General features: G+C 44.1%; 2 protein-coding genes across 5 annotated transcripts in view; one reads left to right on the top strand and one right to left on the bottom strand.

The window, feature by feature from the left end:
- Nucleotides 1–84,860: 84,860 nt before the first annotated feature.
- Nucleotides 84,861–244,682, bottom strand: ACVRL1 (activin A receptor like type 1). Its single transcript, XM_069758304.1, has 10 exons — nucleotides 244,432–244,682; nucleotides 191,693–191,797; nucleotides 178,726–178,959; nucleotides 162,933–163,135; nucleotides 161,727–161,820; nucleotides 153,492–153,638; nucleotides 146,780–147,055; nucleotides 142,239–142,436; nucleotides 99,930–100,060; nucleotides 84,861–85,331 (listed from the first exon to the last, which is right to left on the bottom strand). The coding sequence occupies exons 2-10, from the start codon at nucleotides 191,745–191,747 to the stop codon at nucleotides 85,197–85,199; spliced, it is 1,473 nt and encodes a 490-aa protein (XP_069614405.1). The 5' UTR covers nucleotides 191,748–191,797; nucleotides 244,432–244,682; the 3' UTR covers nucleotides 84,861–85,196.
- A 31,848-nt stretch (nucleotides 244,683–276,530) lies between these two features.
- The window catches only part of RCBTB2 (RCC1 and BTB domain containing protein 2), a 125,498-nt gene continuing 113,670 nt past the window's right edge, over nucleotides 276,531–288,358 (top strand). For 3 of the 4 annotated variants that reach the window (XM_069758302.1, XM_069758299.1, XM_069758301.1), the window contains exon 1: nucleotides 276,531–276,637. The gene's annotated coding sequence lies outside the window, so the exon portion shown is untranslated. Of the gene's footprint in view, nucleotides 276,638–277,478; nucleotides 277,498–288,358 lie in introns of those variants that run through there. The other variant, XM_069758300.1, reaches the window with a different exon arrangement.

The following is a 288,358-nucleotide window of genomic DNA, read 5'->3' as shown; positions in this document are numbered from 1 at the left end:
CCGGTCCATGACCCTGCTAAGGGGCGTCCAATGAAAGGGTGATGAAAGTCGATCAAGGTTTCGTGACGCCACCTGTGGTGTTCGGTCAGGGTGACCGACGCTGCTTGGGGCCCACTGGGGTGGTGTTATGGCAGCTAGATGGTATACCTTCCCACAGGTGAAGTATGTCCCCAGGGCTTCCCAGTAGTGTAGGTAGTGATGATGTGAAGCGCGGTTAATAACGAGGACACAGGGTTGCAGTCTCTTTACCTTTTACTGAAGGCTTCGGGATCTGCAATCCAGAGCACTGCTAACAGGGCTGGCTGAGTCCGGCCGGTCCGAAGGCACATCCAGAGTTCCCTTTGCAGGTGGAAATCAGTGCCTACCAACTAGCGCCTGTGTGTTGTAGTCCTTCCCTGCTGACCACCACGGGATAGTCCTCACAACTTTCATATCAGTTCTTTCTCTTCTCCGTCCCCCAAGTTTATCTGGATAGGACGCACCCGTATGACGGGTAGGCTCAGAGCTATTCTGGGACCCTACAGACGCCCCTCTCCACTTTTGCCCCCTATGTCTTCTTAGGTGATTTAAGGTAGACAGCCAACCTATAATCAACTGTCCTGCAGCTGTTTGAAGTAATAATAATAAATAATAATAATCTTTATTTTTATAGTAATGTTGAATTATTTTGAAGTAATGCTTGGAGTCAGTTACTTCCTCGGCGTTCCGGCCACCGGCGACGCGCCTCAGTAGGATGTTGCCGATCTCGGGGCACGACTCCTACTGGTTCTCCTTTGTGCTGTAATCCCGTTTCTCACTTCTCCACAATATCCTTCGCTTCGTGTCCTCTCTTAGGATGCCGCCGCAAGGTAGTGCAGGCGCGGCTCCCTCACGTTCTGTCCTTTCTGCTAGGTACCTGCCAGCAACCCACCCCTGACAGGTCCTCCCTGGAGCTCTCCCAGGATGCGTTCTCTCTAACTTCCTATCCAACCCCCAGTTTTACCAGAGTGTGAGGAGTGGCCTAATGCATAGTGCCTTTTGCTCCCCCTGGTGGCCGGAGTGTGAAGTGTAATGTGTGACTGTGATACCTGGTCAGGTGAACTCCTTTAGTGCAATCAGACATAACATCACTCCCCTTAGTGGCAGAGCGACATTACTGCAACGACCAGGACTCTGGGGCGCTGCATGAACATTAACAGAAATAAACACTTGAAATAGATCACTCTGTTTGTAATGACTCTATCTAATATACGAGTTTCACTTAATTAACATTTTGATGATATTCTAATTTTGTGAGAAGCACCTGTATTTGGTATTGCTGCCTCCATAAAAGTCCAATCTAACAAAATATAAAAATAATAATTATTAACCTGAACTACAAACAGCATAAAAAAAATGAAAACGCCAGAATCGCGGTTTCATGGTTGTTACAAAAAAATTCAATAACAAGCAATATAAATGTATCATCCAAGAATAGTATCAATAAAATCATCAGGTCGTCCTGCAGAAAAATCAAGCCCTCACACAGCTCCATTACAAGTCTTGGAAAATGGTGACACAAGCAAATTTTTCCTTGGTGGGCGTTAACCCCTTCATGGCCTGCGTTTTTCCATTTTTGACCTTTTGGTTTTTTCTCCCCTTATTCCAAGAATCATAACTTTTTTTATTTTTCTGTCTCCATAGACGTATGATAGCTTGTTTTTTGTGGAACCAGTTGTACTTTTGAAATACACCATTAATTTTATCATGTGATTCACTGGAAAGCAGGAAAAAAAATTGCAAGTGTTGAAATTGCAAAAAAGTGCAATTCCATAATTGTTTTGGTTTTTTTAATTTACCATATTCACTATATTATAAAACTGACCTAACTATATATTAATGTTTTTTTCTTTAATTTAAGAGGTAAAAAAAATGTGACAATTTGCAGGAAACATTTTTTTCGCTTTTGTCGCCATATCAAAAACCCGTAGCGTTTTCAATTTTGGAGGGCTTTGTGAGGAATTATTTTTTGTGCCCTGACCTGATGTTTTCACTGAAACTATTTTGGAAAAGATCGCCTCTAAATTGAATTTTATTGCAATGTTGCAGTGGCCAAAAAAACCCATAATTAGGGGGCTGTTATGTTTTTCTCGCCATTTATCAATTGGATTAATTTATTTTATATTTTGATAGTTTACATATTTTTGTACACCGTGATACCAAATCTGTGTATTTTTAATGGGGCAAATGGGGGTTAATTTGAACTTTGTGTTTTTATTCCTTTTTTTTCTACATATTTTTAAAAACTTTTTATTTTTTACTTTTTATTTAATTTAATAGTCCCCTTAAGAGACTTAACGCTGCGATTGTCTGATCGCCTGTGCTATACATTGCAGTTCTTCAGCCCTGCTATGGAAAAGGATAAAAGACAGAAAATATACCATACACACTGTATATGTACACGTAATACTGATGCATATAAAATTAATATTGTTAAATATTTTTTTTCCGTAGCCTAAACATGTGTGCATATAGGCTGGAATCAAAAGGTAAAGAATGACCCTCGGTGGAAATTGATGTAAGCAAGAAAATGAAAAAAAAACAACATCCGATCATGTAAATGTATAAAATATAAATTTTATTACGAAACAACAGATCAAGAGATCCAGTAGGTACGGAAAGTATTCATACCCCTTTAAATGTTTCACTCTTTGTTTCATTGCAGCCATTTGGTAAATTCAAAAAAGTTCATTTTTTTCACAATAATGTACACTCTGCACCCCATCCTGACTGAAAAAAACAGAAAGGTACTAATTTTTCCAAATGTAATAAAAAAGGAAAACTGAAATATCACATGGTCATAAGTATTCAGACCGTTTGCTCAGACACTCATATCTCAGTCACATGCTGTCCATTTCCTTGTGATCCTCTTTGAGATGGTTCTACTCCTTCAATGGAGTCCAGCTGTGTTTAATTAAACTGATAGGACTTGATTTGGAAAGGCACACACCTGTCTATATAAGACCTCACAGCTCACAGTCCATGTCAGACCAAATGAGAATCATGAGGTCAAAGGAACTCGCCAAGGAGCTCAGAGACAGAATTGTGGCAAGGCACAGATCTGGCCAAGGTTACAAGAGAGTTTCTGCAGTACGCAAGGTTCCTAAGAGCACAGTGGCCTCCATAATCCTGCAAAGGAAGAAGTTTGAGACCACCAGAAGTCTTCCTAGACCTGGCTGTCCAGCCAAACTGAGCAATCGTGGGAGAAGAGTCTTGGTGAGAGAGGTAAAGAAGAACCCCACTGTGGCTGAGCTCCAGAGATGCAGTAAGGAGATGGAAGAAAGTTCCACAAAGTCAACTATCACTGCAGCCCTCCACCAGTCGGGCTGTTATGGCAAAGTGGCCCGACGGAAGCGTCTCCTCAGTGCAAGACATATGAAAGCCCGTACAGAATTTGCTAAAAAAAAACACATGAAGCACTCCCAGACTATGAGAAATAAGATTCTCTGGTCTGATGAGATGCAGATATACCTTTTTGGTGATAATTCTAAGCGGTATGTGTGGAGAAAACCAGGCACTGCTCATCACCTGCCCAATACAATCCCAACAGTGAAACATGGTGGTGGCAGCATCATGCCATGGGAGTGTTTTTCAGCTACAGGGACAGGATGACTGGTTGCTATTGAAGGAAACATGAATGCGGCCTAGTACAGAGATATCCTGGATGAAAACCTCTTCCAGAGTGCTCTGGACCTCAGACTTGGCCGAAGGTTCACCTTCCAACAAGACAATGACCCTAAGCACACAGCTAAAATGACAAAGGAGTGGCTTCAGAACGAATCTGTGACCATTCTTGACTGGCCCAGCCAGACCCCTGACCTAAGCCCAATTAAGCATCTCTGGAGAGTCCGGAAAATGGCTGTCCACCAACATTCACCATCCAACCTGACTTAATTGGATAAGATCTGCAAGGAAGAATGGCAGAAGATCCCCAAATCCAGGTGTGAAAAACTTGTTGCATCATTTCCAAAAAGACTCATGGCTGTACTAGCTCAAAAGGTGCTTCTACTCAATACTGAGAAAAGGGTCTGAATACTTATGACCATGTGATATTTCAGTTTTTCTTTTTTAATAAATTTGCAAAAATTACTACATTTCAGTTTTTTTCAGTCAAGATGGGGTGCAGAGTGTACATTAATGAGAAAAAAATGAACTTTTTGAATTTACCAAATGGCTGCAAAGAAATAAAGAGTGAAAAATGTAAAGGGGTCTGAATACTTTCCATACCCACTGTATGTAATGGAACTGAAGCAACAGCTAAAAGGAGGCACATATCACACAATATATAAATATATATACAAAGTGTGAATGAAAAGGGGCAGCTGCTGTCAGATAGTATGTATACGTGAATGGTCAGTGCAATATATTAATGGTACCCATAGTAAAGTTGCTAGCATAGAGTCCATTTGTGCAATACTTGCAGTTTGAAATTATATATGAATAAAAGGAGTAAATTAATAAAAAAGGGGTAAAGTCACTGTAAATGTACAGTAAGTGAGTATAGGTTTAAAGGTATGTAGCACCCAAGTTGCTGGTACCTAGATCAATAGGATTACCCAATGTAATACATATATCTCAGAACAATATAATGTACCAATCAGGTGTTACCGTCACACCATGGTTTAAACCATATTTTACCATATAGATATTGTAGTGGAAATGTAATGAGGTCCTAGTGTGCTGATCTCTATGTTATGTTAGTCCCTATGTAGTTAGGTATAGTTAGATCCTGATCACGATAACACTTGGTCAATCAAACATAATTGTATACATGACCCCATGAATGTAACAATATTCTGCAGTGTAGTAAGTGTTGGGGTTTGAGGATCCACTTCACCTAGTGAGCTTAACACCTGTCTGACCTGCATTGATATCACGATGTATGTACTCATTTTTAGAGCAGATCTTGGTGGTGAAAGGGTCAGCTGAACACCTGCATCTCACTAAGGCTGGGCATAAGCTGCTGTAGGAGATTGTTCTGAAGAGCACAAAACTCAGTGAAGGACACAGGTGCTGAACCTTCACTGCCATCATCTGTACTTCAAATGAGAATGCTGCGATACCAATGCAGCTGTAGGCAGGCAAATAGACTGGGGAATAGCAGGGGTTTGGAAGCCACTTACATGCAGTTTTTTACAGAAATGACACAGTGATACAGTAATTTGCACAATATCATCACTTTACATGCTGGACAAAATTGCAAAAACAAAATTAAAGTTTATGCACTCTTTAATGGGTCATGAAAAACTGGAATGCATCACTTGATCCTTTTTTAAAGTTGCTGATGAGAAACATCATGTCAAATTCTACATGTGCCTTCTAGTGATGAGCGAGTATACTTGTTGCTCGGGTTTTCACGAGCACTCTCGGGTGGTCTCCGAGTATTTATGACTGCTCGGAGATTTAGTTTTCGTGGCCTCAGCTGCATGATTTACGGCTGCTGGACAGCCTGAACACATGTGGGAATTCCATAACAAACAGGCAATCCTCACATGTATTCAGCCTGTCTAGCAGCCGTAAATCATGCAGCCGCGGCAATCAAAACTAAATCTCCGAGCACTAACAAATACTCAGACCACCCAAGCAATGAGTATACTCGCTCATCACTAGTGCCTACTTATCCATCCACTTTGGCCTTTTGAGGGGCTTTTTAAGGTCTTTAATTTTGTGGTTGCATCTGTAAGTATAATCACAGTATCATACTGATGTTCCATTTGAATAAGATAGCGTACCATGCCAAAACCAGTGTGGTCATTATTAAAGAATGTATATTGTGTAATGTCTGATGAAACTTCCTGGATCTTCATTCACAGAGTATATTTCTAACAGTTGTTTCTGCTCAGTAATTTCCTAGATACCGGTAAATTGTATTCATGAAGTCAAATTACAGTCAGTAAAAAAAAAACAACTTCAGTTTGGCAGGCATTCCTTGGCACAAATTATATGTTCGGTTCTGCAAAATATGGGAAATATAAGTGTCAGGATAATTGAAGTGGGTTTTAGCCATAGATAGGTTTGACCTCATTTAACAAAACAAGGAGAGCCTCCCTGCTGCAGTGCTGTCATAGGCTTCACCTATACACATGTTTTCAAATAATCAAAGAACGAAAAAATGTATTTGAAGGTCTTGAGCTGCAGATCATAATTGAATTGTGAATATGTTTCTATGGGAAAAAGTTGAACAATGCACATTTGTTGTAATGGCTATTGTTTCATTTAGTTGCTGTCCAATGTTTCAGGGTCATTCTGGAATTAGCATCATCTGTATTTCTGTTTTAAACAGGGTCCTCAATGATTTTGATGGGTTCTATCTAAATTGCATCTGTTGTTTAATTTTAGAACAGAAGAAAAAGTTCTGCATGTAGTACTTTTTTTCAGTTCTACAAAATGTCATTAAACTGGAACCAGTTCTAATAGAAAAGGCGTGCACTCTGAAGGTGTGAGGCTGGTGCCGACTGAACCTGGACAGGATCCAGTATGTTCTGTCTCCGCCATCTAATATTGTTACCCTGATTATCTGTTTGCGTAATTGCAGGTTTCTCAGTATGGATGTTCATATCTTTATTTGTTTTTAGTGCTTTGGCTCCCTCTAGCGGTCAGAGTTATGTTGGCAGTTCAATCTTGTTTTTGTATTATCCATGTCTGATTCTCCTCCTCCTTTGCAATGCATTATGGTAGCTCAGCCTCCATTTCCCTCCATTTTTCCTTTCACTTTCTTCGGTTTGCCTTCAAGGAAAGACGCTTCACTTCATCCCCCTTGCGATTGCATTGCCGGTATGTCTTTATGCTTCCTATAGATATTTCTGCTCTATATTAGCTTAGTTTAACCAGTTGTACTCCTAGTTTAGTCACTAGCTTTCTAAATGTTATGCATAATGTATATCATGTGTATTATGTATCTGTTCTATGCCATGCACTGATTCTATGTATATCATTGTTCACAGTTTCACCGCATCAATATACCACTACGTTTAATAAAGCACAGACTCAACCACAGTCTCCTTATTGGACCCCGGTATAGCGGTTTAGCTGACTGTATAGCTACGTATGAGCCTGCCTCAGCTAGTGAGGACAGAACAGTGAAACGGCAGCCATCCAACTAGTGGGATTCAAGTCACCGGCTACTCAGAGACTAAATACAGCTACAGCAATCTCTGCACAGCCAAGCACTTTCCCAAGACACCATGTCTCACAAATCGCATAGGACAAGATCTGTTACTTCCGTCTCCTCAAAGACAACATCCATCAGCAGCGCTGTCGCCATTGCCCGCGCAAATGCTGAAGCTGCCAAAATACGAGCGAGCTTTGCTGACCAAGAGATGCAACTTAAATTAGAAAAAGCACGCCTAGATGACGAAGAGAGAAGGTCGCGCTTAGAGAGAGCCAATCAAGAGAGAAGGTTGCAGTTAGAAAAAGCACGCATAGATGATGAGAGAGCCGATCAAGAGAGAAGGTTGCAGTTAGAAAAAGCACGCATAGATGATGAGAGAGCCGATCAAGAGAGAAGGTCGCAGTTAGAGAAGGCACGTGTGGATGCCGCCTTAGAAAGCCTAGCAGCAAAAAAAGAAGCTGCCGCAGCCCTCGCCGAAGCAGAATCGCTAGAAGCCGCGCAAAATCCCAAGCTGCATAGCCAAAGCAGTACGTCGAGTCTGGAGTTTCCACTGCAAGACTCACCACAACGCACATCTCAGTATGTTAATGACCTTCCTGATCCAAACTATAACCCTGAACCAGTACCAAAACCAGAATACGACACCTCCAGCGAAGTGAGCGAGAGTCGTCACGAGGCTCAGGACAGAAACAAACTCGAAAATGTGAGGCAAAACAACTCTGCTAATGACTACCTTGAAGAAAGTACAGTTTCTGATAATTCAGAATTAGTATCAATAATTGAAAAAACCAAAAAAAAACTAATCTACATAATATCTTTATTTAATTTCAAAACCATTGGATTAAAAACAAGCACGACACCCCAACTCCTCATAACAGGAGTGGGTCTATAAAAGCCTGATCTGGTGTGGGGAGGGCACAGATGGAGGGAAAGAAACTCTGGGATAGAAAAATCCTATAAATCCCTAGCATTTACTTCCCTACCTATCCGCGCAGGTTGGCACCCTCTTGGACGCAATGTGGCGCCCCCGCTCCTCGACGGCTTGCCCTAAATACCCTATAAGTCCCTTAATGTGATGATGTCAAAAATATACAGACAACACACACATACACCAAATACCAGGTAGTAAATCACCAACAACAAACAAGCCCAACCGGGCTGGTCTGGCCGTACAAAGCCCTACAATCTATGGTACTACGTTGATGGCTAAGGCTAATACGCCCTAAGGAGTCCCTAACCAAAAAGTCCCTGCCTATCAGCGGAGGTTGGCACCCTCTTGGACGCAAATGGCGCCCCCGCTCGTCGACGGCTGCCCCTGTTGACCCTCACTGAGTCCCTACAAGCGTAGGGGGATCCTAGATACAGGGGGTGCCTAAGGGGCTAAAATGGTGACCCGTAGCTCTGAGCCTTTCTAACTTCGGACAGACCATAAACAAATACACACAACAACACACAAACTAATATTAACAACACTATATAAAGTATCTTGCTGGAGAGACGACTATTACATAGGATGGTAGATGAATATAACACCTGTACCTCCTAGGCATATATGCATAGATCAGGATATTGTAATTCTAATGGTATTACCGAAGTTATATCCCCAATAACAGCAGATAGAGTATACAGGGTATCTTGTCAAAAATCTGGAATCTTTGACATGGGATTACTAATAAACCTAACTTCCCCACCATCTGAGGAGATACACATAAATGAAAGATGCTTTTTAGCCATAATGGTATAGCCAAAACTTAGTATCCCAAATACCACAAGACACTCATGTTCTATATATACCAATAACACGTCTATAGTTGGTGAAAATACCGAATAATGAAATTAAAAAACCCAATCCACTTATCTGCGGTCGGGTTCTTTTTAACCAACTATAGACGTGTTATTGGTATATATAGAACATGAGTGTCTTGTGGTATTTGGGATACTAAGTTTTGGCTGTACCATTATGGCTAAAAAGCATCTTTCATTTATGTGTATCTCCTCAGATGGTGGGGAAGTTAGGTTTATTAGTAATCCCATGTCAAAGATTCCAGATTTTTGACAAGACACCCTGTATACTCTATCTGCTGTTATTGGGGATATAACTTCGGTAATACCATTAGAATTGTATCATACAATTAGGTTCTGTAGAAGGACGTAGATCTGGGGATTTATTATGATGGAATATAGGCTGAACTGGATGGACAAATGTCTTTTTTCGGCCTTACTAACTATGTTACTATGTTACAATATCCTGATCTATGCATATATGCCTAGGAGGTAGAGGTGTTATATTCATCTACCATCCTATGTAATAGTCGTCTCTCCAGCAAGATACTTTATATAGTGTTGTTAATATTAGTTTGTGTGTTGTTGTGTGTATTTGTTTATGGTCTGTCCGAAGTTAGAAAGGCTCAGAGCTACGGGTCACCATTTTAGCCCCTTAGGCACCCCCTGTATCTAGGATCCCCCTACGCTTGTAGGGACTCAGTGAGGGTCAACAGGGGCAGCCGTCGACGAGCGGGGGCGCCATTTGCGTCCAAGAGGGTGCCAACCTCCGCTGATAGGCAGGGACTTTTTGGTTAGGGACTCCTTAGGGCGTATTAGCCTTAGCCATCAACGTAGTACCATAGATTGTAGGGCTTTGTACGGCCAGACCAGCCCGGTTGGGCTTGTTTGTTGTTGGTGATTTACTACCTGGTATTTGGTGTATGTGTGTGTTGTTTGTATATTTTTGACATCATCACATTAAGGGACTTATAGGGCATTTAGGGCAAGCCGTCGAGGAGCGGGGGCGCCACATTGCGTCCAAGAGGGTGCCAACCTCCGCGGATAGGTAGGGAAGTAAATGCTAGGGATTTATAGGATTTTTCTATCCCAGAGTTTCTTTCCCTCCATCTGTGCCCTCCCCACACCAGATCAGGCTTTTATAGACCCACTCCTGTTATGAGGAGTTGGGGTGTCGTGCTTGTTTTTAATCCAATGGTTTTGAAATTAAATAAAGATATTATGTAGATTAGTTTTTTTTTAATGACTACCTTGCCCCTCATCAGGTAACCAACGTGGATCACCTTGCTGACGCACCGTACATCAGGCCGAAGCAATACGACACCGGCTGGCGCCACCATGAGGACACTAACAGGTACGAACGCACCTCACATCACTATCAGGGCGACCCATCACCAGTATACTCTGCTGACAACCGGTTCACGACAGAATTTGCCAAGTTCTTCACACGACGTGAACTGGTTGCCAAGGGACTCATGAAATTCACTGACCGAGCTGAAGGTTACAGAGCTTGGAAAGCTTCCTTCCAAAATGTCATTAGAGACTTGGGGCTACAACACAGGGAAGAGATAGACCTGTTAGTCAAATACCTGGGAGAAGAGTCAGTCAAACACGCAGTAAGGATCAGAGACATTAATATAAACCGCCCTGAGACTGGCCTCAAAGAGATCTGGAAAAGGCTGGATGAGTGTTACGGCTCAGCAGAAGTAATAAAAAGAGCCTTGTTCAAAAGAATCGATGACTTTCCTAAAATATCTAACAAAGGTCTCCAGAAACTTAGAGAGCTAAGCGACTTGCTAAAGGAAGTCCAAGTTGCCAAATACGAGGACGACCTACAGGGACTTGCATTTCTCGACACAGCCAGAGGTGTTAACCCTATAGTCCAGAAGTTGCCCTACAATCTACAGGAGAGGTGGCTCACACATGGTTCCACGTACAAATACAAACACAGCGTTCCATTCCCTTCCCTCTCCGTTTTTGTAGACTTCATACACCAACAAGCGAGAATTAGAAACGATCCCAGCTTTGACTTTGCAATACCATATGCCACACCGTCACCACCTGCAAATCCACGCAGAACATCTGTGGCAGTACACAAGACTTATGTTTCTTCTTCAGGTTCTAATTACAGGTCTGCTGGCTGCTCCCAATCAGAGACAAAGGTGCAGGACCCTGACAAGCAGTGCCCACTTCATCAGAAGCCTCATCCTCTCCTGAAATGCAAAGCCTTCAGAGGAAAATCTATGCCAGATCGCAGAAGCTTCCTGAAAGAAAACGGTATCTGCTACAAGTGCTGCTCGTCCACAGCTCATCTCGCCAAGGATTGCAAGGTCAGTGTAAAATGCACAGAATGTGGCACCACAGACCATAACACCGCTCTACACCCTGGCCCAGCTCCATGGAGTACACAAAACACGCCTGCTGACAGTGAGCATGGCGGGGAGGAAAGGAACACTGATACAGCTACGCCAGAGATCACTTCACAATGCACCGAGGTCTGCAAAGGGACAATAGACAGTAGGTCCTGTTCAAAAATATGCCTCGTCAAAGTATACCCGAAGGGCCATAGAGACCAAGCTGTAAGACTGTATGCTATCTTGGATGATCAAAGTAATCGATCCTTGGCTAGATCAACGTTCTTTGACCTATTCAACATCAAAGGGCCAAGCACTCCCTACTCCTTAAAGACGTGTGCAGGTACTGTGACAACAGCAGGCAGGAAAGCTACTGACTACCAGATCGAGTCTTTAGACGGACAATTCTGCCTACCGCTACCTACGATCATCGAATGTAACCAGATCCCAGACAACAGATCTGAAATCCCTACACCAGATGTAGCAATCCATCACGCTCACTTAAAACGAATAGCACACCTTATACCAGAACTCGACCATCAGGCCCAGATAATTCTGCTGTTGGGGAGAGATATCCTGCAGGTTCATAAAGTGAGACGTCATATCAATGGACTCCACAATGCTCCCTATGCCCAAAGGCTAGATCTAGGATGGGTCATAATTGGCAACGTATGCTTGGGACGCATGCACGCCCCATCTTCTGTGACAAGCATGCTGACAAATACATTGGAGAAAGGACGACCATCTCTGTTTCAACCTTGTAACAATGAGTTCCATGTCAGGGAACTTCCGCACAGCATCCAACTGCCTAACCATCTAATAGACTTTACTCACGACAGCAATATAGTGTCGGGAAGCTATGAGGATCAGTTAGGGTGCACAGTCTTTCAGAGAACTAAGCAGGACAACCAAGTGGCAATGTCGGTAGAGGACAAGTTGTTCTTAGAGGTAATGGACAAGGGATTCGTTAAAGATGAGACCAACAGCTGGGTCGCACCTCTTCCCTTCAAAACCCACAGACCACGTCTACCGAACAACAGAAATCAGGCATTACAACGTTTCTCCTCTCTCATTCGTAATCTGCAAAAGAAACCAGAGATGAAAGATCACTTTTCCTCCTTCATGTCAAAGATTTTTGAAAACCGTCACGCAGAACTAGCTCCCACTCTCAAAGACTCTGAAGAATGCTGGTTCCTACCCATGTTCGGAGTATACCACCCTAAGAAACCAGGCCAGATCAGAGTCGTGTTTGATTCCAGTGCTAAATTTAATGATGTCTCCCTGAATGACGTTCTGCTGACAGGACCAGACCTCAATAACAAACTACTGGGTGTACTTATGCGCTTCCGAAAGGATTCCATTGCCTTCATCGCTGACATCCAGCAAATGTTCCATTGTTTCCTTGTGAGAGAGAGAGACAGGAACTTCCTAAGATTCTTCTGGTACAGAGACAATGATCCTACTAAAGAAGTCACAGAGTATCGCATGAGAGTGCACATCTTTGGCAACAGTCCTTCACCTGCAGTCGCCATTTACGGACTCAAAAGGTCGGCTCAGGAAGGAGAAGCAGAATACGGAGCAGATGTCAGACAATTCATAGAAAAGGACTTTTATGTCGACGACTGTCTAAAAGCCATGCCTTCAAATGAGACTGCCATCAGTCTTCTCAGGAGAGCTCAGGACATGCTTGCCTGCTCGAACCTTAGGCTTCATAAAATAGCCTCAAACAGCCAAGAACTCATGGAAGCGTTCCCTTCTCAGGACCTATGTAATGGTCTCAGAGACCTGGACCTGGGGTCAGACCCCGCACCAATGCAACGCAGCCTCGGGCTTCTCTGGAATCTACAGTCAGACACTTTCACCTTTCAGGTCAGCCAGGAAGAGAGGCCTTTCACACGTAGAGGCGTCCTGTCTACCATCAACAGTCTGTACGATCCCTTAGGTTTCGCAGCTCCTGTTACTATACAAGGCAAGGCCCTACTAAGAGACTTAACTAGGGAAACATCTGACTGGGATGCACCTCTGCCACCTGATAAGAGGATCCAGTGGGAAGAGTGGAAGAACTCGTTAGCGGCACTCTCCAACTTGCATATGCCAAGACCATACACCCCTGTGCCATCTACTGAGATACAGAGCCAAAGACTGTACGTATTTGCAGATGCTTCTGTCAAAGCAATTGCCGCTGTTGCCTACCTCAAAACTGTAGACTCCAAATGTCAGTGCCACATTGGTTTCGTCATGGGAAAGGCCAAACTCGCACCACAACCAGAGCACACTATACCCAGGTTAGAGCTTTGTGCCGCAGTCTTAGCCGTTGAGTTAGCGGAGTTCATCGCATCCGAAATGGATATCGACCTGACACAGGCCAAGTTCTACTCAGACAGCAAAGTAGTCCTGGGATATATCCACAACGAAACCAGGCGATTCTACGTTTATGTCAATAACAGAGTGCTACGAATCAGGAGATCAGTTCACCCACAGCAGTGGCATTACATACCCACAGACCAGAATCCCGCAGATCATGCAACTAGAGCAGTTGACGCAAGTCGACTAGGAAGCACAACGTGGCTCTCTGGACCAAAACTATTGTACATTGAGGAATGTTTTCCAGACACCTTCCAACTAGTAGGAGAGGACTCAGATGCTGAAATCCGCCCTCAGGTGTCTACACTACATACAATGACCTCTGTTATCCAGCTTGGATCTTGCATGTTCGACAGATTCTCAAGTTGGAAGTCACTTACTCGAGCCATTACCTGCCTGACTCATATAGCTCGCTCATTCATGGCTACCAGAACTCGTGACATGGAAAAATGTAAAGGAGCAGCGAGGCTTACCCACGAAAGCCTAATCACCTTCATGGCTGAAGCTGCAGCCATAATCAATGCAAGACCCCTGGTTCCAGTTCCTAACGACCCTGAGGAGCCCTTGTTACTGACTCCAGCTACTCTACTTACCCAGAAAACGGGACTGTCCAGTGCCCCTCCAGGAGGATTCGACACGAAGGACCTCTACAAGCGCCAATGGAGACAGGTACAAAGTCTTGCAAATACTTTCTGGGACAGGTGGCGCAAACAATATTTGTCTACCCTGCAGCCACGGACGAAGTGGCAATCTACTAAACCTAATCTGAACACAGGTGACCTTGTTCTTGTGAAAGACTGTCAGATTCACCGGAACCAGTGGCCACTTGGTCTAGTTACCGCAACGTTCCCGAGCAAGGACGGCAACGTCCGCAAAGTTGAGCTAAGGATGACCAAAGGGAATGAACCTAAGACATTTTCCAGACCGGTATCTGAACTGGTCCTATTGTTGCCTTCGGAAGAAAGGAGTAGTGACATCCGTTGATGCCAGACGGGGAGTGTTCTGTCTCCGCCATCTAATATTGTTACCCTGATTATCTGTTTGCGTAATTGCAGGTTTCTCAGTATGGATGTTCATATCTTTATTTGTTTTTAGTGCTTTGGCTCCCTCTAGCGGTCAGAGTTATGTTGGCAGTTCAGTCTTGTTTTTGTATTATCCATGTCTGATTCTCCTCCTCCTTTGCAATGCATTATGGTAGCTCAGCCTCCATTTCCCTCCATTTTTCCTTTCACTTTCTTCGGTTTGCCTTCAAGGAAAGACGCTTCACTTCATCCCCCTTGCGATTGCATTGCCGGTATGTCTTTATGCTTCCTATAGATATTTCTGCTCTATATTAGCTTAGTTTAACCAGTTGTACTCCTAGTTTAGTCACTAGCTTTCTAAATGTTATGCATAATGTATATCATGTGTATTATGTATCTGTTCTATGCCATGCACTGATTCTATGTATATCATTGTTCACAGTTTCACCGCATCAATATACCACTACGTTTAATAAAGCACAGACTCAACCACAGTCTCCTTATTGGACCCCGGTATAGCGGTTTAGCTGACTGTATAGCTACGTATGAGCCTGCCTCAGCTAGTGAGGACAGAACACAGTAGATTCATAAATTCGAAGAAACAACCGCACGTCATATGCGCAAAATTTCTATTGAGGAATGGAGAGCACCATTCTAAAGTGAGTTTTGATAAAGACCCAGTAAAGGGTCGAAACGTTACCTCAACACTTTACTAATTACTGTGGTGTTCCTCAATAAAAATTTCACGCATATGACGCAGTTTAAATCCATTCTCTGAGTGCGGTTGTTTCTTCGAATTTATTAAACTGGAACCAAATAGACTACATAGGTTGTATTTTTTTCTACTAAACGACATACCTTTTATAAAAAAAAACTCTTTCTAAAAAGTGTGTGCATCTTATAGTCCGGAGGAAGCTTCCTGAGATCAAGGAGATCGTTGACACGACTTCTTTCCCAATCACTGAGAGAACTGCTCTGTCCTCCTGCCCCACACTGATGTGTCTGATCGGTGTTAATTTAACACATTCTCTGATGCAACAGCACAAAGGGGACAGTGGTACTTAAACAATTATTTATTTTGCTAACACAAGTATCTATATGTATAGTGGCATATAAAAGTTTGTGCACCCCTGGTCAAAATTACTGTTATTGTGAACTGTTCAGCAAGTTGAAGATGAAATGATATCTAAAATGCCTAAAGTTAAAGATGACACATTTCCTTTCTATTTTAGGCAACAAATATATATTTATATATTTTCATCTTTTACATTTTAAAAAATACGAAAAAGAAAATGGGTCGAAGCAAAAGTTTAGGTACCCTGCATGGTTAGTACCTAGTAGCACCTCCTTTTGCAAGTATCACGGCTTCTAAACACTTTTTGTAGTCAGCCAAGAGTATTTCAATTCTAGTTTGAGGAATTTTCATACATTCTTCCTTGGAAAATTCTTCCAGTTCTGTGAGATTCCTGGGTCATCTTGCATGCACTGCTATTTTGAGGTCTAGTCACAAATTTTCAATGATGATCAGATGAGGGGACTGTGAGTGTCATTGTAAAACCTCCAGCTTGCGCCTTTTGGAGGCAGTCTATTTTGGAATTTGACATTTGTTTAGGATCATTATCTATTTGTTAAAGCCATCCTCTTTTCATCTTCAGCTTTTTTACAGATGGTGCTATGTTTGCATCAAGAATTTGTTGAAATTTTATTGAATCCATTCTTCCCTCTACCCGTGAAATGTTCCACGTGCCTTTGGCTGCAACACAAACCCCAAAGCATGATTAATTCACCCTATGTTTAATGGTTGGTGAGATGTTCTTTTCCTGAAATTATGTGCCCTTTTTTTTCCATACATACCTTTGATCCTTGTGGCCAAAGAGTCTATTTTAACTTTATCGGACCACAGGACTTGTTACCAAAACTGCATTTGTCTTGTTTAGATGTTCTTTTGCATACTTTTGAAGCTGAATTTTATGGTGGAAATGCAGGAGAGGTTTTCTTCTGATGACACTTCCATGAAGGCCATATTTGTACAGGTGCCTGTGACCAGCAGAACAATGTATCACAACTCCAGAGTCTGCTAAATCTTTCTGAAGGTTTTTTTACAGCTTCTTTTCTAAGGAACCCATGGCTGCTGCTTTTTGGCACAAGGTAAGAGGAGCTATCTATATACATAATTGTCTAAGGGGTACTTCCGTCTGTCTGTCTGTCCTTCTGTCACGGATATTCATTGAGGCACGGATGATTAACCTCGTGGAGACCAAAACATCCAACACCGCGGAGACACCATCACGTGTTTCTCAACGCAGTAATCCAGAACACTGCCCCCAAATATGCAAATGCAAGTAGAGGAGCTGCGGAGACACCATCACGTGTTTCTCAACGCAGGCAGTGAATAGCCAGGCCTTTTCCCGGGAAGGAACAACCAAGGGAAGGGCAGCATCCAATAAAGGAAAACATCCAATAAAGGAAAACCACCTATGCCAAGCATGGTATCCATCCACAGACAGCTGTTTCGGGGTTTTTGCCCCTCATCAGTTTGGAGTAGGAAACTGGCTATCAGGAGCAGTGCCTAGTAGATAGTCTATAAAGGCACGGATGATTGACCTCGTGGAGACCAAAACATCCAACACCGCACGCGATGGTGTCTCCGCAGCTCCTCTACTTGCATTTGCATATTTGGGGGCAGTGTTCTGGATCACTGCGTTGAGAAACACGTGATGGTGTCTCCCCGGTGTTGGATGTTTTGGTCTCCACGAGGTCAATCATCCGTGCCTTTATAGACTTTCTACTAGGCACTGCTCCTGATAGCCAGTTTCCTACTCAACCCCGAAACAGCTGTCTGTGGATAGATACCATGCTTGGCATAGGTGGTTTTCCTTTATTGGATGTTTTCCTTTATTGGATGCTGCCCTTCCCTTGGTTGTTCCTTCCCGGGGAAAGGCCTGGCTATTCACTGCCTGCATTGAGAAACACGTGGATGGTGTCTCCGCAGCTCCTCTACTTGCATACGGATATTCATTGGTCGTGGCCTCTGTCTATAATGGAAATCCAAGTCGCTGATTGGTTGCCGCAAAACAGCCATGACCAATCAGCGACGGCCACAGTCCGGAAGAAAATGGCCGCTCCATACTCCCCGCAGTCAGTGTCCCCGGTGCTCCGCTCCCCGCAGTCAGTGTCCCCGGCACTCCGCTCCCCGCAGTCAGTGTCCCCGGCACTCCGCTCCCCGCAGTCAGTGTCCCCGGCACTCCGCTCCCCGCAGTCAGAGTCCCCGGCGCTCTGTCCCCGCAGTCAGTGTCCCCGGCGCTCCGCTCCCCACAGTCAGTGTCCCTGGCGCTCCGCTCCCCGCAGTCAGTGTCCCCGGCGCCCGCTCCATACTCCCCTCTGGTCACCGCTAACACAGGGTTAATGCCGGCAGTAACGCATTCCGTTACCGCCACTATTAACTCTGTGTGTCCCCAACCTTTTACTATTGATGCTGCCTATGCGGCATCAATAGTAAAAGAAAGTAATGTTAAAAATAGTACAAAAACAAAAAACCTGCTATACTCACCCTCCGTTGTCCGCTGAGCCACTCGCGCCTGCCGCCATCTTCCTTTCCCAGCGATGCTTTGCGAAATTACCCATAAGACCTAGCGGTCTCGCGAGACCGCTAAGTCATATGGGTAATTTCGCAAAGCATCCTGGGAACGCAAGATGACGGCAGCCGTGTGCCCATTTGCACAGCGCCGTTGGATCCCAGGAAGCGGAGAGACAGGACGCTGAGGAGCAGCGACCAGCATGGTGAGTATGTTTAACTACAAGGGGCCCTCGGATCGTTAGGTGAGTATGTTTATTTTTTATTTTTTGAACCTGTGACATACGTGGCTCGGTTATATACTACATAGCTGGGCAATATACTACGTGGCTCTGTGCTGTATACTATGTGGCTGGGCAATATACTACGTGGTTGGGCAATATACTACGTGGCTGGCCAATATACTACGTCTCTGTGCAATATACTACGTGCCTGGCCAATATACTACGTCGCTGTGCAATATACTACGTGGCTCTGTGCTGTATACTAAGTGGCTGGGCAATATACTACGTAACTGGGCAATATACTATGTGGCTGGGCAATATACGTGGCTCTGTGCTGTATACTACGTGGCTGGGCAATATACTACGTAACTGGGCAATATACTACGTGACTGGGCAATATACTACGTGACTAGGCAATATACTATGTAACTGGGCAATATACTACGTCACTGGGCAATATACTACGTGACTGGGCAATATACTACGTCGCTGGGCAATATACTACGTTGATGGGCAATATACTACGTGGATGGACAATATACTACGTGGACATGCATATTCTAGAATACCCGATGCGTTAGAATCGGGCCACCATCTAGTGTTTTTATAAAGCTGGGAAATTTGCATCACCATGCCTTTCCTAATGATGACAGTGAACAAACCATAACCCTAACAGGCTAATTAAGGGCTGAAATATTGGTCAAAGTTATCTGAGCACACAAATCTCCAGGGGTGCCCAAACGTTTGCATCGGCCCATTTTCTTTTTTGTAATATTTAAAATATATAAAAACTCCAATATATATAATTTTTTTTCCCTAAAATACAAAGTAAATGTGTCATCTTTAACTTTAGCCCTTTTAGAGATAATTTCATCTTCAACTTGCTTAACTGTTCACAGTAACAGTAATTTTGACAAACTTTTACATGTCACTGTATATATACCGTATATACTCGAGTATAAGCCGAGATTTTCAGCCCAAATTTTTGGGCTGAAAGTGCCCCTCTCGGCTTATACTCGAGTCAAGGTGGGTGGCAGGGTAGGCGGGTGAGGGGGAGAGGGCGCCGAGGCATACTTACCTAGTCCCGGCGATCCTGGCGCTCCCCCTGCCGTCCCACGGTCTTCGGTGCTGCAGTTCTTCCCCTCTTCAGCGGTCACGTGGGACCGCTCATTAGAAAAATGAATAGGCGGCTCCACCTCCCATAGGGGTGGAGCCGCGTATTCATTTCTCTAATCAGCGGTAACGGTGACCGCTGATAGAGAAAGAGGCTGCGGCACCGAAGACAGCTGTGACAGGCAGAGGGAGCCGGACGTCGGGACCAGGTGAATATGTAATATTCACCTGTCCCCTTTCCAGCCGCCGGGCGCCGCTCCATCTTCCCGGCGCCTCCATCTTCCCGGCGTCTGCGCTCTGACTGTTCAGGTCAGAGGGCACGATGACGCATATAGTGTGCGCGGTGTCCTCTGCCTGATCAGTCAGAGCAGAGACGCCGGGAAGATGGAGGCGCCGGAACGAGACGGCCGGGAGCTGCAAGCAAGAGAGGTGAGTATGTGTTTTTTTTTTTTTATTGCAGCAGCAACGGCACAGATTTATGTTGAGCATCTATGGGGCAGTATGAACGGTGCAGAGCACTATATGGGGCACAGCTATGGGGCACAATGAACGGTGCAGAGCACTGTATATGGGGCACAACTATGGGGCACAATGAACGGTGCAGAGCACTATATGGGGCACAGATATGGGGCACAATGAATGGTGCAGAGCACTGTATGGGGCACAGCTATGGGGCACAATGAACGGTGCAGAGCACTGTATATGGGGCACAGCTATGGGGCACAATGAACGGTGCAGAGCACTGTATGGGGCACAGCTATGGGGCACAATGAACGGTGCAGAGCACTATATGGGGCACAGATATGGGGCACAATGAACAGTGCAGAGCACTGTATGGGGCACAGCTATGGGACAAAATGAACGGTGCAGAGCATTGTATATGGGGCAATAATGAACAGTGCCGAGCACAGTATGGGGCACAGCTATGGGGCACAATGAACGGTGCAGAGCACTGTATATGGGGCACAGCTATGGGGCACAATGAACGGTGCAGAGCACTATATGGGGCACAGCTATGGGGAAATATAAACGGTGCAGAGCACTATATGGCACAGCTATGGGGAAATATGAACGGTGCAGAGCACTATATGGCAGAGCTATGGGGAAATATGAACGGTGCAGAGCACTACATGGCAGAGCTATGGGGAAATATGAACGGTGCAGAGCACTATATGGCAGCTATGGGGCAATAATGAACGGTGCAGAGCACTATATGGCACAGCTATGGGGAAATAATGAACGGTGCAGAGCACTATATGGCATAGCTATGGGGAAATAATGATCTATTTTTATTTTTGAAATTCACCGGTAAATGCTGCATTTCCACCCTAGGCTTATACTCGAGTCAATAAGTTTTCCCAGTTTTTTGTGGCAAAATTAGGGGGGTCGGCTTATACTCGGGTCGGCTTATGCTCGAGTATATACGGTAAGTAGGCACGGTATTATAAGTAACAGTTGACACTAACAGTATAATAAATTATGGTCAAAATCGGCATGTGCTGCTGATCCTGAGCGTTCGTTTCTGCTTGTAACTCTGCACACTGAAATTTGTCCACTGATGGAGGTCATTGTAGGACTGAAACGTCTTCTTTATTTTTGGATTGCCTGCACACAATAAAATTTGCCAAGTTTTTTTACAAGATATAATGAATTATGACAAACAGCAATGCAACAAAGCAGAATATCTTTACTTCATGTATGTATATATACACTGTCCTATATATCTGTAAGTTAAGGGACTGCTTCTCAGTATGCCTAGTCCTAATGCCTCTGCCTAATGGGCATCATTACTGCGCCTGTTAACACTGTCTTCTGTCTAGGCGGCTCAAAACATCATAAAGGCCCTAATGGGGATCACCGGTAATTCCATATCGGAGTGGCAATGGCTATTTGGAATCAGATGAGAAATCCCCTAAATCAGATAACTGCAAGTTCATTCTAGACAAAACAAACTTCTAACAAAGTAGATGATAGGAAAAAAACATTCCTTTATTTTGGATCAGACAAAAACTTTGTTTTGCTGTTTGAAGAGGAAGAACATGTCATTTTAATATACAACATAGGGTTCAAGATATTTAGGTCACCGTATAGTAAAAACTAATTGGTCACCAGATTTTATAATGCAACGTGCATATATTATTAATTATATTTCTTAGATCAGATGTGTGTACTTTAAAAATCCGGACCTGAGCTCACATATTGCTCCTCTTAATGAGCATTATACAGAAATTCTAAAAGGGATTTTTAAAGGAAGCTGTTATGAACGTGTAAACACTTCCACCCAGGAAACACCGTACCTACACCCAACTGGTGGTACAGACTAGAAAGTCTATGGCCCCACAACTAAAAAGAGCACCTCAGACCTAACTTTCTAAAAGGCCATCGAGGTGTTTCTTGTACTGCCTGAAATGCTATAGGGGAGGCTGCAACACACTGCCAACAAAGGGAAAGGAAAGTGTGATGTAACATATGAAAACCCAGGGTGCAAATCTAAACTTATTTATATAGGATAGAGAGGGAACACGAAGGAGAACCAAAAATAAAAGAAATATATAACCTCCCAGAAACCTAACAGTGGTAAAAGGAGAAGGTGCTGGTAGGGAAAGCAACACTGCATAAATACAACTTGAGTTTATGAAGCAAGGTAAACCCCTTAACTAAAGGACTGAAACTCTTGAGCACACATCCAGCAATAGGTATAGTCAGCAAGGAAGTGCAGTGAATAGTGAGCTTATAAAACTCCACCCAGAATGTGATAGGGTAAACTAAAATGGGAAAAGGAAAAAGACCAGGAGAGGAGCAAACCAATAAAGGAAAACAAAGACAATAGAAACCATAAGCATTTGGACAGGCAAAAAGTAGCAATAGCTGAGCAGACAGAGGTATCGACCATGCAGCAAGAGATCACTGGATCAAATCCCCAAACCAAGCAATGACAGTAACCCCCTACAAAGAGGGTACGTGGGACCCTCAGACATCTGATGTCGCTGGTGGAACTCTCACCAGGCAATCCACATGAATATCCTTTGAATGAACCCAACAGTTATCTTCAGGACGATAACCTTTCCCCTTAACAAGATACTGCAATTGGCGCCTGACACGCCTAGAATCAAGAAGCTGTACCTCATACTCCTGATGTCCTTCTAAATCCACCTCAATTATGTCTTGAGGACGAGGTGTCCCCTCAATATTTTTTAAAAGGAAGAATGGAAAGAATTATTGATTTTCCAGGCAATAGGAAGTTGCAACTTAACTGTCACAGGATTTAAAATTTTATTAATTTTATAAAGACCTATAAATTTAGCTGTAAACTTCCTGTCATGGCTTGGTGACTCTATCCAGTCACCTCTTGGTGCGTCGTTGGTTTCCCTCTCTGCTGAGCCACAGACTGTTTGCTCTCTGTCCAATTGTTGATAGTTCTCTTTTCTTTGCTTTCCTTTCTTTGGTATGTGTCTATTCAGGTTTTTTTTTCACCTTATACTCACTATGCACTTGCCTTCTTTGCTGGCTAACAGAGGCGTAGCTAGTGTTCCAGTTGGGGGGGGGGGGCAATCTTCTGAGTGGGTATCTAACCAAGTAACCTTGATTACAACTGTATGACGGACCCTAATAGTCAGGGCCGGCGTCAGCACCCGGCGCACCCGGGCAAGTCCCGGGGCCCTGAGCAGGCAAGGGGCCCACTCGCCGTCGGGGATACTGGCGCACTATAGTGCCGGCCCCTACCAGTGGGCCCCCCACCTGCTCCGGGCCCCGCACTTGCGATACTTACCTCTCCTGGTTCCAGTGCTGCAGCGTCTTCCATTCTCTGACTGTGATGTTCAGGTCAGAGGGCGCAATGACGTCACCAGTGTGTGTCACTTCCCCTGACGAAGCCGCTGCGGCGGCGATATGCGTGGGGTCTCTCTGCTCACCCCATTCTTGTCCTTATGCCGAATACCTAGGCATGGATTTCTGTTCAGGACCTTATGGCTGGATTGGGTGCGGGTTTTAGCTCAGCTCCTCGCTGACTCAGCTGAGTATATATATATATGTTTCTGCGCTAGGTTTTTACAGGTATTACATCTCACCTCTTTGTCTAGGCTTCATTAGGAGGCTCTTTTCCAATATAGCGTAGCCACTGTGGATTATTATATTCATACGGGCTTTTGTCTTCAGCTGTGCTAGTTTTGAGGTAATATATCTATTGCTTAACCCATCCTATTGTGCTTTATATGCTATATGGCAATATGGATTTATGTCCTACAGATACAATTGTATAGGGGTGTTTTGAACATGGTATTGTATTTTAAATGTTTTTATTTGTTTTGTTGTGGTGTTTGAATAATCGTTCTTGTAGTTTTCTATGACATTTGGTTGTGCGGGCCTCTTTGTAGTCCATTCTTTTCTTTGTTTGGTTCAGGTACCAGTGCGTGCCCTCTGTCTGAGCAGTCGCAGCACAGAGAGCAGGAAGACGCTGAGGAGTCCAGAGCAGAGCAGTGTCAAGCAAAGAGAGGTGAGTATTTCATTTTTTTTTTTAATATTTGGAGCAATATATGGGGACCATCAGAAGGGGCCTATATATGGAGCATTATATGGGGCCCATTCTATATGGAGTATCTTATGGGGCCAATAATATAGGGAGCATCTTATGGGGCCAATTCTATAGGGAGCATTACAGTATATGGGGCCAATTTAATATGGAGCCAATTTAATATGGAGCATCTTATGGGGCCAATTAAATATGGAGCAGTATATGAGGACAATTATATATGGAGCAGTATATGGGGACAATAATATATGAAGCATCTTATGGGACTAATTATACATGGAGCATTTTATATGGCCAATTATATATGGAGCATTATATGGGTCCCATTATACATAGAGCATACATAGTAACATAGTTAGTAAGGCCGAAAAAAGACATTTGTCCATCCAGTTCAGCCTATATTCCATTATAATAAATCCCCAGATCTACGTCCTTCTATAGAACCTAATAATTGTATGATACAATATTGTTCTGCTCCAGGAAGACATCCAGGCCTCTCTTGAACCCCTCGACTGAGTTCGCCATCACCACCTCCTCAGGCAAGCAATTCCAGATTCTCACTGCACTAACAGTAAAGAATCCTCTTCTATGTTGGTGGAAAAACCTTCTCTTCTCCAGACGCAAAGAATGCCCCCTTGTGCCCGTCACCTTACTTGGTATAAACAGATCCTCAGCGAGATATTTGTATTGTCCCCTTATATACTTATACATAGTTATTAGATCGCCCCTCAGTCGTCTTTTTTCTAGACTAAATAATCCTAATTTCGCTAATCTATCTGGGTATTGTAGTTCTCCCATCCCCTTTATTAATTTTGTTGCCCTCCTTTGTACTCTCTCTAGTTCCATTATATCCTTCCTGAGCACCGGTGCCCAAAACTGGACACAGTACTCCATGTGCGGTCTAACTAGGGATTTGTACAGAGGCAGTATAATGCTCTCATCGTGTGTATCCAGACCTCTTTTAATGCACCCCATGATCCTGTTTGCCTTGGCAGCTGCTGCCTGGCACTGGCTGCTCCAGGTAAGTTTATCATTAACTAGGATCCCCAAGTCCTTCTCCCTGTCAGATTTACCCAGTGGTTTCCCGTTCAGTGTGTAATGATGATATTGATTCCTTCTTCCCATGTGTATAACCTTACATTTATCATTGTTAAACCTCATCTGCCACCTTTCAGCCCAAGTTTCCAACTTATCCAGATCCATCTGTAGCAGAATACTATCTTCTCTTGTATTAACTGCTTTACATAGTTTTGTATCATCTGCAAATATCGATATTTTACTGTGTAAACGTTCTACCAGATCATTAATGAATATGTTGAAGAGAACGGGTCCCAATACCGACCCCTGCGGTACCCCACTGGTCACAGCGACCGAGTTAGAGACTATACCATTTATAACCACCCTCTGCTTTCTATCACTAAGCCAGTTACTAACCCATTTACACACATTTTCCCCCAGACCAAGCATTCTCATTTTGTGTACCAACCTCTTGTGCGGCACGGTATAAAACGCTTTGGAAAAATCGAGATATACCACGTCCAATGACTCACCGTGGTCCAGCCTATAGCTTACCTCTTCATAAAAACTGATTAGATTGGTTTGACAGGAGCGATTTCTCATAAACCCATGCTGATATATTTTACTAACAATAGAGGTTAGACTTACTGGCCTATAATTTCCAGGTTCACTTTTAGAGCCCTTTTTGAATATTGGCACCACATTTGCTATGCGCCAGTCCTGCGGAACAGACCCCGTCGCTATAGAGTCCCTAAAAATAAGAAATAATGGTTTATCTATTACATTACTTAGTTCTCTTAGTACTTGTGGGTGTATGCCATCCGGACCCGGAGATTTATCTATTTTAATCTTATTTAGCCGGTTTCGCACCTCTTCTTGGGTTAGATTGGTGACCCTTAATATAGGGTTTTCATGGTTTCTTGGGATTTCACCTAGCATTTCATTTTCCACCGTGAATACCGTGGAGAAGAAGGTGTTTAATATGTTAGATTTTTCCTCGTCATCTACAACCATTCTTTCCTCACTATTTTTTAAGGGGCCTACATTTTCAGTTTTTATTCTTTTACTATTGATATAGTTGAAGAACAGTTTGGGATTAGTTTTACTCTCCTTAGCAATGTGCTTCTCTGTTTCCTTTTTTGCAGCTTTAATTAGTTTTTTAGATAAAGTATTTTTCTCCCTATAGTTTTTTAGAGCTTCAATGGTGCCATCCTGCTTTAGTAGTGCAAATGCTTTCTTTTTACTGTTAATTGCCTGTCTTACTTCTTTGTTTAGCCACATTGGGTTTTTCCTATTTCTAGTCCTTTTATTCCCACAAGGTATAAACCGCTTACAGTGCCTATTTAGGATGTTCTTAAACATTTTCCATTTATTATCTGTGTTCTTATTTCTGAGGATATTGTCCCAGTCTACCAGATTAAGGGCATCTCTAAGCTGGTCAAACTTTGCCTTCCTAAAGTTCAATGTTTTTGTGACTCCCTGATAAGTCCCCCTAGTGAAAGACAGGTGAAACTGTACAATATTGTGGTCGCTATTTCCTAGATGCCCGACCACCTGCAGATTTGTTATTCTGTCAGGTCTATTAGATAGTATTAGGTCTAAAAGTGCTGCTCTTCTGGTTGGATTCTGCACCAATTGTGAAAGATATTTTTTCTTGGTTATTAGCAGAAACCTGTTGCCTTTATGGGTTTCACAGGTTTCTGTTTCCCAGTTAATATCCGGGTAGTTAAAGTCCCCCATAACCAGGACCTCATTATGGGTTGCAGCTTCATCTATCTGCTTTAGAAGTAGACTTTCCATGATTTCTGTTATATTTGGGGGTTTGTAACAGACCCCAATGAGAATTTTGTTACCATTTTTCCCTCCATGAATTTCGACCCATATCGACTCGACATCCTCATTCCCTTCGCTAATATCCTCCCTAAAAGTGGACTTTAGACAAGACTTTACATAGAGACAAACCCCTCCTCCTCTCCGATTTTTACGATCCTTTCTAAACAGACTGTAACCCTGTAAGTTAACTGCCCAGTCATAGCTTTCATCTAACCATGTCTCGGTTATTCCCACTATGTCAAAGTTACCTGTAGATATTTCTGCTTCTAGTTCTTCCATCTTGTTTGTCAGGCTTCTGGCGTTTGTGAGCATGCAGTTTAGAGGATTTTGTTTTGTTCCAATCTCCTTGCTGTGGATTGTTTTAGAAATGTTCTTACCTCCCTTCTGAGTATGTTTTCCTGGGTCTTCTTTGTTCGAGTCTAATGTTTTTCTTCCCGTCCCCTCTTCTTCTAGCATCTTATGGGGCCAATTATTTTTGGAGCATTATATGGGACCCATTCTGTAAGGAGTATTATATGGGGCCCATTCTGTATGGAGCATCATATGGGGCCCATTCTGTATGGAGCAATATATGGGACTCAGTATACTGTATGGGGCCAATCATATACTGTATGGAGCATTATATGAGGCCCATTCTGTAAGGAGTATTATATGGGGCCCATTCTGTATGGAGCATTATATGGGGCCCATTCTGTATGGAGCAATATATGGGACTCAGTATACTGTATGGGGCCCATCATATACTGTATGGAGCATTATATGAGGTCAATTCCGCATGGAGCAATATATGAGGCTCATTCTGTATGGAGCACTCTGTGGTGTCCATTATACTGTATGGAGCATTATATGAGGCTCATTATTCTGTTTGGAGCATAATATTGGGCTCATTATTCTGTTTGGAGCAATATATATGTGGTGCCAATTATACTGTATGGAGCACTATATGGGCCCATTATACTGTATGGGGCAATATATGGGGCCATTATTCTGCTTGGAGCAATATATGGGGCTCATTATTCTGTATAGAGGACTATACTGTCCGCTTTCTGAGCTAATGTAGAATGTACAATAGATATCACTCATGTAATGTAAGAAGTAAGTGAAATCTTTGGCATTGTACTATACTTTTATTTCTCTGCCGTATCGGTGCATTATGAATTGTGGTATGTGTTAAAGGGGCCCAACGGGACTCTTTCGCCCAGGGCCCATGAAAACCTGGAGCCGGCCCTGCTAATAGTGGATGTAGGAGAACCTCAGCAGATGAAAGTGATGTTGCTGGAAATAATCATTATATAAAGACCAATATTGATATTACCGCCATATGGTCAATGGTAGATACCAGTCCTACAGAACATATAAGAGATTACAGCACAGTTATTGATGGTAACTTACAGCTGAAATTCTTTCTTATGGAATCGTTCACTTTTCATGTCTTTTCCATCTGACTCAGATCGACAGGAAACTACTTCCAGCCAGGACTGCAGAAATTACAACAAAGACATGTTTCAAGTCTCATATTTTCAGCACTGTCACCAATGGGACTACTTCTAACCTGCACAAACTCCTCATCCTGCTGATACCACAATACTGAACTGAAGGTGCTGGTAGGGAAAGCAACACTGCATAAATACAACTTGAGTTTATGAAGCAAGGTAAACCCCTTAACTAAAGGACTGAAACTCTTGAGCACACATCCAGCAATAGGTATAGTCAGCAAGGAAGTGCAGTGAATAGTGAGCTTATAAAACTCCACCCAGAATGTGATAGGGAAAACTAAAATGGGAAAAGGAAAAAGACCAGGAGAGGAGCAAACCAATAAAGGAAAACAAAGACAATAGAAACCATAAGCATTTGGACAGGCAAAAAGTAGCAATAGCTGAGCAGACAGAGGTATCGACCATGCAGCAAGAGATCACTGGATCAAATCCCCAAACCAAGCAATGACAGTAACCCCCTACAAAGAGGGTACGCGGGACCCTCAGACATCTGATGTCGCTGGTGGAACTCTCACCAGGCAATCCACATGAATATCCTTTGAATGAACCCAACAGTTATCTTCAGGACGATAACCTTTCCCCTTAACAAGATACTGCAATTGGCGCCTGACACATTGGCCTCCATATAGTATAATGTACTCCACATAGGCAGACTCTATATTGTATAATGGACCCCCTGTAGGCAAGCTCTACAGTATAATGCACCCCCCATATGCAGACTCTATAGTATAATGCACCTCTCATAGGCAAACTCTAAACTATAAGACAACCCCCATAGACAGACTCTATAGTATAAGGCAACCCCCATAGGCAGACTCCAAAGTATAAGGCAGCCCCATAGGCAGAATCTATAGTATAAGGCAGCCCCCATAGGCAGGGTCTTTAGCATAAGGCAGCTCCCATAGACAGACTCTATAGTATACAGCAACCCCATAAACAGACTCTATAGCATAAGGCAGCCCCCATAGGCAGACTCTATAGCATAAGGCACCCCCCATAGGCAGGCTCTATAGCATAAGGCAGCTCCCATAGACAGACTCTATAGTATAAGGCAGCCCCCATAGGCAGACTCGGTGTAGTATAAGGCAGCCCCCATAGGCAGACTCTATAGTATAAGGCAGCCCCCATAGGAAGACTCTATAGTATAAAGCAGCCATCATAGGCAGACTATATAGTATATGGCAGCCACCATAGGCAGACTCTATAGCAGGGGTACCCAACCTGTAGCTCGGGAGCCACATGTGGCTCGCGGTCCCATGAATTGTGGCTCGCGGCTGTCTGTCAGCTTAGTGCATTAACTCCAGTTCTAGCAAACAGATATGAAGAGCACATCTGAAAATGGTGAATTTTGTGAGCAGCCCTGCACAGAAGAGCAGATCTGGATGCACATATAATGGTCATAGGGGTTTTGAGATGATTTAATTATGGTACGCTGAAGACAAGATGACACCACCTGTCAGAGGAGGTGTTTGAGGCTGGATGTGACAGTGTCTTGGTAGTTCTTTATAGGAGAAAACTGAATGGGGGGCAATTGTAGGAACCCTTGGATCTTTGTATACTGCTTTGGGGTGATTGATTTTTGTGGAAAAGCTTTGGTTACCATTATGCCTGTAATTGGGGCTCTGGTTGCCACTATTGTGAGGAGGCGGAAGCTGAATGTGGCTCGCGACCCTCTATCAAGGCTGGATGTGGCTCGCGACCTTCTCTCAGAGCCGACTGTGGCTCTCAAGGTCAGAAACGTTGGGGACCTCTGCTCTATAGTATAATGCAGCCCCTCATAGGCAGACTCTGTATAGTATAGGGCAGCCCACATAGGCAGACTCTGTATAGTATAAGGCAGTCACCATAGGCAGACTCTGTATAGTATAAGGCAGCCTCCATAGGCAGACTCTACAGTATAAGGTAGCCCCTATAGGCACTCTATAGCACAAGGCAGCCATCATAGGCAGACTCTATAGTATAAGGCAGCCCCTATAGCCAGACTCTGTATAATATAAGGCAGCCCCCATAGGCAGACTCTGTATAGTACAAGGCAGCCCCCATAGGCAGACTCTGTATAGTATAAGGGAGCCCCCATTGGCAGACTCTATAGTATAAGGCAGCCCCCATAGGCAGACTTTATAGTATAATGCATCCCCCATAAAAATAAAGCTGGGTTTCTCTGTCAGCTATATGTTCTGCTTTAGTCTGTGTGCTTGACCCCTGGAGTGTGTGCCCGGTTTGCATTGTGTTTATCTTGCTCTCCGTGCATTACTCTGTTTGTTCTTCTGGGTTACTGAATTTTGGCTTTGCTCCTGACTATCCCCTGTGTCTCCCTATTGGTACCTCGTGATCTCCTGGTTCGGATCTTTGCTTGTTGATAACTCTATAGTGTTTATCCCTTCTCTGCTCCCCGGCATCTGGCTCCACCCCCTGACATCCTCCCACTCTGACACATGTCTAAGTTCCTGTTGGTTACCAGGTTAGTAGCCCGGTGTTTAGCTCAGCTTCTTTGCTGCTGTGTGCAGCTCTCCCCGCAGCATTAATAACCGGGAGCCGTGACATTAGGGTTCCTGCTTATTTGGCAAGCTATAGCGCTTACCGAATAAGCTGCAATGGTAACCCGGATACCTGGAGCGCTCCCGATAATCAGCTGTGCGGCGCCGCAGCTGCATGTTTCGCGGCTGTGTGACAATCACAACTCATGCATGGATAACCCAACAAGCAGGCTCTCCATGCATGTGTTGTGCCTGTCACACAGCCACGATACATGCAGCTGCGGCTCGGAACAGCTGATGAGCTGGCACGCTCCACGTATCCGGGTTTCCTCTGCAACTTATTCGGTAAGCGCTATAGCTTGCCGATTAAGCAGGGACCCGATCAAATTCTCTCATTTCTAATCTATACCATATTACATATAGATACATATGTCCATGGAAAGCTATAAAAGTACATCCCACTCAAAATATAATAACAGTTAGTAATGGTATAACTCATATATAACAGAGATTAATTCTCCAAAATGATATATTCTCATAGTGAGACTGATAGATGAAAAGTGCACCAAGGAAGTATGTCCAATATTGTTGAGCGATACCTTCCGATATTCGAAAGTATCGGTATCGGATTGGATCGGCCGATATCGTAAAAATATCGGATCTCGCCGATACCCGATACCAATGCAAGTCAATGGGACTAAAATATCGGAATTAAAATAAACCCTTTCTTTCCCTGTATGTAATTCTACATGAAGGAAAACAACTAAGACTAACGTAGACTGTATCGGAGGAGGTGGAGGAGACATTAAAGGCATAGAGGTTTAGCCCATTCAAATGGAATAGCAGGAATTATAAATATTTTAAGACGTTCGGAGTTACAAAGATTTTGACTATGTTTATTTTTTTTAGATTTTGTCATATATTTATGTTTCTCTACTTCCATGCTCTGCACCTTTTTTTTAACTTCTACCACACTTTCTTCTTCGTCATCCTCAGCAGCAGCATCTTTTTCATTAACTTCTTCTTCACCTTATCCATCTTCTTCTTCACCTTCTTCCTATTATTCTTTTTTTTTAAATTCCTCATATTCTTCTCATTCAACTCTTCTTCATATTCAACTTCATCATCTCCGTCATATTCCTCTTCTTCATCAAAATCTTATGTGTGACAAACAGGCATTCCTGTAGTTGTTGTCTGTCAAAGTTTGAAGATTACACCTTCCGTTCTGCCTGTCACAAAAGATTTAAAACAGGATTTGTCCGCGTTCAGTTTGGCCTGCAGCATCGGTTTTTTTCCAGGGGCACCACGAGGAGGAACGGACTCACCCCCATACACTGCTTAGTCTTCTTCTGCTTATAATTTAGATAATATCTTTTGCTCTGATTTTTAGTCTTATGCTTAATGTTCTTCTGCTTTTTGTTCTGCAGCTTCTTGTTCTTTTGCTTCTCGGTCTTCAGGGTCGTCATGCTTAGGGTCTTGAACTTTGAACTGTAGCAGGAGGTACAAGAAGGTCGAGGAACTGCAGAGAACCAGCTGACGGTACTGGTACCCGGATGGCTACCCGAAGGTGCAAGAGCCAATGGCACGACCGAGGACCAGCTGACGGTACTGGAACCCGGTTACTAAGCAGGAGGTACCCGTGCCACAAAGCACTACCAAGGACCGCCTGACGGTGGTGGAACTTGGATACCCAGAAGGAGGCACCTAAGCCAAAGGCTCTGCCCGGAACCAGCTGACATTGCTGGAACCAGGATGGGGAGCAGAAGGTAAAAGAGCAAAAGACCTTGCCGAGAAACAGCTGACGGAACTGGAACCCGGATGGCTACCCGAAGGTAGAAGAGCCAATGGCATGACCGAGGACCAGCTGACGGTGCTGGAACCTGGTTACTAAGCAGGAGGTACCCGTGCCACCAAGCACTACCAAGGACCACCTGACGTTGGATGAACTCGGATACCCAGATGGAGGCACCTAAGCCAAAGGCTCTGCCCGGAACCAGCTGACGTTGCTGGAACCAGGATGGGGAGCAAAAGGTAAAAGTGCAAAAGACCTTACCGAGAACCAGCTGACGGTACTGGAACCCGGATGGCTACCCGAAGGTAGAAGAGCCAATGGCACGACCGAGGACCAGCTGACGGTGCTGGAACCCGGTTACTAAGCAGGAGGTACCCGTGCCACCAAGCACTACCAAGGACCACCTGACGTTGGATGGAACTTGGATACCCAGAAGGAGGCACCTAAGCCAAAGGCTCTGCCCGGAACCAGCTGACGGTGCTGGAACCAGGGGAACCTAGATAAGATTGTGTTGCCAAGAACCAGCTAACATTGCTGGAACTCAGGCAGCAGAAAAAATAGGTAGGCCGCGATCCAGCCACAGTTACTGAAAACCAACAGTCCTAAAGGGGGAGCTTGTCCTATTGGCACTACAGAACCAGCCTTGATTGCCACTTCCCGCAGCCCACATAGGCAGCACCTAAACTGCAGGAACCATGGAGTCGGCTAACCCGACCGCAACACGACAGGACAACGTTTTGAGTCTAAGTGACCTTGACACTACCCGGAAACAGCTGACGGTGCTGGAATCAGGCTGGGCAGGAGGGAGTACATGTGCCAAAGACACTGCCGAGAACCAGCTGACGGTACTGGATCCCAGATGCGTTGCCCAAGGTGCAAGAGCCAATGGCACGACCGAGGACCAGCTGACGGTACTGGAACCTGGTTACTAAGCATGAGGTACCCGTGCCACATAGCACTACCAAGGACCGCCTGACGTTGGTGGAACTCGGATACCCAGAAGGAGGCACCAAAGCCAAAGGCTCTGCCCGGAACCAGCTGACGGTGCAGGAACCAGGATGGGGAGCAGAAGGTAAAAGAGCAAAAAACCTTGCCGAGAACCAGCTGATGGTACTGGAACCCGGATGGCTACCCGAAGGTAGAAGAGCCAATGGCACGACCAAGGACCAGCTGACGGTGCTAGAACCCGGTTACTAAGCAGGAGGTACCCGTGCCACCAAGCACTACCAAGGACCACCTGACGTTAGTGGAACTCGGATACCCAGAAGGAGGCACCTAAGCCAAAGGCTCTGCCTGGAACCAGCTGACGGTGCTGAAACCAGGGGGACCTAGATAAGATTGTGTAGCCAAGAACCAGCTAACGGTGCTGGAACTCAGGCAGCAGAAGGTCCACAGTAAAAGAAAAAATACGTAGGCCGCGATCCAGCCGCAGTTACTGATAACCAACAGTCCTACAGGGGGAGCTTGTCCTATTGTCACTACAGAACCAGCCTTGATTGCCACTTCCCGCAGCCCACATAGGTAGCACCTAAACTGCAGGCACCATGGAGTCGGCTAACCCGACCGCAACACGACAGGACAACGTTTCAGAGTCTAAGTGACCTTGACACTACCCGGAAACAGCTGACGGTGCTGGAACCAGGATGGGCAGGAGGGAGTACCCATGCCAAAGACACTGCCGAGAACCAGCTGACGGTACTGGAACCCAGATGCGTTGCCCAAGGTGCAAGAGCCAATGGCACGACCGAGGACCAGCTGACGGTGGTACTGGAACCAGGATGGGCAGGAGGGAGTACCCGTGCCAAAGACACTGCCGAGAACCAGCTGATGGTACTGGAACCCAGATGCATTGCCCAAGGTGCAAGAGGCAATGGCACGACCGAGGACCAGCTGACGGTACTGGAACCCGGTTACTAAGCATGAGGTACCCATGCCACAAAGCACTACCAAGGACCACCTGACGTTGGTGGAACTCAGATACCCAGAAGGAGGCACCTAAGCCATAGGGTCTGCCCAGAACCAGCTGACGGTGCTGGAACCAGGGGGTCCTAGATAAGATTGTGTTGCCAAGAACCAGCTAACTGTGCTGGAACTCAGGCGGCAGAAGGTCCACAGTAAAAGAAAAAATAGGTAGGCCATGATCCAGTCGCAGTTACCTATAACCAACAGTCCTACAGGGGAAGGTTGTCCTATTGGCACTACAGAACCAGCCTTGATTGCCACTTCCCGCAGCCCACATAGGCAGCACCTAAACTGCAGGCACCATGGAGTCGGCTAACCCGACCGCAATACGACAGGACAACGTTTTCTAGGATAAGTGACCTTGACACTACCCGGAAACAGCTGGCGTGCTGGAACCAGGCTGGGCAGGTGGGAGTACCCGTGCCAAAGACACTTCTTTTTTTGAACCAATAAACTTTTTATTGAAGTATAACATATCAAATAGGACATCAAATAACATCCGAAAGAGGGAGGGGAGGGGGAGGGAAGAGAAGAAAATAGGGGAGGCAAGGGGAACAGAGGGAAAAACCCAGTACATAATACTCAGGGACCACAGCATAATCAGTACAAAAATACACAATTACAGTACAAGAGAGATCACATATTCAAAAGAACCATGACTTTTAAATGAGAGTAAGAGCAGACTGGGAAATATAGGCCGAGGACACCCAGGGGTCCCACCAGGAAAGGACTTTAGTCTTTTTTGGTAAACCCTGAGCCATAATAACCTCATAACAGAAGTGTAGATCAATCTTGGAGATCAGTTCGGCCCTAGAAGGGAGATCCGAAGACTTCCAGTATTTCGCAATACACTGTCTGGCAGCAACTAGGACATTGGAAATTATAGGACGGAGAGGGGAGGGGAGATCTATGAGGGAGATACCCAGAACAGCGAGTTGTCCATTCAGAACAAGAGGAAGATGAGTTAGCTCATCTCCACCCGGCGCCAAAAAACCTGAACCTGCGGGCACGACCACCACACATGGGAGGAGGAACCCATGGCACCACATCCCTTCCAGCAAAGAGGGGAGGAAGACGGAGTGAATTTCGCCAGACAGACAGGAGTAAGATACCAATGCAACTGGATCTTTTTCACCTGTTCCAAATGGCCAAGACATGAGGAGAATTTGGAGGGATGCACCATCGCAAACCGCCAATCCTCCAGGGAGGCCTCAAAATCCAGCGAGGACTCCCAGGATGTCATAAAAGGGAGCTTATCAGGAATACCATGGGATATAAGGGCTTTGTAGATGATTGAGATACCATGGGGCAATGTAGTGGCTGGTCTAAAGAACCTATGAGCCGGGTCCTCTGTCAAAGGCGGGGGTGCACCAAACAGCCGACGCGACCTAAGGAAGCTGCGAAGCTGTAAATATTGAAAAAAATCAATATTAGTAAGGAAAAATAACTGCAAGGTCCTCAAACGGCAGAAGGCCACTCGAGCCGAACAGGTCAGCCACCCGGAGCACCCCGCGCCCCTTCCACGAGGAAAGAGAAATGTGCCAAATAGCATACTCCAAGGCCTGCAAAGAGACATAGTCATACATAAACACAAGATGAGAGGTGTAAAGCGATGCCCAAAGTTTAGTAGCAGTCTTGATAGTACGGAGACACGGGCCCTCAAGAGAAACACGGAGCAGCTGAAGCTCTAGGAGCAATTTAAGAGAATTTGGGGGGGCAAACTGAGACGCAATAAGAAACCAGGGTAAACGTGAGTTCCCCTCCCACCATATTTTAAGAGGCTCAAGGACCGCCGCCCTATAGTAAGACTGCACCACAGGAGCACCCAACCCACCCACAGAGTATGGTATTGACATAATCCGACGCCTGATCCTATGAGGTTTCTTGTTCCAGATGAACCGATCTATAAGCGATTGAAAAGCTAAAATAAATTTCGAGGGGATAAAAAGAGGGAGGCACCGGAAAAGGTACATAATTTTAGGGAGGAATAGCATTTTAGAAGTTTGTATGCGGGCCATCCACGAAAGCGACGCGCTCGATAACTGATCCATGCCCTTCCTGACCTCCGCGAGAGTTTCCTCACAGTTTGCACGGACGATGTTATCCAACCTAGTTATCCGGATACCTAGGTACGTAAAGCCTAGGGGGGCCCAAATAAACGCATATTGGGATTGGATTTGAATTTGAAGAGGAACCGGGAGAAAAAGGGGAAAAATTGTGGATTTAGTCAAATTAAGTTTGTAATATGATACCGCAGAAAACTCAGTTAAAATTGAGGTGATCGCATTCAACGAAGCTAAAGGTGAGGTGCATGTCAAGACCACATCGTCGGCATAGAGACCAATTTTGTGTTCAGTTCCCCCCACCCTAATTCCTTTTATGTCCGAACTTTGCCTAACCATGGCAGCCAAGGGCTCCATGACCAGAGCAAAGATAAGGGGGGAAAGGGGGCAGCCCTGACGGGTACCGTTCAAAATGGGGAACGTCCGAGACCCAAAACCGGCCGAGCGAACCGACGCACAGGGGTTGGAATATAAGGCCATGATAGCTTTAGCGATTTGCCCAGTAAGCCCGAACTTGTCCAGAGTAAGCTCGATATATCCCCAGTGCACCCTGTCAAACGCTTTTTCGGCGTCGAGCGACAGGAATACACTGGGGAGACCCCCCCTCTCCACCACATCCAAAAGGTCTATCAGGCGCCTAGTACCGTCCCTGGTCTGTCTACTGGGAACAAACCCGACTTGGTTGGGGTGTATGAGACTAGGGAGAACCGAAAATAATCTGTTGGCCCAAATTTTTGCATAGATCTTAACGCCGCAATTTAGGAGGGCTATAGGACGGAAATTTCCCGGAGAGGTTGTGGGTTTCCCCTGTTTTGGGAGAGTCGCGATGGAAGCCTCCAACCCCTCAGCTCTAATACTACCTACCGCCAACCAGTTATTAAAAAGGCGCAGAAGATAAGGGGAGAGGACAGAGAAAAACTGAGCATAATAAAAAAAAGAAAGCCATCTGGCCCAGGGGAGGAACCCTTATTAGCGTCCCTGACGATTTGAGATAATTCAGACTCAACAATGGGGGAATTCAGATAAGAGAGCTGCTCCGCGCTGACCGAGGGAAGATTAGCCTTCTCCAAGAATGCCAAAATTAGCTCCCGCGAAGGCTGGGGAACCCCTGGGTCAGATCCAAGATCATAGAGAGAGGAATAGTAGGATGCGAACTCCTCAGCAATATGAATAGGATTATACACTCGGGAACCGTCAGACCTAAGCAGGAATGGGATCTTGGATTGAGCCTCTCTCTTCCTGACACGTCTAGCCAGAACAGCACCCGCCCGGTCCCCCATTGCATAAAATTTGGCTCTGGTTTTCCTCAGGGCATTCTCAGCCTTATGGAGAAGCAGGTTGCGAACATGCATGCGGGCTCTAGAAAGATCAGAAAAGAGCGCTGGGGTAGGTGATAGTTTGTGGGCAGACTCGAGGTGAGCTAATTCGTCTAGGGCAGACTGAATAGCTGAGTTATACTTCCTTTTGGCCGTAGCCGCCATCTTGATGAAACAACCCCTGATTACCGCCTTGTGGGCAAAACAAAGGGTATCATCACGTATGTCTGGAGTATCATTGGAGGAAAAAAATTCCCGCAAGGCTTCCCCTGCAAACTGAGGGTTTGATTGGTCAGCAAGGAGATGGGCGTTGAGACGCCAATGTGCGGGAGGCCTGATAGCCAAAGGGTCTCTTAAAGTGAGGGACACCGGGGCATGGTCCGACCAAGTAATACTGCCTATATCTGCTGCAATGCAGTGAGGAAGAGCCACGTCATTCACCAGCACAAAGTCCCAAAGACACTTCTGAGCAGCAACTGGCGGTGTTAAAGCCTAGGGATTACATGACAGAGTGTAGGCTGAGGCCTAATTGGAGCAAGTTGAAAGGAAACCTTTAACCCCCCCCCAGACGTTAGCAACTTAAAAAGCCACCTTGTACAGCACTAACACTGCACAAGGAAAAGGTGGCTCTTTTAGTTATGTGTTATGAATAGGTAATTCAGAACCACAATGGACCTTGAAGTTCAGAGCACACAAGTGACCTGACAAAAACCACAAAACATAGGACGAGCTCTGAGACGAGGGAACTCTGCTGACCGCAATCCCTAAACCTATCAAACCACACTAGAGGTAGCCGTGGATTGCGCCTAACGCTCCCTATGCAACTCGGCACAGCCTGAGAAACTAGCTAGACCTGAAGATAGAAAAATAAGCCTACCTTGCCTCAGAGAAATTCCCCAAAGGAAAAGGCAGCCCCCCCACATATAATGACTGTGAGATAAGATGAAAATACAAACACAGAGATGAAATAGATTTAGCAAAGTGAGGCCCGACTTACTGAATAGACTGAGGATAGGAAAGATAGCTTTGCGGTCAACACAAAAACCTACAAACAACCACGCAGAGGGGCAAAAAGACCCTCCGCACCGACTAACGGTACGGAGGTGCTCCCTCTGCTTCTCAGAGCTTCCAGCAAGCAAGCAAAACCAAAAAAGCAAGCTGGACAGAAAATATAGCAAAAAGTAACACAAGCAGAACTTAGCTTATGCTGAGCAGACAGGCCACAGGAACGATCCAGGAGGAAGCAAGACCAATACTAGAACATTGACTGGAGGCCAGGATCAAAGCACTAGGTGGAGTTAAATAGAGCAGCACCTAACGACTTAACCTCACACCTGAGGAAGGAAACTCAGAAGCCGCAGTACCACTCGTGACCACAGGAGGGAGCTTGATCACAGAATTCACAACAGTACCCCCCCCTGAGGACGGGTCACCGAACCCTCACCAGAGCCCCAAGGCCGACCAGGATGAGCCATATGGAAGGCACGAACAAGATCGGCAGCATGGACATCAGAGGCAAAGACCCAGGAATTATCTTCCTGACCATAACCCTTCCACTTAACCAGATACTGGAGTTTCCGTCTCGAAACACGAGAATCCAAAATCTTCTCCACTATATACTCCAACTCCCCCTCCACCAAAACCGAGGCAGGAGGATCAACAGATGGAACCACAGGCGCCATGTATCTCCGCAACAATGACCTATGGAATACGTTATGGATGGAATAAGAATCTGGAAGGGTCAAACGAAAAGACACAGGATTAAGTACCTCAGAAATCCTATACGGACCAATGAAACGAGGCTTAAACTTAGGAGAGGAAACCTTCATAGGAATATAACGAGATGACAACCAAACCAAATCCCCAACACGAAGTCGGGGACCCACACAGCGTCTGCGATTAGCGAAATGTTGAGCCTTTTCCTGGGACAAGGTCAAATTGTCCACTACATGAGTCCAAATCCGCTGCAACCTGTCCACCACAGTATCCACACCAGGACAGTCCGAAGACTCAACCTGCCCTGAAGAGAAACGAGGATGGAGCCCAGAATTGCAGAAAAACGGTGAAACCAAGGTAGCCGAGCTGGCCCGATTATTAAGAGCGAACTCAGCCAACGGCAAAAAGGACACCCAATCATCCTGATCAGCAGAAACAAAACATCTCAGATATGTTTCCAAGGTCTGATTGGTTCGTTCAGTCTGGCCATTTGTCTGAGGATGGAAAGCCGAGGAAAAAGACAAATCAATGCCCATTCTAGCACAAAAGGCTCGCCAAAACCTCGAAACAAACTGGGAACCAGACTTGAACGAAATTGTAAAAAATGAAGATAGAATGGCACCAAGTGTTTCCTCCACAACTATGATGTAACGTGGAGTTCGCCTAAATGAACTTTAAACAGCGCTAGAAAAATAGAGACTCAATTCAGAACCACTGCGGCGCGCAGTAATCAATAGCAGGCGGGTGGTGCTCAACAAAAAAGCAATGAAGATCCAGAGAATAAAGGTGAAATGAAGTGGCACTCACCCGATCTTGCTGAATGAAAAGTGTCCTTTATTCAGAGTGCATACTCACAGACATCTAAAGGAGAGGCGGCTTGGTAGAAGGAAGGGTGCGAGGGGAGGCAAGAGGACGACGGCCGTTTCGCGCCTGCGCGCTTCAACGGGTCCAGGTTCAAGTCAAGTTCTTGTGATCAGTCAAGACCACCACGCGATGCATAGCTCCTTCAAGCCAATGACGCCACTCCTCGAATGCCCACTTCATGGCCAGCAACTCTCGATTGCCAACATCATAATTTCGCTCAGCAGGCGAAAACTTCCTGGAAAAGAAGGCGCATGGCTTCATCACTGAGCAATCAGCACCTCTTTGCGACAAAACAGCCCCCGCTCCAATTTCAGAAGCATCAACCTCAACCTGGAACGGAAGCGAAACATCTGGTTGACACAACACAGGGGCAGAAGAAAAACGACGCTTTAACTCTTGAAAAGCTTCCACAGCAGCAGAAGACCAATTGACCACATCAGCACCCTTCTTGGTCAAATCGGTCAATGGTTTAGCAATACTAGAAAAATTACAGATGAAGCGACGATAAAAATTAGCAAAGCCAAGGAACTTTTGCAGACTCTTCAGAGATGTCGGCTGAGTCCAATCATAAATGGCCTGGACCTTAACAGGGTCCATCTTGATGGTAGAAGGGGAAAAAATGAACCCCAAAAATGAAACCTTCTGAACACCAAAGAGACACTTTGATCCCTTCACAAACAAAGAATTAGCACGCAGGACCTGGAACACCATTCTGACCTGCTTCACATGAGACTCCCAATCATCCGAGAAGACCAAAATATCATCCAAGTATACAATCAGGAATTTATCCAGGTACTCTCGGAAGATGTCATGCATAAAGGACTGAAATACTGATGGAGCATTGGCAAGTCCGAATGGCATAACTAGGTACTCAAAATGGCCCTCGGGCGTATTAAATGCAGTTTTCCATTCATCGCCCCGTTTAATATGCACAAGATTATATGCACCACGAAGATCTGTCTTGGTGAACCAACTAGCCCCCTTAATCCGAGCAAACAAATCAGATAGCAGCGGCAAGGGGTACTGAAATTTGACCGTGATTTTATTTAGAAGGCGGTAATCAATACAAGGTCTCAGCGAACCATCCTTCTTGGCCACAAAAAAGAACCCTGCTCCCAATGGCGATGACGACGGCCGAATATGACCCTTCTCCAAGGATTCTTTTACGTAACTCCGCATAGCGGCGTGCTCATGTACAGATAAATTAAACAGTCGACCCTTAGGAAACTTACTACCAGGAATCAACTCGATAGCACAATCACAATCCCTATGCGGAGGTAGGGCATTGGACTTGGGCTCATCGAATACATCCCGGTAATCAGACAAGAACTCTGGGACCTCAGAAGGGGTGGATGATGAGATAGACAGAAATGGAACATCACCATGTACCCCCTGACAACCCCAGCTGGACACAGACATAGATTTCCAATCTAATACTGGGTTATGGACTTGTAGCCATGGCAACCCCAACACTACCACATCATGCAGATTTTGCAACACCAGAAAGCGAATATCCTCCTGGTGCGCAGGAGCCATGCACATGGTCAGCTGGGTCCAATACTGAGGCTTATTCTTGGCCAAAGGCATAGCATCAATTCCTCTCAATGGAATAAGACACTGCAAGGGCTCCAAGAATAACCCACAGCGCTTAGCAAACTCCAAGTCCATCAAATTCAGGGCAGCGCCTGAATCCACAAATGCCATGACAGAATAGGAAGACAAAGAGCAGATCAAAGTAACGGACAAAAGGAATTTCGACTGTACCGTACCAATGGTGGCAGACTTAGCGAACCGCTTAGTGCGCTTAGGACAATCGGAGATAGCATGAGTGGAATCACCGCAGTAGAAACACAGCCCATTCTGACGTCTGTGTTCTTGCCTTTCAGCTCTGGTCAAAGTCCTATCGCACTGCATAGGCTCAGGTTTATGCTCAGATAATACCACCAAATGGTGCACAGATTTACGCTCACGCAAGCGTCGACCGATCTGAATGGCCAAAGACATAGACTCATTCAGACCAGCAGGCATAGGAAATCCCACCATGACATCCTTAAGGGCTTCAGAGAGACCCTTTCTGAAGATTGCTGCCAAAGCACATTCATTCCATTGAGTGAGCACAGACCACTTTCTAAACTTCTGACAATAAATCTCTATCTCATCCAGACCCTGACACAGAGCCAGCAAATTTTTCTCTGCCTGATCCACTGAATTAGGTTCATCGTACAGTAATCCGAGCGCCAGAAAAAACGCATCAATATTACATAATGCAGGATCTCCTGGCGCAAGGGAAAATGCCCAGTCTTGAGGGTCGCCACGTAATAAAGAAATAATGATCTTAACTTGTTGAACTGGGTCACCAGAGGAGCGAGGTTTCAACGCCAGAAACAGTTTGCAATTATTTTTGAAACTCAGAAATTTAGCTCTATCTCCAGAAAACAAATCAGGAATAGGAATTCTTGGTTCTAACATAGAATTCTGAGCCACAAAGTCTTGAATATTTTGTACTCTTGCAGTGAGAAGATCCACACATGAAGACAGACCTTTAATGTCCATCACCACACCTGTGTCCTGAACCACCCAAATGTCTAGGGGAAAAAAAAGGCAAAACACAGTGCAAAGAAAAAAAAATGGTCTCAGAACTTCTTTTTTCCCTCTATTGAGAAGCATAGTACTTTGGGCCTCCAGTACTGTTATGAATAGGTAATTCAGAACCACAATGGACCTTGAAGTTCAGAGCACACAAGTGACCTGACAAAAACCACAAAACATAGGACGAGCTCTGAGACGTGGGAACTCTGCTGACCGCAATCCCTAAACCTATCAAACCACACTAGAGGTAGCCGTGGATTGCGCCTAACACTCCCTATGCAACTTGGCACAGCCTGAGAAACTAGCTAGACCTGAAGATAGAAAAATAAGCCTACCTTGCTCCAGAGAAATTCCCCAAAGGAAAAGGCAGCCCCCCACATATAATGACTGTGAGTTAAGATGAAAATACAAACACAGAGATGAAATAGATTTAGCAAAGTTTGGCCCGACTTACTGAATAGACCGAGGATAGGAAAGATAGCTTTACGGTCAACACAAAAACCTACAAACAACCACGCAGAGGGGCAAAAAGACCCTCCGCACCGACTAGCGGTACGGAGGTGCTCCCTCTGCGTCTCAGAGCTTCCAGCAAGCAAGCAAAACCAAAAAAGCAAGCTGATCAGAAAATATAGCAAAAAGTAACACAAGCAGAACTTAGCTTATGCTGAGCAGACAGGCCACAGGAACGATCCAGGAGGAAGCAAGACCAATACTAGAACATTGACTGGAGGCCAGGATCAAAGCACTAGGTGGAGTTAAATAGAGCAGCACCTAACGACTTAACCTCATCACCTGAGGAAGGAAACTCAGAAGCCGCAGTACCACTCGTGACCACAGGAGGGAGCTTGATCACAGAATTCACAACAGTTATGCTCCTTGCACACGCAGAACTAAACACTTATAAAATGTGTCCTCTGATACCAAGAAACCATCCTGGAGGTGGGACTTTCCATCGTAATGAGACGCAGCACAGCCGGCATTCAGGCCCACTTGGCGCCGGGCACCGCCTCCTCAGCGTTGTTTGAATCTGTCACGGAGCTCGCGCTGCTATGTTAAACCTTGGCCATGCGCTGTTAGCGCTGCCCATCTTCTGACATCATTTGGTGTCAGTCTGACTGCGCCTGTGCGGGCGCGCTGCCAGAGATCACGCCCCACAGTGTCTTCTGAGTTAGTCACACAGTGGGCCTGGGATTCATGGCCATTCGCAGTGCATATCTTCGCCTCTCATTCCTCTCCATCTGCCCTCTTATGAGTATGCGGCGTCAGCTGATCCATAATCACATGCCACGGCCATGACGCCGCACTGTCTGAGGAAGGCGGAAGCAGATGAGTAGGAGGTGAAGATATGCACTGGGCATGCCCATGATTCCCAGGCCCGCATTGTGACAAAATCAGAAGACACTGCGGGGCGGGATCTCGTGCAGCGCGTACGCACAGGCGCAGTCAGCCAGACATCAAATGATGTCAGAAGAAGGGCAGTGCTAACAGCGCATGCCCAAGGTTAAACATAACAGTGCAGGCTCCGGGACAGATTCAAAGAACGCTGAGGAGGCGGCGCTCGGCGCCATGGGGGCATGAATAATGGCAGTGCTGCGTCTCATCGTGAAGGAAAGTCCCACCTCCGGGACGGTTTCAAGGTATGAGGGGACACATATTTTATAAGTGTTACGTGCAGCGTCTGCAAGGAGCATAACTAAAAGAGCCACCTGTTCCTTGTGCAGCATTAGTGCTGCACAAGTTGGCTCTTTCAGTTACAAACGCCTGGGGAAGGGGGGGGGGAGGGGGGCGGGTCCCTTTAATTGCTGTTATTGTGCCAGCGTGGCTTTTGCTGGACAAATTGCTGACTACATAGCAGGGGAACAGCTGGCTTTACTGAACCCCACTGACACATGAGCTAGTGTTTTTTTCTGTGCAGCCAGCACTTCCGGGCAACAACTGACAGTGTTGAAGCCCAGGGAATCCAGGAGGAGCAGAGTGTAGGCCGAACCCTGCACTGGAGGCAGGTAAATGTCTGTTATTGTGCCAGCGTGGCTTTTGCTGGACACGTTGCCGGCTACACAGCAGGGGAACAGCTGGCGTTGCTGAACCCCATTGACACGTGAGCGAGTGTTTTTTTTCTGTGCAGCCAGCACTTCCGGGCAACAACTGACAGTGTTGAAGTCCAGGGAATCCAGGAGGAGCAGAGTGTAGGCTGAAGCCTGCACTGGAGGCAGGTAAATGTCTGTTATTGTGCCAGCGTGGCTTTTGCTGGACACGGTGCCGGCTAAACAGCAGGGGAACAGCTGGCGTTGCTGAACCCCACTGACACGTGAGTGAGTGTTTTTTTCTGTGCAGCCAGCACAACAACTGACAGTGTTGAAGCCCAGGGACAGCAGGAGGAGCAGATTTGAGGTTTTGCCAGATACACAGCTGGGAATCAGCTGACGTTACTGAAACCCAATAACACGGCAGCAAGTGTTAACTGTGCAGCCAGCACTTCCAGGCACCAACTGGCGGTGTTAGAGCCCAGGGACAGCAGGAGGAGCAGATATGAGGTATTGCCACACACACAGCTGGGGAACAGCTGATGTTACTGAACCCCAATAACAGAGGAGCGACTGTTGACTGTGCGGACAGCACTTCCAGGCACCAACTGGCGGTGTTATAGCCCAGTGACAGCAGGAGGAGCAGATATGAGGTATTGCTACACACACAGCTGGGGAACAGCTGACGTTACTGAACCCCAATAACAGAGAGGCGCTGCCCATCTTCTGACATCATTTGATGTCATGCTGGCTGTGCCTGTGCGGCCGCACCGCCCGAGAAACCGCCTCGCAGTGTCTTCTGATTTAGTCCCACTGTGGGGCTGGGATTCCTGGGCATGCGAAGTGCATATCTTCGCCTCTCACTACTCTCCATCCGCCTTCTTCAGAGTGTGCGGCGTCACGGCCGTGGCATGTGAATTGGGATCAGCTGACGCCACACTGTCTGTAGAAGGCGGAGGGAGAAGAGTGAGAGGCAAAGATATGCACTGCGCATGTCCAGGAATCCCAGCCCCACAGTGTGACTAAATCAGAAGACACTGCGTTGCGTGATCTCTGGCAGTGCGGCCGCACAGGCACAGCCAGCATGACATCAAATGATATCAGAAGATGGGCAGCGCTAACTGTGCATGCCCAAGGTTAAACATAACAGCGCAGGCTCCGGGACAGATGCAAACAACGCTGAGGAGGCGGCGCTCACCACCATAGGGGTATGAATGTCGGCTGTGCTACGTCTCATTGCAAAGGAAAGTTCCACTGGAGACGTTGCCGGATACACAGCAGGGGATAAGCGGACGTTACTGAAACCCAATAACACTGGGTCATGTGTTGTCTGTGCAGCTGGCACTTCTGGGCAGCAACTGGTGGTGTTGGAGCCCAGGGATTAAAGTTCAGGTGGTTGAAACATGAACACAGCACGAGACCTGGATACTGTTGGCAACCAATTATTTAATCGGTAAGAGGAGTAGCAAATTCCTGTGAGATCCAGGCCTTGTTCATTTTCAAGAAAGTAAGCCGGTCAACGTTATTGGAGGATAGTCGCATGCGACGGTCTGTTAGTACACCACCTGCAGCACTAAAGACGCGTTCCGATAATACACCGGCAGCAGGGCAAGCCAGCACCTCTAATGCATACTGGCTAAGCTCTGGCCATGTATCCAGCTTAGAGACCCAAAAGTTGAAGGGGGAAGAGCCGTCTGGGAGTACACTGAGAGTGCAAGACATGTAGTCTGTCACCATCTGATGGAAACGTCGCCTCCTGCTTACTGGATCCATCATTGATGGTGTAGACATTTGTGGCGGGCACACAAAACTTTGCCACTGTTGGAACAGACTGGTCTTGACTTGTGCTGAGCCACTGCTTCTGCTCCCTCTTTGTGCAAAGATTCCTCCACTGCCTCTACGCACAGAGCTGCTTTGTAAAGCACTAGCAGTAGCAGGCGCAGCACTTCTCTCGATTGGACTGGAGAAGATGATGGACTGCACCAGTGTGTCTTGGTACAGCCGCATTTTACACTCCCGCTGCAATGGTGGTATGAGGGTTTGCAAATTGTCCCTGTAGCGCGGATCAAGGAGGGTGTACACCCAATAATCAGCCATGGTAAGACTGTGGGCGATGCGGCGGTCGTTTCTCAGGCACTGCAGCATGAAATCAACCATGTGCTGCAGACTGCCAACTGGCCAAGAAACGCTGCCCCCTGCTTGAGGAGTGAGGTCTGCCTGCTCTGCATCACCCCACCCTCGCTCTACATACTGACTACTGGAGATTTGTGTAACTCCCTCCTCTGGAAAGATGTCTTCCTCCTCCATTGACTCCTCCTCATCCTCCTCACTAAAGGTCCCCTGCCTAGTCCTTTGTGAGGAACCACATTGCGCAGACTGTCCAGAAGCTAATGGCATTTCTGACTCCTCATCCTCAACCTCTTCCACCACCTCATCCCTTAGCACTTGCAGTGTTCTTTCAAGCAGGCAGATAAGGGGGACAGTCATGCTGACTAGTGCATCATCTGCACTCGCCATCCACGTGGATTCATCGAAGGCCCTCAAAACCTGGACAGATGTCCTTCATAGTGGCCCACTCAGTGGTTGTGAAGTCTGAATGGCGCGCACTGCGACTTTTTTGCGCCTGATGCAGCTGATACTCCATTACTACTGGCTGCTGCTCACACAACCGCTCCAACATATGTAACGTGGAATTCCACCTGGTGGGGAGGTCACATATGATGCGATGTTCCGGAAGACGGAATCGGCGCTGCAGAGTTGCAATGCGCGATCTGGCCATGCTGGAATGCCGCAAGTGAGCACACTCAAGGCGGACCTTGTGCAGCAGTGCATCAAGATCCGGATAGTCCCTCAGAAAAACTGCACAACCAAGTTGAGCACATGTGCCAGACATGGGATGTGAGTGAGGTTGCCAAGGCCCAGAGCTGCCACCAGATTTTGGCCATTGTCACACACTACCATGCCTGGCTGGAGATTCGCTGGCGCAAACCACACGTCGCTCTCAGAATTGATGGCATTCCAGAGCTCCTGCGCTGTGTGGCTTCGATTCCCCAAAGAAATTAATTTAAGTACGGCCTGTTGACATTTGGCCACAGCTGTGCTCATATCGGTTGTAACAGGTAAGCGTTCACGGGTCAAGGTGTAGGTAGACCGTAACGGATCCTGCAGCGATGATTCTGAGGAACTGGAGTATGAGAAGGAGTCAATGTGCACAGACTGGATTCCTGCAATCCTTGGCATTGGCAGTACACGTACAGCGCCACTCGCCATGTATGTACCCGGCTCCACAACATTGACCCAATGGGCAGTGAGGGAAAGGTATCGTCCTTGTCCATGGTGACTGGTCCACGCATCAGTGGTGAGGTGGACCTTGCTACTAACGGCGTTTAGTAGCGCATGTTTGATGTTTACCTCCACATGCTTTTGCAGGGCAGGGACGGCTTGCCTGCTGAAATAAAATCAGCTGGGCACATTGTATTGTGGGACTGCCAATGCCATCAAGTTACGGAAACTGTCAGTCTCCGCCAGCCTGAATGAGATCATTTCAAGTGACAGAAGTTTTGCAATGCCTGCATTCAGAGCCTGTGCTCGTGGGTGGTTTGCCGAGAATGACCGCCTTTTCTCCCATACCTGTGCTACTGATGACTGTAGACTGGGCAGGGAGTGTGAGGATGACTGGGAACGTGGTGCTGTGGGTGGAATGGACAACAGTGCCAGAGGTTCTTCCATGGCGATCCTGTGAGGAAGCCGAACCAGCAGTGTGTGAGCTGGAGGAAGAGGCAACAACACGAGCTGAAGAGGTGGTAGGTGCCGCTGTAAGTTGGCCTAGGTCTTCAGTGTGTTTTTGTAACCCCACCGCGTGCTTGGTCCGCACATGTTTCCACATGTTTGAGGTATTGAGGTTGCTGACATTTCTACCTTGTTTGATTTTCTGACGACACAGCTTGTATTTGACAAAGCAAATGTCATCTGCAACTGTGTCAAAAAAGGACCAGGCTCTGCAAGTCTTGGGAGCGCCCGCTTTGGCTTTTGGAAGAGGCATGCTCCTAATGGGTGCCGAAGTGGAGGCTACAGGCACCGCAGTCTTCCCTCTCCCTCTCCCGGCCGTTCGGGGAATCTCTTCCTCAGAGCTGCTCCCACCACCTTCCTGTTCCTCACGCCATGATGGGTCGAGGACCTCATCATCTACGCTACCCTCTTCCACCTACTGCTTCTCCTGGCTAGTCTCGGCAGCACAGTACGCACCAGAAACTGGCACCTGAGTCTCATCATCAGAGGCGTACTGAGAAGTGGTAACCGGGGGGCACTGTCCCACCCGCCTCTTCTGATTCAGAGAGACAAAGCTGTTGGGAATCACTGCATACAGCCTCTTCTTCTGATTCTCTAATGCTGCTTGGCTGGCCCCCTGTTTCCAAGCCAAGAGATACAGAGAACAGAAGTAGAGATGGTTGCTCTTCAGTGCTCTGTGCCTGAGAGGATGTGGCACTAATTGAAGTCAATGCGTTAGCTGCCATCCATCCGAGAATGGCTTCAATTTGTTCGTCCCGCAGCAGCGGGGTACGGCGAGCTCCTACAAAGCTGCGCATGAAGGTCTGCTCCCTGCTAAAACTAAGGGATGATGAGTCACCGGTGCCCGCAGCTGGCGCAGAAATCCCACGTCCTCTCCCTGCTCCACGCCCACGTGCCTTACTCCCTGCCTTCTTCATCGTGATAGACTGATAAAGATAGGCAGAAAAGTACTAACGGCTTAGTATGCTTATTCCTGAACAGCTGCTAACAGGTATAAGAAACACTTATTTTATGGAGTGTGGACTTATTATGAGCTTATGTGGCCTACACAACAGTAAAGTGGAGTGTTTGGTGAACTTTGGGTTTGTTTCGCAGAACAGACACTACAGAGTGAGCGCAGTACTCACACACAGACCGTGCAGACAGCTGTGAACGGCGCTGCAAGGCCAAGAAAAGCTCCTCTATCTAATCCTATATAGTGTTTTTCCACAATCTAGTGGGATACGGATGGAAAGACACTAATAGGATATTTTAGGAAAAATGTGCAGCTGGCTGCAGCACTAAGTGCAATTTAGAACAATGGATTCAGCTGTATGAGGCAGTGACGCACCCTGAGCTGACCACAACCAGCTGTGGCTGCGGACAGACTACAAAGCGAGATGCACTCACACACAGACCGTGCAGACAGCCGCGAACGGCGCTGCAAGGCCAAGAAAAGCTCCTCTATCTAATCCTATATAGTGTTTTTCCACAATCTAGTGGGATACGGATGGAAAGACACTAATAGGATATTTTAGGAAAAATGTGCAGCTGGCTGCAGCACTAAGTGCAATTTAGAACAATGGATTCAGCTGTATGAGGCAGTGACGCACCCTGAGCTGACCACAACCAGCTGTGGCTGCGGACAGACTACAAAGCGAGATGCACTCACACACAGACCGTGCAGACAGCCGCGAACGGCGCTGCAAGGCCAAGAAAAGCTCCTCTATCTAATCCTATATAGTGTTTTTCCACAATCTAGTGGGATACGGATGGAAAGACACTAATAGGATATTTTAGGAAAAATGTGCAGCTGGCTGCAGCACTAATTGCAATTTAGGACAATGGATTCAGCAGTATGAGGCAGTGACGCACCCTGAGCTGAACACAACCGGCTGTGGCTGCGGACAGACTACAGAGTGAGCTGCACTCACTGTTGTGAAAGGTAATTCAGTACCACAATGGACATAGAGGTCAGCGCACATACAGTGACCTGGCAATAACCCAAAAAACAAGAACGAGCTCTGAGACATGGGAACTCTGTTGACCGCAATCCCTAATCCTCTCCAACCACACTAAAGGCAGCCATGGATTGCGCCTAACGCTCCCTATGCAACTTGGCACGGCCTGAGAAACTAGCTAGCCTGAAGATAGAAAATAAGCCTACCTTGCCTCAGAGAAATACCCCAAAGGAAAAGGCAGCCCCCACATATAATGACTGTGAGTTAAGATGAAAAGACAAACGTAGAGATGAAATAGATTTAGCAAAGTGAGGCCCAACTTTCTGAACAGAGCGAGGATAGGAAAGGTAACTTTGCGGTCAACACAAAACCCTACAAAAACCACGCAAAGGGGGCAAAAAGACCCTCCGTACCGAACTAACGGCACGGAGGTACACCCTCTGCGTCCCAGAGCTTCCAGCAAGCAGAAAAAAACAAATTGACAAGCTGGACAGAAAAAAACAGCAAACAAATAGCAAAGAGGAACTTAGCTATGCAGAGCAGCAGGCCACAGGAACGATCCAGGAGGAAACAGGTCCAATACTAGAACATTGACTGGAGGCCAGGATCAAAGCACTAGGTGGAGTTAAATAGAGCAGCACCTAACGACTTCACCACATCACCTGAGGAAGGAAACTCAGAAGCCGCAGTACCACTTTCCTCCACCAACGGAAGCTCACAGAGAGAACCAGCCGAAGTACCACTTGTGACCACAGGAGGGAGCTCTGCCACAGAATTCACAACAACTCACACAGACCATGCAGACAGCCGAGAACGGTGCTGCAAGGCCAAACAAAGCTCCTCTATCTAATCCTATAGAGTGTTTTTCCACAATCTAGCAGGATACAGATGGAAAGCCACTAATATAGCATATATTTGAAAAAATGTTCAGCAGGCTGCACTAATTGCAATTTAGGACAATGGATTCAGCAGTATGAGGCAGTGAAGCACCCTGAGCTGACCACAACCGGCTGTGGCTGTGGACATACAACAGAGCGAGCTGCACTCACACACACAGACCTTGCAGACAGCTGTGAACAGCGCTGCAAGGCAAAAGCAAGGTGAAGACACAGTGGTTGCTAAATTAGCCTGGGTTAAGCACAATGAAGCAAATCGCTATCTTTAAACTGGCCCTCAGTCAGAACACAGCGTCCTGTCCCTAACTGAATTCACAGCAGAGTTACCACAAAATGGCGGCGGTGAGTTTTACAGGGCGTTGTGACATCATTTCAGCAGCCAATCACAGCCATGCCAGTAGTTACATGCCCCCCATGCAGAACAGGATGTGCCCACACTTCAAATCATTCCTCATTGGCTGATTTAAATAAAACCAGGAGTTTGCATGATGGGAATTTCCGATTCCGGTTTCCGATATACTGAAAGTATCGGAAACTCGGTATCGGAATTCCGATACCGCAAATATCCGCCGATACCCGATACTTGCGGTATCGGAATGCTCAACACTAATGTCCAAGTATAACATACACTAATCACATGTAGTAAAAGAAAGATACATAACTAGTGACAATTACAGTATATACAAAAATTATAAAAAATGTATGTGTATATTTCTCCAACAGAAAAAATCTGAAGATTTCAAGGGGATGGTGTCAAAAAGGATTCTTGAGTAGAGCCTGGAGGTGAAAGGCTGAAAAGAACAAATATTAAAAAATATTGAGGGAGAAAGACACATAAAGGGACACAGAAGAAGGTATATTATTAGAGAAATGGCACAAAACTAATGTTATCGTTAAGGCCAGATGGCGAAAGAGTGACTAGCTTGTGGATACACCATGCTTCAAGCTGAGCAATAAGTTTTTTACAGTTACCACTCCTTGGGCCAGGGATACTGTGATCACAGCCGCAAGTGCGTAGCAAAGATTCGTCACAGTAATGTGAAATTTTAAAGTGCTTAGGAATAGGTTTAAGACTTATGGTAGTAGGTAATTCCTTTGCTGAATGGATATCTAGCACCTGTTCACATACTGTAGCACATGTTCACGAGAAGTCATACCAACATAAATATTGTTATAGGGACATGTAGCATAGCAGATGACACCAGTTGTGTTACAGTTGATAGCATAGGTGATTTTCTATTATCTAGTGCCTTTATAGTTAGCAAAATGAGTGTATTTTTCAACGTCAGGGTATGCAACACATCTGCCTTATAGTGAACTACCCCATGTAGATCCACTTGTGCCAAAAAAAGTATTCAAAGGTGTAAAAAAAATGGGTCCTGCTCACCGTCATAGACATCCTTAGGTGTTTGGAGCACCGGAAACGCTGCATCAAGATGTGGAGTACTCACTAACAGGAGAAAATCCATCTCAACGAGCTTGTGAACAAACTTCTTTCTTTATTCACTGAAAGTGCTCAGTAGGGGATAAAACAGAATCAGCCATGTAAGTTACATGATATGCCACATCAATGTTTCTCAGGTAACTGCGCAATTTTAATCATGCGAAACATGAAAGAAGTTTATTCAGAAGTCCGTTGAGCTGGATTTTCTCCTGTTTTGCGAATCAAAGGTGTCCTTTTGTAGCCACCATAGTGACTATGGAGTAACATATTTTTAATTGGGATTGTATCTTGTATACTTTATACTATCACTGTATTTACTCCTTTGTTTACTATCAAAGTACCTGCCACATAGTATTTAGCTTATATTTATCATGTACTTGATTTGTATCCTATTGCTTGTATAAACCCCTTAACGACCGCCGATACGCCTTTTAACGGCGGCAGTTAAGGGTACTTATTCCTCAACACTGCTTTTTATCGGCTCTGAGAAATAAGGGTATGGCGACCCCCCTGGAACATTTCTGAGGTCTCATCTACCAGTACATGATCAGGGCCGTTTTTTAGGGTCACCTGACACGTGATCGCGGTTATTCACCAAATAGCAGCGATCACAAAAAAAAGTCTGATTTAAAATTCATTTCTTTCTCCTCTTTTCTGATCTAACACATCAGAGAAGAGAGAAATGGAGTCCCCTGGGCCCCCCCCCCAATACTTTTGCCAACTCCAGGCCCTCCTGCTTCATCTCCTGGCCCTCCATGTCATCTTCCTGGAAAAAATGGGGGGCGCATGCACAGTGCGCCAAACGAGATCTGCTAACCAGTACTCAGCAACAATAGGGAATTTTTCCTATTGGTTCCTTTTGATCACTGTGATTGACCCTATCATAGTGATTAGAATAAAAAAAATAGTCAATCACCTCCTTAGATAAAAATTATAAAATAAAAAATTGTAATTTTTTCCATTCTTTGGAGTTAGGGTTGGGGTTCGGGTTAGGGTTGTGTTAGGGTTGGGGTCAGTGTTAGGGTTGTGGTTAGGGTTGCGGTTAGGGATGGGTTTAGAATTGGGTTGTTTTCAAAAGTAAAAAAAATGATATGATGGCTAGTATTGAGTGAAAGTGCTCACTACTTGATTTTGCATCGGATGCTCGAGTACGCACGGAGTATTGCAGATCGCAGCAAATATGACAGCAGAAATATGCCAGAAAAATAACCCCCTGCTATAGATGCTTCATTATTATTATTATTACTATGCTTCGTTATTGCTATCAATCTGACAATCGATCTGCTTCATCCTCAGGTATGTCTGCTGGCTTCACCTCAATCCCATCACCATCACCCAACTTTCCGGATCTTCCTCACCCTGCTATTCCTGGTATGTCCGCTGGCTGCACCCCCAATCCCATCACCCAACTTTCCTGATCTTCCTCACCCTGCTATTCCTAGTATGTCCACTGGCTGCACCCCCAATCTCATCACCATCACCCAACATTCCTGATCTTCCTCACCCTGCTATTCCTGGTATGTCCGCTGGCTGCACCCCCAATCCCATCACCCAACTTTCCTGATCTTCCTCACCCTGCTATTCCTAGTATGTCCACTGGCTGCACCCCCAATCTCATCACCATCACCCAACATTCCTGATCTTCCTCACCCTGCTATTCCTGGTATGTCCGCTGGCTGCACCCCCAATCCCATCACCATCACCCAACTTTCCTGATCTTGCTCACCCTGCTATTCCTAGTAGGTCTGCTGGCTGCTACTACTGCTTTTTTTTCTCCCCTGCATGTTTTCTTATTTGAATTCCTTGATGCCAATACACAGTTAACTTTATCTTTCCATTTGGATCTATTTCCCCTTGCATTTTTCCTTCTGACTTCTAATTAATCCCCTCCTATGTCTGTGACCAGTCTCCCTGCTGCTCCTCCCTCCTGATCACACCTGGCCTATTTCATGTGCACTACTTAGCTTGTTATAAATTCAGAGACACAGGTCTTTCTAGACCGTGGTCTGTCTCTAAAAGGATAACAGCAAATATGACAGCAGAAATATGCCAGAAATGAGCCAGAAGTGAACAGAAGGTAAGACTAACCTCTGTTAATAAATGTACTAAATTTCTTTCTCTTTCCACCACACTTACTCATCATGCTGACATACGCTCTAACAGTTTTGGCTCCATTACTCCTCAGCCTCATTTGCTATCCCCAAACGCCAGCACCCTCTAACCAAGTAATAATCTCTCCTTCCCTCCTGCCTCCCCACCTGACCTCCTCTGCTGACCTGCTCCTCAACCTCAGATCTCTCCTAATAAAACACAAAACAAGCCGCCCACTCTCCTTCTCCCACCTGCTCTGTCTCTCTCTGCTTCTCCTCACTGCTGGAGGTATGAGCTGTGGGGACAGCTCATACCTCCCATTACTACCCCCTCCTACCACTTCCAACCCAATATAAACACCCAAAATCCTGCCCACCTCAAATCCGTGCCCATGAAGCCCACCCCCCTGCACCCTCTCTCTGGATCACCATGGAATGCCCACGCCATCTGCAATAAACTCCATGTGATTCACGACCTCTTTATCTCTAGTAATCTTTTCTTTCTGGGCATCACCGAAACATGGCTGACATCCTCTGACACAGCCTCCCCCGCTGCACTATGTTACGGAGGCTCCACTTCACCCACACTCCTCGCCCTGGCAATAAACATGGTGGAGGAGTGGGCCTTCTCCTTTCTTCCAACTGTACCTTTAACCCAATCCAACCTCTACCCCCCTTATCTTCCCTTCTTTTGAAGTCCATACTGTCTGCATCTACTCACCCTACAACCTCCAAATGGCCATCATATACCAACCTCCCGACCACTGCCTTTATTGACCAATTCTCCACCTGGCTCCTTCACTTTCTCTCTGATGACATTCCCACCATCATCATGGGTGATTTCAACATCCCCATTGACACCCACCAGTCAGCAGCCTCCAAACTTCTCTCCCTTACTTCATCCTTTGGACTTACTCTGGGGTCCTCCTCAGCCACCACAGACGGACACACATTAGACCTTGTCTTCACCCATTTCTGCTCCTTATCTAACTTCACTACCTCCGTTCTTCCTCTATCTGACCACCATCTACTCACTTTCTCATCCCTGTCCTCCTCACCTGTCACCCATGTCCAGCAACATGCGCACCCACGCAGGAACCTCGCACACCTAGACACCCACACACTCTCTGACTCTATCCTACCACTAGCATCCATATCCTCACTACACGACACAGACACTGCCACTGCTTTCTACAATGCCACTCTTGCATCAGCTATTGACATGGTCACCCCTGTCATGCATAGCAGAGTGCAACGAACCAATAGACAGCCCTGGCACAATAACATCATTAAAAAGCTTAGGCAAGTATCCAGAATTATAAAAAATAGTAAAGGATAGCGGCGCTGTTACGTGTGGAAAAATGGACTGCAGCAGGTGAAAGCCCTATATCACAAATAGGGTAAACGGAGAATAATAAATAAAAATATATATACACACTAGAAAGGTGAATACACACCCACGCTACGTCCTACGTTGCTACCAAGAAATAACACTACTATTGTAAAAATTATTATTATTATTACTTGCTTTAATAAACCATCAAAACTATTCACCTCATTCAATTTATTAAAGCAGGTAATAATAATAATAATTTTTACAATAGTAGTGTTATTTCTTGGTAGCAACGTAGGACGTAGCGCGGGTGTGTATTCACCTTTCTAGTGTGTATATATATTTTTAAGTATCCAGAATTGCAGAACGGCGTTGGAAGAAAACACATTTGCAAGATGATTTCACTGCACTCAAACAAGCAACACTCGCATTCAAATCAGCTCTCATTTCTGCTAAACAGGCCTACATCACAACCCTCGTATTTTCCTTATCCCACAACCCCAAACAGTTGTTCAACACTTTTAACTCCCTCCTCCGCCCACGACTGCCCTCACCGAGTTCCCTAATCATTGCTGAGGACTTTGCCACGCACTTCAAAAATAAGAACGACCAAACAAGGCAAATCTTTGTCGTCAAACCACCACAACCCCTTTGTATACCAGACCAATGCCCAAACCCCATAACTTCTGTTACGGAGAAGCGGGGTCAGTGGGTGCTCTTGTCCGCTGGCCCGGCTGTCTTTAGCAAGACTGCATGGACCACGGCTCATACCACTGAACCTCCGCTCTATCTCCCAGTGGGCAATACACTACACAGACAACACAGGGTTAAGGTAAAACTGTTTACTTTATTAAACCACAGCACACAATAGCAAACAGAGCATTCCCAACATGCCTGGAATTGTATGGGTACATGGGCGCATATAAAATATCACTGCGTCTCCACGTGTTTCCAGTTGACATGATGTCAGAGCTCCCAGGGTCGCTACTCCATCTGTGGATGAACGCATAGAGAAGGGGCAATGACAAGCATAGGGAGATGACCAAGAACTGTCCATAGAGTCCATACAAGGTTCAGAGCCAGTTGACATGATGTCAGAGCTCCCAGGGTCGCTACTCCATCTGTGGATGAACGCACAGAGAAGGGGCAATGACAAGCATAGGGAGATGACCAAGAACTGTCCATAGAGTCCATACAAGGTTCAGAGCCAGTTGACATGATGTCAGAGCTCCCAGGGTCGCTACTCCATCTGTGGATGAACACACAGAGAAGGGGTAACGACAAGCATATGGAGATGACCAAGAACTGTCCATAGAGTCCATACAAGGTCCAAAGCCAGTTGACACGAGAGTTACCACCTATCTTATCGGACCATCTCCATGGAACCAGGCGACCAGCGGGTCCCAACCCTGTCTTTCTCCAAACATATCCATGGTGCAGAGATGGTCACTGGATCAGATCTGTGTCCTTCCAACGGGAGCCGAAAACCCCTAGGTTGTATCCTATAGAATCATAGACCAGTGTCCCTCGTGATGGTGCCATGATGAATTGGCTGCAGTCCATTCTTCTGTCTGTAGTGAGGTTTGCAGAATGTCTTGCTGGTAGCTCTGTGTACTTCAGTCTCCCAGGATGTGAACCCTGAGTCAATTTATACCCAAGGCATGTAAGCTATTTTTAGAATTACCCAGTGTCCTTTAGTTCAACATCAAGATATGGAAAACAATGGTGATGGGATTAAGTAGCACTATTAGCATATAAGCACATATCAATAAACAAAGCTTAACCCACTCAATGTACAGTCACTATTACAGACTTACACAGTATGTTAGATAGTATATCAGTGGGCAGTCTGTCTTTTTGACCCACCAGACATAAACACTTAAATTCACAAGCCAATATACAGATTAAAAAAAAACAGTTCTTTTGTCTATGCAAAAACATAGCTGTTTGGGTAATTAAGATACAATCTGGTTTCTTCACAACTTCCCTCACCAAAATTACTGAAGGGGAGCTTGCCCATCTTCTCTCCAAATCACAACTCACCACTTGTGCACTTGACATCCCACCTCCTCCCCAACCTCACCACCACACTAATCCCATCCCTAACCCATCTCTTCAACCTATCACTAACTTCTGGTACCTTCCCCACTGCTTTCAAACATGCCACAATCATACCTATCCTCAAAAAGCCATCACTTGACCCAAGCGCTATGTCCAGCTACCGCCCCATATCTTTGCTCCCATTTGCATCCAAACTACTTGAGCAGCACGTCCATGCTGAACTTTCCTCTCACTTTGCATCTAACTCTCTCTTCGACAACCTACAATCTGGCTTCCGCCCCCGCCATTCCACTGAGACTGCCCTGACCAAAATTATTAACTACTTACTTACAGCCAAAGCTAACAGACAATTCTCTATACTCCTCCTTCTAGACCTGTCCTCTGTCTTCGACACAGTTTACCACTGCCTCCTACTACAGATCCTCTCTTCCTTTGGGGTCAAAGACGTTGCCCTATCTTGGATCTCCTCATACCTTACCAACCGCACATTTAGCGTTTCCTACTCCCATATTACCTCTTCATCTCACCCCCTCTCTATTGGTGTCCCTCAAGGCTCTGTCCTTGGGCTCTTACTGTTTTCAATCTATACAGTCGGCCTGGGACAACTCATAAGGTTCTATGGCTTCCAGTATCATCTATATGCTGATGACACTCAGATCTACCTCTCTGGCCCAGATGTCACCTCTCTGCTCTCCAGAATCCCAGAACCAATTATCTTTCCTCCATCTCCCATATCTGATCTATCTATCAAAATAAATGATATCACACTTTCCCCTGTCCCCAAAATTCGCTGCCTCGGACTAACCCTGGATTCTGCCCTGTCCTTCAAACCGCACATCCAAGCTCTCGCCACCTCCTGTCGCCTCCAGCTCAAAAATATTTCCAGAATGTGTACGTGTCTGTCTCCGCTGCTGGTAATGTGCTGTATATGTCATAGACTCCTGTGCCCGCACAATGCAGGAACACGGCTCTTTTTCTGTTCTCCTCTTTTATATTTATTGCTTCCAGGAAATTCTCAAATCGATTTAACCATTTTCTCCAGTTATGAGAGAGATTAGTGACATCAGTCATATCAAACTGTGGGAACATGTGCAAGTATTCAGCCATGATGGAGTCTCTCAGTGGCGCTGGCGTGTGAAGCAGTAAAGCAGGGGTCAGTACTCACAGTAGCAGGTGATTCAATCCCATCCTCGTCGCCAGTTGTAATGTCCACACGGTGTAAGGAATTTAAGAGAGAGTAAGCTTTAACTGTATTTTATTCTTCTCTTTTCCTCCAGGACACAGCATAACAGCAGCATAAGATTTCCTCCTCAGGCTAGAACTGAAACAGACACTACACTCAACTCCCGCCCTCGCTTTCTTAAAGAGACAGACCTAATTCTTATACATTACAGCGTCCTTTTCTCAAGCCTCACTCCACCAAAATGCTTGTGCATGCCCTAATCATCTCCCGCCTCGACTACTGCAACATCCTCCACTGTAGCCTGCCTTCTAACACTCTCGCACCCCTCCAGTCCGTCCTTAACTCTGCTGCCCGACTTATTAATCTCTCTCCTTGCTACACTCCTGCTTCCCCTCTTTGCAAATCCCTTCACTGGCTTCCAATTTCCCAGCGTATCCAGTTTAAACTACTAACACTGACCTATAAAGCCATCCATAACCTTTCTCCTCAATATATTTCCAAACTAATCTCCAATATCTTCCCTCACGAAATCTCCGGCCCTCCCAAGACCTCCTTCTCTCCTCCACGCTTATTCGCTCCTCACCCAATCGCTTCTAAGACTTCTCCCGAATATCCCCCATCCTCTGGAATTCTGTGCCTCAACACGTCCGGATATCCACCACATTTGGATCCTTCAAAAGAAACCTGAAAACCCACCTCTTTAAAGAAGCTTACAACCTGTAATGACCACACGGCCACCTCAACACCATTGGAGCTACTGCAACCCTCAACCTACTGTCTCCTTCCCCATAATTCTGTAGAATGTAAACCTGTAAGGGCAGGGTCCTCTTCCCTCTATATCAGTCTGATATTGTTAGTTTTGTTTACTGTAAGTGATATTTGTATTTTGATATGTAATATGATCGGAAAACGATCACCAAATATAAATTTGCCACGAATATGGTACACTTCGGATTCGTGATCGTTAACACAAGCATTTTTCTTAAAATCGGAAAAAGTCGGTAACATTCGGTAAAAGATAGAATAAAAGCCGGCAATTCATGTGCTGTGTTCAGTAAAATCACAGCGTGACAGGTTAGAATAGATAGAAGAGATATATACACATAGAATACATATCTATATATAGATGTCAGTGACACACACACACATATATATGTATATATTAGATAGATAGATAGATAGATAGATAGATAGATAGATAGATAGATACGCCGGCAATTCAGCAGCCGTGTAGTGTAAAATCAATGCAGGAGCCGACAGGATAGAAGAGATGGATTACACACAGTAAATACAAATAGAATTGGTAGATATATAGATGTCAGTGACAAATACAATTGGTACAGTGTGTGGACAGCTTATTGTACATGTATTTAATTAATAAAAGATTATTTTTCTGAAAAAAATGGCGTGGCTCCCACATAATTTTTGTAACTAGCAGAGGGAAAGCCGACAGCTGGGGTCCGAAGCTTATAGCCTGGGAAGGGGGTAAGACCCATGGAGTTTTCCAGGCTATTAATATCAGCTCACAGCTGTATACTTAGCCTTTACTGGCTATTAAAATGCGTGACCCTTTAATAGTCTTAATTAAGCCATACTTGCGACCTTGCCTATTCCCCCGATGCCCTCATCATCTGCAAAATGGGTTAAAAAAAACAATCAACAATATTCCTCACCTTTCAGCAAAGATACTTTTAATGCTTTTGTCCCACGGCGCTCGCACTGACATCGCATAGGTGAAGTGAGTTCATTGGCTGTGAACTCCAGAACCTGTCAGATGGCACCATGAGCAGGAGAACTTTCTCACGTTCACGATGCCTTCAAACAGGGAATGGCAGGTCACAAGCAGACTCTAAGCACACGGTGCTCAGTGTCTAATGGATGACAGGCTGCATGGTTGCATGGTTTAAGGGCAAAAGAATTGAAAATTTGAAAACTGTGAAATTTTCAAAATATTCATCAAATTGCTGATATTTTCAGTCATATGGAACAACTGTTACTAATAACATGAAGTACAATGCGTCATGAGAAAACAGTCTCAGGCCAGTTTCACACGTCCGTTTTTTCAGGTACCGGAAAAAAACGGTACCGTAGATATCTGTGTCCGTGTGTGTACTACGCGTGGAACACGTGTGGCAACCGTGTGCCACCTGTGTGCCGCATCAGTACCAAACGGACAGGCGCCGGGGAAGAAGTGATACAGTAAGCGCTGTTCCCCAGCGGCTGGTACTGAAGCTGGCTCTCATTATTCTCCCCTGCTCTGTCAACGAGCAGAGGAGAATGATAAACATTATATTAAAGTTCGAACAACAGCTGGGGGGGCTTTTGGGACACTTACCCCCATCATCTGACACCTGCTGCCACTAATAACAGTGACAGTAGGTGGGGATGATCGGGGTATTCCACAGCTGCCTTCTGTGATCTAAGGAAATAAATGAATGAAAAAGCCGACATGAGTTCCCCCATTTTCTTTAACCAACCAGACAAAACTCACAGCTGGGGGCTGCAAGCCTCAGCTGTCTGCTTCTGCAAGGTTGGTTATCAAGAATAGAGGGGTCCCCACGTTGTTTGTTGAATTATTTAAATAAATAATTTTCAAAAATGGCGTGGGGTCCACCCCATTTTTGACAAACTAAACCTCACAGATGGGGGCTGCAATTCTCAGACTGGTAAGGGGCCATTGATAGAGGCCCTCCAGCCTAAAAACAGCAGCCCGCAGTTGCCCAGAAAAGGAGCATCTATTAGATGCATCTATTCTGGCACTTTGCCCGGCTCTTCCCATTTGCCCTGTAGCAGTGGCAAGTGGGGTAATATTTGTGGGCTTGATATCACCTTTCCATTACTAATCTTATTGTTATATGTTAAATAAAGACACAGCCAGAATAAAATCCTTTATTTGAAAAAAATAAACAGACTCCTTTAATGTTCTAAATTAAACCATACTTACTACAACACCTAATTCTCTGATGCCATCAATCTCCTGTAATAAAAGTAAAATAATAAACCTACAATATACCATGCTAGGCCTCAGAATCAGTGGGATCTGTTGAAGCATTCCAGAGTTATTACCACATAAAGTGACACTGGTCAGAATTGTAAAATTTTGACTGGTCATGAAAATTAAAACAGGCTTGGGAGGTAAGGGGGTTAATAATAAAAAAAATAATTTATTTAAAAAAAAAACACAATTCTTGCACAAATTACACATATCTAGAATTGCCGATCTGTACCATAAAACTGTTAAAACATAATAGAACTATGCAATAATAGCAGTTTTTTAATTCTTGGCTTAAGAAAAATATATTAAAAAGTGATCAAAAACATGAATGTATTCCAAAATGGCACTAATAACAGCAACAGATCATTACAGAAATAAACAAGCCTTCATACAGCTGTTAAAGGGACACTGTCACCTGAATTTGGAGGGAACAATCTTCAGCCATGGAGGCGGGGTTTTTGGGGTTTTGATTCACCCTTTCCTTACCCGCTGGCTGCATGCTGGCAGCAATATTGGATTGAAGTTCATTCTCTGTCCTCCATAGTACACGCCTGCACAAGGCAAGATTACCTTGTGCAGGCATGTACTACGGAGGACAGAGAATGAACTTCAATCCAATATTGCAGCCAGCATGCAGCCAGCGGGTAAGGAAAGGGTGAATCAAAAACCCCAAAACCCCGCCTCCATGGCTGAAGATTGTTCCCTCCAAATTCAGGTGACAGTGTCCCTTTAACAAAAAAAAGGAAAAAGCTAGAGCGCTGACAATATGACGAGCCCCTAAAAAGCAAATACATTTTTTTTGTTCATCTAAAAATAGTAACATATACGGTAATTAAACATATCATTTTAGTATCACTATAATTGTATTGACCCACAGAAAAAAGTTAACATGTCAGTTATTCTCCGCAGTGAACTTAGAAAAGACTAAAATTGAAAAATAAGCACAGATTTAATGATTTTGTTCCTGCCTCTTACCCAAAAAAATTAATTAAACGGTAATCAAAAAAACTTAAGAACCCAAAACTTGTCCCATAAAAACAAGTCCCCATACAGCTCCATCTGTGGGAAAATAAAGGTTATGATTATTAGAATATGGTGACAAAAAAAAAGTTGTTTTGTAAATGTAATTTCTTGTGCAAAAGTACAAAAAAAATTATAAAAATTTGAAAATGTCGTCATCATATTATCTCAGAGAATAAAGATGCCATGAACAAAATATAAAATTGATTCCACCCAAAGGGTAAAGAAAAAAATATCAAAAAGTCGCATGTACTTCAAAATGGCACCAATGCAAACTACAGCTAGTAGTGCAAACAATAAGCCCTCATACAGCTCAGCTGTCGGAAAATTGTGAAATTATATGTGTCAGAATTTGATGACCCAAAATCAAAAGATTTTTTTTTCAATGAGCTCATTGATTATACAAAAGTAAACTACTACTATCTAGAACAAACTGTTTACATTCCTCTCAGGAAAAAAAGCAGTTACTTTTACTAAACACTTTATCACTCCTGGAACAATCTAATAAGGGCAAAAACGGGTTAAGGTTTGTGCGTTCTGCTATTTTTGTCCTGTAAAGCAGAGTGGACTGTTCTGTGTCAGAACAAGAGGAAGTTTTGGAGAATATTGATGCTTTAGTCAGGACGTTGCTTTTGACAGCATTAACCCCTTAACAACGAATGACGGGTATAGCACGTCATCAGCAGGTGTCAGTTCCTGTATCATAACGTGCTATAACCGTCATGGATTTCACATTTCTTGTGTGTAAACGGATCAACTAATCACAGCATGCTATCTGCGAGAGGTGCTGAAGCATCATCACTTCACTATCAATCACCGCCAAGAGCTTGGCTGAGGCTACTTTCACACTAGCGTTGTTTTCAATACGTCGCAATGCGTCGTTTAGGGGAAAAAACGCATCCTGCAAAGTTGTTTGCAGGATGCGTTTTTGCCCCATAGAGTAACATTACCGACGCATTGCGACGTATTGATACACGTCACAAACCGTCATGCGACAGTTGCGCCGTGTTTTGGTGGACCGCCGGGAGCAAAAAACGTTAAATGTAACGTTTTTTTCTGCCGACGGACCGCTTTTTTCGACCGCGCATGCGCGGCCGGAACTCCGCCCCCACCACCCCGCACCTCACAATGGGGCAGCGGATGCGCCGGAGAAATGCATCCGCTGCACCCGTTGTGCAGCGCATCAAACGCTAGCATCGGAATCTCGGCCCGACGCATTGCGACGGGCCGAATCCGACGCTAGTGTGAAAGTAGCCTTAACTGACAGTTGAGCTTCTGTGGTAAAAGCCATGGCCGGTGCCGACACCGCTCCTAGCTGATTAACTCTTCAGATGCCACAATCAATGGTGATCACGGCATTTAGAAGGTTGTGACATGGAGAGCTGCCTCTCTCACACCCATCAGCACTTCTGCATCGTAATCATCAGGAACCATTACTTGTGATGGAACCTAGAGGTCACACAATTACAGCTACGTTGGCCTGTTAGACCCAGCTTTAGACTGCCAGTGTAATCTGACAGGTCTAATTCATTGCAATACATGTGTGTTACAATGCATGAAACAAGTGATCAGACAAATAAGAGGTAAAGTCCCAGAAAGGGACTAAGAAAAAAAGCGGGAAAAAAGTTAAGGAAAAAATTGCAAAACATATTTAAAGAAAAAACACAAAAAACTAAGAACAAAAAATATTACACCAATAAATTTGCATATTTATATAAAAATAAAGTAAAAGATGTACAGATATTTGGGATCATGGCATACGGAACTATCTGATCTATAAAACTATCATACAACTTAACCCATATAATGAACACTGTAAAATAAAAAAGTGGCAAAAAACCTCTGTTTTTGCATTATACCACAGAACAAGAAGTGGAATAAAACGTGATCAAAAAGTTGTATGTAAACAAAAGTGGCATGCATGAAAACAACATTTGTCTCACAAAAAACAAGCCCCCGTTCACCACCATTAACTAGAAAAATAAAAAAACGTTAGCGATCAAAAAATGTTGCATACCTCAAAATAGTACCAATCAGTCCTCATATGACTCTGTCGGCAGAAAAATGGAAAACATATTATATGTTCTCAAAATATTATAGTTCTCAAAACATGGTGATAAAAACATTTCCCCGCCCCCCCCTCCCCAAAGAAAAGACTTTTAGTATGTGATAGTAGCAAAACCTTTAAAAACCAATATGCTGTATGGCGTTAAAATAAAACCAATTTTTGAACTGCTGTTGATTTGTTCATTCTGCCTCCCAAAGATTGCACTGAATGAGGTCCTGGGAAAGAGAGGATGAGGAGAAAAGAGATTATTCTATTTAGTGAGAAAAAAACACTTGGATTGTGCTCATCTGGTATGGTTGTGCAATGAGGCATAACACTGGGAAAAGTTTCCAAACAAGGGTGATCCTTCCACTAGTAAGATGCCCATCTGTGGTAACATGGAAGGTGATTTTCCTCTCCCAGAAAAAAATTCTTCCAAGTGTATAGAGAATGAATAAAAATGTTTCAGCGCGCTTCCTTCCGAGGATTTTTAACCCAATATGGAAAAGAGGGTTGTATAGCCAAAAAAAACATATATCACTGATATTGACTCAGGTATTATTTTATTGGCTGCACACAGCAAATGGAAAAACTTTAAGAAAAATCTATACACAATAAAAACTGATTTTACAGATTAGAAAAACACAACGCATTTCGGCTTTGTAGGCCTTCATCAGATGTATAATAAAATGATTTTGTTAAAAGCTATTTATACCCCATTTCCATTATTAATGGGTGTGGTTCTGCTAACTGAGGAACCAATTGTAATCTATCAAGCTGCTTGACAATTGCTTAACAATTAGAATACATATATTGCAACTTCATCCCCAAGATAAGAATATTGTGTTTATAACATCACCTCTTATTCACCTAACCCTGGGGTAAAAACAATAATAATATGTCTATAAAATCTAGGCAATGGCGCATGTCAGTATGCTGTACATATTCACGAAAAACGTACCTGTACAAATGTCTAATTAAACTCCTTTCTCCTCTTGGTGCGAGTGGTGAATTACAAGGTCTGTAGATATTGAAAAAATCTTTATGGGTCCCACTGAAAAAATTAGAACTAGAGAAGATGGAAAGAAAGAGATTTACTTGTGTGTATAAATCTCTCTATTATTAAATATCTTCATTGTACATTTATCTATTTTCATTTTACTTGTACAGGTATCTCTTTCCACCTCCCTTCAGACTTTAATTTATAATAATAATCTTTATTTTTATATAGCACTAACAAAATCTGCAGCGCTTTACAGTTTGCACACATTAATCAGGAAGAAAATCTCTCCTCCCTTGGCACGGAGGACTGCAACCCTGAAAAATTCCTAAACATTGGATGAAGACCCTCGCACAAAAAAAGTGAGGTCTCAGTATTCGTAGAGGAATGGTTATTTAGAGCAAACTCGGCAATGGGAAAAACTCCACCCAGAGGTACTGCTCTTCCTTCTTGTTCATTCTTTCTGTATGCTCCTTAGTCTCAGGATGATAGCCTTAGGAAAAAGGCAGCTTGATACCCATTCTGAAGCAAAAACTAATCCAAAAGCTAGCTAGAAATTGAACCCCTCTAACAGAAATACTGTTTTGGGCACACCATGCAATTTAACGATATGAGAAATGATCAAGGCTGCTAACCTATTAGCAATTGACATCTTTTGAGGTGGAACCAAATGAACCATTTTGCTAAAACGATCCACCACCAGCCACATGACAGTATTACCACCAAAATTAGGCAAATTGTTGACACATTCGATGGACAAGTGGGTCCAAAGCTGTCACAGAACATCATTATGCAAGAGATAACAAACTCGGGCTGATGAGAGGTTTTATTCTTGACACAGACTCTGCATTTATGTACATACTCAGCAACATCCTTGCAAGCATTCTTCCACCAAAAAGACCAAGAGAGAGCTCTCTAAGTGGCAGAAGAACTCGGATGACCAGCTAAAACAGAATTATATACGGTACTTCATTAAGAAGATCTACACGTAAAGACGCATGTACATAAAGTTTATTTATATGTAAACCTTCCGGCGCACTGTCCAGAGCATCCTGAATGTGCTGCCTGAGATCTAACCCAAGAGCACCAACCACAACCCCCTTACGAAGAATCTTGACTGGATGTTTCTCCCTCAACTCTGGGACAGAGCTACGGGTCAGAGGGTCAGCCTTGACATTCTTAGTTCCAGTGAGATAAAAAAAATGGCAAAATCAAATCGGGCAAAAAAAGATCCCACCGAGCCGGTCTGGTGTTTAAGTACTTAGCAGCATCAATATACAACTGGCTCTTATGATTGGTAAAGACAGTCACCTTATGTATTGCTCACGATGCTCCTGTTGAGTACACAAGTAAATCAATATGTCATTCAGGTAAATTACCACAAATCTACCTACCAGTAAGCAAAAATGGTCATTTATGAAATTTTGAAAGAATTCTGGAGCATTGGTTGGCCCGAACAGCATTGCCAAATTTTCAAAATGTCACCCGGGCATATTGAATGCAGTCTTACATTCGTCACCTTGACAAACGTGTAGAAGGTTATACACCCCTCTCAAGTCAAGTTTGGAAAACCATTTACAGTAGCTCCAGATGGTTGAAAAATTCAGGTGTAAGGGGCAAAGGATAAGGATTGCGAACCATGATTTTATTAATCTAAAATCCAAGCACAGATGCGACCCTCCATCCTTTTTTTAACAAAAAAAACCATGGCGTCTGAAGAGGTGGATTATCGCATATGACCCTTAGCCAGACTCTTTTGAATATAGTCTTTCAAGGTCTTCATCTCTGAAAAGAAAGGTTAAACAAATTAGCCTTAGTCATTTTATCTTATGGTATGAAGTCAATAGCATAATCAAATGACGTGTGTGGCAGAAGATCATCACACTCAGTCTCAGAAAAAAAACATCACAGAAGTCCTGAATAAATTTTGGAAGGTGAGTCTTCACAAATGCAAAATATCTCTACAGACATTTGGAAAAGCAAGAATGACCCCATGAGGATGATGGATTGTGCTTAATTAACCATGGCAGCCTTAACACTAATTTGGCAAGTAGAGAAGGAAAAAGATAAAAAATGTGGCTTAAACAGCCTCAGCCAGCTCACCGACAGACCTGTGAAGCACGGAAATCTTTGTCCCGACTCAGACGTAAAACGACAGCATGCATGAAGAAAATAGGTGTAGATTCCAGCTCCTTAAAATCTTGAGAGTCTTTATTAGTGCAGTCAAATATAAAATATCGCAAGTAGGGTTGAGCGACCTTCACTTTTATAGGATCGGGTCGGGTTTCACGAAACCCGACTTTTGGAAAAGTCGGGTCGAGTGAAATCGGCCGATCCTATAAAAAAGTCGGGGTCGGGGTCGGCCGAAACTCGAAACCCAATGCAGTGCATTGGGTTTCCATGGTTCCCAGAGTCTGAAGGAGCGGAAACTCTCCTTCAGGCCCTGGGATCCATATTTAAGTGTAAAATATAGAATTAAAATAAAAAATATTGCAATACTTACCCTCTGACGCGCCCTGGTACTAACCGGCAGCCTTCCTCCTTCGAATCCGCGCTTCTAGGACCTTGCCGTGACGTCGCGGTGACGTCGCGGCTTGTGATTGGCCGCGCGGCCGCCCATGTGACCGCTCGCGCGGCCAATCACAAGCCGCGACGTCACCCGCGACGTCACCGAAGGTCCTGGAAGGGCTGATTCTTAGGAAGGAAGGCTGTCGGAAGGAAGCAGGGCGCTTCCGAGGGTGAGTATATTCCTATATACTCACCCTCGGAAGCGCCCTGCTTCCTTCCGCGACGTCACGGCAAGGTCCTAGAAGCGCGGATTCGAAGGAGGAAGGCTGCCGGTTAGTACCAGGGCGCGTCAGAGGGTAAGTATTGCAATATTTTTTATTTTAATTCTATATTTTACACTTTAATCTGAATTCCGATACCAATTCCCGATATCTTAAACATATCGGGAATCGGGATCGGAATTCCGATTCCAGATTCAAAAGATCGCCGACTTCATGGCCGACCCCCCACTGGGGTCGGGTCGGGTTTCATGAAACCCGACCTTGCCAAAAGTCGGCGACTTTTGAACAATTTCGACCCGTTTCGCTCAACCCTAATCGCAAGTCCTTACTCTTAGGTGGATGCAGACAGAAGATATAGACAATGCGTTTCGCTCTATCCGATCTTACTCATGTCTGACATCCACCTAGGAGTAAGGACTTGCGATATTTTATATTTGTATGCACTAATAAAGACTCTCAAGATTTTAAGGAGCTGGAATTTACACCTATTTTCTTCATGCACAGAGAAGGAAAAACCATGAATGAGATGGATTCAATATGTAAATCTCCTACTTTCATACATACATTCTCAACCTTGATATTAGCATGACTTTGTGAAAGAGGAACATTACCAATTGTCAAAACCTGAATGGGAAGGCCGAGAGAAGAGAAATCATTACCACAGTTTTTAGCGAAAAACTACAACTACATTCAAGGCCGAACCTGAATCTGCAAAAGTTGGCGTAAAAGAAAGCCAGACTAAGTGTCTAAGTGTATTCCCTGGGTGCAAAGGGTGGTGCCAAGGCAATGGCATGGTGGAAATTTGGCATTGTCCTGGAGAGAATGACGTCCTGGGTCCTGGAGAAGATGGTGTCTTGGGTCCTGTCGTGGGCGATGTTTCCTTGTGGTCCTGATGCCAGCTTTGGGTCTGGAAGAAGAAGGAATACACAAGGCAATTTCTCTGTCCTACAGAGCGGTTTCCCCTATGTGGGGTCTGTTCAGAAGCTTATCAGGATAAAGTTCACAACGGGTGATACAACTCTCCGGTCTGAGTGGGCGCGAGGCTATGTCCCATGCACGGGCACTTTGTCTCACGGTCAGCAGTGTCAACGGTGTCAGCGATATCGGTAAAAGGCTCTGACGACAGTCTCCATTTATCGCCCTCTGGCTTTCAAGTCTTAGGCCTGCTCTCTCACTATACTCTGCGTTAGGAGCCTCTACTCTGACCTCATGCACGCTGCACGTACCCGCCGTAACTGTCAGATTACTCGCACGCTGCAGTTCCCTCAGCTTAGCCATGCCCCCTTTTCTCAACTGCCAGGAAGGGTCTGGGGCCTTAAGCTTCCCCCCTGCAACATAGGTGACAGCCGCAACAGTTCCGGACCCGTCATAGAGGAATCACGCCTAGCTGACTATGTATGAAAACAGGCTTATTCTACTGAAAGATACCGCTATCCTGGGAATTCTGTGCCACATGGCAGGTAGGGGAAGATCAGAAAATGAGGTGGCCTGAATTCATCTCAGAGTTGGTGTGGTTGTACAATAATCGGGTCCATGCCACCACCGGGTACATGCAATACATGCTGCTGTTTGATCGGAGTAATTGAAAGATCACTAAATTAGAGCTGGATCCCAAGGATGATTGCATGAGGAGCAGGCCAAGCACCTGGGTCTGAGAACATAGACATCGACTCCAAACAATGCTGTAGTCCTAGTACAGGAAGGGCACTCCAGCCGGATAATCGGTCTGAAAATAAACTAGATTATGGGAGGCAGTGCCTCACTGAGTAATGAGGAGAGTCCACACCGACAACCTGATGTACAAAGTCCGAATTGAGGAGAAGAAGGAACCCTTTGCAGGTTGTTTCACTGGAACATGCTTCATCCCTGCCATTAAGAAGCAGAGGAAACAGCATAATGCTGCAAAAGGGAAAGCCATCAGCGAAGAGGATAAATGGTTGGAAGTACCAGCAGAACCACAGGAAAAGATGCCACTGCCCTCAGTGGAAACAGAAAACACACCCAAAAGTGATCCTCTGCGTGAAGCAGCTGAAGTTCTAAGTGCCCCTGTAGGAAGAAACGCGTTGGACTAAACACGACAATGCCAGTATTCCCCCTGCCAGATATGCACAAAACAAGTTAGTTTGGCAATGTATCATACAAAAGACTCATGAATACGCTCAGCTATGGCGGAAATAGAGCCACCCCCGAAAAATGTTTGGACACCTGAATACCCTTCTTACCTGAGGCCTGGCGAGATAAAAAAAGGGAGGAATGTAAGGGAGTGGGGAGTCGAAGATGTGGTTCATCAGTGTTCTATGGCTCTATTGACTGAATGGTGCCATCTGCTGAGCAAACCACGTAAGGTGGAACCAGAAGGTGGAGGAAGTGATTCCATAGACACAGGTTTGAAGGGAGCACTGGGTCAGTTGGTAGCTGTGGCGCAGTTACCAAATATATGAGGCCAGAGTGACAAGATGGGAAGTGAGTTGGCGCCAACAAGAGAAACAAGGATGACGTGTTAGTGGTGGGACGCAGAGCATCCGAAGTAGGGCTGGAGATCAAGACAGGTGGGACATCTTGGGTAAAGCATCGAAGCTCAGACTCTGTTTGTCTTCATCAATCGAGACCTGATATCCATATGCGCAGGTCAAGCATCAGATCATCATAACGAGGTGATCATGAGATGCAAGTGAACTGGGCCATTATTTCCACCATAGATGTACAGCACACGGTGTGGGCCAGTCAGTGTGAGGAGCACACATAGGATACCAAGCAACTTGCTACTAAGTACTTGCGGCCTAGCAGGAAGTACCAGTGACCCCTGTTAGTGCTAGTATAGTAATCAAAAACATTTGAAGGACATATTGCAGTCAAGGGCCTTTCATTTCAGGTGATGCCTGTGGACATTAAAGCCCTACTGCAGCATTTTTGTTTCTATTTTTCAGCGCTGGAGGAGCATTTTAAATGTAACCCACCTGCCCCCATTCTTATACTTGCTTTCTGGCGGATTCACCTTTTACCAACGCCAGTTTGATACTGCACCGCCATCTTGTGCCCATAACTTCTGACTGGCCTGAAGTCAGAAGTTATGTCACAAGAGCTGATTAAAAGTCTGTGAGAGCAAGAACAAGACTTACATAGAGATGTATTGAAAAGTTACCTCTGCTCCGCTGCATGAAACACTTGAGCTAACTGGAACTTTTCACGGGAGACAGATGGGAGCGACTCTGGAAAAGGATGAAGGCTGCCGGCAGGTCAGTATGGGACACAGGGGCAGGGGAATTACATTTAAAGCACCACTCCAGTGGTGCAAAAAAACCACTGGAGTGGTGCTTTAAAGCAGAAGGACACTAACGCGCCATTTAGGCTGAGAGATAGAACAGAAAATAGGAATTTTAAAACTGTTACATTGTAGTTGTCCCCATTACTGTGAAAATTGTGTGACCTGTTACCCAAGCAACTGACTGTTTCCATAATTAACACTTTCATTTCTGTGTTAGAATAAATAGCTTAAGTTGGTCACTTCCGCCACATTCTTATCTGCGTGATGCATTCTAGTAACCTGTTTACACATGCATACAACTGTTTTATAGATTGTAAACATACTGAGAGTTTTTTTGTCAGATTTATTTGGCAAAAACATTTCTAATAATTCTAATACAGATCTGTGGAAAGACTTATCCCTGTAAGTATTATTCCCACTGCAGAAAATATTTAAACTTGTCATACCTCTTAACGCTATTAACCTACAGATATGGGGTTCAAGTAGTTTTCCCATGAACAAAAGTACATTTTTATTAATACATCTTGGAAGAATAATAAATTCCACAATTGGATGTATTGAAATAAAATGTTCCTGTGCTGAGATAATCTTATAAATGTGCCCCTGCTGTGTACTGTGTAATGTCTATGTCTGACCCTGCAGGAACATGGTCTGATCATACCACAGCTCCTGGACAGGGGGAAGCAAGAGAGTACACAGACAGGACAGCATGGGATTGCAGATGCTGCTTTCAGTGGCATAAAACATTTTCTTGCACGTTTTTACACATTTTTCCTTACAGAAAGAATCAGTAGTGATCCCGTGCTGGAATGTCTGTATACTTTTCTGCCTGCCCAGGAGATGTGGTATGATCACACCATGTTCCTGTACGATCAGACACAGCCATTACACAGTACACAGCAGGGGCACATTTATAAGATTATCTCAGCACAGGAACATATTTTTTAAATACATCGAACTGTGGAAACTTTTTTATTGCAAGATCTATTGATGAAATGAATTTTGTTCATGGGACAACCCTTTTAATCTGCAAGTCAATAGCATCCTTGGGCTGTCCGACTCTCTTATTGAAATACTGAAAGTTGTTTGTCCACCTTACTGAAAATGTGGCTACCTGGATAAAATTAACTTTACTTCTCCCGTGAACTCATAGTTTGCAGTCATAGATGCGTGCCCGGAGTGGCTACATGGCTCACAGCATAGTGAGTGGTGGCTGTGAACTCTCCCCGGCACTTTGGTTGACAGTTCGCTCTACAGAGATGCAAGCAATCAATCAAAGTGTCGGGATGTGCTTACAGCCACTACTTGCCGTGTGTTGGCCAGTGAGTGTAGCCGCTCTGAGTCCGCCTCCAGGACTGAAAGCTCCTGGAAGGAGTAAAGTTAATTTTCTCCTGGTAGTTGCTCTTTCAGTAAGGCCGGGGTCACACATGTGTGTGCAATGCGAGAGACTCACACGAGTCTCTCGCATCAATACCCGGCACTGCTGTCAGCACTCGGGACCGGATCGTGCGGCTGCAGGTATTTCTATGCACCTGAACGATGTTCCCGAGAGCTGGCGGCAGTGCTGAGTTTTGATGCGAGAGACTCATGCAAGTTTCCCGCATTGCACTCGCAAGTGTGGCCCAACCTAAGACATCTTTCTACCTGCCTCCCATAGGCATATACGGCTGAAAATGATGCACGACAGAGCACACTGTCACTGCGTCTGCATCATTATGGATGGTTTAGCACAGTTTTGGATGTAAGCACGACAGAGACATTGAATGTAGTGGGAAACACTATGTGAACCCAGCCTAACTTGTGAAGCTTATAAAATTGCACTGAATAACCTTTTACATACTAAGAACAGGGAGTAATCTGCGTGTAGACGAGTGGGGAGCCGTGCTCACAGTTCGGGGATCTTGACATTCATGTGCAGTTATTCAGTCTCTAGAAAACCGTGCCCACCTACTTCGTGTTTTGCAACTTCCTAAGGTGCCAGAACACCAGATTCCCTCTTCACCATCGATTAGAGAATATGTGATATGTGATTCAGCTTACACAGAAAATAGCACAGTACGCTTCATTGATGATTTAAGTGAATAATTATTCCTTTATAAAATGTTCATAACTTTTTCTGTCTAAATTCTTTTTAATCAGTCTGGCTGATTAGCAGAAAAAAAAGTATCATAATCATGTTGTAATACAGAAGCAAATGAGGTTTTCATAATACCTGAAAACTGCAGAGTGAGGCTGGTTTCACATTTGCGTTTTTTTGCCGCTGCGTTTGTAACGCATAAAAATGCATGCATCTTGTTTTCCTATATTTAACATTAAAAATGCATGCGCTTTTTTTGTACGCGTTTGGCTGCGTTTGACGATGCATGCGTCTTTTTGTCGCTTGCGGCTTGGCGCGGAAATGCAACATGTAGTAATTTCTAGAGGCTTTTTTTGCTGCAAAAAAACGCATGCGTTCGATTGCGTAAAAAAAAACTATTGCTGTCTATGTAAACGCATGCGTTTTTAACACATGCATTTGGTTGCGTTTTTGAACGCATGCGTTTTCATAGAAAAAAACAAGTCTAGACACTGATAAGCCACCCCCCACCATCAAGGTGATAAAGGTATCCAAACCCTAACCCTAACCCTAGCCCTAACCCTAACCCTAAGCCAAAAGGGATCCAAACCCTAACCCTAGCCCTAACCCTAACCCCAAAGGGATCCAAACCTTAACCCTAACCCCAAAGGGATCCAAACCCTAACCCTAACCCCAAAGGGATCCAAACCCTAACCCCAACCCTAACCCCAAAGGGATCCAAACCTTAACCCTAACCCTAACATTAGCCCTAACCCTAATGGGAAAATGGAAATAAATACATTTTTTTAATTTTTTAATTTTTCCCTAACTAAGGAGTTGATGAAGGGGGTTTGATTTCTATTTATAAGGGGTTTTTTAGTGGATTTTTATGATTGGCAGCTGTCACATACTGAAAGACGCTTTTTATTCCCAAAAATATTTTTTGCGTTACCACATTTTGAGAGCTACAATTTTTCCGTATTTTGGTCCACAGAGTCATGTGAGGTCTTCTTTTTTACGGGACGAGTTGACATTTTTATTGGTAACATTTTAGGGGACAGGACATTTTTGATTGCTTTTTATTCCGATTTTTGTGAAGCAGAATGAACAAAAACCAGCTTGTGAAATTTCTCATCATGCGTACCAAAAGCGCAAACGCAGGAAAAAACGCATGTAAACGCGTACAAATGCGGCGGTTTTTTAACCGCATGCGACAACGCATGCGTCTAAAAAAGTGCAGCGTTTGTACGCGTTTACATGCGCTTTTTTCACCACTTGCGGATGCGTTTAAAACGCTGCAGATTTAAACGCAAATGTGAAACCAGCCTAAAAGAGTCTTAACCGGTGAAAAAATGCAAACTGGAAGAATTATAGGACCACAGAGGGGCAGAGCAATAAATCTCATTGGGATCTAACAGATGGACACTAAAATCTCATTTCTGAGAGTCAGAAACTTAGGAGAAGGAAACATACAAGGAAAATTCTCAGTAGACTGAACTAAAGAATCCAGTATACGCTGTGCAGATAGTGAATGCTTCTAATGGTGGGCTGAAATGTCACATAGTGGGTTTTTTAGAAAAGATGATATTTGGAGAAAGTGACATTTACCCACTATGGTTCAATTAAAGGGGTATTCCTAGCTTTTACATTTATGGCCTATTGCTAGAATACGCTATAACATTATGGAGGTGCAACCAGTGAAGAACCAGCGGATCCAGAGAATAATGAGGCCAAGTTCCCTTCTGCATTTCCCCTGAAAAATGGCACTATAATCACCTGCTTGTACAGCACCACCGCACAATTTCATTCAGCTGCTTTACAGTTTTTCCTTGCAAGACGACACTGCTGGCCACCATATGTGCCAGGAAGAGGAGAATAGTAGCCACAGCTCTTATCCCCATATGGCCCTAAAAATATATCACTTTCTATGGTGGGAAAGCCCCTTTAAAGGGTTTTTTTCCCACTAACACATTCATCATCTAGCCATTTGATAGAGAATAAATATATGTTGGAAGTGTGACCGCCTGGACCCCCAACATTTCTGAGAATGGGGTCTCTATGTTCCCTGTGTAATGAGTTGTAGTGTATGAGTGACTATGACTCTATTTTCTTCTGTGGGATTGTTGGACATCATACTGTCCGTCCCATAGAAGAGACTGAAGTAGTGATCATGCATGTGTGCTATCACTCTAGGGAATTTTGGGGGCCTTTGTTCTCAAGAACATTAGAGGTCCCTTAATTGAACCCCAGCAATCATTCATTTATCCTGTGGGAAGGTGATAAATAAAGTCTATGGAAGAAACAAAAAATTAAAAAATTAGAAATTATATTTTTAAATTGTTGCTCCACAGGTAACCTACCCTTAAAATTATAGACTGTTCATGTCTTTGTCAGTGGGCAAACTTACAAAATCAGTAAGGAATCGAATAATTATTTCCTTCACTGTACACCTTCTAAAAAGTTCAACTTTTGTCTCAGTCCACAGAGTATTCTCCCTAATGTCTTGGGGATCATCAAGATATTTTCTGGCAAAACTGAGATGAGTCTTTATGATTTTAGTGCTTAGCAATGGTTTTCGTCTTGGAACTCATCATGCAGACCATTTTTGCCCAGACTCTTTCTTATGATGGAGTCATTAACACTAACCTTAGCTGAGGCAAATGAGGCCTGTAGTTCTTTGGATGTTGTTGTGGGGTCTTTTGTGACCTCTTGGATGAGTTGTCGCTGCGCTTTTGGGGTAATTTTGGTCGGCCGTCCACTCCTGGTAAAGTTCACCACTATTACATGTTTTCGCTATTTGTGCATAATGGCTCTCACTGTGGTTCGCTGGAGTCCCACAGCTTTAGAAATGGCTTTATAACCCTTTCCAGACTGGTACATCTCCATTACTTTGTTTCTCATTTGTTCCAGAATTTCTATGAATCACAGTATGATGTCTAGCTTTTGAGGACCTTTTGGTCAGATTCACTTTGTCATGCAGGTCCTAGTTAAGTGATTTCTTGATTGAGAACAGGAGTGTCAGTAATCAGGCCTGTATGTGGCTAGGGAACATGATGACAGCTTCCCAAAGGTGTGATTAACCACAGTTAATTTAGGTTTTATGGGGGGTACAGTCACTTTTTCACACAAGGACCTGAAGGTTTTTTGTTTTGTTTTTTCCTTAATAATAAAGACCTTCATTTAAAATCTGCATTTTGTGATTACTTGGGTTATCTTTATCTAATATTTAAATGTGTTTGGTGATCTGAAACACTTTTTCACACAACTTTACCTTTGATAAAAATTCCAAAGCAACATGAACTATAGTGAAAAAGCAAATCATATTTATTAAGAAGCTGGGAAATGTCATTAACATAAAAAAACATTGTTTACATCAATAAATTAAGATATACAGTAGATTTGGAGTATAAATTAGGACAAAAAGAAACTTATATTCTCTAAATATACACACGATAGTGATAAACACAACTTATACTTTGTTTCAGTAACGCTGTCCTGTGCGACATGCCGATGATCGAGTGAACAGAAGTCTGAAGCAAGCGACTAGATATGTGTGTTTTAGTGGCAGCTTCTGTAAAAACAAAATGTAAATGTAAAAATTGTTGAGTTATAATTGATTTATCTATCCATTTTATTCTTGTTCGCTCGGAGCTGGTTTATTTATCTGTCTGCATTTCAGATGCCAAAATCAAATTTGAGATACTTTTGAAGTTGGATCGATTGTGCCTGCAGTATCAATGTGCGCCCAGACACACTGTCAACTTTATTTTCAAATATGATTAACATGAACAATGTACAGGCCAGCCACAGTACAGAAAATGACTTCTATGTACTAAGATGGCAGAATTAATGATGGCGATGTATCATCTTATAAAAGGACAGTCTGTTTTGCACGTAAACCCCCCTCCTGTTACTTTGCTCAACATTCACCTAGACTTAACTGCCAAAAATAATGAAAGTGATTTATTGTAATATAATTTTACTTTGAAATTAATATTTATGAACAAGTCACAGGGATTACAGTTATTAGTTCACTTGGTTTTATGAGCAAATCGCTAGATTTTAATAAAGTACAGATTGTGTTGCTCATAGTAACCAATCAAGCATTTGTTCTAGAGAATTTACATTATCTTGCTTGGATGTTCATAACGTAACATTTTCACTGAATTTTTGGCTTAGGGCTTTAATTAATACTTTATATTTTGATTATCGTTCATTGCGTATAATGTTTGTTATTTTATGGAAAGTCACATTATAACATTACTTATATATTATTTTAAGCGATGTTCACATTTTCCATTTTTAAAGGATTCATGACAGATATGACTGATCCCTTAAGCAACAAAGCCTAGAGAGTCCTAACCAATTCTGAAAGATAAAGACATATCCCATTGAAGATTGAAGTTACACTGGGTCTAGAACTAAGGCAATGGCACCCCTGACTTGGGCATAAAAGTATTTACATAACTTATTTTTTCAGAACATTCAGTTTGAAGAAGGAATGATACTGCAGCAGAAAAATTTAGTAAAATGTTAATGAAAACTATTTAAAAAATTGCTTAATTTAGCAAATAGGAAGCAAATGAACAATAAAAAAAAATATGTGAAAAGATGTATACAGCCTTTAAGTTCTGCCAGTAAGGAGGAGTGGAAAACTGATGAAGTGAAAACTAAACACCAGTGTGAACAGAACCTGATCCAGTTATAGCAAAGTAGTATACTTGTCAAGAATGATATTTGTAAAGTAACTGAAATTAGCATTTTCCTAATCTCTTTTGGCAAATGATGCGTTTACAGAAGTAATATATCAGCATTTAGAAGCAATTATTTGACATCGCTTTTCTTCTAGGCAGAATACAGGGAAATCAGTGACTTTAAATGACGACAAGGAATAAAGAAATGAGTCCTGAGTTGTAACAACAAATACTTCTGAAGGTCAAATAACCTGATAAAAAGGTTGGTTCCATCTTTGTTGTTCGGAGCACCCTGCTACCCAACCTCCCAGGTTCCAGCTAGCCATTTTTGATTGACTGACAGATCAGACTAGCGAAATGGTTGCGCCACTGTCCCTCACTGGGCGCTTTCCGATGCCGCTACATAAGGCAATTTTGCATCTGCAGCATCAGAGGAGCACTTGCAAGCTCTATAGCAAAGAGCCTCCAAGCGCTTCGTTCCTTGCCTAGAAGACTGGCCACTGCTGATACACTGCAGCAGTGGTCGGTAACCTAGACAATGAGCAATAAAGAATTAAAAACTCCTCCATTCTTGAAAATGATGAGGATTTTTAACAATAGGTAATACATACATTGTAGCAGTATATCTACATTGGTCGTGTAAAGAGTTTAATACAGATGCAAAGTTACTATATAAGCAGAGATCAGACATGATTCTAAATATTTCACACTTCAATGTATACAGGTCGCACAACTGAAAATAACTTGTTCCAAAAAACTTTTGACATCTCATAAATATCAAGTTTTCATTAGTGGGTTTGTGGGTTCTGAAACCTCCACAGATCGCTAAATGAAGGAGGGGAAGCAATCAACTAAGTTCTGCTCTCATCCCACATGTCAAGGTGGTTTGCCCACCTAGGGGAACATGTTTTTTTTTTTACTTAAATACATGTATTTTGGGCTAAAAATCATTTTTGCAATATGATTACATTAAAATGTTTGCATTGTTTGGCTTTTATAGGCTCTGCAATTCCCTCCAAATTATACCTCGATGAGGCCTGTGGTCATAAATCAACTGAGAGTAGCTTGAAAAAAAGTCAAAGAAAAGAGTTACAAACTCTCCTGTCAGACCCTGAGAACAGGCTCACTGATGGATTCTCAGCTACTTCATTCTGCAGCTAACAATACAAAAGTGCAACACAGAAGCTATAGAAGGCAAACAGTGCAAATCTTGAATGAATCCAATTGCAAATATTATTTTTTCATTTGATGAATACATGCATTAAAGTAAAAAAAAACACAAAAAAACTAACTCCTTCAATAAATCGTGTTGATATGAAAGATTGCCGTAAAAATGTGCCTATATTAACCCTTATCCGGCTGAATAGGTACAATTGTAACTATTCCGTTTTAAAATTGCAATAACTTTTTTTTAAAAAGACGTAGAGGGCTGAAATTTCGTGACATCTCTACATTTTTGGTCCAGAATATATTGGCCAAATTTCAATAAAATATCTCCACCCGCTTCCGAGATAAGGGGTCGAGATCTTTTTGCATCCATAACAAGCTGCATAGGTACAAATGTACCTCATATATTTTGAATGAAGATAATGCAAGGGAAAAAGCATAAATTTTTTTTTAATGATAATGCTATTTAACTATTATAAACAAGTAAAAAACTGTTCATTTACATTATAAAAGAAAATGTAAGAAACTTTTTTTTATTGATTTTCTTTGCAAGTAATGCATGTTGGCTTTGCTACAGAGTGTTCATCGCAAATGGGTTTCACACAAACCACACAAGACTTTCTAGTCTTGCGTTGTTTTCGCCTCAGGTCTCTGCAGACATAGCAACTACCAACAACAGGGGAGGGTCCACGACTACCATGAGGTATTTTGGGGCCAGCTGCTGGCTGCGATGCTACCACAATGCATCGTCCAAGCACCATTTCTACTGCACCTCGAAGAAAATGGTTTCTCATTATCATTTTGTTTGTACTACGATCTTCAATTGCAATCATACACAGCTGATTTGCGAGATCTTTCAGGAACTTTCTTCGTTGATCCTTTGCCCTGAAGCTTGGATTGTGTTCTCTGTAGATGATGTAGGATGCTAACCCACTGACATCAATCATATTGTAGAAAAATGCCAAAGTCCAACGTGATGTTCGTCGTTTCACAGTGTACTCTCCCAACATTTTATCCATAACATCAACGCCACCTTTTGTTATGTTGTAGTATTTTATTATCTCTGGCTTGGCTGCTAGTGTCTCTTCAACTTCTCCCGTCATGTGCATAGATGATAGAAGCACGACTGATTTGTTCTTCTTTGGTACATATGAACAGACTGTTGCATCATGATTGTAGGCAAAATTTGTCGAGTATACAGGCCTTTCTTTGGCAGGCTGCATGTTGTTAGGTAGGAACCTTTTGTTTTTTCTCACTGTACCAACTAGTGTCATGTTCCAGGAGTTCAATACCTTAGCTAGTTCCATGGTTGTAAAGAAGTTATCGGTGGTGACATTTCTTCCAGAGCCTTTATACGAGCTCACTAGGTCCAATACTGTTCGTTCTCCAATGTTTACTTGTCGAGGACCATCAGTTGGTTTCCCAGTGTAGAGCTGACCTTGTAAAGGGTAGGCATTTGATGAGTCACAAGCCCAGAAAATCTTTATGCCATATTTAGCTGGTTTTGAAGGTATATACTGGGTAAATTTAGTATGACCTCTAAATGGAAATAATTGCTCGTCGACGGTGATACAATGATATGGCTTGTAGGCTCTCTCCAGATTACTGTTCAGCATTGTCCAGATGTCCCGTATTGGTGCAGCTTTATCTGTTTGCACACGTTCTGCACGTGTATTTTCGTTGTCAAACCTGATAAATCTGAGTATCATCTTGAAGCGGTCACGAGACATGGCTGCACGTATAAGAGGCAGAGCAGCAACATTCCACATTTCCTCCAGATTCTCTTTGTTGGCTCTGTGCACACCAGCAGCAATCAGTATGCCCAAAAATGCATGAAGTTCAGTTTCAGTAAATTGCTTGAATGTTTTTTGTGGTGGCCGTTTGGAAGAATCAGGAAAACGTTGTACCAGTTCGTTGTTGTAAGCATCACAAACTCTCTTGGCCTTTCGATTCGTTTCCCGTAATATGATGTCACACATCTCGGGAGTCATGATGGACTTGAATAGCTCTTTTGCTGTATATAGGTTGCTGATTGCTGCAGGGCCACCTCTTTGTCGTAGGACATTACGAGATTTTGTTTGTGCATTTGGCAGTGGATTACTGCACCATTGAGTTTCATCCTTAGCAGTCCAAATGTCGCCTGCACTTTGAGGCACAGAATCATCCTCAACACTTTCGTCTGATTCGTATTCATTTTCATGCTCTATGACCATTTCTTGTTCAATGTCTGAATCTTCTTCAGTAACATCCACTTGTGGTACATAGTTTTCATCATCAGATGGAACATATGGTTCATCCTCATGCTCAGAATCAGATTCTTCTAGCATTCGCATTATTTCGTCAGACGTAAATCTGTAAATATGAAAAAATGTAAAATAAATAATTTTCCGAAATACTACATTATTGGCTTTTCACAAAATTATACTAACCTGCAAACACGTTTTCTTGGATTATGGCGGAAACTAGATCCAGCATTACTATCACTCATGATGACTTGCTAGATGAATTTTGGCTTCGTATTTTGTGCTGAATATAAATAAAACATCGTAAAACAATATGTAGATACTAATTATTATCCATTTTTCGTATAAAAATTATACCTATAGTGATAAGTTTCATACAAAATATATGTAAGCCAAGTCCAGGCTGAAAGACAATTTGACTGTTCTGTCCCCACATAATGAGAATAAAGGTATAACTGGCTGTTAGATGCTGTGAGACTTTCCTACCTTCGTTTCCAAGAAATTGAAGACTTCACAAGCCTAGAAATGTGTGCTCACAGCAATGAGATGAACAGCAAAATGGCTAATGAGAGGAGGGAGGCAGGAAGACAAGTAGAAGCCACTCCCAGTTTGAATTAACTTAATTGACAGCAACATAAGTGACCAGTAACAACACTGAACAATAGATATCAGCATAACATTTGTAGCTGAATGAACTTTAGTTTCTGAAACCAAGTAAAGTCTTCCCACAGTGGAGGTATATGTGAAGGTACAATTGTACCTATGCAGCCTGTTAAGGTTGTAAAATTATGCAGCCTGACAAGGGTTAAAAATCCTTAATGTGTGCATTATATACATGTATCTTTGAATGACACACAACCTTTTCTCTTAGTAGATGGACCAGGTGAAGCTGAAGGCCAAATGTATGCCTATTTTAGCATTGCAGAGCTCTAAGGATTTGCTCATCTCCTACAATCAAGGTGGATCCTATTGTGTTTCATACCAGAAGATTAGTAGCTATATATGAGATCCATAAGAACAGCATGTTCTTTATTATAAATGTAAAGAAAGCTATAGAATAAAGCTTATAAAAAAATGGTGATAGTATTTTCAGACACCAGGATCTCATTTGATAGATGGATAAAGGAGACAGTCTGCAAATCACCTCATGTATCGTTTATGTTGTGCTCCCCCCCAATTTTTTTTTAATTAAATCACTTCAAAGTGATGTCCACAAAGTGCCTCCCTTTTGTCTAACTTGCTGCCCACTGCCTCATGTAAAGCGCAATCTGTCTATCAGCAGATACACCAAAAAGGAGCAAAGGGAGATGATCTTCTGCCTACAGACAAAACAGAGTTGGGCTTTCAGTTTGGGACAAGCAAGTCTTTGGACAATGGCAGAATCCATAAATACGGATTGGACCTTTAAACATTTATACTGCTTGATTAATGCTGATAAGGACCGCCAACTCAAAAAACAGTGCATGGCAAGATACAGGGCATGTGAATCTGGACAGTTACAGAAATTACCAGCCTAGTATGTGCACACAAAGCTGTTTTACCTTGCAAGTGATGAGGGCACCAAGAATGTAATGTTCTACAGGGCTGTGTGAAAGGACAAGTACACAGTGAATTTCTCAAATCATTCTTACTATGTATGATGCTATGATGCTCAGTAGTATACATACATTGGTCATGTAAAGAGTTAAATATAGATTCAATATTGCTGAATATTTATACCCAACAAGATCTAGAAGGCACGGATTACTAATATCTGGTAAGGGTGCTAGTTGTGTTATTCTTGCCATGAGTTCTGCTGGTGCCTAGGATGGGATCCAAGTCAGATGGTGATGTGCTTTGTAGTCTGGAACATATCAATGACTATAAATATCCAGAATGTTCTCCCTTGGCTTCATGTCAATCTTGAGTTCTTACAATGTGCAAATCACAAAGTTGGTCACCGGTTTCAACAGTCTTGTTTCCTCTGTTCCAGGGAATTGTTCAGGTTGTTTAATGTCTTCTTGATCCTCAGAGCAGTAAGCCTCGCTGATGGACTCTGGTACCAACATTCTCTCATGATCTTCATAAGTGCTGATAATATCTAGTAGGAAGATGGGAAAATAGATTACATTTTCTAGAAATTATTTATGCTTTTATTTCAGGAAACAGATTTTTTTTTTCATTTTTTCCAGGTAAGAAGAGTTTTACTCCACAGATTTATAGCAGATATTGGTTTCTGACATTTTGAAAAAGTGCTTTAAAGAGGTTGTCCTCTAATAGGGCAACCCCTTCTTGATCTAAAAGTTTTGGGCTGATAAAATAAAAAAGCCCATACTCGCCTCCCGTACTGGCACTCGTGGTCCCGGGCTCTCGTGCAGTGTTGAGACACATGACTCCGGTGCCCAATCAGCGCTGGTGTCACTGCCTTCACCTTGGGACATTTTGAACATGAAGAGGAAGAGAGTAACTGCAGCCCGGACTTCCTCTTCATGTTCAAAATGTCCCAAGGCGGGGACAGTGACGCCAGTGCTGATTGAGCACCAGGGTCACGTGTCACAACAACCACATGAGAGATCCGGGACCGTGACTGCTGACATCGCTGGAACGGCAACGGCACGGGATGCGAGTATAGGCTTTATTACTTTATCAGGACCAAACATTTAGATCAAGAAGGAGGTATCCTAGTAGTTGACAACACCTTTAAGTGATTTGGGCAAAATGGTAAACAGACAAAACAAAAGAGCTTTAAAAAGTCTATTGTTGCTCAAATTTGTCACACCAAAAATTAAAGTGATGCTTAGAAGCTACTGAGTTAAAGGGACTCTGTCACCTCAATTTGGCGGGATATTAAAATGATTTGTTACCGGTCAGATGGGCGGCATATCCTCATAATTTCTCCACCCCATCCGTCCCTTTTTTCCGCAATAGTTTAGTGCATAAGAGTATGCGTGCGCCATAGTTGGCGCGTGCGCTTGCAGTCTTCGGTGACGCACACGCAGTATGCTTTGCCCTAATGCGGAAAAGCATTACTGCGCATGCGCCCACGCACTATGTTCTGGAAGTATTTCGCTGTGTTCCAGGACATAGTATGCGGGCGCATGCGCAGTTAGGCTTTTCGGCTTTGCCCGCAGTAGGGCAAAGTATACTGCACGTGCGCCACCGAAGACTGCAGGCGCACATGCCAACTATGGCGCACGCATACTGTTATGTACTAAACTAATGTGGAAAAAAGGGATGGACGGGGTGGAGAAATTACGAGGATACGCCACCCATCTGACCGGTAACAACTCATTTTAATATCCCGCCAAATTGAGGTGACAGAGTCCCTTTAATGTAAATGTAAGATATTACTTTTTGAACATAGCATAAGACTAATTCCTTTCTATATTCTGCAGAGCAATGTTAATAAAAATGTATAAACAGCTTTGGCAAAAATTAAGAGACCACCACATCAAAACCCTATCATGGCTAACCCAATCTCCAGACCTGAAGCCCATTGAAAACCTCTGGAATGTAATCAAGAGGATGATGGATAGTCACAACAAGCCATCAAACAAAGAAGAACTGCTTCAATTTTTGTGCCAGATGCAGTGTGAAAGACTGATCGAAAGCATGACAAGCAGTAATTAAAAATCATGGTTATTCCACACAATATTGATTTCTGAACTCTTCTTGAGTTAAACCATTTGTATTGTTGTCTCTAAATGATTATGAAATTGTTCTCTTTGCATTATTTGAGGTCTGAAAGCACTGGGGTTTTTTAATTTTGACCATTTTTCTTTGTCAGAAAAAATACAAAATTTATTGCTTGGAAATTCAGAGACATGTCATTCATTTATAGAATAAATGAACAAATTACAGTACATTTTACTCAAAAATATACCTATAAAGAGAAACATCAGACAAACTGAACATTTTGCAGTGGTCTCTTAATTTTTGCTAGAGCTGTATATTGTGTTGCAGTGCACAGATTGGTCATTTTTTACTGTTGCATTGCTCTATCCTCACACACTGTGGTCGGCTGTAGCAAGGTCTAACTTTCAAACCACTACAAATGGGAATAGATTTAAAGGCTATGTCCACCTTCACCACCAATTCTTCTAGCACACTTGAAATGAACAATAAAACAACTGTGCAAATGGTCTTCATTAAAAATATCCCACCGCTTTGTATAAACAGCTCCCATACCGATCTAAGCTGTGTTATGTTATTATGAGACATACAGTGGGGCAAAAAAGTATTTAGTCAGTCAGCAATAGTGCAAGTTCCACCACTTAAAAAGATGAGAGGCGTCTGTAATTTACATCATAGGTAGACCTCAACTATGGGAGACAAACTGAGAAAACAAAATCCAGAAAATCACATTGTCTGTTTTTTTTATCATTTTTTTTGCATATTATGGTGGAAAATAAGTATTTGGTCAGAAACAAACAATCAAGATTTCTGGCTCTCACAGACCTGTAACTTCTTCTTTAAGAGTCTCCTCTTTCCTCCACTCATTACCTGTAGTAATGGCACCTGTTTAAACTTGTTATCAGTATTATAAGACACCTGTGCACACCCTCAAACAGTCTGACTCCAAACTCCACTATGGTGAAGACGAAAGAGCTGTCAAAGGACACCAGAAACATAATTGTAGCCCTGCACCAGGCTGGGAAGACTGAATCTGCAATAGCCAACCAGCTTGGAGTGAAGAAATCAACAGTGGGAGCAATAATTAGAAAATGGAAGACATACAAGACCACTGATAATCTCCCTCGATCTGGGGCTCCACGCAAAATCCCACCCCGTGGGGTCAGAATGATCACAAGAACGGTGAGCAAAAATCCCAGAACCATGCGGGGGGACCTAGTGAATGAACTGCAGAGAGCTGGGACCAATGTAACAAGGCCTACCATAAGTAACACACTACGCCACCATGGACTCAAATCCTGCAGTGCCAGACGTGTCCCACTGCTTAAGCCAGTACATGTCCGGGCCCGTCTGAAGTTTGCTAGAGAGCATTTGGATGATCCAGAGGAGTTTTGGGAGAATGTCCTATGGTCTGATGAAACCAAACTGGAACTGTTTGGTAGAAACACAACTTGTCGTGTTTGGAGGAAAAAGAATACTGAGTTGCATCCATCAAACACCATACCTACTGTAAAGCATGGTGGTGGAAACATCATGCTTTGGGGCTGTTTCTCTGCAAAGGGGCCAGGACGACTGATCCGGGTACATGAAAGAATGAATGGGGCCATGTATCGTGAGATTTTGAGTGCAAACCTCCTTCCATCAGCAAGGGCATTGAAGATGAAACGTGGCTGGGTCTTTCAACATGACAATGATCCAAAGAACACCGCCAGGGCAACGAAGGAGTGGCTTCGTAAGAAGCATTTCAAGGTCCTGGAGTGGCCTAGCCAGTCTCCAGATCTCAACCCTATAGAAAACCTTTGGAGGGAGTTGAAAGTCCGTGTTGCCAAGCGAAAAGCCAAAAACATCACTGCTCTAGAGGAGATCTGCATGGAGGAATGGGCCAACATACCAACAACAGTGTGTGGCAACCTTGTGAAGACTTACAGAAAACGTTTGACCTCTGTCATTGCCAACAAAGGATATATTACAAAGTATTGAGATGAAATTTTGTTTCTGACCAAATACTTATTTTCCACCATAATGTGCAAATAAAATGATAAAAAAACAGACAATGTGATTTTCTGGATTTTTTTTTCTCAGTTTGTCTCCCATAGTTGAGGTCTACCTATGATGTAAATTACAGACGCCTCTCATCTTTTTAAGTGGTGGAACTTGCACTATTGCTGACTGACTAAATACTTTTTTGCCCCACTGTATATATCTGCATTGCAGTTATAGACACAAAACGGTAGGAAATTGTTAATGAGAATTATTTGCAAAGTTGTTTCCTTCTTACAGTAGATTAGATCCATTGAAGCAATAAAAAGTGTGATGCAACAAGGAACATGAATAGTCTCTATTTTTTGGAGATTTTCATTACATACAATCTCTACGATGTTCCCAAGCATCCAAACATATCGCTTTACTTAACACATGAACACCTTTGAAAGAAAAGGAATATTTATAAAAAGACGTTGAAGGACCAACTTAAAAATGTGAAAAATGTCCAAGTCCCAGTAGAGTCAACAAATCTTCCTCTACGAATCTGTTTCCACAGTGGCTCTAGATTTACCAATGAAATTACTCATGAAGGGTCTTAACCCAATAATTAGGGGGTCAATTCCCCATTCATAAAAGTCTGGCCACTCATATACCTCAAAATCTTCTCATGTTCCTAACTGTCTTATATGCTTCCGTAGAGCACAACACCCAAGGATTTGGAACAGGACAAGCTAGTGATGTGATGGTTGGGGGTCCACATTCTTGTAGTTACAATATAACATAAAGGTTGTATTTCTATCATTTAATGTTGAGACCTAAAGCTGGAATAAGCCATAATACTCTGATTCCTGTGGCCTGATCTCTAGGAATCCCATCAGTTCTAAAAACGAATTGGCAGATGCCCCCTTGGCAGCCCTCCTGCGGAGCAGCACTTCCAGACACCTATTGGCAGAGAACTGCAGCTCAGCTTCTTTCTCAGCAGTATCCAATATCACTTACTATAGTAGTAAAACTTTTTATGACCATCTTGCTTAGGCTAAGCCTAACTTTTTTCAGCCCCGCAATATGAACACATAAATGGTAAAAAACGTATCCATCCTATGGCAGATACAAACAGAGCCCAATGGACCCCATTCACTATAACGGTTTGGTTTCCCCTCTGGAGATCATCATGTTAATGGAAAAAAGGCTCTGATGCAGGTATGAACTTAACCTTACCTAAGTACATGTTACTTGCAAGATTTTAGGGTGATGCATTCCATCTGGACCCAGTGTTGGACTGGGGTGCCAAGGGCCCACCAGTAACATTGACCTTGGGGGTCCCCAGTTTTCACCTGCATACAAATATTACACTACCCTCGTTCACAAATTTAACTATATCTCTATATAATAATAAACTGGGTAGTTTGGTTAATGAATGAGGAGATGCTGCTATTTTTCTGTACGGAATAAATCAAGTGAATTATGCCAAGTACTGCTACAGTAGCGTTGGAGGCAAGATCTGTACAGGGGCCCACCGGGAAAGTCCCCTGTTACCCTGTGGGTCAGTCTGAGCCTGTCTGGACCACAAATTATAGAAATCAAGTAAAATAGTAAAATGTCTCTCCTTTCTTATCATGAAGTAGCTCGGGATACACGCCTAGTAAGCCCAGATACGGTATGAGCAACTCAGGAAGTCACACCTCATAATTTCCAATTTCCTCGTATCACACCAAAGTTTTATTAATATTTCTTTATAAAAGCAAAAATGGGCGCTGGATGTGTTTTATCAAGATCTGGTTAATTCATAACAGAAACAGGGAAAATGTCATGGTAACTTGTTCTACAAATAGAAAATACACTGCTGGTACATTCTGCTGTACCTGCATTTTAGGCCACAAGCCAGGCCAGAAGCATGGAGTATTAGGGGCCAAAACACATAATAGAAGATTCGCCCGTTCATTGCCTAGCAGTGCAACGTATCAATATATTTATAAAGAAATGATGGATAGATGCGCACGGCCGCACTCAGGGATAATGTCACACCATATCAATACATGAGAAAGAAACCGTGCGGCAGGTTTATCAATGTAGTAATGTCTGTTAATGGCATTGTTGATCCAGAGAAATAAAATATTTTTCCACTCCCCTTACACTTTTCTAATGGTGGGCTCACACGGCGGTATAAAAAAATCCAGAAAAGTGGGACAATTTTTTTCTCACAACGTCCATGTACAATATGCTTATACAATATACATTTTTACTACTTCCTATGTTATAAGATTGCAATGTATACATAAAAATCAGATGTTATACTGTGGCACCATATGATGCCCGATTTACAGAAGAAACCAGTTTTATCTGAAAAAACTAATCACTCATCTGCACTACGCCATTGAGTAACATTAGTCCAAGTGCTTTTTTTCATAGACAGCACTTCTACTGAAAACACTGTCGTGTGAACAAGGCCTTAGGCTACTTTCACACTGGCGTTTTTTGCAATACGTCGCAATGCGTCGTTTATGGGAAAAAAACGCATCCTGCTAAGTTGTTTGCAGGATGCGTTTTTGCCCCATAGATTAACATTAGCGACGCATTGCGATGCATTGACACACGTCGCAACCGTCGTGCGACGGTTGCGCCGTGTTGTGGCGGACCGCCGGGAGCAAAAAACGTTACATGTAACGTTTTTTGCTGCCGACGGACCGCTTCTTCTGTCCACGAATGCGCGGCCGGAACTCCGCCCCCACCTCCCCGCACCTTACAATGGGGCAGCGGATGCGCAGGAAAAATGCATCCGCTGCCTCCGTTGTGTGGCGCATTCACTGCTAGCGTTGGAACCTTGGCCCGACGCACTGCGACGGGCCGAGTGCGACGCTAGTGTGAAAGTAGCTTTAGGCCGGTGTCACACTTGCAACTGCAATGCAAGAAAATCGCAAGAGTCTCTCGCCTCAATACCCAGCATTGCTGCCGGCATTCAGGACCCAAGCGTGTGGCTGCATGTATTTCTATGCAGCTGAATGCTCCGGTCCGAACCGATAGCAGCAGGGCAGGGTATTGATGTTAGAGACTCACGCGAGTTTCTCGTATTGCCTTACACTGACTACATTTTGTGGATATTGGGCAAAGGGACATTCCCTGTGTGACCCATTCACAAGATTAGTGAGGAAAACACCGTATACACTACTAGGGAAGGTGCTCAAGTAGGTTCCCACACTATATATCAGGGGTGTCAAACTGCATTCCTCGAGGGCTGCAAACAGGTCATGTTTTCAGGATTTCCTTGTACTGCACAGGTGATAATTTAATCACCTACACACATAATGATTACAGCACCTTGTGCAAAGCTAAGGAAATCTTGAAAACACGCATGGTTTGCGGCCCTCGAAGAATGCAGTTTGACACCCCTGCTATATATAAATAAGAAGAATACTTGGCACTCAACTTTGGAAGATTATTTTGTGTTTAATGCAGTCAGAAATCAAAATGTTTCGGCCTGGTTTGGCCTTCATCAGTTACAGACTGCACAGTATGTGCGTAGTCTTGTCCAATTTAGTGAGTCGGATAGTGGTAAAAGGATCACTCTAAATGAGAACTGTGGAAAACGCTGTGTCCTGCAGCAACGCGGTATCCAGTGGTGGATACCGCGTTGCTGCAGGACACACGCGCACACTGTCTCTTATCACAGGCCCGGTAGGCAGTGTTCATCCTTCTGACACTGATAGTCACATTTTCCACAACGCTCATTTAAAGTGATCCATTAACCACTGTCCGACTCACTAAATTGGACAAGACTACGCACATACTGTGCAGTCTGTAACTGATGAAGGCCAAACCAGGCCGAAAGGTTTTGATTTCTGACTGAAATAAACACAAAATAATGTTCCAAAGTTGAGTGCCAAGTATTCTTCCTATTGATTCACAAGATTGTCACCACTTTTCTGTTCAGAAAATTAGTGGTTAAACCCAACTAGATAAGTAGTGTGCATGGTGTGTGTTTCTTGCTGGGGAATAGCAATAGGCAGCTTCCTTCCCTCTCCACTCTGAAACACATGCATGCTAATCTGAGATTGCATGTGCTTGGGGGACAGTCAGAAAGAAGCGTTGTCATAACACAAGTAAATACATAACACGAGCGCTGGGCCAACAGCTATCTAAGATTGATGGCCAACATAAGTGGTTTACTTGATCCTATGTACTTATCTGATTTACACTACTAGCACACAAGCAACAAACAGTAAGGACCTGTGCACACGTTGCAGATTTGTTCCTTTTTTGTCTGCACAGATTTGTTCCAAAACCTTATGGATTTCCTCATTCACCAAAAAATGAATGATAATCCTGAAGTATTTGTAACTTGCATATTCGATGCAGATTTAAATCAGCAGTATGTCAATTCTTTCAGCGTTTTTACTGCAGGTTTCACCCATACTAATGAGAAGGGAAAAATCTGCACCAGCACATTTTTGCCGCTGCATTTTTCCTGCCAAGAGATGCAGAAATCTCTGCACCCAATACTTACCGTGTGCACATACCCTAAAATGTTCCTGTATCAGTAATCCAATGATAAGAAGAAAACAGCCGCACAACTCGAATTTTCCGTGGAATAAAAAACCTTTGTCCTTTATTTCATTTTCACAATGTGGACAAGGTTATAAGGGAGAGACGTTAGCAGAACATACAGAAAAAGAGGACTACGGCCATTTTGCGTCTTGCAGGACCCGTCGAAGCGTGCAAGACGCAAAATGGCCGTAGTCCTTTTTTTCTGTATGTTCTGCTAACGTCTCTCCCTTATAACCTTGTCCACATTGTGCAAATGAAATAAAGGACAAAGGTTTTTTATTCCACGGAAGATTCGAGTTGTGCGGCTGTTTTCTTCTTATCATTGGATTACTTCATATGTGTTTTTCAGCAAGCACCTCCACACACCGTGAATATACCGTGAAGGATGTCGTTGATTCAGAGACCACCATCTCCACCAGTAAGTCGATTTTTTTGTCTTTGTGCCATTCAATTTTTTCTTTTTTTGTGGTTCCTGTATCAGTGTTTGTATAGAGCAGGAGTGCCAAACAGTCATCCTGAGCGCCACTAGATTGTGCTAGTTCAAATCAATTGAATACAATAAACCACACATCTGCCACATTTCCCATCACTACTGTGAGTGTCAATTCTAGATAAACATTCATAGTACATACAAATAGAATATCTGCAATAAATTAAAGGAAACCCCTCATGTCCCCAAATATTATTAACCTGCACATATGGGATTAGTCTGCAGGTTAATAACATTCTAAAGCCGTGCGGCCGCTGCACTGTGAACCTGGCTACTGGGAGGAAATTAACTTTATTCCTCCCAGCAGCCCCCGGCTTTCAGTTATAGAGGTGCACCTTCAGTCATCGCTCAGCACACAGTGAGAAGTGGCTGTGACCACGTCCCAGCACAGTGCACTGCAGAGCAAGCTGTCGATCAGCGGTTTGCTGATGTCCACGTTGTGAATCGAGGGGCCCATGGTGGCATTGGGGTTATGCTATGGGCAGGTGTATCTTATGGACAAAGAACACAGGTGCATTTTCTTGATGCCATTTTGAATGCACAGAGATACTGTGACGAGACCCTAAGGCCCACTGTTGTGCCGTTCATCCACGACCATCACCTCATATTGCAACCTGATAATGCACGGCTCTATATTTCAAGGATCTGCACACAATTCCTGGAAGCTGAAAACATCCCAGTTCTTGCAAGGACAGCTAACTCGCCGGACATGTCACCCACTGAACAGGTTTGGGATGCTCCCAATCAGCGTATACGACTGTGTGTTCAAGTTCCAGCCAATATCCAGCAACTTCGCACATTGAAGAGGAGTGGAGCAACATTCCACAGGCCACAGTTAACAACCTGACCAACTCAATGCGAAGTAGATGTCTTGCACTACGTGAGGCAAATGGTGGTCACACCATATACTGACTGGTTTTCTGACAACCCTCCTCCCCCTGGAAAAACCCAGTATAGTCATGCTATCTAATCAGCATCTTGATATGCCACACCTGTGAGGTGGATGGATTATCTCAGCAAAAAAAGAAGTGCACACTAACAAAGATATAGACAAATATGTGAACAATATTGTTGAAAAAAGGCCTTTTGTGTACATAGAAAAGTGTAGGATCTTTGAGTTCAGCTAACGAAAAATGGGAGGAAGTGTTACGTTTATATTTTTTTGGTATATATTTCATATACAGGGTGGGCCATTTATATGGATACAACTAAATAAAATGGGAATGGTTGGTGATATCAACTTCCTGTTTGTGGCACATTAGTATATGGGAGGGGGAAAACTTTTCAAGATGGGTGGTGACCATGGCAGCCATTTTGAAGTTGGCCATTTTGGATCCAACAAAATTTTTTCCAATGGTAAGAGGGTCATGTGACACATCAAACTTATTGAGAATTTCACAAGAAAAACAATGGTGTGCTTGGTTTTAACATAACTTTATTCCCCCCTCCAATATACTAATGTGCCAAAACAGGAAATTGATATCACCAACCATTCCCATTTTATTCAGGTGTATCCATATAAGTGGCCCACCCTGTACCCGTATATATATATATATATATATACATATATATATGTATATATATATATATATATATATATATACGGTACAGACCAAAAGTATGGACACACGTTCTCATTTAAAGATTTTTCTATATTTTCAAATTATAAATTCACACTGAAGGCATCAAAACTATGAATTAACACATGTGGAATTATATACTTAACAAAAAAGTGTGAAACAACTGAAAATATGTCTTATATTCTAGGTTCTTCAAAGTAGCCACCTTTTGCTTTGATGACTGCTTTGCACACTCTTGGCATTCTCTTCATGAGCTTCAAGAGGTAGTCACCGGAAATGGTTTTCCCTTCACAGGTGTGCCCTGTCAGGTTTAATAAGTGGGATTTCTTGACTTATAAATGGGGTTGGGACCATCAGTTGTGTTGAGCAGAAGTCTGGTGGATACACAGCTGATAGCCCTACTGAATAGGGCTGTTAGAATTTGTATTATGGCAAGGAAAAAGCAGCCATGTAAAGAAAAACGAGTAACCATCATTACTTTAACAAATGAAGGTCAGTCAGTCCGAAAAATTGGGAAAACTTTGAAAGTGTCCCCAAGTGCAGTTGCAAAAAACATCAAGCGCTACAAAGAAACTGGCTCACATGAGGACCGCCCCAGGAAAGGAAGACCAAGCGTCACCTCTGCTTCTGAGGATAAGTTTATCAGAGTCACCAGCCTCAGAAATCGCAGGTTAACAGCAGCTCAGATTAGAGACCAGTTCAATGCCACACAAAGTTCTAGCAGCAGACACATCTCTCCAACAACTGTTAAGAGGAGACTTTGTGCAGCAGGTCTTCATGGTAAAATAGCTGCAAGGAAACCACTGCTAAGGACAGGCAACAAGCAGAAGAGACTTGTTTGGGCTAAAGAACACAAGGAATGGACATTAAACCAGTGGAAATCTGTGCTTTGGTCTGATGAGTCCAAATTTGAGATCTTTGGTTCCGACAATCGTGTCTTTGTGCGATGTAGAAAAGGTGAACAGATGGAATCTACATGCCTGGTTCCCACTGTGAAGCATGGAGGAGGAGGTGTGATGGTGTGGGGGTGCTTTGCTGGTGACACTGTTGGGGATTTATTCAAAATTGAAGGCATACTGAACCAGCATGGCTACCACAGAATTTTGCAGAGGCATGCTATTCCATCCGGTTTGCGTTTACTTGGACCATCATTTATTTTTCAACAGGACAATGACCCCAAACACACCTCCAGGCTGTGTAAGAGCTATTTGACCAAGAAGGAGAGTGATGGGGTGCTACGCCAGATGACCTGGCCTCCACAGACACCAGACCTGAACCCAATCGAGATGGTTTGGGTTGAGCTGGACCGCAGAGTGACCGCAGAGTGAAGGCAAAAGGGCCAACAAGTGCTAAGCATCTCTGAGAACTCCTTCAAGATTGTTGGAAGACCATTTCCGGGGACTACCTCTTGAAGCTCATCAAGAGAATGCCAAAAGAGTGCAAAGCAGTCATCAAAGCAAAAGGTGGCTACTTTGAAGATCCTAGATTATAAGACATATTTTCAGTTGTTTCACACTTTTTTGTTAAGTATATAATTCCACATGTGTTAATTCATAGTTTTGATGCCTTCAGTGTGAATTTATAATTTGAAAATATAGAAAAATCTTTAAATGAGAAGGTGTGTCCAAACTTTTGGTCTGTACTGTATATATATACACATTGCTCAGAAAAATAAAGGGAACACTAAAATACCACATCCTAGATATCGATGAATTAAATATTCCAGTTGCAAATCTTTATTCATTACATAGTGGAATGTGTTGGGAACAATAAAACAGAAATGATCAATGTAAATCAAATGTAATGATCAATGTAATGATCAATGTAAATCTAAATTAATATCGCATGGAGGTCTAAATTTAGAATGCTTATCAAAATAAAAGTGGAAAATCAAATTACAGGCTGATCCAACTTGAGTGGAAATACCTCAAGACTAGGAAATGATGCTCATTAGTGTGTGTGGTCTCCATGTGCCTGTATGACCTCTCTAAAACACATGGGCATAGTCTGATGAGGTGGCGGATGTCTCCTGAGGGATCTCCTCCCTGACCTGGATTAAAGCATCAGTGTGTGGTGCAATGTGGTGTTGGTGGATGGAGACATGATGTCCCAGATGTGCTCGATAGGATTCAGGTCTGGGGAACAAGCAAGCCAATTCATAGCATCAATGCCTTCATCATGCAGGAACTGCTGACACACTTCAGCCACATGAAGCCTAGCATTGTCATGCATCATAAGGAACCTAGGACCCAGTGCTCTTGCATATGGTATCACAATGGGTCTGAGAATCTCATCCTGGTACCTAAATCAGGGTACGTCTGGCTAGCACATGGAGGGGTGTGCAGCCCTCTAAAAAAATGACTCCGCACATCATTACTGACCCACTGCCAAACCGGTCATGGTGAAGGATGTTGCAGGCAGCAAACCGTTCTCCATGATGTCTCCAGACTCTGTCACGTCTGTCACATGTACTCAATGTGAACCTGCTCACATCCATGAAGAGTAGAGGCCGCCAATTTCGAATCTGACAATCTTGGTGTTCTCTGACAAATGCCAATCCCACTGCAGGGTGTTGGGCTGTAAGCACAACACACACTTGTAGACGTCGGGCCCTCATACCATCCTCATGGAGCCTATTTCTGACAGTTTGAGCAGACATATGGATGTTAGTGGCTTGTTGGGGGTCATTTTGCTGGGCTCTGGCACTGCTCCTTCTATTCTTGCTTGCATAAAGGAGGAGGTTGTGGTCCTGCTGCTGGGTTGTTGCCCTCCTATGGCCCCCTCAATATCGCCTGGTGTACTGGCATGTTTCCTGGTATCTGCTCCATGCTCTGGACCCTGTGCTAACAGACACAGCTGCCCTTCTTGCCACATCTCGCATTGATTTGCCATCATGGATGAGCTGCACTACCTGAACAACTTCTTTGGGTTTCTACTGTACCTCCAGGGGTGAGAGCAGTGATAAAATGCAAAAGTGACCAAAACAACTGCCAAAAAGTATGAGAACAGAGAAATGGTCTGTGGACACCCCCTGCAGAACCACTCCTTTATAAGGGTTGTCTTGCTAATTGCCTATAATTTCTACTTGTTGTCTGTTCCAATTGCACAACAGCAGGAGAAATTGATTCAAAATCATTGTTGCTTCATAACTGGACATGTTGACTTCACAGAAGTGTGATTGCCTCGGAGTTATATTGTGTTGTTTAAGTGTTCCTTTTATTTGAGCAGTGTATATATATATATAAATATTAGGCGTTTACTCTCTCTAGTAGGCAGCCTTGTCCCGGCGCTAACAGAACAGACCCTGGCTACTCATAAGCGGTTGAGCTAGCAACAGCTTGTCAAACAAAACAGCTATTGTCCATAGCAACCATTGATACTTGTGCTTTTCTGAACACGGCCTGTGCATTTATTCATGATCACATATGTCAGTGCATGCTCACCCAAAGAGATTGCAGTCCTTTCTCCCGGAGCAGACTTTGTATACAGAAGAAGCATGATCCCACCAGTTGCGGTATTCCTTTCAGCCTGAGTCCAGCAGCTTCCAGTGCCAAAAAACAGTGTTCAACTCCAGACACAGGTCACACTGAAGAGGCTGCAGCTTCACACGGTTCTCCGCAGCTCTCACACACTGCTTAGAGCAGTCTCCATGTGCTGTTCCGTGTAAGTTATGCTATTCAGTTTACATGTATTATTTTCAGACTGTGTACGATATCTGTTATATTTTACTCTGTTGCCACCCAATGACCTTTTTCCTTATGGCAGCTTGTTATTCATTAATTTTATGGGCACACCTTTCTCATCCGGTTCAAGTCTTCTCTTCCTGCTGGCAGCCATTTCATTTTCAGTTTACTTGCTGTTGTGAGAGGACACGCTTGAACCGGGCTGAGGAAGGCATCAGTCTTTCGACCTCTTGCTGCTCACACTTACAGCCATACTTGGTGCTACGTCTTACTGTACCTTGTCTACACCTGCATTTCCTGAGAAAGTACTGTATTACCATCGTACGCTGTATGTCCAGATTTACAAATAAACGAGTCTGGATTGCACAATCCCTGGTGTGCATCATCTCTCCGGACGCTGAACAGCATTGGTCCTGTCTGCCCTACATCGAGGAAACGGAAGGTACGAATCTCTCACAACACCTATTAGTCAACCACACCTCCACTCCCTTCATGTGTGGACAGAAAAGTCCATTCAGAGAGAGACCTGGCATGTCTCTCTATCAGCTACAGCTCACATTTGTGCTGGTTACTCAACTCTGCTCAACATCCAGCGGACTGTCCCTCCCTCTGGAGACTGCCACTCCATGAAGCTACTTCCTTGTTCTTGGCCAAACCTTCCAGGTGTATTTAATCAAGACCCTGCAGAGATGGGATTTAACTCTGTCTTTCCCAGCTGTGCTACAATATATATACCATAATTTTGCTTACATTACATACATTATGACACTTATTATTGCTTGACTTACTTTTTCTGAACTCCAAGTGTTAGGAACATTTGGTCGTTGCTGATCGACGCAAACAACTTTCTTCATGTCCTCAAAACTTGGATCATGTGGAACCATGTCATAGAAAGGAGGCCTGTAATCTTCTACCATACCTAGACCAGCCGCACATCAGGAACAAATTAAAAAACATTAGCATGAAAGCATTAAGAGGTACAGATAAAAAAAAATTATTGCTATGATAGGAAGAAAAATTTTGGATTTGTTTAGCTTTTTCCCTGAACTATTTCCTAAGTGACTGCTTTAGGGCTGCTGATTAGAAAGAAAGCAAATATCCAGTGACGGACAACACTGGATGACTGAAGTATTGCATTGTTCGCATTCATTATGAAATATAGCGCTTTAAGATGCGTCCTACATGCTATCATCAATATTGTAATACAGTTATACCCTCTGGTAATATAATATCCAGGAATAAAAAGAAACCATTATGATTAAGTAGGGTAGTACTAAATATAATAAGACAAAAACAAAGGGCATTTATAAGACTGAAGGCTGAGAGCTTGGAAATAACATTCCAGGCGTATAAAGATCTCAATAGGAAAAGTAAAAAACAAATCAAGCTGGCAAATTGAGCCACAGATAAATAAATCGACAACAACAGGAAAAAACAAGGAAAAAAATCAGAGGCTATCGGCTCCCTAAAAGATGACCACATGAATATGCATTAATTGTAGAGGACAAAGAGAAGGCTGAGATAGAAAACCTGTACTTTCACCCATGTTCACCATTGAATTGCCTGTGCAAGATTTCATTCAGAATGGCAGTGATCAACGTTTATCAAGACAAAAAGGAGAATGCCTACATTTGAGCATATTAAATATTGGTAAAGCCCCATATGGTATTCATCCATGATTATTGAGGGAGATGAGCTCAGTAATAGATCGATCTTAGAATCTTCTCAGACTGTGCTACAAGATTGGAGGATTGCTTATGTGTTACAGATGTCCAAGAAGGGTAAAACAGTGGATCTCCGAAACTACCATATGGTAAGTTTGACTTATGATATATATACATTTTTTAATGTATTATAAGAGATGAAAATACAAAAATATATTATAGAAAATAATATAACAATTGACTACCAGCAAGGTTTAATGAAAAACATGTTGGGCCTAACCAAGATGCTGGGTTTCTATGAGGAGGAAAGTGCAAATTTGGATGTTGGCAATGCGGCTGATGTGATATATCTGAATTTTGCAACGGCATTTGATACTGTACACAAGAGCCTTGTATCAGAAGAAAGGACTAGGGGACACTATATGCAGATGGGTAAAAAACTGCAGTTATTATATTGCTATATACATTAAATGGAAATATACTCAGGACAACAGAACAGGAGAAGGACTTTGCTATTAAGGTTAAAAGTAAGCTAAGCAGCAGTGCTCAATGCCAAGCAGCAGATGCAAAAACAAATTTTAGGATGTGTAAAAAAAAAAAAAAGATATAAAAACCTGTGATCCCAGTGTAATATTATCCCTCTATAAATAAATTGTTAGGCCACTTGAGCATGGGATGCAGTTTTGGACTCCTTATTCTATAAAGGGTATTGGAAAGCTAGAGTAAGTTCAAAGGAGGGCAATTAGATTATTACATGGGGTAGAAGGTCTCTCTTAGGCCACGTTAACATGTTCAGTATTTGTCATGATGAAGGCCGGGTTTTGTATCCTGTCTCTCTTTCCCAGTCTGATCATGTTAATTTTGCTCTGCCTCATTCTGGGATCACATTTGCTATTTAGCTCCTGTCATACCGGCCTCCTCTGATGCTGCGGCCGCTTCTCCTATCAGTCCCGCTCTCTCTTTTTCTTCTCGCCGCTCTCAGTGTCGCGCCGGTTCCCCGCGTCCTCTTCCTGCTGCTCGAGGATTTCGGCGTGGGGTGCGCGCTATTCTTCCCTCCCGTCCTGTACCTGCTCCACACATGCGCCTTAGGACGCGGGCGTGCACTTCTTCCTCCAGTTAACCATTTCGGACCCTCCCTGCTCCTGTCTCTTCCAATCAGGTACTTCTTTGGGCTATATCAGGCCTCGCCTCCATAATGGAGGTGCCTGATTGTTGTGTGCAGTTTGTACCTTCGTTTGGCCCTGTCTGGTTCAGATCCTTTTCTGCTCCGGTCTGGTCCGTTTTCTCAGGCTCATTCTCCTCCTGTCTTCCCTCCGTTTTCCCAGCCTGTCTCCCTTGGTTCGTCCCTTCTACTTTCTCCCTTTTACTTTCATTCCCAGGATTTCTCCTCCACTTCCGTCCTTCCCTTCTGTCCTTTCCAGAGCCGTCCCTCTTGGTGCCAGCTGTTGTGGTATTGTTCCCCTCGGGCCTGCTCCCCAACTATCCCTGTATAGGGGTTGTCATCGCGGGTTCGCTCGCCCCTGGGTGTATCAGTACCGTGACCCAGAGGGTCCACTCTCTGTCCGGTTCTTCCGTCCTCACGGTCACTATTGGACTGCGCTCAGATTTCATCAGAGTGCAGTCAGATTGTCACAGTCTTCCGTCCTCACGGTCACTATAGGACTGCGCTCAGATTTCATCAGAGTGCAGTCAGATTGTCTCAGTCTTCCGTCCTCACGGTCACTATAAGACTGCGCTCAGATTTCATCAGAGTGCAGTCAGATTGTCTCAGTCTTCCGTTCTCACGGTCACTATAGGACTGCGCTCAGATTACATCAGAGTGCAGTCAGATTGTCACAGTGCAATCAGGCCATGGACCCCGCTGGTGCCTCTGCAGCAACCCAGAAGAAGTTGTTGTTCTTACGGGAGAATCAGACCCGTATTATGTCTGTTATGAAGTCTATGGACTCTCGTTTAACCGCCCTACAGACTTCGGATCCTGGTAACGCCCCTCTGCTGGTGGGACTCCAGCAGGAGCTCGCACAGCAGCGAGATACCCAGTCCCATATTCTTACTTACATGGCGTCGGTTGACGACCGCCTTCACTCTCTTCAGTCTGCCGCCGCTGCTTCTGCCTCTCATCGAGATCCTGTGCCCCTTCCTCCTCCTCATTTGGGAAAGCCCCCTCGATACAGCGGCGATCCCAAATTGTGTCGGGGTTTTTTGAACCAGTGCCGTCTACACTTCGAGCTCCTACCCCAGCAATATCCCTCTGATCGTGCTAAGGTGGCCTTTATTGTGTCCCATCTCGAGGGAGAAGCTCTGTCCTGGGTTAACCCCTTATGGGAGCGGGATGACCCGGTAGTTGCCAGTATACAGATTTTTCTGGACACATTTCGTAAGGTCTTTGATGAGCCAGGTCGGGTGGCATCTACCACTGAATCCCTCTTTAATCTTCAACAGGGGAACCTTACTGTTGGACAATACGCCATCCGTTTCCGGACACTTTCTTCTGAGCTTGGGTGGAATAACGAGGCACTGGTAGGGGCTTTTTGGAGAGGGCTCTCGTCCAAGATTAAGGATGAGCTCGCAGGTCGGGATACCCCTACTATCCTGGAGGACCTTATATCCCTGGCCACACGTATTGATTTACGTTTCCAGGAGCGCTCTCGAGAATTAGTCAGGGAGAGGAGATCCTTTAGGACTAATTGGGTGCCTGGTTCCTCCTCGGTCAAGTCCTCTGCTTCTTCCGCTCCTGAACCTATGCAGCTGGATCGAGTTAGGTTGTCGGAGCAGCGTCGCAGGGAGAGGTTGGCGCAGGGCTTGTGTCTTTATTGCGGAGGGGTAAATCATTTCTTGCGTTCCTGTCCAGAGAGGCCGGGAAACTCCTCCACCTAGGCCAGGTAAGAGAGGCCTTCCTAGGTGATTCAAATTCCTCTCTACCCCTAACTATTTCAGCTTTGATTTCTGTAGGTCTTGAGCATAGGTCTGTGGAGGCGTATGTGGACTCGGGTGCCGCTGGTAATTTCATTTGGCAGGAGGAGGTGAACAAATTTCGGATACCTGTGGTTACTCTTGAGACTCCGCGTTTTATTTCTGCAGTGGATGGCAGACCCCTACCTGTTTCCATCAAGATGGTCACTCTCGAGTTGGACATGCAGATTGGAGCTCTACACCAGGAGAAGATAGCATTTTATGTTCTGCCTAATCTTTCTCACGCTCTGCTCTTGGGTCTACCCTGGCTCAGGTCGCACGAGCCAGTTCTTGATTGGCGCTCTGGAGAGATACTCCGCTGAGGTCATGGTTGTCATGAACGTTGTCTGCTGTCCGTTTCCCGTCCAGGTCTTCCCCAAGCACCCGTCAATCTTCCTAGTCTTCCCTCTGCCTATCTCTCGTTTGCCGATGTCTTTGATAAAAAGGAGGCGGAGTCTCTTCCTCCACACCGAGCCTATGACTGCCCTATCAAGTTAATTCCTGGATCTACCCTTCCCAAGGGAAGAACCTATCCGTTATCTCCGGCAGAGACCTTAGCCATGTCAGAATACATCCGAGAGAATTTAGCCAAGGGTTTCATCCGGAAGTCCTCTTCTCCAGCTGGAGCCGGTTTTTTCTTCGTTCGGAAGAAAGATGGATCCCTTCGGCCATGTATAGACTACCGAGGTCTGAATGCCATCACAGTCAAGAATAGGTATCCCCTACCGCTGATTCCTGAACTCTTCGACCGACTGAGAGGAGCCCGAATTTTCTCCAAACTAGATTTACGCGGAGCCTATAATTTGATCCGAATTCGCGCTGGAGACGAGTGGAAGACTGCCTTCAACACCCGGGATGGCCACTATGAATACCTGGTCATGCCCTTTGGTCTCTGTAACGCTCCAGCGGTCTTCCAGGAATTTGTGAATGAGATCTTCCGTGATCTACTGTATTCTTGTGTGGTGGTGTATCTTGACGACATCCTTATTTTTTCACCCGACTTGTCCTCTCACAGAGGAAGTGTTCGTCTGGCTCTACAGCGTCTTCGGGAGAATCGCCTCTACGCAAAGATCGAGAAGTGTTTGTTTGAACAGACTTCTTTGCCTTTCTTGGGATATATTATATCTGACATGGGGTTGGAGATGGATCCTGAGAAACTATCTGCTGTACTTAAGTGGCCTCGTCCTATTGGAGTGAAGGCTATCCAACGATTTTTGGGCTTCGCTAACTACTATAGACAATTCATTCCGCATTTCTCTTCTGTGAGCAAGCCTCTCGCCGCTCTTACCCGGAAAGGAGCGGTTCACAATGTTTGGCCTCCGGAGGCAGAAGACGCCTTTCTCTCCCTAAAAAGGGCCTTCACATCTGCTCCTGTTCTTCATCGGCCTGTGGCCAGCAGGCCTTTCATCCTTGAAGTGGATGCCTCCTCTTCGGGTGCTGGGGCAACTCTCTCCCAAAGATCTCTCTCCGGTCGTCTGGTTCCTTGTGCGTTCTTCTCGAAGTCATTTTCGCCAGCGGAATGCAATTATTCAATTGGAGATCGAGAATTACTAGCTATAAAGATGGCTCTACAGGAGTGGCGTTATCTCTTGGAAGGGGCCATTCATCCCTTTAAAATTTTCACAGACCACAAAAACTTGGCTTACATTCAATCCGCCCAAAGACTTAATTCCAGACAAGCCAGATGGTCTTTGTTCTTTTCTCGTTTTGATTTTAAGCTTCATTTTCGACCCGGAGATAAGAATTCTAAAGCGGATGCACTTTCCCGATCTTTGCAATCTCCCGAGACAGAAGAAGGTCCTTCACATATTATTGATCCTGCCAAAATCATCATGGTGGCTCCCTCTAACCTCCTCTCTGTTCCCCCTGGCAGAACTTTTGTCCAGTGTGACAAGAGAACAGAGGTATTGCATTGGGGACATTCTTCCAAAGTTGCTGGACATGTCGGCACCAAGAAGACTCTCGCTCTTCTCTCCCGGTACTATTGGTGGCCGTCTCTCCGACAAGATACTTCGGATTTTGTGGCCTCCTGCACGACTTGTGCTAAAAACAAAGTACCTAGCGGGCTACCTTCCGGTCTCCTGCATCCGTTACCCGTTCCCGAGGCCCCTTGGCAACAAATAGCTATGGATTTCGTTACAGATTTGCCTCGTTCCTCTGGATGCACAACCATCCTGGTGGTGGTGGATCGGTTCTCCAAGATGGCCCATTTCGTTCCATTGCCTGGATTACCCTCGGCTCCAGAATTGGCAAGAATTTTCATCCATCAGATCTTCAGCTTACATGGACTTCCTCAGCGAATTGTGTCGGATCGAAAGGTCCAATTTACCTCCAAGTTCTGGAGAGCACTTTGTAAGCTCTTGGGTATTTCGCTGGATTTCTCCTCCGCCTATCATCCTCAGACCAACGGGCAAGTGGAACGGATAAATCAAATCTTGACCTCCTACCTCCGCAATTTTACCAACGCTCATCATGATGACTGGGTAACTCTTCTTCCTTGGGCTGAGTTTGCCCATAATAATCATCCTAGTGGGGCAACTTCTAAATCTCCATTCTTTGTGGTTTCTGGTCTGAACCCGGGAATACCTCTTCCTATGTCTTCCCCTTCTGGAGTGCCTGCAGCAGACGCCTTTTCTTCTGAATTTTCCCAAATTTGGAGAGAGACCAAGGAGGCTCTCGTTCGGACTGCAGCCCAGATGAAGAGACACGCCGACAAAAGGAGGAGGGATCTTCCACCGTTTCATCCTGGTGACAAGGTCTGGCTTTCGACTAAACACATTCGCTTGAAGATTCCTTCCTACAAGTTGGGTCCTCGATACATCGGTCCCTTCGAGATTTTGGGACGTATTAACAACGTGGCCTATAGATTGAGATTGCCGGCTTCTCTCCGAGTCCCTAACGTCTTCCATGTCTCGCTCTTGAAACCTCTCATTCTTAATCGATTCTCTCCTGCACCCATGGACTCCCCTCAGCCCTTTAGCATTGACAATGATTTTGAAGTAAAGGATATTCTGGCCATGAAGAGGGTTAGAGGAAGGGTCTTCTATCTTATTGATTGGAAGGGGTTTGGTCCTGAGGAGAGGTCGTGGGAGCCTAGGGAGAACGTTAATGCTCCACGGATTCTGAGAAGATTCACAGCCAGTCTCGGAGGGGGGAGTCTTAGGAGGGGGGGTACTGTCATACCGGCCTCCTCTGATGCTGCGGCTGCTTCTCCTATCAGTCCCGCTCTCTCCATTTCCCCACGCCGCTCTCAGTGTCGCGCCGGTTCCCCGCGTCCTCTTCCTGCTGCTCGGGGATTTCGGCGTGGGGTGCGCGCTCCTCTTCCCTCCCGTCCTGTACCTGCTCCACACATGCGCCTTAGGACGCGGGCGTGCACTTCTTCCTCCAGTTAACCATTTCGGACCCTCCCTGCTCCTGTCTCCTCCAATCAGGTACTTCTTTGGGCTATATCAGGCCTCGCCTCCATAATGGAGGTGCCTGATTGTTGTGTGCAGTTTGTACCTTCGTTTGGCCCTGTCTGGTTCAGATCCTTTTCTGCTCCGGTCTGGTCCGTTTTCTCAGGCTCATTCTCCTCCTGTCTTCCCTCCATTTTCCCAGCCTGTCTACCTTGGTTCGTCCCTTCCTCCCCTCTCCCTTTTACTTTCATTCCCAGGATTTCTCCTCCACTTCCGTCCTTCCCTTCTGTCCTTTCCAGAGCCGTCCCTCTTGGTGCCAGCTGTTGCGGTATTGTTCCCCTTGGGCCTGCTCCCCAACTATCCCTGTGTAGGGGTTGTCATCGCGGGTTCGCTCGCCCCTGGGTATATCAGTACCGTGACCCAGAGGGTCCACTCTCTGTCCGGTTCTTCCGTCCTCACGGTCACTATTGGACTGCGCTCAGATTTAATCAGAGTGCAGTCAGATTGTCACAGTCTTCCGTCCTCACGGTCACTATAGGACTGCGCTCAGATTACATCAGAGTGCAGTCAGATTGTCACAGCTCCGCTGAATCTTGCAGGCGGTGTCAGTTATAGTTTCTGCCTACGGCGTGTGTAGCTGACTCTGCATACCCTGATTCATCCTGCTGCTTTTGCTGACTCTACCCGTGTCTGTTTATTCCCCTCTTTCCATCCCCACTCTGTGTTCCACTTTCGTGTTTGGGTTCCCTGGTACCTGACTTGGCTTGGACTCTGACCTACTGTTTTGTTTCTTGTCTTTGGCATATCTGCTTCTGACCAGTATTGACCCATTTGGCTTGTTTCTGACTCTTTGCTTGATTATTCCTTTGGTACTGCGCTACAGACTAATATTGACCCGGCTTGTTTACTATTCTGCTGCTACCTGGTGGTGGCCTGCTACTGCTGTGTGCAGTCCTCTCTCCACTCTATTGCCATCTAGTGGAGCTGCATCTACCTGCATAGCAGCAGCGTGACGTTAACTGACCGCAGTTTTTTTTCTCCTTGCTTCTCTGTTTATGGATCCGCTCAGTACCTTTGTGGATCAGATGTCTAGTCAGACACTAATGATGCAGGATTTGTCTGTTGAACATAGGGCCCTGCCCACATCCCATAACCGACTGCAGAGGGAGCTTTCTGTGACTGTTAACACCCTTCAGGATTCTATTTCCCAAACTACCTGTAAGCACCCTGACCCTGTAGATGTTTTGCTACACTCTCCTGAACCTATGGTCAGGCTCCCAGATACATTCTCTGGAGAAAAGGAGAAATTCTGTAAGTTCCAGGAGAGTTGTACGCTGCTGTTCTCTCTTAGCCCCCAATCCTCTGGAGACGAGAGTCAACAGGTGGGGATAATTACTTCGTTACTGCAGGAGGGTCCCCAATCGTGGGCTTTCTATTTACCTGCTTCTGCCCCTAAATCATGGGTCTCTCCCAGAGTAAACTCACTGCCGAATGGTATTGCTCAGAGTTTAGGCAATGGTCCACTGAAGTGACCTGGGATGACTCTGCGCTAAGATGCCAGTTCAGGAGGGGACTGTCGGATCATCTTAGGGATGCTTTGGCTCTCCATTCGCCACCCAGTTCCTTGGAGAAGGTTATGACTCAAGCCATTCAGATGGATCAGAGGTTGTGGGAGAGAGGTGTAATACAGTGACAGATTCCATTACATCCGGCTAACTCTGATGTGGTACCTGACACGAAACCTATGGAGGTTGGGGCCACCAACCACAAGGAAAAGGAGAGGAGGCGATGACTCGAGGGGAGATCTTGTTTTTATTGTGGAGATCCTGGACATTGGATAAAGGACTGCCCCTCTCGCCTACCGACTAACAAGCTGCCGAGCCTGGGTGATTGCTGAGGAGGTCACCAGTCTCTCAGGTACCTTTTTCCTCATTTCAAAGAATATTGTTAGAGGTGGAACTTTGTTGTGGGAGTTGCTACACGTTCGCTTCTGCTTTTGTGAATTGTGGGTCATCCATGAACTTTATTGACTGAAACTTGGTGACCAAGTGTAAGTTAGGGACAGTTAGGCTTGAGACTCAAATTCATATTATTGCCATTGACAAAACACCGCTGGTTAAGAATGTTGTTAATTTTGCCTCAGAGGAGTTCCTCCTCATGGTGGGTTCCTTGCATCAGGAACGTATCTCATGTTATGTTCTGGACAATCTTCCAGCGGGACTGGTGTTGGGATTTCCTTGGTTACAGTTACACAACTCTGTTATAAACTGGGAATCTCGGGATATTGTAAAATGGGGTCCTAATTGTTTTAAGGGTTGTCTTTCTACTGTACTTGTGTCATCCATTAATCTGGAAGCTATTCCAGAGTATCTGAAGGAATTTGAGGATGTATTTTACCACCACACCACCTTTTTGATTGTACTATTGATCTGATTCCTGGTGCTAAATTGCCAAAGGCCCGTTTGTATAACCTCTCCAGCCTGGAGCATACCGCTATGAAGGAGTATGTCTCAGAAAGCCTCCGTAAAGATCACATTCGTTCCTCTGTCTCTCCTGTGGCAGCTGGATTCTTTTTTGGAAAGAAAAAAGATGGTGGTTTGGCCCATGCCTCGATTTTCAGGAATTAAATAAGATCACGGTGAGAAATACCTACCCCCTCCCACTCATCCCTGATCTGTACAACCAACTATCTGAGGCCAAATGGTTTTATAAATTGGATCTCAGGAGGGCATATAACCTTATCTGCATTTGGGAGGGGGATGAGTGGAAAACGGCATTTCTCACCTCGGAGGGTTTATTTGAGAATTTGGTCATGCCCTTTAGTCTCACGAATGCGCCAGCAATTTTTCAGAATTTTATTAATCATGTCTTTGCTGAGTTCATTGAGGGCTTTACGGTGGTTTATTTAGATGATATTCTTGTATTTTCGTCTGACAAACAAACTCACATGGGTCATCTATGTGCAGTTCTCCAGAGGTTACGGTAAACCTCTCTTTTTGCTAAACCTAAAAAGTGCTCATTTTTTGCCCAGAGGCTGTCTTTTCTGGGGTTCATTTTGTCCACCATGGAGTTTCCTATGGACCCTGGAAAGGTACAGACCATTATTGATTGGGTACAATCCAGATACCTAAAGGGTCTTCAGCGTTTTTTGGGGTTTGCCAATTATTACCGTAAATTAAGGGGTTTTTCTCAGGTGGTCAAGCCCATCACTGATCTCACTCGTAAGGGGGCTGTCTCAATTACTGGTCTGCTCCAGCAGTGGTGGCGTTTTCTTCCTTAAAAGAATGTTTTATGTCTGCTCCTGTGTTGATCCAGCCCGATCTGTCTGAACCGTTCATTGTAGAGTTGGAAGCGCAGGAAGTGGGGGTGGGGGCGGTGTTGTCCCGAGGACCCGTCACTTTAACCAATTTAAGACCTTGTGCCTACTGAGAGAAATTACAATGTATTTGAGAGTTATTGGCCATAAAACTGGCTTTTGAAAAATGGCGGCACTTTTTTGAGGGGGCTGTTCATCGGATCATGGTAATTATGCACCACAAGAAACTGTCCTACATTGAGTCTGCTAAATGTTTGACTCCTAGACAGATGAGGTGGTTGCTTTTTTCACACTTTCATTTTTCCATCACCTTTCGACCTGGTTCCAAGAATGTCAAGGCTGATGCCTTATCTCGCAGCTTGGATCCGATATCACCTCCTGAACCTCTTTTCTCCATTCTTCAGCACAGGGTGGTCATTGCTGGGGTGACCTCTGAATTGGAGGCTCATTCTCTTGCTCCTCCATCTTTGCCTGATGATAAACTCTTCGTTCCTGTTCAATACCGGTTGAGAGTGCTTAGAGAGTTTCACGATTCTGCTCTCAGTGGGCATCTTGGAATCTCTGCCACCTGGAGAGCTATTGCTAGGTTGTTTTGGTGGTCTTTTATGGCCTCTGATGTCGCCGTGCTTGTGTCTTCCTGTGATACGTGTGCTCATGTCAAAGTCTCCCATAACCTGCCGGCCGGGGAATTGGTGCAATTGCCAATTCTGGATAAACCCTGGACTCATTTGTCCTTGGATTTTATCACCGATCTTCCACCTTCCAATTGCAAAACTGTGGTCTGGGTGATGGTTGACAGATTCAGTAAACAGGCGCATTTTGTACCTTTGGCAGGACTGCCTAATGCTGAGACACTATCTAAGATTTTTGTGGAGCACGTTGTGCAGTTCCATGATGTGCCTCTGAGTGTGGAATCTGATAGGGGGGTACAATTTGTGTCCAGACTTTGGAGGGCTTTTTGTAAAAGGTTGGGTATTTGCCTGACCTTCTCCTCGGCCTACCATCCCGAGACCAACGGTCAGACGGAGAGGAATAATCAGTCACTTGAACAAATTTTGATGTGTCTTGCCATGTCTCAGCAGGATGATTGATGTTCTTCATTGCCCATGGCTGAGTTTGCGTTTAATAATCAGATTAATCAGTCCACTGGCACCTCTCTGTTCTTTTGTAACTACAGCTTTCTCCCATATTTTGGCAAATTTTCCAGGTTGGATTCGGGATGTCCAGGGGCAGATTCGGCAGTTCAGTGGTTGGGGGAGGTTTGGAGGGTATTCCAGAAGAACATTGGGGAGGCTTATGGCAGATATAAACATTTTGCTGATAAGCGACAATCTTTAGGACCTGTATTTCTGGTAGGAGATAAAGTGTGGTTGTCTACCAAGGACATATGGTTGAAGGTCACTTCTGCTAAGTTGGGTCCCAAGTTTATTGGTCCTTATGAAATCATGGAGTATTGTATGGGGTGCATTATACTGTTTGAAGCATTACGGGGGGCTCATTATACTGCATGGAGTACTATGTGGGGTGTTGTGAGTTCTGTTTTTGGGCTCCCTCTGGTGGTTACTGATGGTACTGGGTGACTTGTCTTTCCTGGGTCTCTGGGTTCCACCTGTTCCATCAGGATATGGGAGTTTCCTATTTAACCTGGCTTTGCTGGCATTTCCTCGCCGGTTATCAATGTATCCAGTGTGTCTTGTTACCTCTGCTCCCTGCTCCTAGAACCTTCTGGTCAAGCTAAGTTTGGATTTTCCTGTTTTGGTGTTTTGCTTTATTTGGTTTTTAGTCCAGCCTGCAGATATGTGATTCTTGCTGCTGGTTGCTCTAGTGGGCTGAAATTGCTCCTCATGTACCATGAGTTGGCACATGAGTTCAAGTAATTTCAGGATGGTTTTTTGAAGGGTTTTTCGCTGACCGCGCAGTTCACTTTTGTATCCTCTGCTATCTAGCTTTAGCGGGCCTCATTTTGCTGAAACTGTTTTCATACTGCGTATGTGCTTTCCTCTCATTTCACCGTCATTATATGTGGGGGGCTGCTATTTCTGTGGGGGATTTCTCTGGAGGCAAGAGAGGTCTGTGTTTCTTCTAATAGGGGAAGTTAGATCTTCGGCTGGAGCGAGACGTCTAGGATCATCGTAGGCACGTTCCCCGGCTACTTTTATTTGTGTGTTAGGTTCAGGGTCGCGGTCAGCTCAGGTTCCATCGCCCTAGAGCTTGTTTGTATCTGTGCTTGTCCTTTAGTGATCCCCTGCCATTGGGATCATGACAGTATAACCGGCCCACAAAGTGTTAATTGTATTGGCTGAAGTAGGAGGATAAGTAGTCTGAGGAAGTTTTTTTTTTTTTTTTTTTTCTTTCTCTTTCCCTCAGAGTTTGCTGCTTAGCCTTATTGCAGCCTGGCTACTTCCTCCTCCTCTTAATCTTTGAATGGCTCTGATCCCAGCTGTTTATCATGGACGTCCAGAGTTTGGCTTCCAGCCTGAATAATCTTGCCACTAAGGTTCAAAATATACAGGATTTTGTTGTACATGCTCCTATGTCTGAACCTAGAATTCCTGTCCCAGAGTTTTTTTCTGGAGATAGATCTCGTTTTCTGAATTTTAGGAACAATTGCAAGTTGTTTCTTTCTTTGAAATCTCGCTCCTCTGGAGACCCTGCTCAGCAAGTCAAGATAATTATATCTTTCCTGCGGGGTGACCCTCAGGATTGGGCATTTGCATTGGCACCAGGGGACCCTGCGTTGCTTAATGCGGATGCGTTTTTTCTGGCATTGGGTTTGCTCTATGAGGAACCTAACCAAGAGATTCAGGCTGAAAAAGCTTTGTTGGCCCTCTCTCAGGGGCAAGATGAAGCAGAAATTTATTGTCAAAAATTTCGGAAGTGGTCGGTGCTTACTCAGTGGAATGAGTGCGCTCTGGCTGCAAAGTTCAGAGATGGCCTTTCTGAGGCCATTAAAGATGTTATGGTGGGGTTCCCTGCGCCTGCTGGTCTGAATGAGTCTATGACTATGGCTGTTCAGATTGATCGGCGTTTACGGAAGCGCAAACCTGTGCATCATTTGGCGGTGTCGTCTGAACCGTCACCTGAGATAATGCAATGTGATAGAATTCAGTCCAGAAGTGAACGGCAAAAGTATAGGCGGAAAAAAGGGTTGTGCTTTTATTGTGGTGATTCAGCTCATGTTATATCAGCATGCTCTAAACGCACAAAAAAGGTTGATAAGTCTGTTGCCATTAGTACTTTACAGTCTAAGTTCATTCTGTCTGTGACTCTGATTTGTTCATTATCATCCATTTCCGTCGATGCCTATGTGGATTCAGGCGCTGCCCTGAGTCTTCTGGATTGGTCATTTGCCAATCGCTGTGGGTTTAGTCTGGAGCCTCTGGAAGTCCCTATTCCTTTGAAGGGAATTGACTCTACACCTTTGGCTATGAATAAACCTCAGTACTGGACACAAGTGACCATGCGTATGACTCCCGTTCATCAGGAGGTGATTCGCTTCCTGGTACTGTATAATTTGCATGATTTTCTAGTACTTGGTCTGCCATGGTTACAAACTCATAATCCAGTCCTTGACTGGAAATCAATGTCTGTGTTAAGCTGGGGTTGTCAGGGGGTTCATGATGATGCACCTCCGATTTCTATCGCTTCATCTACTCCTTCTGAGATTCCTGTGTTTTTGTCTGACTATCGGGATGTTTTTGAGGAGCCTAAGCTCAGTTCGCTTCCTCCTCACAGGGATTGCGATTGTGCTATAAATTTAATTCCAGGCAGTAAATTTCCTAAAGGTCGTTTGTTCAATCTGTCAGTGCCAGAGCATACTGCTATGCGGGATTATGTTAAGGAGTCTTTGGAAAAGGGACATATCCGTCCATCTTTGTCCCCTTTGGGAGCAGGTTTTTTTTTCGTGGCCAAAAAAGATGGTTCCTTGAGGCCTTGTATAGATTATCGTCTTTTGAATAAGATTACCGTAAAATATCAGTATCCTTTGCCATTGTTGACTGATTTGTTTGCTCGCATTAAGGGGGCTAAATGGTTCACTAAGATTGATCTTCGGGGTGCGTATAATCTTATACGAATAAAGCAAGGTGATGAGTGGAAAACCGCATTTAATCCGCCTGAGGGCCATTTTGAGTATTTGGTAATGCCTTTTGGACTTTCTAATGCTCCTTCAGTCTTCCAGTCCTTTATGCACGATATTTTCCGTGAATATCTGGATAAATTTATGATTGTGTATTTGGATGATATTTTGGTTTTTTCTGATGACTGGGAGTCTCATGTTCAGCAGGTCAGGAAGGTGTTTCAGGTCCTGCGGGCCAATTCCTTGTTTGTAAAAGGCTCAAAGTGTCTCTTTGGAGTCCAGAAGATTTCTTTCTTGGGGTATTTTTTTCCCCTTCTACTATTGAGATGGATCCCGTCAAGGTTCAGGCTATTTGTGACTGGACGCAGCCTACATCTCTTAAGAGTCTACAGAAGTTCTTGGGCTTTGCTAATTTCTATCGTCGTTTTATAACTAATTTTTCTAGTGTTGTTAAGCCTTTGACGGATTTGACTAAGAAGGGTGCTGATGTTGCTAATTGGTCTCCTGCGGCTGTGGAGGCCTTTCAGGAACTTAAGCGCCGGTTTTCTTCTGCTCCTGTGTTGCGTCAGCCAGATGTTTCCCTCCCTTTTCAGGTTGAGGTTGATGCTTCCGAGATTGGAGCGGGGGCGGTTTTGTCACAGAGAAGCTCCGATGGCTCAGTGATGAAGCCATGCGCGTTTTTTTCTAGAAAGTTTTCGCCGGCTGAGCGGAATTATGATGTTGGTAATCGGGAACTTTTGGCCATGAAGTGGGCATTTGAGGAGTGGCGTCATTGGCTAGAGGGTGCTAGACATCGTGTGGTGGTCTTGACTGATCACAAAAATTTGATTTACCTTGAGTCTGCCAGGCGTCTGAATCCTAGACAGGCTCGTTGGTCACTGTTTTTCTCTCGTTTCAATTTTGTGGTTTCATACCTGCCAGGTTCAAAGAATGTGAAGGCGGATGCTCTTTCTAGGAGTTTTGTGCCTGACTCCCTTGGAAATTCTGAGCCCTCTGGTATCCTTAGGGATGGGGGGATTTTGTCTGCTGTCTCCCCAGACTTGCGACGTGCTTTGCAGGAGTTTCAGGCGGGTAAACCTGATCGTTGTCCGCCTGAGAGACTGTTTGTTCCGGATAATTGGACCAGTAGAGTCATCTCCGAGGTCCATTCTTCTGCGTTGGCAGGTCATCCTGGAATATTTGGTACTAGAGACTTGGTGGCCAGGTCTTTTTGGTGGCCTTCCTTGTCGAGGGATGTGCGTTCTTTTGTGCAGTCTTGTGAGGTTTGTGCTCGGGCTAAGCCTTGCTGATCTCGGGCCAGTGGATTGTTGTCACCTTTGCCTATCCCGAAGAGGCCTTGGAAGCACATTTCCATGGACTTTATTTCGGATCTCCCTGTCTCTCAAAAAATGTCCGTCATCTGGGTTGTGTGTGATCGCTTTTCTAAAATGGTTCATCTGGTACCCTTGCCTAAGTTGCCTTCCTCCTCTGAGTTGGTCCCTCTGTTTTTTCAGAATGTGGTTCGTTTGCATGGGATTCCTGAGAACATCGTTTCTGACAGGGGATCCCAGTTTGTGTCTAGATTTTGGCGGACGTTCTGTGCTAAGATGGGCATTGATTTGTCCTTTTCATCTGCATTCCATCCTCAGACGAATGGCCAGACTGAACGAACTAATCAGACCTTGGAAACTTATTTAAGGTGTTTTGTTTCTGCTGATCAGGATGACTGGGTTACCTTTTTGCTGCTGGCCAAGTTTGCCCTTAATAATCAGGCTAGTTCTGCTACCTTGGTTTCTCCTTTCTTTTGTAATTCGGGGTTTCATCCTCGTTTTTCCTCTGGTCAGGTGGAACCTTCTGATTGTCCTGGAGTGGACATGGTGGTGGATAGGTTGCATCGGATTTGGAGTCATGTGGTGGACAATTTGAAGTTGTCCCAGGAGAAGGCTCAGCAGTTTGCTAATCGCCGTCGCCGCGTGGGTCCTCGACTTCTTGTTGGGGACTTGGTGTGGTTGTCTTCTCGTTTTGTTCCTATGAAGGTCTCTTCTCCTAAGTTCAAGCCTCGGTTCATCGGTCCCTATAGGATCTTGGAAATTCTTAACCCTGTGTCGTTTCGTTTGGATCTCCCGGCATCGTTTGCTATTCATAATGTGTTCCATCGGTCGTTGTTGCGGAAGTATGAGGTACCTGTTGTTCCTTCGCTTGAGCCTCCTGCTCCAGTGCTGGTGGAGGGAGAATTGGAGTATGTTGTGGAGAAGATCTTGGATTCTCGTGTTTCCAGACGGAAACTCCAGTATTTGGTCAAGTGGAAGGGTTATGGTCAGGAGGATAATTCTTGGGTGGTTGCCTCGGATGTTCATGCTGATGATTTGGTTCGCGCTTTTCATAGGGCTCATCCTGGTCGCCCTGGTGGTTCTCGTGAGGGTTCGGTGACCCCTCCTCAAGGGGGGGGTACTGTTGTGAGTTCTGTTTTTGGGCTCCCTCTGGTGGTTACTGATGGTACTGGGTGACTTGTCTTTCCTGGGTCTCTGGGTTCCACCTGTTCCATCAGGATATGGGAGTTTCCTATTTAACCTGGCTTTGCTGGCATTTCCTCGCCGGTTATCAATGTATCCAGTGTGTCTTGTTACCTCTGCTCCCTGCTCCTAGAACCTTCTGGTCAAGCTAAGTTTGGATTTTCCTGTTTTGGTGTTTTGCTTTATTTGGTTTTTAGTCCAGCCTGCAGATATGTGATTCTTGCTGCTGGTTGCTCTAGTGGGCTGAAATTGCTCCTCATGTACCATGAGTTGGCACATGAGTTCAAGTAATTTCAGGATGGTTTTTTGAAGGGTTTTTCGCTGACCGCGCAGTTCACTTTTGTATCCTCTGCTATCTAGCTTTAGCGGGCCTCATTTTGCTGAAACTGTTTTCATACTGCGTATGTGCTTTCCTCTCATTTCACCGTCATTATATGTGGGGGGCTGCTATTTCTGTGGGGGATTTCTCTGGAGGCAAGAGAGGTCTGTGTTTCTTCTAATAGGGGAAGTTAGATCTTCGGCTGGAGCGAGACGTCTAGGATCATCGTAGGCACGTTCCCCGGCTACTTTTATTTGTGTGTTAGGTTCAGGGTCGCGGTCAGCTCAGGTTCCATCGCCCTAGAGCTTGTTTGTATCTGTGCTTGTCCTTTAGTGATCCCCTGCCATTGGGATCATGACAGTGGGGATCCTTATTCTTTTTGGAGCATAATATGGGGCTCATCATTCAGTATGGAGCAATACATGGGGCTCATTATACTGTATGGAGCACTATGTGGTACCCATAATACTGTATGGAGCATTATATGGGGCTTATTATTCTGTATGAAGCAATATATGGGGCTTATCATTCTGAATGGAGCAATATATGGGGCTCATTATGCTGTATGGAGCATTATATGGGGCATGTTATTCTGTATGGAGCGCTATATGGTGCCCACAATACTGTGTGAAGCACTATGTGGTACCCATAATACTGTATGGAGCAATATATGGGGCTCATTATACTGTATTGAGAAATATATGGGGCATATTATTCTGTATGGAGCGCTATGTGGTTCCCACAATACTGTATGGAGTATTATGTGGTGTCCATAATACTGTATGAAGCAATATATGGGGTATGGGTCTCATTATACTGTATGGAGCACTATGTGGTACCCTGTTATGACCAGGTGGCCTTGGAGCAGCATGAAAACTTTCTCTGGAGTAGTTGGTAACTATACGGACTGCAAACCCTGATCTTAACACCGCAACTAGAAGTAGCCTAACAAAACCTAGACACCTTGACACAGCCGGAGAACTAAATACCCCTAAAGATGGAAATAGGAAAACTATCTTGCCTCAGAGTAGACCCCCAAAGGATAGGCAGCCCCCCACAAATAATGACTGTGAGTTGGAGAGGAAAAGACACATGCAGGCAGAAAACAGGCTTAGCAAAGGAGGCCACTTCTAGCTAAATAGAAAAGGACAGGACAGGATACTAAGCGGTCAGCATAAAAATGCTACAAAAATATCCACAGCAGAAAATACAAAACTCCACCACCTAACTAAAGATGTGGAGAGTATAACTGCAACTCCAGAGAATCCAACCAGACTGAGAAAAGCAACTGACACAGTCAAAGATGGAGCAAATAGAAACAAAAGATCAGCACTGAAAATAAGCACACAGCAAGTGTGCTTCAGAAAAATAAATAAACACTTATCTTTGCTGAACTGGCAGCTAGGCAGGTGAGGCCAGGCAGAGAGCCAATACTTCCAAAGAAACATTGACAACTGGCCAGGGCTAATGAATCCTGCACATTTAAATATCCCAGTCAGAACAGCAATTAGCAGATACACCTGGCCAGGACTGTGACTCGGAGACAACTGCATTCCCAGCTACAACCACTAGAGGGAACCCAAGAGCCGAATTCACAACAGTACCCATAATACATATATGGAGCTCATTATACTGTATGGAGCAATATATAGGGCTCATTATTCTGTATGGAGCGCTATGTGGTGCCCATAATACTGTATGGAGGACTATACTGTCTGATTTATGAACTATTGTAGAATATACAATAGTTATCTGTTATGAAAGGTAATTCAGTACCACAATGGACATAGAGGTCAGTGCATATCCAGTGACCTGGCAATAACCCAAAAAACAAGAACGAGCTCTGAGACGTGGGAACTCTGTTGACCGCAATCCCTAATCCTAACCAACCACACTAGAGGCAGCCGTGGATTGCGCCTAACGCTGCCTATGCAACTCGGCACGGCCTGAGAAACTGGCTAGCCTGAAGATAGAAAATAAGCCTACCTTGCCTCAGATAAATACCCCAAAGGAAAAGGCAGCCCCCACATATAATGACTGTGAGTTAAGATGAAAAGACAAACGTAGAGATGAAATAGACTTATCAAAGTGATGCCCAACTTTCTGAACAGAGCGAGAATAGGAAAGGTAACTTTGCGGTCAACACAAAACCCTACAAAAACCACGCAAAGGGGGCAAAAAGACCCTCCGTACCGAACTAACGGCACGGAGGTACACCCTCTGCGTCCCAGAGCTTCCAGCAAGCAGAAAAAACAAATAGACAAGCTGGACAGAAAAAAAACAGCAAACAAATAGCAAAGAGGAACTTAGCTATGCAGAGCAGCAGGCCACAGGAACGATCCAGGAGGAAACAGGTCCAATACTAGAACATTGACTGGAAGCCAGGATCAAAGCACTAGGTGGAGTTAAATAGGGTAGCACCTAACGACTTCACCATATCACCTGAGGAAGGAAACTCAGAAGCCGCAGTACCACTTTCCTCCACCAACGGAAGCTCACAGAGAGAATCAGCCGAAGTACCACTTGTGACCACAAGAGGGAGCTCTGCCACAGAATTCACAACAGTACCCCCCCCCCTTGAGGAGGGGTCACCGAACCCTCACCAGAGCTCCCAGGACGACCAGGATGAGCCATATGAAAGGCACGAACAAGATCGGGAGCATGGACATCAGAGGCAAAGACCCAGGAATTATCTTCCTGAGCATAACCCTTCCACTTAACCAGATACTGGAGTTTCCGTCTAGAAACACGAGAATCCAAAATCTTCTCCACAATATACTCCAACTCCCCCTCCACCAAAACCGGGGCAGGAGGATCAACAGATGGAACCACGGGTGCCACGTATCTCCGCAACAATGACCTATGGAATACGTTATGTATGGAAAAAGAATCTGGAAGGGTCAGACGAAAAGACACAGGATTAAGAACCTCAGAAATCCTATACGGACCAATGAAACGAGGTTTAAACTTAGGAGAGGAAACCTTCATAGGAATATGACGAGAAGATAATCAAACCAAGTCCCCAACCCAAAGTCGGGGACCCACACAGCGTCTGCGATTAGCGAAACATTGAGCCTTCTCCTGGGACAAGGTCAAATTGTCCACTACATGAGTCCAAATCTGCTGCAACCTGTCCACCACAGTATCCACACCAGGACAGTCCGAAGACTCAACCTGCCCTGAAGAGAAGCGAGGATGGAACCCAGAGTTGCAGAAAAACGGTGAAACCAAGGTAGCCGAGCTGGCCCGATTATTAAGGGCGAACTCAGCCAAAGGCAAAAAGGACACCCAGTCATCCTGATCAGCAGAAACAAAGCATCTCAGATATGTTTCCAAGGTCTGATTGGTTCGTTCGGTCTGGCCATTAGTCTGAGGATGAAAAGCCGAGGAAAAAGACAAGTCAATGCCCATCCTACCACAAAAGGCTCGCCAAAACCTCGAAACAAACTGGGAACCTCTGTCAGAAACGATATTCTCTGGAATGCCATGTAAACGAACCACATGCTGGAAAAACAATGGCACCAAATCAGAGGAGGAAGGCAATTTAGACAAGGGTACCAAATGGACCATCTTAGAGAAGCGATCACAGACCACCCAAATGACTGACATCTTTTGAGAGACGGGAAGATCTGAAACAAAATCCATAGAGATATGTGTCCAAGGTCTCCTCGGGACCGGCAAGGGCAAAAGCAACCCACTGGCACGAGAACAGCAGGGCTCACCCCGAGCACAAATCCCACAGGACTGCACAAAATACGCACATCCCGCGACAGAGATGGCCACCAAAAGGATCTAGCCACTAACTCTCTGGTACCAAAAATTCCAGGATGACCAGCCAACACTGAACAATGAACCTCAGAGATAACTTTATTCGTCCACCTATCAGGGACAAACAGTTTCTCCACTGGGCAACGATCAGGTTTATCAGCCTGAAATTTTTGCAGCACCCGCCGCAAATCAGGGGAGATAGCAGACACAATTACTCCCTCTTTGAGGATACCCACCGGCTCAGATACACCCGGAGAGTCGGGAACAAAACTCCTAGACAGAACATCCGCCTTCACATTTTTAGAGCCCGGAAGATATGAAATCACAAAGTCAAAACGGGCAAAAAACAACGACCAACGAGCTTGTCTAGGATTCAAGCGCTTGGCGGATTCGAGATAAGTCAAGTTCTTATGATCAGTCAAGACCACCACGCGATGCTTAGCTCCTTCAAGCCAATGACGCCACTCCTCGAATGCCCACTTCATGGCCAGCAACTCTTGATTGCCCACATCATAATTTCGCTCAGCAGGCGAAAACTTCCTGGAAAAGAAGGCGCATGGTTTCATCACCGAGCAATCAGAACTTCTCTGCGACAAAACGGCCCCTGCTCCAATCTCAGAAGCATCAACCTCGACCTGGAACGGAAGAGAAACATCTGGTTGACACAACACAGGGGCAGAAGAAAAACGACGCTTCAACTCTTGAAAAGCTTTCACAGCAGCAGAAGACCAATTGACCACATCAACACCTTTCTTGGTCAAATCGGTCAATGGTTTAGCAATACTAGAAAAATTGCAGATGAAGCGACGATAAAAATTAGCAAAGCCCAGGAACTTTTGCAGACTTTTCACAGATGTCGGCTGAGTCCAATTATGGATGGCTTGGACCTTAACAGGGTCCATTTCGATAGTAGAAGGGGAAAAGATGAACCCCAAAAATGAAACCTTCTGGACACCAAAGAGAAACTTTGATCCCTTCACAAACAAAGAATTAGCACGCAGGACCTGAAACACCGTTCTGACCTGCTTCACATGAGACTCCCAATCATCTGAGAAGATTAAAATGTCATCTAAATACACAATCAGGAATTTATCCAGGTACTCTCGGAAGATGTCATGCATAAAGGACTGAAACACTGATGGAGCATTGGCAAGTCCAAATGGCATTACTAGATACTCAAAATGGCCCTCGGGCGTATTAAATGCAGTTTTACACTCATCGCCTCGCTTAATACGCACAAGATTATACGCACCACGAAGATCTATCTTGGTGAACCAACTAGCCCCCTTAATGCGAGCAAACAAATCAGATAATAATGGCAAAGGGTACTGAAATTTAACAGTAATCTTATTTAGAAGGCGGTAATCTATATAAGGTCTCAGTGAACCATCCTTCTTGGCTACAAAAAAGAACCCTGCTCCTAATGGCGATGATGACGGGCGAATATGCCCCTTCTCCAAAGACTCCTTCACATAACTCCGCATAGTGGCGTGCTCAGACACAGACAAATTAAACAGTCGACCTTTTGGGAATTTACTAACAGGAATCAAATCGATAGCACAATCACAATCCCTATGCGGAGGTAGGGCATCGGACTTGGGCTCATCAAATACATCCCGGTAATCAGACAAGAACTCAGGAACCTCAGAAGGGGTGGATGACGAAATAGTCAGAAATGGGACATCACCATGTACCCCCTGACAACCCCAGCTGGACACAGACATGGATTTCCAATCTAATACTGGATTATGGACTTGTAGCCATGGCAACCCCAACACGACCACATCATGCAAATTATGCAACACCAGAAAGCGAATAACCTCCTGATGTGCAGGAGCCATGCACATGGTCAGCTGGGTCCAGTACTGAGGCTTATTCTTGGCCAAAGGCGTAGCATCAATTCCTCTCAATGGAATAGGACACTGCAAGGGCTCCAAGAAAAACCCACAACGCCTAGCATACTCCAAGTCCATCAAATTCAGAGCAGCGCCTGAGTCCACAAATGCCATGACAGAATACGATGACAAAGAGCAGATCAAGGTAACGGACAGAAGAAATTTTGACTGTACCATACCAATGGTGGCAGACCTAGCGAACCGCTTAGTGCGCTTAGGACAATCAGAGATAGCATGAGTGGAATCACCACAGTAGAAACACAGCCCATTCAGACGTCTATGTTCTTGCCGTGCAACTCTGGTCCAAGTCCTATCGCACTGCATAGGCTCAGGTTTAAGCTCAGGTAATACCGCCAAATGGTGCACAGATTTACGCTCGCGCAAGCGTCGACCGATCTGAATGGCCAAAGACATAGACTCATTCAGACCAGCAGGCATAGGAAATCCCACCATGACATCCTTAAGGGCTTCAGAGAGACCTCTTCTGAAAATAGCTGCGAGCGCACCTTCATTCCACTGAGTGAGTACAGACCACTTTCTAAATTTCTGACAATATACCTCTATCTCATCCTGACCCTGACACAGAGCCAGCAAATTCTTCTCTGCCTGATCCACTGAATTAGGCTCATCGTACAGCAATCCGAGCGCCAGAAAAAACGCATCAACATTACTCAATGCAGGATCCCCTGGCGCAAGGGAAAATGCCCAGTCCTGAGGATCGCCACGCAAAAAAGAAATAACAATTCTCACTTGTTGAACTGGATCACCAGAGGAGCGAGGTTTCAAGGCCAGAAACAGTTTGCAATTATTTTTGAAATTCACAAACTTCGCTCTATCACCATAAAACAAATCAGGAATAGGAATTCTTGGTTCTAACATAGGCTTCTGAACCACCAAATCTTGAATCTTTTGTACATTTATAACGAGATTATCCAATGAAGAGCACAGACCCTGAATATCCATGTCCACACCTGTGTCCTGAACTACCCAAATGTCTAGGGGGAAAAAAAGGCAAAACACAGTGCAAAGAAAAAAAAATGGTCTCAGAACTTCTTTTTTCCCTCTATTGAGAATCATTAGTACTTTTGGCTTCCAGTACTGTTATGAAAGGTAATTCAGTACCACAATGGACATAGAGGTCAGTGCACATACAGTGACCTGGCAATAACCCAAAAAACAAGAACGAGCTCTGAGACGTGGGAACTCTGTTGACCGCAATCCCTAATCCTAACCAACCACACTAGAGGCAGCCGTGGATTGCGCCTAACGCTGCCTATGCAACTCGGCACGGCCTGAGAAACTGGCTAGCCTGAAGATAGAAAATAAGCCTACCTTGCCTCAGAGAAATACCCCAAAGGAAAAGGCAGCCCCCACATATAATTTCTGTGAGTTAAGATGAAAAGACAAACGTAGGGATGAAATAGACTTAGCAAAGTGAGGCCCAACTTTCTGAACAGAGCGAGGATAGGAAAGGTAACTTTGCGGTCAACACAAAACCCTACAAAAACCACGCAAAGGGGGCAAAAAGACCCTCCGTACCGAACTAACGGCACGGAGGTACACCCTCTGCGTCCCAGAGCTTCCAGCAAGCAGAAAAAACAAATAGACAAGCTGGACAGAAAAAAAACAGCAAACAAATAGCAAAGAGGAACTTAGCTATGCAGAGCAGCAGGCCACAGGAACGATCCAGGAGGAAACAGGTCCAATACTAGAACATTGACTGGAAGCCAGGATCAAAGCACTAGGTGGAGTTAAATAGGGTAGCACCTAACGACTTCACCATATCACCTGAGGAAGGAAACTCAGAAGCCGCAGTACCACTTTCCTCCACCAACGGAAGCTCACAGAGAGAATCAGCCGAAGTACCACTTGTGACCACAAGAGGGAGCTCTGCCACAGAATTCACAACAGTTATCACTCATGTAATCTATGAAGTGGAATCTTTGACATTGTACTATCCCTTTATTTCTCTGCTGCATCTGTGCATTATGAATTGTGGTATGTGTTAAAGGGGCCAACTGAGACTTCACCCGGGGCCCACAAAAACCTGAAGCCAGCTCTGTATGCACTGCACAGTACCACTTCTCCTGTCCTGTTGTTGAAGAGGCAACATTTGACTTTGGGAGGGTCAATATTGGTTTAGCATTTTCAATATTACTATGGCCAAATAAAAATAAAATATTGGAAAAGCTGTTTAAATGGATTATCCCAAGTAATCCCCTCTCCTCTGGAGAGGGGATAACTTTCCATTTGCTGGAGATCCGACTGCTGGGACCCCCATGGTCCTGACAATCGGAGCTCTATAGAGCACCATGTAAATGCAGCTGTGGTCAATCATGCGCACTGTGGCGGCATTCACATGTGGCTCTTCAAATATCTCCTTTTAGGAGAGTGATGGGCACGACAAAGTAATGCAAAATTCACTGATTGGGGTGAGGAGTGTTATAGTATGCGGGCTGGTAGGGTTTGTGTGGCAGGGCTGCTTTTTTGTCCCGGTCCGGCCCTGCTTAAAGCGCACATTATATTGACATCAGTGCTGTTTTGCAGCTTGAGATGCATTTCCTACACATGTACTCTCTTCGTATGTTGTTAATTATTATTTGGCGCACGTTTCTTCCTTCTGCCACTAACACCCACCAGGCGTTCTAGAATCATTAGTGTTGGAGGAATTCAGTGGGTGAAAGTCAGGCTCAGTGTTGTGACTGAACTGCAAAGCTGGAAGAGACTTTGTGTCAAAAGTGCTGCTATTTTCTGGTGCGCCGGTGCCACTCTTTCCTGGTGGAAATTGTCCTGTGTTTCAGATTTGTAGCAGGAGGTTGCAGGAAGCATGGCAGCGATCCAAGCTCCACTGATGCTGCTGGTTTTCTAATCAGTGTTGAATAAACAGAGCGCTGATTGAATGTAATGGCCGCTTTAATCATGGACCCAAGTGCTGACACCAGATTACAGTGTTTATAATTTACAGCTAATCCTTTGTGGAAAACACAACCAGTTGAAATCATAGGGCTGATTAGCAGGCCCACGGTGTCCGCTTCTGTTCCAATAGAAGCATCACGATCTGCGGTGTCAGAATATTTCAGCTAAACAATTAATTGTCAAGTGAGAAACAGTTCACCTGTGTGCGAGCGTAAAACAGATCCACGGGTCTGTGCAAGCTGCCACATATTATATCAGAGGATTAGTGGCAGCGCTATGAATGTTTTACAAGATGTAGCCGATTTACTCCTAATACCCTATTAACATGTTACAATTACAGATGAGCGAACTGATTCGGAATCCGGATTAGAGCAAAGTTTGCTGATTTGCACAATCCAACCTGATCCGCTAGCCAAATAAAGCTAATCATCTGTATAATTATTTCCAGTTTAATTAATAAATGCACACTAATGTACTTACTGTCTACAGGGATGACACCATATGGGCAAGCTTAACAGGTCAGTGACAAATGCTAAGGTTACACATGGTATTTTTTTTCAAATTTGCCATTGCTATCATTTACTACAGCACATATTGATGGGGAATTTATAAAGGGCTATACTATTAGCAAAAAAAAGTATATTTTAATATGCATTGCATATTTATTATTCTTTGCTTATATAGCGCTATCATATTCGCTTATATAGCGCTGTTCGATAGCCACAACACACACAGTCACGGGGACTCCAGCATATTTTTCAAGCACACTGAAAACACCCGGTTAGCACCCGAGCGTGATCAAATAACACCTTATCCGAGCACATTCGCTTGATCACAAAGATGCAACATGGCTACGCTCCGTACATTACTCATGTTTTTGTCTCATTTTTAAGTACTTTTTTTGCATTGTTTTTGTGGCACCCCTAGGGGTATTTGCCACAAAAATAGTTACTGACAGTAAGTACAAATACTAAAATAGCAAGACTGCACTACCACCTCCGGCCAGAAGGGGGAGCTCCAGAGACTCCCCTTGATCCATTCTGGTCTGAGAGAAGAAATGGCAGTTGGGCCAAGGAGCTGATAGTGAGAGGTCATACAGTTGAATCTCTAACAGCCCTGTGACTGTTACCAGTCCTAAATCACCGGCCTGAGGAGAAGAGGGATAGAGAAAAAGGACATTGTGAGAACCGGGTAGCATTAATCACTACCCAGAACAGGCGCAAAGACGGATACCGGATCCGTGGCTGTATTCATTATATATAATACAGCAACCGGAAAAACGTGAGGTGATATCAGCTTCACTAGGGTCGGATGCAGCAACAGACACAGAGTTCAGCGGTACTCCCAGAGGGGGTAAACCGATAAAAGGACTCGGGTTGCCCGTCGAACCAGGACCCGGAGGGGACAGATTGGGCCGGCAGCCAGTTCACATACAGCAGCAGGGCCACACAGAAATTGCGCACAATAAGAGGCGAAGACCCCGGCAGGGTCAAAGTAACTCAGAGTTCCCATACAGACTCCGGTGACAGGACTGGTTGTAAATCCTTTTATGTTAAAGTAAACTGGTTAAACGTTTCAGTGCCTCAGTCTTTCATTTGGACAATAGCCATCTATCCAGGATCAGGATCGTCACCGCTGGGAGAACCTGCTGCTGATCAAGTAATTGCCTGTCCCCTCATGATACCCCTTACACTGTGCATTGCCTGAGGCCACAGCACCGGGTCAAGCCACCCGTGACATCCCCCTCAAGAGACAGACTCCATTGGTCCGGTGCTGGGTATCCCGGTCTCCTGGGCGTCACAATTGGCGTCACGAACAGGATCTAGCCAGCCCGTATACCGGGTATTGTGTGCCGTGATTGGAGCCCAAAACTGTGAAAACTGGGATGAAAAATCTTGAAAATTGACTTTATTAAAGAAAAATCCATTCCCCATTGAAAACTATTGAAAGTGACTTTTCCCCATTGGTTATAATGGAGTAAAGATGGCCGCCATCCCCTGAGGTAATCACTTCATAACCGTTAGGCACGAGACTGTTAATTGAGCTACGCCATCACCTGAGCCCCAGTCTAACTGAAAAACTTCAGAATCCGCCATTACAGAGCGCGGTGGGTGGGAGCAGCAGGGGGCGTGTCATTGTGGGCGGCACCAAGCTGAGCGCTCTGACATCAGAGCAAGAGGAAAATCGATCCTGCTGCACAGCGGAATGAATCTACACTATCCCGACGGAAGCGGAGGACCGGAAGGGTCCGGATTAACTAAGGGGGCACAGTATGTCGCAGCACGGAGACGCCGCAGCACTCGGCAACGCTAATGCAGCTGAAAGACAGAGTGTCAATAGAGAGTCCGGCAGCGCAGCGGTGCAAGGAGTGGCGCCCATCATGCCGGTGCTGATGCCATATACCCCGGGTGGCCCATGGCTTCCAATGTATGAAGGTGAGCCTAATACCCTTGACGATTTCAGAGAAAAGATGCTGGCCCATTTTGACATGTTCCCTGTGGGTGAAGTTCAGCGTGTTAGTCTCCTGATGATGCAGTTAAGTGGCCATGCTAAGCGAGAAGTCACAGCATGGGCAGCTGATCTAAAAGGCACTGTTGAACGCATATTTGCTGGATTAAAAGCTACATTTGAAACCACGGCCAGCAGCAAAGCTAAAATACGATTCTTTAGTTGCAAACAAAAAGCTAATGAGGGCGTGAGAGACTTTGCCTTAAACCTGCAGGAAGCCCTTAAATCACTTACACTGGCTGAACCCATTTTTAACACCGGAGCGGATAAACTGCTAAGAGATCAATTTATTGAGGGACTCTACACCCCTTCTCACCGGGGGCATGTGAGCATGCTTGTTTTTAAGAACCCTGAATTGACATTTGCCCAATTAAAGGAGAGCGCTATACGTCTCCAGCTGGCAGAGGCACCTCGGGATCAGGATCCTGCGCAACCCATGGCAGAGGCACCTCAACAACAGGGAGTGCCAGTGACATCAGCTATGTCTGGGGCCATTGCTAAGCCCCTGGGGCCCAGTACTAATGAGGCTCTTCAACAAAAGCTTGACTCTTTAGCTGATGTTGTTGCTTCAATGGCTAAAACCATGCAGGAGATGAGAGGACACAAGATGGAGTTGGCAAACTGTAGAGAGGATGTTCCATGGATGAGACCCCGGAGATACCCGACATGGAGAGGACGACCCCGCGACCGCTACCAACCGGATGGACAGCCCATTTGCCGCCGTTGCCAGCAGCCGGGCCACTTTGCACGAGATTGTGATTTAAACGGGAATCCCCTGGGAATGCGGGCCGCTTCGCAGGAATGAACTTTCAAGGCCCAACACCCTGGCACGACAGGTACATCGGAGGACGACCCATTATCCCTATCGTGCTGGACGGAATTCCCCTCAACGCTTTGCTGGACACAGGTTCCCAGATTTCATCTATACCGTATATCCTTTATAAGAGGTACTGGGCTGATGCAGATATTGATAAAGGGCCCTCTGATGTTGAACTAGATATATGGGCCAGTAATGGTAAGTTGGTACCGAAACTAGGATTCAGGGAGATGACCATAAAGATTGGTAAAGTAGAACTGAAGAAACAGGGTATAATTGTTGTTGATGTTGACCGGCGGAACTGTGAACCAACTGTATTGATAGGAATGAATGTGTTAGAGAACTGCTTTTCCGAAGTCATTTCTGTCTTACAGCAAATTGCTGAAACTGCCCAATCCTGCCAGCAGAGAGTTCTCCGGAGAGAAATAAAAGTATTGATGTTAAGGCAACAGGTAGAAGTTGCAGGTGGAGAAATCGGCAGTGTGAGGGTAAGTGATCCAACGTCTATTGTAATCCCACCAAAAACAGAAATGCTGGTATGGTGTAGAGCAGCCATTGGTACTAAGGGACGAGATTATCAAGCCTTAATAGAACCAGTGTACACCGACAGCAGGCCCACTATACTCACAGCACGAGGGATAGTCGAGGTACACCGGGGACGAGTGCCGGTACGACTTTTGAACTGTGGAGAGGAAGAGGTCACTTTGCCAAGGTATGCTACAATGGCAAAGCTATATACTGTTGACAACAATGCCATCACAACCATTGAGCCCTTAGAACCAACCTGTCAGGTGGAAGGCAATGGCTCAGATGGAGAAATGGAGGATTGGTGCCAACAGCTACACGTGGGCATAAATTCAACACCTACCCATCAAAAACAAGGGGTGTATAGGCTAGTGACGGAATATGAACAAGTCTTCAGTAAACACCCATTGGACTTCGGACGGATAGAAGGGGTAGAACACACAATCCCCACAGGTGACCATCCCCCAATAAAAGAAAGATATAGACCCATACCGCCCGCTCACTATCAATGTGCAAAAGATATGCTGAGGGAAATGAAACAGGCCGGGGTAATAAGAGACAGCTGTTGCCCCTGGGCGGCCCCTCTAGTGATTGTCAAAAAAAAGGACGGAACCATGAGAATGTGCGTAGACTACCGGAAGATTAATAACATCACCCATAAAGACGCCTACCCCTTGCCTAGGATAGAAGAGTCCTTAACTGCTTTGAAATCTGCTAATTATTTTTCCACCTTAGACTTAACAAGCGGGTATTGGCAAGTCCCTGTGGCTGAGAGAGATAAGGAAAAGACGGCATTCACCACACCAATGGGTCTATGTGAATTTAATCGCATGCCGTTCGGACTCTGCAACGCATCCGGTACCTTCCAGCGGCTGATGGAATGCTGCCTCGGACACAAGAACTTCGAGACCGTCCTCCTGTACCTAGATGATGTGATCGTCTACTCAAAGACTTACGAACAACACTTAATAGACCTGGCAGAAGTGTTCGAAGCCTTATCCAGGTATGGCATGAAAGTCAAGCCATCCAAATGTCACCTTCTCAAGCCAAAGGTACAGTACCTGGGACACATTGTGAGTTCGGAGGGAGTAGCACCAGATCCCGAGAAAATAAGCGCCATAAGGGATTGGCCAAGACCTACCAGCGCAAAAGAAGTGAGACAATTCCTGGGATTGGTGGGTTACTATCGCAGATTTATAAAAGGATTTACCAAGTTGGCAGCACCCTTGCAAGACACCTTGGTAGGGCAGACGAAGAAACCTTCAAACCGAAACCCTCCTTTTCAGTGGAACGACGAACGGGAAGACTCCTTTGAACAACTAAAGAAGGCACTAACCGGAGAAGAGGTTCTGGCATACCCAGATTACCATAAACCTTTCATCCTCTACACCGATGCCAGTAATGTGGGACTAAGAGCGGTGCTGTCACAAAAGCAAGAAGGTCGGGAGAAAGTCATCGCCTTTGCAAGTAGAAAGCTCCGGCCTACTGAAAGAAATTCAGAAAATTACAGCTCCTTCAAATTGGAACTACTGGCAGTAGTTTGGGCTGTGACGGAGCGTTTCAAACACTATCTGGCCGCTGCAGAATTTATTGTCTATACTGACAACAATCCGTTGACCCACCTGGACACAGCCAAATTAGGTGCGTTAGAACAGCGATGGATAGCCCGGTTATCTAATTACAACTTCATAATCAAGTATCGAGCAGGTCGCAAGAATGGAAATGCCGATGCCCTATCCTGGATGCCACACTTGAGAGATGTAGAAGAGGAAACGGGGGAGCTTGAAGAAATTGAACTACCAGCCTTCCATCGTCCCAAGGCAAAACATCATCAGTCAAGTACCTATCAGAAACAACAAGAGGTGAATTTTAATCCGTTAGCACACCATAGATGGGCTGACACCCAAGACAGCAATCCGGCTGTGAAGTTGGTGAAGGAACTGTTGACTGAGCAAAGTGCATATCCCTATGAGGATGCCCCAGAAGAGACGCATCAACTCTGGAAAGAGAGAGGCAAAATGTTCCTGTATCAAGGGAAGCTCTGTAGAAGATACACCAATCCGAAAACACATGAATTGGTTTGGCAGATTATTGTGCCTAAACAAGATGTGAAGATGGTCCTCGAAGCTTACCATAATGGTGCTGGTCACTTCGGTTGGAAAAAGTTAGAAGTACTTCTAAGAGAAAGATTTTATTGGGTCGGGATGAGAAAATCAATCGAACAGTGGTGCAGAAATTGTGGCCCGTGTAACCTCAGAAGAAACGATCAAAAGAACCAAAGAGCACCACTGCAGCCCATAATCACCAAACAACCACTTGAACTTCATGAGATTCATGGACCACGTGAAGTTGACACCAAGCCGGTCCGGCTATGTTTATGCCTTGACCATCGTGGACCATTATTCACGTTTCTTGGTAGTAGTACCCGTAAAAGATCTGACAGCAAAAACAGCAGCCAAAGCGTTCCAAACGTACTTTTGTAGACCCCATGGATATCCGGAACAGGTTCTCACCGACCAAGGTACAGCCTTTGAATCAGAGATCTTCAGAGAATTCTGTAATATGTATGGTTGCAAAAAGATCCGGACGACAGCCTATCATCCACAAACAAACGGCTTATGCGAGAAGATGAACCATATTGTAATAGACCTACTAAAGACTTTACCTGAGACAGAAAGGAATCAATGGCCAGAGAAATTGCCTGACTTGGTGGATCTGTATAATCATGTCCCGGTGAGCTCCACCAACTGCACCCCAGCTTACCTTATGCGTGCAAGACCCGGCCAATTACCAATCGATCTAGAAATGGGAATTCTGAAACCAGACGCAGAAGTTCAAGACTCCAATTGGGATATCATACGGCAAAAGCAGTATCGCCAAGTGCAAGAGAGTGTGGAAAGAAGCCTTCAGCAAACTAGAGAAAGACAAGAGCGAACTTTCAACCAGAATGCTCTAGCGACCCCATTAAGACCGGGTGACCAAGTGCTCAAGAGAAATCGTCGAACCAATAAACTGGACAATCAGTGGGAAGCCGTACCCTACACAGTTTTACCAACAAGAGTGGATAATCCTAAAATGTGTCTCATTAGCAAAAACGGAGGCTTAACATCTGTACTAGTGTCAAGAGACAATCTTAAATTATGTCCGGAAGCATTGAAAGAGCCAGACGTTGTCCAGCCAGAACCAGAAGTTATTCAACCCATACAGGTTCAACCAGTAAAGGAAAAAGAAGAGGAAGTGTATCACACCTGTATAGGAGACTTTCCCAAAACCCTACTAACATACCATGGTGCAGTAGTGGTTCCCATGGTGGCCTTTTACCCAACACCGAACCCAATACCAGAAGTCCCAAGACAGGAAGAGGCTGACCCCGTACTACAGGAGGTTCCAGGCCAGGAAGAACAGATTCCTGGTCAGAGTAATCCCATTCACGGTGGACTTGCCAACTCCATAGTCGTGGAATTATCTTTAGCAGAGCGGGCAGATACTACATCCGCAGTAGACAGTAGTACACCACATGAAGAGACACCGCTATTACGTAGATCACAGCGTAGTACCCAGGGTCAATTACCGGCCAGGTATGCAGATTACCAACTATAAAGCTCATAATGTGAATTGTATATATGTTATGCCGTATATAGTTAAACAGAAAATGTAGTATAGTCATTGCTATCAGTCTGCAACGTTTAAGCCCAGTGCCTACAGAGACTTGTCTGTATGAACTTATTGCATATTCTTGAACTTTTTATCAGCCCGGAGGCACTAAATCAAAGCTCCGGAAAGACTGCTTTTTGAACTTTGCTTTTTGCTCTTTTTGAACTTTCTTTAGACTTTATATTGATAACTCCGTTGGAAAAATGGAACTAAATTCCTGGACACTAAGTACAGTGCCGTTCCTAATACCTTCAAGGATAGAACTGTATTAATGGACGCTATTTGAAGTGACTTTTTACAGAACTCTATTTTTGTTTCCTTGAGTGGTTTTTGTAACTTTTCATTTTTAAGACTCTGTACATATTAATTGTTATTTCAAAATGTTATTGTCCCACAGTCCCGGAGTACTGTTCTTAACTAAGGGGGAATGTGGCACCCCTAGGGGTATTTGCCACAAAAATAGTTACTGACAGTAAGTACAAATACTAAAATAGCAAGACTGCACTACCACCTCCGGCCAGAAGGGGGAGCTCCAGAGACTCCCCTTGATCCATTCTGGTCTGAGAGAAGAAATGGCAGTTGGGCCAAGGAGCTGATAGTGAGAGGTCATACAGTTGAATCTCTAACAGCCCTGTGACTGTTACCAGGCCTAAATCACCGGCCTGAGGAGAAGAGGGATAGAGAAAAAGGACATTGTGAGAACCGGGTAGCATTAATCACTACCCAGAACAGGCGCAAAGACGGATACCGGATCCGTGGCTGTATTCATTATATATAATACAGCAACCGGAAAAACGTGAGGTGATATCAGCTTCACTAGGGTCGGATGCAGCAACAGACACAGAGTTCAGCGGTACTCCCAGAGGGGGTAAACCGATAAAAGGACTCGGGTTGCCCGTCGAACCAGGACCCAGAGGGGACAGATTGGGCCGGCAGCCAGTTCACATACAGCAGCAGGGCCACACAGAAATTGCGCACAATAAGAGGCGAAGACCCCGGCAGGGTCAAAGTAACTCAGAGTTCCCATACAGACTCCGGTGACAGGACTGGTTGTAAATCCTTTTATGTTAAAGTAAACTGGTTAAACGTTTCAGTGCCTCAGTCTTTCATTTGGACAATAGCCATCTATCCAGGATCAGGATCGTCACCGCTGGGAGAACCTGCTGCTGATCAAGTAAGTGCCTGTCCCCTCATGATACCCCTTACACTGTGCATTGCCTGAGGCCACAGCACCGGGTCAAGCCACCCGTGACATCCCCCTCAAGAGACAGACTCCATTGGTCCGGTGCTGGGTATCCCGGTCTCCTGGGCATCACATTTTTACTTGCGTTTTTCACCCATTCATATGAGTGAGTGAGAAGGTCTGCAAAAATGCTGAAAGAATTGACGTTCTGCTTCAAAAGAGCTCAAAATATGAACGGAAATAACAGCAAGTGAGTGAGATTTCAGAAATCTTACTGATTATGCATGTACTGTAAAATGCTAAATATTTTACAAAACAAAAACACTGTATAAAAAACCTCAGATAAAATGCCACAGGTGAACATGTCATTCTTGAATGGATTTGGTTTGTAAATTATTATTTTATAACCCCTATTTCCACTGAACTTCAGCCATGCCACAAAATGACCTGCTTACATACGGTAATTTCAGCAAGCTTCTCATTAGCTCAGGCGAAAGTGTTAACGAAGACAAGGTATCTGATATTATTCTATCATGCTGATTGAATTATAAAAGGAGACTGGTTGCTTTAACCCCTTTCCGACATGTGGCGTAATAGTACACACAGGTCAAACTCCCCCTGTTTGGTGCAGGCTCCGGCGCTGAGCCCGCACCTTTCTGGGCACATGACAGCTGATCTATACAGCTAACAAGTGCCCGCAACAGCCGCGGGTGGAATTGTGATCCACCCACAGCTGATAACCGACAGCGGCATTTAACTCGCACTTACGGGAAGCGCGTCACTAATCCCACCCATCGGTGACCCCGTCACATGATCGCCGGTCACCAATGGGTCGGCATGACAACCAGAGGTCTGCAGCAGATCTCTATTGTTGTCATTTCCAGATTGCTATGAGCGCCACCCTGTGGTCGGCGCTTATAGCAAGTGAGCATTTCTGCTACACACAGGCGATCTGATCATGTGTGTATCAGAGGCGATCAAAGTATTGAAGATTCTAGTCTCCCATGGATGCTATTGAAGCATGCAAAAAGTAAAATAAGTGTTTTAAAAAATATTAAAAAGCTAAAAAAATTAAAATCGCAGCCCCTTTCGTCCCATTCAAAATAAAACAATAAAAAATACACATATTTGCTATCACCGTGTTCAGAATTGCCCAAACTATCAAGATAAAAAAAGAATTAACCCGATCGCTAAATGGAGTAACAAGAAAAAAATTAAAAACGCCAAAGTTATGTTTTTTTGGTCGCCACTATATTGCAATAAAATGCAATAACACTACAATAACACTACTAAAATAGTATTAATAAAAATGTCGCGCAAAAACTAAGCCCTCACCCAGAAAATGGTGCCTTTTTTGTAACAAATGGTTGAATTTTTTTCACCACTTAAATAAAAAAAACAAACCTATCCATGTTCAGTGTCTGGAACATGACTTGGAGATTCATAATGGCAGGTCAGTTTTAGCATCTAGTGAACTTGGTAAAAAAAACACCACCTGTGGAATTGCACTTTTTCGCAATTTCACCTCACTTGGAATTTTTTTCCCATTTTCCAGTTCACGATATGTTAAAAACAATGGTGTCATTCAAAAATACATGTCCTACAATAAACAAGCCCCACATGGCCATGTTGACCAAAAAATAAAAAAAGTTATGGCTCTGAGAAGAAGGGGAGCAATAAACGAAAGCGCAAAAACAGAAAATGGCCTGGGGGTTAAAAAGTTAAAGGGAATCTATCAGCAGAGTAAAACACAGATTTCAACAATGCCTCTCTTGGGCTAGTTTCACATTAGCGTTCTGAGGAGCTGCGGAGAGCTGCGGAGAGCTGCGGACTTCCTCTGTGAAGCTCTGCCCTCGGTCGCACCTCCGCCACTAGCTCCGCCTACTTCTGCATGCGGCCCGCATGCGGCCTGCGTACCTATCTTTAACATTAGGTACGCAGGTCGTGCGGCTGTATGCGGTTTTGACGATGCGGCGACCAGCGTAGGACGCAGCTGGTAGCAATTTTTTTTTCTCTGCATCGTCAAAACTACGCATGCGGAAGCATCCGCATACAGCGGCACGACCTGCGCACCTAATGTTAAAGATAGGTACGCAGGCCGCATGCAGAAGTAGGCGTAGCTAGCGGCAGAGGTGCGGCCAAGGGCAGGGCTTCACAGAGGAAGTCCGCAGCCCTCTGCAGCTCCTCAAAATTCTAGTGTGAAACTAGCCTTATCAAGCCCTGGAGGTTTTGTTTGCTTACCATGATTGTTATAGCACCAGTGGCTAGCTGATCATTGCTGTGACTAGCTGGTCCAGTGAGACCTGGTCCTACTCCGCCCCCTCTTATGACAGGCAGCTCACTGTCTATAGACTTTGTACATGGAGAGCCTGGTGTGAAGCCCGGGGAAAGCTTTCTTGGATCTGCTCCATTGCTAAACATAAATACTTTGATTGTATCAAAACGGCTGCACCCAGTAATCTAAGTGATGCATTGTTGGATTCAGCTTCTCTTTGCCTATGTGTGGAGCCTTGGTGCATTCCACTATAAATTATCAATACTTATACCCTTATATCACCCCTCGGAGGAAGCTTTACCTGAAACGTGCGTCAGGGCTACTCATTTGGTTTAGGTTTTTTGCCTACTGTCTCCTTATACTAACTTTGGTATAATTCTTTTTCAGCTATAGCATTCACTAATTCACATACAGGGTTTATATTGCATTTTATCATCACCAATCTTTGTTGGTCTTTTTCTGCTACTCTAAACACTGACTTGATTCAGTAATTTAGGCGTAGGCCTTTTTGCCCCTCTGTACGTACATTTGTTATTCACACTGTATCCTTTAAATAACTGAATCAGTTGTTACACCCCTCCTAATGCTGCACTCTCAATTTAACCCATTACTATCTCTCTCTTTGGTATTATCCTTCATTATTTATGCACAAACATTTTTTTTTGAGAAATACTTTGTGTGAGGTTTTGATTTTGACTATCACTTCATGTGTAGGATTTATTCCACAATTACTTATGATAATGTGACCAATCCATATCTTTTGATGCCAATCATTCACTACATTTATTTTGTCAATGTCCTTTAAAAGTTTTTTTGTGTGCACCTTTTCTGCATAAATTGGATGCATATTTGGAGGTCCATTGTGTGGCTCGTGTCTTTGTTTCTCATTCTCCTTTTCATATTTTAAAATTCTATCTTGAAAATTGTTCAATAAAGATTTTTTTTATTTCACTTTGGCTAATACTCTTGAATCGCTATGTTTTTTTTAAAAATATAATGGGAAATTCCTCAATCATTTTGGTCTATTAGGTATTCAGGCTGCTTTCAGGTGAGGTAGCAAAAACCTGCTGACAGATTCCTTTTAAAAGGAAGTTGGTGCTTGAAATACCATGATTGTTTTCTTCTGTTAACCATGGTTCCTACCAAGGAAACATGCAATAGTCATTGCTGTGCTGAGGCTTTATAGGCAGGGACATTGCTCCTAATAAGATGAACCATTTATTATATCATTAAGGGTACGTGCCCACCAAGTACGGACTGTGGCTGAAATTCCGCTCTGACATTTGAAATCACAAAGGCCCATGCTGACCCTGTCCCCAAGACCCACATGGGATATATTACTAATATTACACTGCGTGGAGGAAAGCAAGATTTACTACAAGACCAATATTTCTAATGATACCTCCGTCACAACTCTTAACAGTATGGGTGTCTTGAGAACACCGATTCTGTTAACAATGTAGCAGTCAAGGCAGCCCATGACCAGACAGGCCCTTCTGGCATTTGCCAGAATTGCCAGATGGCCAGTCCAGCCCTGGTGTCCACCATCAGGAATGATGTAGCTCGCCTGTATGGCGTTCAGAACACCGCGTTCTACAATATATAGATTTATGGAATTCCCATGCCCACAGTGCTTCTATTTGACGCTGCGTAAACTCACCTGTAGCAAAAATACACTGCATCCGTGCTATTTCCTGATCGTGGGCACTTACCCTCATAACTTCAAAGAGAGAAATTTAATTGTTGTGAAGAAGGTTTTAGGGTGTACAAGGAAGTCTAGCAAGTGGTAGAGCCATCTTCTAAATAGGATTCAGCTACAGAATTGTTTCAACCCCACTGCAGAGCTTGCTCAGGAATAGCTGCAGGCAGATGAGGCAAAAGCTTTTGGAAGCTGACGGTCACTGACATTCTGCAGGAAGTACAAGGACTGAAGTGCTGAGAACTTGGATAAAGTTATTTCTCTATTGAAATCCCGTCCAGACTGTTTGTAACATTTGTGCGAATGATTGTAGAAAAGGTGAGTTCTACTACGAGTCCCGTGTTACAGTAAAGCATCATGAGACCATCAATGTGTGGAGTTGCTTTTCACCTCTAGTAATGGTTTCACAACTAATTTTTCCCTAAGATCAATGCCATGATTAATCACTGGTATCTAAACATCTAAAGAAACTTCTCCCAATGATCCAGGAACAATTTTCGTGATGAACTATGCTTTTTTTTCAGAATGATGGAGACCATGTCAATATGTGAGTGATAACTAAGTAGCTCGGGGAACAAAACATTGAAATTTTGGGCCCATCGAAAGGAAAGTTCCCAAACCGCTGTGCTCTGCTTTACGACCGGCCGGCGCTCACAGTCAGTGCGGGAAGCTGACTACGAGGGACGCGACAGACACCGGAATGTAAGTATGTAGTGTTTTTTTTTTAGGTAACCAGGGTAAATATCGGGTTACTAAGCGCGGCCCTGCGCTTAGTAACCCGATGTTTACCTTGGTTACCCGGGGATCTCGGCATCGTTGGTCGCTGGAGAGCTGTCTGTGTGACAGCTCTCCAGCGACCACACAGCGACGCTGCAGCGATCGGCATCGTTGTCTATATCACAGCGTCGCTTAATGTGACGGTACCTTTAAAAAGAAAAATAAAGGTCAAAACTGTAAAAATTGAGTCTTTACATAATTGTGATGTATTCAGCGATAAAAGCATAAAATCTTATGAAATGCTGATAATTGTACTTTAGTAACCATAGAGACATCTGACCAAACATCTAAAAATACTGACGTTTGAAAACCTAAATTTTTATCAAAGTTTTTATCAAAACTTTTGTTCACTACTTGTATAATGCAACTCTTTGCCCCCTTGTGGAAATGACTATAAATACAATTAGCTTTTTCCAAAAAGTAAAAATATTATATCACATTTGAAACAAGTCGATATGAGATTCCCAGAGAAGTACTGGCGCCCTCGTCTTAAATTTTGCACCCCTATTAATATCATATATAACCCCCATCCCTCCCCCCCCCAACTGAGAAAGCTGCAAGTATTGTTATCATGCACAAAAACCCTAAATCTAAACTTGTTTTTTATGGACAAGATGAAAGGAAATACAAACCGTTTAAATCTGAACACATATGTAGGCTAATGAGCGCAGCAATATCATGGCTCAGAGGGATACAGAGGTTTTTTGGTCAGATTTTGTAAGAATCTCTCAGAATACAATTGTGGAATTATCAAGTTTTTCTCCCTTTGTTTTGTGCCAGTTGAATCTAATAGAGTGTTATATGACTTTATCCAATCACATAGATAGCATTATACTTATTTAAAGTTATTTCATGTCTCTTTTGAAATTTGACACATGGTTCCTCCCCTTGCCGACCAGGAGATTTTCCGTTTTTGCATGTTTTTCCCTCCCTTCCTTCCAAAAGCGATAACTTTTTGATTTTTCCACCACCATATTAGCTGTATAGGGGTTTATTTTTTTGCATGATGAGTTGTAGTTTTGAATCTCATCTTTTTTTTACCATTTGATATACTGGAAAACGGGAGCAAAATTTCAAGTGCAGTGAAATTGCAAAACAAATGCACTCTAACAATTGTTTTGTGGGTTTTGCTTTTACAGTATTCACTGCATGCTAAAAATGACTAGTTAACATGATTTTCCCAGTCACAGTACTAAAATTGTATCGTTTTTATTTTTAATTATGGTACGTGGTGAAAAAAAAGTTGTAAATTTGTATAAAAAATATTGCCATTTTCTGAGCTGTGTGAGAGCTTATTTTTTGAGTGGCAGCCGGGGTCAATGCAGAGCCAGTATCAGTCAGAATATTTCCATGCCATATGTAAAATAATCTGATATCAACACCATCCACGGATATATCTGTGATCAGGGAACATAATCGCTTCTGTGGGTTCAAGCGGCAGGATGTTTGAGTGTGGGAAATCAAAGAACTGTAATATCAATCAAAATTCTGGACATATTATAGTCATGTTTGGTGTGTCTAGGATGGAGAAATTATGGTCGGACATATGGCTGTCATATTATTCCATTTGGAAACTCCTGTGAGAAAAGACATCTTGCCTTACATAAGTCATCCTCCTCTCAACTGACCAGGGGGAGGATAGCAGTGTGGATGAGATGCTTTATATTAGCTCATACAGAAAAACACATGGTTAGATCCAGAAGAGACAACGTGAATTAGATCTGCTGAAATTTCTCCTGTGATCTCCACCGCAAAGAATCGCTCCTCAATCTAATCATAATTGTTTTACCTGTTAGCTGGGCAGGACTGGCCATCTGGCAATTCTGGCCAATGCCAGAAGGGCCTGTCTGGCTGTGGGCTGCCTTGTCTGCTATGTTGTTTAAAGAACCAGTGTTCTCAAGACATCCATACTGTTAAGAGTTGTGACGGAGCACAAAGTCACTGACTCAGTCACTTACCCCAGCAGGCCACGGGTATCATTGGAAACATTGGTCGTGTAGTAAATCTTGCTTTCCTCCATCCAGGGTAAAATTAGTAATATATCCCATCTGGTGCTTGGGGACGGGGATGGCATTGGCCTGTGTGTTTTGAAATGCCAGGGCTGAGTTCCAACCCCAGTCCGTACCTGCCTGTTAGGCATGTTTTTTTTTTGGCTATTTCAGCTTGTTGTAACTTTTTAAACATTGTACCTTTTTTCATATATTCAATGTAAGATTTCTTTAAATGTAGCCACGGCACCATTCCTGCTTTGTAAATACTGCTATTAGAGATTGACACCTGGCATTTAAGTGGTTGACAGCAGCTGTTGTTAGAAGCAGATGATGGCTGAGTTGCACAGCTATCATCTGTCAGGAAAGATGCAGGCTCAACTTCTGAGCCTAAATCAAACATAGGATCTTGACATTTAATGTAATAGTAAGTCATATAATGGGAAGGGGTTAACATTCTACAACATTCTTTCAACATTCTTAGTTCTACCCCCAAATTCCTTTAGAGCATACCTATACAGGATGCAGAAATTGCAAGGCGTGTATGGGCCAATTTGCCCAATATGGACATACGAATGTTTATTTTTGGCACTGAGACATCACTGTGTGCATTTTCCTTTGGCTTTACAACTTTGTATGTAAGCCCTATGGTATGATATCACTGCATTCCTTTCACTAGTACTGTGAAATTAGTCAGTTGTACTCTCTATTTTTTATAATTTCATAACAATCTAGAGTTAATGCAAAGTACCACTATAAAAACTGAAGCAGGAAACTTTGTGAAAAACAAAATTTATGCCAGTCGCAAAACTTTTATCCAAGATTGTAGAATAATAACAATGAACATTAGAAAATAAATATATATTCAAAACTCACCATTTATAATTGTTCTCCTGCAAATTTCCCACACTACCAGTCCATATGCCCAAACATCGGTCTGTCTGTAAGATTCAAACGAACCTGTGCGGATGGTTTCATCCAAGACCTCTGGTGCCATGTAACGTTTGGTGCCAACTCTCGGATTGTTACCAATATCTAGGTAGTCATCATTTTGTGAGTGCACCACTGCAAGACCTGATAAAGGGTTCACTTGTATTTTATTGCTATTCATGACATATAATAAAATATAACTTATAAAAAAAAATAAAGGTAATTATAGGACCTTCACAATTTGGCTGAGGACACCATACTGTACATTAAGCTGGATGGTATAACTATAAAGCACATTTACAAATGGTGCTGCAGAGTAAAATGTGCATCAATAAACATGTGATGCAGGATGGGGGATAAACTGTTACTCACTGCTTCTATCTCTGCCCCCTGGCAATGTCTTGTTTCACAGTTAGAAGAAGAAGAGATAGAAGAAGAATGCCGGCGCTGCACTCACCTCTCCCACAGTGTCTATCACCATGGATCCTGGACATCTTTAGACTATGTGCACACGTTGCGGATTTTGCTGCGGATCCACAGCGGATCCGTAGCTGCGGGTCTGCAGCAGTTTTGCATGAGTTTAGAGTACCATGTAAACCTATGGAAAACAGAAATCGCTGTGCCCATGCTGCGGAAAAGACCGTGCGGAAACACAGCGGTTTACATTCCGCAGCATGTCAATTCTTTGTGCGGATTCCGCAGCAGTTTACACCTGCTCCATAATAGGAATCCACAGGTGTAAAATCGCAGGTGGAATCTTCACAAAATCCACATTAAAATCCGTGGTAAATCCGCAGGTAAAACGCAGTGCCTTTTACCTGCGGATTTCTCAAATCCGCTGTGGAAACATCCGCAGACCTCAAAAATACGTGTGCACATAGCCTAAGAGGGCGACAGTGCAAGAAACTAGTGAGTAACGGCAGTGATGCCCCCTACTGACATCCTGTTCCAGAAGGGGCAGGGAAGTGAGTGCAGCCCCAGCCTCCTGTGACATCCTGTTTAAGACTCCTCTCAAACAAAACGTCGCAGGTAGCGAAGTAAAAAACACACATTTAGGGATTAGCCAGATAGGAAGAAGTGTAGGGTATTGTGTAATAAAGCAAATTGCAAAAGTGGTTAGGGAGTAAATCTAGATATTTAGAAAGGACATTTTAGGTACTGGAGCACCCCTTTAATGGCTTGCTTATTTGAGTCCATGCCATCTATGCAAGGACAAAATTACACTTAAAGAGGTTGTCTGTAATAAAACAATTGAAATGAGTAAGAGATAAAGTGCAGTACCTGGCATCGGCCACTAAACAGTGTAATGGGCTGCTGTGTTCTCCCCCATATATCTCTTTTATGCCGATATCAGTTGATCTGTAGGGGTGCTAGGTACTTAACACCACCAAGGGCATCATGTGTTTAGTTTGCAATAAACCCCTTTACTTATTATTTCAACTAAATAACACCAAAAGCAAATAAAAATGAAATATAAAACAACATTATGATATTTGGTTAAACTTTCTTTATATTAGGCCGGTTTCACACATCCTGATATTTCTAGTACCGGATAAAACGCTACTGAAGATGACAGTGTCCATGTGTCCATGTGTAATACTTACAACACATGTGTGGCAACCGTGTGCCACACGTGTGCCGCATCAGTACCACATGGATGGGTGCCAGGGAAGAAGCGCTGTTCCCCAGCGCCGGGTGCTGAATGCTTTCTCATCATTCTCCTTTGCTCTACCGGCGATCAGCGCAAGCAGGGGAGAATGATGAGAGTTGTATTCAAGAGATAACAATAACAGCAGGCGCAGGCTGATAGGACTATTACTCCCATCAGCCTACACCTGCTGCCACTAATAACAGTGACAGCTGGAGCGGCTGTTGATAGTATTCCTCACCCACTGCCTGTGCTGTGAATAAATAAATGAAAAAACCTGGCATGGGTTCCCCTCTATTTCACCAGCCAGGCAAATCTGACAGCTGGTGGTTGGTGGGACCCCCTCTGTTCTTGATAAATAGCCTTCCTGAAGCTGAAAGCTGAGGGTTGCAGCCCCCAGCTGTCAGTTTTGCCTGGCTGATTATAGAAAATAGGGCTGAACCCACGCTGGGTTTTTTCATATATTTATTTACTAGCTGAAGAGCCCGGCGTTGCCTGGGCATAGTAAATATCTGTGTTTAGTTATAGCACCTCACTTCTCTTATTTTCCCATCACGCCTCTCATTTTCCAAATCACATCTTTCATTTTCCCCCTCACATCTCTCATTTTCTCCCTCACACCTCTCATTTTCTCCCTCACTCCTCTCATTCCCCCCTAACACTTGTCATTTCGATCTCACATCTGTCATTTTCTGATCACTCCACTATTTTCCCTCACTCCTCTCATTTTATACTCACACCTTTTCATTTTCACCTCACACCTCTCATTTTCACCTCAGTATATACATGTTTGTCATCTCCCTTATATATAGCATACACCTGTATGTCATCTCCTGTATATAGTATATACCTGTATGTCATCTCCCCTGTATATAGTATATACCTGTGTGTCATCTCCCCTGTATATAGTATATACCTATGTGTCATCTCCCCTGTGTATAGTATATATGTGTGTGTCATCTCTCCTGTATATAGTATATACCTGTGTGTCATCTCCCCTGTATATAGTATATACCTGTGTCATCTCCCCTGTATATAGTATATACCTGTGTGTCATCTCCACTGTATATAGTATATATCTGTATGTCATCTCCTCCTGTATTAGACCTCGTTCACACGTTATTTGCTCAGTATTTTTACCTCAGTATTTGTAAGCTAAATTGGCAGCCTGATAAATCCCCAGCCAACATGAAGCCCTTCCCCTTGGGAGTATATATTAGCTCACGCATACACATAATAGACAGGTCATGTGACTGACAGCTGCCGTATTTCCTATATGGTACATTTGTTGCTCTTGTAGTTTGTCTGCTTATTAATCAGATTTTTATTTTTGAAGGATAATACCAGACTTGTGTGTGTTTTAGGGCGAGTTTCGTTTGTCAAGTTGTATGTGTTGAGTTACGTGTGGCGACATGCATGTAGCGACTTTTGTGAGATGAGTTTTGTGTGGTAACATGCATGTAGCAACTTTTTGTGTGTCGAGTTGCATGTGACAGGTTAGTGTAGCAAGTTGTGTGCAGCAAGTTTTGCGCATGGCGAGTTTTGCGCGTGGCGAGTTTTGTGTGGTGCCTTTTGAGTATGTGCAAGTTTTGTGTGAGGTAACTTTTGCATGTGTTGCAACTTTTGTGCATGTGGCAATTTTTCCGCGTGTGGCGAGTTTTCCATGAGGTGAGTTTTGCACTTGTGGCGAGGTTTGCGTGAGCCTAGTTTTTGCATGTGGCGAGTTTTGCACGTGGCGAGTTTTGAGCGGTGACTTTTGTCTTTCGACTTTTATGTGGCGAGGTTGGTGTATGTGTGGTGAAATGTGTGCTGAGGATAATATGTGTTCAAGCATGTGGTAGTGTGTGGCGCATTTTGTGTGTGTGTGTTCATATCCCCGTGTGTGGTGAGTATCCCATGTCGGGGCCCCACCTTAGCAACTGTATGGTATATACTCTTTGGCGCCATCGCTCTCATTCTTTAAGTCCCCCTTGTTCAGATCTGACAGCTGTCAATTTGCCTCCAACACTTTTCCTTTCACTTTTCCCCATTATGTAGATAGGGGCAAAATTGTTTGGTGAATTGGAAAGCGCGGGGTTAAAATTTCACCTCACAACATAGCCTATGATGCTCTCAGGGTCCAGACATGTGACTGTGCAAAATTTTGTGGCTGTAGCTGCGACGCCTCCAACACTTTTCCTTTCACATTTTTCCCCATTATGTAGATAGGGGCAAAATTGTTTGGTGAATTGGAACGCGCGGGGTTAAAATTTCGCCTCACAACATAGCCAATGACGCTCTCGGGGTCCAGACGTGTGACTGTGCAAAATTTTGTGGCTGTAGCTGCGACGGTACAGATGCCAATCCCGGACATACATACACACATACACACACACAGCTTTATATATTAGATTTACAGCGCAGGCAGCAGGTGAGGAATACTCTCATCAGCCGCTCCTGCTGTCACTGTTATTAGTGGCAGCAGGTGTAGAGTGATGGTAGTAATAGTCCCATCAGCTGCCGCCTGCTGTCATTGTTATCACTTGAATACAACTCTCATCATTCTCCCCTGCTCATACTGATCGCTGGCAGAGCAGGGGAGAATGAAGAGAGCGTCTTCAGCACCCGCCACCGGAGAACAGCGCTTACTGTAGCGCTTCTTCCCTGTCGACCGTCCATGTGGTACTGATGCAGCACATGGGCAGCACATGGTTGCCACACATGTGCCGCAAGTATTTAACCCACGAACACTGTCATCTCCGGTACCGGAAATATCAGGACGTGTGAAATCGGCCTTATATAGATAATAAGGTGTCATGATTCCCAGTAGAGTTAGTACTGTTTTACTGCTGACCCTTACCTAGATCTGCAATGCAACATTGTTTATTGGATTTCACAAGGATGTTTCTGCTCTTCAGGTCTCTATGTGCAATGGCCGGTTTCCCTTGAGTGCCAAATATCTCCACATGAAGGTGCACTAATCCACAAATAATAGATAAAGCGAGCTGTAAACAACCTTCCGGGTCAACGGTTGTCCTCTGGAGATAGTCGTATAAAGATCCATAGCCATGATAATGAGTAATAAGCCACAGCTGAGTGCTGGAGTTCCGAGAAGTCATGTCAGATGCAATAAAGCCTACAAAGGAGATACTACAGATGTTATCCAGCTCTAGAAAGCCATGTCTCATAATATTTTCTTATCTCCAGGCCCCAATATTTAGTAGGTTTCTTTGTAAACCTTTACTATATAGATATCTGTAGAATGCTTTGTATAATGAACAGATAATTTGGAGCAAGAATGACAGAAACTCAACATCTTTAATGTACAAAAGAAATTGTCATCTGTTTGTAGAGCGTAATTAACCCCTTAACGATCGTTGATAAGCCTTTTAATGGCGGCAGTTAAGGGTACATATACCTCAGTGTCGTTTTTTAATGGCGCCGGGAAATAAGCATATTGCGCCCCCAGCGTCGGAAAATCTCCGGGGTCTTGGCTACAGGCGGTAGCTGAGACCATGATTCGGGTCGGTTTTTACCATCCCCAGTCATGTGATCGGAGTGGTGGGAGTGGTGAAGACCCTTCCATATGGGACTGTGTTAGGAAAAGACTTGCCCCTATTCTGGTCCCTGTGGAAGACCAGGAGAGGTCGAGAAGACCCCACCAATCCCCAAGCTGGAAGTGTCCCCTGGTACATTCTGGACAGCTCCAGGATCCCACTCTGGCCCAGGCACAAGAAAGGGTGATACATACTGTATAAATGGAGAGGCTCAGCAACCGGGTGCTGAGGCTGTTTTCCCCTGCATGGCTATCCACCAGGATTTGTTATACAGGGTGGTTAAAATCCGGGATGAAGTGGTGGAACAACTGGTAATGCCACAATCCTACCATCGGGTGGTGCTTGAAATGTTTCACACCGCATGCTGGTAGGGCACTTGGGGGGCCAAAAAGAAGCAGGAGCAAATACTGCAGCGTTTTTTTTGGCCTGGAGTCTATTCTGAGGTCCAGAGGTTCTGTGATACATGTCCGGAGTGCCAACTAACCTCAACCACAGCACACTACCGTAGTCAATTGGTACCTCTGCCCATTATAGAAGTACCTTTTGACCGGATTGCAATGGACCTGGTGGGGCCAATATAGTAAAATCTGCCAGGGGCCACCAACACATATTAGTGGTCTTAGACTACACCACCTGATACCCGGAGGCCATTCCACTTTGGTACACCTCGGCTAAGCTTATAGCCCGGGAGTTGTTTTCCATGTTCTGTTGACTTGGGCTACTGAAGGAGATCCATACAGATCAGGGCACTCCTTTTATGTCCAAGGTGACGAAGGAACTGTACAAGCTCCTCAAGATAAAGCAGTTATGCACATCAGTATATCACCCCCAGAACAAATTAGTTGAGCGCTTCAACAAAACCCTCAAGTCCATGCTCAAAAAGGTGGTCTCCAATAACAGGAGGGATTGGGACATGTTATTGCCCTATCTGATGTTCACTATCTGTGAGGTACTACAGGTTTCACAGGTTTCTCTCCTTTTCAGCTACTGTATTGCAGGCATCCGAGGGGGGTGCTGGACATAGCTAAGGAGATGTGGGAACAGAAGCCAACACCACATAGGACTGTAATCAAGCACGTGGAAGTATGCAGGACCGGATTGCGGCAGTCAGGGCCATAATAAAGGAGCATCTGGTGGATGTCCAGACCGCATAAAGCCACATATATAATAACAGAACTACGGTCAAATCCTTTAAAGAAGAGGAATGGGTGTTAGTGCTAGTGCCCACCGTGGGGAGTAAATTTATGGCCAAGAGGCAAGGTCCATATAAGGTTAGGGAAAAAGTGGGGGAAGTGATCTACCGAGTTTGCCAGCCCGGGAAGAGGAAACCCGAACAGTTATATCATGTGAACCTACTAAAAGCCTGGAAGGACTGGGAATGTTTGGTCGCGGAGGCGACCTTGGTAATACCAACAGGGAACCCTCTGTCACCGGCCAAGGATAAGGCCGAGAGAGAGGTGAAAATAGTAGACACATTTCTCGAAACAGCAGCGTCGAGAGATCTGGAAATTAGTACAAGAGAATGTAGATGTATTCTTGGAACTACCCAGTCATACCTCTGTCATCCAGCATGACATTGTCACTGAGCCTCACGTAAGGGTGCGAATGAAACCATACTGTGTGCCCGAGGCCCGAAGACAAGCCATCGCGAGTGAGGTACGACAAATGCTCCAGCTGGGAGTAATTGAAGAATCCAGGAGTGACTGGGCTAGCCCGATTGTGTTAATCCTGAAGCCGGACAGATCATTATGGTTCTGTAATGACTTCTGAAAGTTAAATGAGGTGTCAAAGTTCGACCTTTATCCAGTGCTCCGGTTGCACGAGCTGATTGAGCGACTAGGTCAGGCTCAGTACTTTACCACCCTCGATCTGACCAAGGGTTATTGGCAGGTGCCTCTTACAGAGTCGGCAAAGGAAAAGACCGCCTTTATAACACCGTAGGGTCTGTAACACTATGTCTTCTTTCCGTTTGGCCTACACGGGGCCCCAGCCACATGCTAGAACCCTATAGGAAGTACGCGTCAGCGTACTTGGATGACATCATCATCTTTTGTACTGACTGGCATACCCACTTGTCCTGGGTACAAGCGGTAGTAGATTCGCTCAGAGACGCGGGCTAGATGGCGAATCCCAAGGAATGTGCGATAGGGCTTGAGGAAGCCTGGTGCTTAGCATACGTGATCAGCCAAGGGGTTATCAAATGCCAAATAAATAAAATCGAGGCCATTCAGAACTGGCCCCAACCTGTTACCACCAAACAGGTGAGAGCATTTCTTGGAATAATCAGGTATTACCGGAGGTTTATACCTAATTTTTAAGGGAGAACAACACCCCTAATCGATCTCCTCAAGGGAAAGAAGCAGTTCATTGTTCAGTGGAACCTCCAGGTGGAGGAAGCGTATCAATCCATGAAGGTAACGCTGGCTCATTAGCCCCAACTTCCAGAAATGCTTCATCGTGCAGACGGATGCCTCTAACGGCCTAGGAGCAGTCCTGTCACAGGAGGTGAATGGAGAGGAACATCCAGTCACCTACCTAAGTAGGAAACTCACCGTGGCGGAGAAAAATTATAGCGTAGTGGAGAATGAGTGCCTCGCCATTAAGTGGGCCTTGGAGTCCCTACGCTATTATTTACTTGATCGACCATTTTGCTTGGTGACAGATCATTCCCCTTGGTATGGATGAGAAATGCCAAGGAGAGGAATTGTGACAATCTGACTGCACTCTGATGTAATCTGAGCGCAGTCCAATAGTGACCGTGAGGACGGAAGACTGAGACAATCTGACTGCACTCTGATGAAATCTGAGCGCAGTCCTATAGTGACCGTGAGGACGGAAGACTGTGACAATCTGACTGCACTCTGATGAAATCTGAGCGCAGTCCTATAGTGACCGTGAGGACGGAAGAACCGGACAGAGAGTGGACCCTCTGGGTCACGGTACTGATACACCCAGGGGCGAGCGAACCCGAGATGACAACCCCTATACAGGGATAGATGGGGAGCAGGCCCGAGGGGAACAATACCGCAACAGCTGGCACCAAGAGGGACGGCTCTGGAAAGGACAGAAGGGAAGGACGGAAGTGGAGGAGAAATCCTGGGAATGAAAGTAAAAGGGAGAGGGGAGGAAGGGACAAACCAAGGGAGACAGGCTGGGAAAACGGAGGGAAGACAGGAGGAGAATGAGCCTGAGAAAACGGACCAGACTGGAGCAGAAAAGGATCTGAACCAGACAGGGCCAAACGAAGGTACAAACTGCACACAGCAATCAGGCACCTCCATTATGGAGGCGAGGCCTGATATAGCCCAAAGGTGTACCTGATTGGAGGAGACAGGAGCAGGGAGGGTCCGAAATGGTTAACTGGAGGAAGAAGTGCACGCCCGCGTCCTAAGGCGCATGTGTGGAGCAGGTACAGGACGGGAGGGAAGAGGAGTGCGCACCCCACACTGAAATCCCCGAGCAGCAGGAAGAGGACGCGGGGAACCGGCGCGACACTGAGAGCGGCGTGGAGAAATGGAGAGAGCGGGACTGATAGGAGAAGCGGCCGCAGCATCAGAGGAGGCCGGTATGACAGGAATGCTCGGGTCACCAGATAGTTTCTCTCTCAGCAGAACTTTAATTTCACCGTGGAACATTGAACGGGGAAGTCGCAGGGAAATGCAGATGCCCTGTCATGGGCCCTCTGTATGGTGACAAGTGCTCAACCCCACAAGGGGGGGTATTGAGGTAGTGACAGGTGTTATATGCGAGGGTCGCTATGTGTCCCCCAGGATGCACACAGAATTGCATGTAGTGCATTGCAGTCACAGATATAGCTGTGATTGCAGTGCAAAAGAAAAGTAAGTTTGGTCTTGAACTAGCTATTTGACCAAGGCAGATTTAAGAAAAAACGGCATGGGATTTTATTTTTGGAGCGAACTAGAAGATGTTAGTGGGGCAGTTCGCGCCCTCCAGGCCGGGTCTTACAAGTGGCCCATGGCCACGGATTCCATTTAAACACCCTGCAGCAAAGAGTTGGGTGTGTCAGTCTTGGTTTGCAAACTGCAGAGCAGGTGGCTCTGCAAAGCTCAGCCTGTGTGAAGTAATATGGAGCCAAGTAAAGCCAAAAGGCCTGGCACCCCTCAGCATGAAGCATGACACGGTGGTGCAGTCGTCCAAGGCAACCTGTCTCGGATACAGACTGTCTTGATTCCCGGCTGCAATCTGGAGGATACCATTTGTTTTCCATTTGTGAGTATGTTGGACATTAAAGACACTTTGTTTTGAACTTTCCTGTGGTCACTGCTTGTCTGTCACACTGCACCACCCCGCTGCACTACAAGCCTCATAGGCATACGTGAAACTGTAGAGTTGGGCCAGGAGACTCATGATCGGTCCATACTCAGATAGTGGAAGTTAGACATGTGAAACCGGCCTTACTGAGAGCAAAACACGTTGGAAGGAAAAATGGGATTGAATTCAGGTAAGTAGAACAAGTACTGTGCATATAGTATGGGGTAGAACAACATGTACTGTGTATATATTATGGGGTTTGTTAATATAGGGTATTTATTCGTGGGAGTAAGTAGGCTTTGGGGTACCCTGTACCCAAGGGGTATCAAACATGAAGCCACTGAGCTGCATGTAGCCCCTGAGGCTGCGGCCCACTTGCAGCCCTTGAGGCTGCGGCTCAGAAGCACAGAATCTCTTGTGACTATCGCAGCCCAGTCCATAGGGTCGCCGATGCCATCACTTCTTTTTAGTTGAATATGCGTCCTTGGTTGCACATTAATTTGAAATGTATCGCGGTGCAGAGACCACAATAACAATACCTGCCAATCGGCTGCATTGTTGCCAGGTGCAGCCCTAGCTGTGGAAGAAAGGGGACGCTGTTCACGAAGGGAGCAAGGTTAGTTGAGAAGGATATTTCTTTTTTTTAATGTATATGTGAAGAGCAGAACAAAAGGGGACATTATTACAAGATGAGGACCAAAATGGGGATATTACTACAAAATGAGGACCAGAATCGGGACACTGATGGGGACATTACTACAAGACAGGGGCCAGGATAGGAAAATTACTACAAGATGGGGACATTACTGTAGCACTTGACATTACTACAAGATGGGGACATTACTAAAGAATGGGGTAATTATTACAAGATAGGGACCAGGATGGGAAAATTACTACAAGTTTGGGACATTACTACAGGAAGGGGACATTACTACAAGATGGGGACTAGGACTACAAGATGTTGGCCAGAATTACTGCATGGTGCCAATTGTAAGACAATATTACTATATGTTGCCAATAGGAGTACAAAAAAAGGAAAATCATTTGTAAAAAACTTAAAACTAAAGTATGAAAAAATCATCTAAAAATATGATGCCACTATAAATGCTGTTTTATGTAAACAAAACAAGTTTGTTATTGTCGCATCCATAATGGCCCAGGCTATAAAAGTGTACAATAACTCATACGGTAAATGTCATTAAAAAAAAAATAAAACAAAAAAAGCTACAAAAATTTATAAAAGAAATTATCAAAAAAAGGGTATAGAAAAAAATATCATAACACTAAAAATGTCATCTCGTCCTGCGAAGAATGCGAATGCGAATGCGAAGAATGCGCCCATCAAATTCAAATTAATTCTATGTGCGGCTTATATTCCCAGCTGAGTTTGAGACCTCTGCTGTACCGAGTCCAATGCTTAAAACATAGCATACTGTCCGTGAAGATGCAGAAACTCTTCTCTCCTAATGTGCAGTATGTTGGAAATGTTTAGACTCCCTATGGTGCAATGCAAGGTCCTCGGGTGAGTCTAGACTACAGTCTAGATTTAAGAGTGTGGTTTTATACTATGGGATGGCAGCCCTCAAAGTAATTTCATCCATCCATTACCACTACATGTGTATAATTAATGAGGAGATAACCAAAATGGATTATCGAAAATGTTGCAGGATTATATGACAGAGTGGAAAATATTGCAGGGACAATACGACTGTCTTTTAACCAATCAAAGTAACTATATCTTACCTAAAATATTTTCATGACGTAACAAAACTGTGTTGTAAATCTCTGTCTCTCTAAACCACGACTGTTCATCCCGAGAAGAAAATATTTTAACCGCCACATTTTCCCCCTGCCACAATCCTCTCCATACTTCTCCGTATCGCCCTTTACCTAAATATTGAAAAATAAAAACAATAAGATTATATTTACAAGTATTATAAGTATTCGCTTCAAATCCATAGCAGCAGATAGTAAAATTCACGTGAACTGGAGTTTTCAGAGCCTTATGTTTCCACGGTCAGGAAACGCAGCGTGTTTGACGCTGCGTAGAGCTGCAGCGTCAAACACACAGCATTCAGATGTTACAGCATAGTGGAGGGGATTTCCTGAATTCCTATCTCCACTATGCATTAAAAGACACAGTCGGAAGACCCGCGTAAACAGACATGTGGCGCTTCTCTCCAGAATGCAGCATGTCTGTTTACAATGCGGCGACGCTCCGTTGCCACACCGTAAATTTACCATAGACTATCATTAGATGCGGTAAACGCAGCTTACTATGCATGTCTACCAATTTAAATAATATCTTACCTGTTTTTTGGGGGGTCCCCCTATTTTAATAGCCAGTAAAAGCTAAGTATACAGCTGCGGGCTGATATTCATAGCCTGGGAAGCTCCATGGGTATTAACCCCTTCCCAGGCTACAAACATCCCTCAGTCGCTGGCTTTCCCTCTCTGGCGCAGAAAATTGTGCAGGAGCCCACGTCATTTTTTTAAATTATTTTTTAAAATTAAATAGATATTGCATTTAAGGCCGGGGTCACACTTGTGAGAAACTTGCACAAGTCTCTCGCATCTATACCCGGCACTGCCGCCATCACTCGAGACCGGAGCATTCAGCTACATAGAAATACATGCAGTTGCACACTCCGGTCCCGAGTGCCGGTGGCACTGCCGGTTATTGAGGTGCGAGTCTCATGCGAGTTTCTTGCAAGTGTGACCCCGATCTAACGCAGATTTCGTGTGTGTGTCTTTATTTAAGGCCAGGATCACACATGAGAGAAACTCGGATGAGCCTCGCTTTTTAATACCCAGCACTGCCGCCATCACGCGGGAGCGAAGAATACATGCAGCCGCACGCTCCGCTCCCGAGTGCCGGGTATTAAGATGTGAGACAATAGATAATAGAACAATAGATGATAGATACGACAGATATAGCGATAGATAGATAGAAAGATAGATAGATAGATAGATATAGCTATAGATAGCGCTACCTGAGTGGGTTGGGGGACACTCGCTTGGCAACGGGATTAAAGCACTCTGGTGCGGTTTCTCACAAAAACAGTCTATTTGGTTTAATTAAATGTCATAAACCGCACTGTAGACCATGTTGCACATCACAGGCCTGCACATAGTCCATAGCACTTTAACTCGGCGAACAGTTCATTAACGTCAAAGGAACACACAAACCACCGACAGTCTGTTCCAATGGCAGATACTTCTCTGCCCGTAACCCCCTTTAGCTGGAGTTACCTTACAGGAGCTCCTGCTCCACACACTGACTCCTGTCAGTCCTGGTTCCCAGGGAAGCTGCCGAACTGGGGTCACCGACCATGTGACCAGGGCACTTCAGATAGTCCAGACCCGCAGACGGAACTGTAGCTTCCCTAACACAGTAACCATCACAGGCTCTGCAGATACGGCCTCTCCGTGCACTAGTCAGGAAGTCCAGTACCAGGCATTTCCAACACACAGGCCTTCAGTCCACAGCCTCACCATGTGCTTCCAGGAATCCAGTCCACTCCAGTACAATCCAACACACAGGCCATTCACAGGACCTCACACTCTGACCATTCAGGTACATACATTCTCAACCATGTGACCACACCATGGTCACATTATGTACCTGTAACCACTCCCGCCCTGCTCTCTGACCAACCCTGCAAGTCTCCCTTTGCAACTATACAAATACTTGTGGGACTACAGGTCCTAGAACAACAACATTACATCAGGCTTACAGCGCAGAGGGCCATTTACAATGACGCTGGACATAGTTTCATTATCGCCATTACAAATACGCCTCCATGCGTATCTATTATCTATCATCTATCTATTATCTATCGCTATATCTATCTAGGATTCCCTAGCAACAGGCAACCCCCACATGTACTTATGCTGGCTAACAGATGTAAATCATTCAGCTGTGACAAGAAAAACTAAATCTCCGAGCACTAAAAAATACTCGGAGGACCCCTGAGCGTGCTCGAGAAATCTTGAGTAACGAGTATATTCGCTCATCACTAAATACTGCCAATAAGTGGTGTGGGCGGGGTTATACGGAGCTCAACACTCAGGGTATGTGCACACGTCAGGATTTCTTGCAGAAATTTTCCTGACAAAAACCAGACATTTCTGCCAGAAATCCGCATGCGTTTTTACCGCGATTTTACCGCGATTGTTACGTGTTTTTTGGTGCGTTTTTTGTGCGTTTTTTCCCAAATACATAGAACTGCGGGAAAAACGCAGAAAATCCGCAAAAATAATGAACATGCTCATTTTTTTACCGCGATGCGTTTTTTTTCGCGGAAAAAAATGCATCCGTGTGCATAAAACATGCAGAATGCATTCTAAATGATAGAATGCATAATGTATGCGTTTTAAATGAGTTTTTATAGCGTTTTTAGCGTGAAAAAACATGACAAAAAACGCGAAAAAACCTGAACGTGTGCACATAGCCTCAGAGAACTGCTAGATCTGCAGAAGAGAAAACAGTGATTTCATTAAAACTGCAGAAGCAGCCCAATAAGTGACACATTGGATTGAGAGTCTCTGTCTCCATGTCATGCTGCTTTCAGATAACATAGCCAAAACCTGCAGACAGATTTCCTTTCAATCAAAATGGGAAACAAATCCTTATTGTCTGCACAATGTGGCAGATTTCTCATTGATCTGACTGGAAGCTAATTTGTAAGCAAATCTATTTGAAAATTGGAACTTGTCAATGATTTTCCATTTGTGAATAGACTTCTTTCTGCAGTATATGCATGGATTTGTAAAGTTCTTACGTATGTGAATATACGCTTATCTAGAGCTGCATTATCTTGTTTGGAGATCTTGAATGTAAGGTGCAGTGGCGTAGGAAGGAGGGTGCGGGGGGGGCGGGCCGCCCCGGGCGGCACAATGCGGGGGGGGCGGCCGGCGCTGCAGGAGGAGGAAGAAAAAAAAAAAAAAAAAGACGCGGGCACTTTAAATCTTCGGGCGGCGCCGTCTGCCGCCAAGACCAGGCTCCCCCCAACCCCGGCCCCCGCTCTTTATACTCACCTCTCCTGGTTCCTGCGGCAGCTGCAGCGTCTTCAGCGCTCTCTGACTCTGCGACGTCTCAGGGCAGAGGGCGCGATGACGTCATCACTGTGCGCGCCGCTCAGCCTCTCTGTCCTGAGCGTTGCAAGCCGGAGAGACGCTGACTGGCTGCACCGGACCTGCGCTAGGAACGGGAGAGGTGAGGAATTTTTTTTTTTCTTTATGTCTGACTCTGGGGGCAATGCTGGAGACACTGGGGCAATACTGGAGACCATGGGGCAGATTGCTGGACACACCGGGGCAATACTGGAGACCATGGGGCAGATTGCTGGACACACTGAGGCAATACTGGAGACCATGGGGCAGAATGCTGGACACGCTGGGGCAATACAGGAGACCATGGGGCAGATTGCTGGACACACTGGGGCAATACTGGAGACCCTGGGGCAGATTTCTGGACACATTGAGGCAATGCTGGAGACCCTGGGGCAGACTTCTGGACACACTGGGGCAGATTTCTGGACATACTGGGGCAATGCTGGAGACCCTGGGGCAGATTTCTGGACACTGGGGCAGATTGCTGGACACGCTGGGGCAATGCTGTGCACGCTGGGGTAGATTGCTGTGCACGCTGGGGCAGATTGCTGTGCACGCTGGGGCAGATTGCCGTGCACGCTGGGGCAGATTGCCGTGCACGCTGGGGCAGATTGCTGTGCACTCTGGGGCAGATTGCTGTGCACACTGGGGCAGATTGCTGAGCACACTGGGGGCAATGCTGGACACACTGGGGGCAGTGCTGGAGACCCTGGGGCAGATTTCTGGACACACTGGGGCAATGCTGGACACTGGGGCAGATTGCTGGACACTGGGGCAGATTGCTGGACACACTGGGGGCAATGCTGGACACACTGGGGCAATGCTGGACACACTGGGGCAATGCTGGACACACTGGGGCAATACTGGAGACCCTGGGGCAGATCTCTGGACACATTGAGGCAATGCTGGAGACCCTGGGGCAGATTTCTGGACACACTGGGGCAGATTTCTGGATATACTGGGGCAATGCTGGAGACCCTGGGGCAGATTTCTGGACACTGGGGCAATACTGGACACTGGGGCAGATTGCTGGACACGCTGGGGCAATGCTGGACACTGTGGCAGATTGCTGTGCACACTGTGGCAGATTGCTGTGCACACTGGGGCAGATTGCTGTGCACACTGGGGCAATGCTGGAGACCCTGGGGCAGATTTCTGGACACACTGGGGCAATGCTGGACACTGGGGCAGATTGCTGGACACACTGGGGGTAATATGCTGGACACACTGGGGCAATGCTGGACAACATGGGGGTAATATGCTGGACACACTGGGGGCAGGACTTGAGGCATGGGCAGAATGTAGATACGGGGCATGATTGGAGACACGGGGCAGGATTGGATCATGGGGCAGGATTGGATCATGGGGCAGGACGGATACGATGGAGGGTGGTGGGGCAGGATGGGGAGATCATATGGGGTAGAATGGATACTCATGAGGACAGGATGCGAGAACATATGGCTGGAGCCAGGAATGAGATAAACGGGGCCAGGGTGGGGAATATTATTACCATAGGGGGTAATTAAGGGATATTATTACTGCAGTGATGTATTTATTTTATTTTTTGAGTATACTGTTTTAAATGAGGGGGCGGTCCTGTTACTGTGCAGAGTGACACTATGTCACCTTTTTTTCTTCATGTGGTGTAATGTAGAAGTTGTGAAAAATTAAGTAATGTGTTCTGCAAGCGGAGCTCGAGATAACTGTGTTATTTCCTGCAGAAACGAGTCCTGGCTGGAAGGAATGATGGCGGTCTGTGCTGGATGAAAGATGAAGGACTTCACCTAGAGACGTCACTGGTGAGTCAGTGTTACCTATACACTGACACTATACACTGTATACTATATACAGCGGTCCTGTGTACAATGTCACCAGTGATCACTGTATTATCTATACATTATATACAGAGCTCCTGTGTATAATGTCACCAGTGATCACTGTATTATCTATACATTATATACAGAGTTCCTGTGTATAATACCACCAGTGATCTCTGTATTAACTCTACACAGACACTGCATACTAAGTACAGATTTCCTGTGAATACTGGCATTTATGGTGATAGTATTGTGTTTTGTTTTTTTTATTACTGATCAGTATTGTAGTATTCAGTCACTATGTGGTGGTAATATGTGGTCTGGAAATGGTGCGGTGGTATTTGTCCCTTGTATGTAGTATTATTCTTTCACTATGTGGTCTGGTCATGGTGTGGTGGTATTAAGTCACAGGTTTGGCATGTGGGGGTGACACCATTAGGCCCAGTTTAAGTTCTACAAAACAGGAAAACCATTTTTGGTAACCTTTGTGTGTATTGAGCCGAGGGAAAGGGGGGGGGGGGGCGCCAAACTCGGGAACAGCCCCGGGCGGCAAAAGCTCTAGCTACGCCTCTGGTAAGGTGTCCACAATGAAAAACAGTATGTAGCCAGGTATATAACTGATAGAAAAAACACCTTTAGGCTACGTTCCCCTCATAGAGTTTTAGTAAGTTTTTGATGTTACAGATTTCTATAGTATTTCTGCACCTATTTGCGCCCCCTGCTGGATGTCCTCATATGACCTCGAGCCTGGGAACTTTTCCCACGCTCCAGGGACATCCAGCAGGGGGCGCATCACCGCGAATGAAGGTAACTACAGGTCATTGACCTACATTACCTTCATTCGCTGGGGTTTACAGCCACAAGCAGCGCTGCATTAGCAGAGCTCCTGGCTGTAAAATATTTTAACCCCTTCAGATGGATTTACAACGTGGGACGTTACAGATCTACGGAAGGTATGTATATTATTGGTTTATTATTTTTTATTTGTTACAGAACGAGGGTCTTCAGCCAGTGGATTGAGCGTACAATAAAATATTAAAACAAACGGTGTGTTTATTTCATTAAAATACTTTTTAATAATGTGTTTGTGTTTTTTTTAACTCTTTCATACTATTATTTTCATACTGGATTAATAATGGATAGGTGTCATAATTTACAATAGCATGGTGGCATTAACCCTTCATTACCCCATATCCCACCGCTACACGGGAATGGGAAGAGAGTGGCCAAGTGCCAGAATAGGCGCATCTTCCAGATGTGCCTTTTCTGGGGTGGCTGGGGGCAGGTGTTTTTAGCCAGGGGGGGCCAATAATCGTGGACCCTCTCCAGGCTATTAATATCTGCCCTCAGTCACTGGCTTTACTACTCTGGCGGAGAAAATTGCGCGGGAGCCCACGCCAATTGTTTCCGCGATTTAACCCTTAAATTTAAGAGCTAGAGAGCTGAAATTTTGCATATACACACTAATAACATTCGTAGTGTGAAATATGCAAAAAAAATGGGGATATGACATGGTTTACTGTATGTAAACCATGTCTCATATCATGTCGGGTATTGGCAGGAGAAATGAAAAGCCGGTAATTGAATTACCGCCTTTTCTGCTATATCGCCCTGAAGGAAATATAAAAAAAAAAAAAAACCATAGACTTTCATTGGGTTTCGAGTTTCGGCCGATCCCCGACCCCGACTTTTCAATAGGATTGGCCGATTTCACTCGACCCGACTTTTGAGAAAGTCGGGTTTCGTGAAACCCGACTCGACCCTAAAAAACTAAAAGTCGCTCAACCCTAGTCATAACGGTTTGGGAACCTACCCATGCACCTTCCTAGGTTGTGCACACGTTGATCTAATACTATTGTTAGTATTTTGAACTGTAGCCTCTGAGCAATAGGAAGCTAATGAAGGGCCTGGCAGAGAGGGGAGGCTGGGGAATAACGGGGAGACAGGTGATTAGTCGGGCAGAAGAGTTTAGGATGGATTGGAGTGGTGCCAGAGTGCTAGAGGGGAGGCCAGAGAGCAGGAGGTTGCAGTAGTCGAGGCGGGAGATGACAAGGGCGTGCACTAGTGTTTTTGTGGTTTACTTGGTCAAGGAATGCACAGATTCGGGAAATGATTTTGATTTGGAATCAGCAAGAGGAGGCAAGACCTTGGATATGTTGCTTGAAAGAGAGGACAGAGTCAAGGATCACCCCGAGGCACCGAGCGTGCAGGACTTGGGAAAGTGAGCAGCCATTGACATTGATGGATAGGTCGGGTGGAGGGGTAGAGTGAAATGGGGGAAAGGAGACCATGATTTTTATAATATACAAAAATACTGGAGTATTGGTATATATAATACAAGTGATCAGAGGATCACAGGTTCAAATCCCTTAAAAAGCTAACTAATACACTAAAAAGTTGTTGTTTTTTTTTTTAAATTTGAAAAAATAAAAGATATTTTTAAAAAAATACACGAGTCTTATCTATAATATAAAAATAATTAATCCAATCATAAACCATGTCCAGAAAAAAATTTGAATTAGTCAAAATTGTAGGTCTTTTTTTTGAGGGGGGGGGGTCACCATAACGCTGCAAAAAAATGCAGCAAGAAATGGTCAAAATGTCATATTTGCCTTAAGTGTTATGAAATGTTGTCTCACCCTACAAAAAACAAGCCCTTATACTGGTCCATCAACCAAAGATTACATTACAGGTCACAATAATGGCGACACAATATATTTTTTTTTAACAAATGTCAATTTTTTTTTCTCCTTATAAATAATTAAAAAAACAACTGGACATGTTTGGTATTGTGATTGTACCGACCTGGACAATTATGGTGCTTGGTAATTTTTACCACACTCGTTCTGCAAAAAACAAGCTCTCATACAGCTATGTGGACGGAAGAATAAAAAAGGGGGCCTGCGATTTCTATAAATCCCATCCACTTTGATAGAACTGTAATGCGCTGCGTTTTTTGTGCGGCGAAAATATGGAACATCAAACACAAGCCAAAAACTCATCATGTGAACTTAGCCTTAAAGTAGGTGTCATTGTCGACTCTTACCTACACATTCCACAAGTGTAACTTGGCGAGCCACAGTTCTTTGTACCAGGAAAGGTAGCCCTGAGCCACTACCAGTAGTAGAGTCTAAAAGATCCTGCAAAAATGAAGACATCTGGTTAGACTGTTTCTGACCTTGCTCAATACACTTGCATTATGCAAGGCCGGATACCGTCTAGTCGGCATGTGACTGCGAGTATGCAAATAACATACTGAATTTGTGGTCGCGTTCCCTTCTCTCCTGGCGCCAGCACCAGAGAATCCTCACAGCATGCAGTGCGAGGATTCACAAGTCTGTAGTCGCTCAGAGTGACGGCACACTTGTAATTTAAGAAAACGGGGATGAGGAAAAAAGACCGGCACCACTGTCGCACCTGCAGCCAGCGTTTATGTCCATGGAGGGAAAGTTGGTAATACATTGCCCCTGGGATCTCGGGTGCCGTACAAAGTGAAAAAACTATTCAGGCAATGTTAATGTAAGATAGACAAGAGGTGGCACTCGCTGTCCCGTGTAAAAAGTTCACTTTATTGTTCACATTTAAATATGGAAGCAGGAGATTCTTGTGCGGTACATGTCGGATGATGACCGTTTTGCGCCTTGTGCGCTTCTATGGGTCCTATCAGTTGCAGAGTTGCATTTTTTCCATGCAGAATTTAAATGCTACAATTTTCAAAAAGCAGTTTTCCCAAATCAGTCAGAAAAAAGGTGTGTGCATGAGATTTCTGAAATCTCGTAGCTTTTGCTGGTATTGTAAAAGGTAGCTTAAAATTTGCATTAAAAAAACGCAGCAAAAACGCGACGTGTGAACATAGCCTTACTATATACTGTATATGAACAAGTACCACAAATCCTGTTTCCACACATTTAAAATAAAGATAATGTGGCCATCCCCTTTAATAATATTAAAACTTATTTACTCCAGGATCCATTGAGGCATGTTTCCATGTTGTGATTATGCTTCGGATTTTCTGCTCTGGATTTTTGGGCTGAAAATTTGCTGCATGTTACAATAGTAGAAATAAGGGTGAGTTTTCCAGAAATCCCATTCACAAGGCACAAAAATAGATAAATCTGGACTTTTCCATGTTATGGTTGCCGTTCAATATAAAGACTTGGATACACTGCTCTGAGTATGAATAAAACAACATTCAGAAGAAGAAAAAAAAACTTCTCCACAAGTTATCTACATCGTCCTTCCAACGACTCACCCCTAAAGTGCTGTCACCGACTATTGATGCATTAACAATGTCGGCATGCCCAAAGTCAATGGCAAGGAGTCTTGGCAAGGGCTTCTTCCGGCTGCCTTGCTTCATCTTCCAGAATAAGAATGCGAAAAACATCAGAATGATGACGAAGAGAACTATGGGAAGGACAGTCACTAGGAGGAGGCTTGTGTCTCGGGATTTCTCTACTGTTGTAGAAAAGAAACATTTTGTTACTTATGTGCTTCTCATCAGATCCAATACAAATCAGAAAAAAATGACTATTCAGATAATTAAAGCAATTGTCATCCCATCCCTCTATCTATTTAGTGCCATAGTCTAAACTATTTTCTAATATACTTGAGTTAAAAAGTCCTTGTGCTTCCCTCACTACACTATCTAACTGCTTTCATCTAATATATAAAGCTGAATGTGTGTGTGTGTGTGTGTGTGTGTGTGTGTGTGTGTGTGTGTGTGTGTGTGTGTGTGTGTGTGTGTGTGTGTGTGTGTATGTCCGGGATTGGCATCTGCACCGTCGCCGCTACAGCCACAAAATTTTGCACAGTCACATGTCTGGACCCCGAGAGCGTCATAGGCTATGTTGTGAGGCGAAATTTTAACCCCGCGCGTTCCAATTCACCAAACAATTTTGCCCCTATCTACATAATGGGGAAAAAAGTGAAAGGAAAAGTGTTGGAGGCGCCGCAGCTACAGCCACAAAGTTTTGCACAGTCACACGTCTGGACCCTGAGAGCGTCATAGGCTATGTTGTGAGGTGAAATTTTAACCCCACGCTTTCCAACTCACCAAACAATTTTGCCCCTATCTACATAATGGGAAAAAATGAAAGGAAAAGTGTAGGAGGCAAATTGACAGCTGCCAGATGTGAACAAGGGGGACTTAAAGAATGAGAGCGATGGAGCCAAAGAGTATATACCGTACAGTTGCTAAGGTGGGGCCCCGACATGGGATACTCACCACACACGGGGATATGAACACACACACAAAATGCGCCACACACTACCACGTGCTTGAACACATATTACCCTCAGCACACATTTCACCACAAATACACCAACCTCGCCACATAAAAGTCGAAACACAAAAGTCGCCACTCAAAACTCGCCACGCGCAGAACTCGCCACATGCAAAAACTAGGCTCTTGCAAAACTCGCCACAAGTGCAAAACTCACCTCATGGAAAACTCGCCACACGCAAAACTTGCACACGCGGAAAAATTGCCACATGCACAAAAGTTGCAACACATGCAAAAGTTGCCTCACACAAAACTTGCACATACTCAAAAGGCACCACACATAAAACTCGCCACGCGCAAAACTCGCCATGCGCAAAACTTGCTGCACACAACTTGCTACACTAACCTGTCACATGCAACTCGACACACAAAAAGTTGCTACACGCATGTTGCCACACAAAAATCATCTCACAAAAGTCGCTACATGCATGTCGCCACACGCAACTCAACACACACAACTTGACAAACGAAACTCGCCCTAAAACACACACAAGTCTGGTATTATCCTTCAAAAATAAAAATCTGATTAATAAGCAGACAAACTACAACAAATGTACCATATAGGAAATACGGCAGCTGTCAGTCACATGACCTGTCTATTATGTGTATGTGTGAGCTAATATATACTGCCAGGGGGAGGGCTTCCTGTTGGCTGGGGATTTATCAGGCTGCCAATTTAGCTTACAAATACTGAGGTAAAAATACTGAGCAAATGAGTGGCGCATGCGCGGACTCTGGCAGCGGCGGACATGTCGCGCTAAGCTCCGCTGTCCGATGGTCCCGAAATAACCCCTTCCAGCAACCAGGACACAGCGGAAACACCGCCTTCGGATCACCTACACTCCCGGGAGTGCGGCAGACGGTAATGCCTAAAAAAGGCAGTGCAACTCAGCCAGCAGGCCGCTCCATATCGGAGCTCCTCTCAAGCGGCAACGCTTCCAAAATGGCCGCCGCGGCCGCCCCATCTCCGGCTGAAGCCCTGATGACAGAGGGAGATGGAGAACAGAGAGAAGCAGCCGCAAACGCAGAGACCACGGTCTCCACAGCGGCGCTTATAAAATCATTGCAGGAGACCTTCCGGACGGAGCTGTCCTCTGCCATGCAAGGTATAGCGACACAGCTACAGGACGTTCTGCAGCGCACAACCTGCCTAGAGGAGAAGGTGGAGGCTATAACTGATGCATTGGAGGAGGACCATGACACACTTAAGCGCCACACCGACCGCATCACTGAGTTAGAGCTTCGGTGTGAAGACTACGAAAACAGGTCACGCAGGGGCAACCTGAGATTAAGAGGCCTCCCTGAACATATAGTCGCCCTTGAGGATACAGCGACCGCTCTATTTAAAGCGCTCCTGCCTGACTTGGATCCAACTCTCCTCCATATCACTAGAATTCACAGGGCCCTGGGTAGGCCTCGTTCGAGTGAAATACCTAGAGACGTAATATTAAAACTACACTACGAGGAAACGCGAGACCTAATTCTAATGGCAGCCAGAAACCAGCCTGCATTGCCCGGCTTACCGGATACTGTCCATATTTATGCGGACATTGCGGCGGCCACGCTGGCCAGAAGGAGATCACTCAGACCCATCACAGCCTCCCTCCAGGGAGCTCAGATTAAATACCGATGGGGGTTCCCTTTCGCCCTAAATTTTACAACTAATTCACAATTGTATGTCTGCCGGTCATTGGAGGAGGGAAAACAGGCCCTAACTAAAGCGGGAATACCGATTTCCACCGACATCCCCCCTCTACCCCAAAGAAGATCCAGACCGATAAGGGAATGGAAGGACTCCCCCAGAACAAGAAGCCAAAATGCAAGGGAAATGAAAGGAAGTTGTGACTCGTTTCGCAATTGCGGTCTCTACAATACCTGAACTTGTCCTATCTATTATTTAACGGATCCAGATGAGTATACTAACAATCTGTGCCTGGTTTACATACCACAAGTTTATTATAATTATCCAAATTCCACCTACCCTCCCCTTCGCTTTTCCCTTCCCCCCCCCCCCCCCTTTTTTTTTTTTTTTTTGTTATTTTACTAACCTCCCACAGGGGTTGGGACCCTCGGAGTTATTACATGCTGCCTGAAATTGGTGACCACTGGTTTACTACTTATTATGGGAACCCAGATCACCATAATACTTGGACTTAGTGTCCTTTTGACTGTACTATCTGCTTTGTTTGTTGCTGTCTTCCCCATGTCTGTCTCCTTCCTTATGTTTTCCTTTAGAAATAGTCGTTATAATTTCAAAATAACCAAACGCAGTGATGGGATAGAGGCTATTGTGACCTTAGTTTACTACCTCACATTCATTAGCAATAGACACACATTTAAACATGTGTAGAGTCCTTTCTCACAATGTCCGGGGATTCAATTCGCCTATAAAGCGCAAGAAGGCTTTTCTAGATTATCAGAAACAGAAACCTGATATAATATGTTTGCAGGAGACTCATTTCACTAACTCCTCATTCCCAAAGTACTTTGACTCACACTTCTCACAACATTATTTGTCGTCCTGGGACCGCAAGAGGAGAGGTGTAGCTATCTTTATCAGAAATAACTTCCCATTTCACTGCACTAACACATACTCTGACCCAGAGGGTAGATTTGTCATCCTCCTTGGAACTTCCCAGGGCCTCAATATATGCATCATCAATAGTTACTCTCCAGCTGAGGCTCAGACCCACACCTTTCAACTAATCTTATCAAAACTCACCCCACTCACATACCAACACCTTATCTGGTGTGGCGATTTCAACCTTACTATAAACCCATCACTAGATAGCAGCTCCTTAAGGCGTACGGACATAACAAAAGCCAATAGGAAAAAGATCCTTCAACTGATGAAGGAAAATCATATTGCGGATGCTTGGAGGGAGCTAAATGGGCCCACACGGGGATACACCTACTACTCACCAGCGCAAAAATCCTACTCAAGAATAGACCTTCACCTAACTTCTGCTGCAACCCTCCCCTCGATCCTCTTTTCTAGGCATATCCCTTCATCATGGTCAGATCACGACGTTGTCCTATCAATGTTCAAATTTGACATTGTAACCTCTAGACTATTCAAATGGAGGTTGAATGAGTCCCTGCTTACTGACCCTACCATTTTAGAAGACATTAAAAAAGACCTAAATATCTATTTTGAGGCCAATAACACTGGGGATGTTTCACCTGGCTCTGTGTGGATGGCGCACAAAAAATTCATAACCGGATCTCTAATTAAAATTGCCTCTACTAAAAAGAAACAAAGATCGGAACAACAGTTACAATTGGAAAACAAACTTTCTAAGTTGGAACAGGCAAACCAAACTAATATGTTGCTCTACTTAATCAAACAGATCCATGATGTTAAACTACAATTAAATACGCTATTAACAAACAGAACTGAAAAAACATTGACATGGATTAAATCATCTTTTTGCAGATACGCCAACAAGCCCAGCAACATGCTGGCCCGTATGCTCAGGAAAAGGGAACTTTTAAATAATATTCCCTCCATCAAGGACCCGACTGGTCATATTACGGCCCACCCAGAAGTAATATATAATACATTTCACAAATACTACCAAACGCTATATACTGCCCCCCAACACCCCCCTCCGCGACATCTTCATTCTTTTCTAGAAAAATTGGCACTTCCTAAAATATCCACCCCAGCTGCTGCCTCCCTTCAGACCCCTGTCACTGTGGAGGAGGTAACACTAGCAATTAAAAATCTAAAAAAAAATAAAGCCCCCGGGCCCGATGGCCTTACTGCGATCTATTATAAAAAATTCGGGGACGTACTTTCATCCCACATCCAACAATATTGTAATGCTCTACTAAATGGAAAGCAAATGCCATCTGAATTCTATACAGCTCATGTGACAATTATCCCTAAACCAAAGAAAGATCATCTATACCCCAAAAATTACAGACCAATCTCTCTATTGAATGTAGACTTAAAAATTTTCACGTCCATCATCACTACCAGGCTTAATACCATTCTACCTGGGCTAATACACCGCGACCAAGTAGGATTTATACCCAAAAGGCAAGGCCCAGATAATATTAGACGAAATCTTAACCTCATACACTCAGCTAACCACCTCAAACAATCCCTTTTGGTGTTAGCTCTCGATATAGAGAAGGCCTTTGATTCGATCTCCTGGTCCTACCTATTCGAAGTCCTGGCAAAATTTGGCATTCCACCAAACATTATATCAAGCCTTAAATTGTTATACGATAGTCCTACGGCCTATTTAAAACTACCCTCTAATAAACCTACTCCTATCAATATACAGCGAGGCACGAGACAAGGTTGCCCACTGTCCCCTGCCCTGTTTGCATTAGCTATGGAGCCCCTGGCAGAGGCAATCCGAGTTAACCCCAATATACATGGGCCACGAGACCTGGGCAAGCAGTATAAAACAAGCCTTTTTGCGGACGACCTACTTCTGACACTCACCAACCCAATTACCACACTCCCGAACCTATTCACAGTCCTACATGATTTTGAGATGATTTCAGGCCTCAAAATTAACATAGATAAGTCGGAGGCCCTATTCATCAATACCCCAAGAGAAGTGCAGAATAACATAGTTTCCCAATTTAAATTCACTAAAAAAGACCATTACCTAACCTATTTGGGAGTAAACTTGACCCCGCATAAGTCGTCCCTATTTAAATGGAACTACCTCCCGTTAATAAAGAGTCTCCAATCAGATCTTGCTAGATGGTCCTCCATGACGCTCTCTTGGCTCGGCAGGTTACATGCCATTAAGATGGTTTCCCTCCCAAAATTTTTATATCTCTTCCGGTCCCTACCCATTCCGATACCGTCTAGAACAATACATGAGATCCATATCATGATCTCAAAATTCCTTTGGCAGGGAAAGAGACCCCGGATCAGACAAAAAACCCTATTTAGACACAGGAGGTGGGGTGGATTGTCGCTGCCCAACTTTATGCTGTATTACAAATCGGCTCAACTAGCCCAGTTAGCATCGTCCTGCACTGACAAAAACACTCAACCTAGATGGATTGAGTTGGAGTCCTTTTTGTTGACACCTTTTTCCCTTCCGGGCCTTCTTTGGACTATGCAAAAACTCCCAAAGGGTATACACATAGCAGCCCCATTCACTTTCCATTCCTTAATCATTTGGCGAAAAGAGAGATTTAAGCATAATCTCCAATCTAAATCCTCCCTGATGACGCACCTTTTCCATAATCCTGACTTTTTGCCAGGGCTGGACCCCCGCCCGTTCTCATGGTGGATCTCGAATGGCATCCTCGCTTTGAGGCAGCTTTGCACCCCTTTTCACACGTTGCTTACCCGACAAGAGTTTACTCAGAAATTCACCCCACCAGCAAGAGAGGCACTACGCTTATGTCAAATATTTAATTTTGCTAACCAGATATTACAACATAGGGTCCCTCCGCGCCCGACTAACTATGAACAAAGATGTATGATAGACCCCTTGGGAAGAGGAACCATTTCACTCATTTACTCATCCTTAAATGACACCCAGGGAGATGAAAAACTAAAATGCATGGAGCAGTGGGAGGCTGATCTGAATATATCGATGTCCTTAGAGGAATGGCGTAGAAGTTGTATTACACTTACCAGGGGAAGTTGTCAAACTTCGTTAATTGAGGCATCTATTAAGCTCTTGCACAGAACCTATCTAGTTCCAAGTAAATTGCACACCATATACCCTAACACATCAGATCGTTGTTTTCGGGGATGTGGGGCGCGGGGTGACCTAGAACATGTCTGGTGGGGATGTTCGGTGGTCTCGGCACTGTGGAGAGGGGTGCGGTCTGTGGTGGAGAGAATGTCCGGCAAGAGAGTTTTATTAAACCCTACAGTGTTTCTTCTAGGGACTAAGATACCGGGTTCTTCCAATAAATTTCACAATTTGGTTGCCCAGCTCTGCATGGCAGCAAAACTACACATTGCATCGAAATGGAAGACTCCCTCGCTTTCGATGACGGCGGTAATGGACAAGATGAACACCATACTTCTCTATGAGCGTATCCAGGCCACGAGAAACGACACATGGGACATTTTTTACCAGACTTGGCGACCTTGGATAGACCTGGATGTTAATAGCAACCTGGAGCAGACCTTATTATTATCCTTGTGATGGTTTTGATTCTGTTTGCACTCATTCCTGTTGCAAAATGCTCAATGGCTATTAAACCCCCCCCCCCCCCCCATCCTTACGTGTTATCCTTCTTTGTCTATGTCTTATTGTTTTAATGATTACTTTGAATAAGTTAAGTTTAGTCGTTCTTATACGGCTCATGTCCTTATGTTACATGATTTACAATTGAATGATAATCCCTTGCAAGGGACAATTACTGTTAAATTTTATTGAGAAAATAAAAATCTATTGAAACTAAAAATACTGAGCAAATAACGTGTGAACGAGGTCTAATACAGGAGGAGATGACACATAGGTATATACTATATACAGGGGAGATGACACACAGATATATACTATATACAGGAGAGATGACACACAGGTATATACTATATAGAGGAGGAGATGACATACAGGTACATATATATACAGGAGGAGATGACATACAGGTATATACTATTAACAGGAGGAGATGACACACAGGTATATACTATATACAGGAGCAGATGACCTACAGGTATATACTATATACAGGAGGAGATGACATACAGGTATATGCTATATATAGAAGATGACATGCAGGTATATACTATATACAGGAGGAGATGGCACACAGATATATACTATATACAGGAGAGATGACACACAGGTATATACTATATACAGGAGGAGATGACATACAGGTATATACTATATATAGAAGGAGATGACATTCAGGTATATACTATATATAGGGGAGATGACACACAGCAGGTATATACTATATACAGAGGAGATGACAAAGGTATATACTATATACAGGAGATGACATACAGATGTATACTATATATAAGGGAGATGACAAACATGTATATACTGAGGTGATGAGGTGAAAATGAGAGGTGTGAGGTGAAAATGAAAAGGTGTGAGTGCAAAATGAGAGGAGTGAGGAAAAATAGTGGAGTGATCAGAAAATGACAGATGTGAGATCGAAATGACAAGTGTTAGGGGGGAATGAGAGGAGTGAGGGAGAAAATGAGAGGTGTGAAGGAGAAAATGAGAGATGTGAGGGGGAAAATGAAAGATGTGATTGGGAAAATGAGAGGCGTGATGGGAAAATAAGAGAAGTGAGGTGCTATAACTAACCACAGATATTTACTATGCCCAGGCAACGCCGGGCTCTTCAGCTAGTTTTTTATATAAAAGAAGCCGAGATCGTTGCCGTACAGAACTGATAGGTAGTTAGAAACTACCTGCCTGTAAGTTCTTGGCCCCATTAAAAGAAAAAAAACACAAAAGCTCTGGACAATCCCTTTAAAGGAGTGGTCCGAAGTCCAAAATAATTTTCCTCCTAAATCCCTATCTGCGGTATTTAGTGCCACAGTCTAAACTATAATATCCTATCCTTCCCCAACTACAGTATGTATCTGCTTTTCTATTTATTTTACTTGCTTTTTGATGACACTTCGTTTGAGCATCACCAGTGCATGTTGGGATACTCAAACGAAGCATCAACAGGGGGCAGAGTCTGCAGTCCCCTTCATGAAACGAAGAGTCATCAATGACCAGTGACATCACGGACTGCTCCTGCCAGCAATTCTGCTGCTTCATTTGACCCCACGTTAATAGAGCAGCTTTTCCTGTTATGGTCTGCTCTGTTGACAGTGTGTCACTGCCAACGTCATGCTGGTTGACAACAGTGGCCCCATAATTAGGCAGCGGGGAGTCAAATTTTAATCAGCATGACATGAGCAGTGACGCCCCATCATCAGAGGAGAGTGAAAGAGAAGAAGCTGCTCTGTGAATGTGTTTCCACAATCAGTGATGGTTTGGGGAGCCATGTCATCTGCTGGTATAGGTCCACTGTGTTTTATCAAGACCAAAGTCAGCGCAGCCGTCTACCAGGACAAGCTTTTTGGAGATGGAAATTTCATTCTCCAGTAGGACTTGGCACCTATCCAGGCTGCCAAAACTACTAATACCTGGTTTAAAAACAACATTATCACTGTGCTTGATTGACCAGAAAACTCGCCTGACCTTAACCCCATAAGATGAGCTGAATGCTGCTGTCAAAGCAACCTGGGCTTCCATAACATCTCAGCATTGCCACAGGCTGATCGCCTCCATGCCACGCTGCATTGATGCAGTAATTGATGCAAAAGGAGCCCCCACAAAGCATTGAGTGCATTTACTGAACATACATTTCAGTAGGCCAACATTTCGAGTTTTTAAAAACATTTTTTCAAGCTGGTGTTATAAAGTATTCTAATTTACTGAGATAATGACTTTTGGATTTTCATTCGCTGTAAGCCATAATCATCATTTATTTTAACAGAAATAAACACTTGAAATAGATGACTCTGTTTGTAATGACTCTATAGAATATATGAGTTTCACTTTTTGTTTTGAAGAACTGAAATTAATTAACTCTTTGATGATATTCTAATTTTGTGAGATGCACCTGTCATCCCAGCGTGTGTACTCTAAGCCAGGGGTCTCAAACTGCATTCCTAAAGGGCTGCAAACCATACGTGTTTTCAAGATTTCCTTAGCATTGCACAAGGTGCTGTAATCATTATCGGTGTAGGTGATTAAATTATCACCTGTGCAGTACAAGGAAATCCATGATCTGGTTGCAGCCCTTGAGGAATGCAGTTTGAGACCTCTGCTCTAAGCATATCTAATCACGCCTGTGATGTGATACACTCCATGTATCTAATCCCAGCTTATAATATAGCCTCGTTGACAGTCTACTTGTCAGTATCACTTTGCAGTCTCCAACAAAATGTCTCCACAAACACCCAGAAGGGGAGGAAATGAGTGATGTCACACATATGTGAGCAGACTCTGCCTACATTTACTGCAGTCGTAATGTGAGCTGGTTGTACACTAGGTTTTCAAGGCAAATTTTAGCAGTTGCTCCCCCTAGTATTTAAAAGTGGAAATTCCAAACCTTTTTAACCCCTTAATCCCATATGACGTACTATCCCGTCCAGGTGACCTGGGACTTAATTCCCATGGACGGGATAGTACGTCATATGCGATCGGCCGCGCTCACGGGGGGAGCGCGGCCGATCGCGGCCGGGTGTCAGCTGCCTATCGCAGCTGACATCCGGCACTATGTGCCAGGAGCGGTCACGGACCGCTCCCGGCACATTAACCCCCGGCACACCGCGATCAAAGATGATCGCGGTGTGCCGGCGGTGCAGGGAAGCATCGCGCAGGGAGGGGGCTCCCTGCGGGCTTCCCTGAGACGATCGGTACACGGTGATGTGCTCACCGTGTACCGAGCGTCTTCTCCCTGCAGTCCCCGGATCCAAAATGGCCGCCGGGCTGCATCCGGGTCCTGCAGGGAGCACTTCCGGGTCAGGATCAGGCTGCAGCTGCAGCTCTAATCCTGCCCGGCTGTATGTCAGATCACCGATCTGATAGAGTGCTGTGCACACTGTCAGATCGGTGATCTGTGATGTCCCCCCCTGGGACAAAGTGAAAAAGTAAAAAAGAAAATTTCCACACTTGTAAAAAAAAAAATAAAAAAAAAATTCCTAAATAAAGCAGAAAAAAAAAAATATTATTCCCATAAATACATTTCTTTACATAAAAAAAAAACAAAAAAACAATAAAAGTACACATATTTAGTATCGCCGCGTCCGTAACGACCCGACCTATAAAACTGGCCCACTAGTTAACCCCTTCAGTGAACACCGTAAGAAAAAAAAAAAAAAAACGAGCCAAAAAACAACGCTTTATTATCATAACGCTGAACAAAGAGTGGAATAACACGCGATCAAAAAGACGGATATAAATAACCATGTTACCTCTGAAAACGTCATCTTGTCCCGCAAAAAACGAGCCGCCATATAGCATCATAACCAAAAAAATAAAAGTTATAGTCCTCTGAATAAAGCGATGCCAAAATAATTATTTTTTCTATAAAATAGCTTTTATCGTATAAAAGCGCCAAAACATAAAAAAAATGATATAAATGAGGTGTCGCTGTAATCGTACTGACCCGAAGAATAAAACTGCTTCATCAATTTTACCAAACGCGGAACGGTATAAACGCCTCCCCCAAACGAAATTCATGAATAGCTGGTTTTTGGTCATTCTGCCTCACAAAAAAATCGGAATAAAAAGCGATCAAAAACTGTCACGTGTCCGAAAATGTAACCGATAAAAACGTCAACTCGTCCCGCAAAAAACAAGACCTCACATGACTCTGTGGACCAAAATATGGAAAAATTATAGGTCTCAAAATGTGGAGACGCAAAAACTTTTTTGCTATAAAAAGCGTCTTTTAGTGTGTGACGGCTGCCAATCATAAAAATCCGCTAAAAAACTCGCTATAAAAGTAAATCAAACCCCCCTTCATCACCCCCTTAGTTAGGCTAGGTTCACATTGCGTTAATGGGTTAACGCTAACGGACAGCGTTGCACGGCGAAAATGTCACAATTAACGCCGTGCAACGGGTCCGTTAGCACAACCATTGACAGCAATGTGATTTTCAGGTGTAGCGCATCGCTAGAGCGTGCCATTTTCGGCTCGCGCTAGCATGGTGCCATTCTTTTGTGGCGCGCCTCAGACGCTGCTTGCAGCGTCCGCGGCGCGCCCGAGGTCCGATCCCCGATCTTCCAGAGCGGGGACGTTAACGCGACCACTAAACACGACACCTAAAAAGACATTGTGTTAGCGCAATCCGCTAGTGCTAAACGGATTTCCCTAACGCAATGTGAACCTAGCCTTAGGGAAAAATAATAAAATTAAAAAAAATGTATTTATTTCCATTTTCCGGTTAGGGTTAGGGCTAGGGTTGGGGCTAGGGTTAGGGTTTGGATTACATTTACGGTTGGGATTAGGGTTGGGATTAGAATTAGGGGTGTGTCTGGGTTAGGTGTGTGGTTAGGGTTACAGTTGGGATTAGGGTTAGTGGTGCGTTTGGATTAGGGTTTCATTTATAATTGGGGGGTTTCCACTGTTTAGACACATCAGGGGCTCTCCAAACGCGACATGGCGTCCGATCTCAATTCCAGCCAATTCTGCATTGAAAAAGTAAAACAGTGCTCCTTCACTTCCGAGCTCTCCCGTGCGCCCAAACAGGGGTTTACCCCAACATATGGGGTATCAGCGTACTCGAGACAAATTGGACAACAACTTTTTGGGTCCAAGTTCTCTTGTTATCCTTGGGAAAATAAAAATTTGGGGGGCTAAAAATCATTTTTGTGGGAAAAAAAAGGATTTTTATTTTCACGGCTCTGCGTTGTAAACTGTAGTGAAACACTTGGGGGTTCAAAGTTTTCACAACACATCTAGATAAGTTCCATGGGAGGTCTAGTTTCCAATATGGGGTCACTTGTGGGTGGTTTCTACTGTTTGGGTACATCAGGGGCTCTGCAAATGCAACGTGACGCCTGCAGACCAATCCATCTAAGTCTGCATTCCAAATGGCGCTCCTTCCCTTCCGAGCTCTGCCATGAGCCCAAACAGTGGTTCCCCCCCACATATGGGGTATCAGCGTACTCAGGACAAATTGAACAACAACTTTTGGGGTCCAATTTATTCTGTTACCCTTGTAAAAATACAAAGCTGGGGGCTAAAAAATCATTTTTGTGAAAAAAAAAAGAATTTTTATTTTCACGGGTCTGCGTTATAAACTGTAGTGAAACACTTAGGGGTTCAAAGTTCTCACAACACATCTAGATAAGTTCCATGGGAGGTCTAGTTTCTAATATGGGGTCACTTGTGGGGGGTTTGTACTGTTTGGGTACATCAGGGGCTCTGCAAATGCAACGTGACTCCTGCAGACCAATCCATCTAAGTCTGCATTCCAAATGGCGCTCCTTCCCTTCCGAGCTCTGCCATGCGCCCAAACAGTGGTTCCCCCCCACATATGGGGTATCAGCGTACTCAGGACAAATTGGACAACAACTTTTGGGGTCCAATTTATTATGTTACCCTTGTGAAAATACAAAACTGGGGGCTAAAAAATTTTTGCGAAAAAAAAATAAATTTATTTTAACGGCTCTGCGTTATAAACTGTAGTGAAACACTTGGGGGTTCAAAGCTCTCAAAACACATCTAGATAAGTTCCTTAGAGGGTCTAGTTTCCAAAATGGTGTCACTTGTGGGGGTTTTTAATGTTTAGGCACATCAGGGGCTCTCCAAACCAACATGGCGTCCCATCTTAATTCCAGTCAATTTTGCATTGAAAAGTCAAATGGCGCTCCTTCCCTTCCGAGCTCTGCTATGCACCCAAAAAGTGGTTTACCCCCACATATGGGGTATCGTCGCACTCAGGACAAATTGCACAACAACTTTTGTGGTCTAATTTCTTCTCTTACCCTTGGGAAAATAAAAAATTGGGGGCGAAAAGATCATTTTTGTGAAAAAATAAGATTTTTTATTTTTACGGCTCTGCATTATAAACTTCTGTGAAGCACTTGTTGGGTCAAAGTGCTCACCACACATCTAGATAAGTTCCTTAGGGGGTCTACTTTTCAAAATGGTGTCACTTGTGAGGGGTTCCAATGTTTAGGCACATCAGTGGCTCTCCAAACGCAACATGGCGTCCCATCTCAATTCCAGTCAATTTTGCATTGAAAAGTCAAATGGCGCTCCTTTCCTTCCGAGCTCTGCCATGCGCCCAAACAGTGGTTTACCCCCACATATGGGGTATCGTCGCACTCAGGACAAATTGCACAACAACTTTTGTGGTCTAATTTCTTCTCTTACCCTTGGGAAAATAAAAAATTGGTGGCGAAAAGATTATTTTTGTGAAAAAATATGATTTTTTATTTTTACGGCTCTGCATTATAAACTTCTGTGAAGCACTTGTTGGGTCAAAGTGCTCACCACACCTCTAGATAAGTTCCTTAAGGGGTCTACTTTCCAAAATGGTGTCACTTGTGGGGATTTCAATGTTTAGGCACATCAGGGGCTCTCCAAACGCAACATGGCATCCCATCTCAATTCCAGTCAATTTTGCATTGAAAAGTAAAATGGCGCTCCTTCCCTTCCGAGCTCTGCCATACGCCCAAACAATGGTTTACACCCATATACGGGGTATCAGCGTACTCAGGACAAATTGGCCAACAATTTTTGAGGTTCAATTTCTTCTCTTACTCTTGGGAAAATAAAAAATTGGGGGCGAAAAGATCATTTTTGTGAAAAAATATGATTTTTTATTTTTACGGCTCTGCATTATAAACTTCTGTGAAGCAATTGGTGGGTCAAAGTGGTCACCACACATCTAGATAAGTTCCTTAGGGTGTCTACTTTCCAAAATGGTGTCACTTGTGGGGGGTTTCAATGTTTAGGCACATCAGTGGCTCTCCAAACGCAACATGGTGTCCCATCTCAATTCCTGTCAATTTTGCATTTAAAAGTCAAATGGCGCTCCTTCCCTTCCGAGCTCTGCCATGCGCCCAAACAGTGGTTTACCCCCACATATGGGGTATCAGCGTACTCAGTACAGATTGTACAACAATGTTTGGCATCCATTTTATCCTGTTACCCTTGGTAAAATAAAACAAATTGGAGCTGAAATAAATTTTGTGTGAAAAAAAGTTAAATATTCATTTTTATTTAAACATTCCAAAAATTCCTGTGAAACCCCTGAAGGGTTAATAAACTTCTTGAATGTGGTTTTGAGCACCTTGAGGGGTGCAGTTTTTAGAATGGTGTCACACTTGGGTATTTTCTATCATATAGACCCCTCAAAATGACATCAAATGAGAGGTGGTCCCTAAAAAAAAATGGTGTTGTAAAAATGAGAAATTGCTGGTCAACTTTTAACCCTTATAACTCCCTAACAAAAAAAAATTTTGGTTCCAAAATTGTGCTGATGTAAAGTAGACATGTGGGAAAGGTTACTTATTAAGTATTTTGCGTGACATATCTCTGTGATTTAAGGGCATAAAAATTTAAAGTTGGAAAATTGCGAAATTTTCAAAATTTTCGCCAAATTTCCGTTTTTTTCACAAATAAACGCAAGTTATATCGAATAAATGTTACTACTAAAATGAAGTACAATATGTCACGAGAAAACAATGTCAGAATCGCCAAGATCCGTTGAAGCGTTCCAGAGTTATAACCTCATAAAGGGACAGTGGTCAGAATTGTAAAAATTGGCCCGGTCATTAACGTGCAAACCACCCTCGGGGCTTAAGGGGTTAAATTGTTTTTTTTTTATTTAGTTTGAAAAATAAATGATAATATATATTTGTTTAAATTAAAACAATAAAACTTTATTATTTTTCAATTGTTAAAAAACATTTTTTGGGGGATGGCATCTTCCTTTTAAGTGGAATTAGAAAAGATTTGAAGACAACACTGTAGTTAAGAAGTGAAGAGTGTAAACTTGTTGGGCACAACTACTCTCACTACTTTATGATCCTTTGTATATGCTTTCTCCTACAGATGTAACTTGAAGCTCTTGGAACCGATATTACTGGAAGGTTTGGTCATTTTAGAGAAACACATAGCATAGATAGTCTGAAAATGGTGTTGGAGTTCACAGTGTATGATTTACAAATATTTGCAGCTTTTTATATATACTACATCTACCAGAAACTCACATACTGCTTCATCAGGCGCTGGCCTGTGATATCAGTTTTGAGATACCATATAATATGAAAGGCTGTTTACCAGGTTTGAAGATGGTGAAATTTTCATTACAGAAATTGGAAAAGCAGCACCAAGCTTCTGAAACCTCAATTTTGACATTGCATTGCTCATTTATGCTGCTATTAAAACAGCCTCGGACTCTATCGATATTTCCAGATTCAATCCGTTTCTGTTCCGTCACAAAACATGTCTTTCCAACACACGTCTTTTCCAAGCAGTCGGATGCCCCTTGACAGGTACAGGTGTAATAGGTATCTGTAAAGAAAGTAATAAGCCTTCAATCTCAATGACTACAACCATCAAAAATGCACAAATCTCTTAGGGCATGTTCACATTACATTTTTGCCATGCATTAGTGGCTTTGCTTCTGTCTAAATTCTTGAGAAACAGGATTCAGGAGGAACCCCTGATAGGGCCATTGATTTTAATGGGGCAGACTGAGTTACTTTGTGCTCTGTCTGGCATGCCTCTGTTTTTGCAGTATCTACATTCCTAAGGTGGGCACAAAAGCGCAGTCAATAAAACTTTTAACTTTGTCTGCCTTATTAAAGTCAATGGCCCAATCGGTGGTACCACCTGAATCCTGTTTTTCAGGGCTTCAGATGATGCCCTGAAGGAGCCACTGACATGTGGCAAACACGCAGTGTGACTATACCCTTAGGCTTGGTTCCCATTGCGTTAATGGGAAAGCGCTAACGGACAGCGTTGCACGGCGAAATTAACGCCGTGCAACGCATCCGTTAGCGTGCCCATTCACGGCAATGGGAACGTGCAGCACTAGCGCGTGCCATGTTCGGCACATGCTAGCGACGCGCCGGTGTTTCCTGGCGCGCCGCGGACGCTGCTTGCAGCGTCCGAGGCGTGCCCACGGTCCGTTCCCCGCTCTCGCAGATCGGGGATCTGCGAGAGCGGGGACATTACCGCGACCCCGGGACGCGGCCCCATTAAAAACATTGTGTTAGCGCAACCCGCTAGCGCTAGCGCTAAACGGATTGCACTAACGCAATGTGACCCTAGCCTTAGACAGTAAACCACAGATTATGTTTCTTATATCATTGTTAAGTAAATAGTATGCTATAGTCATATAATGTTGATTTATAAAAGTTATGGTGGTTTGATGGATGAACGATCCGTAGAAAAATCAATCTTGTGCAAGCCTAGATATGTCCACCAGAGTCTTCTCTGCTGTTATCTTGATAATATCAAGCCATTGGGTTACTGGTCTTCCTCTTTGCCTTGTACTATTCTTTTAACCATGATGTCCTTCTCCAGTGATTGCTCTCTTTGTATGATGTGTATACAGTAGGCAAGTCGTAGCTTGGTTATCGTTGCATCGAGTGACATGTCTGGCTAGATTTGTTCCAAAATTGATTTGTTTGTTCTTTTTGCCATTCATGGTATCGATAACATCCTTCTCCAGCAGCATATTTCGAAGTCAACGATTCTTCTGTCTTGTTTCTTTATCACCCAGGATTCATATCTGTATGTTACTACAGAATAGACTAAACTATGTATGAGCTGTGTCTTATTCGCCAGTGAAATATTCCTCGATTTGAAGACCATTTCCGTCCAACTCAAATGTGTCCCGATCATACCTGGCAGTAGTCAATATATCTCTGTCTTCTTTGTATTGCGTAGCAGTATGTATAGCAATTACACAGTACAGTAATACTACTGTATGCAGCTAAACATTTACCTGCTGATTGACTTTTACGCTTTTATATGTATTTCTAGAGAACAGGGTCTGAATTGAGAAAGTCTGTGTGAGAAGGGTCCACGGGGTATAGGAAAGGGTGTAGCTGCTGGCATTCCCACTGATGAGCGAATATTGGTGGGAGAGCCATATGGCCCTGTAATTAGTGAGAAATCTGTGCAATACATTCCATACATGTAGACAATGCCCACATAAGAGGTCTCTGATCTGGCTAGAAGTGATTGATTGCTCTTAGTGGACACCTGCTTTTTTCTCCCAGACAAGGGAAAAGTTAGGCCCCAAAAAATTAATTACATCTATGAAAAGGAACTTTCCGAAGAGGACAGTCCCTTCAAGGCAGCAATTGAACTAGATTTTTCCTTCAAATATTGTGATTTATTTTTATTGTGTACAATCACTTCATTGATGGAAATGGTAATCGATACTGAGAAAACTGCTGATCATGTTCATCAGTCCTGAACTATTGCCGATTGGAAATTTAGTTTTACAGATACAAAACTTTGAAGAATAAAGTCTATCCTTTCGATAGCCCAAGTAACTAGAACTAGTTTTTCTCGACTCCATGGCTTTGACCTTTGGCTTTGTCTTACTATTTATCTAAGTGTTGCTTGACAAGGGATACTTGTGCCAGCTTCAGATGTTGAATGGACTTTGTCACCTCAGATTGCCAACAGAATCTGTCACCACATGGGCTAAGACAGATACAATCCTACTGTCAATCATAGCTAAAAAGCCCACTGTCAGGGCTACGAGCCAAAACTCTGCTGTGCTGTAGCTCGAGAAGTTATTATGTTAAAGTTACTAAAAAATGTTAAGGCATGATCAGTCTTACAATAAAAAAGTGGTGGCCTTTCATGCTGCCTCATGGATCTGCACCAGCATCCAGATGTTATGCCTGCTCCATTTGGAAATCACAGGACTACAATGCCATCAGATATGTGCCTGATGACGCACATTTCTAGTCACAAGACTGCTGCAGCCAATTACAGTCTGATGTGGTCTTGTGACTTCCAAATGGGGCCATATTGCAACCGTGGCGGTTGCTAGAAGGTAAGTGTGCCACTGTTCTTTATTTTAAGGGCATCCATGCCGCAATTGTTTTTTTTTCTATACTGCACAACCCATTTCTACACCATATTAGGTTTCAAAAGTCTGAATTTGATTTAGCAGACACATAAAGGCCAAAACACATCATCCAAAATGGAGCATTATTCTGGCCACCCTAAACCTAAGGATTTACAGTTTTATGTAATTAAGGTTTATTAGTAGGTTGGTCTACCCAGTATTGCAGCAACTCTCACACTACAGCCCCTTCATTGCCCTTTTGGTAAAGGCAATCTGTCGGCAGGCTTTTGCTATGTAATCTCATGACAGCATAAAGTAGGGGTTAAAACACAGAATTCAGCAATGTGTCACATGTCAGGTTGTGTGTTGTTTATTTACAATCAATGTCTTATCACCTTGTGATTATCATTGCAGTGACTAGCTGGTGTGGTCATTTGTCTAACTCCTATGACAAGAAGTTCAATGTCTATAGATAATGGACGCCCTTCCCTTTGAAATTAAAAGGGGGGCCGCATGATAACACAGCACCCGGAACAATATTATAGTTTTGGTTATGTGTTTCTTCAACTAATAGGCTAAATGAGAGGTTTATCAAGGGTTAATATTCTTGGTAAGCTGTGCGATTGCACGAGCAGGTTATTTCTGGTTTTAACTGGTAATGTTTCCCGCACTTTGTCTGTGTTTTGATTGGTGGTTAAGAAAAGTGCAGGAGGAATCTATGCTATAAAAACAGCTGTTTTCAATGGTCCCCTGTCAGTCACCTGCAGAAGATTGAAGATAAGAAGAACAGCTGATGGAACCGTTACTTCAACAGCTGATCCTGAGGGCTGAGGAGAAGGGTGGCGTTGAGTGGTTGCGGAGATGCCTAGCTATAGAACCGGCTATAAAACCTACCTCTGTTCCAGAGGTTATGGCTTCTCCAGCACCACGATCGCAGCCTCCTTCTCCAGTAATCCCGATGTCTCCTGCCCCGGCGAGATCAAGCCGCAGTTCAAAGAGGAGCCGCAGGTCGAGAATCGCTTATTCCCCCTCGCCGCCATCTTCTAGAGTCTACAGGATGTACGCAGCAGTAGGAGGATCTCATCAATGAGGAAGTCCCGCAGCCCAGCGCGAGATTATCAGCGGTCTCATTACCCGGCGTCATCGGAGAGCGCTGGCGGTCTGGAAGCTGCACACACAGGGGAAGTACTACAGGTTCCAGCAAGTGCGAATATCACCAGCGGAGCATCTGGCCATTGCAGCTTTGGAAGCGCTGCGATGGCCCAATGGTCAGGGTCAGCAGAAAAGCATCATCACAACAGGGATGGGTTTTCAGAAACCCCAGCTGCTGCCGCTGCTGCAGGATCATGGATTTCTCCGCAGCCACCACTGGATGAAGATCAGCTCGCTCCTCACCTGCCGCATCCGCCTGCTGTTGTGGGCTTGAGTGCAGGCATACAAGGCAACAATGGATCACATCATCAATCCAGGGGTGAGAATTTGAATGTGCCCCTGTCTGTCCCAGTGTTAGATACGAAATCGCTAGTGAGGGAGGTTTTAGAGGAATATCTGGGCAGTACCGTCTCCAGAGGGCCACCCAGTTCTTCCTACATGGAGTCTAATATTGGCAGCTCTGATGTAGTTTTAAAACCTCGACTGCCTGAAGTTCTTCTAAAGGAGTCACTCACTTGTGAAGTATCGCCATTGGGCTTTCATTTGAGTCTGTCTTTAAAAGAACAAATTTGGAATAAGGAATTTAACCAAATAAAAAATGAGCCAGAAGACGCTGCACTGACACCTGAAATTAATTGCAGCAAATAGGAGGACGAAACCACTCTATTTGTCCAAAAAATAAACAATATAAAAAATATTTTGAATATTTGAGCTAAAAATTCAGTTAAAAACATAAATAAATGAAACACCGTATTAACCCCTCACTGATAGTAACATGGGGGCTAGTAGGTGGTTACCTCGATCTTCTAGACTGTATTCAAATGATGCCTCCTGCGTCCTGGAAGGTCCTTCAAGTGGCGCTCGGTTTCTTATGTGATTTCTCTGTCCCAATAATGCCAAATGCTGGAAAGTTTTAGATGATAACAATAAGAAAAAGCAGTTGTCCGGAGGACGCCATCCCGGCCGGTGACTGGCGTACCTCCTGGAAAATACAAGTCTGCCGTGAACTGGCAGTAATGGCTCAATCCAAAGGATAGAGCCGGCAAGGTACAGCGTAGCTGCAGGACCTTGCGTGACGTCACTGACACGTGATAGCTTCACGTGACCAGCTACAGGGCGCACACAGAACCACACTATCCTACGCGTTTCGGAATCTCTGATTCCTTCCTCAGGGATGGTTCGGTGTGCATAGTGTGTGCCTTTTATATGATGCCGGGTCTCTTAGTGCTCGATAATTAAAGGCTTGTTAACTGCTTGTTAATTAAAGGCGAACAGTTCTACTTCGTTATTTAAACCGTTCAGTGCCAAGGTATTCATCTCAAATATGCATTTATCCTTTTACGTACACTATTAGAGAGTTTGATAATCTCTGGGTGCATCTCAAATGGTTTAATCTCTTCAAAAAGTCTTGTTATTTCATTCCTTACCCTTATTAATTCCTTTCTTCTTTTTTTCAATAATAAATGATACCGCTTTTATAGGGAAGTCATGAAACATAGCGTCCCATTCTTCTATAGTATTGGGGTCTCTAATGTCACCTGATAGTGATTTGTAAACTACTAGGCCTTTAGGTATATAATTGAATGATAAATACCGTTCTAATGTGGCTATTTCCCACAGGTCCCTCATTTCTTTTATTAAATATTGTTCTAAGATTTTTAAAGATTCGATGGCTTTTTTTATTTCCTCTTTTTTAGACTCCATGGGTGTCTCTTGATAAGCTATGTGAAAAAATCTTTGAATAGCATGCACTCTGTCTTTTCTATCGCACCATAGTTGATATAGTATTCATATGGTCAGGTGGTCCCATTTTATTAAGCAATTTTATTCATGATCTAAATAAAAATGATTATTTTTTAAAGTTCACTGCTACGACCAGTAATAAAGAAATTAATTTTTTAGATTTAAAAATTATGGTAGAGAATAGCACAATCCAGACTCAGATATATCACAAGCCCACTGATTCTAATAATTATATTGCCCTAGATAGCTGCCATCTTCCAAGTTGGCTCCTTAACGTTCCTAAGAGCCAATTCATAAGAGCCCATAGGAACTGTTCCAGGCCGGAAGACTATGACAAAGAAGCAGACCTTCTAGAGGAGAGGTTTGAAATCAAGGGATATGATAAGCAATTTTTAATGGAAACCAAAAGGCAGGTTGTAAGATATCCACAAGAAAAATTGCTGATTCAGGAGGATGAGAAAGAAAATATTAGTAAAAAATGGGAAAATGGCGAAATCCCAATTATAACACAATTTAATTCCAATAGCAAACTTCTAAATAAGATTGTCAGTAAACACTGGAATTTTCTAAAGGAGGACAAGGTAATTGGAGAATCATTACCAATGCGTCCAAGATTTGTCTACAAAAAAGCAAATAACTTGGGAAATATAATAGCCCCCACGATCGGCAGATCTTTGAAGACGAAAAATTCCTTTTATTCCCAACGCCCCAATGGTTTTTTCCTTGTAAAAAATGCTTACCATGTAAAAAACTGGGTACTAAAAAACAAACCTCAATCTCTAATCAATCATCGGTAATTAATATTAAAGATTTTATTACTCGTTCCACTAAAGGCATAATATATGGCTTGACTTGTCCTTGTGGAAAATTATATATAGGCCGGACTATACGCCCAATGCACGTGAGGATTGGAGAGCACTTACGTAACATCAGCAACAAGTTTATGGGACATCCTCTATCCCTGCATTTTGTAAAACACCATGGGGGCTCACTGAAGGACATTACGGTTACTGGACTCAAAATTGTTAAAAAAGACTGGCGTGGGGGTAATTTCAGTCACAAAATGTCTCGGGCAGAAACCAAATGCATATTTGAGATGAATACCTTGGCACCGAACGGTTTAAATAACGAAGTAGGACTGTTCGCCTTTAATTAACAATCGAGCAGTAAGAGACCCGGCATCATATAAAAGGCACACACTATGCACACCGAACCATCCCTGAGGAAGGAATCAGAGATTCCGAAACGCGTAGGATAGTGTGGTTCTGTGTGCGCCCTGTAGCCGATCACGTGAAGCTATCACGTGTCAGTGATGTCACGCAAGGTCCTGCAGCTACGCTGTACCTTGCCGGCTCTATCCTTTGGATTGAGCCATTACTGCCAGTGCACGGCAGACTTGTATTTTCCAGGAGGTACGCCAGTCACCGGCCCGGGACGGCGTCCTCCGGACAACTGCTTTTTCTTATTATTATCATCTACCACTTTCTGGCATTTGGCATTATTGGGACAAAGAAATCACATAAGAAACCGAGCGCCACTTGAAGGACCTTCCAGGACGCAGGAGGCATCATTTGAATACAGTCTAGAGGATCGAGGTAACCACCTACTAGCCCCCATGTTACTATCAGTGAGGGGTTAATACAGTGTTTCATTTATTTATGTTTTTAACTGAATTTTTAGCGCAAATATTCAAAATATTTTTTATATTGGAATAAGGAATTTGTAGATTTATTTTCCCTTTTACCTTCTGGTAGGGATCAACAGAGTAGATGCGAAAGGAAGGAGGACCACGATGATAAAAGGAAGTCTTCGCCAGTTAAATCTTTCAATAATTGGCTACAAGCCTTTGCTATCTACTCTGCTGTGTTAGGTGAAAAGTACCCCAGTCTTTGCTCCGGTTTATTTCAGCATTTGGATACCATTTTGGAAGCCTACCGTAATTTTGGCGGTATGGCGGGGTTGTTATATGATGAGGCATTCCGTCAAAAATTGTCTATGTATCCCAATTTAGCTTGGGGCACGAAGGATGTCGGTTTATGGCTTAATATGATGTTACCTCAACGATCTTCAAATGTCAGACAGGTTTTCAGTATTCTTTCAATGAGAATAGCTGCAAGTGGTCTCAGAACTGTCGTTTTCGCCATGAATGCTCGTTCTGTGGGGGTTCCCACCGAATGTTTAAATGTTTTAAAAAGCAATTACAGAATGGACAGCAAGGTAACCCCAAGGAACCTTTTTCCAAAGGCACCGACTCCGGTGATCCTGGGAAAAATGGCTCCTTGGTTAGAAATGTACCCAGATCGGGTGAGTAGCTCTTTTCTATACGAGGGTTTTCTTAATGGTTTTTTCGTCCCCCCCCCCCCCCCCACTTTGCAGGTAGTGGGTGTAAGCTAGTACCTAACTTGCCTTCTGTGGTTGAGTTGCATCACATTGTTGAAGAAAAAATTGTAAAGGAATTGGAGTCCGGTAGGGTGTCTGGTCCTTTTGATTCACCCCCCTTTAAAAATTTTAGGTTATCTCCTTTGGGAATTGTGCCTAAAAAAGAGCAAGGGGCCTATAGGCTCATACATCATTTGTCATACCCAAAGGGTTATTCTTTGAATGATGAAGTCGCTAGCGATAAGTGTTCGGTTAAATATACTTCACTTGATGAGGCGGTAAATTTATTACAAAAATTTGGGCGTAATGCGCTAATGTCAAAATCGGACATAAAATCGTCTTTTCGTCTTTTACCGATGAACCCTGATGGTTTTAGTTCCTTGGGTTTCTCATTTAGAGATAAATTCTTTTTTGATAGGTGCCTCCCTATGGGTTTTTCCCTTTCTTGTTTTTATTTTGGGACGTTCTCTACATTTTTGCAATGGGTAGTTGAGGTTAATTCTGGGGGCGAGGGATTATTGCATTACTTTGGCGATTTTTTATTTATTGGTCCTAAAGATTCAGAAGCTTGTTATTCGTTGTTGAAGACATTCTTGGAAGTATGCAGTCATTTTGGTGTCCCCATTGCATGTGAAAAAACTCTCCTCCCTTGTACTTCTTTGGAGTTTTTGGGTATTTTTATTGATTCGGAAATCATGACTTGTTCTCTAAACTTCGTGCATCTATAAATCGCTGCTTAATAATTGAAAAAGTAACGTTAAAAGAGTTACAGTCTTTGTTGGGCCTTTTAAATTTTGCTCTCAGAATTGTTCCTATAGGTAAAGTTTTTTCCTCGCACTTGTACGCTGCTACAGCTGGTTATACCAATCCTAATTCTCATATTAGATTAGGGAAAGATTTAAAGGAGGACCTAAAAATCTGGCTTAGTTTTTTGTCTCGATTCAACGGTAAAACGGTATGGCAAACGTCATTTGTAGGTGTAGAAGATTTATCACTGTCTTATTTTACAGATGAGCATTTTGGCCTTGGTGCAGTATTTGCTACTAAATGGATTTGTGAGGCCTGGCCAGTATCTTGGGCTCGTCGTAGGATACTAAAAAATCAGACAGTATTGGACTTGTTTGCATTATTGCTTTGTCTTCATCTTTGGAGTTCGTCTCTTAGGGATAGACGAATTTTGTTTTCTTCTAGTAATCAAGGTTTGGAATTTGCTATAAATACTTTACCGTTCAAAAACAAGTGGGTTTCTCAAATCCTTAGGCAGATTATTTTTCTTTGTCTAGAGTTTAACATCTGGGTGAAAGCTTCTTTTTCTCTCAAAGTGAGCAATAGTAATGCTAAATTTGTTTGTCACCGCCAGCAGTCTCAGTTCTTGAAGGAGGTTCCAGATGCGGACATCAAGGGAGCAAATTGCCCTCAGTGGATTTGTAACATTGTTCAGGATTAATCCCGCACTTTATTAGAAAGTCTATGTCTAAAAGAACCTGGGCTGATTATTGAGTCGCATGGCGCACATGGGTGAATTTTTGTATGAGTAAGGATTACCGGTACTGGTATGAAGAATGTACTGCTGAGATGGCCGTACAATTTTTAGAAAGTTTAGTGTTACAGGCTCTATCTTATTCAGCTTTGGCAAAAAATGTAGCTGGAGTTTCATTTTTTCTAAAATTTTGGGGCAAAAAAACAATGTCTGATTTGTTTCATGTTTAGCAATTTCTAAAAGGCTTTAGGAGACAGAATTTTAAGCCTGATGCTCGTCGGCCCATATCTTTTAAATTGCTTAGGGACCTTTCACTAATTCTTTCTTCAGTTTGCAGGGACAGTTTTGAATCTTGCCTTTTCTCTACAGCTTTTTCTTTCGCATTTTTTGGAGCTCTAAGAGTGAGCGAATTGGTTTCTCAGAGCAAATCTTTTCCTTCTGGTCTTTTTCTTTATGACGTTAAACTTTTTGAATCTCATGTAACGTTATTTGTTAAGAGATCAAAAACAGACCAGATGGGTAGAGGTTCCTCGTTGCATCTGAATTCCATCTCTGATAATGTTATTTGCATGGTTTTCAATGCGAAAAGATGGCTTTTGCTACGTCCAAAGGGTGTGGGTCCATTATTTTTTCATTATGATAGTGTACCTGTGACTGTTTTTCAATTTAATACTATATTGAAAAAGTGCCTAAGTAAGTTGAATTTGAGTGACCTTAAAATTTCATCACATTCGTTTCGCATTGGGGCTGCTACTGAAGCCTCTAGGTTGGGTTTCCAAGAGAGCAATATAAAGAGAATTGGAAGATGGAATTCTAACAGATTTAAATTGTATGTTCACCCTGATTTGTATGATTTCTAACGTATTCTTCATTTTTTAGGTGTATTATAGGTCTGGATCATCGGGCATTCTTATATATTTTGGGCTGAGAAAAGGGCGAGAGTAAGATGCTATTCAGAGAACCTTTCATTTAACTCTTCTTTTCTGCAGATATTTTGGCATAGCAGGCGAGGAATGCAGTGGAAGAATTTAATCGGTGATATGAGAAAATTAGCTCAGTTATGGCCCAATCCAGACCTGGTAATTTTTCATTTAGGTGGAAATGATTTGGGTAAAGCTAGCACTCTAAATCTTTTAGCGTTCATGAGGAGAGATATTGCCATCTTGAAAACAGAGTTTTTCGGGTCAACTTTTGTTTTTTTTCTGAAATAATCCCTAGGTATTTATGATCAAGAAAAGAAATGTTGTTTTTGGAAAAGATCCGTAAACGGGTTAATCGGAGTATGGAGAAATTTATGCTATTAACCAACAGTTTTTCTTTTAGGCATGCTGATTTAGAGGATGTTATTCCAGGCATGTACAGAAATGATTTAGTTCATCTTTCAGATGTTGGCTTGGACATCCTGAATTTGAATCTCCAAGCCATCATCGAGAAATGGCTTTGGTGTTTTGGGGGGCCTCGCCTTGTTAAGGCTTGGCGTTTGTGAAAATCGCCCGGTCTTCCAGGTGGATTTGGTAATGTTAGAATGCTTTAATTCAGTTATTAAGATTAAATGGATTATTCTTTTGTAATGGAGTAAAATAAAATTTAAAGAGTAACTCAAAATAAACGCCACGGCCATTTTATTCCAAATCAATTTGGTTGTCATGTGTGAGTTGTTGGGGTTTGTTTTTTGGGGGTTTGTGTTACCATGGACGCCCTCCTTTTTGAAATTAAAAGTGGGGTCGCATGATAACACAGCACCCGGAACAATATTATAGTTTTGGTTATGTGTTTCTTCAACTAATAGGCTATATGAGAGGTTTATCAAGGGTTAATATTCTTGGTAAGCTGTGCGATTGCATGAGCAGATTATTTCTGGTTTTAACTGGTAATGTTTCCCGCACTTTGTCTGTGTTTTGATTGGTGGTTAAGAAAAGTGCGGGAGGAATTTATGCTATAAAAACAGCTGTTTTCAACGGTTTCCTGTCAGTCACCTGAAGAAGATTGAATATCCCTCCCTTATTATATGGTTCCTCTAAATTTGTCGTGTTGTTTATTTGTGGGAAAATAGCCCGGTCTTCCGGGTGTATTTGGTAATGTTGGAATGCTTTAATTCAGTTATTACGTTTAAATGGATTATTCTTTTGTAATGGAGTAAAATAAAATTTAAAGAGTAACTCAAAATAAACGCCACGGCCATTTTATTCCAAATCAATTTGGTTGTCATGTGTAAGTTATTGGGGTTTGCTTTTTGGGGGTTTGTGTTACCATGTACATAGAGAGCCTGATGTGGGCGGGAGAGGCTTTCTAAGCTCTGCTACATTGATAAACTTAAAATTTAAATTTATAAACTCTGATTGTGTCAGAACGGCTGCACCCAATAAACAAAATCATAGGTCTTTGGATTCAGCTTCTCTTTGCCTACATCATGCTGCTTTCAGATGAGGAAGAAAAAAACCTGCTTACAGATTCCATTTAACGGTCCCCCATGTTGACACCATACTGGTGACGTATCTTTACAATAAGCCAATGTTGCTGGCTCCCTCACTTTTATACCACATACTCGCATGACAGATACAATATCCCCTATGGCAACCAAAAGACCCTTATGCCGGTTACAAAGCCTTAATGATAAATACAGTGCTTAAATAACATCCACAAGACCCCTATGCCAGTCACTTTGCAAACGCCCTTACAGCCCCTGCAAGTTTTTAACTGAAAAGGAGCCTTTGTCCATTATGTCTCCTGTGCCACCCCTCACTATGTTATTTAGGTCATCAGTAATATCATAGAATCACTGAATGTTAGAGTTGGAAGGGACCACCAGGGTCATCGTGTCCAACCCCCCCCCCCCCCCGCTCAATGCAGGATTCACTAAACCATCTCAGACAGATATCTGTCCATCATCTGTTTGAAGACTTCAATTAATGGAGAACTCACCACCTCTCATGGCAGCCTGTTCCACTTATTGCTCACCCTCACTGTCAAAAAGTTTTTTCTAATATCTAATCTGTATCTTCTCCCTTTTAAAGACATAAACCACAATCACTAAGGGCATGGGCTTGTATCATATGTTTCAGGCAGGTTGTGCTTGGAAAAGCATGAACTAATCAATAGAGAATGAACATATGAGGTGCGATGTAGAAACCACTGTACATATGTTCCGTCGTTTTTTAAATGCTTTTAACCATTTCCAGTTTCGAAAGCCGCTTAGTATCTAAAAGAGGTGACCTACTTCAAATATAAAAAAGACGCCCAAAATGACAAAAATAAGAAGCCAAAGAAGATGCTTTAGAAAAAACACAGGTGGCTTTTTTTGTGAAGAGCCTACCTATAGCAAAACCTCACTGGGCACGCCTGTGTCTCCAAGATGCGCGCATATTCCAATACTAATGAAGTGACTACTTACCGTAAGAAATACAGATGACTGGTGTGAAAACTGGAATATTTTTGGAATATTTCATTCTACTTACCTGTTGCTGATGTAACAATTGCCAGTGAAAGCACCCACATGTTTCTTCGTAGCATTTTGTCAGATTTGTGTTTGAATTGTTCAGCCGTGGTCAAGACAGCTTATCCTGTGTGGAAAAAAACAATATATATTTCTTATTATTCATCCTAATGGCTTAATATGTATCAACTGTTTTCACAAAGATTAAGTAAGTGATGATTAAACTGGAAAATAAAGATTTCATGATGGATTAGGAATCCTGCCAAGTTTTCATTACATAATTATTTTGTAAAATCATTGGATTCACATGGAGACACTTATTTGTTTAATTGCATCCCTAATGAAAATTTTAATTTGTGTTTCTCTTCAGGAAGGAAGTCATTAAAAAATACTGTTTCATAATTATGCCTTCTGTTGCCTGCTGCTAAACAACTGTTGTCTGCTGCCCTGGTTCCTGGCACACTACAGTCCTTTGCCCACTCATTTTGGGCTTGGTCCACTAGACGAAGAACATAACACACAGCAGGTGTCCAGGATTTGTCAGCATTACATGTCTAGTAAATCTAGTTTTAGAACCGCACTCTCTTATGGACATATCAGTGTAACTCTCAACCTGATTTTCGCCCACCATCCATCTTATTTCAAGTCTCATACTGAATATAACAAGGTTAAACCCTGCGCTGCTGACTGAATAGACAGCTTTATTGGCTGATGCATTTACAATATGCCCTATGAGTCAGAAGAAATGAACTGTGGCTATAGACAGGCAGATCCATCACCAACACCTACTTGTAGCAAGACATCTGCCTGTCATCATATTCCCTAGGACACAAAAATAAATCTAATTTTGCCAGTGAAGCAACAAAATCTGCTAAAATAATCTCCTATGACATTTTGGGAACTGCCTATTACCATTTGTGGTTTGGATCTATTTTTACTGGGGACCCTGTTCACATTGGTGACAGAGGTTCCTGTTATGATAAGGTAATTCAGTACCACAATGGACATAGAAGTCAGAGCACATACAGTGACCTGACAATAACCCAAAAACATAGAACGAGCTCTGAGACGTGGGAACTCTGCTGACCGCAATCCCTAATCCTCTCCAACCACACTAGAGGCAGTCGTAGATTGCGCCTAACGCTCCCTATGCAACTCGGCACAGCCTGAGAAACTAGCTAGCCTGAAGAAAGAAAATAAGCCTACCTTGCCTCAGAGAAATACCCCAAAGGAAAAGGCAGCCCCCACATATAATGACTGTGAGTTAAGATGAAAAGACAAACGTAGAGATGAAATAGATTTAGCAAAGTGAGGCCCGACTTTCTGAACAGAGCGAGGATAGGAAAGGTAACTTTGCGGTCAACACAAAACCCTACAAAAACCACGCAAAGGGGGCAAAAAGACCCTCCGTACCGAACTAACGGCACGGAGATACACCCTCTGCGTCCCAGAGCTTCCAGCAAGCAAGAAAAAAACAAATAAGCAAGCTGGACAGAAAAAACAGCAAACAAAATAGCAAAAGCGGAACTTAGCTATGCAGAGCAGCAGGCCACAGGAACGATCCAGGAGGAAACAGGTCCAATACTAGAACATTGACTGGAGGCCAGGATCAAAGCACTAGGTGGAGTTAAATAGAGCAGCACCTAACGACTTCACCACATCACCTGAGGAAGGAAACTCAGAAGCCGCAGTACCACTCTCCTCCACCAACGGAAGCTCACAGAGAGAATCAGCCGAAGTACCACTTGTGACCACAGGAGGGAGCTCTGCCACAGAATTCACAACAGTACCCCCCCTTGAGGAGGGGTCACCGAACCCTCACCAGAGCCCCCAGGACGACCAGGATGAGCCATATGAAAGGCACGAACAAGATCGGGAGCATGGACATCAGAGGCAAAGACCCAGGAATTATCTTCCTGAGCATAACCCTTCCACTTAACCAGATACTGGAGTTTCCGTCTTGAAACACGAGAATCCAAAATCTTCTCCACAATATACTCCAACTCCCCCTCCACCAAAACCGGGGCAGGAGGATCAACAGATGGAACCATAGGTGCCACGTATCTCCGCAACAATGACCTATTGAATACGTTATGTATGGAAAAAGAATCTGGAAGGGTCAGACGAAAAGACACAGGATTAAGAACCTCAGAAATCCTATACGGACCAATGAAACGAGGTTTAAACTTAGGAGAGGAAACCTTCATAGGAATATGACGAGAAGATAACCAAATCAAATCCCCAACACGAATTCGGGGACCCACACAGCGTCTGCGATTAGCGAAACGTTGAGCCTTCTCCTGGGACAAAGTCAAATTGTCCACTACATGAGTCCAAATCTGCTGCAACCTGTCCACCACAGTATCCACACCAGGACAGTCCGAAGACTCAACCTGCCCTGAAGAGAAACGAGGATGGAACCCAGAGTTGCAGAAAAACGGCGAAACCAAGGTAGCCGAGCTGGCCCGATTATTAAGGGCGAACTCAGCCAAAGGCAAAAAGGACACCCAGTCATCCTGATCAGCAGAAACAAAGCATCTCAGATATGTTTCCAAGGTCTGATTGGTTCGTTCGGTCTGGCCATTAGTCTGAGGATGGAAAGCCGAGGAAAAAGACAAGTCAATGCCCATCCTAGCACAAAAGGCTCGCCAAGACCTCGAAACAAACTGGGAACCTCTGTCAGAAACGATATTCTCTGGAATGCCTTGTAAACGAACCACATGCTGGAAGAACAATGGCACCAAATCAGAGGAGGAAGGTAATTTAGACAAGGGTACCAAATGGACCATCTTAGAGAAGCGATCACAGACCACCCAAATGACTGACATCTTTTGAGAGACAGGAAGATCTGAAATAAAATCCATAGAGATATGTGTCCAAGGCCTCTTCGGGACCGGCAAGGGCAAAAGCAACCCACTGGCACGAGAACAGCAGGGCTTAGCCCGAGCACAAATCCCACAGGACTGCACAAAAGAACGCACATCCCGCGACAGAGATGGCCACCAAAAGGATCTAGCCACTAACTCTCTGGTACCAAAGATTCCAGGATGACCAGCCAACACCGAACAATGAACCTCAGAGATAACTTTATTCGTCCAACTATCAGGGACAGTTTCTCCGCTGGGCAACGATCAGGTTTATTAGCCTGAAATTTTTGCAGCACCCGACGCAAATCAGGGAAGATGGCAGACACAATTACTCCCTCTTTGAGAATACCCGCCGGCTCAGATAAACCCGGAGAGTCGGGCACAAAACTCCTAGACAGAGCGTCCGCCTTCACATTTTTAGAGCCCGGAAGGTACGAAATCACAAAGTCAAAACGGGCAAAAAACAGCGACCAACGAGCCTGTCTAGGATTCAACCGCTTGGCAGACTCGAGATAAGTCAAGTTCTTATGATAAGTCAAGACCACCACGCGATGCTTAGCTCCTTCAAGCCAATGACGCCACTCCTCGAATGCCCACTTCATGGCCAGCAACTCTCGATTGCCAACATCATAATTTCGCTCAGCAGGCGAAAACTTCCTGGAAAAGAAGGCGCATGGTTTCATCACCGAGCAATCAGAACTTCTCTGCCACAAAACAGCTCCTGCTCCAATCTCAGAAGCATCAACCTCGACCTGGAATGGAAGCAAAACATCTGGTTGACACAACACAGGGGCAGAAGAAAAACGACGCTTCAACTCTTGAAAAGCTTCCACAGCAGCAGAAGACCAATTGACCACATCAGCACCCTTCTTGGTCAAATCGGTCAATGGTTTAGCAATACTAGAAAAATTGCAGATGAAGCGACGATAAAAATTAGCAAAGCCCAGGAACTTTTGCAGACTTTTCAGAGATGTCGGCTGAGTCCAATCATGGATGGCTTGGACCTTAACAGGGTCCATCTCGATAGTAGAAGGGGAAAAGATGAACCCCAAAAATGAAACCTTCTGAACACCAAAGAGACACTTTGATCCCTTCACAAACAAAGAATTAGCACGCAGGACCTGAAACACCGTTCTGACCTGCTTCACATGAGACTCCCAATCATCCGAGAAGATCAAAATGTCATCCAAGTACACAATCAGGAATTTATCCAGGTACTCTCGGAAGATGTCATGCATAAAGGACTGAAACACTGATGGAGCATTGGCAAGTCCGAATGGCATTACTAGATACTCAAAATGGCCCTTGGGCATATTAAATGCAGTTTTCCATTCATCGCCTCGCTTAATACGCACAAGATTATACGCACCACGAAGATCTATCTTGGTGAACCAATTTGCCCCCTTAATCCGAGCAAACAAATCAGATAACAATGGCAAGGGGTACTGAAATTTGACCGTGATCTTATTTAGAAGGCGGTAATCTATACAAGGTCTCAGCGAACCATCCTTCTTGGCCACAAAAAAGAACCCTGCTCCTAATGGCGACGATGACGGGCGAATATGCCCCTTCTCCAAGGACTCCTTCACATAACTCCGCATAGCGGCGTGCTCAGGCACAGATAAATTAAACAGTCGACCTTTTGGGAATTTACTACCAGGAATCAAATCGATAGCACAATCACAATCCCTATGCGGAGGCAGGGCATCGGACTTGGGCTCATCAAATACATCCCGGTAATCAGACAAGAACTCTGGGACCTCAGAAGGGGTGGATGACGAAATAGACAGAAATGGGACATCACCATGTACCCCCTGACAACCCCAGCTGGACACAGACATGGATTTCCAATCTAATACTGGATTATGGACTTGTAGCCATGGCAACCCCAACACGACCACATCATGCAAATTATGCAACACCAGAAAGCGAATAACCTCCTGATGTGCAGGAGCCATGCACATGGTCAGCTGGGTCCAGTACTGAGGCTTATTCTTGGCCAAAGGCGTAGCATCAATTCCTCTCAATGGAATAGGACACTGCAAGGGCTCCAAGAAAAACCCACAACGCCTAGCATACTCCAAGTCCATCAAATTCAGGGCAGCGCCTGAATCCACAAATGCCATGACAGAATAAGATGACAAAGAGCAGATCAAGGTAACGGACAAAAGAAATTTTGACTGTACCGTACCAATGGTGGCAGACCTAGCGAACCGCTTAGTGCGCTTAGGACAATCAGAGATAGCATGAGTGGAATCACCACAGTAGAAACACAGCCCATTCAGACGTCTGTGTTCTTGCCGTTCAACTCTGGTCAAAGTCCTATCGCACTGCAAAGGCTCATGTTTATGCTCAGATAATACCGCCAAATGGTGCACAGATTTACGCTCACGCAAGCGTCGACCGATCTGAATGGCCACAGACATAGACTCATTCAGACCAGCAGGCATAGGAAATCCCACCATGACATCCTTAAGGACTTCAGAGAGACCCTTTCTGAAAATAGCTGCAAGCGCACCTTCATTCCATTGAGTGAGTACGGACCACTTTCTAAATTTCTGACAATATACCTCTATCTCATCCTGACCCTGACACAGAGCCAGCAAATTTTTCTCTGCCTGATCCACTGAATTAGGTTCATCGTACAGCAATGCGAGCGCCAGGAAAAACGCATCGATATTGCTTAATGCAGGATCTCCTGACGCAAGAGAAAATGCCCAGTCCTGAGGGTCGCCACGTAAAAAAGAAATAATGATCCTAACTTGTTGAACTGGGTCACCAGAGGAGCGAAGTTTCAAAGCCAGAAATAGTTTACAATTATTTTTGAAACTCAGAAATTTAGTTCTATCTCCAAAAAACAAATCAGGAATAGGAATTCTTGGTTCTAACATAGAATTCTGAACCACAAAGTCTTGAATATTTTGTACTCTTGCCTGTTGTGAATTCTGTGGCAGAGCTCCCTCCTGTGGTCACAAGTGGTACTTCGGCTGGTTCTCTCAGTGAGCTTCCGTTGGTGGAGGAAAGTGGTACTTCGGCTTCTGAGTTTCCTTCCTCAGGTGATGTGGTGAGGTCGTTAGGTGCTGCTCTATTTAACTCCACCTAGTGCTTTGATCCTGGCCTCCAGTCAATGTTCTAGTATTGGACCTGTTTCCTCCTGGATCGTTCCTGTGGCCTGCTGCTCTGCATAGCTAAGTTCCTCTTTGCTATTTGTTTGCTGTTTTTTTCTGTCCAGCTTGTCAATTTGTTTTTTTTCTGCTTGCTAGAAGCTCTGGGACGCAGAGGGTGTACCTCCGTGCCGTTAGTTCGGTACGGAGGGTCTTTTTGCCCCCTTTGCGTGGTTTTTGTAGGGTTTTGTGTTGACCGCAAAGTTACCTTTCCTATCCTCGCTCTGTTCAGGAAGTTGGGCCTCACTTTGCTAAATCTATTTCATCTCTACGTTTGTCTTTTCATCTTAACTCACAGTCATTATGTGTGGGGGCTGCCTTTTCCTTTGGGGTGTTTCTCTGAGGCAGGGTAGGCTTGTTTTCTATCTTCAGGCTAGCTAGTTTCTCAGGCCGTGCCGAGTTGCATAGGGAGCGTTAGGCGCAATCCACGGCTGCCTTTAGTGTGGTTGGAGAGGATTAGGGATTGCTGTCAACAGAGTTCCCACGTCTCAGAGCTCGTTCTTGTTTTTTGGGTTATTGCCAGGTCACTGTATGTGCGCTGACCTCTATGTCCATTGTGGTACTGAATTACCTTTCATAACACTTGCCGTGAGCTGATCCACACATGAAGACAGACCTTTAATGTCCATCGCTACACCTGTGTCCTGAACCACCCAAATGTCTAGGGGAAAAAAAAAGGCAAAACACAGTGCAAAGAAAAAAAAATGGTCTCAGAACTTCTTTTTTCCCTCTATTGAGAATCATTAGTACTTTGGGCCTCCAGTACTGTTATGATAAGGTAATTCAGTACCACAATGGACATAGAAGTCAGAGCACATACAGTGACCTGACAATAACCCAAAAACATAGAACGAGCTCTGAGACATGGGAACTCTGCTGACCGCAATCCCTAATCCTCTCCAACCACACTAGAGGCAGCCGTGGATTGCGCCTAGCGCTCCCTATGCAACTCGGCACAGCCTGAGAAACTAGCTAGCCTGAAGAAAGAAAATAAGCCTACCTTGCCTCAGAGAAATACCCCAAAGGAAAAGGCAGCCCCCACATATAATGACTGTGAGTTAAGATGAAAAGACAAACGTAGAGATGAAATAGATTTAGCAAAGTGAGGCCCGACTTTCTGAACAGAGCGAGGATAGGAAAGGTAACTTTGCGGTCAACACAAAACCCTACAAAAACCACGCAAAGGGGGCAAAAAGACCCTCCGTACCGAACTAACGGCACGGAGGTACACCCTCTGCGTCCCAGAGCTTCCAGCAAGCAAGAAAAAAAACAAATAAGCAAGCTGGACAGAAAAAACAGCAAACAAAATAGCAAAAGCGGAACTTAGCTATGCAGAGCAGCAGGCCACAGGAACGATCCAGGAGGAAACAGGTCCAATACTAGAACATTGACTGGAGGCCAGGATCAAAGCACTAGGGGGAGTTAAATAGAGCAGCACCTAACGACTTCACCATATCACCTGAGGAAGGAAACTCAGAAGCCGCAGTACCACTCTCATCCACCAACGGAAGCTCACAGAGAGAATCAGCCGAAGTACCACTTGTGACCACAGGAGGGAGCTCTGCCACAGAATTCACAACAGGTTCCATTAGCAGTCTTCTTGACAGATTGTGTCAGACCTTAGTACCGCATACAGAGCTATTTTTCCAGTAAAAATGGCAGGCACCATAGGGTAATCTGGGTGTATCATTATAAGTAACTGGGATCCACCAGGAGCAAGTTATATACAGTTAGGTCCAGAAATATTTGACAGTGACCGAATCTTTGTGATTTGGCTTCTGCATGCCACTATTTTGGATTTAAAATGAAACTTTCGAGATGCAATTGAAGTGTAGACTTTCAGGTCTTAGATACTGAAACGCCTATTCTTCACTTGGGTCGATGTTCTGAAGCAGTTTTTCTTCATCATAGAAAGGATCCTGTGATCATCCACCACTGTTGTCTTCCATGTCCATCCAGGCCTTTTTTGAGTTCCCAAACTCACCAGCGTAATCTTTTTTTTGCAGAATGTACCGAACTGTTGATTTGGCCACTCCTAACATTTCTACTATCTCTTTTTTTTTCAGCCTAATGATAGTCTGTTTCTCTTACATTGAGATCTCCTTTGACTTCACAGCAACAGCTCCCAAAGGCAACAGCCACACCCGTATTCAGCTACAGACCTTCTACCTGCTTAATTAATGATGCGTTAACAAGGAAATAGCCTAAGCAGCCCATTAAAGAGCATTGAGATAATTGTCTAATTATGTTTGGTTCCTTGAATGTGGGGCAGCTACACATTAAAGAGCTTCCTAAACCCTTACTACAGTTAGCATGTGAATATCCTCAAATTAAAGAAGATGGTCTGCACTTTAAAGGGACTCTGTCACCTGAATTTGGCGGGACTGGTTTTGGGTCATATGGGCGGAGTTTTCTGGTGTTTGATTCACCCTTTCCTTACCCGCTGGCTGCATGCTGGGTGCAATATTGGATTGAAGTTCATTCTCTGTCCTCCATAGTACACGCCTGCGCAAAACAATCTTGCCTTGTGCAGGCGTGTACTACGGAGGACAGAGAATGAACTTCAATCCAATATTGCAGCCAGCATGCAGCCAGTGGGTAAGGAAAGGGTGAATCAAACACCAGAAAACTCCGCCCATATGACCCAAAACCAGTCCCGCCAAATTCAGGTGACAGGTTCCCTTTAAGCCCATATTGATTATATAACTGTATGTTGAATATGTTTTAGTACACAGCTGAAATGCCAAAACTTGTGTCAATGTCCAAATATTTCTAGACATAACTGTACCTTCTCGACCAGATCAGGCTAGATTAATATCAATATAATAATGCATTATGTTCCTATCACGATTCTGTAAAATTCAGTTCTTGCTAGGGTATTTCTGGGCAAAAAAATTGGCTTTAAAATTTAACACAAAATTGGTAGCTCTACACTTCATTCAGAGAAGTGGACAACATTTTATTAAAGCCAAATTCACACTTCTGTGAAACACTGAACATGCCTCATCTGAGCTAACTTCGTCAACATGATATATGAGGCAGTTGACTCAGATCAGGAGACCCACAAGTCGGGTGGGCTATTGTGATGCAAGCCTAGTGAGTGTGAATGCGGCCTTAGTCTGAGCTTTCTCTGCATTCTATGTCATACCTATTTTCATGCATATTATGATATCTTAAATATCACTGAAAGAGTTTCAATGCATTTCTTTAATTCATCTATTAGTATTCTTTTGTGTGTTGTTGTCAACAAAGAGTGACTGATGTATTTTACTGTCTTTCAATAGTAAAAAGTCTCCCAGAAGTTTCTTTCTATGAACATTATTGTAATGATGCCTCTCACAGTGAGCATTTAATAAGGCCACAGTTCATATCATATACATAGAAGTGTCAGTGACAGTAGTGTAGTTACCAAGAGGGCAAAGGGTGCAGTCATCTTGAGCCATCTTGCATAAGGGCATTACTTACTTTTTAAGGGCATTAATAATTGTTATGAGGAGGTGCAGAGCCTTATTAAATTATAGGAGTGATGAGTATTTTATATATTATAACTATCACAGGAACACAAAGGAAACATTATTACTTCCTACGGGGCAAAAAGAGGGCACTATTACTTTATAGGGTCCTCACAAAGTGCATTAAAACACGACTGCAAAGTTTTGGTTTTTATTTCATCGCTAGAGTAGTGCTAATAGTATAAGTTCCCTGACCCTAGTATTATACTTACTATCTGCCACCTTCAGCTCTTCCCGCACTGTCATTACCACAACCGCAGTTTCTGACTGATTGGAACTCAGAGGTAATGGTCACAAGTAGAGATGAGTGGACCCGTGGAAATTCGTGTTCTGGTACCCGACCATACTTTAGTCCAAAGTTCAGTTTGGGTACCAGAACTTTACCCAAACTTGAACCCGAACCCCATTGAAATCTATGGAGACCCGAACTTTGGAGCTGGAAAATTAACTCTCTCTCTTTTGCTATCTCCTCCTGGACTTTCCCCAGAACTCCAAACTTGAACGGACTTCCAGGAGAAGTCCTTGTTCGACTTTCAGCACCGGAAACTAAGTATTCGGTACGAACCCCGAACATTAAAGTTTGGGTGGCTCATCTGTAGTTACAAGCTGTTAATGGTCATTTTATTCCATCTAGTTGACACAAAGGGGCATTATTGCTATTAAGGGGTACATTGGTGGACATTATTACTAAATGGGGCACTAAGGTGAGCACTGTTTCTGTGCCATAAAATCACATTGTATGATGTTAAAAAATTAAATTGCATTTTATTGCATGCACTAAGTAAGAATTCTGGCTCTCACAGACCTGTTAGTTTTTCTTTAAGAAGCCCTCCTATTTTACACTCAGTAGTGGTGGGTGAACCTGAACAGAAAGTTTGGGGTCCTTACCGAACACCTAGTGTTTGTGATGGACCCAGAATATGACTTTCTCCAGGAAGTCCATGTTACTGTTCAGAATTGGCACCCCAAACATCGGGTATTTCCAATGCTGTCATCTGCTTGACAGCGCGAGACACCCTGGCAGACCTGATCGGCGTTAAGATTATTACTGCCAGTCAGAGAGCCACAGTTCCCATGCTGTCAGTTGACAGTGTGAGCCAGCAGCTGTGACCGGAGGTAAAAAGTTTATATCCGGTCACAGGCATCGGCTAATCAGAGAGTGCTACTTCCATCAGCCTATGCCTGCTGTTGCTCAAAACAGCGAGAGCAGGCACCGCTGATGGGAGTATTCATCAGCTGGCACCTGTGCTATAAATAAATTTTAAAAATTGAGGTAGGGTCTCTTCTAATTTAGCTAAACAGCTCAGGCAAAACTGACAGCTGTTGGCTACAACCGTCAGCTGTCAGCTTTATCATGGCTGGTTATCAAGAATACAGGAGTCCCAATGCTGTTTTTTTAAATTATGTAAATGAATAATTTAAAAACAAGGTAGGGTCTCATCCAATTTTTCACAACAAGCCAAACTAAAGCAGACACCTGGGGCTGGTATTCTCAGGCTGGTAAGGGACAATGGATATTGGCCCCCTCAGTCTAAAAATAGCAGCCCGCAGCTACCCAGAAAAGTTGCATCTATTAGATGCACCAATTATGGTGCTTTGCCCTGCTCTTCCCATTTGCAGTTTTGTGGTGGCAAATTGGGTAATAGTTGTGGGGTTGATGTCAGCTGTTTTATTGCCACTGACATCAAGCCTACAGGTTAGTAATGGAAAGGAGTCTATAAGACACCCCCACTACTAACCCCATAGTTACATTGTAAAAAAGACACAGCCACAATAAAATCCTTTATTTGAAAGAAAGACACAGACTCCTTTATTTGAAATAAAAATAATAAAGCAGTTATACTCACCTTACTCCTATTCCATTGAAACCCTTGTCCCCTGTAAAAAAAAAAAAACAGAAAGTAATAAACAACAAAAATACTCCTCTTCGGCCTAATCCACAGATACCTGTAAAAGAAAAATAATAAACAACCATATCCCTCACCTGTCCGATGTGAAGATAATCCATACTGTCCTACAATGATTCAGATTATTTGAATAGCAGTCACATCAGTGATGAGACCGCTATCACCGCCAGCCACCTCACACTTATGGCACTCCAGAGTCCGGTTGCCACGGTGACATTGCCTCCCTCTGAGGAGTGATATCATGTCACGATCCATGTTTGGATCTGTGGCAGATTTGGTTTTCCTTTGATTAAAACCTTTTTTAATTTCTGGTCATCGGGGGTCCTTTTGAAGACCAACCTGGGTGGAGAAAGAGCTGGCTGAGTACTGTGGTTCTTCAGCTGAACTCTTATCTGGTGCCTTACTCTGCTTTGTGGTGCATTGCAGCAAAGAAAGCTACCGTAAGTGTGGTGTTATTTTTTCTTTGTCCCTTTGTTGTTTTTATCTTCCCCTGTGTTGTATTAGTGCAGTGGTGGGACCAGTGCTCTCATCTCCCAATTCCATGCTTAGGGAAAGGTGCAGAGCAAGCGAGGGCTTAGGCATCCTGCTCGGCGACAGGTTGAAAAAACATGTATATGGATGTCAGGGAGATCAGGGCACATCCTTAGGAGAGTGCAGGAGGTGTCCATTTCCCTGTTCCCTAAACAAAGAAAAGGTATGCAAGAAAAAATGGGATCACCAACACAGTAAGATACCAAGTAACAATTTATTTATTGAAAACACACAAAGCACATTTAAAAACATTTAAAAGGCCTCCACCACATGAGTAGAGGTGGCGGGTCCACACCACAATTTAACAAAAACAATATATTGCACAGAAATTATACTGATGGGCCCTATACACTATCAATAGTCCTTGACCACAACAACGCAAAGCAACGCAAGGTATCTCACCAAATAAATGACCTGCTAGCTCTCTATTGTGCTGGGCATAATGTATCCCTATGGCCACATCAGTGTCCTGGACCAGGATACCTTGCGTTGCTTATAGCCGGAGCTTACTTTACAAGGTTGAGTCAAGCTGATGTATGCGGCTCTAGGTTGCAGTATTTTTTCATATTCTCTAGCACCTTCTTTAGACAATTTCTGTGTACTATAGCCTGTGAAGCCCATTTTGCTGTTTAACTAGATCTCGTACTATATATTTTTTTGTGTGTGCTGATATACTGTGTGGCATTTGTATCCATTTGAATTACTATGTATGTTTATTTGACCTAACATGAGTTGTTACTGTGGTCAAGGACTATTGATAGTGTATAGGGCCCAACAGTGTACTTTCTGTGCAATATATTGTTTTTGTTAAATTGTAGTGTGGACCCGCCACCTCTACTCATGTGGTGGAGGCCTTTTAAATGTTTTTAAATGTGCTTTGTGTGTTTTCAATAAATAAATTGTTACTTGGTATCTTACTGTGTTGGTGATCCCATTTTTTCTTGCATACCTTTTCTTTGTTTGGTGTATCTTATGTGAGTATGCAATAGGTGATCCCATACCTTTATATTGGATGGTGCCCGCTCTAACATATGTTGTTTCATTTCCCTGTTCCCTATCGCAGGGCCCACCGTTGTTAAAGTGTCCCCTGTGTCCCCTTGTGAGTCTCGCCGCTTTGTGACCGACCACCCGTTGGGTCATGTCACACTTGAACAGTCACTTTGTGACATTATAACCAACCGTCCCATTTCTTCTGGTGAGCCATGGCTTAAATGCAGGCCTTTGCCCAACTGCTTCAGACCCTCACCGACGAGTTTAAGGTACTTATCAGAATATAAGAGGGTCGGTTCCCTCGAAACGCGTCGGGATTGGCCCCTGTGAGTGTCCGTCATACGGACTGGTGACGTCACCTAATAGCCAGGCCCCTCACTCACCACGCTACTACTCAGCGGCGCTATCGGCTGAGGCGGCCTGCCAGGAATCATAGCGGCGAGCGTATTGGGGACTTCATTACTACGGGAGGATGCTCCCTGGTACATTTGTGCACTGCAAGCACTGCCACCCCTTAAAGACCACAGACCTTTGAAGACTACAGAGGATGGTTTTGCAGTAGCTAAGTGTCCCGTGTGGACACGCCAGTTTACAACAGTGAGGTAGGTGACTGAGGCTCACTCATAGTCACAGTTCCTCCTGTCAGCGCGGCATCTATATTCTGATACATACTTTATTATTGTTTGGCAGGGGGTGCACACTACGTGCCAAGTTGCCTGCGGCTGGGTTTTCGGGCCATAGTTTAGCGCCAGTGTGTCTTTTTACAGAGTTTAAGGTACTGCTCGGTGAGGTGGAGCAACAACTGCAGCAGTTGATGGGGTTCTGGGCCTTGGCTCAGGTACAGGCTGAACCAGAACCCAAAATATCTCTCCCTGACAGGTTCTCTGGATTGAGAGATAAAGTTTTGGTTTTTAAGGAGGCCTGTAAGCTATACTTCAGGCTCTGTCCTCGTTCATCAGGGAGTGAGGAACAATGGGTGGGAATCATCGTTTCCCTTCTTATGGGTGATCCCCAATCCTGGGCCTTCTCCCTCCTGACTGGTTCTCCATCTCTACGGTCGGTGGACGAGTTTTTTACAGCTGTTGCGCTGGTGTATGGTGATCCTGATGGCGTCACTCTGGCGGAATCCCGACTCCGTATGATCAAGCAGGGGGGCCGGCCGGCTGAGGAGTATTATTCAGGGTTCAGGAGGTGGTCCACGGATACACAGTGGAATGACCCTGCCCTTAGGAGCCATTTTGTGCAGGGTCTTGTTGTGAATTCTGTGGCTGAATTCACTCCTGTGGTCACAAGTGGTACTGCAGCTTCTGAGCTTCCTCCCTCAGGTGTTCTGGTGAGCTCGTTAACTGCTTCATTACTTAACTCCGCCTGATGCTGCTATCCTTGCTCCTTGTCAATGTTTCAGTGTTGGATCTGAGCTTCTCCTGATTGTTCCTGTGACCTGCTGCTCTGTATAGCTAAGTGCTTTTTGCTTTTTTGTTGCTTTTTTTCTGTCCAGCTTGTCTTTTGTTTTGCTGGAAGCTCTGAGACGCAAAGGGTGTACCGCCGTGCCGTTAGTTCGGCACGGTGGGTTTTTTTTGCCCCCTTTGCGTGGTTTTGCTTTAGGGTTTTTTGTAGACTGCAAAGTTCGCTTTACTGTCCTCGCTCTGTCCTAGAATATCGGGCCCCACTTTGCTGAATCTATTTCATCCCTACGTTTTGTCTTTTCATCTTACTCACAGTCATTATATGTGGGGGGCTGCCTTTTCCTTTGGGGAATTTCTCTGGGGCAAGTCAGGCCTATTTTTCTATCTTCAGGCTAGCTAGTTTCTTAGGCTGTGCCGAGTTGCCTAGGTAGTTGTTAGGCGCAATCCACAGCCGCTTTTAGTTGTGTTTAGGATAGGATCAGGTGTGCAGTCTACAGAGTTTCCACGTCTCAGAGCTCGTTCTTGTATTTTTGGGTATTTGTCAGATCACTGTGTGCGCTCTGATCGCTAAGCACACTGTGTTTCTGGATTGCCTTCATAACACCTGTCATTAGCAAACATAACAGTACAAGGAGCCAAACTAATGATTCTCAATAGAGGGAAAGAAAAAGTTCTGACATCATTTTTTTTTTTTTTTTTTTCTGCTCTGTGTTCACTTTTTTTTTTTTTTCCCCTAGACATTTGGGTGATTCTGGACACAGGTGTGGACATGGATATTCAGGGTCTGTGCTCTTCAATGGATAATCTCGTTATAAATGTACAAAAAATTCAAGATACTATTGATCAGAAATCTATGTTAGAACCAAGAATTCCTATTCCTGATTTGTTTTTTGGAGATAGAACTAAGTTTCTAAGTTTCAAAAATAATTGTAAGCTATTTCTGGCCTTGAAACCTCATTCTTCTGGTAATCCTATTCAACAGGTTTTGATTATTATTTCTTTTTTGCGCGGCGACCCTCAAGACTGGGCATTTTCTCTTGCGCCAGGAGACCCTGCATTGAGTAGTGTCGATGCGTTTTTCCTGGCGCTCGGATTGCTGTACGATGAGCCTAATTCAGTGGATCAGGCTGAGAAAAATTTGCTGGCTTTGTGCCAGGGTCAGGATGATATACAGGTCCTTCTCAAAAAATTAGCATATAGTGTTAAATTTCATTATTTACCATAATGTAATGATTACAATTAAACTTTCATATATTATAGATTCATTATCCACCAACTGAAATTTGTCAGGTCTTTTATTGTTTTAATACTGATGATTTTGGCATACAACTCCTGATAACCCAAAAAACCTGTCTCAATAAATTAGCATATCAAGAAAAGGTTCTCTAAACGACCTATTACCCTAATCTTCTGAATCAACTAATTAACTCTAAACACATGCAAAAGATACCTGAGGCTTTTATAAACTCCCTGCCTGGTTCATTACTCAAAACCCCCATCATGGGTAAGACTAGCGACCTGACAGATGTCAAGAAGGCCATCATTGACACCCTCAAGCAAGAGGGTAAGACCCAGAAAGAAATTTCTCAACAAATAGGCTGTTCCCAGAGTGCTGTATCAAGGCACCTCAATGGTAAGTCTGTTGGAAGGAAACAATGTGGCAGAAAACGCTGTACAACGAGAAGAGGAGACCGGACCCTGAGGAAGATTGTGGAGAAGTGGAAACATCCAGAGCCACCGTGCACAGGCGTGTGCAGGAAATGGGCAACAGGTGCCGCATTCCCCAGGTAAAGCCACTTTTGAACCATAAACAGCGGCAGAGGCGCCTGACCTGGACTACAGAGAAGCAGCACTGGACTGTTGCTAAGTGGTCCCAAGTACTTTTTTCTGATGAAAGCAAATTTTGCATGTCATTCGGAAATCAAGGTGCCAGAGTCTGGAGGAAGACTGGGGAGAAGGAAATGCCAAAATGCCTGAAGTCCAGTGTCAAGTACCCACAGTCAGTGATGGTGTGGGGTGCCATGCCAGCTGCTGGTGTTGGTCCACTGTGTTTCATCAAGGGCAGGGTCAATGCAGCTAGCTATCAGGAGATTTTGGAGCACTTCATGCTTCCATCGGCTGAAATGCTTTATGGAGATGAAGATTTCATTTTTCAGCACGACCTGGCACCTGCTCACAGTGCCAAAACCACTGGTAAATGGTTTACTGACCATGGTATTACTGTGCTCAATTGGCCTGCCAACTCTCCTGACCTGAACCCCATAGAGAATCTGTGGGATATTGTGAAGAGAAAGTTGAGAGACGCAAGACCCAACACTCTGGATGAGCTTAAGGCCGCTATTGAAGCATCCTTGGCCTCCATAACATCTCAGCAGTGTCACAGGCTGATTGCCTCCATGCCACGCCGCATTGAAGCAGTCATTTCTGCCAAAGGATTCCCGACCAAGTATTGAGTGCATAACTGAACATTATTATTTGATGGTTTTTTTGTTTGTTATTAAAAAACACTTTTATTTGATTGGATGGGTAAAATATGCTAATTTATTGAGACAGGTTTTTTGGGTTATCAGGAGTTGTATGCCAAAATCATCAGTATTAAAACAATAAAAGACCTGACAAATTTCAGTTGGTGGATAATGAATCTATAATATATGAAAGTTTAATTGTAATCATTACATTATGGTAAATAATGAAATTTAACACTATATGCTAATTTTTTGAGAAGGACCTGTAGAAGTATATTGTCAGAAATTTAGGAAATGGTCAGTACTCACTCAGTGGAATGAATCTGCGCTGGCAGCTTTGTTCAGAAAGGGTCTCTCTGAGGCTCTTAAGGATGTCATGGTGGGATTTCCTATGCCTGCTGGTTTGAATGAGTCTTTGTCTTTGGCCATTCAGATCGGTCGACGCTTGCGCGAGCGTAAATCTGTGCACCATTTGGCGGTACTGCCTGAGGTTAAACCTGAGCCTATGCAGTGCGATAGGACTATGACTAGAGTTGAACGGCAGGAATACAGACGTCTGAATGGTCTGTGTTTCTACTGTGGTGATTCCACTCATGCTATTTCTGATTGTCCTAAGCGCACTAAGCGGTCCGCTAGGTCTGCCGTCATTGGTACTGTACAGTCCAAATTCCTTCTGTCCATTACCTTGATATGCTCTTTGTCATCGTTTTCTGTCATGGCGTTTGTGGATTCGGGCGCTGCCCTGAATCTGATGGATTTGGATTATGCTAAACGTTGTGGGTTTTTCTTGGAGCCTTTGCGGTGTCCTATTCCATTGAGAGGAATTGATGCTACACCTTTGGCCAAGAATAAACCTCAATACTGGGCCCAGCTGACCATGTGCATGGCTCCTGCACATCAGGAAGTTATTCGCTTTCTGGTGTTGCATAATCTGCATGATGTGGTCGTGTTGGGGTTGCCATGGCTACAAACCCATAATCCAGTATTGGATTGGAATTCCATGTCGGTATCCAGCTGGGGTTGTCAGGGGGTACATGGTGATGTTCCATTTTTGTCGATTTCGTCATCCACCCCTTCTGAGGTCCCAGAGTTCTTGTCTGATTATCAGGATGTATTTGAAGAGCCCAAGTCCGATGCTCTACCTCCGCATAGGGATTGTGATTGTGCTATCAATTTGATTCCTGGTAGTAAATTCCCTAAAGGTCGATTATTTAATTTATCCGTGCCCGAACACGCCGCTATGCGCAGTTATGTGAAGGAATCCCTGGAGAAGGGACATATTCGCCCATCGTCATCACCACTGGGAGCAGGGTTCTTCTTTGTAGCCAAGAAGGATGGTTCGCTGAGACCGTGTATTGATTACCGCCTTCTTAATAAGATCACTGTTAAATTTCAGTATCCCTTGCCATTGTTATCTGACTTGTTTGCTCGGATTAAGGGGGCTAGTTGGTTCACTAAGATAGATCTTCGTGGTGCGTATAATCTGGTGAGAATCAGGCAAGGAGATGAATGGAAAACTGCATTCAATACGCCCGAGGGTCATTTTGAGTATCTAGTGATGCCGTTCGGACTTGCCAATGCTCCATCTGTGTTTCAGTCTTTTATGCATGACATCTTCCGTGAGTATCTGGATAAATTCCTGATTGTTTACTTGGATGACATTTTGATCTTCTCAGATGATTGGGAGTCTCATGTGAAGCAGGTCAGAATGGTTTTTCAGGTCCTGCGTGCTAACTCTTTGTTTGTGAAGGGATCAAAGTGTCTCTTCGGTGTGCAGAAAGTTTCATTTTTGGGGTTCATCTTTACCCCTTCTACTATCGAGATGGATCCAGTTAAGGTCCAAGCCATCCAGGATTGGATTCAGCCGACATCTCTGAAAAGTCTGCAAAAGTTCCTGGGCTTTGCTAATTTTTATCGTCGCTTCATCTGTAATTTTTCTAGCATTGCCAAACCATTGACCGATTTGACCAAGAAGGGTGCTGATTTGGTTACTTGGTCTTCTGCTGCTGTGGAAGCTTTTCAGGAGTTGAAGCGTCGTTTTTGTTCTGCCCCTGTGTTGTGTCAGCCAGATGTTTCTCTTCCGTTCCAGGTCGAGGTTGATGCTTCTGAGATTGGAGCAGGGGCGGTTTTGTCACAGAGAGGTTCTGATTGCTCAGTGATGAAACCATGTGCTTTCTTTTCCAGGAAGTTTTCGCCCGCTGAGCGTAATTATGATGTGGGCAATCGAGAGTTGCTGGCCATGAAGTGGGCATTCGAGGAGTGGCGTCATTGGCTTGAAGGAGCTAAGCATCGCGTGGTGGTATTGACTGATCATAAGAACTTGACTTATCTCGAGTCTGCCAAGCGCTTGAATCCTAGACAGGCCCGTTGGTCGTTATTTTTTGCCCGCTTCGACTTTGTGATTTCGTACCTTCCGGGCTCTAAAAATGTGAAGGCGGATGCTCTGTCTAGGAGTTTTGTGCCCGACTCTCCGGGTTTATCTGAGCCAGCGGTGTTATGCTGTGCTATCAGGCAACACAGTGTGCAGTAATCAGCGCACATACAGTGATATGGCAATAACCCAAAAACAATAGAACAAGCTCTGAGACGTGGAATCTCTGCAGACTGCAATACCTGAACCTATCCTCACACAACTAAAAGCAGCAGTGGATTGCGCCTAACACTACCTATGCAACTCGGCACTGCCTGAGGAGCTGACTAGCCTGAAGATAGAAATACAAGCCTGACTTGCCTCAGAGAAATACCCCAAAGGAATAGGCAGCCCCCCACATATAATGACTGTTAGCAAGATGAAAAGACAAAACGTAGGAATGAAATAGATTCAGCAAAGTGAGGCCCGATATTCTAGACAGAGCGAGGATAGCAAAGAGAACTATGCAGTCTACAAAAAACCCTAAAGCAGAACCACGCAAAGGGGGGCAAAAAGACCCACCGTGCCGAACTAACGGCACGGCGGTGCACCCTTTGCGTCTCAGAGCTTCCAGCAAAAGAGAATAGCACAGCTGGACAGAAAAAACGGAAACAAAAACAAAGTAACACTTATCTAGCAGAGCAGCAGGCCACAGGAAAGATGCAGTAGCTCAGATCCAACACTGGAACATAGACAAGGAGCAAGGAAGACAGACTCAGGTGGAGTTAAATAGCAAGGCAGCCAACGAGCTCACCAAAACACCTGAGGGAGGAAGCCCAGAGGCTGCAGTACCACTTGTGACCACAGGAGTGAATTCAGCCACAGAATTCACAACAGTACCCCCCCCTTGAGGAGGGGTCACTGAACCCTCACCAGAACCCCCAGGCCGACCAGGATGAGCCACATGAAAGGCACGAACAAGATCTGGGGCATGGACATCAGAGGCAAAAACCCAGGAATTATCCTCCTGAGCATAACCCTTCCATTTGACCAGATACTGGAGTTTCCGTCTAGAGACACGAGAATCCAAAATTTTCTCCACAATATACTCCAATTCCCCCTCCACCAAAACAGGGGCAGGAGGCTCCACAGATGGAACCATAGGTGCCACGTATCTTCTCAACAACGACCTATGGAATACATTATGTATGGAAAAGGAGTCTGGGAGGGTCAGACGAAAAGACACCGGATTGAGAATCTCAGAAATCCTATACGGACCAATAAAACGAGGTTTAAATTTAGGAGAGGAAACCTTCATAGGAATATGACGAGAAGATAACCAAACCAGATCCCCAACACGAAGTCGGGGACCCACACGGCGTCTACGATTAGCGAAAAGCTGAGCCTTCTCCTGGGACAAGGTCAAATTGTCCACTACCTGAGTCCAGATCAGCTGCAACCTATCCACCACAGAATCCACACCAGGACAGTCCGAAGACTCAACCTGTCCTGAAGAGAAACGAGGATGGAACCCAGAATTGCAGAAAAATGGAGAGACCAAGGTAGCCGAGCTGGCCCGATTATTAAGGGCGAACTCAGCCAACGGCAAAAATGACACCCAATCATCCTGGTCAGCAGAAACAAAACATCTCAGATATGTTTCCAAGGTCTGATTGGTTCGTTCGGTCTGGCCATTAGTCTGAGGATGGAAGGCCGAGGAAAAAGATAGGTCAATGCCCATCCTACCACAAAAGGCTCGCCAGAACCTCGAGACAAACTGGGAACCTCTGTCAGAAACAATATTCTCAGGAATGCCATGCAAACGAACCACGAACGGGCCTGTCTAGGATTCAAGCGCTTGGCAGACTCGAGATAAGTAAGATTCTTATGATCAGTCAATACCACCACGCGATGCTTAGCTCCCTCAAGCCAATGACGCCACTCCTCGAATGCCCACTTCATGGCCAGCAACTCTCGGTTGCCCACATCATAATTACGCTCAGCAGCAGAAAATTTCCTGGAAAAGAAAGCACATGGTTTCAACACTGAGCAACCAGAACCTCTCTGTGACAAAACCGCCCCTGCTCCAATCTCAGAAGCATCAACCTTGACCTGGAACGGAAGAGAAACATCTGGTTGACACAACACAGGGGCACAGCAAAAACGACGCTTCAACTCCTGAAAAGCTTCCACGGCAGCAGAAGACCAATTAACCAAATCAGCACCCTTCTTGGTCAAATCGGTCAATGGTCTGGCAATGCTAGAAAAATTACAGATGAAGCGACGATAAAAATTAGCAAAGCCCAGGAATTTCTGCAGACTTTTCAGAGATGTAGGCTGAGTCCAATCCTGGATGGCCTGGACCTTAACCGGATCCATCTCGATAGTAGAAGGGGAAAAGATGAACCCCAAAAATGAAACTTTCTGCACACCGAAGAGACACTTTGATCCCTTCACGAACAAGGAATTAGCACGCAGTACCTGGAAAACCATTCTGACTTGCTTCACATGAGACTCCCAATCATCAGAGAAGATCAAAATGTCATCCAAGTAAACAATCAGGAATTTATCCAGATACTCACGGAAAATGTCATGCATAAAAGACTGAAAAACAGATGGAGCATTGGCAAGTCCGAACGGCATCACCAGATACTCAAAATGACCCTCGGGCGTATTAAATGCCGTTTTCCATTCATCTCCCTGCCTGATTCTCACCAGATTATACGCACCACGAAGATCAATCTTAGTAAACCAACTAGCCCCCTTAATCCGAGCAAACAAGTCAGATATCAATGGCAAGGGATACTGAAACTTAACAGTGATCTTATTAAGAAGGCGGTAATCAATACACGGTCTTAGCGAACCATCCTTTTTGGCTACAAAAAAGAACCCTGCTCCCAATGGTGATGACGATGGGCGAATATGTCCCTTCTCCAGGGATTCTTTCACATAACTGCGCATAGCGGTGTGTTCAGGCACGGACAAATTAAATAAACGACCCTTAGGGAATTTACTACCAGGAATCAAATTGATAGCACAATCACAATTCCTATGCGGAGGTAGGGCATCAGACTTGGGCTCTTCAAATACATCCTGATAATCAGACAAGAACTCTGGGACCTCAGAAGGGGTGGATGACGAAATAGACAAAAATGGAACATCACCATGTACTCCCTGACAACCCCAGCTGGTTACCGACATAGAGTTCCAATCTAATACTGGATTATGGGTTTGTAGCCATGGCAACCCCAACACGACCACATCATGCAGATTATGCAGTACCAGAAAGCGAATAACTTCCTGATGTGCAGGAGCCATGCACATGGTCAGCTGGGCCCAGTACTGAGGCTTATTCTTGGCCAAAGGTGTAGCATCAATTCCTCTCAACGGAATAGGACACCGCAAAGGCTCCAAGAAAAATCCACAACGTTTAGCATAATCCAAATCCATCAGATTCAGGGCAGCGCCTGAATCCACAAACGCCATGACAGAATACGATGACAAAGAGCATATCAAGGTAATGGACAGAAGGAATTTGGACTGTACAGTACCAATGACGGCAGAGCTATCGAACCGCCTAGTGCGCTTAGGACAATTAGAAATAGCATGAGTGGAATCACCACAGTAGAAACACAGCCTGTTCAGACGTCTGTGTTCTTGCCGTTCAACTTTAGTCATAGTCCTGTCGCACTGCATAGGCTCAGGTTTACTCTCAGACAATACCGCCAGATGGTGCACAGATTTACGCTCGCGCAAGCGACGACCGATCTGAATGGCCAAGGACATAGACTCATTCAAACCAGCAGGCATAGGAAATCCCACCATGACATCCTTAAGAGCTTCAGAGAGACCCTTTCTGAACCAAGCCGCCAGTGCAGATTCATTCCACAGAGTGAGTACTGACCACTTCCTAAATTTCTGACAATATACTTCTACATCATCCTGACCCTGGCATAAAGCCAGCAAATTTTTCTCAGCCTGATCCACTGAATTAGGCTCATCGTAAAGCAATCCAAGCGCCTGGGAAAACGCATCAACATTACTCAATGCAGGGTCTCCTGGCGCAAGAGAAAACGCCCAGTCTTGAGGGTCGCCGCGCAAAAAAAAAATAATAATCAAAACCTGTTGAATAGGATTACCAGAAGAATGAGGTTTCAAGGCCAGAAATAGCTTACAATTATTTTTGAAGCTCAGGAACTTAGTTCTGTCACCAAAAAACAAATCAGGAATAGGAATTCTTGGTTCTAGCATAGATTTCTGATCAATTGTATCTTGAATCTTTTGTACATTTATAACGAGATTATCCATTGAGGAGCACAGAGCCTGAATATCCATGTCCACAGCTGTGTCCTGAAGCACTCTAATGTCTAGGGGAAAAAAACAAAAAAAAAACTGAAGACAGAGCTGAGGAAAAAAAAAAATGATGTCAGGACTTCTTTTTTCCCTCTATTGAGAATCATTGGTTTGGCTCCTTGTACTGTTATGCTGTGCTATCAGGCAACACAGTGTGCAGTAATCAGCGCACATACAGTGATATGGCAATAACCCAAAAACAATAGAACAAGCTCTGAGACGTGGAATCTCTGCAGACTGCAATACCTGAACCTATCCTCACACAACTAAAAGCAGCAGTGGATTGCGCCTAACACTACCTATGCAACTCGGCACTGCCTGAGGAGCTGACTAGCCTGAAGATAGAAATACAAGCCTGACTTGCCTCAGAGAAATACCCCAAAGGAATAGGCAGCCCCCCACATATAATGACTGTTAGCAAGATGAAAAGACAAAACGTAGGAATGAAATAGATTCAGCAAAGTGAGGCCCGATATTCTAGACAGAGCGAGGATAGCAAAGAGAACTATGCAGTCTACAAAAAACCCTAAAGCAGAACCACGCAAAGGGGGGCAAAAAGACCCACCGTGCCGAACTAACGGCACGGCGGTGCACCCTTTGCGTCTCAGAGCTTCCAGCAAAAGAGAATAGCACAGCTGGACAGAAAAAACGGAAACAAAAACAAAGTAACACTTATCTAGCAGAGCAGCAGGCCACAGGAAAGATGCAGTAGCTCAGATCCAACACTGGAACATAGACAAGGAGCAAGGAAGACAGACTCAGGTGGAGTTAAATAGCAAGGCAGCCAACGAGCTCACCAAAACACCTGAGGGAGGAAGCCCAGAGGCTGCAATACCACTTGTGACCACAGGAGTGAATTCAGCCACAGAATTCACAACACAGCGGGTATCCTCAAGGAAGGAGTCATTGTGTCTGCCATCTCCCCTGATTTGCGGCGGGTGCTGCAAAAATTTCAGGCGAATAAACCTGATCGTTGTCCAGCAGAGAAACTGTTCGTCCCTGATAGGTGGACTAATAAACTTATCTCTGAACTTCATTGTTCGGTGTTGGCTGGTCATCCTGGAATCTTTGGTACCAGAGAGTTAGTGGCTAGATCCTTCTGGTGGCCATCTCTGTCACGGGATGTACGTACTTTTGTGCAGTCCTGTGGGATTTGTGCTAGGGCTAAGCCCTGCTGTTCTCGTGCCAGTGGGTTGCTTTTGCCCTTGCCGGTCCCAAAGAGGCCTTGGACACATATTTCGATGGATTTCATTTCTGACCTTCCCGTTTCTCAAAAGATGTCAGTCATTTGGGTGGTCTGTGATCGCTTTTCTAAAATGGTCCATCTGGTGCCCTTGGCTAAATTGCCTTCCTCCTCTGATTTGGTACCTTTGTTCTTTCAGCATGTGGTTCGGTTGCATGGCATTCCTGAGAATATTGTTTCTGACAGAGGTTCCCAGTTTGTTTCAAGGTTTTGGCGAGCGTTTTGTGGTAGGATGGGCATTGACCTATCCTTTTCCTCGGCTTTCCATCCTCAGACTAATGGCCAGACCGAACGAACCAATCAGACCTTGGAAACATATCTGAGATGTTTTGTTTCTGCAGACCAGGATGATTGGGTGTCATTTTTGCCGTTGGCTGAGTTCGCCCTTAATAATCGGGCCAGCTCGGCTACCTTGGTTTCTCCATTTTTTTGCAATTCTGGGTTCCATCCTCGTTTCTCTTCAGGACAGGTTGAGTCTTCGGACTGTCCTGGTGTGGATTCTGTGGTGGATAGGTTGCAGCAGATCTGGACTCAGGTAGGGACAATTTGATCTTGTCCCAGGAGAAAGCTCAACTTTTCGCTAATCGCAGACGCCGTGTGGGTCCCCGACCTCGTGTTGGGGATCTGGTTTGGTTATCTTCTCGTCATATTCCTATGAAGGTTTCCTCTCCTAAATTTAAACCTCGTTTTATTGGTCCGTATAGGATTTCTGAGGTTCTCAATCCTGTGTCTTTTCGTATGACCCTCCCAGACTCCTTTTCCATACATAATGTATTCCATAGGTCGTTGTTGCGGAGATACGTGGCACCTATGGTTCCATCTGTTGAGCCTCCTGCCCCGGTTTTGGTGGAGGGGGAATTGGAGTATATTGTGGAGAAGATTTTGGATTCTCGTGTTTCTAGACGGAAACTCCAGTATCTGGTTAAATGGAAGGGTTATGCTCAGGAAGATAATTCCTGGGTTTTTGCCTCTGATGTTCATGCTTCCGATCTTGTTCGTGCCTTTCATGCGGCTCATCCTGGTCGGCCTGGGGGCTCTGGTGAGGGTTCGGTGACCCCTCCTCAAGGGGGGGGTACTGTTGTGAATTCTGTGGCTGAATTCACTCCTGTGGTCACAAGTGGTACTGCAGCTTCTGAGCTTCCTCCCTCAGGTGTTCTGGTGAGCTCGTTAACTGCTTCATTACTTAACTCCGCCTGATGCTGCTATCCTTGCTCCTTGTCAATGTTTCAGTGTTGGATCTGAGCTTCTCCTGATTGTTCCTGTGACCTGCTGCTCTGTATAGCTAAGTGCTTTTTGCTTTTTTGTTGCTTTTTTTCTGTCCAGCTTGTCTTTTGTTTTGCTGGAAGCTCTGAGACGCAAAGGGTGTACCGCCGTGCCGTTAGTTCGGCACGGTGGGTTTTTTTTGCCCCCTTTGCGTGGTTTTGCTTTAGGGTTTTTTGTAGACTGCAAAGTTCGCTTTACTGTCCTCGCTCTGTCCTAGAATATCGGGCCCCACTTTGCTGAATCTATTTCATCCCTACGTTTTGTCTTTTCATCTTACTCACAGTCATTATATGTGGGGGGCTGCCTTTTCCTTTGGGGAATTTCTCTGGGGCAAGTCAGGCCTATTTTTCTATCTTCAGGCTAGCTAGTTTCTTAGGCTGTGCCGAGTTGCCTAGGTAGTTGTTAGGCGCAATCCACAGCCGCTTTTAGTTGTGTTTAGGATAGGATCAGGTGTGCAGTCTACAGAGTTTCCACGTCTCAGAGCTCGTTCTTGTATTTTTGGGTATTTGTCAGATCACTGTGTGCGCTCTGATCGCTAAGCACACTGTGTTTCTGGATTGCCTTCATAACACCTGTCATTAGCAAACATAACAGGGTCTGTCCCCAAGGTTGCAAGATACTCTGGTGCAGTACGCCGCCCCCAGGTCATTGGAGGCCCTTGCTGTCAGGTAGATAGGTGCTTGAGGGAGAGACATACATCAAACGTGCCCCCGGTAGTCCTTGCTAGGGAGGAGGACACACCTGAGCAGGCAAACGAACACATGCAGGTGGGAGGAGTTGTTTCCCAAATGAGGTTGCCTGCGGTTCGCCGTGGTGTGGGGGCATGTTTTTTCTGTGGGCAGACTGGTCATTTTATCGGTGTCTGCCCAACTCGCGCCAAAATACCTGTACCACCTAAGAAGCCACGTCCCCCTGGTCATGTGGAGGGAGGCAACCAGTGAGTGTATATTTCCTCCATTTCTTCTCCTCAGTGTACCCTGTCAGCTGAAGTAGTGATTGGCGGGGTAACTGAATGTATACGGGTGCTTGTGGACAGTGGAGCAGGTGTCAATCTGGTGGATGCTCTTTTTGTCCAGACCCATGGCCTGAGGTGTAGAACATTAACTAAACCCCTAAGCGTCCAGGCCATTGATTCCGTACCACTCAGCCAGGGTGGGTGACCCAGGTCGTGGATGATAGACACCTGCGTATAGGGACTCGTCATGAGGAGTCCCTGTTGTGCTACATCTTGGGGGGAATGCCAACACCCATTGTTTTAGGACTCCCTTGGTTGAAACAACACAACCTGGTCATAGATTGGCGGTCAAGGGAAGTGGTCAGCTGGGATCAGTCTTGTGAGGGCTGCTGCCCAGGGGCAACTATCTTTGCCCTGCTTCTACAACCTACCCCTTCTTCTCCAATGGGGGCAGCGGAGGTGCTGCCAGGGAGGAAGGGCAAGACTCAACTCTCACCACATGCTAACCCTGAGTATCATAGTCCCCTTAGGAGGAGGGGTCAGGGGAGGGTGTTGGTTCCCTCTGAGCTTGGTGGTGGTGTGAGTGTGGTGACACAGGGGGACGTCTCTGTTGTCAATTCCTCAAAGAATTCACCATCTTGTGGTAGACGTATGCGTGAAAATAAACGTTCAGGTCCGGACCTGTGTGAGAATGAGTACATAAGGGTGTCCACCAAAAACATTACAGAATGCTGTAGATAAGCCCCTGATGCCGGTGGGCTTAGCTCACCTTCGATTTTGGGGGTGACAGGTCCCCTTTAAAGTTATCTGATTAACTCAAAACCTGTCGAATGACTTTGCTCTCTCAGCTGAAACCATCTTACCACTGAGAAGCATTACACAGTGCTGTATAATGCACAAGTCCTTTATACTATGACTAAATAATAATAATGATGATGATAGTAAAAATGGTGATAATAAGTTCAACACTAGAATAAATGCTCTTTTTATTTTCCATGAGCTATTTATGCACAAGACAATAAGGCTCCATGTGGGCAGAATGCTGAAAATTTGGGAGGAAGTTAAACTTCCCTTTTCAGAGCCTGGCCTATAATATGTGCTTCGATTTGCTTTCATTTCCGGTGCTCTTCAATAAACCTAAGGTCAAAACATTTGTTACTGGTGCCAGCAGGCAGCGACAGATGTGACGGCAAAACACTTCAAAAGTCATAAGATATACAGATATTTTCACGGATACCACATGAACCCATTATAATCTATGGTGCTGCACAATGCCAATGTGTTTCCAAGCACCGTTTGTCTGTGTAAACCACAAGGTAACATGTCTGGGCAGCACGGTGGCGCAGTGGTTAGCACAGCAACCTTGCAGCGCTGGGGTCCTGGGTTCTAATCCCACCCAGGACAACATCTGCAAAGAGTTTGTATGTTCTCTCTGTGTTTGCGTGGGTTTCCTCCGGGCACTCCGGTTTCCTCCCACATTCCAAAGACATACTGACAGGGATTCTAGATTGTGAGCCCCATCAGGGACAGCGATGATAATGTGTGCAAAACTGTAAAGCGCTGCGGAATATGTTAGCGCTATATAAAAATAAAGATTATTATTATGTCTGATTTTTTACCAGCAGCACAGATGATAAGGGCCAGTACAAGTTTGTGTATCCGTGTAAAACACGTACAGCACATGGAAGTCATCCATGTATCATCTGTGTGCTGTCCCTGTGCTGTACTTGTTTAACCCCTTTCTACCATTGGACGTACTATTCTGTTCATGTGGGGTGGGCCCTACTTCCCAAGGATGGAATAGTACGTTCAGAGCGATCAGCCGCGCTCATGGGGGGAGTGCAGCCGATCACGGCCAGGTGTCAGCTGACATCCGGCACTATGTGCCAGGAGCGGTCATGGACCGCCCCCGGCACATTAACCCCCGGCACACTGCGATCAAACATGATCGCAGTGTTCCAGCGGTATAGGGAAGCATCGCGCAGGGAGGGGGCTCCCTGCGGGCTTCCCTGAGACCCTCAGAGCAACGCGATGTGATTGTGTTGCTGCGAGGGTCTCTTACCTCCTCCTCCCTGCAGGCCCGGATCCAAAATGGCCACGGGGCTGCATCCGGGTCGTGTCGGGAGGTGGCTTACCAGCGCCTGCTCAGAGCAGGCGCCGGGAAGCCTCCCTGCTGTGCATGTCAGATCACTGATCTGACACAGTGCACAGCAAAGTGTCAGATCAGCGATCTGTCACTTTACTGTGATGTCCTTCCCTGGGGCAAAGTAAAAAAGTAATTAAAAAAAAATTACGTGTGAAAAAGAAAAAAATCCTAAATAAATAATAATAATAATAAAAAAATATTGTTCCAATAAATATAATAATAATAATAATAATTTTTATTTATATAGCGCCAACATATACCGCAGCGCTTTACAAATTATAGAGGGGACTTGTACAGACAATAGACATTACAGCATAACAGAAATACAGTTCAAAATAGATACCAGGAGGAATGAGGGCCCTGCTCGCAAGCTTACAAACTATGAGGAAAAGGGGAGACACAAGAGGTGGATGGTAACAATTGCTTTAGTTATTCGGACCAGCTATAGTGTAAGGCTCAGGTGTTCATGTAAAGCTGCATGAACCAGTTACCTGCCTAAGTATGTAGCAGTACAGACACAGAGGGCTAATACTGCATAAAGTGTATGAGAACATGATGCGAGGAACCTTTTTTTTTTCTTTTTTATTATAAATAGGCCACACAGGGATCGTTAGGTTAATGCATTGAGGCGGTAAGCCAGTCTGAACAAATGAGTTTTTAGGGCACGCTTAAAACTGTGGGGATTGGGGATTAATCGTATTAACCTAGGTAGTGCATTCCAAAGAATCGGCGCAGCACGTGTAAAGTCTTGGAGACGGGAGTGGGAGGTTCTGATTATTGAGGATGCTAACCTGAGGTCATTAGCGGAGCGGAGGGCACGGGTAGGGTGGTAGACTGATACCAGGGAGGAGATGTAGGGTGGTGCTGAGCCATGGAGTGCTTTGTGGATGAGGGTAGTAGTTTTGTACTGGATTCTGGAGTGGATGGGTAGCCAGTGTAATGACTGGCACAGGGTAGAGGCATCGGTGTAAAGGTTGGTGAGGAATATGATCCTGGCTGCAGCATTCAGGACAGATTGGAGCGGGGAGAGTTTTGCAAGAGGGAGGCCGATTAGTAAATATATTCTTTTATCTAAATAAAAAAGACAAACAATAAAAGTACACATATTTAGTATCGTCACGTCCGTAACGACCCGACCTATAAAACTGTCCCACTAGTTAACCCCTTCAGTGAACACCGTAAAAAAAAACAAGGCAAAAAACAACGCTTTATTATCATACCACCAAACAAAAAGTGTAATAACACGCGATAAAAAAGACGGATATAGATAACCATGGTACTGCTGAAAACGTCATCTTGTCCCGCAAAAAACAAGCCACCATACAGCATCATCAGCAAAAAAATAAAAAAGTTATAGTCCTCAGAATAAAGCGATGCAAAAATAATTATTTTTTCTATAACATAGTTTTTATCGTATAAAAGCGCCAAAACATAAAAAAAGATATAAATGAGGTATCGCTGTAATCATACTGACCCAAATAATAAAACTGCTTTATCCATTTTACCAAACGTGGAACAGTATAAACGCCCCCCTTTCCCCCCCCCCCCCCCCCAAAAAAAAAAAAAAAAGAAATTCATGAATAGCTGGTTTTTGGTCATTCTGCCTCACAACAATCGGAATAAAAAGCGATCAAAAAATGTCACATGCCCGAAAATGTTACCAATAAAAACGTCAACTCGTCCTGCAAAAAACAAGACCTAACATGACTCTGTGGACCAAAATATGGAAAAACTATAGCTCTCAAAATGTGGTAACGCAAAAAATATTTTTTGCAATAATAGCGTCTTTTAGTGTGTGACGACTGCCAATCATAAAAATCCGCTAGAAAACACGCTATAAATAGTAAATCAACCCCCCTTCATCACACCCTTAGTTAGGGAAAAATAAAAAATTAAAAAATGTATTTATTTCCATTTTCACATTAGGGTTAGGGCTAGGGTTAGAGTTAGGGCTAGGGTTAGGGCTAGGGTTAGGGCTAGGGTTAGGGTAAGGGTTAGGGCTAGGGTTAGGGCTAGGGTTAGGGTTAGGGCTAGGGTTAGGGTTGGGGCTAGGGTTAGGGCTACAGTTAGGGTTGGGGCTAAAGTTAGGGTTAGGGTTGGGGCTAAAGTTAGGGTTAGGGCTAAAGTTATGGTTAGGGTTTGGATTACATTTACGGATGGGAATAGGGTTGGGATTAGGGTTAGGGGTGTGTTTGGATTAGGGTTTCAGTTATAATTGGGGGTTTCCACTGTTTAGGCACATCAGGGGCTCTCCAAACGCAACATGGCGTCCCATCTCAATTCTAGTCAATTTTGCATTGAAAAGTCAAATGGCGCTCCTTCCTTTATGAGCTCTGCCATGCGCCCAAACAGTGGTTTACCCCCGCATATTGAGTATCAGCGTACTCAGGACAAATTGTACAACAACTTTTGGGATCCAATTTCTTATCTTACCCTTGGGAAAATAAAAAATTTGGGGCGAAAAGATCATTTTTGTGAAAAAATATTTTTTATTTTTACGGCTGTGCATTATAAACTTCTGTGAATCGCTTAATGGGTCAAAGTGCTCACCACACATCTAGATAGGTTCCTTAGGGGGTCTACTTTCCTAAATGGTGTCACTTGTGGGGGGTTTCAATGTTTAGGCACATCAGGGGCTCTCCAAACACAACATGGCGTCCCATCTCAATTCCAGCCAATTTTGCATTGAAAAGTCAAATGACGCTCCTTCCCTTCCGAGCTCTGCCATGCGCCCAAACAGTGGTTTACCCCCATATATGGGGTATCGGCGTACTCAGGACAAATTGTACAACAACTTTTGGGGTCCATTTTCTCCTGTTACCCTTGGTAAAATAAAACAAATTGGAGCTGAAGTAAATTTTTTGTGAAAAAAAGTTAAATGTTCATTTTTATTTAAACATTCCAAAAATTCCTGTGAAACACCTGAAAGGTTAATAAACTTCTTGAATGTGGTTTTGAGCACCTTGAGGGGTGCAGTTTTTAGAATGGTGTCACACTTGGTTATTATCTATCATATAGACCTCTAAAAATCGCGTCAAATGAGATGTGGGCCCCCCAAAAAAATTGGTGTTGTAAACATGAGAAATTGCTGGTCAACTTTTAACCCTTATAACTCCCTAACCCCCAAAAAATTTTGGTTCCAAAATTGTGCTGATGTAAACTAGACATGTGGGAAATGTTACTTATTAAGTATTTTGTGTGACATATCTTTGTGATTTCATTGCATAAAAATTCAAAGTTGGAAAATTGCGAAATTTTCAAAATATTTTCCAAATTTCCATTTTTTTCCCCACAAATAAACGCAGGAAATATCAAAGAAATTTTACCACTATGACATTGTTTTCTCGTGACATATTGTACTTCATGTACAATATGTCACGAGAAAACAATGTCAGAATCACCGGGATCCGTTGAAGGGTTCCAGAGTTATAACCTCATAAATGGACAGTGGTCAGAATTGTACAAATTGGCCCGGTCATTAACGTGCAAACCACCCTTGGGGGAAAAGGGGTTAAAGGCACTTGATAGCTGATTAAATCGGCCATCAAGTGCAGGGAATGAAACGTCGGAACCCACATCAAAGGCAGGTACACAACCATTGACATAAATATACGTCAAAGGTGGTGAAGAGGTTAAATATCTTGTGTATATAGCAAGGACAGAACTGGACTAGCTTTGTCTCCAACACCGCACCGGCAGTGTCTTCCCAGTGCAGTTGTAGTTGATAAACAGGTCTTTCCCTATGTGCACAAGGAAGAGAGATAGACCTGTCAATTACCTGCAGCATTGCTGGATCTTTAAGTATATTTTCTCTGAAATACTGGAGCATTTCAGAGAATAATGTACCTGGATGTGATCATGCAGCAAGGTTGAGATTCACGCTGATTGAGGTTTGAGTAGCAAGAATCACCTAATAGGTTTCCTTAAAATAGAGCAATTAACAGAGAATACAAATATACTTCTAAGTTACACAGGGGCGAAGAGGGCCCGCGTGTAAGAAAAATATGAGGGCCCTTTGCAGTCCAATAGCTCATCGTAATGCACAATTCCACATACTTTGGAGCTGAAGTGGTCCTCATTAACCCCTGGATCCCTGTGTGGCTTCACAGGTCCCATCAATGGTATGTCCGCCTCTGTACAAGTAGCCACAACTATGTGATGTTGTCATTAGCTGGCGTCCCAGTCTGTCAGACATGTTGCTTACATGCTTAGTCTCCTCGACCTCCTTATCACCTCCATCTACAGACACACATAACAGCTCCAGGCTGCACACAAAAGCCTGGAGGAAGCTGAAAATGTGCACTGTGATATTTGTTCATTTCGAACCCAACTAGAAGAATGTACACGCAGACAGACACACCCTATTTGGATCAAAACAGATTGCTATAATAAAAGAATGACCGTACCCAACTATTCGTAAATGAAAAAAATTTCTAAGTATTGTTCAAAACATACGAAAAAAGTCGCGATGTGCAAGGCTTCCTGGCATTGAATTGAGGCACCCGGCTGTCTCTGGGGAAGCAAGTTCAGGAATCAAGATTGTTTAGATTTTGGCAGTGATGGAGAACTGCAGTCACGCACTCTGAACCTCTCTGAAGCCCAGCAGAAGCAGGAAGACACCGTTAACTCTGTACATTCAGGCCTCACAAGTATTTCAAGGCACATTTATAGCACAATTGCCTCCTAAGCTGATGACAAGTGAGTGACCATCATATGCATTCATTCATGATGCTACAATGCAGCCAACAAGTCATCGGTAACAAAATACGACCACGCAGAACTTGCACACGTAGCTGACAGCATGATGTATCGATCCGCCTAACCCCGATCAGCGGTTTCCCATGCATTCAAGTCAATGTAATCACAACCTTCAAAATAACTGATTAAAGGCAGAGATACGGAGGAATGACTTCAGAGCGGTCATATTTGTATTATTCCCACAATCTTGGCTGTATTTAGAATATCACTGCTGCTCAGACTGTTCTTGTAGCAAGCTGTGTTATTGCTAGTTTTTGGCCCCAGTCCCATCCACATCATATCTCCCATGTAATGAATTAAATATGGCACGTCTGTTGTATGGAAAGGCTCACAGAGCTCTTACATACCAAGGAAGGCAGATAGGTCATGAAATAAGTCTGGCCCCATATTTAGGCTCCTGAGACATTAAACCTCAAATGTTTCAGTGTCATTTTAACTTTGCTTTTAGGACATCTGTAACATGTTTTCGTAGAATTCCAAAATCTGTGTCCATTTGAGACTATATTAACCATAATTTTTTTTACATATTTACATCCAAAACTGTTCAGTCTTTGGCTCTATTCACACGTCCAGTAGTTCTTTTCATTTTTATTTCCATTTTGGGATCAGAAAAACGGAAATAAAATATTCCAGTACAGGATCCATTCATTTGACAAGTGTCATGAAATGCCTATTTGCTTCTTTTCCAGCTGCTATCTATCTTTTATCTGGAGGCAAAAAATGAAGTCTTGAAGTGAAGAAGAAATGGATCATTATCGATGGTCATCCATTATTGGAACCATTTTTTAGCACTGCTCATGCCTGGAACATTAGAAGTGTTCGGAGACATCTCTGTAAAAACGGATCCATTGCTAACAGATCAAAAACAGATGCAAAACAGAAACCAAAGTAACCATTTTTAAATTAATACTTTTTTCTTCTAAGAAAGATGAAAGTTTCCATTTTGCATCCTTTTTTTTTTTTTTTTAAATGGATCCGTTTCTTTTTCTATTACTGGATCCGTTGCAGATGATACCTGGACATGTGAAGAGAGCTTTATCTCATACAAGTAACAAACAATAATATTACGTAGACACAAGGATCCATCTAAAAACAGTGCGGGAAAAAAAAAGACATAAACCTACTCAGTTTAGCGACTATCCTGAAAATCTTCAATAAGGCAAAAGTTAAAATTCATCACATAAAGGGAAAAATGCCTTCATAATTAGAATAAATCCCATGATCAATCACCCATTATTAGTAACATATTATCCATGTCTTGTCATATTGTTAAACTCTAGAAAAGTATCCAGGCCCCTTTTACGCTATGTTCCCATGAAGAGTTTTTGGTGAGTTTTTTTACGCTGCGTATTTATGGAAAAATACAAGCAACATATCTTATCGTAATGAGTGCAGACATGGTGCACAAAATCTGCAACGTATAAAACTCACAAAGTTTAAACTCTTTTAGTGAATTTGCCATGACTTCTTCAGGAAGATAGGTCCATAGTTTAGCTGCTGTTACAGTAAAGAATCCTCCCAGTCTACATCGAAGCCCTCTTTTCTATAGACATAATGGAGGTGCCCTTGCTACACTTACAGCCCTGTGTATATATAAATCATTGAAGAGAGATCTCTGTATGGACCAAAATATTTGACATAGTCATTAGGTCACTAGTATAGCCCGCTTTTGCCTTTTACTAAATTACCCTGCGGGCAGGTAGCACGGTGGCTCAGTGGTTAGCACAGCAGCGCTGGAGTCCTGGGTTCAAACCCCACCAAGGACAACATCTGCAAAGAGTTTGTATGTTCTCTCCGTGTTTGTGTGGGTTTCCTCCGGGTTCTCCGGCTTCCTCCCACATTCCAAAGACATACTGATAGGGAATTTAGATTGTGAGCCCCAACTGGGACAGTGATGATAATGTGTGCAAACTGTAAAGCGCTACGGAATATGTTAGCGCTATATAAAGATTATTATTACCCTAATTTTGATCATCTTTCTGGGTACTCTGTCTACTATTTCTTTCTTCTGCACTGGTACCAATAACTGTTGTGATGCAGTGACCCATGTTACAGCCAGGGGGGCTGTGTGTGCGCTTCAGGATGCGCTTAGAGACATAATTATGATGGTGAATTAGGGACTGGCATTATTGTAAATGGCCGGAATGTGTCGCAGAGGTTCTCTGCGCCCTAAGCCCCAAATGATATAGTTATGCTGGGACTTATAGTTCCACAAGTGTTTATTGTATTTACTTATAAGGGGGCTTATAGGGTTAGTCAAAGAACTGGGCGGGAATTGGCTAACCACACATGCATCCATGGGGGGGTGGTTACAACCATATAATGTGACTGAGGTCTGGTCACATGTGGAGAGTGTTTGGACCTGAATGGTCTGTGTTGTAGGTCCTGAAAGAGGTCAGGTCTGTGTTGGAAGCTCCGGCAAGTGGAGACTTCCTGAAGAGCACGTGGAGAGACCTGGACGGTCGGTGTTGGAAGCTCCTGTGAGTGGAGACTTCCTGGAAGCACCTGGTGAGACCATGTACCTGCAGAGCCTGGGATGGCTTCTGTGTTGGCGAAGCCAGGACTGACAAGGAGTCAGCCTGTGGAGCAGGAGCTCCTGAGAGGTAACCCCAGGTATGGGGAAAGAACTATGTGCACTGTCAAAGGACAGTTACTGAACTGTGCAGTCACCCGGTGACTGGAGAGATACAGGCTTGACTAGTGAATGCTTTGTAAAGCCATACGTGATGAAGTAATGGACTATGTATAAGCCGGTGATGTGCAACCTGGCCTTCAGTACGGTTTATGACGCTTAAATAAACTGTATGGACTGTTTTGTGTGAAAAACCGTGCCTGACTACGTTAATCTGCTGCCAAGCGAGTGTTCCCCAAAACAAACAGTAGGCGCAACGCCACACTGGATACAATATTCCATGTGTGGTCTAACTGGTAATTTGCACTTTTATGCCTACCATGATATTGTCTCAACAACCACTGGATGCTATGGTTAAATGGGTTTTCCAGTTTCCAAAAACACTTCTCCCCAGTTGTTGCTGGTTTAAAGAAAAACCCACACTATTTAATCATCCACCCCTGGTCCAGCACTGAGTCTCAGCTGTAGCTCCTGGTGTGCGGTATTGTCACCAGAGATGCAGCCAATCAGAGAACAGTGGCTCTGAACGCCTGGCCCCATCTACTTGGACACAGTCACTGAGCTCACAGTGAGAAGTTAACACTGCAGACAATAGCAGACATCTAGAGCACCAGTGAAGACTCAGTGGTGGACCCAGGGAGGATTAGTAAAGCACAGTTTTGTTTTGTTCTTTACAGAAGGTGCACACATAAAAAGGGGTTTTCTGAAACTGGAAAACTTTTTTAAAGTTTACTTTGAACTAAAATTCATAAGTGTCTTTCTATGTAAGTTTCCCTATCAAGGACTGTTTATAATTATAGAAAGCCTGTCACGTTTCCCAAAGCCCCCAAACAGTATAATAAAGAGCCCTATCCCTGCATTTTAAGTGTGTTGGGTGACAAAACACTCCTGCTATGAATGGCAGAAACACTTTTGTTATCCTCTTCATGATAAGCTAATTAGCCAGGACTAGTTCAGCCGGCATCTAATTACACCTTCTGATTGACATCTTCTCTCAGTCCTAGCTTCACTGCCGAATGTTATGGACCTTTCCAAGAGCTCCTGTATGGAATAAGGTTCATTTCGTCCCTTTAGCCACATTTTAATCAAGGTGGCGGGGCAGCTTTGCAATGCTTTGATGGATTAACCTTATATCTACAGGTTAATAGTGTTTGGTGATATGACAGGTTCCCTTTAGTACATTTGCTTTCTCCTTGCCTACCTTCAATAATTACATTTCTTTATCTCTTAGGGTATGTTCACACGTTGCGGATTTTGCTCTGGATCCGCAACGGATTGGCCGCTGCGGATTCGCAGCAGTTTTCCCTGAGTTTACAGTACCATGTAAACCTATGGAGAACAAAATCCGCAGTGCACATGTCAATCCTTTGTGTGGATTCCGCAGCGGTTTACACCTGCTCCATAATAGGAATCCGCAGGTGTAAAACCGCAGGTGGAATCCGCACAAAATTCCCCCCACAAAACCACGGTAAATCCACGGCAATTCCGCAGGAAATCCGCAGTGCGGTCTACCTGCGGATTTAGAAATATCAGTCCGGAAAAATCCGCAACACTTTCCGCAATGTGTGCACATACTCTTAAGGGTGTGACCAATTTTGCCTTCAAGAAACCATGGTTATTGCAAATGAAAGCATTTTTATTTCAGAAAAATATTTTGATACATTTAGCTTTTTTTTTTTATATATTTTTAGTCCCACCAGGGTATTTATATCAGCCTGGCTACCCACATAATACACTGTAATACTTCAGCATCTTATTATATCTTTTTGACTGGGATGGGAGTTAGCTACAATCATTGCCTCTACCATGAGGCCTAAATTCATAGTTACAATCAGGTCAATTGGATCAATTTGCCTGGAAAGATCCGTCTACCATGATGTAAGAATACATAATTTCGGAACAAAGGGTTGAAGGTTCGACACTTTCACTTTTATATTTTTTAACTAACTAAAGCATATTTTAGGGTTAGTTCATGTAGACTGATCATCACAGTCTGACGAAGATGCTGCTCTGACAATGAACGCGTTCCAAGTACTTTATACCTTTAACTTTATGAGTGTTTGCTTTTTTTTTATACTTTTCAGTTATTTTTTAATAGTAAATTACCCATCATATCTACATCTTGTTGGATCTACTTTGTATTCCATCTGGACTTCGCCAACTAGTAGTGACCAAGGTTCAGTTTTCTACAGGCTTCATGTTAATTATTTGCATGTATGCCCAGATATCCCAAGCGTTCCTCAGTGTCTGCTGCAGCTGGTTCCACATATATTTGGACCTATACCATATTCTGACCCCTAGTATTGTCTACGCCCTGCAAAATCTCCTAAGGTGAGGGGCTCTGTGGTGGATTGGGGTTACAAACCCATCTTGAAGTTATTGTGCTAGGAGGCAACATGTTTCTCTGTTTTTCTTAGCCCTTAGACCATTTTTTTCATTGGAATAAAATGTTTTTTTTTAAGACTTAATGGACATTTGTAACATGAAAAAAATTAAATTTCATGTCCACATGATCGGACTCTTGTGTGACTTATTCCTGAGTAAGACACTAGCTAGGTAGGATGTTTCTGAGTCTGATATAGGGAAGGCTGCCCTTCCTATTTCATCAGCTGAAGGTCAAATCCCAGTTTGTAAGGCCATCTTAGTAGTTTCAGATGATCATTTTGTGTGTTGTATTTATAGAAGCATCATGCAGATAGTGATATCGAATATATAGGTGAATTACGATTGATCAAATGTGTGTTCATGTATAGGAAGCGCTATTTCCACATCACGGTTGTGCACGGATCAATGATAAAACATTGCGACACCAGAAGAAAGTGTCAGCTTCCATAAATTGTTTTAAGTTACCAATCATTAGTTGATATAATGAAATACAAGCATTATCTGCAAAAAAAAAAGGTGACCAGCACCTCCATATACAGGTCCTTCTCAAAAAATTAGCATATAGTGTTAAATTTCATTATTTACCATAATGTAATGATTACAATTAAACTTTCATATATTATAGATTCAATATCCACCAACTGAAATTTGTCAGGTCTTTTATTGTTTTAATACAGATGATTTTGGCATACAACTCCTGATAACCCAAAAAACCTGTCTCAATAAATTAGCATATTTCACCCATCCAATCAAATAAAAGTGTTTTTTAATAACAAACAAAAAAAACAACAAATAATAATGTTCAGTTATGCACTCAATACTTGGTCGGGAATCCTTTGGCAGAAATGACTGCTTCAATGCGGCGTGGCATGGAGGCAATCAGCCTGTGACACTGCTGAGATGTTATGGAGGCCAAGGATGCTTCAATAGCGGCCTTAAGCTCATCCAGAGTGTTGGGTCTTGCGTCTCTCAACTTTCTCTTCACAATATCCCACAGATTCTCTATGGGGTTCAGGTCAGGAGAGTTGGCAGGCCAATTGAGCACAGTAATACCATGGTCAGTAAACCATTTACCAGTGGTTTTGGCACTGTGAGCAGGTGCCAGGTCGTGCTGAAAAATGAAATCTTCATCTCCATAAAGCATTTCAGCCGATGGAAGCATGAAGTGCTCCAAAATCTCCTGATAGCTAGCTGCATTGACCCTGCCCTTGATGAAACACAGTGGACCAACACCAGCAGCTGACATGGCACCCCACACCATCACTGACTGTGGGTACTTGACACTGGACTTCAGGCATTTTGGCATTTCCTTCTCCCCAGTCTTCCTCCAGACTCTGGCACCTTGATTTCCGAATGACATGCAAAATTTGCTTTCATCAGAAAAAAGTACTTGGGACCACTTAGCAACAGTCCAGTGCTGCTTCTCTGTAGCTCAAAAGTGGCTTTACCTGGGGAATGCGGCACCTGTAGCCCATTTCCTGCACACGCCTGTGCACGGTGGCTCTGGATGTTTCCACACCAGACTCAGTCCACTGCTTCCTCAGGTTCCCCAAGGTCTGGAATCGGTCCTTCTCCACAATCTTCCTCAGGGTCCGGTCTCCTCTTCTCGATGTACAGCGTTTTCTGCCACATTGTTTCCTTCCAACAGACTTACCATTGAGGTTCCTTGATACAGCACTCTGGGAACAGCCTATTTGTTGAGAAATTTCTTTCTGGGTCTTACCCTCTTGCTTGAGGGTGTCAATGATGGCCTTCTTGACATCTGTCAGGTCGCTAGTCTTACCCATGATGGGGGTTTTGAGTAATGAACCAGGCAGGGAGTTTATAAAAGCCTCAGGTATCTTTTGCATGTGTTTAGAGTTAATTAGTTGATTCAGAAGATTAGGGTAATAGGTCGTTTAGAGAACCTTTTCTTGATATGCTAATTTATTGAGACAGGTTTTTTGGGTTATCAGGAGTTGTATGCCAAAATCATCAGTATTAAAACAATAAAAGACCTGACAAATTTCAGTTGGTGGATAATGAATCTATAATATATGAAAGTTTAATTGTAATCATTACATTATGGTAAATAATGAAATTTAACACTATATGCTAATTTTTTGAGAAGGACCTGTAGTACACGCCTGCGCTGTGCAAGATTGCCTTGTGCAGGTTTGTACTACGGAGGACAGAGAATGAACTTCAATCCAATATTGCAGCCAGCATGCAGCCAGCGGGTAAGGAAAGGGTGAATCAAAAACCCCAAAACCCCGCCTCCATGGCTAAAGATTGTTCCCTCCAAATTCAGGTGACAGTATCCCTTTAAAATTGTAGGTTTATAGCTGGAGAGAAGCATATTTGCCCATTTAAATTGTAGGCTTACAGACCAAGAGAGGCATTTTTAGGATGATAGGACCCATCAGAAGGAGGTCACCTTGCTGTGGTTGATGGGCACACATGAACTCGAAAATTTAAGCGCTAAGAACCTTCACATTTTGTAAGTACATTTTATTCAGTAAAAATTTAGTTTAGATCTCATGCTTTCAGTGTCTGTGCGTATCTTGGCCCTTACAGAGTGTTGCTGCTGTGTCCCTTTTTTGTATGTTATACCAGAATTATCTATCCGATATATATATCTTCATTTTATCTATAACTGTAAGTTTTATGAAAAAAAAATTTTTGAATTTTTTTTTTATAAAATAATATTTTTGAGTAGTATGATTCATATCGAATATTTGTCTGTGTTTTCACATGGCCTAGATTCATATACATGTGCTGCTGTGTTTCTTTATATATATATGATACAGCTTGCAGCTTGCATGTGTTCACATTGGGAGTGCTGGTTGTTTTTTTTTCTTTGTTTAGTGTATGGATGTGGCTGCATCCAGACTGATCTTGCACTCCTCCCATTGACCTTGCAGGTGGCGGTAATCATCTCTACTTGCCCATAAATTGTAGGTTTAGCCCAGAGTGACATGTTTGTCCTAAGTTGTAGGCTGGAGGCCCAAGAGTGGCATGTACAGTAGAGTAGGACCCATCAGAGGGAGATCACCTTGCCGTGGTTGATGGGCACACATGAATTGGCCAATTTATGCGCTAAGAATCTTCATTTTATCTATAACTGTAAGTTTTATGAAAAAAAATGTTTTGAAATTTTTTTTATGAAAAAATATTTTGAGTAGTATGATTCATATCGAATATCTGTCTGTGTTTTCACATGGCCTAGATTCATATACATGTGCTGCTGTGTTTCTTTATATATACATATATATATATATATATATATATATATATGATACAGCTTGCAGCTTGCATGTGTTCACATTGGGAGTGCTGGTTGGTTTTTTTTTTCTTTTTTTCTTTGATATATATATACATATATATATATATATATATATACATATATATATATATACATATATATATATATACATATATATATATATATATATATATATACATATATATATATATACATATATATATATATATACATATATATATATATATACATATATATATATATATACATATACATATATATATATATATATATATATATATATATATATATATATATATATATATATATATATATATATATATATATATATATATATATATATATATATAGCAGCACAGTGGCTCAGTGCTTAGCACAGCAGCCTTGCAGCGCTGGAGTCCTGGGTTCTAATCCCACCCAGGACAACATCTGCAAAAGAGTTTGTATGTTCTCTCCGTGTTTGCGTGGGTTTCCTCCGGGTACTCCGGTTTCCTCCCACATTCCAAAGACATACTGATTTAGACATTTAGAATGTGAGCCCCATCGGGGACAGCGATGATAATGTGTGTAAAGCGCTGCGGAATATGTTAGCGCTATATAAAAATAAAGATTATTATTATTATTTATATATATATAATCCGGAGCATCTTATAATCCAAAAAACGGTAATTTGTCCTATTTGTTGTTTGCTGCACAATAAAAGGAAAACCACATGTTCACAGTTGTAGGCATGTTCTTTACATGAACTGATGCAAACCATAAAAAAAACAGTGAAAGTCTTTGGGGATTTCTAAGCCATTAAGTAATGAGTAAAATGTACTGTACTATGCTTGACTAAAATGTTTTGTGCAGTATATTGTATTGTTTTATTATGAGATGGTTTATACAGTTTGTACTGTTCCTCTATGTTTGGTAATCTGGAATTGGTATTTCCAGATTAAATAATAAAAATGATATGTTTTAGAAAATAATTATTAAAGGAAGAAAGACTATTACACTTCTATGGACAATTCTGCTGAGAATTTGAAGAAATTACAGCTTAGTACACACAAAATACACATGTAGGTTAATCTCATGTTAAATACAGGAAACATATCAGAACTAGGGGTGCAACAAGTAAGCTAACAATGCTATGGCCCTGCTTACCACGACCTATTTGCTCCTTAATGGATAGGGATAATGCACAAAGTGATGTCACATGATTAAACGCTAATTATAGTCTAGTGACAGAAAACAGACAATGTACACATTAATGTCAGTAGAGGAAAAATTCTGCAGGGGCTAAGAATTGTTTGGCTATCTTCTGGAAAGGCCATTGATACATAAATGACAGGTGGGGGTCACAATCTCTCGGAGAATACTGCTGTAATATAACATGTAGTGGAACATACCTGTCAACTCTCCCAGAACCTCCATGAAGTTACCTGAAACAAGGGGAGACATCCAGGATTTTTGGGGGGAGTTGGCATGTCTGAGTGTTGCTTAAAGCTTCCTAAATCCAGAGCTTCCAGGAGGTTTCCTGACCTAGAAACCTGGATTCTTAGCAGGGAATGGAAATAGAGCCTTAAACTTGCACCTTCAGATTCATGTGTCTCCTGGAGTGGGAGCTGCAAGACTTGTAAGGGAACATGTCACACTTATTTTTCTCAAAACAGCACTTTTTTTTCTTGAGGGATAAGCAATGTATGAAATTGGGGGCACACAGAGTACATGAATATGACACCGTATGGACATTATTATTTTTGTTGGGTTGAAGTATTGATCTGTACAACTTAGATCATGCAAGCATGATAAATGTGGCAACATTTCTACCTACAATGCCAAACTATTAGCCAAAAACATTTTTCTTTGCCATACCAACACCCAAAGTTATAATTTTGTTCATGTGTGGCTATATATTAAGACTCTTCTCAATGCTTAAATGCCGTTGTTTCTAATAAACCACATTGTGTTCACATTGGAGCCAATAGAAACGAGAATTTGGGCGGTGTCATCCTGAAGATCAGCCTAAGGCCGGCATCACACTCAGCGTATGAAAATACGGTCCGTTATTTACGGCCGTAATACACAGTGCATGGCATCCTCCGTATGTAATCCGTATGGCATCCGTACTGCGAGATTTTATATATATATATATATATATCAGTGAGACATATATATATATATATATATATATATATATATATATTAATATATCATACAGCGCTAGATAGCTTAAAAGCCGGTAATTCAATTGCCGGCTTTTCCTATCTCGTTCTCAAACCCGACATGATATGAGACATGGTTTACATACAGTAAACCATCTCAAATCCCTTGTTTTTTTTACATATTCCACACTACTAATGTTAGTAATGTGTATGTGCAAAATTTGGGCACTCTAGCTATTAATTAATTATTATTATTAATAATATTAATTATTAATAGCCTGGAGAGGGTCCATGGTTATTAGACCCCCCTGGCTAAAAACATCTGCCCCCAGCCACCCCCAGAAAAGGCACATCTGGAAGATGCGCCTATTGTGGCACTTGGCCTGTTATGACCTGGTGGTCAGGACAATAATGGACCTGGTGGTTAAGAGCACACGGAATGACCTGATAGTTACTGATAATAAAGGACGAGCTCTGGGACGTGGGAACTCTGCTGACCGCAATCCCTAATCCTATCACATACACTAGAAATAGCCGTGGATTGCTCCTAACGCTCCCTATGCAACTCGGCACAGCCTAAGGAACTAGCTAGCCCTGAAGATAGAAAAATAAAGCCTACCTTGCCTCAGAGAAATTCCCCAAAGGAAAAGGCAGCCCCCCACACATAATGACTGTGAGTAAAGATGAAAATACAAACACAGAGATTAAATAGATTTAGCAAAGTGAGGCCCGACTTACTGAACAGACTGAGGATAGGAAAGGTTGCTTTGCGGTCAGCACAAAAACCTACAAAAATACCACGCAGAGGGCGCAAAAATACCCTCCGCACCGACTCACGGTGCGGAGGCGCTCCCTCTGCGTCCTAGAGCTTCCAGCAAGAAAGACAACAATAAAAATAGCAAGCTGGACAGAAAAATAGCAAACCAAAGAAAAACAAGCAGGAACTTAGCTTCTGCTGGGAAGACAGGTCACAAGAACGATCCAGGAGTGAACTAGACCAATACTGGAACATTGACAGGTGGCATGGAGCAAAGATCTAAGTGGAGTTAAATAGAGCAGCCAGCTAATGAATTAACCTCGTCACCTGTGGATGGAAACTCAGAAACACCCACCAGAGGAAGTCCATGGACAGAACCAGCCGAAGTACCATTCATGACCACAGGAGGGAGCCCGACAACAGAATTCACAACATTGGCCACTCTCTTCCCGTTCACCTTGCTATTGTAAGGTGACATTAACCCTTCATTACCCCATATCCCACCGCTACACGGGAATGGGAAGAGAGTGGCCAAGTGCCAGAATAGGCGCATCTTCCAGATGTGCCTTTTCTGGGGTGGCTGGGGGCAGATGTTTTTAGCTGGGGGGGGGGCAATAACCATGGACCCTCTCCAGGCTATTAATATCTGCCCTCAGTCACTGGCTTTACCATTCTGGCGTAGAAAATTGCGCGGGAGCCCACGCCAATTTTTTCCGCGATTTAACCCTTTAATAGCTAGAGCGCCCAAATTTTGCACATACACACTACTAACATTAGTAGTGTGGAATATGCAAAAAAAAGGGATATGAGATGGTTTACTGTATGTAAACCATGTCTCATATCATGTCGGGTTTGTGAAGGAGATAGCAAAAGCCGGCAATTGAATTACCGGCTTTTAAGCTATCTAGCGCTGTATGGAATATTAATATATATATATACATATATGTGTCTCACTGACATAAATATATATATATATATATATATATATACCCCTATACTATGTGTAGACATTTATTTTAGCTATTCTATTGTAAGCTGTCAGTGTGATTTTACTGTACACCGCACTGAATTGCCAGCTTTTCTATAGAACACTGCTGCGTATTTCTCGCAAGTCACACTGTTGGTCCGTGTGTAATCCGGATTTTTCTCGCCCCCATAGACTTTCATTGGCGTATTTTTTGCGCAATACAGTGACAAACGCAGCATGCTGCGATTTTCTATGGCCGTAGAAGACCGTATAATACGGATCCGTAAAATAGGGCAGATAGGAGCTGCCCCATAGAGAATCATTGTACCGTATGCAATCCGTATGTTCTGCACCTCTCATACGTCCGTAAAACTCGCTAGTGTGAGGCCGGCCTTATACTCAAGAAATAAAATGTTAAACATGTGTAACTAATTACAATACGCTCCTGGAACAATACATTCCCTAAAATATTTACAGCTTGAAACAGTTTACATCTGAGTACTGGGTGTATCACGGACAGCGTTATTGGCCGATCTACAACAATTCCCATATGTGTCAGTCTTACGCAAGCCTGCTGTTCATATTCATCTCCTGAAATTATTTCTTCCAAGATGACGGTATAATTTTTACGAATAAATAAAAAGAAACATGTACATGGCAATGTTCTAATTGAGAATCCTACAATACTCCCAGCCCCCAACCTGTAACTAATAATGGCTCTGTGTAATAAACATGGTAGGCAGTTAAATGGCTCATATTGATTACTATCTATATAAGAATAATTTAGTTTTCTTAAAGCACCATATACACATTAGGCTAATGTCAGCTGAACCTGCCAATGTTGATGGGTACAGCCAACTGTTTAACGTGTACAGGAGCTCTGACAATTGATTGTTGGAGAAGTTAAAGGGGTTGTACACTACTTTTGCATTGATTTCCTTTCCCCAGGATAGGGCTTCAATGTCTGATCAGCTGGCATTCGGCACTTGGCACCCCCACCGATCAGTTGTCATTGGTGCCAGTGGCAGCAGTGGCCGCACGAAAGTACTTACTTTCGGAGCTCGACGTCTACTTGTAGTGGCCGCCGCAGGGTACTACACATCTGCCTCCTATTCAATTCAATATGAGGCAGTAATAAGCCCAGCCACTACAAGTAGACCGCCAGCTCCGCCATTAAGTACTTCTGGCTGGCAGCTGTCGCCACCGATAACAGCTTACTGACGTGGGTACCAAGTGCCGGACCACAGCCGATCAGACAATGATTCCCTATCCTAATCATAGGGTGTGAGCAGGTTGCGTGAAGCAGTGAGGAACAGGAGACAGAGCAAGGGTTAACAATTTTAATTAACACTGTAGTACTCCACACAAGGAGGTCAAAAGTTAACAGGATAGGTAAAATAAGGATAATATGCAGGGGTTAAAAGGTGTTGACAGTTCTTGGGGGTTAACTTATCCTGTCAGACGTTTATCACGACGTAGTTGTCTCGAAGCAGGAGATGACGAAGCGCTTGTACAATACAATCCGGCAGGTAATGATGATCCGTCTTCTGGTTGCAGCGGTTGGTCTCCATTACCTTCTGCTGAGCCCCTAGTCCATATACTTACGTGGCTGAAGGAGTGGGAGCCACTGCACTGTCCGAACCCGTTGTGGATATACACTGCTGAGTCAGAGCGCAGACGGCAGTCATGCGCCCGGTCTTGCTCTGGCGGCATGCGCTTGGCAATCACTAGCCCAGATTGTTCAGTACCAAGCTTTGTGGTGACCAATGGGCACACCGCACGTCTCTCCTCACAGTCCCTAGCTGCGGTGGTGGGGAAGCTCGGGCTTGGGCCTGCGTTATCTCTATGCTTGAGGGCCGGAGCACTCACGTTCCACTGCTGCTCGCTGCCTCTTCCCGCCAAGTCTGCCTGTTTCCGCTCGCGCTGCGTCCCCAAAACCTTAGCCAAGCTCCCTGCTTCTGCCTGCAATGATTGGTCCGGTCTCTCATGCTTTCCCCGGACAACAGAGGAGACAGTTCCGGACCTGGCGCAAGAAAGGTACCTGCGGCACGTCCCTCTTCTTACAGGGCATCAATGTAAAAGTAGTGGACAACCTCTTTAAGGATCTGACATGTCCCTTTTCCACAGAGAGAGCTCTTTTGTGTACGGAAGAGATGCCCAAAATAGCTGCCAGCCAAATCATCCATCATCTGACCACCGTCAAATGTGTATGGGAGGCTTAAACCTACTGCAATTTGGCTACATGGCTACTTTGCTGTTGTTTCAAAGGGATGCCTTACAAAGAACATTTATCATCTCAATTGTGAGGATATATATGTCATTCATGAGATAGGTGATAAATGTCTGATCGCTGGGACCCCCAATGGTCACTATAACAAAGGTACTGATCACACAGCTGCAGTGAGAGTCTGAATGAAGCATTGGTCATGTATACTCGCTGCCGATCCATTCAATGTCCGTGTGGTCAACAAAAACAGTTGGGCACGGATCCATTTAAAAGCTTTCAGCAACATATTCCCCTCTCCCCATTAAAATATACATAGTTATGGTGGATTTGGATGGTTAGTTTTATGCCAGATATCTGCTGTAATAGCAATAATACATGACTCCAATGTCCTTCATAAAGGTAAGGAAGTGCACAGATTAGAGCTAACAATAAAGACCTTCTGCATTTCCTATTCTTTCAGTGAGAGCACCATTGGTGACCTTCTTCACTATATTAGGACACAGCACGTATTCCCTTATGTAGTGATCATAGTAGAAGTAGTCCCCATTAGTTGTAGGAGAGTTTCTATAACAGAGCGAGGCTACTGGGGGCTATCTCAGTTCCCTAAGGCTTCCCTGTCCAGCTGTCAGCAGATAAACTGTCACAAAGCTGGCTATTTTCTCAGAGGGCAGTGGAACGGAAAGTAAAGTTTCTTTCAACCATGCAAATTATTATAGGTAGAAGTTTGCTATAACACAACAACGGGCAGTAATGTACCATAACAGCAGACAATAACCTTGGGGCATTGATTAACCAATTCCTATAATACATGTATTTAGGTTCAGTATATTCTTGCTATAGCGATACAGACTTGTCCTTATTTGACACCATATTTCTGCATTCTGTACAATTAGACTACAGGTCATACATGTGATATATCTGTCAACTGACGGGCATTTAATCCAATGCAGGATCATCAGGGCACAGCGTATATGTATATTCAAATAGGGAGAGAGGAATAAGCTGCTGCCAGATACCTCTGACACTGGCTTATTCCATATTAAAACACAGGATGAAGCACACCAACATGCCTTATTCTTCCATCCCATGATATTGGTCACAGGAGGAGAGTTGGGGGATTTATTTGTCATTCACCTTCTATTATCATATACGGTATATATTTTATACATTACACAAAAGAGCAATAGCACAGTGCCAAACTCAATAGTGTACAAATAACACTCAAAAATGCAAAACTAAAGCATGTTAAAATTATATTACTACCATTTTTCATACATATTGAGTTGAAAGCAGCAAGTTATAGACCAATTACCCATTGATACTTTTAATTTTGCAAAAAAGAAAATCCAAATGTGAAAAATGTTGAGATATATTAAGAGGAACCTGGCAGGTGATACATGCTGCCTGATCTCTACTTCAGAGAAAAACATAGTTTATTAGCTGTTGGGACCGAGCTGAGAGGGAGACTAGTCAGACAGGCCGATCCCCGGGCAGCTTCTCACCGCCTTATCCCCTTGAGAGACATATCTCTCCCTACGTGTATAGGGAGAGACCTGTCACTCCAGGACTGGGGGCGGGGGGAAGACCACCTGTCCGACTAGTCTCCCGTATGATTCTGTTGCTGATAATGCAGCATTTCAGAGTTAAAGGGACACTGTCACCTGAATTTGGAGGGAACAATCTTCAGCCATGGAGGCGGGGTTTTTGGGTGTTTGATTCACCCTTTCCTTACCCGCTGGCTGCATGCTGGCTGCAATATTGGATTGAAGTTCATTCTCTGTCCTACATAGTACACACCTGCGCAAGGCAAGATTGCCTTGTGCAGGCATGTACTACGGAGAACAGAGAATGAACTTCAATCCAATATTGCAGCCAGCGGGTAAGGAAAGGGTGAATCAAACACCCAAAAACCCCGCCTCCATAGCTGAAGATTGTTCCCTCCAAATTCAGGTGACAGTGTCCCTTTAAACATATATGGCTGAAATCATCCAGCCAGTGCCTGATACATGCAGTCTGTGGATCAGGGAGCATGTATCAGCTGTCAGGTCAAAGCTTTGACTCCTTCACTCCTGGTCGATTTTCCCCTTTTCGTTTTGTTCCTTCCCTTCTTCCAAGAGCCATAACTTTTTATTTTTCCGTCAATATGGCCATATGAGGGCTTGTTTTTAGTGGAACTAGTTGCACTAATAAATGAAACCATTGATTTTACCATATAGTTTACTGGAAAATGGAAAAAAAAAAAACAATTCCAAGTGCTGTGAAATTGCAAAAAAACAATTGTTTTTGTTTTTTTTTTTACCATGTTTACTATATGCCACAACTGGCCTGGTAATATGATTCCCCAGGTCAGTAGCAATACGCTGATACCAAGCATGTATAGTTTTTTTTTTTTATTTAAGTGGTGAAAAAATTCTGAAATTTCTATGAAAAAAAAGCTTTTGCATTTTTCACCATTTCCTGAGATTCATAATTTTCTCAATTTTCATAATCAGGGTCTGGGGGATGGCTTATTTTTGGAGCCCTGAGCTGATGTTTTTATTGATATTATTTTGAGATAGATACCAAAGTTGCGGCAACAAAAAAAATGTAATTCTGGTATTTTTATTTATTTATCTGGTTACGCCATTTACCGATTAATTAATTTATTTTATATTTTGTTAGATTGGACATTTTGCAACGCAGCAATACCAAATATGTGTTTTTTTTCTTTCATTGTTTTATTTTTAATGAGGCAAAAGGATGGTTATTTAAACTTTTGTGTTATTTATCTTATTAATATTTTTTAAATGTTTTTCTTATAACTTTTTATATAACAATAGGAGACTTGAAGCAGTGATCTTCCGATTGCTTGTGGTATGTATAGCAAAAATCACACTCTCTTATGAACACTGGCCACGGGCTGGTGTTCTTAGGATTATCGTAATGACAGGCACGAGGGTCTTCTGCAGATCCCTAGCTCTCATGATGACAACCCATCAGTGCCCCGTGATCATGTGACAGAGTCGCCAATGGACGGGACTTGTGACGTGCTTGCGGCCGCTGCGGGTTAAATGCCGCTGTCAGTAATTGACAGCAATATTTTACTTGATAGTTGATTAAATCAGCCATCAAGTTGGGGGAAAGATGCGGGCTCAGTGCCGGAGCCCGCAGCAAAGGCAGAGACATGGCTGATGGCGTAAATACACGTTATCGGTCTTGAAGGGGGTAATATATCTTTAAAGAAAAACGATCAGTGTATGCAATGCAACAATTGCTTTATGAGATATGAATTGTACATAGACATCTTGGGTGATCGCTATGGCCTAAAATCTCAAGACACCATCTGTTCAAATCCTGCCCAACATTTTAAGATGTAATATTTCAGTTTCTATCTGCTACTTTATTGTTTTTGACTATTATTATTGCTTTTGTATGACATGACCTTTGTCTCACTGATGTGTACAAGTTTTCAGTTTAGTGGCGCAGTTTAATCTGTCAAAAGTGTTCCCCAAATCTAAGTCATTGCAACATATTCTACTCCCAAAAGAGTATTAGACTACACCAGGACACAGATTTTATTCATTCTTCAACTTTGAGGAGACATTTAGGTTTCAATGATCCTATTCCTACATAAAGAACATTAGCCTATTCTTGTACGTCAGTGTATTGGGTGCAAATTTCGAATAAATAACAGAATACAAACTGCAAACTCTGATTTCCTAAATTACAGTATTTTAAATGCATAGCGTTTTTAGGATGTTTTTAATATTATTTTCCCTTGATTTTAAAAAGGATAAAACTGAAATATTGAAATTTGTATGTAACAAATATTTTACTAAATCTGTATTTTTACGTTGAAACAGTTGTGATAAAATTTCATGGAATTGTTTATCCTTTTTCTTTTTTTTTTTAGATATATAAAATATGCCTGGCACAAAATGTGCAATTCTCAGACTTCATATAAGTGTGATCTTGGCCTATGAGAAAGAAAGCATTAGATGTTCTTATCCTGACCGTCTCATAAGCATCTACCATCTTGTAAAGCTCACTGTCCGTGACGGCATTATAGAACCATGCCAGAACAATATATTTAGAGTCAAGGACATAATTGTATCCGTCCTGTACAATCAGGAAAGCCTTCCACAAAGGAAAAATATTCAAAGCTGAAATATCATGTGCATGACCCCAAAAGAGAACGTAGGAAGGTTTGCAACTATCATGTTCTATTGATATCCATACACACTATACATACAATAACGACTCTATATCCATAGTATATCAATTGAATACTAGACATGGAATATGCTAGAGGGATCTGTAGACACTTTGTGAGTCAGCCAGGAGATAGATACAGGCAGTGTGTTATCATGTCCGTCACTCCAGAATGATGAAGGAAAGACTCCAGGCAGAGGGCAGCTGCCCTGTCTACAAGTCAGAGCTGACACATTACAGATAGAAGGTCTGGGGACAGGAGACCTTTAGCGTACAGTACCTGTACAGGGCTTGAGGAGCGACAGAAGCAGCTGGAACTGGGAAGCAGATCATTAAAAAGCCTTATTCGCCCATTTAGTTCTCATTCCTTAGCTTTCGTCTGTGATTCCTTCTTCCAGCTGGAAGTTTCTTTCAGTGTCTGCTCATGGTTTTCATTATAAGTATGCACACCCGCGTCATGGCTTTTTAATGTCTTTAGTTTCCTCTCTCTAAAAACAGTCCTTTTTTTTCTGGCTACCAATCCCAGCACTTCCTGTTGGTCTTTTTTTTTGTTAAATACAGGATGCAACACATGACACAGTTCCCTTTTCAAAGTCCAGCCACCGATGTGAAAGCTCAAACTAAAAGGATTAATGAGAAGTGACTTAGAGGTCCTGGAGCTGCCATCTATCTACGTGATGAATTGATCGGCATTGCATCTGGCATGTGTATGCCCCTAGCTCCTCTAGATCAAGTTTTATTTCTAAGCATTTAGAACATAACATTTTGGGTTTACCTGTCAAGTTGGACATCTTTATATTATCTGGATTCTAAAATATAATGTTAATCCACATTAAACCTTAAGAAATATGTCCAGGAAGGATTACTATTATGCCAATAGTGGAATTCCCTTAAATGAAACAAAGAATATGGCCCTTTCTGAGTGTAGTAAGTTTTAAAAAAGGAGAAATTAAAATCCATAACAAGGAATTTGCTCACCTAATAGAGTGGTGGATATTTAGGTACAACTCCAAAAATGCATGAAATAAATCGAATAGGTGCAACCAATCTGGTGTTCTGAAGGAAATCTCTCCAATCCCTCCGAAAGAGGGTGAAGATACCAGGTGAAGGGTGCTCCCATAGTAGCAGATGAAATCAAATGACCAAAAAAGTACCTTCCACAGCTTAAATTTTCCAAACCAGAGATCACCATCCAGTTTTGTTGCATAGTGGGGTGTGAACCATTTTGGCAAATTCAAGCTGTGGAAGGTACTTTTAAGGAAGAATTCCTGGAATGGAATCTGTTACCAGATTTATTCCAGGGCAAAGAGGAAACATAGGTGGCACTCCATGATGCAGTAAAACAATCCTTTCTTTATTCAATATAAGTAGTACATGGATGCAGGGAGCAGGTACCTGAAACCCGTTGAAGTGTCTGATCGACGCAAAACGTCCGTCGTCCTCCACTGCACCTGCTCCCCTGCATCCATGTACTACTTGTATTGAATAAAGAAAGGATTGTTTTACTACATCAAGGAGTGCCACCTAATTTTTCCTCTTTGGCCTGGACTTTGTATGACACTGATAGTTTCAGGTGTTGTAACTGAGATTTTGCAAACCAAAGCTGGTCCGCCAAGTAAGCTTGAAAAGGTATGTTATAAGTTCTTTGGTGCAGGTTTTTCTTATTTGCCACTGTTACCAGATTTACGCTGCCATACTTGAGGGCGCCAAAACGTAGTGTTAGATACTCTGATTCAAGCACTGGTCACTTCCTTTTTTTTTTCCTGCTGCAGTCACTGTTTATTAGTCCTTCTAATTATGAGTGGCATGCTCCCCCTGCTTTGTTGCCATTGATTGACAAACAGCTTTCTCCCTATACTATACACAGCAAGAAAATATAAATCGGCAGCAGATAGACAACAGAGCCTTTGCTCATGAATAATGAGGACTATACAGGGCTAAGAGAGCATTGGGAAAACACCACCCGCGCAGGTCTTACAGCAACTGGTAAAGTATGAAAAGATAAAAAATACAGCAACAAAGAAATTGACACGGCAATGTAATCTACGGCAATGATGATAAATATGATGATAAGTTTCATTTAATAAAATATTAATAGTCAAATTGCTTCTTAGAGGAAATTGGAAGAATTATAATTTTTCAGCCTGTCGACATCTACATGTATAGTTGCAATCAAAATTATTCAACCTCAATTGCAAATATATTAGCAACATTAACACATTTTATGCTCAACACAACTAATATGACAAGAGGTTTCTCCAATTCACAGCAACATGCCTCTTGTAATGACTACCACAGTCTCTGAATTACCCTTCATAACAAGCATATTTAATACTTAGTAGAGCACCTTTGGCTCTTATGACTTGCTGTATACATGATGAGACACCTGCTGCTGGCAGAGCTCCTGGGGAGTCTAAGACCATTCTTCATGGGCATTGGCCTTCAGTACAATAACATTCTTGTGTTTTCTTGCTACAATCTCAACATCCCACCAAAGATTTTCTATGGAGTTCAAGTCAGGCAAAAGAGACGACCACTGCAGAATCTTGAAAGACTTTTGTGGAAACTAAGCCTTGGTTGAATTTGATATACGAAGCAATCATTATCCTGTTAGAAGATCAATTGATGGTGCAGCATCAGCTTCTTCACAGAAGGCATAACGTTTTCTTCTAGGATTTTCAGGTAGTGCATTGAATCCAACTTGCCTCCCACCATGTTGTAGGCTTCCAGTGTCAAAGTATGCAAAGCAGCCTCAGAGCATTGCTGATCCACTATACTTCACTGTAGGCAGGGTGTTTTCCAGGACGTCCCCCTGACAGCACATTGGAGGACGTCCTCCTCCTCCTTGCAGGGACAGGAAACACAACACGAGAGGTTAAAAGGTCCCACTCCACCCCCTTTCCCTCAGTGTTTTCCTGTCCCTGCATGGAGGGACACACGAGAGGATACAGCGCTATACAAGCGGGAAGACTCACCAGTCCGGAGGGCTCGGGGGATTGTGCGGCTAACGCCAATATCCTTTCCCCGCATCATTAAGCCCCAGGCAAAAACTTCCCGGTGGGGAGTCCCTCTGCCAAAAGACCAGTCGAGCGGACGAGCTCCTGGGTCGAACCGCTTCCTCCCGGTGGGGGGCTCTCGGTTCGGGCGCCAGGAGAAGAGGCGCCGCAAGAGGTCCGGCGCCAGCGGCAGCAGCGTGCGTTCCACTGAGTGGAACGCGGAAGTAGGATTGTTAGACCGAGTGCAGTACGTCCGGTGTCAGGCGCAGGTAAGGTGACGTCACATCCGGGGACGGGGCCATCTCGGCGTGCGTTCCACCTGGTGGAACGCGGAAGTAGGCAGCTTTAAGGGCGCAAGGCTCAGGGCACTCGCAGATGGTTATCCAGCGCTTCCTCTGGTGGTAGGAGAGCGCCGGAGTGTATCCCTGGAGAATATTTGCTGCAGGACAGACGTGCGAGCAGTCTGCTGCGGACATGCCGGAAACCAAGGGTGAGTGCAGCAGACGCTGCTATATCCCTTTTATACATATGGGATCATATGAGATCATGTACTTATAGTAGTATTTCTCCACAGAAGATATGGAGAACAGGAATGAGGAGATAGGGGTAAGTGCGCAATGCGCAGAGTACTCAAATATACGCCTGCACACACTGAGCCGTTCTTGTCCTTATTCTTACATTTAGGATAAAGAGGCCAGTCAAGCTCCCCTCCCTCAGACTAAAAGGTCTGGCAAGTCATTGACTAAATCTAAGAGGTGCTCTCTATGTAACGCAAAACTTTCAGAAGCATACAAAAAGGATCTGTGCAGCTCTTGTATTAAGAAAATTGTCAGAGAAGAACAACCATCAATGTTGTCCGAAATGAGGAATATAATCCGGGAGGAGGTCCAGAATTCCTTAGCTTCAATGTCACAACGGGAAGTGTACAGTCCGGGCCCGGCTCGTAAAAGACCAAGGAAAGATCCAGAACAGGAGGTTCAGGATGGTTCGTCGGAGGCGGAATCAGAATATAGAGGTTCTGATCAAGAAGAAGGAGAACTGCCAGTAGAAGAACAAGAAGGGAAGAGGCATGGGACTTAAATTTAGTCCTTAGGTCTCTTTGTAAAGATCCCTATTCTCTAGAGGAGGACATGCCTATTTCAGTTCGTACCTGGAAGACGGCCTTCCTAGTAGCGATTACAACAGCTAAACGCGTAGGGGAGATTCAGGCTCTATCAATTAAGGATCCATATCTTCAAGTCAGAGAGGATCATATAATCCTAAAATTAGACCCAGCTTTTATTCCAAAAATAGCTTCAGCTAAAAATCGAGATCAGGAAATAATTTTACCTTCCTTTTGTGAGAACCCTTCTAATGAAAAAGAACAGGCTTTACACTCCCTGGATGTTAGGCAGGCAGTATTAAACTATCTAGAGGCCACTAGCTCCTGGAGGAAGGATTCTAATCTTTTTATCCTATTTGGAGGTAAGAATAAAGGTAAAAAAGCTTCCAAGGCGTCTATAGCTAGATGGATTACTACTATAATTTCAAAAGCCTACGCATCAGAAGGGATAGCGTGCCCAACAGGGATTAAAGCTCACTCTACTAGGGCTGTTTCAGCATCATGGGCTGAGCGAGCAGGAGCGTCACTAGATCAGATTTGCAAGGCAGCAACTTGGGCCAGAGAAAACACGTTCTGTAAGCACTATAAGCTAGACGTAGTAGCAGCTCAGCAGACGTCTTATGGGAGGAAAGTTCTCCAAGCAGTTGTCCCACCCTAAACGTAGTTTTCTTTGGTATTCTCCAATGTGCTGTCAGGGGGACGTCCTGGAAAATGGGTATTATTACCTACCGATAATTCGGTTTCCAGGAGTCCATCCTGACAGCACCGTTATTTCCCCCCCTATGCATGCCAGTTCATATGCTGTAATATGTTTGGTCAAATAAAGTTTTCAAAAGTATATCTATCCATGGTGTGGTACTTGTCAAAATACTGAGGGAAAGGGGGTGGAGTGGGACCTTTTAACCTCTCGTGTTGTGTTTCCTGTCCCTGCAAGGAGGAGGAGGACGTCCTCCAATGTGCTGTCAGGATGGACTCCTGGAAACCGAATTATCGGTAGGTAATAATACCCATTTTCAGTGTATGCTTCAATATGTATTCAGTTTATACATATTAGTCCAAAAAATTATATAGAACACATTCAGAACAATGATACACCAAAAAGAGGCCTACAAAGATAATTAATCAGGCCACACAATGTTCAGTTCAACCAAATAATTTATTATACACAACTGAGATAAAAGTTCATTATTTAACATGTACAATTTTCATAACATTCATTTTTCATAATATACAGAAAGCCTCCAATCCAAAAACTAGTTCCATGTATAGTGCAAAGAAACAATAACCCAATCATGGTATATAATGAGGTAAGTCTAAAATAGCTTATTCCCCAGTTATTGTTTGCCCGATTAAAGGGTACCATGCCAAATGATTTGCCTAAAAAAGGAAGGAATATACCATACTAAAGTGCCAATGTGCATAGATATATAACTATTTTCTCCAACAGCCTATAAGGCTTGTATAATGATATTTACCAGCTAATCCATTGCAAATATGGTCCAACTATATATTCAAGTGCCCATGTGCATACATATATAAATATTAAGTCAAGACAACCTGTGCGGCTTGTATACTCATATATACCAAGGTAAATCCATTGTAATAAAGCCAAACCATAAGATACTAATTGGCCCCCAAGTTGTAAATGCTAATCAAACGGTCTAAAGCAGACCGCAACTGCGGTATATTAATGAAGTCATAATTACCTTAACCTTTCAGCTGCTTCACTGGAATTTATGGATTTTGGAAAGAAAAATGAACATTTAACTTTTTTTCACAAAAGCTTTACTTTAAACCCATTTTTTTTATTTTCACAAAGGTGACAGGAGACAATGTACTCCAAAATTTGTTATGCAATTTCTCCTGAGTACACGGATACCCCATATGTGGTAGAAAACCACTATTTGGGCGCTCGACAGGGCTCGGAAAGGAAAGAGGATTGTTTGACGTTTTGAACTCAAAATTGGCTGAAATCGAGAGCGAACGCCATGTCGATTTTGGAGAGCCCCTGATGTGCTTAAATAGTGGAAACCCCCCACAAGTGACCACATTTTAGAAACTAGACCCCTCAAGGAACTTATCCACATGCTTTGCGAGCACCTTGAACCGCCAACTGCTTCACAGAAGTTTATAACGTAGAGCCGTGAAAATAAAACAATCAGTTTTTTCCACAAAAATTATATTTAAGCCCCACTTTTTTATTTTCTCAAGAGTGAGAGGAAAAAATGGACTCCAGAAATTGTTGTGCAATTTCTATTGTGTACGCCGATATCCCATATGTAGGGGAAAACAAATGTTCGAGCATCCAGCGGGGCTCACAAGAGAAGGAGCACTTTTGATTTTTTGAATGCAAAACTTGGCTGAAATCAAGAATGGAAGCCATGATGAGTTTGGAGGGCCACTGATGGGCCTAAACAGTAGAAACACGCCCCCCCCCCACACACACACAAGTGACCCCATTTTAGAAACTAGACCCTCCAAGGAATTTTTCTGTGTAATTTCTATTGAGTATGCTTATATCCCAGATGTGGAAAATTTCTGTTTGGGCGCATGGCAGGGCTTGGAATGGAAGGAGTGGCGTTTTGGAATGCAGACTTTAATGGCATTATCTGAGGGAGTCATGTCGCGTTTTGAGAGTCTCTGATGTGCCTAAACAGTAGAAATCCCCCACAAGTGACCACATTTTGGAAACTAGACTCCCCAAGGAGTTTATTTAGATGTGTGGGGAGCACCTTGAAACCCCAGGTGTTTCTCCAGAAAATTATAAAGTTGAGTCATACAAATAAAAAAATCAAATTTTTTTCAACAAAAATGTTATTTTAGCAACAAAATTTTGCTTTCACAAGGGTAACAGGAAAAAATGGACCCCAAAATCAGTTGTGCAATTTCTCCTAAGTACGCTGTTACCCCATACATGGAGGAAAACTTCTGTTTGGGCGCACGGCAGAGCTCGGAAGGGTAGGAGTGACGTTTTGGAATGCAGCTTTGATGGATTGGTCTGCGGGCATCATGTCGCGTTTGAAGAGCCCCTGATATGCCTAAACAGTGGAAGCCCCCACAAGTGACCCCATTTTGGAACTGATGTTTCTTGATATGTAAATGACAATCTAGTGGCACACAAAAGTTGTGTAGAGTGCATCAGGTTAACATACATGAGTTCTGTAGTGTAAGTCAGGTTGGCATATGTGAGTTGGCCTGGAACGATGCAAGCACCTTCAGTTCCGGAAGTACTGGGGCCCGCTCCTTCCTGACTTTCATAGATTAGGGCCTTGATCACTACCTCTTGGAACTGAAGATACAATGTACTGGTCTGACCTGAACATCGTGATAGCACATAAACATTGTACATTGCCATCTGTACAATGTGCACGGCCAGCTTCTGCTACGACACCTTGACTTTTCTCATGGCACTGCACGGCTGGAGTACTTGATCAGGGAGATCAACTCCCCCATGTTCTTGTTGTACCCCAGTCAGTAGCATAGCTACCGGGGGGCAGAGAGGGGGCCATCGCCCTAGGGCCGGTGCTCAGAGGGGGCCCACCCAGATCTACAATACTGTTACTGTATCGGCGTACGCAGCTGCCTATGGGGGTGCTGCCTTATACTACAGGGTCTGCCTATGGGGTGCTGCCTTATACTACAGGGTCTGCCTATGGGGGTTCTGCCTTATACTACAGAGTCTGCCTATGGGGTGCTGCCTCATACTACAGAGTCTGCCTATGGGGGTGCTGCCTTATACTACAGGGTCTGCCTACGGGGGTTCTGCCTTATACTACAGGGTCTGCCTATGGGGTGCTGCCTTATACTACAGGGTCTGCCTATGGGGGTGCTGCCTTATACTACAGGGTCTGCCTATGGGGTGCTGCCTTATACTACAGGGTCTGACTATGGGGGTGCTGCCTTATATCCCTTAGAGTATGCCTATGGGTGCTGCCTTGTGCTATAGAGTCTGCCTATGGGTGCTGCCTTGTGCTATAGTCTGCCTATGGGGGGGCTGCCTTGTGCTATAGAGTCTGCCTATGGGGGCTGCATTATGTTATAGAGTCTGCCTATGGGTGCTGCCTTGTGCTATAGAGTCTGCCTATGGGGGTGCATTATACAATATAGAGTAGGCCTTACGGGGAGTGCATTATACTATATGGAGGCCTATGGGGAGTGCATTATACTATATTTAGGACAATCTGGTGCCTTATACTATATGGAGGCTTTCTAGGGGACCATAATACAGCATGGAGATTACAGTGAAGGGGCCATCATACAGTTTTGGAGCCATCAAACAGTTTGGAGGCTACTAAGGGGTCAGTATACTGTGGGGGTTGTACTATACAGTGAGGGGCATTATACTGTGTATAGGAGAGCATCATACTGTGTATAAGGGAGACTCGGGACATTACTAAATGTAAAGTTGGCACTTATTGTTATAGGGGAACTCAGGTTACTGTGACTATCAAAGGGGCACACAGGGCAATATTACTTTCTAGGGAGCAAAATATGGGCACTGTTCTCTAAGGCACTTGCACACTGCATTACTATATTATAGAGTGTTGCTTTAGAATTTAGAGGGCACAGAGAACCACACAGCAGGGGTAGTAATAGCGACACATACGGCAGCAGCGGCTCAGTATTGGGATATCAGCAGGATGAGGAGTTTATGCAGGTTGGGACTAGATGGTGATGGCTGGAATGTGAGAAGTGAAACGTGTCTTTGTTGTTTTCTCTGCAGCTGAGTCCTGGCTGGAAGAAGTTGTCATGTTGTTCTGGGCCAGATGGATAAGACTGGAAAATGAACTATTCCATGAGAAAGAATGTCAGTAGTAAGTCACCATTTGTAACTGTGCTGTAATCTCTTATATGTTCTGTAGGACTGGTATCTACCACTGACCATATGGCGGTAATATCTATGTTGGCCTTTGTATAGAGATTATCTTCAGTAATAGCATGGTCATCTGCTGAGGTTCTCCTCCACTATTAGTGCACCTCACTGAGTTGTAATGAAGGTTACCTGGTTAGGAGCCCACTCAGAAGCTTAGCCCCCCTGAACCAAAACCCTAGCTACGCCTCTAACCCCAGTACACAGTCTGGTTACGTGACCTGTGTAGAGGTAACTCATACAGCGGTGGGGGAGCTGCCATCACCATGTGTGGTGGTCAAGAAAAGGACATCCCTCTTGTCCTTTCACTTGACCACCAGCATGTACATTGTCCTCTGCTCTCACCCTTTCTAAGCAGCTGCCCATGGAATCGTAGAATGGTAGAGTTGGAAGGGACCTCAGGGGTCATCATGTCAAAGCCCTGCTCAATGCAGAATTCATTAAACCATCTCAAACAGATATCTGTCCAGCCTCTGTTTGAAGACTTCAATTGAAGGAGAACTCCCCACCTCTTGTGGCAGCCTGTTCCACTCATTGATCACCCTGACTGTCAAAAAGTTTTTTCTAATATCTAATCTGTATCTTCTCCCTTTCAGTTTCAATTAATATCTTAGGGAGGCCTCTCTGATTTTTGCAGACAGTAACGCATGCGGCGGTAGCTTGCGCAGAGAAGGACTTGCAGAGTGGGATCCTGGTATAAAAGTTATCGGTGTAGAAGTGATAACCTTGATCCAGCAGTGGGTGCACCAAATCCCACACAATTTTCCAACTCATTCCCAGGACAGGGGGACATTCAGGGGGTTCAATCCTGATGTCCTTCCCTTCGTAAACTCTAAATCTGTGGGTGTACCATAAGATACTCTTGTGCAGCTTGTGGAGGTTAATTCCATACTTGGCCCTCTTACTGGGCAGGTAATGCTGGAATTTGAGCCTCCCATTCAAATGTATTAGGGACTCATCAACCAAGATGTGCCTTTGGGGAATGTACACCTTAGCAAACCTGTTGCTGAAGTGCTCAATGACTGGACAAACTTTGAAAAGCTTGTCAAGGTTGAGGTGATCTCAGGGAGGACATTGTGTATTATCATTGTAATGCAAACATTTTTTGATTGCCTCATATTGTTTACGGGTCATAGCCTCATGGAACAGTGGAGTTTTGTATAAAACATTAACTACTCCAATATTGCCGAAGTTCTGGTTTCTTCACTAACCCCATATGAAGGACCAGGCCCCAAAAGTCTTCATTTCTACTGCGTCTACAGGTGTCCAGTTAGAAAATGATGAAGGATGGTTTTGTACCAAAACTTGATGGGAGTGCAAATTTCTTGGGGCCACCATGAGGTTTACAAAATGCTCAGAGAAAAAGACTTTTAAAGGCACAGAATGGCTGATTAAATCAGTCATCAAGTTTCGGGAAAAATGCCGGCTCAGTATCAGAACCGCATCAAAGTTAGGCACATAACACGTGATGTAAATATATGTCCTATGTCGTGAAGGAGTTAAAGGCATCTATGAGTAAGGAGTTAAAAAATGTCTTAATTCTAGGATACTAAGGGGGTCTGTGGATTATTTTACACATTGGAAAAGCTATGGACCAGAGAAAGGATCTTGCTAATCAGATATTTTACTAAACACTTTAAAAGTAGAACATTTTTGTGCAAGGCATATTAGAGCAAAAATGTGGCTATAAATACATTTAACACATCTTATTCCAGCACAATTGCGTGTAAGACTGGCATGTAAAGCTGAAAATTAAATTCTGGTCCAGAGATAGCCAATGATCAGCATAAGCACTTTCCTCCAATATATGAATCCTGGTTTAGGAGTACAACATTCTACCATGGCATTATGTGAAGAAAGATGGAAACCATGGACTAGGGTGGGAAGCTTTTATTCCCATATAGTTTTTTTGTTTGGTACTTGACATTTATTTTACTGTGACAACATATGTCAATGCAGAATTGTATTGTATGCATAAATGTAAAATAAAAGATTTTACTAAGTAAAAGAAGAGTGTCATGCTTCTGGGATCACACTCTTAATTCTGTGGACAGTGTCTCTTTCCACTGAGCAACAACAGACACACCTTTTATTTGGGTGTTTTAGTTCTGTTATCTTTGTTTCAGTCAGTTATGGGTGTTTTTCATTTACTCTGTTTTCCTGTCCAATCACATTTCTGGTGCAGCTTTAAATACCTTCTCCTACTGGTGTTTCCTTGCTGGCGATAGACTTTGCTGGATTCATTCACTTTACTGTAGTTTGTGTTAGTTGCAGTTGTTTTGTGTGTGATTTTTTTTTTCTGCTTAGGGAACTGCTGCTCCAGCTATCCTAGGAGACGTTGAGGACATTCAGGGTAAGCCGCCGTCGAGTGGGAATGCCATTGTGCTACCTTAGGGTGCCAACCTCCGTGGTCAGGCAGGGATAGACTGGGGTCAAAGAAGGGCTTTTCTGAGTCTGACCAGCTACCTGTCAGATTCAGGTATTTGTCCCCTTGGTTTATAAGTTACCCATGTGAATGTGCTTTGGCAGTCGTAACAAAAAGCCAGTCTTAATAAATCTTTCTAAAATGTTTTGGTCTTTGATGTTTACTTTAAAACACAACGCGCTTCAGGTATTGAGATTTTTCTGACCTAAGTTTAGGATGAAAAAACGCATGAAACAACCACTGCAAAATCACAAAAAATATAAACTACTTAAAAAAGCCACTAACTTGCCCTAAAAAGCATGTTGTTAAAAACTAGGTATTTTTTTATGTTTTAAATTCACCCGGTTTAAAAAAAACATAAAAATACAGTATGTGCAGGATTTGTCCTTAGTACAACCACTGCGCTTGTTGTGAATTCTGTGGCAGAGCTGCCTCCTGTGGTCACAAGTGGTACTTCGGCTGATTCTCTCTGTGAGCTTCTGTTGGTGGAGGGAAGTGGTACTGCGGCTTCTGAGTTTCCTCCCTCAGGTGATCTGGTGAGGTCGTTAGGTGCTTCTCTACTTAAAGGGACTCTGTCACCTGAATTTGGCGGGACTGGTTTTGGGTCATATGGGCGGAGTTTTCGGGTGTTTGATTCACCCTTTCCTTACCCGCTGGCTGCATGCTGGCTGCAATATTGGATTGAAGTTCATTCTCTGTCCTCCATAGTACACGCCTGCGCAAAGCAATCTTGCCTTGTGCAGGCGTGTACTATGGAGGACAGAGAATGAACTTCAATCCAATATTGCAGCCAGCATGCAGCCAGCGGGTAAGGAAAGGGTGAATCAAACACCCGAAAACTCCGCCCATATGACCCAAAACCAGTCCCGCCAAATTCAGGTGACAGGTTCCCTTTAACTCCACCTAATGCTTTGATCCTGGCTTCCTGTCAATGTTCCAGTGTTGGTCTTGCTTTTCCCTGGATCATTCCTGTGGCCTGCTGCTCTGCATAGCTAAGTTCTTCTTTGCTATTTGTTTGCTATTTTTTCTGTCCAGATTGTCTAATTTGTTGCTGGAAGCTCTGGGACGCAAAGGGTGTACCTCCGTGCCGTTAGTTCGGTACGGAGGGTCTTTTTGCCCCCTTTGCGTGGTTTTCTTTAGGGTTTTGTGTAGACCGCAAAGTTACCTTTTCTATCCTCGATCTGTTAAGAAAGTCGGGCCTCACTTTGCTGAATCTATTTCATCTCTACGTTTGTCTTTTCATCTTAACTCACAGTCATTATATGTGGGGGGCTGCCTTTTCCTTTGGGGTATTTCTCTGAGGCAAGGTAGGCTTATTTTCTATCTTCAGGCTAGTTAGTTTCTCAGGCTGTGCCGAGTTGCATAGGCAGAGTTAGGCGCAATCCACGGCTGCCTCTAGTGTTGTTTGGAGAGGATTAGGGATTGCGGTCTGCAGAGTTCCCACGTCTCAGAGCTCGTTCTATGATTTTGGGTTATTGTCAGATCACTGTATGTGCTCTGACCGCTATGTCCATTGTAGTACTGAATTGCCTTTCATAACAGCGCTCAACTGATAACTTGAACCACAGTTGAAGCACAGCAAGGTACAATGTGAGGTCTGTTCTCAGTTTCTTTAGAAATGAATATATGCTAATCTGCAATACCGTAAAGTGGCGATAGCACAGTATATGAAGTGGAGGTGTACATCCATCCTCTGCGGGTCCTGCTGGCAGCTGAATAGTGGGTATGCGGGTTTTAGATCCCACAAACCTGATACAGATAGGCTAGCGACATCCGGTCGTGAACAACCGCATTTAATAAAAGTTGATTGATAAGTTATATGTACCAAAAATGGTGAAATTCTAAAGAAATATTTCCTCCTCTGTCATGAGTCTACAGGTAAAAGTTGTTGTAAACGTAAGTGATTTGACTTCATTTTTAAAATCCTCCACATACCGTTGATATTTTTAAGGTTACACGGCACAGAAGTCTTTGGACATAACCTACAACACCATCTTGTGGCGATTTTATTTTTTGCTGGAAAATAGGAAGTTACATAAGGACTTTACACAGAAAAATAAAAAGTCTCAACTTTGTAAAATCACTACACTAAAAAGACCACAAAAACAAAACCTACAGGGGTACAGAAAAATTATCAATTATGAATGTCACCGAACTGCACTCCACTTAGGGACCTGCTTTGGATTAGACTGAATTTGCATCATGTTAGGGTCCCACCAAGGTATTTTCTCTCATCTGATTATTATTATGCTAATCACATTCTGATTATAGTGTGATCATAGTTGATCATAGTGTGATCTGATTTTCTCAGATGAGAAGATGGAAAATAAATTTCTCATCTTTTCCATTGTGACAGTCCGTGAAAATCGTACTGCACTGTACTCTTATTGGAGATCGGTCCAATTTTTTCAACGAACTCATCGACTTGTATGGTCGAGTGCGACACAATAATCGGATCCAACTCGGGCATACTATTTTTGTGCAGCCATCATCTGCCAGGAAATATGTGGGCTCGGCTTGTGAGCCTGCATCAAATTCAGGGAGTTGGCATATGATATACCAGTGCGTCATATGTCAACACATTGTTCAACCTCATTGATCACTGTCAATTTCAATTGATGCTCAGAGCAACTTTATTATATGCATGTGGACCAGTGTGGATGCATGGTCCTATAGATCAGAGGTCCCCAACCGCCGGTCCGCGGACCAGGACCGGGCCGTTGAGGTTTTTCAGCCGGTCCGCGGCGCCGCTGACAGCTAGCTTCGCGGCCCTGCGCCTGGTCAGAGCACGCTCTGTGACAGCTCACAGCTCCCGGCAGAGAACATTATGCAGGACGGGGCGGGGCGTCAAGCGGGTCTTAGTGACGCAGCCCTCCTGCGCAGCATGGTGTGTTCCTGATGGGGTGGGGCGGCAGGCTCTCCTCACTGACACGCCCAGTGGCGTATCTAGGGGGGGGGGGCAGCCGGGGCATTTGCCCCGGGCGCAGCCGGCAGGGAGGGGCGCAGTCGGGCCGCCTCATTCGGCGGTCCGCAGTGTCTCCCCCGGCGGTTGCATTCTGCTGCCCCCGGTCAGGGAGTCAGCTGTTCTCTGTGCCGACTGTCAAGCTGACAGCCGGCACAGAGAAGCTGCAGAGCGCCGGCTCCCAACGTGTGCAGAGGTGGAGGGGAGCCCCTGCAGGGTGGCTGCGACGGGCAGGGAGAAATCCCCGCAGCTCCGCTGCCCAGCGATCTGTCTTCCTGCTTCCTCTCACACAGACGCGCCGCTGGATGACGTCATCATTCAGCGGCCGGCTGTGTCAGAGGAAGGCAATGAGATGCTGTGGTAGAGTGCGAGGAGAGGTGAGAGGGGTGTGTGAATGTGTGTGTGAGAATGTGTGTGTGTGTGAGAATGTGTGTGTGTGAGAATGTGTGTGTGTGAATGTGTGTGTGAGAATATGTGTGTGTGTGAGAATGTGTGTGTGTGAGAATGTGTGTGTGTGAGAATGTGTGTGTGAATGTGTGTGTGAGAATGTGTGTGTGTGAATGTGTGAATCACATTCTCATTATAAATGTCATAATTACATGATAAGTATGCACTAAGCTCCACCCCTCCATAACCCCACCCCCATATGACCAGAGCCCCACCCCTGCCCCACCCCCACCCCACCGGGCCATGGAAAACTGGTCTTGCTTAAAGCCGGTCCCTGGTGCAAAAAAGGTTGGGGACCTCTGCTATAGATCACATGTTCCTATAAGAACATATTGGCCTGTTTGAATAGATTATTCCATCGACCACTATTGATGTTGATATGTATTTCCTCCTAAAAACAGACAAATTAATGACCAGTTACTGAGATGCATATATACATCTGCAGATTGAAAATACTGAGAAAAAATACGCAGATCTGCATTCCCTCATTGAAAGACATTGGTCCGAGTGCAATCCCTTTTTTCATTGGATAGCACTTGTCTGATTTATACACTAGTGTGAGTGAGCCCTGAAGCTGAATTTACACTTAAAGATAATCGTGAATGAGCATTTTTGAAATACAATCTTTCAGTATAAACAGGCAGTGAAAACTTCACACTAGACCTTGTAAATCAAGGTCCCAGAGTCTAGAGGAAGAGTGGAGAGGCCACAATCCAAGCTGCTTGAGGTCTAGTGTGAAGTTTCCACAATCAGTGATGGTTTGAGGAGCCATGTCATCTGCTGGTGTAGGTCCATTGTGTTTTATCAAGACCAAAGTCAGCGCAGCCGTCTACCAGGAAATTTTAGAGCACTTCCTACTTCCCTTTGCAGACAAGCTTTTTGTAGATGGAAATTTCATTCTCCAGCAGGACTTGGCACCTGTCCACATTGCCAAAAGTGCCAATACCCGGTATAAAAACAACAGTATCACTGTGCTTGATTGGGGAGCAAATTCGCCTGACCTTAACCCCATAGGCAATCTATGAGGTATTGTCAAGAGTAAGATGAGACACCAGACCAAACAATGCAGACGAGCTGCAGGCTGCTATCGAAGGAACCTGGGCTTCCATAACACCTCAACAGTGCCACAGGCTGATCGCCTCCATGCCACTCCACATTGATGCAAAAGGAGTCTTGACCAAGTATTGAGTGCATTTACTGAACATACATTTCAGTAGGCCAACATATCGGATTTTAAAATCATTATTCAAGCTGGTGTTATAATGTATTCTAATTTACTGAGGCAATGACTTTGGGGTTTTCATTGGCTGTAAGCCATAATCATCAACATTAACAGAAATAAAAACTTGAAATAGATCACTCTGTTTGTAATGACTCTATGTAAGTTTCACTTTTTGTATTGAAGAACTGAAATAAATTAACTTTTTGATGATATTCTAATTTTGTGAGAAGCATCTTTATATATACAGTGGGTACGGAAAGAATTCAGACCCCTTTACATTTTTCACTCTTTGTTTCATTGCAGCAATTTGGTAAATTCAAAAGAGTTCATTTTTGTTCTCTGCACCCCATCTTGACTGAAAAAAAAACAGAAATGTAGAAATTTTTGCAATTTTCTAAAAAAAAAGAGCTGAAATATCACATGGTCTTAAGTACTCAGACCCTTGGCTCAGTATTGAGTAGAAGCACCTTTTGAGCTAGCACAGCCATGAGTCTTCTTTGGAATGATGCAACAAGTTTTTCACACCTGGATTTGAGGATCCACTGCCATTCTCCCTTGCAGATCCTCTCAAGTATACAATAAATATGGCCAGCTAAAATAGCAGATTATAAGAAATAGACAAACAAATAACAGTCACATAAAGATAACCCTGTTTTGCTAAGGACTGTAATCAATAACTGCTATTTCAGCTGGCCATATTTATTGTATATCTGCACGTTTTTGTCCTGGACTTGTTTCAGGTTATATTAAATATTTCAGCATTGGGTTGCTATTTTTAATAGCTTGTGCTACATGGTACTCATGGCATTTTGTCCCTTGTTTTTTAATGACTTGGCACCTTTCTTTTAACACTTTTTTAATACTGTTATACCAATAAAAATTATTTTTTTAATTGAAGTACCTGGTGTTACTAGTGCACAAATTTTTTCTAGGTAACACTTTTTGTGAATAACTCACTGCACAATGTTTACTTTAGTCTGTGTAAACAGGCTATTAAACAACCGCCAATTGGCAATGGTTTACTGGTCAGTGATCAGTTAGTGCCACTGGTCGTCCATGTAAACGGACTCTTGTATGGTGTAGATTCAGAATAAATATTTGCATCCAGTAAATTACCCCTGATGTCTTGTCTGATTACAGCCATTGATTCTTCTCCATCTCGTGAAACCTTCATGTCCATGTCCCAAAGATGAGCCAGCACTGTGCCCCCATTAACTATAAGTAGCCACTTCCCCGTCCAATCTAATATATAAAGCTGAATGTGTATGTGTGTGTATGTATGTGTATATGTCTGCGATTGGCATCTGCACCGTCGCAGCTACAGCCACAAAATTTTGCACAGTCACACGTCTGGACCCCGAGAGCATCATAGGCTATGTTGTGAGGCGAAATTTTAACCCCGCACGTTGCAATTCACCAAACAATTTTGCCCCTATCTACATAATGGGGGAAAAAGTGAAAGGAAACGTGTTGGAGGCAAATTGACAGCTGCCAGATGTGAACAAGGGGGACTTAAAGAATGAGAGCGATGGCGCCAAAGAGTATATATCGTACAGTGGCTAAGGTGGGGCCCCGACATGGGATACTCACCACACATGGGGATATGAACACACACACAAAATGCGCCACACACTACCACGTGCTTGAACACATATCACCCTCAGCACACATTTCACCACACATACACCAACCTCGCCACATAAAAGTCAAAACACAAAAGTCACCGCTCAAAACTTGCCACGTGCAAAATTCGCCACATTCAAAACTCGCCATATGCAAAATTAGGCTCACGCAAAACTCGCCACACGTGCAAAACTCACCTCATGGAAAACTCACCACACACAAAACTTGCACACGTGGAAAAATTGCCACATGCACAAAAATTGCAACACATGCAAAAGTTGCCTCACACAAAACTTGCACATTTTCAAAACGCACCACACATAAAACTCGCCATGCGCAAAACTTGCTGCACACAACTTGCTACACTAACCTGTCATATGCAACTCGACACACAAAACGTTGCTACACGCATGTCGCCACACAAAACTCATCTCACAAAAGTCGCTACATGCATGAAACCACACATGAAACTCACCCTAAAACACACCCAAGTCTGGTATTATCCTTCAAAAATAAAAATCTGATTAAAAAGCAGACAAATTACAAGAGCAACAAATGTACCATATAGGAAATACGGCAGCTATCAGTCACATGACCTGTCTATTATGTGTATGTGTGAGCTAATATATGCTGCCAGGGGAGAGGGCTTCCGGTTGGCTGGGGATTTATCAGGCTGCCAACAGCAACCAATCACAGCTCAGCTTCTATTTTGCTACAGTTAATTAATCTGAGCACTGATTGGTTAATATAGGCAACAAAGGACATTCTCAGTATAACAAAGCTTGTGTGAGGTAATAGCATGTCAGTTAACCCCTTTCTGACATGGGACGTACTATCCCGTCGAGGTGGGGTGGGCCCCCATGACCACGGACGGGATAGAACGTCCAGCGCGATCGGCGGCGCTCACGGGGGGAGCGCCGCCAATCGCGGCCGGGTGTCAGCTGTTTATCGCAGCTGACATCCGGCACTATGTGCCAGGAGCGGTCACAGACCGCCCCCGGCACATTAACCCCTGGCACACCGCGATCAAAGATGATCGCGATGTGCCGGCGGTATAGGGAAGCTTCCCGCAGGGAGGGGGCTCCCTGCGGGCTTCCCTGAGCCCCCCGCAGCAACGCGATGTGATCGCGTTGCTGCGAGGGTCTCACCTCCCTCCCTGCTTCCTCCAGCCCCGGATCCAAGATGGCCGCGGATCCGGGTCCTGCAGGGAGGGAGGTGGCTTCACAGAGCCTGCTTAGAGCAGGCACTGTGAAGGCTGCAGCGCTGCATGTCAGATCAGTGATCTGACAGAGTGCTGTGCAAACTGTCAGATCACTGATCTGTGATGTCCCCCCCTGGGACAATGTAAAAAAGTTAAAAAAAAAAAGTCAAAATGTGTAAAAAAAAAAATAAAAAAAAATATTCCTAAATAATGAAAAAAAAAAAAAAATATTATTCCCCTAAATACATTTCTTTATCTAAATAAAAAAAAAACAATAAAAGTACACATATTTAGTATTGCCGCGTTCGTAACGGCCCGACCTATAAAACTGGCCCACTAGTTAACCCCTTCAGTAAACACCGTAAGAAAAAAAAAAAAAACGAGGCAAAAAACAACGCTTTATTATCATACCGCCGAACAAAAAGTGGAATAACACGCAATCAAAAAGACAGATATAAATAAACATGATACCATCTTGTCCCGCAAAAAACGAGCCGCCATACAGCATCATCAGCAAAAAAAAAAAAAAGTTATACTCCTGAGAATAAAGCGATGCCAAAATAATTATTTTTTCTATAAAATAGTTTTTATCGTATAAAAGCGCCAAAACATAAAAAAAGATATAAATGAGGTGTCGCTGTAATCGTACTGACCCAAAGAATAAAACTGCTTTATCAATTTTACCAAACACGGAACGGTATAAACGCCTCCCCCAAAAGAAATTCATGAATAGCTGGTTTTTGGTCATTCTGCCTCGCAAAAATCGGAATAAAAAGAGATCCAAAAATGTAACGTGCCCGAAAATGTTACCAATAAAAACGTCAACTCGTCCCGCAAAAAACAAGACCTCACATGACTCTGTGAACCAAAATATGGAAAAATTATAGCTCTCAAAATGTGGTAACGCAAAAAATATTTTTTGCAATAAAAAGCGTCTTTCAGTGTGTGACGGCTGCCAATCATAAAAATCCGCTAAAAAACCCGCTATAAAAGTAAATCAAACCCCCCTTCATCACCCCCTTAGTTAGGGAAAAATTAAAAAAAATGTATTTATTTCCATTTTTCCATTAGGGCTAGGGTTAGGGCTAGGGCTAGGGTTAGGGCTAGGGTTAGGGTTTGGGCTAGGGCTAGGGTTAGGGCTAGGGTTAGGGCTAGGGCTAGGGTTAGGGCTAGGGTTAGGGTTAGGGCTAGGGTTAGGGCTATGGTTAGGGCTATGGTTAAGGCTACAGTTAGGGTTGGGGCTAAAGTTAGGGTTAGGGCTATGGTTAGGGCTAGGGTTAGGGCTACAGTTTGGGTTGGGGCTAAAGTTAGGGTTGGGGCTAGGGTTAAGGCTACAGTTAGGGTTGGGGCTAAAGTTACGGTTAGGGTTTAGATTACATTTACAGTTGGGAATAGGGTTGGGATTAGGGTTAGGTGTGTGTCAGGGTTAGAGGTGTGGTTAGGGTTAATGTTGGGATTAGGGTTAGGGGTGTGTTTGGATTAGGGTTTCAGTTATAATTGGGGGGTTTCCACTGTTTAGGCACATCAGGGGCTCTCCAAACGCGACATGGCGTCCGATCTCAATTCCAGCCAATTCTGCGTTGAAAAAGTAAAACAGTGCTGCTTCCCTTCCGAGCTCTCCCGTGTGCCCAAACAGGGGTTTACCCCAACATATGGGGTATCAGCGTACTCAGGACAAATAGGACAACAACTTTTGGGGTCCAATTTCTCCTGTTACCCTTGGGAAAATACAAAACTGGGGGCTAAAAAATAATTTTTGTGGGAAAAAAAAAGATTTTTTATTTTCACGGCTCTGCGTTATAAACTGTAGTGAAACACTTGGGGGTTCAAAGTTCTCCCAACACATCTAGATAAGTTCCTTGGGGGGTCTAGTTTCCAATATGGGGTCACTTGTGGGGGATTTCTACTGTTTAGGTACATTAGGGGTTCTGCAAACGCAATGTGACGCCTGCAGATCATTCCATCTAAGTCTGCATTCCAAATGGCACTCCTTCCCTTCCGAGCCCTCCCATGCGCCCAAACGGTGGTTCCCCCCAACATATTGGGTATCAGCGTACTCAGGACAAATTGGACAACAACTTTTGGGGTCAAATTTCTCCTCTTACCCTCGGGAAAATACAAAACTGGGGGCTAAAAAATAATTTTTTGGGGAAAGATTTTTTTTTTCAATTTTCACGGCTCTGCGTTACAAACTGTAGTGAAACACTTGGGGGTTCAAAGCTCTCACAACACATCTAGATGAGTTCCTTAGGGGGTCTAGTTTCCAAAATGGTGTCACTTGTGGGGGGTTTCTACTGTTTCGGTACATTAGGGGCTCTGCAAATGCAATGTGACACCTGCAGACCATTCCATCTAAGCCTGCATTCCAAATGGAGCTCCTTCCCTTCCGAGCCCTCCCATGCGCCCAAACAGTGGTTCCCCCCCACATATGGGGTATCAGCACACTCAGAACAAATTGGACAACAAATTTTGGGGTCCAATTTCTCCTGTTACCCTCGGGAAAATACAAAACTGGGGGCTAAAAAATAATTTTTGTGGGAAAAAAGTTTTGTTTTATTTTTACGGTTCTCCATTATAAACTTCTGTGAAGCCCTTGGTGGGTCAAAGTGCTCACCACACATGTAGATAAGTTCCTTAGGGGGTCTACTTTCCAAAATGGTGTCACTTGTGGGGGGTTTCTACTGTTTAGGTACATTAGGGGCTCTGCAAACGCAATGTGACACCTGCAGACCATTCCATCTAAGTCTGCATTCAAATGGCACTCCTTCCCTTCCGAACCCTCCCATGCGCCCAAACAGTGGTTCCCCCCACATATGGTGTATCATCGCACTCAGGACAAATTGGGTAACAAATTTTGGGGTCCACTTTCTCCTGTTACCCTCGGGAAAATACAAAACTGGGGGCTAAAAAAATAATTTTTGTGGGAAAAAATTTTTGTTTTATTTTTACGGTTCTCCATTATAAACTTCTGTGAAGCCCTTGGTGGGTCAAAGTGCTCACCACACATGTAGATAAGTTCCTTAGGGGGTCTACTTTCCAAAATGGTGTCACTTGTGGGGGGTTTCAATGTTTAGGCACATCAGTGGCTCTCCAAACGCAACATGGCGTCCCATCTCAATTCCTGTCAATTTTGCATTGAAAAGTCAAACGGCGCTCCTTCCCTTCCGAGCTCTCCCATCCGCCCAAACAGTGGTTTACCCCCACATATGGGGTATCAGCGTACTCAGGACAAATTGTACAACAACTTTTGGGGTCCAATTTCTTCTCTTACCCTTGGGAAAATAAAAAATTGGGGGCGGAAAGTTAATTTTTGTGAAAAAATATGATTTTTTATTTTTACAGTTCTACATTATAAACTTCTGTGAAGCACTTGGTGGGTCAAAGTGCTCACCGCACATCTAGATAAGTTCCTTAAGGGGTCTACTTTCCAAAATGGTGTCACTTGTGGGGGGTTTCAATGTTTAGGCACATCAGGGGCTCTCCAAACGAAACATGGCGTCCCATCTCAATTCCAGTCAATTTTGCATTGAAAAGTCAAATGGCGCTCCTTCGCTTCCGAGCTCTGCCATGCGTCCAAACAGTGGTTTACCCCCACATGTGGGGTATTGTCGTGCTCAGGACAAATTGTACAACAATGTTTGGGGTCTATTTTCTCCTGTTACCCTTGGTAAAATTAAACAAATTGGAGCTGAATTAAATTTTTTGTGAGAAAAAGTTAAATGTTCATTTTTATTTAAACATTCAAAAAATTCCTGTGAAGCACCAGAAGGTTTAATAAACTTCTTGAATATGGTTTTGAGCACCTTGAGGGGTGTAGTTTTTAGAATGGTGTCACATTTGGGTATTTTCTATCATATAGACCCCTCAAAATGACTTCAAATGAGATGTGGTCCCTAAAATAAAATGGTGTTGTAGAAATGAGAAATTGCTGGTCAACTTTTAACCCTTATAACTCCCTACCCAAAAAAAATTTTGGTTCCAAAATTGTGCTGATGTAAAGTAGACATGTGGAAAATGTTACTTATTAAGTATTTTGTGTGACATATCTCTGTGATTTAATTGCATAAAAATTCAAAGTTGGAAAATTGCGAAATTTTCAAAATTTTCGCCATATTTCCGTTTTTTTCACAAATAAACGCAGGTAATATCAAAGAAATTTTACCATTGTCATGAAGTACAATATGTCACGAGAAAACAATGTCAGAATCACTGGGATCCGTTGAAGCGTTCCAGAGTTATAACCTCACAAAGGGACAGTGGTCAGAATTGTAAAAATTGGCCCGGTCATTAACGTGCAAACCACCCTTGGGGGTAAAGGGGTTAAGGTGTGTTGGTGGAAAGACTGATCTCAGTCACATTACCTCTGTGTGAGAGGATATAGAAACTGCCAGTTACAGTCCATCAACAAGGCTCAAGGACAGTCCTTGAAAGTAGTTGGAATCGATTTACAATCTCCATGCTTTTCTCATGGTCAACTTTATGTAGCCTGTTCAAGAGTTGGAACAGCCAAAAATCTGTTCGTCTTTGCACCTGAAGGAAAAACTAAGAATGTTGTTTATCAAAAGGCTCTTGAATAAGTAGTAGAAGATTACTTCACATTACTTGGCCAATTTAGTTGAATCTGTGTGGAATATCTCTGGTGTTGAAATATATGTTGTGAAATGCTTCTATTAGCTTAGTTTTTGTCTTTTAATAATAACATTTCTATCTATTTGTTTTGTGGTTTTTGTGTGCAGAATAAATTTTTGTTAACACATTCTATTTTGCTAACAGCAGTTATTAACCCGGGCGAAGCCGGGTAGTACAGCTAGTAAATATATAAATTAACTAGCCTCTGTACTCTTTCCCACAATTCATTACCAGTCACACTCCTCTGTCCTCAACCTCCCACCACTGAGCTCTCCCACTCCCCAATTCTTACAATACAAGGTCCTCTCCACCACCTCCAATTCTAATAATGTAAGTTCCACTCCTCCACCCCCAATTCCTATAACGTAAGGTCATCTCCCTCACCCCCAATTCTTATAATGTAAGGTCCTCTCCTCCACCTCCAAGTCTTATGCTGTAGGGTTCACTCATCCACTCCCAATTCTTATAATGTAAGGTCCTCTCCTCCAGTCCCAAATCTTATAATGCAAGCCCCTCCCCACCCCCAATTCTTATAATGTAAGGTCCTCTCCACCCCCCCAATTCTTATAATGTAAGGTACTCTCCTCCACCCCCAATTCTTATAATGTAAGGTCCTCTCCTCCACCCCCAATTCTTGTAATGTAAGGTTCTCCCCTCCACCCCCAATTCTTATAATGTAAGGTTCTCTCCTCCACCCCCAATTCTTATAATGTAAGGTCCTCTCCTCCACCCCCAATTCTTATAATGTAAGGTCCTCTACTTTGCCAATTCTTATAATGTAAGGTCCTCCCCTCCACCCCAATTCTTATAATGCAAGGTCCTCCCCTCCACCCCCAATTCTTATAATGTAGGTCCTCCCCTCCACCCTCAAATCTTATAATGCAAGGTCCTCCCCTTCATCCCCAATTCTTATAATGTAAGGTCTTCTACTCCACCCCCAATTCTTATAATGTTAGGTCCTCTCCTCCACCCCCAATTCTTATGATGTAAGGTCCTCTCCTCCACCCCCAATTCTTATGATGTAAGGTCCTCCCCTCCATCCCCAATTCTTATAATGGAAGGACCACTCCTCCACTCCCAATTCTTATAATGTAAGGTCCTCTACTCCACCATGAATTCTTGTAATGTAAGGTCCTCTTCTACACCCCCAATTCTTACAATAGTAAGGTTCTTTCCTCCAACAATAATTCTTAGACTGTAAGGTCCTCTCCTCCACCACCAATTCTTATAATGTAAGGTTCTCCCCTCCACCCCCAATTCTTATAATGTAAGGTCCTCTCCTCCACCCCCAATTCTAATAATATAAGGTCCTCTCCTCCACCCCCAATTCTTATAATGTAAGGTCCTCTCCTCTACCCCCAATTCTTAAAATGTAAGGTCCTCTCCTCCACCCCCAATTCTTATAATGTAAGGTCCTCCCCTCCATCCCCAATTCTTATAATGTAAGGTCTTCTACTCCACCAATTCTTATAATGTAAGGTCCTCTCCTCCACCCCCAATTCTTATGATGTAAGGTCCTCCCCTCCACCCGCAATTCTTATAATGGAAGGTCCACTCCTCCACTCCCAATTCTTATAATGTAAGGTCCTCTACTCCAGGGGTCCCCAACTCCATTCCTCAAGGCCCACCAACATGTCATGTTTTCAGGATTTCCTTAGTCTTGCCCAGGTAATAATTGCATCACCTGTGCAATGCAAAGGAAATCCTGAAAACATGACCTGTTGGTGGGCCTTGAGGACTGGAGTTGGGGACCTCTGCTCTACTCCACCATGAATACTTATAATGTAAGGTCCTCTTCTACACCCCCAATTCTTACAATAGTAAGGTTCTCTCCTCCACCAATATTCTTAGAATGTAAGGTCCTCTCTTCCACCCCAATTCTTAAAATGTAAGGTCCTCTCCTCCACCCCCAATTCTTATAATGTAAGGTCCTCTACTCCACCGTGAATTCTTATAATGTAAGGTTCTCTTCTACACCCCCAATTATTACAATGTAAGGTTCTCTCCTTCACCAATAATTCTTAGAATGTAAGGTCCTCTATTCCACCACCAATTCTTATAATGTAAGGTCCTCTCCTCCACCACCAATTCTTATGATGTAAGGTCCTCTCCTCCACCACGAATTTTTATAATGTAAGGTCCTCTCCTCCACCAATTTTTATAATGCAAGGCCCTCCCCTCCACCCCCATTTCTTATAAGGTACGGTAATTTCCTCCACCCCTAATTCTTATAATGTAAGATCCTCTACTCCACCACCAATTCTTATAATGTAAGGTCCTCCCCTCCACCCCCCATTCTTATAACGTAAGGTCCTCCCCTCCACCCCAAATTCTTATAATGTAAGGTCCTCTCCTCCACCCCCAGTTCTTATAATGCAAGGTCCTCTCCTCCACCCCCCATTCTTATAATGTAAGGTCCTCTCTTCCACCCCCAATTCTTATAATGTAAGGTCCTCCCCTCCACCTCCAATTCTTATAATTCAAGATGCTCTCCTCCACCTCCAATTCTTATAATGTAAGGTCCTCTCCTCCACCAATTTTTATAATGCAAGGCCCTCCCCTCCACCCCCATTTCTTATAAGGTACGGTAATTTCCTCCACCCCTAATTCTTATAATGTAAGATCCTCTACTCCACCACCAATTCTTATAATGTAAGGTCCTCCCCTCCACCCCCCATTCTTATAACGTAAGGTCCTCCCCTCCACCCCAAATTCTTATAATGTAAGGTCCTCTCCTCCACCCCCAGTTCTTATAATGCAAGGTCCTCTCCTCCACCCCCCATTCTTATAATGTAAGGTCCTCTCTTCCACCCCCAATTCTTATAATGTAAGGTCCTCCCCTCCACCTCCAATTCTTATAATTCAAGATGCTCTCCTCCACCTCCAATTCTTATAATGTAAGGTCCTCTACTCCACCACCAATTCTTATAATGTAAGGTCCTCTACTCCACCCCAATTCTTATAATGTAAGGTCCTCTACTCCACCACCAATTCTTATAATGTAATGTCCTCCCCTCCACTCCCAATTCTTATAATGTAAGGTCCTCTACTCCACCACCAATTCTTATAATGTAAGGTCCTCTGTTATGACCTGGTGGTCAGGACAATAATGGACCTGGTGGTTAAGAGCACACGGAAAGACCTGATAGTTACTGATAATATAGGACGAGCTCTGGGACGTGGGAACTCTGCTGACCGCAATCCCTAATCCTATCAACCACACTAGAAATAGCCGTGGATTGCTCCTAACGCTCCCTATGCAACTCGGCACAGCCTAAGGAACTAGCTAGCCCTAAAGATAGAAAAATAAAGCCTACCTTGCCTCAGAGAAATTCCCCAAAGGAAAAGGCAGCCCCCCACATATAATGACTGTGAGGAAAGATGAAAATACAAACACAGAGATGAAATAGATTAAGCAAAGTGAGGCCTGACTTACTGAACAGACTGAGGATAGGAAAGGTAGCTTTGTGGTCAGCACATAAACCTACAAAAAGACCACGCAGAGGGCGCAAAAAGACCCTCCGCACCGACTCACGGTGCGGAGGCGCTCCCTCTGCGTCCCAGAGCTTCCAGCAAGCAAGACAACAATCAGAATAGCAAGCTGGACAGAAAAATAGCAAACCAGAGAAAAACAAGCAGTCACTTAGCTTCTGCTGGGAAGACAGGTCACAAGAACGATCCAGGAGTGAACTAGACCAATACTGGAACATTGATCGGTGGCATGGAGCAAAGATCTAAGTGGAGTTAAATAGAGGAGCCAGCTAACGAATTAACCTCGTCACCTGTGGAAGGAAACTCAGAAACACCCACAGCCACCAGAGAAAGTCCATGGACAGAACCAGCCGAAGTACCATTCATGACCACAGGAGGGAGCCCGACAACAGAATTCACAACAGTCCTCCCCTCCACTCCCAATTCTTATAATGTAAGGTCCTCTCCTCCACCACCAATTCTTATAATGCTAAGTCCTCTACTCCACCACCAATTCTTATAATGTAAGGTCCTCTCCTCCACCCCCAATTCTTATAATGTAAGGCAGGGGTGTCAAACTGCATTCCTCGAGGGCTGCAAACAGGTAATGTTTTCAGGATTTCCTTGTACTGCACAGGTGATGATTTAATCACCTACACAAATTATGAGTTGGTGATTAAATTATCACCTGTGCAGTACAAGGAAATCCTGAAAACATGACCTGTTTGCAGCCCTCGAGGAATGCAGTTTGACACCCCTGATGTAAGGTCCTCTCCTCCACCTCCAATTCTTATAATGCAAGGTCCACTCCTCCACCTCCAATTCTTATAATTTAAGGTCCTCTACTCTACCACCAATTCTTATAATGTAAGGTCCTCTCCTCCACTTCCAGTTCTTATAATGTAAGGTCCTCTCTCACACCCTCCACTGCCAATTCATATACTATAAAAAATGACAGTACTTGCCTCTCCTAGTGATCCCCTGTGGCTCTGCTTTCTTACTCTTGTGGCTGGCACGTACATGTTAAATGACGCAGCAGACATGATGACGTCTTGCACCTGCTGAGTCATAAAAGAGGTGACAAGCTGCAACTCTCTATTGCTGACAGTGGAGTTACAGGAATGCTATCTGAGCAGAGATAAGGTGCATGAAAAATTATGATGAGGGGAATGTAGCCATGGGCTGTATCCTATATTGCCAACATTATAAACTGCCCCTGGCCATCATATGGCACAACGTGTTACAGACATCATGACTGTCTCCATTAGACTCACAATCTGAATTCCCCATTGGTATGTTTTTGGAGTGTGTACTTGTAAATAACTCATGAAAGTAATAAAGTTATGTTAAAACCAAGCACACCAATGTTTTTCTTGTGAAATTCTCAATAAGTTTGATGCGTCACATGACCCTCTTCCCATTGGAAAAAATAAAGTTGGATCCAAAATGGCCGCCGTGGTCACCACCCATCTTGAAAGGTTTTCCCCCTCCAATATACTAATGTGCACAAACAGGAAGTTGACATCACCAACCATTCCCATTTTATTTAGGTGTATCCATATACATAGCCCACCCTGTATAAGAAATACATAGATTACTCTGGAATCAATAGACATAGTATCGCAGAGTTCAAGGTATTATAATATTCAGCTTCCCATGAGCTATATGCCCATACAGACAGCAGGGGAGGGAGGATTCTACTGACAGATTCCATTTAATGTTGCTAATGTTTTCTAAATATTAATATATTGAGCAATAGAAATATTTGACTTTTTCGCTTTACAATTCATTTAGTTTTTACAACTTAGAAGCGTGGTAGGGTTCATAATAAAAAATCCCTGGACACATCAGGCCCTGAGCTCTGATCGTATCAGCACTGATCTGTGGTTCTACTGTCAGTTCCGATGCGGTGATAGGTAGCTCATGTGACGCCCTCCATTGCCCACATCGAGGTATTGGGCATAATGGGCAACAAGCCACTCTGTTTTGGCCTGTAATTTTGATAGATTCTGTGATGAAAGCTTCAACACAGATATGAGGAGGCTGATACATGGTGCCAACTAAGGACGGCGAGCTGCCCTGCTCCGGGACTCCAAATGTGACTGAGGTCTTGCAAAGCTTTATGCTCAGCTATATAGGAAATGCAGAGCATCACCTACAACACCGCCATCTACAGGAAATGCAGAGCATCACCTACAACACCGCCATCTACGGGAAATGCAGAGCATCACCTACAACACCGCCATCTACGGGAAATGCAGAGCATCACCTACAACACCGCCATCTACAGGAAATGCAGAGCATCACCTACAACACCGTCATCTACAGGAAATGCAGAGCATCACCTACAACACTGCCATCTACAGGAAATGCAGAGCATCACCTACAACACCGTCATCTACAGGAAATGCAGAGCATCACCTACAACACTGCCATCTACAGGAAATGCAGAGCATCACCTACAACACCGCCATCTACGGGAAATGCAGAGCATCACCTACAACACCGCCATCTACGGGAAATGCAGAGCATCACCTACAACACCGCCATCTACAGGAAATGCAGAGCATCACCTACAACACCGCCATCTACAGGAAATGCAGAGCATCACCTACAACACCGCCATCTACGGGAAATGCAGAGCATCACCTACAACACCGCCATCTACGGGAAATGCAGAGCATCACCTACAACACCGCCATCTACGGGAAATGCAGAGCATCACCTACAACACTGCCATCTACAGGAAATGCAGAGCATCACCTACAACACCGCCATCTACGGGAAATGCAGAGCATCACCTACAACACCGCCATCTACAGGAAATGCAGAGCATCACCTACAACACTGCCATCTACAGGAAATGCAGAGCATCACCTACAACACTGCCATCTACAGGAAATGCTCAACATCACCTACAACACCGCCATCTACGGGAAATGCAGAGCATCACCTACAACACCGCCATCTACGGGAAATGCAGAGCATCACCTACAACACTGCCATCTACAGGAAATGCAGAGCATCACCTACAACACTGCCATCTACAGGAAATGCAGAGCATCACCTACAACACCGCCATCTACAGGAAATGCAGAGCATCACCTACAACACTGCCATCTACAGGAAATGCAGAGCATCACCTACAACACCGCCATCTACAGGAAATGCAGAGCATCACCTACAACACCGCCATCTACAGGAAATGCAGAGCATCACCTACAACACTGCCATCTACAGGAAATGCAGAGCATCACCTACAACACCGCCATCTACAGGAAATGCAGAGCATCACCTACAACACTGCCATCTACAGGAAATGCAGAGCATCACCTACAACACCGCCATCTACAGGAAATGCTCAACATCACCTACAACACTGCCATCTACAGGAAATGCAGAGCATCACCTACAACACCGCCATCTACAGGAAATGCAGAGCATCACCTACAACACTGCCATCTACAGGAAATGCAGAGCATCACCTACAACACCGTCATCTACAGGAAATGCTCAACATCACCTACAACACTGCCATCTACAGGAAATGCAGAGCATCACCTACAACACCGCCATCTACAGGAAATGCAGAGCATCACCTACAACACTGCCATCTACAGGAAATGCAGAGCATCACCTACAACACCGCCATCTACAGGAAATGCAGAGCATCACCTACAACACCGCCATCTACAGGAAATGCAGAGCATCACCTACAACACCGCCATCTACAGGAAATGCAGAGCATCACCTACAACACCGCCATCTACAGGAAATGCTCAACATCACCTACAACACTGCCATCTACGGGAAATGCAGAGCATCACCTACAACACCGCCATCTACGGGAAATGCAGAGCATCAACTACAACACCACCATCTACAGGAAATGCAGAGCATCACCTACAACACTGCCATCTACAGGAAATGCAGAGCATCACCTACAACACCGCCATCTACAGGAAATGCAGAGCATCACCTACAACACCGCCATCTACAGGAAATGCTCAACATCACCTACAACACCGCCATCTACAGGAAATGCAGAGCATCACCTACAACACCGCCATCTACAGGAAATGCTCAACATCACCTACAACACCGCCATCTACAGGAAATGCAGAGCATCACCTACAACACCGCCATCTACGGGAAATGCAGAGCATCACCTACAACACCGCCATCTACAGGAAATGCAGAGCATCACCTACAACACCGCCATCTACAGGAAATGCAGAGCATCACCTACAACACCGCCATCTACAGGAAATGCAGAGCATCACCTACAACACCGCCATCTACAGGAAATGCTCAACATCACCTACAACACCGCCATCTACGGGAAATGCAGAGCATCACCTACAACACCGCCATCTACGGGAAATGCAGAGCATCACCTACAACACCGCCATCTACGGGAAATGCAGAGCATCACCTACAACACCGCCATCTACAGGAAATGCTCAACATCACCTACAACACCGCCATCTACGGGAAATGCAGAGCATCACCTACAACACCGCCATCTACAGGAAATGCAGAGCATCACCTACAACACCGCCATCTACAGGAAATGCAGAGCATCACCTACAACACTGCCATCTACAGGAAATGCAGAGCATCACCTACAACACCGCCATCTACAGGAAATGCAGAGCATCACCTACAACACTGCCATCTACAGGAAATGCAGAGCATCACCTACAACACTGCCATCTACAGGAAATCACAGGGGTGACTAGAGTTTTGCACATATTTGTTTTTCTCTGTATCTAAGCCCTGAGCTCGCTCTTACTTATCTAAGCGCTGAGCTCGCTATTACGGTACTAAGCCTTGAGCTTGCTCTCTTACTGTATCTATGCACGGAGCTCGCACTTACTGTATTTAAGCCCAGCGCTTGCTTTCACTGTATCTATGCCACAAATTCTCTCTCACTGTATCTAAGACCTGAGCTCACTCTTACTATATCTAAGCCCTGAGCTTGCTCTCTTACTGTATCTAAGCCCTGAAGTCGTTCTTACTGTATCTAAGCCCAGCGCTTGCTCTCTCATTGTATCTAAGCCATGAATTCTCTCTCACTGTATCTAATCATGATTTCTGTTTGTATCTAAGCCCTGAGCTTGATCTCTTACTGTATCTAAGCCCTGAATTCTCTCTCACTGAATCTAAGCCCTGAGCTTGCTCTCTCACTGTATCTAAGCCATCAATTCTCTCACTGTATCTAAGCCCGGAGCTCGCTCTCACTGTAGCCATTCACCCGTGTGTACACAATTAGGTCCTCTAGCGGCCGCCGCTTGTACTGCACCCAGTATTTCATTATTACACAATGGAGAGAGCACCGCCTCTTTTACATTCAAATGTGCGACCAAGTAAACGAAAGTGTGACGTCATTATCAGCAGTCGCTCGGTCTTCACGCTGCAATAAGTAGGGGGCGGAGCTAACGGTACGTCACCGATGCCGGTGGTAGTGGGACGTGTGGGGATCGTCATAGTAACAGCTGCTGTAGGACCCCCGGCGGCGCTGTCTGCGGACACCAGGTGGGAAGTGTGACTGCAGCTGTGCGTAGTGTGGGAGGATGACATGGAGTAGAACAGTCTCAGACTCTGTGCCTGGCTGTGGCGGACATACTATTACTCGTCTATATTATTGGTGATTGTGGGGCTTGTCGAGCACGTGTGGCGTAAGATAGTGGGGGGAGTGAGCTCACGTGGCGTATGACTTTGGGGGGAGCGAACTCACGTGGCGTATGACGGTGGGGGGAGCGAGCACGCGCGTGGCGTATGACGGTGGGGGGAGCGAGCACGCGCGTGGCGTATGACGGTGGGGGAGCGAGCACGCGCGTGGCGTATGACGGTGGGAGGAGCGAGCACGCGCGTGGCGTATGACGGTGGGGGGAGCGAGCACGCGCGTGGCGTATGACGGTGGGGGGAGCGAGCACGCGCGTGGCGTATGACGGTGGGGGGAGCGAGCACGCGCGTGGCGTATGACGGTGGGGGGAGCGAGCACGCGCGTGGCGTATGACGGTGGGGGGAGCGAGCACGCGCGTGGCGTATGACGGTGGGATGAGCGAGCACGCGCGTGGCGTATGACGGTGGGGGGAGCGAGCACGCGCGTGGCGTATGACGGTGGGGGGAGCGAGCACGCGCGTGGCGTATGACGGTGGGGGGAGCGAGCACGCGCGTGGCGTATGACGGTGGGGGGAGCGAGCACGCGCGTGGCGTATGACGGTGGGGGGAGCGAGCACGCGCGTGGCGTATGACGGTGGGGGGAGCGAGCACGCGCGTGGCGTATGACGGTGGGGGGAGCGAGCACTCGTGGTGTAGGGGGCGAGGGGTCATGAGTTATATATGAGAGCAAGCAGTATGTATGATGACAGGCGTGCGGTGCAAGAGGCTGGGTAAGCACGTATGGTGCGTGATGATGGAGACTGTCCAGTGTCAGACGTTGGCGTTCCTCACCCATAGACTAATATGCGAACTGTTATGGAGCCTTCTCACACATCTGTATAGTTTCTGCGTGATATCACGGATTATACGGCCGCACGTTCCCATCTCATAATCTGAGCTAATGTCTTCATGTTTGTCTGTAATGCTGTGAGATTGAGACACAAAATTCACGGTCTGCAGGGAATTGTGACCTTAACGCCGGGATCACACATGCGAGAAACACGTTCGTGTCTCGCATGTGAAATCCAAGCTCTGGCGCCGGCACTCCAGAGCAGAGCGTGCGGCTCCATGTGTTGCTATGCGGCCGCACGCTCCGCTCCACAGTGCCGGCGCCACAGCTTGGATTTCACATGCCAGACACGGACGTGTTTCTCGCATGTGTGATCCTGGCCTTATACCAATGAAAAACTTCACTCGCTATACGGTCTTGTGAATTATGGCTTTTCTTGCTGTAATCATTAGATTCCATTACTTATTATTTTGCTTCCTTATGTAGCGCCATCATATTCTGCAGCGGTTTACAGACCTCATCATCACTGCCCCCATTGGGGCTCACAATCTATATACCTATCAGTATGTCTTTGGAGTGCGCAGGCGCCAGGAAAGGTTAGAGAGCCCCGACACCTGCGCACTGCAGTACTTTGCTCTGCCCTCAACAGGACACACAAAGTACACCTGCGCCGCAGCGTGAAGTCAAGAAGAGGACGTCATCCTATGAAGATGGGAGGCCCTGGACCGGACCGCCCCTGGGTGAGTATAATCTAACCTCTTTTTCTTATCTTTCAGGATACATCGGGGGGGCTTATCTACAGCATTACAGAATGCTGTAGATAAGCCCCTGATGCTGGTGGCCGCAGTTTGTAGGCAAATTTTGGGGTGACAGATTCCCTTTAAAAGCAACAGTTTTTATTACAAGAAATATAGATAACTTGCGTTACTGCACAGTATAATAACTTTCAGTACTAAGCTGATGGTAACTTATGTTACAATATGTTACCATCCATTTGATTAAACTTATTGTAAGGTAAGTTACCATCATCTTTGTAACGTAAGCTACCATGGAATGACCCTTGGATATCTTGGGATAGAATAGTGTACTCCTTCTTTTCTGTTGTGTACTGACATACTAGCGAGATCCTGGGTCTCTCGTGCTGCTGTTATGACCAGGGCTGTGCAGTTGGTAAGCCAAACCTCCGACTCCTCAATTTCCCTGACTCAACGACTCCACAGCCCTGCCTCATTACTGAGCATGTGCATAAAGTGCAGCACAGATTCATCTCCACTAAAAGCCCAGATCCTTAGATCAGGAACTGAACAGACATTTATAGGACATTTCATAACTTTCCCAAATTCTTATGAAAACATTTACAGCACATTCTGCAGTGTACTACTGTACCCAATGTCTGATGTATTTTAGGAGTCTGAGATGGTCCATTTTATTCTGACTTAAAATGGACATAAACTCAGATTCCTCAACTCTGACTCCACAACCCTGGTTAAGACACGTGAGCCCTGCGCCATGGCTGTGGCTGCTCCCTCACTTCCTCTTGATGTTCGATTTGTCCGAAGGCGGAGACAGTGACACCAGTGACGAGAACCCCTGTCAACATGAGTGCCAGTGGCACCGATACGGGAGGTGAGTTTAAAGGGACTCTGTCACCTGAATTTGGAGGGAACAATTTTCAGCCATAGGGGCGGGGTTTTGGGGTGTTTGATTCACCCTTTCCTTACCCGCTGGCTGCAATATTGGATTGAAGTTCATTCTCTGTCCTCTGTAGTACATGCCTGCACAAGGCAATCTTGCCTTGCGCAGGCGTGTACTATGGAGGACAGAGAATGAACTTCAATCCAATATTGCAGCCAGCATGCAGCCAGTGGGTAAGGAAAGGGTGAATCAAACACCCCAAAACCCCGCCTCCATGGCTGAAGATTGTTCCCTCCAAATTCAGGTGACAGTGTCCCTTTAAGTGTTTCTATTTTAAGGCAACCAAATATTCAGATCCAGAATGGTTGTCCTAGTAGTGAGCAACCCCTTTAAGGTGAACACAGTTGATCTGTTGTTCCCGGCAATGACCACTATGAAAGGCTCTTTTGATTGTATACATTTGTCCACTATCAGAGCAGATACCAGCTGATTGGTGGGGTGTTTGAGGGCAAGAATCCACCATTCTGATATCTATGATCTAACCTTAGGATATTTCATCAGTACTATAAGCCTGGAGAAAACCTTTAATGCACCCACTTTAAAAACTTGTAGTTTTTACAGTAACATTGCCCAACAGCTCCATCATCTTCTTTTTCCAGGACGTCTCCCTGACAGCACCCTGGAGGACGTCCGCCTCCTACTTGCAGGGACAGGAAATACACATGAGAGGTTAAAAGGTCCCACTCCTCACCTTCTCTTCAGTGTTTTTCCTGTCCCTGCATTGAGGGACACACGAGAGGGAGCACAGTGAGCAACGGCTTACCGGAGGGCTCAGGGAGGATCGTGCGGCTGGTCCAATATCCTTCCCACTGTCAAGTGGCCCAGGGCAGAAACTTCCCAGTGGGGAGTCCCTCTGCTCCAAACACCAGTGAACGGACGGGCTCCTGGGTAAGAGCTGCTCCTCCCGGTGGAAGGCTCTCGGCTCAGGCGCCATCTTGGGAGAAGATGCGCCCGGAACCATGTGTTCCATACAGGAACACGGAGGGGTCAGCAGCTAGCACAAGCGCCAAGCGTCACTTCCGGTGACGTCAACGCTGGATCCGGCCGGCGTTCCACAGCGTGGGACGCGGAAGGGGTTGGTAAAACAAGCGGCAATTTTGATAAGGTGTGTGCTCGATCTGGCAGGCGTCCACTTGGGTAAAGCAGGACTCTTGTATTCTGCGTCGCTGGGTTTACGCTAGGAGTGCATCTTGCAAGGATTCCTAGATGCCTGAAAGAAAAGGAGGCCTGGACATGCACTTAGACACTAAGCCTAGTCCTGATTATCCCTACTCTTGTGTCATCTAGGATAAGGATATCCCACAGACACCCCTCCCAACGGCCAAAAAGCCAGGCAAGGCCTCTGCAAAGAGTAACCGTTGCTCCATATGTCACGTTAAACTTCCAGATGCATACAAAAAAGCACTCTGCAACGCCTGTATCTCTAAAGTGGTACAGGATGAACCACCAACCCTCCTATCTGAATTGAGGAGTTTAATCTGGGAGGAAGTTCAAGCCTCCTTGGCTACTATAACACAACAGCGCCCTTCCAGTCCAGGCCCCAGCCATAAGAGACCTAGATGGGATCCAGAGCAGAGAGATCTTGATCTATCCTGGGATGAGGGATCAGACTTTGGGGGCTCAGACCATGAAGAGGGTGAACTTCCACCGGAGGATCAGGATCAAGGAAGAAAGTATCTCTTTCCAGTAGAGGATACGGAAGATCTGGTACAGGCGATGAGAAATACTATGCAGATGAAGGAGGTTCCGCGTCTCCAGTCCCGACAGGACCTAATGTTTGGAGGTCTTACATCTCAGGGGCAGACAGTGTTCCCTGTAAGCGAACATATCCGGCTTATGATATTACAAGAATGGAAGGAAGCAGAATGCAGATTAGTGATGTCCCGGGACTTTAAGGGCTGCCTACCATTTGACCCAGATGACATCAAAACATGGGAAGAAATCCCTAAAGTCGATGTACCAGTGGCCAAGGTCACAAACAAAACATCAATTCCATTTGAAGACTCGTCAAGCCTCAGAGATGCCATGAACCGCAAGGCAGATATTCTTTTACGCCGAGCTTGGAAGCGTCTGCAGCCCTGATTCACACTAATATTGCGGCTACTTCGGTGGTCAGGTCCATGTTCTTATGGATGCGGCAGTTAGAAGAACATTTTAGTTAATAAGACCCCAAGAGCTGAAATAATTTCATCTCTCCCTATTATAATATCTGCCACGGCCTTCCTAACTGATACTTGGGCCGAATCAGTGAGATTCGCAGCCAGGAACAGCTCCCTGACTAATGCAACCCGTAGAGCTATTTGGCTTAAATCCTGGTCGGGAGATAACGCCTCAAAAAGTAATGTGCCATTCCTTTTTCAGGGTCTAGGGTGTTTGGACAGGCGTTAGATGACATATTAGTTTGCGTCTGATAATTAAAAAAAGGTTTTCCCGAAGATAAACCCAAAATATTTCAGCCCTTTCAGAAAAGGCCACCTCCTCGCAAACAACCTGACCTATAGAGGGCAATGGAGATCCAACAGAGGAACATATAGGAGTTCCTATGCTCAAAGCAGAAGGGGAAAAAATCCCCTTTTTAGATCAAGCTCTAGGTCTAGAAGACCATGACGCCATAGGTTTAGGCGGCAGACTCAGTCTTTTTGTGAACAACTGGAATCAGATCACAAAAAAACAAATACGTCTTAAATATAATATCAGAGGGCTACAGAATAGAACTCATATCTGCCCCGCCTCAAAGGTATATCACGCCAACCACCGTTGCAACCAATTCCTCAATGTTCGCACTTTGTAAACCTTCAGGAGCTTGTCAGCTCCAAGGTCATAATTCGAGTCCCCTCATCAGAGATAGGCAAAGGTCACTACTCTTCCCTATTCTCAATCCCAAAACTGTCAGGGGAAACGCGCACAATCATAACCTTAGAAAAATCGATGAATCCAGCAGGAATGTAGTAAAATCACTAAATTTATTTCTTCATTTTTTTTTTAAAAAAAGGAAAGGGTTGTATCCTATGGTACACCACTTGTAAATAAGTTATAATTTCTTACAGCATTATGCACACATCGCAGCGTTCTTCCGACGCGTTTCGACTAACGTCTTAATCATGGTTCATGGTCGATGTGCGGGAAGCTGACGCCGGGGGACAGACACCGGAATGTAAGTATGTACTGTTTGTGTTTTTTTTAACTTTTACAATGGTAACCAGGGTAAACATCGGGTTACTAAGCGCGGCTCTGCGCTTAGTAACCCGATGTTTACCCTGGTTACCCGGGGACTTTGGCATCGTTGGTCGCTGGAGAGCTACCTGTGTGACAGCTCTCCAGCGACCACACAACGACCTAAACAGCGACGCTGCAGCGATCTGCATCGTTGTCTATATCGAGATATTGCGCCCCACTATTAGGCAATTAACCCCTCCTTGGGACTTTAAACTTGGTCCTCAGGGCTTAGGGCTCTTTGTAAAAAAAAAAAACCTTATGCCCTTCACGAAAACATGCCTATTTCAGTCCTTACATGGAAGACAGCTTTCCTAGTGGCCATTACGACAGCTAAAAGGGTGGGGAGATTCAGGCCCTATCAATTAGGGACCCTTATCTGCAAATTCGTGATGACCACATAATTTTAAAACTAGACCTGTCTTTATCCCCAAGATTGCATCGGTACAAAATCCAAGAGATAATTCTACCCTCCTTTTGCGAAAATGCATCAAATGCAAAGGAGCAGTCTTTGCATTCCCTGGATGTTAGACGGGCAGTAATCGACTATTTAGAAGCCACTAGTACCTGGAGAAAGGACCCTAACATATTTATTCTATTTGGGGGAAAAAATAGAGGCAAAAAAGCTTCCAAAACATCTATAGCTAGATGGATCACAACATTAATTGCTAAAGCCTATACATCAGAAGGGGTAGATTGCCCAGTAGGAATAAAAGCGCATTCTACTAGGGCCATTTCAGCATCATGGGCCGAACGAGCAGGAGCATCTTTAGAACCGATATGAAAGGCCGCAACCTGGGCAAGGGTAAATACATTCTGTAAGCATTATAAACTTGACGTGGTAGCAGGCCAGCAGACATCATTTGGGAGAAAAGTTCTCCAAGCAGTAGTCCCACCCTAAGGGAGTTTTCTTTGGTATTCTCCAGGGTGCTGTCAGGGGGAAAATGGGTATTAGACCTACCGGTAATTTGGTTTCCAGGAGTCTATCCTGACAGCACCGTTACTTTCCCTTCCAATGTATACTGTTTCATATGCTGTAATATGATTTGGTTAAATTAAAAATTTGTTTTGTTGCATCTATCCATGGTGTCGTACTTGTCAAAACACTGAAGAGAAGGGAAGGAGGGGGACCTTTTAACCTCTTGTGTGTATTTCCTGTCCCTGCAAGGAGGAGGAGGACGTCCTCCAGGGTGCTGTCAGGATGGACTCCTGGAAACCGAATTACCGGTAGGTCTAATACCCATTTTCCTTAGAAACTTTAGGTGCCGTGTCTAGAAAAAAAACATAATCAACCAGCAAAATCTGAACTAGCGAGTATAAGAACGGCGTGCAGATATTGCCTTTGATCCCAGGACCCCTGTGGCAGTCGTGCCAGTTATGTGGCATAACCATCCAGTATGACCACACTAGTTTGAGGCCTTTTTTTCTATAAAGTACAATATCAGCACCTTCAGATCTTTCTGCAATATTACATGGCAGAGGTCTGTTGCTATCTTCTGATGTTGTGTAACCACATCATTGAACTTTAGAAATTGTGCTCCTCCTCAATGTCTTCCTGTGTGTAGTCTCACTTGTCATTTCAGGAAGGAAGACAAAATCCTAGAAGGTGGTCTCTCTGAAGATTGTATATGCCGAAACATTACATGTAGGATATCCTGTACCAGAGGAAATGTGCCAAAATAATGTTTGTCTGTGCTGTCAAAAACAAAACCTAAAAACCCCAAAACACCTTAAGCCTAATACCAGTGGAATAGAGACTCATGCAGAGTAGACTACATGGAAATCTGTAAAGTCAGAGAAGACTTGGACAACATAAGTGAAATGATGTTGATGTCCTTATACAGAAGTGGCAGCAGCAGGTTAAAAGGGTTTTCCATTTTCAGGAAGGTGGACCCAAAACTATAAAATACCTAAAAGTACACAGGCTGTTTTTTACCCTAGTTGGGTCCAGCTCATACTCCCTGCCACTCATCTAGTCTCTGTGGTTTGGCTGCAAAGGTGATGTTTTGTCAACAGTGGCCATCACTGCTTTAGTTTATCACTGAGTTCAATGGCTATGCCAAGGTAGATGGCACGAGCAGCTGAGCTTAGTGACTGGCTACAGCACTGTTATGTGCTGTCAATGTGACATCACCACTGCAGCCAAAACACCAAGACCTGAGCAGCGAGGTGGAGCAGGCACTGGATCCGGGGAGGGTGAGAACTTGCTCTTTGTTATTTTAGGGGTCCGCTTTCCTAAAATTGGGAAAACCTCTATTAACTCAATCTTCCTCTGTTCTATTGGTGTCCCATGTTTGTAGTCATGCACAAAAGTGCTGTCCACTATGCTTTTGCCACGACATTTTTGCTACCCCATCTGAGAGCAACATGATATAGGGTTAGAAAACATTTATTATTACACCATTTATTCCATGGCGCTTTACATGTGAGGGGTATACATAAAAAACAGTACAATAATCTTAATACAAGTCACCACTGGTACAAAAGGAGAGAGGACCCTGCCCGTGAGGGCTCACAATCTACAAGGGATGGGTGAGACTACAGTAGGCGAGGGTAGAGCTGGTCGTGCAGCGGTTTGGTATATCTGTGGTTACTGCAGGTTGTAGGCTTGTCGGAAGAGGTAGGTTTTCAGGTTGTTTTTGAAGGTTTCCACGGTAGGTGAGAGTCTGATATGTTGTGGTAGGGCGTACCACAGTATGGAGGATGCGTGGGAGAAATCTTGTATGCGATTGAGGGAAGTATAGGAGATTTTGTGAAGATCGGATGTTGCGTGCAGGTAATACCGGGAGACCAAGTCACAGATGTATGGGGGACACACAAAGCCATCCGCAATATTTCATGGTTAGTGTTTTGAACTAGTCATTGGGTAATGGGGAGCCAGTGCAGGGATTAGCAGGGGAATAGTGGGGGGACAAGTGGATTAGTCGGGCAGCAGAGTTTAGAATAGATTGGAGGGGTGCAAGAGTGTTAGAGTGGAGGCTACAGAGCAGGAGGTTGCAGTAGTTAAGGCGGGAGATGATGAGGGCATGGACTAGGATTTTTGCAGATTCTTGGTTTAGGAATGCACGGATCCGGGAAATATTTTTGAGTTGAAGTTGGCAGGAAGTGGAAAGGGCTTGGATATGTGGTTTGAAGGAGAGATCCGTGTCAAGGATTACCCCGAAGCAGCGAGCTTGTGGGACTGGGGAGCGTGAGCAGCTATTTAATAGATAAGTCTGTTGGGGGAGTCGAGTGAGATGGGGAGAAAAAATGATGAATTAAGTTTTAGAAATCTAGCGGAGAAGAAGGATGAAATAGCAGACAGACATTGTGACATTCTGGTTAGTAGGGTGGTGATATCTGGTCCAGAGATGTAGATCTGTGTCGTCGGCATAGAGATTATACGGAAAGCCATGGGACTCTGAGCTATCTGAGGCCAAAGGTATAAATGGAGAAGAGCAGAGGCCCTAGAACTAAACCTTGCGGGATTCCGACAGATAAAGCGCGAGGTGAGGAGGTTGAGTGGGAGATGCTGAATGTCCCATCTGTTAGGTACGACGAAATCCAAGATAGGGCCAAGTCAGTGATGCCAAGAGATGAGCGGGTCTGTAATAGTAGGAAATCTTCCACTGTGTCAAAGGCAGAGGACAGGTCTAGGAGGAGGAGGACCGAGTAGTGTCGCTTGGCTTTGGCAGTTAATAGGTCATTGGTGACTTTAGTTAGGGCAGTTTCAGTGGAGTGATGCGGTCAAAGAGGGAGCAGGAAGAGAGGTGGGAGGACATTTCAAGATGGACGTGGTGTTCCAGTAGTTTTGAGGCATAGGGGAGAAGTGATATGGGGCAATAGCTAGATGCAGAGGATGGGTCAAGGGAGGGCTTTTTCAGGATAGGTGTGATTGAGGCATGTTTAAAGCATGAGGGGAAAATACCAGTTGTTAGTGATAGGTTGAAGAGATGATTTAGGGTTGGGATTTAGACTGTGGTGAGGTTTGGGATGATGTGGGATGGGATCGGGTCAAGTGCACAGGTGGTGAGATGTGATCTTGAGATTAGAGTGGAGAGTCGATCTTCTGTAATGGTGAAGTTGGTTTTGGAGGAGGAGTGCTGAGAAATTAGGAGAAAGGGCTTTGGGGGTTGTCGACCGAAACTGTCTCTGATGTGGTCAATCTTCTGCTTGAAGAATGAGGCAAAGTCTTCGGCCGAGATGAGTGGAGAGGGAGGGGGTGCGGTGGACAGAGAAGAGAATTGAAAGTGTTGAAAAACTGTTTATGGTTGTGGGACAGGGGGATATGAGAGATGAGAAGTAGGTTTGTTTTGCTGCAGCGAGTGTAGCCTTGAAAGTAGTAAGGTACTTTTTTTTTTTTAATGCGATGAAGTGCTCGTTGGAGTGGGACCTTTTCCATCTCCGCTAAGCAACCCTGGTAGCCCGTCTCAGTTCTTTGGTCAGGCTGTTGTGCCAGGGCTGTCTGTTAATTTTGAGAGCTTTATGTGTGAGGGGCAACGGATTCCAGAGCTACAGCTATTGTGATGTTATATAAAGCAGCATCCGCATTGTGTAGGGAATTTATGTCTGTAAGAGGGAGGAGGGATTCAGAGAGTGAGTGTATATCAAGGTGTTTAAGATTTCTGCGAGGGGTGCAAGATTGTGGACAGGGAAGAGAATGTGAGTAGTTGTGGTCAGAAAGAGGGAGAGGTGAGTTAGAGAGGTTAGATAGGGCACAGAGGCGGGCGAAAATGAGGTCCAATGTGTGGCCATCTTTGTGAGTGGCGACAAGACCATTGAGCGAGGCCGAAGAGGAAGTGAGAGAAGTTTAGTGGCAACTGAGAGGGAAGTGTCAATGGGGATGTTGAAGTCGTCCATTATGATAGTGGGGATGTCTGTGGAAAGGAAATGAAGTAGCCAGGTGGTGAGGTGGTCAAAAAAGGGGGTGGCTGGCCCTGGGGGCGGTAAATAACAGCCAGTTGGAGGGAGAATAGATGCGCACAGAGTGCACCTCAAAGGAAGGGAGGGTAACAGAGGATGGCAGTGGGATTGGGATGAAGGAGCATTTATCTGAGAGGAGAAAACCAACTCCTCCACCATGCATGGCATTCTCTTGATGAGCTTCAAGAGGTAGTCACCGGAAATGGTCTTCCAACAATATTGAAGGAGTTCCCAGAGATGCTTAGCACTTGTTGGCCCTTTTGCCTTCACTCTGCGGTCCAGCTCAGCCCAAACCATCTCTATTGGGTTCAGGTCTGGTGACTGTGGAGGCCAGGTCATCTGTCGTAGCACCCCATCACTCTCCTTCTTGGTCAAATAGCCCTTACACAGCCTGGAGGTGTGTTTAGGGTCATTGTCCTGTTGAAAAATTAAAGATGGTCCAACTAAACGCAAACCGGATGGAATAGCATGCCGCTGCAAAATGCTGTGGTAGCCATCCTGGTTCAGTATGCCTTCAATTTTGAATAAATCTCCAACAGTGTCACCAGCAAAGCACCCCACACCATCACACCTCCTCCATGCTTCACGGTGGGAACCAGGCATGTAGAGTCCATCTGTTCACCTTTACTGCATCGCACATAGACACGGTGATTGGAACCAAAGATCTCAAATTTGGGGGGGCGTGGCTATGTAGCCGAGCGGAGAGGACGTGTCTGGCTGGAGCTCCTGTGATCCTGATTTGAATCCTGCAATATACTCACCCAGAAGGGTTCCTTCAGCTGCCGCTGTGTTCCCCTGGATAACTGGAGGCGCCTGACTTCAGAGGAGGTGGTCGGTGCAGCTGCGGCTGGGTGAGCGCCGGGGAAGCCAGGACGGTGGACGGTCCTTGAAGGAGATGGCGGCCATTTTACCTGCCGCGTGCGCTGGTGGTGAAAGACGTGGAGCGGCGGCAGTCAGCTCAAGGGGAGTTAGCTGGACGCAGGCGAAGCTCC

Source organism: Ranitomeya imitator, chromosome 3 (genome assembly GCF_032444005.1).
Source record: "Ranitomeya imitator isolate aRanImi1 chromosome 3, aRanImi1.pri, whole genome shotgun sequence".
Taxonomy (NCBI): Eukaryota; Metazoa; Chordata; class Amphibia; order Anura; family Dendrobatidae; genus Ranitomeya; species Ranitomeya imitator.
Note: the sequence above shows the minus strand (reverse complement) of the source record. Positions and strands in the feature narration are given on the sequence as shown.

Bases quoted from the DNA above. Each gene is read 5' to 3' on its own strand.
- ACVRL1 (XM_069758304.1), bottom strand. From the start codon at position 191,747: ATGCTACGAAGAAACATGTGGGTGCTTTCACTGGCAATTGTTACATCA. The intron at 178,960-191,692 runs GTAAGTAGAATG...CTTTCTTTACAG, and splicing joins AATTGTTACATCAGCAACAG to ATACCTATTACACCTGTACC. The intron at 100,061-142,238 runs GTGAGTTTTGAA...CGGCTGGTCTAG, and splicing joins CAGGAGAACAATTATAAATG to GTATGGTAGAAGATTACAGG.